The 288,358-nt window shown below is 44.9% G+C and overlaps 2 protein-coding genes and 1 long non-coding RNA gene across 7 annotated transcripts; 1 reads left to right on the top strand and 2 right to left on the bottom strand.

The window, feature by feature from the left end:
• Positions 1-125,115: 125,115 nt before the first annotated feature.
• On the bottom strand, positions 125,116-128,802 carry LOC134379212 (uncharacterized). Its single transcript, XR_010023706.1, has 3 exons — positions 128,722-128,802; positions 127,008-127,123; positions 125,116-125,186 (listed from the first exon to the last, which is right to left on the bottom strand). It is a non-coding gene; the product is annotated as an uncharacterized LOC134379212 (long non-coding RNA).
• On the top strand, positions 128,440-163,893 carry MOCS1 (molybdenum cofactor synthesis 1). 4 transcript variants are annotated; one of them, XM_063098395.1, is made up of 11 exons: positions 128,440-128,653; positions 133,903-134,041; positions 135,561-135,728; positions 138,407-138,571; positions 156,779-156,840; positions 157,194-157,305; positions 157,646-157,758; positions 158,247-158,357; positions 160,536-160,656; positions 161,168-161,215; positions 162,301-163,893. In XM_063098395.1, the coding sequence occupies exons 1-11, from the start codon at positions 128,531-128,533 to the stop codon at positions 163,059-163,061; spliced, it is 1,923 nt and encodes a 640-aa protein (XP_062954465.1). In that variant the 5' UTR covers positions 128,440-128,530; the 3' UTR covers positions 163,062-163,893. The 4 variants fall into 4 exon arrangements, with proteins under 4 accessions (XP_062954465.1, XP_062954468.1, XP_062954467.1 ...); XM_063098398.1 differs by having other exon boundaries at positions 161,168-161,230; positions 162,301-162,390; XM_063098397.1 differs by lacking the exon at positions 138,407-138,571.
• Positions 163,894-164,447: 554 nt separating this feature from the next.
• Positions 164,448-273,609, bottom strand: DAAM2 (dishevelled associated activator of morphogenesis 2). Of its 2 annotated transcripts, none has more exons than XM_063098393.1 (25): positions 273,545-273,609; positions 210,466-210,688; positions 205,377-205,466; positions 202,237-202,311; positions 201,683-201,777; positions 198,882-199,215; positions 197,756-197,866; positions 196,262-196,365; positions 195,153-195,219; positions 193,468-193,585; positions 191,371-191,509; positions 188,692-188,750; positions 188,370-188,554; positions 187,491-187,790; positions 183,283-183,390; positions 179,199-179,305; positions 177,890-177,974; positions 176,129-176,235; positions 175,912-176,000; positions 171,860-172,028; positions 171,551-171,658; positions 170,533-170,593; positions 168,946-169,077; positions 167,670-167,840; positions 164,448-167,517 (listed from the first exon to the last, which is right to left on the bottom strand). In XM_063098393.1, the coding sequence occupies exons 2-25, from the start codon at positions 210,631-210,633 to the stop codon at positions 167,296-167,298; spliced, it is 3,204 nt and encodes a 1,067-aa protein (XP_062954463.1). In that variant the 5' UTR covers positions 210,634-210,688; positions 273,545-273,609; the 3' UTR covers positions 164,448-167,295. The 2 variants fall into 2 exon arrangements, with proteins under 2 accessions (XP_062954463.1, XP_062954464.1); XM_063098394.1 differs by lacking the exon at positions 273,545-273,609 and adding an exon at positions 247,125-247,168.
• Positions 273,610-288,358: the final 14,749 nt, after the last annotated feature.

The raw sequence follows: 288,358 nt of genomic DNA, 5'->3' as shown, positions 1-288,358 counted from the left end.
AATCTTAAATTTCAAAAGCAGAAACTACATTGTCATACTAATAATTTATGCAATTTCAAATAAAACAAACTCTCATACCCTTCCATTCTAAGATATTCTGCTTTATAATTGCTGGATCAAAGAATAAATCAATACCTACAGGTAAACTCATAACCTTAAACACTTCCCTTTTAAAAACATGTTTTTTTACTGCAATTTCTTCTCCCCCACCCTCTCCGCCCCCGCCCATTTGTTGGCTTTGTTTTTTTAATGTCAAATGTTCTTGCGTGGCTTTTTGGTTTGTTTTGTTTTCCCAAAAAAGGAAGATCCAGGGGATAATGTGGGCATGGGGCACTGGCATGGGGGGTGGTGCACAGACTGAGGCAGAGGCTCCCTGGCCCAACTCATGGCCCCGACTAGCCAGTGACTCCTTCCCACATTTTTTTTTAAATAACTGGAGCCTTCGTTGTGGTTACGCATGTCATGAGAACCCACCCTATACCACAATGCTGGTGCCTCAATGTTGGAGGCAAAACTCTGGAGTCACTAACTGGTCTGACTTTCATACAGTGAATATGCATTTGGTCTGTACTGATCACGGAATAAAAATACATTTTTTAAATAAATAAAAGCACATGGTTTTAAGAAACATTACAATATATTCAAATTATAGGTTTAGCCAAATTCCATGACTTTTTTCTCTTTAAGATTATTAAAGAAAAAGTTAAAAAAGCAGAAACTAATGCATTAAGATACCTAGCTGATAAATGTAAGAGCTGGCCCTTCTAGGGGCTGGACATAGGTGAGGAAAAAACTTCCACTACCTCCCCCTACCACCCCCCCCCCCCCGTTTTTTTTTGGAATAGTGTAGATATGTTGGCTAATAAATGGTGGGACTTAGGTTAGCAGACCTGGCCGTTAGCTAGTCATTTAGTTTGAACAAACTGCTTCTCTTTTATCTTTCAGTTTAAGCTTACCCATCTCTAAGCTAAAATGAGACTTAAAAAAAGAAATGCGGAGAGCAGGGCTTGACTACATGAAATTTCAGTAAATACTAGCACTAATTTTGACTTGCTAACTAATAAACTAGTGTCTGGGCTCTTGAATGTCAAGAAATCTGTGCCACTCTATCTATCTTGGTCCTTCCCAACTCCGCACCTGTGAGCATGGACCACCAGAGGTTATCTTTGTATCTTTCCCCAGGGGTATGGAGGTAGGAGGTGTGCATGGCAGCTCTATCTTAGGCAGACGATTCAGTTACATCATCCATAACCTAGGGCTCATGTTCTGGGAGTCCTGCTCAGAGCACTCCTAAGTCAAGCACTTTTTTTGACCTTCCCATTTTAAGTACAGCTACATCATGGTTCATGAAACTTCTCTTTCTAAAACACTGGCACATAAAGTGAGGAACAGAAAAGTTGTGAGCATGTGCTCAGCTTATCACCTTGAATTTGAAATCTGATCATAGCTGCAAATATTTTTCCCCTTTCTAATATTAGCATTTTTCTTAATTTGCTAGGACAATATTACAATGGAGAAAAGTAGAAGTGATGGCAATTTTATAACTAAATTGGATGCTTTTAATGATAAATCATCTAATGAGTTATACTAAGCCTCTGGATAGCCCTGTAGCAAGTTCTACAAGTTTCCTTTTCTTAGCTTGACAAAATTCACTCGCTTTAAAAAAGTTGCAAATGCTTTTGTGAGATCTGAGACAATGTGGTTTTCCTTTAACATGATAATGCAGTGAGTTATTGATTCCCACACCCACCACACACACATATTGACCTATCTTTGCATTTCTAGACAAATCCTACTTGGTTCCTACATGTATTTTTAATACACTGCCATATTTGACTTTCCTATATTTTTAGACTCCTTGCATCTATTAATTATGTTAATGTATGGCTTCTGTTTCTTCTATTTGTGGTATCAAAGTTATACTACTTTTATTTATGCAATGTACTCTTTTTTTATCATCCAGGGTCTAAACCAAGAAAACAGAAAGCACTTCAAGTATAGTAGTCCCCCTTACCTGCATTTTTGCTTTTTGGTGGTTTGTTACCCTTAGTCAACTGTGGTCCAAAAGTATTAATGGAAAATTTCAGAAAAAATTGTGTGCCTGTCTGGGTAGTGTGATGAAATCTAGTGCCATCCTGCTTTGTCCCAACCAGGATGTGAATCATCCCTTTGTCCAGCATATTCGCCCCTTAGTCACTCAGTGGCTGCCTCGACCATCAGATTGTCACCATCAGATTGACTGTCACCATCAGACTGACTGTCATAGTATAGAAGTGTTTGTATTCAAGTAGCCTTTATTTTACATCATAATGGCCCAAAATCACAATAATAGTGATGCTGGCAATTCACATATGCCAAAGACAAGTTGTAAAGTGATTGAAAGGTGAAAGTTTTCAACTCAATAGAAAGAAAAAAACTGTATGCTGAGGTTACTAAGGTCTACAGTAAGAATGAATCTTCTATCCATGAAACTGTGAAAAAAGAGAAAAGAAATTTGTGCTAGTTTTGCTGTCATACCTCAAACTGCAAGGTTATCACCACAGTGTGTGACTGGTTAGTTAAGCTTTATTGTAGATTACCCCTCTTTTGAAGTACCCTACATCATACAGGTGGGGGTTTAGGGTGAGCTACTTGTAGTATAGGTGGTAGGGGAGGAACATGGTATCAGTGACCTGTTGCAGGTTGGATCCTCCTAAAGCAGGCCCTTATGTACTTTGAGGTATAAGGTGTCTATTAGGGATTCACACCTGTGAAAAGGAACAGGGAGAAAACAGACTGGGCAGATGAGGTCAAATGCTGAAGCAGACCAGAGAGAGCCTGAACCAATTGAATGAAGAGCTGGATGTGAGTACTGCTCGTCAGTGTCCCATGCTGGGCCAAAAGCGCCAGGCCCGAGTTTCTCTTCACTCAGTTACAGGGTATGGGCTGCTCCAGGAAGGACATCACTTACAGCGAGGAGGCTCTATGACAGATGCAGACTCTGAAAGGGCTGGTGAATTTAGAGATTCCAAGCTAAGTGACAGGTGGAAACAGCCCTGTGTCTCAGGTGGGTTGTCAGAGTGACTGAGCAGGGGGTAGCTGAAGGCATGTGGGAAGCCCAAGGGATAGTACATCGCATTAGCAGCCTTGGCTGTGTCCTCGCACACCCTCTTTGCCTACCTTCTTGCTTTCCCACGTGGCCTGCTCTCCCCTGGGCTACCAAAGCTGTCCAGTTGTTGCTGTCCTTTCTTTTATGATATGAATAGAAGGCTACCTACTGCCTCTCTTCCTTTCTCCAGCTCATCCCATTCTTTGGTATGCCCTGTGGTCTCCTATTGCTGTCTCCTCACCTGGTAGCAGTAGTCCTATTGTTACTGCAGCCTGGGTCATTCATTGCCCAGTGTTAGCAGAATTTGGGGGCCCGTCTGCATTGGGCCACCCTGGTCAATAGGGGTGGAAGGGCTGGTAGGTGGCTTGGATGGCTGGTGTAATTAGGGACTAGGGTACCTGCTTCTCACTAAGAACATGCAAAATTGAGGGGCAGCTATCAACCCAGGAAACCTGATGCTGGGAAGGCTGAGATAAGTGCTGAAAATGAACTATAAGTATAATGAACAACATGGATCAACCTTACAAAGAAAAACTTATGAATCTTGTTGCACCATAGCTAGTTCTAGAGAATGATCATCAACGTCTCCTGACCTCGGAGAGAGACAACCAGACACAATGTGTCCTCTGAGTAAGTTGACAGCACAGCAGTTCTAGATTCAGATTCGCACTGTTCGGACTCACCTGCTTTGAGTTCTAGTTCAGGTGGTTCTAACACCAGTTTGTGTCTTTCCTGCAGTCTGAGGAAGTTGTTGCCTCTGCATGTGCCACAGACCAAGGGAACTGCAGGGCCTACATCCTGAGTCTTCAGGTTATTCACAGCTTTGTCCTGTGATGCTTCACCGTGGGGCCATGAGGGCGTTGGAGACCCTCTGAATGCACACCAGATGTGTGGGGGAATGAACACTCTCTGGGGAAAACTTTGATCATGGGGGAAGGGAGCTGTGGATGAACTAATTTCTATTCCTTGCTCAGGAAAATTGTTGGAGGTGACTTCTTTGCCTCTTTGAAGACGTATAGGTAAACTGAGCAACCGGCGTGTCAATAAGCTATAGCTAACTCAGAACACCCTTCCTTAATTTCCCATCCCTTCTTCGCTGCCTTCCTCCCCCATCCCCGTTTTTGTTGGGATTCTAATTTGCTACAATTAAATGTCAGCAAACGTATTTTTTCCTCAGGATCTATCCTAGGACACCTGGCCTAAAAGAGTCCCCTATTAACTGTTCTTGCCAAAATTTGGATGTGAATCTGATAAAGTATCTAGATTTAACTTTCAACTTACAGGAAATGGAAGGGACAGACAAACATGATAAACTACACTGAGGAAATATAATCTGTAATACCTAGACTCGGGAACCATTTACAGATCCGATGACCCAGTTTCAAGGAACAATTAAAAGAAATGTAATGGGTTTGGATTTGCATCATGATTCAAAAGAAAGGGGTTTCATATGCATTAAATCCATTTCTTTATGAGTTGTTTATACACACAGGTGTTTGCTTAATTATTCTCCAAAATTGTGTCAAATACTGTATTTTATAAAACAAAATACTAGTTAGGTCAAAAAAATAATTGGGAGTAAACAAACCAGATGGGGCAGCATTTGGGATTTTATAGTATTTTAGTTCGGATTCAAACTAAGGCTCCAGTGGTTGGGAGAATATACAGAATTGGTAAGGGGTTAGGAAGTGCAACACCCAAAAGTGTGACACATTGGAGGAAACGGGGATCACAAGGCTGACTCTAAGGCCTTCAGAAGTGCTCACCTCAGATGATGGTGCTACTTGTAAAATAAGGGGCAAGACAAAGGAAAGGAAGAAGTTTCATTCTGTTGGAGCTTGAGATTCTTGTGGGCCATTCAGGAAGAAATGGATGTTGGCAGTTAGAAGCTGGGCAGAATCCTTGGTGAAGGGCATCTGTAGGCAGGGAGGTGTAAAGTGGTTGGTGACTGAGCTTACGTATGTCTTTATTTCAGACACTGCTGTCGGGGGAACCTGCACTGAGGCTGACGTGCAGGTGGTCTATTGGGAACATAGCGAGAGTGAGAGCAGGGAAGGAAAGACAATACAAGGTTGCTTTATTGAGTTGGTTACCACTACAGGCAACTGAGTGCCCTGTCCCACAGGAACTTCAGAAAAGGTTTCAGAGTTGTCCCACAGAGGAAGGAAAAGGGAAATATTTTTCTGGAAGCTCCATTGTCCCCTTAAGTGTTGCCAAGTGTGAATACCTGGACTTCCTGTTCCCTGGACTTTGTTGGTGCTTCCCTAAGCACCAAGCAGGTTCCCACAGGCATCTATGCGACAACGGCAGAAACTCCAGGACAAAATGCCAGGTGGGTGAGACGTTGCTCCTGGGTGAACCTGGTCCCTATAGCAATGGCTTAAAGGAAAGGTGAGGTCTTAGGGTTTAAAGTAGTTCTCAAATGTTTCCAGTGCACTCATGGGGGAATATAGAGAGTAAATGCATTTGAGCCCCTGGGGAACACAAACTTTGGAGACATGTGGCTGAAGGAATAGTTTAAGGACTAATAGTAAGAGAAAGAGGAACAGTTGCCACAAACCTCAAGATAAATTTTCAAAAAGAAGAGATTAGAAAACTGATTAAACATAGCAAAAATAAGTTGAAATTTGGGAAGTCATTAGCTAAAGTCTAGTTCCCAAGATAAGAAAAATAGAAGCAAGGCTACAGCATACTAAGTGGTAAATGGATTGTGAACTGGATAGAACAGCAATGTTAATATATTTGCACATTTCTGTCATATGTATACGCTACTACATTAATGCAGTATGTATATTAAATATTCTCAAATGACTATCATAAAATACTCTAAGTATAAAACCTTTTCTTTCACCAAAATGAAAATATTTTAGCCAGTGATATAAGTAAAAGTGCTTCATTTTCTAAAGTTAATGCTGTAATGCAGCATTTTTGAAATTCTGCTTCTGAGTTTAGTTTGTTTTGATTCTTGGTTTTAAAGGTTGTCATAGCTGAGAAAGATACTTTACAAAGATTGGTAACTCCGTATGAAAGAATTGCACCACTGACTGTTCTTACTAAATTGTGAAATTCCCAGTTTAGTTCCATCCTCTAATTTTGCAAAACTCTTTGAGACTCCTAGAAAACCCCCATCCTCTCTGTCCCCAGTTATTGCAAACTAATTGGAAAGTGTTGGCATTTCTACATTTTTAACCAAATAGTCCAAAACTTCCTGAAATTGTTTGAAAACAATCTGCTAACCTTTTTAAAACTTCCAGATTTTAGTATGCAGACACTGACACTTTAAAAATAGTTTTCCAGAGCTAAATCTCAACACTGGAAACATGTCCAGTACTCTGCTTTTACAAAACTCTTCAGAGCATAAATTTCTTCTCCAAAAGCAGGGGGTTTTTTCCCCTCTTTTGTTAATGTCACCTCTATTTTAAAAGGACAGATCTCTCCAGAGAGCACCCTACAGTGTCAAGGTCGGCAAATGTGAAACATTTGACACTTTGAAAAGACAAATACATAACTCACATTTAAGAATCATTTTTCCTTTGTAATGAGATAGGGAGTGATGAAATTTTCTCAAACCACAGACATTTGCTAGTTCTAATTGCAATGTGTCATAAGGTGTCTACGATGGCTTAAGTCTTGTTTTCATGAAATTAGCCCCAGCAATGAGATCTTTTAGCACAATGTACATACACTGTTTTCAGTTTCTTCCTGACAACTCCCTTGTTGGGAAATGATGCAATGGATGAATTGTACCTCCTCTGATATATCTGTAAACCCACGCTGATATCAATAGTGGTTACACTTGTATTTTCCTTGAAGAGATCATTTAATGTTGAATGTGGCTCACAAAAGTAATCTTAGGTATGTATCATTTTTGAAATAGAATCTGGCAGGTACCACTCAGACATGTTCAAAACATTTATATTTCATCTAACTGTATAGCAACCTCCCACACTATATAATTTGTTCTAAACCTCATTTCTTCAAATCTTCAGTTTTTTCTATGTATCTGCTGACAGTATTTGGTAATAAACACTAGAAAAATGTATTTCTTTTCAGTGTATTCCAGCAATTTCTATCATGGAAGGAAGAGCCAAGTGCTTTCCCTACTGGTAAATGGATTTTTATCTTTCAGTCCAAAATGTTTATTGCTAAATTTAATGAAATCTTGAGTATTGGAGTAAGAATCACATAACTCTACAGAGCACTGACAGAATTGTAGACACTCATGTGTTCTGCTTTGTACTTAAGGATTAGCAAGACTTCGAAAATATAATTAACATATCAAGGCGGTGTATATACTTGGGGAAAGGATTTATCTGCTATAGTTAATGGCAAATCTTACCCTAATAATCTTGATAATTTCAATCTTTTGGAAGATTTCTTGAACTGATTAATATTTACTTCATAATATGACTACTGAAGGACCATTCTAGGAGTAGGAATGATCTGATTCACAGTTCTTTTGTTCTCGGGTGTTTATTGGTTTCTCCAATCTGTAGTTTCACTGTAGTCTTTAAATCACATACTTGCCCATGTTGTGAGGATTAGTTAAAACTAAACAGTATCTATCAACCCACTTAGGACAGCATGTCACCATAAGGTGAAAGCAGAGCTGTGCTTTGAGGGGGCCTCAGCATCTCCAGGTGAGAGAACTTCCTCTTCTGTGACTCGCATGTTCCAGGTACCCCCTGACCACCTGATGCACAGACAAGCTAGGGCCAACTTATGGGTCTGGGGTCGTAATAGAAGTTAACGACATTAAGTCTCTGCACACTCCGATAGATTTTATTGGGGTAGACTGAGGGTACATCCATCTCAATGGGGAGTTCACTGGTATCATGAGCTGGTTTTATGAAAAAATTGGTGATAGGAAATGGCAAGTTGAAAGTTCTTTTCTGTTTTAACTAGATGAGAGACTCGAGTATTATAATAGGCTGGGGGAAGGAACCACTGGAAGAAAAGTTGGCGGTACAGGAGTATATCAGGGAGAAAGGGAAGACTGGTATTTAGAAAGTAGGGGGAAGGATTAGCCTTTTACTTCTGAAGAGGTCACGTACAGACAAGTAAAGAAGTTGAGGTGGGCGGTGGTAGGCAAGGCAGATCCTAAGTAACTTTAGGGATGAGGGTGGAGATCTGGAGTTCACACTTGGGCCCTTGTTTTGTATGATTCAAATTAGGAGATGATCGAAGTATAGTTTCACAAATCACACGGTTTATTGCCATAAAAAGAATTTTGTCTTTTAGGTTCAGAATGCTTAAAGAAGGGGAAAATAACGAGAATGAATCTTACAGGGAATAATCAATAGACCAGGTACATTAACTCCATAGTTCCAAGATTAATGCCTACTTGCTCGGGATGGAAGCAGGCCTCTGTTGAAAGTAAAATCTAATTAAATTTTGAGGTGTATCTTTAAACAAGCAGTTCTTTAGAGAGACAGCATCCGTCACAGCTAAAATCTGTGGCATCACGTAAGGTTCCTCAAACACTAGAGAACGGTGCCCATGTTGGCGGGCGAGGCTTCAGAGTAGCTCAAAGGCTGACAGGGTGTGGCCCTGTCACAGCCTAAGCTGTGGGTCATCTTCAGAGAAGTGGCTAATAGTCCACCCTTTCACAGAAAATGCTCTCGGTCTTTGCAGAGGAGGCTGATAGTGTAGCCTGCCACTGTTACTAAGCAAGGGCTCGATGCCCAGTGCACACAGAAACCAATACTGTGGTACTGGTTTGAGAAAAGAAAAGCTTTATTACAAGGTCCACCAGCAAGAAGACAGGAGGTGTAGCTCAATCTCTCTTGTCCATTCAGGGGCTGGACAGGTTTTAAAGGGTCAGTGGGGGGGGGGGGCGTGAAGAACTGGGCAAGAGTTGATTGGCTAGCTCCAGATCAGACCAACGACCAGGCAAGGGCTGATTGGTTAGCTCCAGATCAGACCAACGACCAGGCAAGGGCTGATTGGTTAGCTCCAGATCAGACCAACGACCAGGCAAGGGCTGATTGGTTAGCTCCAGATCAGCCCATATATGGTAATGAAGCTGCTGGACACTAGATCTTCCTTGATGAAGGAGCTCTGCTTCATGAAAGGCTCCAATGGCTCAATTTCCAGCTGTTTATTTCCATAGATCCCTTTTAGCTCCTGTGGTGCTTGAGGTCATCTGGAGGATATCTCTGCGCATATTAGTTTGCGTCCTGCAAGACAACTTGTAAAACAACTTGAGATAGGGAAATAAAATCAGTTTCAGCTAGTTTTAGATGGTTTCACCACAGCCTAAGCTCTCCAAGTGTCTGTTAAACTCATGAGTTTATAGTATGTATTTTGAAGTCCAGTAGTTGAGGTCAATAACTCACCTATGGGCTCTGATAAGGCGTGAGGTCACATTCCTGAGAGGAGGGTGGGATACATTCCAAGTACTTACTATAGCCAAAACATACATCATTCACTTAGCAAACTGTTTGGAATCACTGCAAAGCTACATAACAGCCAGTTCCCTCAGAAGCCACAGGCAGAGATGTGTGCTGAAAGAAAGGAACAGTGTAGAAGGTTTGTGGAGAGAGAGATTTGCAATAGCTGCTGTCTGTAATGAGAGTTAACAGAGGGTGGAAATTTCTTCTCAATTACAGGATATTCACCTTGTCCCTCCTCTGTAGAACCAATTGGTTTATGGAAACAAAAGCTTTGGTTGGAATAGCCAAGAGATCCTACAACCAGAAGAGAACGGCAGAGTAAGGCTACGGGCTCCATACAGGCAAACATGCACCCTAATGTCCTAATATAAGATACCAAATGCAAGGCACTTCCATTTTCCAATGAGAAACTGCAAACATTCTCTGGATACCTTAAATATACAAACTTTTAGGACTGAATAAAAACTGTCAAATGTGTACCAATTGGATTACTTTTATGTAAATTTAAAATCATCTCAAACATCTTTAAAACATTGAAGTTTTATAAAATGTGACCAGAAAAAAGCATTTACTCGTTTTTATATAGCTTTAACATTAGCATTGTCATCACTAGTGACAAGCTGAGTCACCTAAGTTTTCATGTGCTCTTAGTCATATGACAGATAATACTCATTTGAATCAGATACAATTGCAGGAAACTTGATCCCAAGCCACTTACATTATATATTCTTTATTCTTATTAATCCAATGATCATAGATTTGTTTCCTACAGTGTAACTCTATTGCTTTTAAAACTGATCATTAAAAGGCTTTTAGTGGTGTTAAAGGAAATTCCAGGTTCTGCTGGCTAAATCCAGGCTCTTGGTGTCTCAAACAAAGAATTGGGTGAGACATGCTGGAGGTGAAAAGCAAAGAGCAGTTTTATTCAGCAAAGCAAAGAGCAGTTTTATTCAGCAAAGCAAGAGTACACTCCCGAGAGGATGGAGCGGGCTCAAGTGAGAGAGTGGCTCAAGAGCCCTGGTGGTTACATTCCCAGGGGTTTAAGTCCTCTTAGCTGGTTTCATACCATTCGGTCATTGGTTGAGCCCTGAGTATAGTCTCTGTCCTATTGGTTAAAGTGTGACACCCTAGCTGGTGAGAGCTCATTGGTCCAACGGAATGGCACCTGGGAGCAAGGGGAGGGGAATCCCTGTCTGGAATTGTATTTGCTCCTGTGATTACTTTTGTGCATGTGCATGCCTATGTCCCCAGGGAACCAGTTGTCCCATTTGCAAATAACAAGGTTTCCTCCTCCCGCTCTTGTCTGTATCTAGCTTCCTGCCTCAGTGGCATCTATAACTTGATCGTGGGGACATAGGGCAGACTCCCAGAAACAATTATTGGTTTTACTGTAAGAAACTGCTCACTGCCTTTACCAATTCTGTCAGGTGACCTCTAGCACAGTCTTGAATCAACATTGATTGAGGTCTTTTCTGGCTAATGTGTCTTCCCCAAACAGCACTTTATATTCAGAATAAAACAATTGGGAGACTGCAACAGAATGCAAGTCTTTGTAAAGGCTATCATTTGACTCCATCTTTTCTGAGGGATGAGTTTTTGAGGGGAAACTGCTATCTGGGCATATACTCTTCATATCTCACGGTCCTGACTGCATGCTGCATGACACATGGGTAACTTTTTGCAGATGGTCACTAGTGCCATAGGGTGAAATGAGGAATGTGTGAGTGTACTCTGCTTCCTGTCCCTCCCTCATCTCTGCCATCTCTGAAACTCCAGGGCCTCATTAAGATTCAGGTATTTAGAAGAAAACATGAGAACCAAGGAAATTGTATTTATAATGGAAAGTGAGGTCTCCTTTAAGGAGAGAAAAACTATTGTAAAAGTTGTGGGAAAGCAAAATATTTTGGCCCCCAAATATATTTCTTTGACCTACTTCAAGATGGCTAATTCAGAGAGACTGGAAAAACAAGATTATCTATAGAAGGCTTTTCTTAAGAAAATTTACATTTGTAAATGCAAACGTCCAGGCTTCCTCTCCTTTGACTCTCCTTTGGCTACTCTATTCTGAGGGCAGCTGCGAGGTTGCCTGAAGTATTTTCATCGGCATACGAGATATCTCCACTTCAACTTCATACTTCTTTCACCTGTGGCAACACCTCCCTCCAGAACTTTGGAGAAACCCAGTCTCAGGCCGTTGTTCTGGAGCTTGTACCTACCCCACCTTCTCTCTCATGAACACTAGCATGTGTTATACTCCCATTGGAAATTGAGATGTCACTCTCTTGTGACTTCCCCCTTGCTTTGCTCCCTTTCCAGAACTTTAAATAATATTTGTTATGCCCTTCTGCATATTGACCTAAATTTGTCAGTGATTTTTAGTAATGAACATGCAGGGGAAAGAGAAAGTTTTCCCTTGGCCCCTGCAAAAGTAAAAAGACAAACTACTGGGAAGAGTAGGGGTTTGCTTGGTTGAAGAGAATCTAAGGAGTAGCTGCCTCCTTTGTGAGATGGTGAAGGGTACCAGTGGGGACAATGTTTGTCTCACTGACCACAGACTTCAGTTTATTCAGATTTTACTCAGTTTAAAAAACAAAAAAACATAGTACTTGTGATGACTATTGTCAGACTCTGCTCCTTTGAAAAGACTCCAGGAAGAGATTGGATCTTGTAGTACCTGAGTTATTTTTAGGGCTGCACTATCATATCACCTTATAGCTCTATGTGCTTGATGTGGTGTGACACTGTGAAATATACTTTTGTTCTTCATTGCTGTGTCCTTGACATATAGCTCCTAAAATCCTCAGTATCCTTGGAGTGACAAGAGTGGCTTTTGTATGCTAATGATATGACTGGTGGCCCCCAGATAGCTTCAGGATGAGGGCCAGTCACTAGAAAGACCATGGTAGGATTAGAGGGTTAGGACTTTCAGCCCTACTCCCCAACCTCTGGGGAGTGGATAGGAGCTGAAGGTTTAGTTGATTACCAATGGCCAATGATGTAATCAAATCTTGCCTATGCAATGAAGATTCTATAAAAGCCCAAAGGACAAGGTTTGAAGAGCTTCTGGACAGCTGAAAACATGGATGTGCCTTCAGGGTGGTGAGCGTGGAGAGGGTATGGAAGCTCTGCACTCCTTCCCACATACATTGCCCTATACATCTCTTCCATCTGAATGTTTATCTGCGTTCTTTGTAATACCCTTCGTAATAAATGGGTAAACGTAAGTAAAGCGTTTCCCTGAGTTCTGTGAGCCACTCTAGTGAATTAATTGAACTCAAGGAGGAGGTCATGGGAACCCCTGATATACAGCTGGAGAGGTGCCTGGACTCCAATAAGAAGTGGCTTAGTGTCCTTGAGTGCTGGAATTAAGGTTATCTGACCAGCCTGTGTTGGAACAGATTGGAATACTAGTCACTCAAAATGCTTTTATTCTAAATTCTGACTATAACTCAAATTAATGTAAAACAAGTCTTATCAATTTCCTAATACTTTTTTCAATAAATCTCATATCCATGTCTTGAGGCTGGCCCTAAGTTATCTGACAGGGATATGTTTGGCTCTGTGAGGGTCAGTCCTGTTTGACCTGTCCACTCCAGCTATTTCTTCTCATGTCCACAGGGTGGCACTCTGGAAGACTAGCTTGAATGCCTTTCTACTCCGCTGGTCCAGATCCAGTCAAAGCTGCAATGGGATCCCGTGTTGGAAGAGTGAAGTTACAGCTGCTTAAAATTCACATTCCTGTGCTGAACAACTGTTTCCAAAATATAATATGTGTCAAGTGAAAAACCAGCATCCATCAAATGTTTGATCCCAGACTATCAGCCTGAAATTCCCTGTTTCTCTAGGAAATCCTATTTCAGGGACCTCATTGCATCTCTCCAAGACTCCTCCCCACTTTTAATCTAGTGAAACAGTAATAACACTGTGTGAGGAGTCCAGAGCACGCCTGGAGAGATTATCTCACTCATATCTACCAGCTCTGCACACCGAGGTAGTAGCCCTCCTGGTAAGTCCTCTTTGCAGATGTTACAGGTAAATCCCAGGGCAACTGTTGACAATTTTTCCTAACTTCATTACAAAAAGCCTCTCACAGGACCTCTTACAGGAAAAAATGCTATAGTGGACACTCAGTGCTCCATCCAGACCCCTGATTTCTTTTTTTAATTGTGGTAAAATAAACATAAAATTTAACACTCACCTGTACATGTAAAATGGTTAAGTGCGTTCACATTGTTGTGCAGCCAATCTCCAGAACCCTATCTTACAAAACAAACTCTGTACCCATTAAACAACCACCACCCATTCTCCCCTCCCCCCACCTCCAGGCAACTACCATTCTTTTTATTGCTGTGAATTTGACTATTGTAGGTAACTCTTACGTAGAATCATGTAGAATCATGCAGCGCAGTCATCCCTCATTATCCTGGGTGGGGAGTTGGTTCCAGGACCTCTGTGGATACTGGAACTGATGTATACTCAAATCCCTTAAATAAGAAGGCATAGTATTTGCATATAACCTATAAAAATCCTCCCTTGTACTTTAAATCATCTCTGGATTACTTATAACACTCAATACAATGTAAATGGTTGTTATACTGCATCATTCAGAAAATAATGGCAAGAACTCTGTACATATTCAGTACATATGCAACCATCCATTTTTCTTTTCCCCTGAATATTTTCAGACCACAGTTTGTTGAATTCACAGATGTGGAGCCCATGGATACAAAGAACTGATTGTATTTGTCCTCTTGTGAATGGCATATTTTGCTTAGCGTAGTGCCTTCAAGGTTTACCTGTGTTGTAGCATGTGTCAAATTTTCCTTTATAAGGCTGAACAATATTCTGCTATATACGACACATTTTGTTTATCCCTTTATCTGTTGATGGACACTTGGGTTGCTTCTACCTTTTGGCTATTGAGAATAATGCTATTATGAAAACATGGGTAAACAACTATCTCTTCAAGACCCTGCTTTCAACTCTTTGGGATATATGCCCAGAAGTGGAATTACTGGATTATATGGTAATTCTATTTTTAGTAGTGAGGAACCACCATTTTAGATTTTCACCACCAAGGTCTACAATTTCTCCATATCCTCAGCATCACTTATTTCATGTGTGTGTGTGCACACACCTGCACACGTGTGTGTGCGTGCGTGTGTTTTGATTTTTTTCTCAGTAGTAGTCATCCTAATGGGTGTAAGGGTTTCTCATGGTTTTAATTTACATTTACTTAATTAGTGGTGTTGAGCATCTTTCTACACATTTGTCAGCTGTTCATGTGTCTTCTTTGGAGAAACATCTGTTCAAGTCTTTTGTCCATTTTTTTAATTGGGTCTTTTTGTTGTTGCAGAGTTGTAGAAGTTCTTTACCTGTTCTGGATATTAACCTCTTATCAGATATGACCTGCAAATATTTTCTCTCATCCCATGGGTTGCCTCTTTATTCTGTTCATTGTGTCAATTGTTGGGCATATTCTTTAACTTTGTCCAAATTCTCTATTTTTACTTTTGCCTGTACTTTTTTGTTCATATCCAAGAAATCATTGCCAAATATGTCATGAATCTTCCCCTATGTTTTCTAAATTCACTGGTTTTAGCTTACATTTAGGTCTTTGATAAATTTTTAGTTACTTTTTGTATATGGTAGAAGGTAAGGTTCCAACTTGATCCTTTTGCATGTGGACATCCATTTTTTTCCCAGTACTGTTATTTGAAGAGACTGTCCTTTCCCCATTGAATGGTCTTGGCAATCTTGTCAAAAATAATTTCACCATAACATGAGGGCTATTTCTAGGCTCTATTCTGTTGGTCTATGTCTATCTTTATGCTAGTATCTCACTGTTTTGATTACTGTGGCTTCGCAATATATTTTGAAGTCAGGACTATAAGACCTCCAACTTTGTTCTTTTTTAAAATTATTTTGCCTAGTAGAGGTCCCTTGAGATTCCATATAAATTTTAGGGTAGACTTTTCTATTTCTACAAAAAATTACCATTTGAATAGGGATTATGTTGAATCTGTAGATCAATGTGGGTAGTACTGACATATTGATACTAATCTTCCAATTCGTGAAAATGCATATCCTTAAGTTTTTGTCATCTTAATGTCTTTCAGCAGCATCTTGTTTTTAGTACACAAGTCTTTTGCCTCTTTAAGTTTATTTCTAAACGTTCTTTTTGGTGGTATTATAAATGGCATTGTTAATTTCCTTTTTAGATTGTTCATTGTTGGTGTGTGGAGACACCGTTCTCTGTTAGTGTAGGGAAACATAACTAACTTGTGTTGACTTTGTATCCTGCAACTTTATTAAAATTGTTTATTAGGTTTTTGTGGAATCTTTAGTGTTCTCTACCAATAAGTTCATGTCTGAACAGAGATAATTTTACTTTTTTTTCCCAATTTGGATGTCTTGCTTTTTCTTCCCAAATTCAGCTAAGACTTCCAGTACTGGGTTAAATAGAAGAGGTGAAAGCAGGCATCCCTGTCTTGTTCCTGATCTTAGGGGAAACTTTTCCAGTTTTTTGCCATTGAGTATGATGTTAACTGGGGGCTTTTCATAGATGACCTTTATCATGTTGAGTTAGTTTCCTTCTGTTTCTAATTTGAGTATTTTTAGTGTGTCTGGCTCTTAATCCTGTTCATGACTCCAATTGTGAAGCTACTCGACCGTGCTAGTTGTCAGGCTCTTTTACCTGCCGGTAATCCTGTACCAATTGGGCCAATTGCTGAGCTAGGGCTGGGTCTGGAGCCCACAGACCCCTCAAGCCCATTCACAGACTGGGCCACAAACCCTTCACATGCGAGGCTGGGTCCCCAGACCCCACACATGCCAGGCTGGGTCACCAGATCCCTTCACACAGGTCTATGAGCTAGGTAACTGGCCAAAAGGTCCTTGGAAGATGTAGGTTTGGAAAAGCGTGGCCATGCCTATGGCAGCTGCCAAAAGTGCCAGCACCACACAGGTGCACTATCTCATAGTAAATGTAATGTTTACTGAACCACCCCCAACTGGCCCTGAGGCAAGGGGAGCCTGATTATTCTATTTTCCCAACATAGTGAGGAAAGAGTGTTGATTTTTTTCTAATTTCTTCTTTGCATCAATTAAGACAATCTTTTGGGTATTTCCCCCCTTCATTCTGTTAATGGGGTGTGTTACACTGAATTTTATTTATACACACACACACACACACACATATATACATGATGAACCATACTTGAATTCCAGGAGTAAATCTCTCTTGGTCATAATGTATGATCCTTTTAATGTGCTGTCAAACTGATACCTAGTACCTTGTTGTGGATTTTTGTATTTTATCATTAATATTAGTCTGTAGTTTTATTTTCTTGTGTGTTTATCTGACTTTGGTGTCAATGTAATGTTGGCTTCAAGGAATGAGTTTGGAAATGTTTCCTTCTCAATTTTTTGAAATAGTTTGAGGAGGATTATCAATAATTTTTTAATGGTAGAATGTACCAGTGAAGCCATCTAGTCCTGGGCTTTTCATTGTTGAGAGGCTTTTGATTACTGATTAAATCTCCTTACTTGAGTTATAGATCTGTTCAGATTTTCAGTTTCTTTATCATTCACTTTTGGTTGTATGTTTCCAGGAATTTATCCATTTCATAATGAGTAAATTTCATAATGAGATGATCCAATTTTTTGGCATACAGTTGTTCTTAGAATTCTCCCATAATCTTTTCGTTTCTGTGAAATCAGTTGTGATGTCCTCTCTTATTTATAATCTTGAGTCTTCTCTTTTTTCTTAATCTAGTTAAAAGTTTGTCAGTTTTGTTCATCTTTTCAAAGAACCACCTCCCAGTTTTATTTTTCTCATTCCTATTTATCTCTGACCTCTATTTCCTTCTGCTAGCTTTGAGTTTAATTTGTAATTTTTGTAGTTCTTTAAGGTGTGAAGATAGGTTAAGATCTCTCTTGAATTAAGTGTTTACACCTTTACAACACTGCTTTCACTGCATCCTGTAAGTTTTAGTATATTGTCTTTGTTTTTATTTGTCTCAATAACAAATGTCTAAATTAAATTTTTTTCTAATTTCTCTTGTGATTTCCTCTTTCATCTAGTGTCTAATTTTCAGTTTTCCTTCTGTTGATTTCTAGCTTCATTCCATTGTGATCACAAAAGATACTTTGTATAACTTCAACTTCTTAAGATTTGTTTTGTGTTGTAACCTATAGTCTATTCTGGAGAATGTTTCATGTGCACTTGAAAAAGCTGTTGCTGTTGTGTAAAGTGTTCTGTACATGTCTGTTAGGTATGTTGGTCTATGGTGTTCAAGTCTCTCTCTCCTCACTGGTCTTCTGTCTGGTTGTTCTACCCATTATTGAAAGTAGGGTATTGACATTTTCTATTGTAAAGCTGTCTATTTCTTCAGTTCTGTCAGTTTGGTTCATGTATATACCAAACATTAGACCTTCTAAATGTTTATAATTGTATACATGTTTGCTTTTAAGTGTCTTAATTTTGAGTCTCACTCCTGCTTTTTTTTTATTTTTTATTTTTTGTTTGTTTTTTGTTTTTGGGTCCTTTTCGTGACCGGCACTCAGCCAGTGAGTGCACCGGCCATTCCTATATAGGATCCGAACCCGCGGCGGGAGCGTGGCCGTGCTCCCAGTGCCGCACTCTCCCGAGTGCGCCACGGGCTTGGCCCTCACTCCTGCTTTTTAAGCGCTTTGATGTTCTATTGTATTCCTCTGTCCATGTTCTCTTGCCCCTAGGTGTCCAGGAGTCTGCAGCCCACTGCATCTCATATTACAACATGTGCCACTGCTTTTGGCAGTCTCCAGCCTGATATACAGACTATGCTCCCGTTCCCATCAGTGCTCAGACTGAAGTGAGACAAACCAAGCCTTCAGTTTTCCCAAAGGCAAGGGATTTTACAAAGTGTCATCCTTTACAACCCAAGGGAGGAGCCAGGAATTGGTCAGCTCGCTTCTAACTGCAGACAGATGTGGTGGGACAAGGGTGAGCAAAAATCCCAAGTAATTTCCTACCATTTTGAGTGTGACTTTTGTTTTGCTAGTCATTAGCTTGGTTGCTGTAGCTTCTGAACTGGTTTCTAGCGTTCTCAAAGCTACTTTGATTTACATATTTCTTTATTCAGTGTTTCCATGGAAAAAAATGAAAACCTGGTACTTCCTATCTGCCATCTTAATGTCATTCACTTAATTTCTTTTTACCATTTCTGTGCAGCTCTCCCTGGCTTTGAGCTCTTGTCTCCAATAGCCTGCACATGCACCTGTGGGAAAGCAACATATTTCAGCCCCCAAATATATTTCTTTGACATATTTCAAGATAGCTGGAGAGACTGGAAAAACAAGATTAGGCTATCTCTTTGTAAAAGGAAATTTACATCTCTAATTGCAAACAGCCAGGCTTCTTCTGAGGTGCACCCTCATTGGGCTACTACCTGAGACTACCTGAAGAATTTTCAATTGCATACTAGATGTCTCTACTTAACTTCTGGCTTCCTTCTTTCACCTGTGACACCCCTCCCCTCAGCACTTCAGAGAAACCTGGTCTTGGGCCATTGTTCTGGAGCTGCTTCTACCTCCCTCTACCTTCTCTCTCACACGAACACTTATATATAAGCTTTGTTACTCCCATTGGAATCCGGGATGTCTTGTGATTCCCCTGTGCTTTGCCTTCTCCTAGCATGTTAAATGAAATTTGTTATACCTTTTATTCCTATCACCTAAGTTTATCAGTGACTTTTGTTAATGAACCTTTAGAGGTTAAGTGTTTTCCTTTGGCACTATACACCTCTTCTCTGCACAACTGCCCTCAGGCTTGGAACCACTTCAACTGCAGACACAGATAGGTGAGGACCTGGGAATTTATCTCCCTGAGGCAATCCTTGGCCAATGACTGTCCCCACCTGAGGCAAAGTAGCTCCAACTCAGAACCATAATTTTCACTCCAGGGTTCCCCTGTGGGATCAGACTGCAGCTTCCCTCTGTGGGACATTGCCTGAGTCAGACCCCTGGTTGGCTTTTTCTTTCTCTGTTCTGCTTCCCTGACTCCCTGTGTTGCTAGGGCTAGGGCCCATAGACCCTACAAACCTGTCTTACAGACTCGGTCACAAACCCCTCACTTGCAGATCCATGAGCTAGGTAATAAGAAAGGATCCTGGGAGCCATGGGTAAAAATTAATAGGCTTTATTCAGATGCAAGCTCAGGTAGCTAGCACAGCCACCGTAGTGGCCTCCCGGGGCATCCTGAGGGCCCTGTGTATCAGAGCTGTTCATCCTTTATACTTAAGTCCGATAGCCCAGGAACACCTAGGTGCAAGTCAGACAACTGGGAACACCTGGGTGCCCACGCACATCCACAGACAATAGCCAAGGAACACCTGGGTGCCCATGCACAGTTACCATCTACATCAATGCTGGGCAAGATTCCCAAACTAGCCCCCTCTCCCCCCCGTCCCCCTCCCACCCAAGGAATCCTGACCATTTACTTTTCATTTTCCCTACACTCCCTTACTAGTTTCTCCTGATGATCCTTCCTCAATAAATCACTTGTACATACTCCCATCTTAAGGTCTGTTTCTAGAATCCAGAGTATATGTTGCATTTCTCCCTATACAAATAGCAGCTTGTAGCATCTCAGGATTTAAAAGCCAAATGGCATTTCATTATACATGAAACTTCTCATATTATAAATTTTTTCACCTAACCCCCTGTCAGATTTGCAGATCCTGGATATTGGACAGGAATGTGAAACAAGGAAGAACCAGCAGAGCGAAGTAAGTCCCTTGATTACTGGTTTATTTTGGACCTAGCAAGAAAGATGACATCCTTAACAGGTTTAACTAGAGTGTATAATAAAGGGACTCTTGAAAGAGGTGGAGGCAGGATTAAGGGGACTAACAAAGAATGGTGACTTGCCAAGGGAAGCAACAGAAGAGAGTTCTTACAACCACCAGGACCTGGAGTATTGTCCAGAGCAAGTTGCTACTGGAACCCAGCACAAGCTACGGCCATGGGAGAGAGAGGTCAAGTTTTTCCCTCTTACAGGGAGATGCTGGGACAATTTATGGTGCAAGGTGTTGATTAGGAATTAATGTCTGTGAAAAGAAGGTGGGGAAGAAGTGGAATTGGACAGAGGTTGAACTGTGATGCAGACTCAACAAAGCCTCAACCAAGCAGGAGCTGTGGTTTTCAGTGTGTGTGTGTGTGTGTGTGTGTGTGTGTGTGTGTGTGTGTGTGTGGCTTGTCGGTAAGGGAGCAGAGGGAATAAACATCCTGTCATTCCTGCTACCCTCTGACCTCCTGTGAGGGCCTCTTATTGATTGAGTCCACTAAAAGCCAGAGGGCAAATGTGGAAGACTCAGCTTTGCCACCAGGACTCCCTCTTTAAGGACAGGCTTGCTGCCTAGGTACAGAAAGCTGTTCACCCAAGGCCATGCCCAACATGAAGTCACCCACCCTAGTGACAGGTGGGGCTCTCAAGGCCTAGCTAGGTCACCCACACACAGGACACTGAGAGGGACAATACTTGCCCCAGAGCTCCCTGCCAAGCTGGCTAATGCCTTGTTTGGGTGCTTAGCAGTAAGCTTTCTCTGCTTAATCCTGCTTCCTCTCCTTTTACAGTGTTGATACCTAATAAACATCTTGCATCCCAAACTGTCTCGTTGTCTCCTTCCAGAGAAACCAACCTTTGACTGCGGGGTAATGAGTGATGCAGTCCACACAGGTCAGCCTCCTGTGTGCAGAGCAAGAAAGAATGGGAGAGGTAAACACAGAATAACCAAGTCTACATTTACTTCCCAGTCCTGCACTCTCAACTGCTCTAACCCTACACGTTAAAGGAAAGGGTGAAGTGGACCTGGTGCCTTCCAATCTGAGGAGCCCTGGGCGGTTTGGGGACATGTGCAGGAATCTGGGGAGCTGTGACGATTGGCTTTGCATGCCCATCACGTGTTGTAGATGGTGTGCAACGATGTCTGTGCACGGTTGTCATTGTCCCCAGTGGCACACATGTGCATCAGTCCTCTGGGAGACTTCTATTAAATACTGTCATGGAAAGCTCCACAGTGATGCTAAATGATGCAGCTCTAAGTGAGGTGATTAAACAGATCAGTAACAGGAATATCCTCCCTGGGAGACGAGCAACAGGAGGCTCCTGAGGCCGGACACGACTGAGTGAGTCAGAAAGGCACTCTACGAAGAGAGCTGGCTGATGGCCCAGGGAGGTGGTGAACACACATCCCAGGAGAATAACTGCATTTCATCCAGACTTCCTCACATTTAAAGACGTGGCTATATCTACATATGTCAAGTTTCTCCCTGTCACAGTGTTAAAGGAAATCCCAGGTTCCGCTGGCTAAATCTGGGTTCTTGGTATCTCCAAAGAATTGGGCAAGACATGCCAGAGGCGAAAAGCAAAGAGTAGTTTTATTTAGCAAAGTGAGAATACACTCTGGAGAAGATGGAGCAGGCTTGAGCAAGAGAGTGGCTCAAGAACTCCAATGGTCACATTCCCAGGGGTTTAAGTCCTCTCAGCTGGATTCGTGTCACTTTGTCATTGGTTGAGCCCTGAACATAGTCTTTGTCCTATTGGTTAAAGTGATTGGTGCCCTAGCTGGTGGGAGTTCATTGGTCCAACAAAATGGTGGCTAACATGGGGTGGGGGCTCCCTGTCTGGAATTGTCTTTGTCTCCTGTGGTCACTTTTGTGCATGTGCATGCCTACGTCCTTGAACCGGTTGTACTTGTTGTCCCATTTGCAAATAACCAGGTTTCCTCCTCCTGCTCTTGTCTCCATCTAGCTCCCTGCCTCAACAGAGAGACTCTGGGACAAAGTTCAGGCTGCAAGGTGTTGATTAGGAGTTAACACCTGTGAAAGGAAGGGGGGAAACATGATAGGACAGAGAAGCTGAACTAGAATAGGGACTCGACAAAGCCTCGGCCACCCTGTGGGGGACCCTGCAGCCACTCTAGCCCACTGGTGTTGGGACAAAGTGGCCAGGTCTCAGTACCCCATCCCCTGTCACTATGCACAAACTGCCTCAGGAAGGCATAGCCTCAAGTCCAGCCTTGACAGGAGGCCTGGGTGGCACATCCATATCCAAAACACTCTCCCAGCTGTGGCTCTGGTGGCCTATAGCATAGGGCTGCTCTTTGCCAAATGTGTGCTGACTCCAGACTATGGAGGGGGAGAGTGACAGCCCCTAAAACCCTGCAGGAGGAGTACTGCTCCTACATGCAACAATGGGGTCCTGTGATGGATCACAGTAGTTCCTACTAATCGTAGGTTACTTGTGGTCTCTGTTGAGATGTGATGAGCTTGCCTTAAGTCAGCTGAACACAAACTCGTAGCCTCCTCAGCAGATTCTCAGCCCACTTTCCCCTTCCCCCTGAAACATCCAGACTCAAAGACTGAGATAGTGGGAGAGGCCCGTGGGAATCTTCCTTGGGCATGGAGCTAGTGATTACAGACCAACAAATGTGTTAAGGAACTAGATAATTAGATACACACAAGTAATTAATGGGGCATTAGCAGAACTGGCATTTCCTGAAGGAGAGAATGCTTTCCCTGTCTTGGTTCCTGGTTTCCCTTTATGATCATCTACATGGTGGTTCTGCTGTGGAGGAGCTGGGTTAGCCGGCTATCTCCTCATCCCCAAATGCTCCTGCAGGATGTAGCACTCACTCTTCAACCTGCTCCCTGTGGATGCCTGCTTTTGTTTAAGGGTGTCAAAATCAAGAAAGCCATGCTCACCCAGAAGCTGAGGAATGGCTGTACTGAGCTCAGGAGAAGTGCAGTCACCTCAGGATTCCTATAGGCATTCCCTGACTCCCTGTGTGCAGGCACTTGAGACTGTGCTATGTGGCAGGATGAGACCCCAGGACACATTTGCTTCTGCCCCCCACCCTGCCCCAGTTGCAGTCACCTGAGCACCTTGTCACTTCTTTGAGATGCATTCTGGATATATGAGGCTTGTATTGCCTAATTCTTTTGCCCAGCTGTAGCTGGGAGGGCAATTGGAGATGTGCCTGGGTAACTAGACATCCCCATATGTCCCTCAGCAATGAGATAAGCCCATTCCCATAGATACTGTGGCCAGGGTCTCAAGATCTCACCTGGCTGGGGATTTCAAGGACCTGTGGCCTGGATATTGCCCAGGCTCTACCCCAGAGTGCCACTCTTTCCCAGGACCTGCAGTTTGCTGTACCATACAGCACCTCTTGGGGTGTGTCTCACTGGCGGGGGCTCACTGGATAGCTTAAAATGCTGCTGCTTACAATAGGGTGGTGCAATAGATGCTGACAAACACTCAAGCTGTTCCTATTTCACTTCCAGAGGCACCTGTCAGCAGAATTGCCACAATGCCTCCCCCCGCTCTGTTGGGGAGCTGCCTGAAGGTGGCGCCACTGTGCTGAGGCTGGTAAGACACAGCAGCTCACCTCACCTCTCTGGATCTGTCAGTGAGTCCAACTGGAAACATGTGACTCAGTCAAATTTGGATCATTCACAGAAGACTGACTTCCAAAGAAGCTCATTTCAGAGCTGTGGATAGCGGATAGGGGAGCTTTCTTAGTTCGTTTGGGCTGGTACAACAAAAGACCATAAATTGGGTGGTTTCTAAACAGAAGCTTATTTCTTATAGTTCTGGAGGCTGGGAAGTTCAAGCTCAAGGTGCTGACAGATTCAGTGTCTGGTGAGGACCTGTTTCCTGGTTCATAGATGGCACCTTCTCGCTGTGTCCTCACATGTTGGAAGGGGCGAGCTATCTCGCTGGGTTCTCTTACAAGGCCATGAATCTCATTCAGGAGGGCTATGCCTTTATGATCTAATTGCCCCCAGAAGGGTCCACCTTCTAACACCATCACCTTGAGTTAAAATTTCAACATAAATTTGAGGAATACAAATATTCAAACCATAGCAGGAACCACAAGGAGTGATCAGGAACAAGCAGCAAAGCTGTTACCATCTCTGAGCTCAAAGGGGAGGAGGTCACCAGAACCCAGGGAGCCAGCCCTAAAGAGAAAATAGCCTTGAGAGGGACAGGGACCTTTTGTCACAGGCACAGCCAGCCAGATGTGACCTCCCTCCCCTATGCTGATATCCTGCCCAGTCTCCCCATGGACTAAACTCAACCGAGGCACAGAGGGCAGGGAAGTCCACTTGATGCCATCCATTCAGCTGTCTTCCAGGGCAGAGAGTAGAGTGAGAAAGGCGGACAGTGTACTAGTATCTTGAGCAATAAATTGAACACATCTGGTACAGAGTTCTCCAAACTTCTTCATTAAGTAAGTATGTGCCTCCATTGAAGCTTGTTCTCAAGGGTTGGCTGAAAGGCTGATACCTTATGTATTTGTTAGGGTAATTTGTTATGCAGTGATACATAACACTTAGTGGCTTAGAACAATAAGCATTTATTGCCTCGTAGTTTCTGTGGATCAGGAATCTGGGGCAGCTGAGCTGTGTAGTTCTGGCTCAGGATATATTGACTTGTGTATATTGAACCATCCTTGCACCCCTGGGATGAATCCCACTTGATCATGGTGTATAATTTTTTTTTTTTTTTGGATGTGTTGCTGTATTCTAGAAGATTGCTAAAATTTGAGGATTTTTGTATCTATGCTGATCAAGGATATTCACCTGTAGTTCTTTTTTGTTGTTGTTGTATCTTTATCTGGTTTGGTATCAGGGTGATGCTGGCCTTAGAGAATGAGTTTGGGAGAGTGTGGCCTCTGTTTCAATTTTCTGGCACAGTTTAAAGAGAATTGGTATAAATTCCTCTTTAAAGGTTTGATAGAATTCAGCAGTAAAGTCATCTGGTCCTAGACCTTTCTTTGTTGGGAGACTGCTGATTGCTGCTTCAATCTCATTGCTTGTTATTGGTCTGTTCATGTTCTCTGTTTCTTCTTTGTTCAGTCTTTGGAGTTTGTATGTGTCCAGAAATTTATACATTTCCTCCAGGTTTTCATATTTGTTGGCATGTAGTTGTTTATAATAGTCTCTAATTATTCTTTGTATTTCTTTGGTATTGGTTATAATGTCCTTTTTCATTTCTGATATTTGTTATTTGGGTCTTGTCTCATTTTTTATTTATTTATTTTTTTGTTAATCCAGCTAATAGTTTATTTTATTTATTTTCTCAAAAAAACAACTTTTGTATCATTGATTTTTTTTGTATAATTTTTGGGTCTCTATATCATTTAGTTCTGCTCTGATCTTAATTATTTCTTTCCCTCTAAGACTTTTAGCATTGGATTTTTTTTCTAGTTCTGTGAGGTATAGCCTTAGGTTGTTTACCTGAAGTTGTCTTATTCTTCTGAAGAAGCATTAAGCATTAATGCAATAAACTTCCTTCTTAGTACTGCTTTTGAAGTATCCCACAGGTTTTGGCATGATGTTTCTTTAGTTTCATTAGTTTCAAGAAATTTTGATTTCCTGTTTAGTTTCTTCTTGGACACATAGGTCATTCAGAAGCCTGTTATTTAGTTTCCATGTATTTGTATAGTTTCCAGAGTTTCTTTTGTTGATTTGAAGCTTTAGTCCATTGTGGTCTGAAAAGATACTTGAAATGATTTTGATTTTCTAAATTTGCTGAGACTTGATTTGTGGCCTAACATGTGGTCTATTTGGAGATTGTCCCATGTGCTGATGTGAAGAATGTATATTCTGTGGTTGTTGGATGAAATGTTCTGTAGGTGTCTGCCAGGTCCAGTTGGTCTAAAGTGTAGTTTAAATCCTGTGTTTCTCTGTTGATTTGTTGCTGAGAAAGGGGTATTCAAGTCCCACGCTGTCATATTGGAGTCTATCCCTTTCTTTAGGTCTAATACTGTTTGCTTAATATATCTGACTGCTGTAGTGTTAGGTGCATACATATTTATGATTATGTCTTCTTGGTGGATAGATCCCTTTATCATTACATAGTGGCCTTCTTTGTCTCTTCTTATGGTTTTTGGTTTAAAATCTATTTTATCTGATATAAAAATAGCTACTACTGCTTTTTGGTTTCTATTTGCATGGTATATCTTTTTCCATCCTTTCACTTTTAGTCTTTTTATGTCTTTACAGGTGAGGTGCGTCTCTTGGAGACAGCATATAGTTGAATATAGCTTTTTAAACCAGTTAGTCAGTGTCTTTTGAATGGGGAGTTTAATCCATTTATATTTAGTGTTTTTATTGACAAGTATTGTTTTACTCCTGGCATTTTATTGCTTTTTGTTTAGATGTTTAAATATCTTTTGTTCCTTTCTTCCCTTTTTATTATTCATCTTCAGTGTTTGGCTTTTTGAGGTTGTATGACCTAGTTTCTCTTTCTCATTTGCATTTTTGTTTTAACAGCAGGTTTTGTTCTTGTGTATTTGTGATAGTGATTATTGTTTTATGGATTCCAGATGAAGGACTCCCTTGAGAATTTCTTGCAGGGCTGGTTGTGTGGTAGTAAACTCCTGCAGTTTTTGTTTGTTTGGGAAATACTATTTCTCATTTCTGAAGTATAGCCTGGCTTGGCATAGAATTCTTGGCTGGCAGTCTTTTCCTTTTAGTATTTTGAATATATCATCCATTTTCTTACCTGTAGAATTTCAGTTGAGAAGTCTGTTAATCTGGGTGTTCCCTTATAGGTGACTTGATGCTTTTCTCTTGCTGCTTTTAGAATTCTCTTTATATTTGAGCTTTGCTAGTTTGCTATAATGTGTCTCAGAGAGGATATTTTGGGATTGAATCTGTTTGGGGATCTTTGGGCTTCTTGGATGTGAAGGTCCATGTCTCTCCCTATACCTGGGAAGTTTTCCATTATTATTTCCTTGAATAGGTTTTCAATACATTTTCCTTTTTCCTCCCCTTCTGGAATACCCATGATTTGGATGTTTGTGTGCTTAAGGTTGTTGGCTAGCTGTTAGATTTTCTTATTTTTTTGTTTTTTGCTTTTTTTTTTTGTCCACCTGGATTATTTCAAAAAGACTGTGTTCAAGATGTGAGATTTCTTCTGCTTGCTCTAACCTGCTGTTTAAGCTCTCAGTTGTTTTTTTGTTTCATTGAATGAATCCTTCAGTTCCAGGAATTCTGCTACATTCTTTAAGGTATTAATCGCTTTGTAAATTTCCTCCTTTATATACTAGATATTTTTTCTCATTTTATTGTGTTTTCTAATTGAGTCTTTTCTTATCTCTGAGTTTTCTTAAGGTAATTTCTTAGAATTCCTTTTCAGACATTTCAAGTGTTTCCTGCTCTATTCCTGTTTTTTTTTTTTTTTTCCTTCCCTAATTCTTGTTCTTTGAAGTTTAGCATTAGGTCATTTATTTGAGAATTATTGCATTCTTTTGGATCTGGTACTTGAGAATTACTGTGTTCCTTTGTCATATTTTCTTGATTATTTGTATATCTTGTATTTCTATATTGATGGCTGGTCATCTGGTAGAGCAGATGTTTCTTCTGCTATTCTGGAGTGGGCTTTAAGGAAAAAGACTTCCTCCTCCATTTGCAGGCTCCCCTGATTACTCTCCTTGTGTTAATGCAGTTAAGTGTACAGCAGGCTGCCTGGAGGGTGGTTGTGGCTGTGACTTTGATGTTCAGCCATCCTTGCAGTGGCAGTAGCTGTGGCAGTGGCTGTGGTGGACCACCTGAATGGGAACAGTGGTGTGGTGCTCCCTAGTCATGGATCACTAACTTTTGCTTCCTTCTCAGGTAGTGGGGTGGGCTTCCCAGGGCTTCCAGCTGGGCCCCCAGTCATGGGATGCTCACGTGCCTTCTGCTCAGGTCGTGGGAAGGGCTGCCTGGGGCTTCTTTATGTTTATTTTTGGTACCTAGGCTCCCCTTGCTAGGAGTTTTCATGGCAGGGCACCAATGGGTATCATTTGGGGTACAAGAATTTGAGAAAGTCATAGGACATATTGTTGGGGCAGTCCAAATCATGGATCCTGCACAAGAAAGAACAGCAGGCTGTATTGAGAGTGGTGCAATTTAATTCTCCTTTCTAGATGTGGTATTGTGAAGGGGTGTCAGGTTCATATACATCTCAGGTTTTGTGCTGACTAGAGGGACATCAATGACCAGTGGACCTTGTCCCCAAGGTGGAAATGTAATGTTGAAGCCCCCCTCATGAGAGAATGCCCTTTTGGGTTCAACTGAATACAAGGATTGTAATGACATACTCAGCAATTAGAAAAACTTTCCTCTTTAGTTATAATAGAAGACATATCGACTATAGTATTTTCCCATTCCACATTAGCCATTGTAAGTGATAAAGGAAGATGGTTAGGTAAAATGAGTGGTAACAGTTCATTTTGTTTTCATTAGAACAAGGGTTTTTAGACCCAACACAGACAAAATAATTGTTTACCGAGAGGAAGGGGTGTGGCAAAATAGCAGAATGGCAGCACATCCCTCAGTATCATCAGGAAGATTATTAGACCTAGCATTATCCACCACATTACTTATCTTGTTGTGAGTTGGTCTCTTATTTTCCCTTCTAAATAGATATTTGAGATCTTCCATGGGTTCCTACAAATAGGTGGAGCTGTCTCCAGTCTCCTCGGTTTCCTGTGACAGCTCATAAGAGACAGGTTTTACTCAAAAGTAGACCCAACTAGAAATTCCTTGAAACTTTACAGCAGGAGTAGACATCAACACTCAGTAAGGTCCCCTCCATCTAGCTTGTAATTGGCTCTCTGGTGTTCCATCTTTCCAAGTTTTGAATAAAACTTGGTCACTTGGTTGAACAGGTGGGTCTAATTGTTCAGAAACTGGGGAGGGAAAAACCTTGTTCCCAAATTCTTGAAAGCTTGCTGAACCTGGTTTAGGTTAATGACATACTTACTCATCTGATGATGAAATTCATTATCGAAAAGATCTGATGTTAGAAAAGGTCTACCATAGGTCATTTCATAGGGACTGAGCACTAAGGTCATCTTAGGGGCCATTTGAATTTTCAAAAGACCTATGGGAAAAAGGTCAGTCCATTTTCCTGATGTTTCCTAGCATAACTTAGCCAAGGTCCTCTTGATAACATGAGTAACCTTTTCTACCTTTCCTGATGATTGTGGCCTCCAAGAAGAGAGTAACCAGTAAGAAATGCCTAGGACATTCTTTTTTATAGCAGAGTATTCCATTGTTAGATATACCATTCGCTACGACATGGGTGGACTTAGAGAAAATTATATTAAGTGAAACAAGTCAGGCACAGAAAGAGAATACCACATGTTCTCACTTATTTGTGGGAGCTAAAAATAAGTAAATAAAGAAACAAAGGGTGGGGGGGAAAGAAGACACAACAATCACAACAATTCCTTGAACTTGTTAAGACAAGTGAACAGATATGATGTAGCAGGGGGAAGAGAGAAAGGGAGGGCAGAAGAGGAAAGGGTAAAGGGTCATGAAAATCAACTACAATGTATATTGAGAAGTTAAAAGAAAAAAAAAAGAAAAAAAGAAAAAGAAATTCCTAGGGCAACTGCAACTTGCGTGATTTTTGCTGAGAAGGAAAGACTATTATCACTCTGAAAAGATCTAGGAAGCCCAAACCTGGGTATGATCTCTTTGAGAAGACTTTTGGCTTTGAGAAGATTCCTGCAGCTTTTTCAGTTCTAGTAGAGATCACCTCAATGCAACCCATAAAGGAGTCCACAAACACCAGAAGGTATTTGAATCCTTTGGTGTGTGGCATCTGAGTAAAATCCAATTGCCAATCCTCCCCTGGGTATGTTCCCCTATGTTGGACAGGTTTTAAGAGGGGAGGAGGAATAAGATGATTCTTGGGGTCTTTGCAAGTGCATAATTCTCATCCTCAAGTTACTTCCTTAATAAAACCTGTAAGTCCCTTACCTACTGTATTAGTCTGTTTTTGATGCTTATAACAAAATACCTGATACTGAGAGATTTATAAAGAAAAACAAAATTTATTGCTTACAGTTTGAGGCCGGGAAGGCAAAAGTCCATCTGGTGGTAGCAACAGTGACTCCTACAAATATTTGTCTTATTAGCTTAAGCATAGGATCTCTATCCAGATAAGAGGAGTCATAGACGTGTAATCACTTTCCATTGTAAATTTTTTTTTTCTTCTTTTTGTGACTGGTAAGGGGATAGCAACCCTTGGCTTGGTGTTGTCCGCACCGCACTCAGCCAGTGAGCACACCAGCCATCCCTATATAGGATCCGAACCTGCGGCGGGAGTGCCGCTGCGCTCCCAGCGCCGCACTCTCCCGAGTGAGCCATGGGGTCGGCCCTCCATTGTAAATTTTGAGGTAAGAAAAGCTTGTCTCTAATTAGCCATCCCGAGGTGTCCCTGTTTAAGTCTTGAGACATAGTCTACTCTGTTTCCTGATGGATGTATTGTGGAGCTATCTGCCAATCTTGTGGACTTGGAATTAAGGTGGCCTGCAAATCTATCTTAGCTCACTCAGCTATTCTTGCAGCCCTATCAGCAAATGCATTCCCCTTTATAGTGGCTGAATCTCCTTTTAGGTGTCCCCTGAAGTGCATGACTGCCACTTCCTTGGGCTCCTGTATTGCCTCAATGCGTTCTAGTATTTCTTCATGGTGCTTTACTGGGAAATTTCTAGTAGTTAACAATCCCCCATTCCTTCCATACAGTACCATGAGCATAAAGCACCAAAAAGACATATTTGGAGTCAGTAAGTACATTTAGCCTGAGGTCCCTTCCCAAATGAAGGGCTCAGGCTAATGCAACTAGCTCTGCCTTCTGGGCTGAGGTGTTTATAGGTAGGGCCTTTGCTCCTATAATCTCACATTGGCTCACCACTGTATATGTGCCTTTCAGTTTCCATTCTCCATGAAGCTGCTTCCATAAGTAAAATATTTGGCTGGGTTCAGTAGGGGCTCATCCTTCTAGTTAGGCCTCCTAGAGATAGGCCTCCTAGACTAAGGCTGTTCTCTGGTTTATATGCAGGAATGTATGATATAGCCTTCAAGGTCTGGTTCTGTAATTAAAGTGGCTCAGTTTAAAGTCTAGCAAACCTTAGGAATCACTTCCAGTTTCCAGAAGAAGAGCCTGATATTTGAGTAACCTACCACCCATTAGCCATTGACTTTTGGCTTCTAAGACTCCTAGCACCTGGTGGGGCATTAGCACCTGTAAAGTCTGTCCCAAAGTCAGTTTGGTTTACTCTTCTACCAGGACAGTTATGGCTGCTACCACTGTTTAAACAGCCAGGCCAGCTGGATGCCTCTGTGTCTAATTGCTTAGAAAATTAAGCCACCAGTCTAGGAATGTTTCCCAATTTTGAGATGAGGACCTCTAGTGCAAATCCATGCTTCTCTGTCACATATTGGGTAAAGGGCTTTTCTAAATTTGGGAGTCCCAAAGTTGGGGCTGTACTCAATTCGTCTTTAGGATTTGGAAGGAATTTTTATGTTCTCCCTTCCAATCCAGAAGTTCATGTTCCAGGACTTTATGAGCTTCATACAGTGGCTTTGCTATTGGGCCAAATTCCAGGATCCAGATCCTACAAAAACCTGCCATTCCCAGTAAGGCCCTAAGTTGTCTGTTGTATGAAGAGGCTATGGAGCCAAGATGGTCCTCTCTGGGGTCAGATGTTAGCAAATACCCAAGATATTTGACCATATGGTAGAGATCTCAGCCTTTTGTGGAAATACTCGATAACCATGGTTGCTCAGAAAGTTTAGGACCTTTATTATATTATGAATCCTCCTTTGTGGGACTGCATATCAACAAGTCATCCACATACTGTAAGAGTTCCTTTTTCTAATTGTAGCAGTCTCAGCTCCTTAGTAAGTGCATTTCCAAATAAATGTGGGCTGTCCCTGGATCCCTGACATAGCACTGTCCAAGTGAGTGAGGCAGTTGCCTGGGTTTGAGGGCTTGTCCATTTGAAAGCAAAAAGTTACTGGGAATTAGCATGTAACAGGATGCAAAAGAATGCATTCTTTAAGGCCAGTACCATAAACCATTTAGTTCCCACAGGAACCTGGGACAGAGTCATGTATGGGTTAGGGACAAGGGGATACAAGGGCACTATAACCTTGTTAATGGCCCTCAAGTCCTGTACAAATTGATATTCTCCATTGGGCTTCTTTACTGGAAAAATTGGGGGCTACATGGAGATTGGCAAGATTTTAGCATCCTATATTTAAGAAATTTATCTACTAGAAGTTGAAGCCCTTGTTTAGCCTCTGGCTTAATTGGATACTGTTTCTTACAGGTATAAATGGTGAGGTCTTTTAGGGCAATATGAACAGGGAGCACCTTAGAGCCTTTCCTGGTATCTCAGTATTCCATACATGGGCATCCACCTGTGACAAGTATATGTGCTGCAATCCCATCAGTGGTTGTCATTGCCATCAAGACTGTATGTATGGATATTACTAGTGGTTCTCTTTTTGCTACAATGGTCATTCTGACTAGATGAAGGGTAGCCCCTAGCTGAGCTAGCAAGTCCCTCACCAGCAAAGAGATAGGGCATTTAGGCATAACCAGGAATTTGTGGAAGAAAGTAAGCTCTTCTAAGGAGCAGTTAAGCAGTAATGCAAGTCTTCTAATCTGAGGCTTCCCATGTATTCCTGTTATTGTGCAGGCCTGAGAGGATAAGGGATGTTGCTCTCTAGAGCCTCCATTGGAAGGTCATTCAAGGATAAACTCCTTTTTACTGAGCATGCTTGGCCACGGAAAAAAATTCAATTTTTAAATTCTGCCCACTGAGGTATCAATCTCCCTGTGTTGGTACTAAAAATAGGTGCAACATGAAACAGTAACTCAGGGCCCAGAGGAAGGGCCTGAGACCCAGCCTCAGGGAAACTGAGCACTTCTTATCTCACTACCAGCTAGGGATTCAAGGTTCTAGTCTGGCTATCCTAACACATGTTGCAATGTACTTGAAATAGGTTTTTCCAGACTTGGCATTGTATGTGAGAAACCCATTTAAGTCAGACAGTGCCAGTGGTCTGCCTACATCCGTCTGTCACTACTTCAGTGCACTCAAGCTCAACTTCCACCTATGACTCTTTGTCTGAGGACTTTCTCTCAGGCTGTTGAAACCTGGCATATGGCAGGACCAAAGGGCAAGGGAATTAACACCATAGGGAGCAGACCACAGCCAATGACTGGCAAGAGTTGATGTATGAATACCTTGGCTTCCTTGCTCTTCCAGTGGAATGACTGAGACATTTCTTACATAGGCTCACAATTCCCAAAAGTGAAGTAGTGTTCCACTTGCCCACACTGGTAATGAGCTTGGTGGCTCCCCCTTTGTTGACTACCTCCTCTTCTTTATCTCACTCCTCCCCTCCATTGTCAGTGTTTTCCTGGGTTCACTTTCCAAATAAAAAAGTTGTATTCAGATCTTTATCCCGGGCCTCTTTCTGTCATAGCCCGATTTAAGACACTAGGCACTTCAACTTGAAGGGGCATGAAAAGCTCTAGATTTTCTTGAGCTGATTCCAATGGCTGGACTTTCATACTGACTTGCTGTGTGACTTTGTGGTTTGAAAACAGAATGATTTTTGCCCAGTTTCTTCTATAAAATAGGTATGCCATGTCCCTGAAGTTCTGACTGAGACTAACCAGAATAATTAGAAATCCTCAAAGTTCATCTGACATGAATCTTCCAACTCTGTCACCCTAGATGGACTCCTCTGCCTTTGCCCCTGCCGTGGGAACAATAACCACCGCCTGTATTGGCCTTCTGTAATCAATGCTGTGGTCAAAAGTGGTGCCCTGCAGGTGATTAAGAAGATCAGGCAAGAGAGGAAAATGCTGAGAAAAGAGCCCCTGAGAGTTTCCTCTTCCGTGAGGAGCCTGAGTGAGTGGGGCTGAGCCATAGATTTCCTCACCTCCTGGAACTGGTAGTGCATGCAGTTCCCCTCTTGGATTCAGGATGTCAATGGGATCAAGTGAGGTACTTTGGGTATCCAAGCCTGGGGACAAGTCCATCTACCAAACCTATCATCAGTTTTCCATGTATGGTGATGCCAAATCTCCTGGTGTCCTCTCAGTAAGGAGGAATGTGTAGGTCCATTTCAAGAAACTTAAGAACACAATAGAGAGACATCTGTAAGCCAAGAATATCTGAAAACCTGGAGTATAATGTACCTTGACTGAGTTATTGAATCAAGGGGATCTTAATTCTATTGTATAAAACAATCTACACTACAGACTAGCTGTTCTGTTAGATGCTGATCTGACATTGCTCTATTACTTGGAGTCTGACAGGTAGAACCACATGATGTCATCTTGGCACTGAAATAACACATCCTATCCCAGGGGCTAGGGTGAGAGCTACAGGGAGAAGGGTTGGGAGATAATGGTCTGTCATGGTAAGGAATGTCAGAGACAATTTGGGAGGCAGAACAATACTTTCAAGGGTGGATGGATAAAATAACAGTCCAGATAAGGAAAATTCTAAGTAGAATATAGTCAATAAGGATTTCTAGAGATAAGGAATATTGAGCAAGACTGAGATAGAGCGGGATGGGACTGAGGGAGGAAGGTAGGCTGGCAGAAAAGGGCTTATGAGGAAGTGCTTAAGAACTTCAGGAAGCTCTCAAGACTGGATGGTAGGCACACGTGGTAAGCACATTGCCTTCAGTTCAGTCTTAGGTTTGGATCCAGCCCAACCACTTACAAGTGGAGGGACCTTGGGCAATTTTTATGATTTCCACTCTAATCATCGTATAAAATGAGGATTCAAAACTACCTCCTAGGGATGTTAAGAAGAACACAGCAGCCAACATGGAAAAACAATCCAGCACATAATAAATGGCCAACAAAGGTGGTCACCACCATTTCCATTGCATGTTTGAAGGCTGGCTGTAGAAGAGAGGTGACAATTGTTCTACACAGCTCTGGTAGGAGTTGCAGGGGCATGGGTTTGTTTGGCGTTTAAAGGGCTGCCTGAGTAATAGAATAGATCGCTTGGGAGTCAGAGAACCCTATTCCATTAGGAGTGTAGAGCAGCAGCTGCTGCAGGCTCACCATGCAGCATTCTTGGCTGGGCTGCTATAAAGGGTTCTGAGACAGTCTTGGTTAGGTGGTAAGATGAGGAGACTGAGATGGCTTTAAACCCTATGAGTGATAGTCTTGTTTTTCAGACTCACTAGGCTTTGGGTGGACACTGTTCTGACCAAAAGCTCTGAAAATTTTGTTTCTACATCTTTTGTTAAAATCTTGTGTTATCTCATTGCCTGATCAGGATTTTTCATTAGAAGTGAGGTAGATAATAGGTATGAAAAATGTTCAGACATCCTCCTTTAAGTCTAAGATAAAACCAAATTATATTCCTGGAAATTTATTACAAATTGAGATTCTGCATGTAGTTGTGCCCACCCTAGACATATTCTTGAACCTGTACAAATTAAATCATTTTAAATGCTCTAGGAGAGAGCTTGCTGTTTTAACTCTCACCAGAGAATGATTCTCATGTTAGAGGATTCGTAATAGGATGGCTGGATTTGTGTATATTAGATTTAAAATGACTAGTGAAATCCATTTTCCAATTACTTCTTATTGTAAAATGAAAGTTGTGTTCCTGGAGGAAGGATTTACAGGATCATCAGCAGAGTGGTGAGAAAGATAGGAAAAGGCACAGGCAAGTCCTGTAGACCCCTAGTTTTGCCATAGAAAGTCCTGACCTTGCCTTCACTAGCTCTACCTTTGGGGATCTTCTGGTGGTGTGTACCTGACTTGTCACCAGCTGGGGCAGGATTTGTTACATACCTCCCATTTCCCTTGGACCTTTAGAGTACTCAGGGCTGACTTTAAACTGTCAGTATTTGCATCTCTGTGCCTGACAGGTTTTTCTGAAATTGCAGGGCAATTGACAGCAGACCCACCAGGCAATTAACATTCCCTAAGAGCTGAGCTGTCCTCAACCAGTGACTGGCAGGAGCATGAACACCCCATATATTCTCTCTCTCTCTCTCCCTCTCTCCCTCTCTCTCTCTCTCTCTCACACACACACACACACACACACACACACACACACACACACACACACACACACACACACACTGCTGCCCCCTGGGTGAGATATTACTGAGGCATTAATTTTGCACCATTACCAGGGTCTTCAAGAGGAATTAGGTTTCAGTTGTTCTTGCCCACTGTGACTTTATTGGCTTCCTTCTCCTCCCTGTGTCACTTCCATGCCCCTACCAGTTCCTCTGCATCCCTCAGATAAACTACTTGCAGTAAATCCTTTCTGAGGGAATATAAACCAAGATCCCAGCTTTGTCAATTCCTTACAGCCACATATTGGATTACTGACTATCGAGCCTCTTTGTGGCTGTGTGGGTGCACCTGCACTTTGCCTCCAAAGATCCTGAAGAGGAGCAAGACAGCCCTCAAACTGTGCCGTGATAGAGTCATGGGATTTGGGTCCAGTGGGGCTGTTCTCAGAGAAGCTGCCAAGGATCCATTTGGCAATTTCCTGAAGCTCACCTCTCAGAACCAGGGTGTATATTAGTGCGGGTAGACAAAGTCTTAACTCTTTGTCACCTTACCCTGAAAAATACCCACCTGTTAGTGACAGAAAGGTATAACGATTATTCTACATTCTTAAGGTGGGTCTCCAGCATCTGTGCCCTTTCATAGTCCATTTGAGAGGGGACTGCTGTGTGGGTGTCTGCCACTGCCTCCTTCAAGAGTTTTTTTCTGGTTTCCAGAGTTCCTATCTCTCCCTATACCAACAAAATTGATTGCTGGGATTGGGTGGGTGGGTGGAAAGGGGCAAGGAGAGCACCTTTTGTTTTTTTCTTTTTGGTTAAAGGATTAGCAAAGTTATACCTACTTTTAAATGCATTGTTTCTCCCAAGGGAGGGCACAACCTACTGGGGAGAAGTGAAGGAAACTGAGGCATATGCATCTTTGCATGAAGGTTCTTATCAAAATAACTTATGTCTACACTAACCTTTTCATATAAGGTCCCCATTTCTAGAGCCCACTTTTTCCTATTGTTAATATTGATTCTGTTCATTGTTGTCATCACAGTCCACAAACTGAGTAACTACGCTTCTTGGTTCAAACCCAGAAGGCATATTGACTGCTCACATCTCAACAGAGACAAAACTCATTCAGTAGCAAAGTCACAATTCTTCTGGTTAGCAGGTGAGGTTGAAGTTCAGTTTGAAGAGCCTAGGATGGCTCACTGCCACTCAGACCAGGACCTGGGCCTGGCTGAGATTTATTTCACAGTGTCCATGGATTCTCTCTATTTCCCTTACTCCTTACACCTCCTTCCATGGATACACTGCAGAATCAGCCAGGGATATTTAAAATTTCATTATTTTGAGGTGAGGGTGGTGGTCTCCTAGATGATGTGATGGTCTCTGAGATGGTGCAATGGGCCTGTGTTACAGGGCTCCATCTCCCATTGTGTGTGTAATCATTGATGTTGGACACATGGTGGTTTAGTGATACTGAGCTGGTGAGAAGGAGCAGAGGAGAACTATGAGTTATCCTAAGGGAAACTCCGAATTTTTAATTTGAAAATGGTGTCTAGTCCTTTACAGGTAAATGTCACATAAATAATTAGTTACCAATGTATCAAGTTATATCTTGGCACCATTTTTGTGTCAATTAGTTCTTTTGGTTTTCTGTTTCACTGGTTTTCTGTTTCCTTGCTCTCAGCTGGAGGGGACTTCTAATAGGAGGTGGCATCATGGAGAGGAAGGCAGATGGTAAGGTGGAGATACGTGGCACAAAGGGAGTGCTAAGGTGCAATAGGATTCCATAAACTTAGAATTCCTTAGGATAATTCCCCCGGTTTCCTCACTGGATTACCAGCCTCCTATAAGTTTTATATTTTTAATTCTCTCCAATTTAAGTAACTTCAGAGTAAGAATTGTGAGAGAGAAGGAGGAAAAAGACCAACTTTACTGAAAGCACACCTCTGAGGACCCAGGGCTAAATTGTGTAGAGAGGCAAGGAGTTTCCCATTTGTCCCCAGAAAGGAATACGGATAAGTCCAGGGTCACAAGATGAGCCTTTAACATTCACACCCTCATGTGGTCCATTTGAATGGGGCTGCAGTGAAGCTCTGTGGAACTGTTGGGGATGACCAAATTTTGATAGACGAGAGAACAAAAAAATTGGTCCAGGTCATCAATTTCAACATAAGACTATAAGCTGCCTCAAGGAAGGCAGGGCTGTGTCATCCATCTTTAGTCCCTGGTCATAAACAAGATGTTTTGAAAAATGCGATACGTGTTTGTGCTCAGAAAATGCATGTTTGAATGAGTAAAGGAGCTCCTGCGGGGTGGTCTGGGCTGTTGAAGGTGAACTTGAGCTCAGAAAACTGGGCTCTGTAAATGTCAGGGTCCTTAGAGGGGAGAAGTAATTACAGTCCTGACATTTGGAACATGAGGCAGAGCTCATGAAAGTGCCTGACCCAGTGAACTATTTTGGAAGCTACCAAGTGACGTAGAGGAATGTAGGGGGAGTCTCTCACTTTCCTGTTTACGCTCCTCTCCGTCCCAGCCTTCCCACCCATAAGTGACCACCATACTTCTTTGGTTCTCATTAGTCCAAATCTGCCTCATCTGTGACAGAGGATAGGCTGAATCCAAGGAACTGAACACTCAGAGGGGTGGAGGAAGAGGGAGTCAGGTACAGAATAGAAATATTTGACACACATTTGAACAACTGTACAAAAAAATTTAAAGCAATGCTCTCTTCTGAGGGAGCTTATAACCATGGTGATTGTAGAGCTACTAATCCTGTTGGTGATGCCAATCGTACAGCTAGGCAACCGTGCCAGTTGTCGGGCTCTTTTACCTGCCCATAATCCTGCACCAACTGGGCCAACTGTCGAGCTAAGGCTGGGTCTGGAGCTCTCAGACCCCTCAAGCCCGTTCACTGATTGGGTCACAAACCCTTCATATGCCAGGCTGGGTCACCAGACCCCTTCACGCAGGTTTATGAGGTAGGTAACCGGCCAAAAGGTTCTTAGAGCCATAGGTTAGAAAGCATGGCTGCACGGGGCGGATGCTGAGGCCAATGCCCACCCAAACGTTTCACTAAATCTCTCTCTCTCTCTCTCTCTCTCTCTCTCTCTCACACCCCCTGAAGAACACACGAATAGCAACAAAACTAAAAAGATACATTGGCGCACATGTGCACTAACTCCACACGCACACACAATTTACTTACAAAGGATGCTGAACCACACCCAACTGGACCCGAGGTGAGGGCCCTGACCAAACTATTCTATTTTCCCAACAGTGATGGTTTGAGAATGAAGGGTAATTATGGCCATTTTTTCACAGGTTTTTTTTTTTTTTTTTTATCTTAACCTATTACGTGTATCTGTGTTGTTACCTACCTACAGCAAAGATGGAGAGCCTAGCTTGAGAAGTCCAGGGCACTCAAATCACCAATTTTTCTGTTAGCAAGAGTGAAGACTTTCCATTGTTTCTCTCCAAGATCTTCTTGAATAATTTACTAGATACATGACTTATTTAGGGACTTATTTAGTAACCCCAGCCCTCCCATCACCAACAAATGAGAAACAGCTGCATAGACATCTTCACCATAATCTAATCCCCAGTGAGGCAGGTGGTGTCCAGGGCTGCTGCTTCTTGCCTGAACCAGTCTTACAAGAGGAAGGAATGGGCTGACGTTGTGTAGGTGTGAACACAACACTTCAAACCCAAGGCCCCTGATTGTCCTTCAGAAAATAGAAGCCACTGTTAAAGCCTGTGACAGCTGGAATTCCATGAACTCTCCCAACCTTATCGACCCAAACTCCTGATGTCCGAATGTACTTATGGAGAATAGTAGCTACACCATAAATACTTGTTACAATTCCCTTTAGAAGTCTCAGGGAAGAGCAGAGGGCATTTTAGGTTTTTGTCCACTGCAGCACTTTTGTCATTGAAGTTTTCTTGGGGGAGGGATGAGGAGCCACAGTCAAATTATACTAGCTAGGGCATCACCCAAGCCATTTCTTAAATACCGTGCAGCTCCCAACATTGTATGGTGGTCAATGTCTCCATTTGTCTCTTTTACCCCAGCTCTCCTATCTGGGTTCTACGGTTGGATCATCAGTTTTAAAGTAAAAATGTTCTTTTGGAGGAGTAGGTTATTAACAAGAATGTTCTAGATACAAAGATTTAGATCATAGGAACAACTGTAAAGTAGGGAGTGAGGCATGATCTGGGGTGCAAATGTGTGTACTGGGCTGTTGGAGGATTTTCCTCCTGTGGACTCCCAGCCCCCAAAGGGCAAGGAAAGTCATCTTTCTATCCCCAGTATCTGGCATATAAGAACCCAAATGATTGAATGAAATTTTGCAGAATAACTGATTCCCTGTCACTTGCTGCTGGCCATATATAAAGTTGGTCAAAAAATTAATGAGCCCACTGAAAGTGCTTTCCTAACTGAACTTCCTACTTCCTTTCTCCCTCACTGCTCTGTCCCAGATTGTGCCAACAGCCCGAATCCCCAGGTCTAGTCTTGCTGACCTCATTGAGGAGGACGAGAGGAGTTACAGCTGTGACAGAGACCACCAAAATACCACCATCTACTAAAAGCATCAGCTGATCAAAGTCCATGATGTTAATTTGCTAAGAACGAGTCCCATTGGATTAAACTCTTAATTGGTATGACATGCAACCTAGAAAACGGATCTTGAGGAAATTTCATTCTTTGGCCTGGTAGTAATTAACCGACCTCCTCCAGAGTTACTGCCCCCCTGGAGTACTGAAGTTAAATTACCAGGCAGGGGGAAATTCTATTATTCAGAAGCCCAACCTTTATATATTCCCAGTTCTCTCCTCCACTTCCTCTCCATCCTTCTCTGAAGAAAGTTGTAAATGAGCTGTCTCTGATCCGGTGCTGTCAACTCTCAGAGACCCTATAGAACTGTGTGACCATGAGCAAATAACTGTCCCCCTGGGTGTTGGATCATTTCCAACTTCTTATTTCGAGGGGCAAAGACATGGGAATCTGTCTTGGTCCACTCAGGCTTCTGTAACAAAATATCTTAGAATGGGTAGTTTATAAACAACAAATTTCTCACAGTTCTTAATCATACAATCAAGTTATAATTCATCCTAATGCAAATTGTTCTTCATCTGTGAACCTGTGAAATAAAACATGTGCTTCCAAAATACAATGGTAGGACAGGCATAGGGTTGACATTCCCATTCCAAAAGAGCCTCTTATAAGGCTGAGAAGTTGAAGATCAAGGTACAGGCAGATTTAATGCCTGATGAAAGTCCACTTCCTAGTTCATAGATGGCATCTTCTTACTGTGTCCTCATGGGGTAGAAGGGACAAAGCAGCTCTGGGGGCCATAGATCTCATTCACAAAGCCTCCACCCTCATGATCTAGTCATCTCCTAAAGACTCCACCTCTTAACCCTTTCACATTGTGATTAGGTTTCAACATATGAATTTTGAGGGAAGGGGGCAAACTCAGACCATGACATCTCTCCCCTGTTCCTCTAAAATTTATGTCCTTCTTGTGTGCAAAATGCATTCATTCCATCCCAATAGCACCAAAATCCTAACTTGTTCCACATTGACTTTAGATGATATTTAGATGAGACTTTGGACTTAGACTTTAAATTAGATATGGGTGAGACTTGAGATATGATCCATCCTGAGGCAAATTGCTCTTCAGCTGTGAACCTGTGAAATCAAATATGTGCTTCCAAAATACAATGGTGGGATAGGCATAGGATTGACACACCCATTCCAAAAGAGAAAGAAGAAAGAAGAGTAACAGGTCCCAAGCAAGTTTAAAACTCAACAAGGCAAACAACATTAAATTTTAAGTCTCCAGAATAGTCTTATTTGACCCAATGTCCCACCTTCTGGACACATGAGGTGGGAATTGGGCCTCCAAGGGTTTGGGTGGCCCCACCCTCATGGCTTTGTTATGCACAGCCCATGCCACAGCTCTCAGGTTGTAGTTAGATGCCTGTGGCTCTTCCAGGCTAGAATTTCATGCCAGTGGCTCTAGCGGTTTGGGGTCTTGGGGGTTGCTCTGTCCCTACAGCTCTGCTGGGCATTCCCCTAGTAGGGACATTCTGCAGTGGCCTTGCCTCTGCTGGGGTTCTCTGCCTGGCTCCACAGCTCTCTGGGGCATCCTAGGTGGAGGTAGCAACGCCCCACAGCTTTGTACATTGTACTCTGCACTGGGGCTGCACCTGGAGTAAATGAGGAGTATGACAACAGAGTGCAACAGGGTGCAGAGCCCATGATGTAAAGTGGGGCTGCCACAGAAGTCCCACCTTTGAAATCATTCTGGCCACTAGGCCCTTGCACTCTGGGCCTGTGATGAACAGGGCAGCCCTGATAATTTCTCCACTGCATTCAAGGCCACTTTGTTAATATTTTGGATAGTAGGTCCTGACTTCTGTATAGATTATTGACTAATCTCCTTATCAAAAGGTCATTTGATCACACCCTTGGTATCCTCCCCTGAACATACTTTCTCATTCCTGAGAATTTTCCAAATTTTTACATTCTGCTTGCTTTTAGATTAAAATTCAATTTTTAAATCACTTCTCTTCTTGCATTTAACTATAAGTATTCAAGAGAAGCCAAGCTGTACCTTTAAAACTTTATTTAGAAATTTCTTTCTTTTTTTTTTTTTTTTAAAGATGACCAGTAAAGGGATCCGAACCTGTGGCCTTGGTGTTATCAGTACAACACTCTCCCAAGTGAGCCATGGGCTGGCCCAACTTTGCTTAGAAATTTCTTGAGCCAAATATCCTATTTAGTTGCTCACAAGTTCTACCTTCAACAAAACACTAGAACACAAACATAATTCAGCCAAGTTCTTTACCACTTTATAACAAGGACTACCTTTCCTCCAGTTTCCATTAATATTTCTCATTTCCATCTGAGACCTCATCAGAATGGTTTTTACCATCTATGTTTCTACCAGCATCTGTTCACGACCACTTAGGTACTCTCTAAGGAGACTGAGGCTTTCTTTACAGCTCTCCTGAGTCCTCACCAGAATTTCCCTTTACAGTATGTTCATGGAAATGCAGACCTTTTCTACACGCACCTCAGAACTCTTCCAGACTCTACTGATTACTCAGTTCCAAAGCTGCTTCCACATTTTAGGTATTTGTTACAGTAACACCCTACTTCTCTGTACCAATTTTCTGTCTGAGTTCATTTGGTCTGCTATAACAAAATACCTTAGACTGTGTAGTTTATAAACCACAAAAATTTCACAGTTCTGGAGGCTGGGAGGCTCAAGATCAAGGCACCAACATATTTGGTGTCTAACAAAGTCCCATTTTCTGGCTCATAGATGCACTTTTATTGCTGGTGGAAGGGACAAAGCATCTCTCCAGGGTTCCCATTATAAGGGCACAAATCCCTTTCATGAAGGCTCTACCCTCATGATTTAATCACCTCCCAAAAGCCTCACCTCCTAACACTATCACATTGGTTTCAATATATGAATTGTGGTGGGGTTGGGGGGCAGGAAACAAGCATTCAGATCATGGCAGAGTCCTTTAGACCCTCTCATTCTAGGACTTACAAGATTTTCCAGTACCCTCTCTGTAAGCTAGGATTGTGGGACAGTGGCACATATTGTAGTATATTCATATAATGTAATAAAAATGATATAAAATCATAATAAAAGTACAAAATCAGCAGGAGAAGGCAAAACTGGTGTTTTTTGTACAATGGAACAAAAGCGATATGTAATATAAAATATAAAAGTAAATAAGTTGTCTTTGTACATTTTGTGTTGCTGTAACAGAATACCTGACACTGGAGAATTTATAAAGAACAGATTTATTTCTTACAGCCGGGAAGTCTGGGAAGTCTAAGGAACCCATTCCCCAGATGACTAACCCACTCCCAAGATAATGGCTTTAATCCATTTGAGGGCAGACCTTCATGATCTAATCATTTCTTAAAGGTCCCACCTCTCAACACTGCACTGAGGCTTAAGTTTCCAACACATAAACTTTGGGGGATAATTCAAACCATTGCAAGAATGAATTGCTGATACACCTGACAATATGGATGAATGTCAAAAATATTAGTTTCAATAAAAGATGCCAGACAGAAAAGAGAAACTGATTCCAATATATATGAAATTTAAGGACAAAATTAACTTATTGTAATAGAAATCAGAATAGGGTTTGCCTATAAGGTGTTTCAATAGAGATTGACTACTAAAAGGCAGTATGAAAGACCTTTCTTGGGTGATAGAAATAGTTAATAGATTGAGCGGATGGTGGTCAAACAGGTGTATAACTTTGTTAAAACTCATTGGATTGTATACTTAAGATCTATGCATTTCTCTATATGTAAATCTTATCGCAATGAAAGAGAATTATGCTTGAAGGGGAAAATGAACATACCTCTTTAACTTAGCAAATTTCATTCTGAGAATCTTATGTCATTAGACAAGTACATAAAAGCAGTCATTGCAGTGCTTATAATAGAAAAAATACAATTTAAATGTTTGGCAGTGTGATTAAATTACGGTAGCTCTATACAACAGAATGCTCTATGGCTATGACAAAAATTATGTTGAAATGTACTTTGGCATGGGGAAATGCAAAGTGTGATGAATTAAAACATTATAGAGTGTAAATCCCTTTTTGCAAACATTAAATATAACAGGCTTTTTTTGGTTGGTTTAATTACAGGCAACATTTATGCTTTTCTGAGTTCTATTAAGTATATAACACTATGTGTGTCTATAATCAATGTGTGCAACTCAAATATCTGGTTGTATTATATACTTTTAACTAAGTTTGGGACAGCTCTTACCACATTGCCCAACTTCTAGAATGCCAATGCTCACAGCCTGTTCTTTCTCAGTTTCTTCCCTTTTTGTACTTCCTTTATCTCTAGAAAAAAATCCAGGAGCTTTGTATTTTCATCTCATTGATACACTGCCACCATTTAATCCAGAAGAGGATACGTCTTTCCCTTCTTTTGGCCTTGAACTTTGAGCCTCTTATCAGTGGTCTGCTCCTGCCCACAGATGTCAAGCCACATTCCCAGGCTTGTACACTCTGCTCTTCCATGAAGATTCAGAGTAACCTGGATGGGATCTGTTTACCCTTGACTTTTGTTTTAAGGGCCTGTTGGTTGGGACCTAGCTCCTACTTGCGGGACCTGGCCTCTGTTTCCAGAGGAGGTACCCACACATTGGGCATCCAGCCTCTGATTTTGGCCACATCTACACACTACTTCAACTGGCTCTTCTCCCTTTAGCACCTTTTCTAGGCTCACACCTACTCTTCACCTACCTTCTATTCTACGTTTTTAGATCCTGAGATTCTCAGCTCAGAGTGTTTCCTCAAGTGTATATCTCCATATTTTGTGCAAAGGGGTAGTATAGTAGATTTAGTATCTTTAGATGAGATCGTCCTGGATTTAGGATGGGCCCCAAATCCAGTGACAGATATCCTTATAAGAGAAATGAGAGGGAGATTTGACACACAGAAAAGGTGGCCATGTGAGGTGAAGACAGAGCTTGGAGTTACACTGCAGCAAGCCAAAGCTACCTGGAATCACCAGAAGCTGGAAAAGGCAGGGAAAGAGTCCTGCCTAGAGCCTTCAGAGGGGGCATGGCCCTGCCGACCTTGATTTCAGACTTGCAGCCTCCAGATTGTGAGAGAACAAATTTCTGTTTTAAGCCACCCAGTTGGTGGCAACTTACAGCAGCCATAGGAAATGAGTACAGGCGGTAACTGGCAAAGTACCTGTCTCAGCCTCCTACGCTACCACCTGACCTGGTGGAAAGGAACAGCGTTGGTCTTAGCTTGAAAAACTGGACAGAAATCAAAACCTGAAGCAAGGGCTTGTGTGTGGACAATTCCATCTTAGGAGTGATTCTGGGAAATAGAGTGAGGAAAAGAGGGGAAACCAAAACAAATGTGTTCGGGCAAGCTGGTCACCGCTGAGGGCAATGGATGTGTGCTCTCAAGCAGACTCTCCAGGAGCTGGAGCAGGATCTCCAGAACTGTTCATCCAAGGGACAGAAGAGGGGAGCCTTTATTTCCTGGCTCCCTTCCCTCGTTGGTCAATAGTCACCTATTTGGATATTAAGTGCTCAGAGCCCGTGCTGCTTCCGGCTCCACATGCAGGAGTCAGAAGTGAGAGAAGCCCCTGGGCAGAACGTGAGACACACAGTGCCACTTCCTAGAGTTGGTGTGACAGCTGTGCCTGGAGAAGGTCAGCTGAGAAAACACGAGGCAGGCCATCAGATGTGTCACACCACTGTGTAGGAAGACGTGTCATCAGACTTGCATCTGTAGCTTTGGGGAAGTGCTCAAAACTCTAAGCTTGTTTAATTTGTAACTGATAATCCGACCTCACAAATCTGTTGAGGCTTTAGTAGAATGAATATGAAAGTGTTTTGTAAACTGTAAAGCATTGATGAATATCAACTAGTATTTCCCCAATTGTGTACAATCAGCCCAAACTGCAAGAGCCTGTTTTTCCACAGCCTCAGCCCCGGTTCCCCCCTCCAGCTCACAGTCCTCCCCACATCTCACCTCATTTCCCATTCCCATCAGACCTTAACGGCATCTCCTCCAGCCAGTGTCCCATCCCAAGCTAGCTGCAGGCCCAGCTTTAGGGGGAATTAAAGGCTCCCAGAAGACGCTGCCCTGTGAAGGGAAGTGGAAGGGAGAAAAGAGTGTCCCCAGAGACATTTGGAACTTCCTCTCCTCAGAAGCTTCTTTTCCTATAAAATCTAATGACATTTTCCCTGCTGCTCCAGCAAATGAAGTTTTAATACTTAATGTCAGTATCGTTTGGGTGGCTACAGTTCCCTCACAGAAGAGACCTCAGAGGGGAAGATACCTTGCCTTGGGGCCACCACAGTCCCTGACTGCATCAGAGCGGGCCCTGTTCCTCTCCCTCACGCACCCCAGGTGACGGGCCCTAGGATGTATGGCCTGGGCTGTGGCGGCTGCTCAGCGACCTTGCTGCAGAGCCTGCACGGGACTGCTGCCCACGCTGGCCAGGAGTTGGGCCAGGTCCTGGCAAGTGCCCAGCTCTTCTTTTGAACCATGGCGACTGCATAGAGCTTGGCCCTGTGCTTAGTGGGTTCTGGGGCCAGATGCTGACTCTGCTGCTCACCACCAAGAAACAGGGATGCTTGTGCCCTGGGGTGGGGGTAAGCACCCCTAAGAGGCCAAGTTGCTTTCATGTTCTGTCTCCTTACTTTCTGATATGCCATGTCTGTTTTCAGTTCCCCATATACTCTATTTTTCAGAAAAAAAAAATGTTTCACAGATATAAAATATTAAACTATATTTATAAAGTGTATTTGTAACTATGTCTTATAAATATATAAGAAGTACACAAGGGTACTTCAAAAATTTTGTAGAAAAATAGAATTAATATGAATCTTTCCATGAACGTTTCAAAGTACCTTCGTATTTATACCTATTATACTGCATTATAAATATCTTATAACTACATTTTATAAACTATAAACTATATAAATTATATTTTATAACAAGTTATTGTATAAGTTATAAGCTATATTATAACTCTATCTTACAAATGTCAAGGATCCAGCTGACGCAGATGCCTTGCTCACTGGTAATAGAGAATTGGAGGAAGGTTTATTTGTAAGGGGCCTCCTTCTAAAGCCAGGTGAGGTAGAGGGAATCACACAGGATAGTGTGCTGAACTATGGTTAGCAACGGTGGAGCTGGTACCACCCCCAGATCTGATGGAATGAGGAGAGGGACCCCGAAAAGGTCATATCCTACCAGATGCCTGGAGAAATGTCCTGTGAACTAACCTTAGGGAATGCTGCCATGCTAGGCACTGGGGATTGAGAGATGGAGGGATTCATTACTTTTAAGAAACCTTGCTTAGAAAGAGGCAGTTTCCAAAAACCATACAGTATGATAGGTACTCTACACCTTACACATTGTAGATATCTTCAGTAAATAGGAAAGTGAATAATTAACTCTTGCTCTTAAAAAGGGGGTCAGAAAGGAGAGATTACTGGAAGTCTTTATAGGTGACATTTTAAATGAATTTAGAAGAAGGACTCTTTCCTTAGATAAGGTTGGGGTAGCAGGATCAATGCTTGTGTGCACTCAGTGGTATTTGGCTTTGTGGCATATTGGAAACGACTGGAGTTCTAACACAGCTGCAGGTGGGAAGAGGGTAGAAGAATAAAAGGTGCCCTATTCAGTGACATGTCCAGAAATGATTTTCCTCTCCTCCCTACCCACCTTAATCAGATACAAGGTACTTGGTGAAGAGTTACTGGGAAAGCTATTGTGTGGTTGCACACCCCATTGCAGCTGATGGCAAACCTGTAAAGTCTGAGGTAGCTGCTGGAGGCTGCAGTGTAGATCTCACCAACCCTCCTCCCACTTCCTTCCTGTGATTTCTCAAGCAAGGAGTATAGTCAGACTCGAAAAGCCTGAAGGTTTGTGCAATAGAAGAGCGAGCAGCCTTGGGGGTCTACAGATGGGAGACTACATCCTCTCTGTAGTTCTTGCCTGTGCTCAGACTTGTCCCTGCAGGTGCACTAAAGGCCCCAAATGCCCTTTCTCCTGACCCCGAGGTCTGAAAAAAAAATCAGTATCTAAAATGCACCTTCTCCAAGCCTATCTACTTCTAAATATTTCCAACATTCTTATTGAATTATGAGCATCCTTTAACATAACACCTGATAAAATACCTATGTTGAAAGGAGAAGTCATCAACCTACCAGCATCTATTATTCCTATCAATAAAAATGGTTCCCAAAATTATTATGAAGATGTAACCATAGACTTACAAATTGTAAGAGGGAGAAGGAGGAGGTGAAAAAAGGAGGTGAGATACTGAATTAGATGGTTTTCCAGCTTGAGGGTTCTGGGTAGACAAGAGGGATCATGCAATGGAGATTAAGATAGGCTTGAATTAATCAAATAGTTACTTGCCCACTCATGTCTTGGTTCCATCCTTATCAGGCTGACCCTGGTATACACACCTCACTGGAAACCTGCCTGAGGCAGAGCCCCATGCGGGTTACTCTGTAGCCCATTTAGCCTGCTTGAGAAATTTAATTAAAATTTTTAAAAAGAGACATCATCTTCACAGCCTCGGGTGGGCACATAGAGAGTTGATATGAATACGGTAACCTGCCCACCCATGTGTTTCTTCACATTGGTGGGTGGGTGAGAGAGTAGAAGAAGGGAGGTGCTCAAAACTTTTGCAGGAGAAACATGGAGGACTAGCCCAGACCTCAAAGGGGACAGTTTGGGTGTGGTGACCTTTGGGCTGGTTGCTGGATTCCCTGAGGCTAAATTTCCCTATCTGAAGTTGGGTGATGAATATCTAACCCTCGCATACAGGTTTTGTAGGTAAATAGAGCAGAGAAGCCAACAGAGCTTAACAAGGTGCTGAAATAGCCAGTGCTCACTCCTTCCTCCAAGATTAATACTGGGAAAACTAAAGCAGGAAAACAACAAAGGAGGAAAGTGTGAGGAAACCCTGAGGGGTGGAAGGTAGGGACTGTGTATATGTGTGAGAGTTATGGGAGAATAAGGGAGTGCAAATAGAAAAACTTGTTAGAATCCTGCTCTTGCATTTTCTCGTTATTGCCCAAGAGCAGAGTACTTGCCCCATGCCAAATGTGCAGTGACCTCATGTCTAAAACCAGAGCAGTATGGAAGCCCTGTCTGTGCTTGTAAGAAGTTGCAGAAAAATAGGAAGGGATCAACTGACTCAGGCAGCTGCTTCCAGCAAACTTTACCTCCGAGCTATCAGGACTGGAGAATTATGAAAGGTATCTCTTCAATCTGCTGCCTTTCCCTGAGGAGCAAAGGGCAAAGGTTGACCAGGAGTTTATGGTATCTGGGGCACCCCACATGAGAGGTATCCCCTCCACAATCCCTTAGTTCTTTGGAGGTGACCTATCCTAGGGATTAGGCTTTCCCATAAGCATTGACTAACATGAGAGATGAAAACCCTGGAGGAAAATAAGCTTAAAGTTCAAAATAAGAAGATTGAGGAATCAGAGTGGCTGGTTAACTCAGTTGGTTAGAAGAGCACAGTGTTACAACACCAAGGTCAAAAGTTTGGATCCCCTTACCAGCCAGCCACCAAAAAATACACACACACACACACACACACACACACACACACACACACACACACACACACACACACTCACTCACTAGATACTAGGTAACAGGTTCTATCAAAAGCAGAAACATTTTTAAAATGCCAAAAACTTTAAGTAAGCATGGTAAACATATTTTAAAAGACAGATATCTTACAATTTGGAACAAGAAAATATCAAAAAGAACAAGCAATAATATTAGTTATAATTTTTATAATTAATAATAAATATTAAATAATAAACACAATAAGCGAGATAACAGAATGTGTACAAGTGAGAAATGATTTGGATAATTGGAAGATCAGATTGGGGAAATATGAGAAAGAAGAAATGGAAAAATTCGTTTTTTAAAAATTATAAGATATGGAAGATAGAAGTGCTAACATGAGGATTATAAGAATTCCAGTAAGAGAGCTCAATGAAAAGGAGAGTGGGTAAATAATTGAAGAAAGGGTGAAGATAAATCTGTCAGAATTACAAAAAAAAAAAAAAAAAACTTGACATCTCAGGTTGAAGGGGCCTATCGAGTCCCAAAGAGGAGAGAGAAGAAAAACCTCATACTCAGATGTATGTTAGAATGAAGTAATGAAATATAGGATATTAAAAGACAATAGAAACTTTACAGAAAGAGATATTCATTGTCATCTTGGATTCAGTGTTTCTGTTGAAAAATCTGATGTCAAAGCATTAAAGGAAAATAAGTTATGGTCTAGAAAAGTATGTCTAGTCAAGCTAACTGCTATGGTTTAGTTTGTCCCCTCTAAAACACATGTTGAAACTTAATTGACATTGTAACAGTATTAAGAGGTGGGAACTTTAAGAGATGATGAACCATGAAGTCTTCACTCTCATGGGTGAGGTTGACAATATGAAAGTTCGGCCCACTCCTGCTGTCTCTCACCTTCTCAACTTCTGCCTTGTGATAACACAGCAAGAAGGCCATTGCCAGATGCCAGCACCTTAACGTTGGACTTCCCAGCCTCTTATTCTGGGGGCCAATAAATTTCTGTTCATTGTTAAATTGCCCAGTTTCAGGTGTTCTGTTTTAGCAGCACAAAATGGACTAAGACACTAGCATATGACTTAAATATTTTCAGACAGTCAAGGCCTTAGAAGCTTGCCATAAAGTACCCATGTTGAACATAGTTTTGTCAAGTACATATACTTCATTTTTTTCAGCATTATTATGGTTACTTGACAAATAAAAATTATATATATATTTAAGGTGAAAAAGTTGATGTTTTGGTATACATATACATAGTAAAATGACTACCATAATCCAGTTAATATGTATTATATCCATCATTTCAAATAGTTACAATTTTGTGTGTGTGCTGAGAACACTTAAGATCTACTCTCTTTGCAAATTTAATTTATATAGTGCAGTATTTACTATAGTCACCGTGCTATACATTAGATTCGCCAGAACTTATTCATACTGGATAACTGAACCTTTGTACCCTTTGACCAACATCTCCCCATTTCCCCCATTCACCATCAACCATCATTCTACTGTCTCTTTTTTTCTTTTCGTTTTTGCCATGTGGCTTTTATTTTTTTAGTTGACAAAGTTATATACATAGTGTACAATATATTTTGAAATACATACTGTGGAATGGCAAAATCAGGTTAATTAACATATTTAGTACCTCACATACTTAATTTTTCTGGCAAAAACACTTAAATCTACTCCAATCTACTGTTAGCAATTTTCAAGAATACAAGACATTGCTATTAACTATAGTTACCATGTTGTACAAGTACTCACTGCTTTTATGAATTCAACAGTTTTTAGATTCCACATACACGTGAGATCATGGAATATTGTCTTCTTGTGTCTGGATTATTTCATTTAGCTTAATGTCCTTCAGGTTCATTCATGTTGTTGCAAACGGAAGGACTGATTTTTTTAATGCTGAATAATTTTCCATTGTACATAAATGCCACATCTTCTTTATCCATTTCTCTATCAAGATATGTTTCCATATCTTGGCTATTATGAATAATGCTTCAATAAATATGGGGATGCAGATATCCCTTTAAGGTACTGATTTACTTTCCTTTGGATAAATGCCCACAAAGGGATTGCTAGATCATAGGGTAGTTCCATACATTTGAGGAAACTCTATACTGTTTTCCATATGAATGTACTAATTTACATACCCATCAACAGTGTACAAGAATTCCCTTTTCTCCACATTCTCAACAACACTTATCGTCTTTTTGAAAATAGCCCTCCTAACAGGTGGGAGGTGATCTTTCATTGTGGGTTTGATTTGCATTTCTCTGATCAGTGATGTTGAGCACCTTTCCATATACCTGTTGGTCATTCGTATGTCTCCTGCTGAGAAATGTCTATTCAGGTTCTTAGCCCATTTTTTGAGGTATATGTGCTTTTGGTTTTTTGCTTTTGTTTGAGCTACTTATATATTTTAGATATTAACCCTTTATCAGATACACAGTTTGCAAATATTGTCTCTCATTACATAGAATTCTTTTTCACTCGGTTGATTGTTTCTTTTGCTTTGCAGAAGGTTTTTAGTTTGACGCAATTCTACTTTTCAATTTTTGCTTTTGTTGCCTGTGCTTTTGGTGTCATCCAAAAAAATATTTTCCAGATCAGTATTAAGAAGCTTTTTCCCTATTTCCTTCTAGTAGTTTTATGGTTTAAGGTCTTATTTTGGTCTTTAATCCATTGTGAGTGGATTTTTTTTTTTTTTTTTTTTTTTGTATATGGTTTAAGACAGGTATCCAATTACATTCTCTGAATGTGGATATCCAGTTTTCCAAAAATAATTTATTGAAGAGGCTATCCATTTCTTATTGTATTTTCTTGGCACCCTTGATGAAGATCAGTTAACCATAAATAAGCTCCCTCAGCTTTTTTGGGGGGCTATGAAAGTCCTTATCTCTTTCAATTATGAAGGACAGTTTTTCCAGGTATATTCTTGATTGGCAGGTTTTTTTTTTTTTAACCTTAAATCACTTTATTTATTTTTTCTTTTTTTAGGGGATGAAGGTAGCTAACTGGTAGAGGAATCTGAACCCTTGACGTTGGTGTTAGAGCACAGTGTTATAACTGGCTGAGCTTATTCTTGGCCAGTCACCTTGTATACTGACTTTGAATGTACAAGCATACTTCAAAAAGTGTGTGGAAAAATGGAATTGAAAGATGATGCAAATCTTTCCATGAACTTTTTGCAGACCCCTTGTACAGGTATCCCTTGGTGTCTGGGGGGGATTGGTTTCAGGACTTTCCACATACACCAAAATTTGTTGATGCTCAAGTACCTTGTATAAAATGGCAAAGTATTTGCATATAAGATATGCAATCCTCCCATTTACTTTAAATCATCTCTAGATTACTTATAATACCTAATACAGCAAAAGGGCTATGTTATATGAATTGTCTTTTATTTGTATTTCTTTTCGTTATATTGTTTTGTTGTTTTAATATTTTTGATATGCAGTTGATTTAATTCATAAATGAAGACCCCACAAATATGGAAGGTTAACTGTATTATTCCACACTCTCCTGGCTTGCAAGTTTTCTGCTGAGAAATCCGTTAATATCCTTAAGTGTTCCCTGTTTGTGATTATTTACTTTGTTCTTGTCGCTTTCATAAATATTTGTTCTTGGCTTTTGAAAATTTAATTATGTGCCTCAGTGTAATCTTCTTGGGGTTTTTCATGTTTGAGACTTCTGAGCTTCAAGAATCTGGATGTCCACTTGCCTCCCAAAATTTGGAAAGTTTTCAGCCATTGTTTCTTTAGATAAGTATTCTACCTCCTTTCTCTTTCTCTTCTCCTTCTTGAACTCCCATAATACATATATGGGCTCTCTTTGTAAATTCCATAGCCTTTCTTCTCTTTTTTATTAGTTTTCTTCTGTGTGGATAATTTTATTTGAGCTGTCTTTGAGTTCACAGATGCTTTTCTCTGCTTGCCCGAGTCTGTTGTTAAAGTTATCTCTTGCGTTTTTCCTTTCATTCATCATATTCTATAGCTCCACAATTTTTTGTTTGGTTCATTTTTATGATTATGTTATCTCTCTATTTAACTTCTTTTTTTGTTCAGATATTATTTTCTTGATGTCAATGATTTGTTTGTGTTCTTTTGTAGCTTGCTGAGCTTCCTTAAAACAATTATTTTGAATGCTTTGTCAGGCAGTTGGTAGGTCTCCATTACTTTGTGGTCAGTTACTAGAGCTTTACTAGTTTCCTTTGGTGGTATAATGTTTACCTGATTATTCATGATCCATGTAGCTTTGTGCTATGGTTTGAGTGTGTCCCCCAGAACTCAAGTGTTGGAAATTTGGTCCCTGGTATAGTGGCATTGGCAGGTGGGATCTTTATGAGGAAATTAGGTCATTAAGAGGGATTAATGTCTCTTTCAGGGAACTAAGTTAATTTTCACAAGAATGAGTGAGTCCTCCCTCTCAAGGACTAGATTAGTTACTATGAGAGTAGGTTGTTATAAACCAAGACTGCCCCTCATGTTTGCCCCCTTTCACGTGTGCCCACTTTTCTTTCTGCTTCTCTGCCATGTTATGATGCAGCACAAGGCCCTCACCAGAAACTGACCAGATGCAGCTGCCCTATCTTGAACTTCCCATCCTCCAGAACTGTAAGCAAAAATAAACCCTTTTTCTTTACAAATTACCCAGTCTCAGGTATTCTGTTATAGCAACAGAAAATGGACTAAGTGGTCTTGTGTTGATGTCCTGCATTTGAAGAAGCAAACATATTTTTCCGTCTTTACATACTACCTTTGGCAGATACAGACATACTTCTGCCAAGTCCCTGGACTGATGGGACTGCCTTTGGGATCACAATTAAGCAGGGCTGGAGCCTTGTCATGTGCATGCTGCTGGGTCTGCAGTTGGCAGGCCTATTACTAGGAGCATAAGAGAGCGTAATTCCTGCTGGATCTCCAGGTAGACAGAATTTCCTTTGGAACCATGGTTTAACAGGGATAGAACAAGGTCCTGGAGCTGCTTCTAGTTCAACAGTGAATTCTGCAGACAGCAGGGCTTTTATAAAGGATGCCAACAAGTGTGGCTCTTTCTAGGTCCCTGAGCAGGTTTCTAGGTGAGCCAGACTGCCTTTGGGATGATAGTAGAATGTAACTGCTTCAGGATCTGCAGATGGTTCAAGATCAGTGGGCCTGTTACAAGGACATGAATGACGATGTCTTCTCCTAGGTCCCTGAGTGGGCAGGACTGACTCTGGGCCACTGTAGAGAAGGGCTAGAGTTGGATCATAGGGCCCCTTCAGGATCCACAGTCAGGTCTGAGGTTGGTGGGCCTGCTACTGAGGACATAAATAGACATGGCTCCTCCTGGGTCCTTCAGCAGATGGGCATGTTTGTGGGACTGTGGCCTAGTGGAGCTGGGGATGACTCCATAGTGTGATGGGGCTGCTTTTGGTTTGCAGCCAGGTCCATATTTGCCAAGGTTACCAATGGGGTGTAGACCTGCCTCACATAGCTTATCTCCTCAGTTGTGAGCTTTACCAGAGTTTTACAACCTCCTACCTGGAACCCAAGACTCCCACAAAGGCACTTTTGTCCATGGATTGCTGCCATACAATTGTTTATGTGGGAGGATGCAAGTTGGGGTCCTCCTATTCTTTCATCTTGCTGGTGTCACACAGGCTAAAAGTAGTTTGGGGTAAAATCAACTTACGAAGAAAAGAGATGAATCTAGGAGATACTGCAAGAGATAAATGAAATAAAAATGATCAAATACCTTTGCTCTTAGCTATTTTAAGACAACAATAGTCAAACAAAGAAAAAGGAAAAATATTTACAGTAATCAAAATTAAGAGTCTATATAATAAAATAATAGCAGTTGTAGGTTGTATGGAAGGAGACAGACAAGGGATTTGAGATCATGCTAAAGTTCCTGTCATGCTATGAAGAAGATACAAATATCAATTACATAAAAACAAAGAATTTAGAAGACCCTCAGAAAAAATGTGGGACAAACTAAAGGAAGTTTGAAGTGATAGAAATCAGAGTAAGTGTCATTGACAACAAATATGAATGTGCAAAACTCACTAGGAGAAATATTTACAGATTGGAATAAAAAACAATAACAAAATCCACATATATGCTATTTACAAGAAAAACACCATAAGCATATTGATAAAGACTTAAAAGGCTAAAGAATTGTAACAGGCAAAATGGAAGCAAAAGAAAAATGATGTAGCTATATTGATAGTAGATAAAAGATTAAGACTATATGCTTTGGGATAGAGAAGACAGTACATAACTTTAAAAGATTAGATTCATCAAGAAGATACAGTAATTTTAAATTCTCATACACGTATTACAGTAACTCCAAAATATGGAAGCAATTAAGAGCTATAGAAACAAGTTGATTAATCAAATACCATAGAGGAAGATTTCAATAAACCTCTCTCAATATTGAAATGAGTCAAACAAAAAATAAGAATGTAAGTGAATAATAGTTTAAAATGTTTACCTAAAATATAAATAAATGTATCCAATAATTAAATGATACTCATTGTTTTGTTCAACCATACATGGAAATTTTTTTTTAAATTTAATATGCATTAGGATATAAAGTTTGAAATTTAAAGAACATACTTTATAAATACCTTGGACTCTGATCTTTATAATTAGAGGTTAATTTAAAATATCCCTACATATTTGAATATCCCTACATAGTTAGAGTCAATAAGAAATCACATAGAAATTTAAAAATAGAACTGAATGTTGATAAAATCATATATTACAGCCTATGCGAGTAAAGCTAGTATTTTTCAATACCTCTTAAAAAGAGGAATGTTCAAAGGTAATGAGTTAAGAAGACAGAAAATGAGAAGAAACTGAAAGTGAAAATAATTATATGACTTAAGTAAGAACATAAATGAATAAAATGGAAAACAAATCTTCAGTAAGACAAGCCAACAAAACCAAACTGGAATTGTTAAAATGAGTAACATAATAGATATCTTTGATATGACTGATCAGGAGAAGGAAGTAAAACACAAGTCATGTACATAAAACGAGGGATATAGCTACAGATAAAGTAGAGATTCAAAACATAAGCAAATACTATCAGTTATGTGCCAACTATCCTGAACTTGGACAAAATGGGTAAATTCCTAGAAAGACAGTTGAACAGAACTGACACAAAAAATGAAAAGCTCAAATAATCCTATTCAAGCAATTGAAACAGTGGTTGAAAATTTATTTCTAAAGGAAAGATCAGGTCTGCATGGTTTTACAGATGAATTCTACCAAATTGTCAAGGAACAGATTATTCTATTTAATAGAATATAGGCAATATAAAAAGTACTAGTATTTCTCAACTTATCCGGAGAGACCAGCCCCAATGCCAAATGTAATGAAAAATATTAGGGAAAAACAAAATTGCAAGCACATTACCCTTAGCATAGATGCAAAAATCTGAAACAAAATATTAGGAAATCTAACAGAATATGAAAAAGATAATACAACTTGGTGTATACAAAGAAGGTTTAAGATTAGAAAATCTCATAAATGTAATCTGCCATATCAGCAGATTAATGTAAAAACCAAATATTTGAAAGAATTCTGCATGGATCTCTTGTGATTCTGCATATCTTGTGAGCAGAAGCTCCCATTACCTTTGTTTCAAACTATCTTTTAAGGATCATTGTATAGAAATCAGCCTTGAAAGAAGTAGATGGCAGGTTTTTTAATGTCCAGTACAATATGGATAATGTCTTGCTTCAAAGCAAATGTTGAACAGGTTTGCTTGTAGCCCATTTTAAAACATTCTGGTTTTAAAACATTTCCTCAGCAGTGATGCAAATCTACTGCATATACAGCACCCTTCTGGGCTGCCCCATATTGCTCCCATGGGGCTTGAGGGGCAAGGGAAACTGATGTAAACATGAGGACAATGTAGCCATGAGTAATAGTTCTTTACTTCTTACCCACGAGTTTCATGTCTTCTGCCAGTGTCTTTAAAATGATGGCAGGCTAACTTTTTACCTTGCAAGTAGGGTAGAGTCTCAAATCCTTCAGTTCTCAACTATCTCAAAATGTACAGAATAAAGTGTGTGATAATATTCCATAACCATTTGTGATAAAAATTCTTAAATAGGGAAACATTAAAAGCATTGTATTTAAAATCATAAATAAGACTTTTTACTATAACTAATCTATTCAACATTGTCTTGAAGACCCTAGCCAGTGCAATAATACAAGAAAAATACAGGCATAGGACAAAAGAAAGAAATAAAATTGTCATTATTTGTATGAGGGTACTTGAAAAAGCTCATGGAAAAATAGAATGAAAAGATAATACAAATCTTTCCGCAAATTTTTTGAAGTATCCTTATATAAGGAATTCAAAATAATCTATAGACAAGTTACTAAAAATTTGCATTAAGAAGGCTAGGTATTAGAATAGAATATCCAAACAGTATATTCAAATTTGGTTGTATATGTACATGCCAGCAGCAAACAAAAAGTAATTGAATAAAAAACAACATTTATAACACAATCTGAATATCAAGATTTTAAGACTGATTCCAACAAAAAATGTGAGAACTCTACAGGGAAAATAAACTTTACAAAATATTTAAAAGATCTAGACAAATGGAGAATATAGCATGTTTATGAACTGAAGTTTTAATGCTTGGATTTATATAGATCTTTATAAGATAATTATAAATTTTATATGAAAAGATAAATATCAAAGTATATTGTCCAACGAAAGAACAGTAGGGAGGGAACATTTTTGTATTAGATGATTGCTATAATGCTCTACTAATTTAAACTGGTGTTGACAGCATAGGCAAATTCACAAATGGAACAGAAGGGGAGCCCCAGACACAGGTCATGACAGTGAAATGTCATATCATGGGTGAGAGAAGGACTTTTCACCAAATATAGGTGGAAATTTTTAACCTTATGGAATAAAATAAAACTTAATCTCTACCTCACACCATACCTAATAACTTCACATGAATTAAATAAAGTGTTTTCATCCATATTTTCTGATAGTTACATAAAGTTTTATTTTTTCAACCTTAAGGTTGGGAAAAACTTTGTAAGACACAAAGAGCATTGACTATGAAGGAAAATTAATATACTTGACTATGTTAAAATAAAGAATTTCTGTTAACTCATAAAGTGAAAAGACATGATGTACAGAATAAATCTACAGAATTTATCTCTCTACAGAGAGATTTCTGCAGTACATATTACTAATAAAAGATTGTCCATAATATAGAAAAGTCCTGCAACTAAGCAGCAAACTGGCAAAACACAGATGGGCATTTTACAGAAGGTAAGACATATATAATCAATAAAATAAATGTTCGTTAGTGATTATAAAAACACAAGTCAAAGTCAAAATAAGATATTTTATACCCATCTGGCTGGCAAAAATTTTAACTCTGACAGTACCAAGAGTTGGAAAGGCTTTGAATCCACAAGATTTCTCATATCTTGTGGGTGGAAGTGTAAAATGAGCAATTTCTTTTGGGAGATACAGTTAATAAATACCACAATGCACAAAATTCTTTGTGTATATACATAGGAGAGGAATTGTTGGGTTATAAAGTATTCAATATTCTCTCCTAAAGCTGAGCATTCAAACTCTTTTACAAATATATCTGGATTTCCTCTCTCTTGTCAGATGTACATCCTGGCCCCTCGTGGTAGGGTGGGACCATAGGTCTAGTTCTGACCAATGAGTTAAGTAGAAGTGGCATGCATCTCTTCCAAGCCAGAGCACTGAAATGCTCATTCCAGATTTTTCATCATTCTCTTGTTCCCTCTGGCATAGCCACTGTCAGCGTTTGAGGTGGTGACTACTTTGTCAACCTAAGTCCTAGAGTGAGTATAGTAAGCAGTCTTCCCTGTTGAATGAAAAGGACATATAGCAGAAGAAATAAGTCTTTGTAGTTTTAAGCTACTGAGATCTTGAGAGTTGTTTGTTACTGCAGCGTGTTATAACTTATTTTGACTAATACACAATAGGAGACATGTACAAGACTATTTACAGTACCAGTGTTCACAGTGGTTTTAGAAACAACCCAAGTACCTGTACCCTGAAGGAGGATGAATAAACTGTGGTATATTTACTTGGGAGGTTATTCAGTAGTGAGAGTAACTACAGTGACTTCTGACAATACATATCAGCTTAGAAATGTAAGTAAAGTGAAAAAGTAAATCCCAAAGATGGTTTACATATACGATATATAATATTATGCATAATGTTATATATACATATCAAGATGACCTTTTATAAATTAAAAACTAATATGCAAGCAAATACTCTTTAAGAATACATATAGGTATAACAAAATTACATAAAAAGGAAAGCAGAAAAATGATAACCACAGGATTCAGGATGGTGGTTACTTGAGACAGAAAGAGCCAAGGCATATGATGGATGAAACTGCATTATTAGATGTAGGTTATTGTCAAAATCTTTGGGGGTGGGGAGAGAGGAGTATTTAATAAGTACTTATATTATTTAAAATATGTAAATAAATGGCCGTTTACTCATGGATTGATGATAAATATTTTATGAACCATGATTATATAGCTAATTCATAATCCAATTCTATGTACCTGACATTTTACAAAACCATGATGACAGAACTGGTCCTATCATTATTATCTTTGCAAAAAGATAGGTGTATATGTGGAGGGATTTTCAGTCATTCAGGGTTTGAGTTAAAATATGTGCATCATCTACCAGACTTAAGTCATGAGAGTAGGGTGACCTGTTGCCAGAGGATTTTTTTTTTTTTTCTTTTTAACTGGAGCCTTATCAGCCTGAGAGTTCCTTTTTCTATAAGGTTCTTAGTTACATACCACAGTTGAAGTCTGAGTACGAGATTACTTCTGCATGAAACAAGAAACGAACACGTGGTAACTGCTGACCTGTTGACCACCTTACTCCTTTGTTTTTATTCCCTTTCCAGGTATTCTTTCAGGGACTGGAGATAGGATGGTACACAAGAGAGCTCTCGAGGCAGGGAAGTCTGTTTGCTGGGACATGTAGACAAATAAATGGGTGCCATGGAAGCTAAAGGAGGGTCCCTAATCCAGACTGTCAATGGGAGAAGTGCCCTTCCAGCTGAGACCTAAGGTGCAGGTAGAATCTATCCAGGAAAAGGGTTGCTATCATGAGGATTGAGGGTGGGAGATAAAGGAGGAAGAGGCTGCATTATAGGCAGAAAGTGGTATGTGTAAACATTCAAGGGGGTTTTGAGCAACTCTAATGTTCAGTCCGGATGGACTAAAAACAACAAAGGGGAAGATGGTCAATGTGAGAATACACAGATCATGCAGGGCCTTGTAGGAGCCTGGATTTTGGCCTCAGGGCTGTTTGTCATGGTGGAGTGTGTTAATCAGAGGAGTGACATCAGATTTTCATTTTAGAAAAGTGGCTCTGGGCTGCTGTTTACATTTAGAGGGTGTATCAGGTTCCCATGGGAAAGTACAACACATTCATAAGGTCTGATTAAGACAGTTTAATGAAGGGCTGTTCTCAGAGGTGTGAGTAGATGGAGGCAACCAAGAAGGGATGGTACAGTACCTAGTGACTAGCAGCAGTAGGGCCTTTACCACACCAAGCCTATAGGGCCAAGGGGTGGGGGGTCTGGAGCCATGAGAGAGTGGCCACCTAACAGAACTGTTACTACAGGAGAACGCAGCCACTGCCAAAACCATGCCCGGCAGGAATGGAGAGAGATACTCCGAAGGCTCTGTCCTACCCTCTGATTTCCTGCCCAGGCTTTCCGATGGCCTAACCCAACCAGAAGACAGGTGGTATAGGAACCTGGGAAATGCAGTCTGAAGCTCAGCCTCCCAGGGCACAGAGGAGGATATGGAAAGCCAAATGATAGCAATTTGCACAGGAGGCTTGTTATGGACTGAATGTTTGTATCCCCCAAAATGACTGAGTGGCTATGCATATAGGTCTCCTAACCCCCCCAATATGATGGTACTTGGAGGTCATTAGATTTAGATGAGGTCATGAGGGTGGGCCCCTTATGATGGGATTAGTGTCCTTAGAGAAGCCAGAGCACATATGCTCTGTCTCTCCCTCTGCCTGCCTCTCTCACCCCCCACCCTGCCATGTGAGGAGAAGGCAGCTGTTTATAATTCAGGAAGAGGGCCTCACAAGGAACTGAATTTGCCAGCACCTTGACCTTAGACATCCCAGACTCCAGAACTGTGAGAAAAGTCTGTTGTGCCAGCCACCCAGTCTGGGACATTTTATGACAGCCTGAGCTGACTAAAACAAGGCTCTAGTGGTAATCCCGGGATTATGGTGGCCTGAATTAGGGGCACAGCACAGGAGGTAAAGAGTAATGGGAAGACTGGAAAGAGATTTAGTAAGTCCATCTAACCAGTGGACTTGGGATCAGTGGATCAGTGAGGGAGCAGGATGGCACAGGAATGTCCACCTTACTCCTCCCTAGGAGAGGAAGGGCTAATGCAATAGATCAGAATCTGATATACCCGGGGTCACACTTCACTAGTGGACAGGGTCACTATCAGTGCTCTTATGTGGCATGGTTTCTCCCTACTCTTTTTCACATCCAGCATCCACGTCCTAAGACAGGCTTCATCCATGGGTGAAATTGGTCACCTGAGTCAGAGCCATATATTCCACTCAGTGACTCTGGGCATGTGCATCTGCTCTATAGCCAAATTTGTACTCTAGGGTTGTAAGGTATAGACTTACAGGCTTGGAAGAGGGGAAAGTCTTCAGAAATATAATTGTGGTTCAGATCCAAGCCACATTCTCTAGTCCACCACCAGCAGCAGTAAAGCTTATAGCTTGATCTCCACTGGGATGTCCCTGGTGTCTACCTTTCAATTGGTTCTGTGATAAGAAAGAAAATACAGACAATGAATGATACCCTGAAGGCCCCCATGTTTGGGTGGATTGTCGACAACACATGCTGTTGCAATACCACAGTCAGATGGGCTTCTAACTGAACCTGCCAGAGTTCACTGTGCAACCAGCAAGTGTCCACCAATGTCCTGCACAGCAGGAAGACTTCTAAATAGTGGTCAGTCGGGAAGCTGTCTTTTCACCAAAAGAGGAGAGCCACGATACATATGGCTCTCATTCACTTCACAAAGCGTGGTGAAGGGAAATAAAACACGGTGTTCCAAACCAGAGGTCTGTGGTGGAAAGAGTGGATAACTGGAACTATAAAAATATAGCTGAAAGTGTTGAACAAATACGTAGTGCCCATGCGTGTATAATCACTTGTGTGTGCAAAGTTCACCCTGTGTCTGTCTTCTGCACTGCAACAGAGGATCTAACACAGACCTGTATTGGGTATGGAACAGCATGGGCCCGGAGCAGGATCCACAAATAATGCAGACCAGGTTGGGGAAAGGAGTGGTCCTGTAAGGGACGCATCAATATCCTTGTACAAGAAATTGACAACACCGGTTTGTGCCATGCATCTGTAGCTTGAAATAATGCTTGTAAACTAAGCTTAATGTAATAGCCCACCAGCCACATTAAATTTTATGCCTACTTGTTCCAAAAATGATTGAGTGACTATGCATATCATAAAATTATTTGTAATTTGTAAAACCGTTATCCTGTCTTTGTATAAAGTCTAAAGTTCAAGAACCCCTTTGAGTATTATCAACAATGAAAGGTGTTCGGTTTAGATTTTTAAGCACCACGACCTTCACTGTAACCAAGATAATGCTTATTTCTATACAAGATCATCATATTTAAATATGCAGAAGTAGCTGAACTATAAACACGGGGATTAGTTACAAGCAGTCAGCAATCCCAACGTCTTTGTCTTAGTTTGGGTTCCTTCACAAACAGACACTAAGATTCTAGTGCACGTAGCTTATTTTGGATGAGATCCCAAGGAACACTGGTTGGGGAGTGGAGAAGTGAGATGAGGAAAGGAAGCAGCTAGTAAAGGTGTGTTACTTGCTATTGTGGGCCCCTGAAGCTCAATCCCACTGAGGAATTCTGGGAGCCATTGGAGGGAACGTGCCTCAGTTATCCCACCCAAGAGGCACAGGGGTAACACCAACTCCCATCATCATTAGTTGAGGGCTACTAGAGTGTGTATGTGTTAATTACTGTGTTTGAGGATAGAGCAAGAGGAAGTCCTCAGGTAGAGAAGCAGGTGCTGGCAGACTGAAGTCAGGCTAGCATGTATAGAGATGGAAGGAGGCTGAAGGAGCTTGGACCAGGCCCCAACAGTATCTGCTACTCCCAACCACACAACTTTGGTCCTCTCTACCATTATTTAGAGGGCCTTGGATGATAGAGAAGGACACTGTGTGATGACATTGGGCCAGCAGGAGAGTACAGCTCATTGAGTATCCTGATATAAGTCCACCCAAAGACAGTGGTCCAGAGAATTTACTGCAGGATGTTACTGAGCACCTCCCTTATATCCAAATATAAGAACCCAGGGTCATGGAGGAGGAACAGGCAGCTTAAGCCCCAGATGCTCTGGCCTGTAGCCTGGTCTCCTGTGATCATGTCTAAACAGTTCAGATTTGGGTCTGTTTTTATAGGAGATTCCTTGGGGGGGGGGGGGAATCTTTCCACTCTCCTTATCCTGGTGCCTTAAGTGTCCTGATTTTCTCAAGCAAACCTCAATCTATGATGTTTGCAAGGAACGGCCTCTTGCCCCCTGATGGTCTTCATCCTCTCCCAATTTCCCAAGGCTGAGTCCTAATCTAGAGAAGCTGTTCCATACAGTGTAGGTGAGACCAGCCTTAAACGAGCACCCGAAGATTTTCATCTAAAGCAGTGTTTCTCAAAGTGTAGATCTGAGAACCTCTGCACCAAGCACTGGAGGAACTTGTTAAAAAGGTAGGTTTCTGGGCTCCATTCTAAACCCATTAAATCTGAATCTCTGAGCCTAAGAGCAGGATCACTGCACCTTTAAGAAGCAACCCAGGTGATTCCTATATATGACCTGCCCAGTGGTTCTCAAACTTACCTACACAGTAGGATCACCTAAGGAGCTTCTGAACTGCCAATGTATGGGCCACACCCAAGACCAGTTAAATCAGAATTCAGGAGTGAGATCTGGGCATCAGGATGGTTAAGTCTCCCCAGGTGATTCTAGTGTGCAGCCAAAGCTGAGAACCAGTGACATGACCTATAGCTAATACAGCTAAAACCATTAAATGGTTGACTTTGAGAAGCTAAGGTTTCTCATCTTTAAAGAGTTTTTAAAAACAGGACCTTCTTTCTTCCTGGCCTTGAAGTCTTATCTAGACTTTCATTTTACAGATGAGGAAACTGAGTCTTAAAGGGTAAAAATGTAGAGGCTGAAAAGCTAAATTGAGTTGAGATTTATTTCCCTTCATTCACTACAGTAAACATTCTTGAATGCGTTAGTGCCAATACCCAGTCAACACTTAATAAGTCACCTTAGATGGGGAATCGATGTATGTGACCCAAATGTATCAGGCATCCCTACTGCATGACTTAGAGTTTTTTATATGGCCTTACTCTGTACTTTTAACTTCTACAAATATTTCAATATTTTAATGTCCTGACCAGTTTCCTCATACACAATAAAAGCAAGAATTTTGGGTGAAAATGTAAATATAGGTAAGTTATCCACAAATAAGAATTATGTCCTCCAAACCACATATTTAAAACCACTGGCTTTTAATAATGAGCCATAGAATCACATACAAATGTTTGTATAGACATACACACTACAAGGATGAAGCACTTTCGACTTTTATCTCAACATTTGCAAGTGTGTGAAAACATTACCAACCACAATACATATATTTTGAGACTTGTGAGTATATATATTGCCATAGCTATGCACATTTCCACCCATATGGAAATACAAAAGTAACTCCAGTTTAACTCATTCTATTTTTTGAGAAGCTCCTGTGCTATGGAATGCCATAGGGTAAGTCTCAAGAACTGTTGTTTGGTTTACTTCCAGGACATTCTGCTTTGCAGAAAATTGCTAAAGTCAGTGGAATAACTTATTTCCCCTCAGTTCAGAGCACCCCACCTCACCCTCAACTGCAGACAGTCCCACTCCCAGGGAGGGCCGAGACCAACTCCTCCCTACAGCCAACACGAGCTTGTTTCTCTGCACGTGCAATATGCACACATGAGAAGCCCGGCAAAGTCAGTTTCATCCAGTCAAATGTAGCAAGGAACCATCAGTGGGTTTTGGTATTGGTAACAGAGCTTTCAACTTCAGATTTTTAAAAGATGAATATAAAGGGGAAAAAGGAATAAAACTGCCCTTTAAAAGGAAAATTATAGGCTTCCTATGAGGGTTGTTTGCCAGATTACAAAGGTGATTCGATTGCAATGAAGCCAAAGTATGCTTAGTTTGATTTTTCCTGGAGCTGAGAATCATTTGCTTCATGTGTTACACATTGTCATGTTTCTTTAGGCTTCAAACCTCCCAGTAAAACAGTAAAAAATACTAAATATTTACAATAAAAGTCTGTATTTCTTTTCATACTATAGGTCTAGCGCAAAGGAAACCCTCACCTGAGACGTCACTTAAGGTAATCCCTAAGCAGATGGAGCAAGGCATTTTTGAAAGTGTTCAGTTCTGCCTGAACTGACTCTCTGCTAAAAACATCTAGTGTTTCTGGCTCCTTCATCCTGCCATGCTGTGAGAGCTGATCTGTCAGACACACAGACATACACATGCAACTTGTAATAACCCAAGTGGGAGACTCAGGATAGGTGGCTGAAAGCCCAGAAATGGCCTCTGTGTGCTCCTGATAAGATTTAAAAGTTGTTCCAGTTCTTTGCCACTTTATTCTAGAATCTCATGTTTATTCTCTTTCATCTTCCTTCTCTGATTTCCTAGGTGATGGGGCCTGTGTCAACAAAGGTCCAGTCAGGAAAGCAGAAACCACTCCAGGTTCTTCAAAAGTGGGGATTTAACTCAGGGTGGGTTTCAGCTGCTATGCTTCTGGCTATGTAATCCACCCTACCCCTTCTCTGTGAGGGACGGGGTGGGGGGCAGGGCATGTACCCTGGGCACACATCCTGGGTTTTCCATCCTAGAGATACCCAGGTTCTGGCAAGAAGAGGGAGAAAATCTGCATCCCCAACTCTAGAGCAATTCTCCTTGAGCTCAGAGCTTCTCCTGAAGACCAACCAGGTCTAACCTGTCTAACCAGTGGGGCTAGACCAGACTCAGACCTCTCACTGCTCTAGTTTAGACTTGTTTCCTGGACTTTCCTCCCTGACCAAAATTGCACCCCCAAATTACAAAGCAAAAATTCTCATCCTGTATCTACGCATGTAGATACATACATTCCAGAGCGAGGGAGAAAGTCGTTGTCTGTACAATTAGAAAGGCCCACCTGAGCCAACAAAAAATATTATACAGATACTTAAGAACAATATTAGTATAAGTACATGCAAAAGTGAAAATAAAATTTAAACCCTTTCCCTATCACAGATCTGTTTGTATACCCATTCCCAGTCTATTCTCTTGACCCCCGTGCCCCAAAGAAAATAGAGTTGAAAGAGTGGGCCATGTATACTAGTGCCCAGAGCCATGCCTCCCAACCCCAAAATGCATACCTAAGAGGCTAAATGTCGCTTCAAATTCCAGTCAGCATAAGCCACCAGAAGTTTGGGAATGTTCCAGGATTCACAGAACCATTACCTTTTACTAGTTATCTATTTTTTTATGTTCATCAAGTCAATATTATTAGCACATACATTATTACAAATAGTACTTATTCTTTATGCCCCTTATCCAGTCTCTCCCCATCCCCCTCTTCCTCCTCCTTCCCACCTCTGATAACCCTAGATTTCTTCTCTCCTTCTCAGAGAGTATGGTTACTCTGTTGATTTGTTGCCTAGGTGATCTGTCCAATGCTGAAAGGTGTGTTCAGGTCCCCACTATTATCATAGAGTAGATGCTTCTGTCACTCTGGAATGGGCTTTGTGGAGAGAGAGACATCCTCTTTTCTTTGGTCTCTGCTGGTGACTCTCCTTGTGTCAATGCACTCGCGTGGCTGGCAGGCCATCTGCTCGGGGGCTGTGGTGTCTAGCTGCTTTTGAGGCAGCTATGGCTACTGTGGTGGATGTGGTGAGCCAGCCATGTGGAAGTGGTGTTTTTGGCATCCTCCTTGCCTGGTTGTGGAAGGAAGTATTGGTCCCTGACGCCAAGCCTCAGGACCCCAGGCAGGCTCCATGACAGCAGCATGCCTGGATGAGAGTTATCTATGGCTAGGTAACAAAATACTCCAAAACTCAGATTAAGACAACAATATCCATTATCTCACATAATTTCTAAGGGTCAGGAATTCAGGAGTGGCTTAGTTTGGTGGTCCCGGCTCAGGAGGCTGCAGTCAAGCTGTTGACTGGGGCATCAGGCATCTGGGGCTGGAGGATCTGCTACAAGCTCACTCACATGGTTGTCAGCAGACTTTGGTTCCTCTCAGGCTGTTAGAATGAGGGCCTCGGTTTCTCATTACATGGGCCTCACCACAGGGCCCCCCAAGTGTTCAAAAACACATGGCAGTTGGCTTCCTCCTAGCACTGATCCTAGAGAGAGCCCAAAATAAGTTATAAAAGACAATGCAGCTTCTAATTCTGTAAGTGACATGCCATTACTTCTGCAGCATGCTATTGGTCACACAGACCACTCCTAGTACAAAGTGGGTGGGGACTACACAAGAGTGTGAATACCACTAGGTGGGATCATTGCGAACCACCTTGGAAGCTGGCTGCCATGCCCTCCTAGACCTCCTACCCAACTTTTGCAAAGAGTAAGTACTGGGAGGAGGAGGTCCTAGTTCACTTACCAATCAAGCAGCAATTGCTTTTCATTCTGCTCCTGTTCTTTGTGCTTCTCTAAGGAACACTGTGAACTCGAGGGATGACTGACATTCTGGGGTCCCATGGAAATACCATCTAATACTATTAAATTATAACCATGGCAGATCAAGCGAATACATTCACAGAATCTGAGAGTCAAGCACCATATCAGAAGGTTGAGGTCTCTAGTGTATCACTGTTTCAGGATTTTTAAATGAATTGAGTTCGGATTTTTTCTTAGCCTGTATTAGAATTGTCTTTCCTAGGGTCAGGGGGTAGTCACTTTGGGACATTAGACTGTGGAAGTGGCTGCACCTGTAATGAGTCCTTGCAGGCTAACCTCATCCCAAATGGAGAGAGTAGGGCTTTTGCTGGACCAGAGCAAGTGCAATTCAAAACAAGCCCTTCAATCTTTGGGTATAATGGCTTTTTGCTATCACAACTCCTCCTCCCTCTTCTCAAATCATTCTCAAATGCTGCTCAGGGTTTTTTTTTTTTTTTGCTTCTCCAGAGGAATTATAGTTCTGATGCTGTAGGAAAAAATGGTAGAGGAAGGGGATTTGGGTGCTGCCTTTGGGGTAGTAAAATCAGCCAAGGCCTGGGGAATCCAAAGGCTAAAGTAAGACAAGATTTTAGAGCATGTGGGGCAGAGTCCCTGATGTATTTCTTTGGGTTTTAAAAGCATGAACTAGGAGCAGTCTGAGATATGAGATAAAATCAGAGGTGTTTTTCCCTATACGGATCGCAACCCTTGGCTTGGTGTCGCCCGCACTGCGCTCAGCCAGTGAGTGCACTGGCCATTCCTATATAGGATCCGAACCCATGGCAGGAGCTCCGCTGTGCTCCCAAGCGCTGCACTCTCCCGAGTGCACCACGGGGCCGGCCCTTCCCTATACTCTTATTCAACAATCAACACACTTTACCTCTGTTCACCAAAATGTGTGGAGATTTCTCCCCTCCACACACAATCAATCAATTCTTCAGTGGACACCAACTGTCCTATGGCTCAATTAAATTCTATGCTATCTATTTGAAGATAGTGTCAGATCCCACAGATTGAGGGCTCAGCCCCACAAGACTGCCCCCACTTGGGATGCAATTGCAAGTAGTGGATTGTCATCAGTACTTCTGACCAACAAACAAGTTCCCATGACCCCCTCCCTGGGTTCAATTAATTAGCTGAGTGGCTCACAGAACTCAGGGAAACACTTTACTTACATGTGCCTTTTTATTATAAAGAATATTGCAAAGGATACAGATGAACAGCCAGACGGAAGACATGCATAAAGCAAGGCATGAGAGAAGGGGCACAGAGCTTCCATGCCCTCTCCAGGCCCACCACCCTCCACATGTTCAGCTATCCAGAAGCTTCCTGATCCCAGTCCTTTGAGGCTTTTATGGAGGTTTCATTACATAGGCATGATTGATTACATTATTGGCTATTGGTAATCAACTTAACCTTCAGCTTCTCTCCCAAATGTTGGAGAGTGGGGCTGAAAGTCCCAGCCCTCTCTCATCATGCCTGGGTCTTTCTGGTGATCAGCCCCCATCCTAAAGTTAGTTATCTAGGGGAAACCAGTCATCCTATTAGCATAGAAAAGGCACTCTTATCACTCTGGAGATTCCAAGGATTTTAGGAGCTATAGGTATGTATAAGGGTACTTCAAAAAATTCATGGAAAGATTCATATCATCTTTTAATTCTATTTCTCCATGAACTTTTTGAAGTAACTTCAGGTGGATGGTTGCAATCTGGGACGAAGACCAAATATGTATTTCACAATATCAGAGACAGGTTCTATAGTTGTTCAAGTTGGATCTCCTCAAGGCTTAGGAGAGAAGCAAATGATAAATGTCAATGAATTCATTAAGTTTCTATGTTAAAAAAAATATATTAGTCAGGATAGGCTAGGGCGTACTGCAGTAACACACAACCCCCAAATTTTGGCAATTGGAAGGCTTACTTCTCTCTTACTCAATGTCCATAGTGGGTTGACTTAGATGTTCTGGTCATCACAGGCACTCAGGGACCCAGGCTGGTGAAGCATCCACCATATTGAACTTGGCAGGTCATAATGCCAGAAGGAAAGAGCACTATGGGGGTCTCCCACCAGAAATTAAGCGCTCAGCCCCAAATAGACACACATCATCTCCATTCATAATTCGTCAACTGAATTAGTTATATGACCCCACCCACCACAGGGGACCAGGAGATACAATCCCTTTAAGTGCTTGGAGTGGGGCAGGTGGGAGAGTATTAGTGAAAAGCATTATTGACCACCACAACCGGCATCCCAGTGAAACTGAAACCCAGATTTTCTCTTCTCTTTCACTTTCTTGTCTACCTTAATTCGCCCAGATAGCACTTCATCTGTGTTAGTGTCTACAGCTGGCAACAGCAATGTGGGTCTAGAGACTGTAAAATGCACTGTGTTCTGGAAACATCACTCTTGGTTAGGATATGCCATTGTTGTAAATAGATGAGATGGGTCTAGGGTTAGTACTTTGACATCTATAGGTCCTATTTATACTTTGGAAGGGTACCCTTTGGAAAAGTGGAACAGATGAGACTCATAGTTAGAATAAATTTACTAGTGCAGGTGCTGAAATGATTCCATCCACTCCAGTGGAAGACATCCCAGAACACTGCCATTGGAGAAGGGCCCACTCTACCCAGGCTGCCTGGTGCCAGGCACTTGATAAGTGTGAAGTCAAAGTCACAACAGGAACAAGGACACAACTCAAATGGTTCAAAGGAAGATGACTTAATAGAAGGACTTCCAGAGGTGTGAGCAGAATTAAGGTAATCAGCTGGATTACTGAGGCGTCCAACGTTAGATTAAGCAAGAACCTGGTTATATCCTTAAATAATGAGAGGAAATAACGTTATCTTAGCCAGAGAGAGCTAGAACTGGGGAAGAGCTGCTGGGAGGGATCTATAGTTGTGCAAGTATGCAGACACTTCCAGAAATGCAGCCCAAAGCAGGAAAGACGCTGGAGGAAATATTCCACCCTCTGTCTTCTCACCTGCCAATCTCCTATCAGTGTCTCTCATTGACTGAACCTGATGAAAACTCAGCTAGCAAGGGAGCTCCAGTGATGCAGTTCCCAGGCACCAGACTTCTGGGCAGAGAGACGGGTGAGAAATGATCTGCAAAAGATGGAAGAGGTGGGGTAGTGCTGTGAAATAAGCAGAATCAGCACGGTGAGACTGTCTGTAGGTGGGATTGAGCAAAATTAGAAAATTACAGTGGCTTCTGGCCTTTAATTTCTCTGGGACTTTAATATCCCGAACAAAAGGGAGATTGTACTTTCTCCATAGAAACAAAGGAAGAGTTTGTTACTGGAATTTAAATATGTCTGAGAAAATTTAATAAAGGGAGGGGTTTCATATGGTTTCCATTTGGGGCTTTTTTTTTTTTTGTCATGGGCATTGTATGTGTACCACTTGGGTGTTTACTATTCTAGTGAACCAGCTTTATCTAAGGCTAGGAATAATTTGAGAAATAAATTAGGGGGGGTCAATGTTTGACTTTATAACCTTGGGCCAAGTGTCTTCTATCCATTTCGGGAGATGTTAGAGCCAACAGAAGAATTGCACATTTCTCTGGTCCCAGGAACTTACAAAAATCAGTGGTCAGGGTTAAGAGGCAGCCTCAGGGGTTTCCCCTGGTGACTGCTGGGGTTGTCTCATTTCTGCTTGAGCTCAGTGGGTAACAGGAAACAAAGTGGGTAAATATTGAAGAGCAAACACTTCTAACACTTCTACCAATCAACCCTCCCCTTTCTAACTCCTACACCCACCCCACCCCACCCCACCCCTCCCCCGGGGAGGACCTGTTCTCTAACCAGATTGCTGAGATGTTGATTGGGTCTCATTTACTCATTGGGGCAGGGCTGTAGGGAGTTGCTGATTCAGTGCACTGATTTTGCCAGTTGGAAAGAGAGCTCCAGGAAGATTCATGGTCTTTATTGTGTGGGTGACTTCACCAAATTCCATCCTCCTTGCAGTTCGAAGCTTCACTCTCTTTTTCTAAGTATGTTGGTTACTGATGTACAGCTTTCAAGTTTAGGGGACAGGCAAACAGGCCTAAGCCTCAAACCCAAGCTTCATGCTACATTCAGAGCTCCGCGTTGAAGGTTACATGTCACTGACCTGTCTAGTAATGAAAAGTCACTTTGAGTTTAATTCTGCTTTCATTTTTCATAAATGTGTCCTTTAGACACCTGAGGAGCAGGGGAGTGGACATTCATTATTGCTTGCCCAGCACCCTTTCCCCTTCCCAACTATCATTTTCTTTTGGCAAAAGGCATTTTCCTTTCAGAAAATTCTCCTCCTCCACCTCGATCATGCAGTTTGAGTAGGAGATTGTCAATCACCGTCTACAGGGTGGGCACGTGACCCAAGATGGACCAGTCAGAGCAACAGTAAGGACTGGTCCTGCCTTGATCACATGTCTGTCATTTGCATGTGTCATTCCTTGTTCAACTGGATCCTGGTTGGAAACAGCCTTTTCCTTTCTGGTAATGAAGCTGGTAAGAGATGAGCAGGATCCATGTCCTCCACCAGAGGAAGGAAGTCAGTCTTCCAGAGGAGAGAATGAATTTGACACTCAGCAACAGAGAAATCAGCAAGAATGTTCCAGAGAGATCATATAATCCCTGCTCACCCAACGTTTCCCAGCTGTACCAGCATCCTTCCTGAAGCCGATAACATTTCCTTTCTGTCTAGAGTAGACTTAATTGGATTTTTGTCACAAGAGAGTCCTGACTGATTTGGGGGATGAAGTGTGGGCATTTTGGGGTCCCTGGCCAGCATACCACCTCCAACCAACCTAAATCCTTAACAGTATAAATTAGGTAAAGTAATGGTGCAAAGTCAACAGTGATCAAATCTCCCTAAATGGGCTGGGGGGATGCTTCCCAAAGAGGCAATGCCTGTTAAAAGCATAGGTTTTCAGAATGCAGAAAGCACCATGGCAGAATTTAAGAAGCTTCAAGTATCACAGTGACTGTAGTACAAGTAAGGGAATTCTGCAGCATGAAAATAGCTCACAAGCCATGCTACAATGTTTGAACTTTATCTCATAGGCGATGAGAAGCCACAATGTCTACCATCCAAGACCCCTGACCTCTCTATACCATCAAAGGAACTGACCTGCCTCAGGCTGGCACTTCTTGTTTTAGGTGTTTCTGAGGAGAGATTAGATGTTAATGTAACTTCAAGAGTTCTGGAAGCAGAACCGGAGCTCATTGCTTCATCCTTAGAAGTCCGAGGCAGGAGATAAAGGAACAGTGGTATGGTTGATCTTGGACCAGGTTACCCCCACCTTCTCATCTGTGAAATGGCATCCCCATTCATCCAGAGGAAATATTCCTTGAGAAACCTTTGCTGACTCTTGTACTAACCAACACTGCCATCTAGCGGGAACCTTTGGAAATCATCTCGCAGGATCACCCCCAGCTTCTGTACCTCATAACCTGGGGACAGGGACACCCACCCTCTCTGCCTGGTCTCTCAGCGATTATCTCTCTTAAATTCAGGCTCTTTACCCCTCATCTCCCCAACTGCATTCACACGAACACAATCCCTACATGGGAATAGGGCTCTACACCTGAAAGCTGTGCTCACTTACCGGCCTCTGCGGCCCTCATCAAAAACAGTACAACCCATGCTTCCTGGGCTCCACCCATCAGCTTGGTATAAACATAGGATGGAAATCTGTCAAAAATGGCATTTCTCTGCATCTTTTACTATATATTTTGGGGGTTTTTTTTGTTGTTGTTTGTTTTTTTGTCTTTTTCGTGACCTGCACTCAGCCAGTGAGTGCACTGGCCAGTCCTATATAAGATCCGAACCCGCGGCGGGAGCGTTGCTGCGCTCCCAGCGCCGCACTCTCCCGAGTGCGCCACGGGCTCGGCCCTTTTACTATATATTTTGAATGGCCTTCAACTCCCTTATATTTCTCCCCAGTAATTTTGGAAATTGTCAATGCCAGTTGACAAATCCGGTCACCTTGGTGACTATAATATCTACCATATTGTGGGTTTTTTTAAACTATATTTTAGCTCATTGGGCTGATGTGTCCTTTTGCAGTTCATGAATATCACACCCCCCATGCCTGATGAGCTACCAAAGGCCAGGTGGATATTGGGGGCACTGATATCTATGCTGGAAGGGCTACCCTCACCAGATGTCCTCTAGTGTCTGAGTTATTGCTGCCATTGTTAAGGGCATCAGCTATTCCAAGTTCCTACACTGGTCATTAGTGACACTCTTACACACCCAATGTCCTACAAAGACATAAGACACGGTTTCTGCTCTATAATCCAAAGGCTGGCAAAGTATACCTGCTGGAGAAAATTACCCTTACATCCAATTCTACTTGCTTATTTCTGTATCCCAACTTCTCTTCACTTCTCTTTTCAAACCTGGGGCCAGAAGAGCAAGATCTTTATTAGCAATTCTGAACACATTTCTGCAAAAGCAAGCTGTAATTCTTCTCCCCCAATACTTAAGTCTGAAGCATGGCCAGGTCTGAGACCAGGTAGGAGAAGAAGAACTAGAGAGCTATGCCTTACAGGTCTGTTCCTCATCTTGAGAAAAGGGCAGATGACACAGGATGCTCTGATTTGGACTCCTGGCACCATTCTTGGTGGATCTCTAGAACCAGGAAAGGCCTTATGCATTATCCATTTGCTGCACACTCTGTTTAGCCTAGAACCCAATTGAAGGAAGGGAAGAGAAGAATGGACAGAAGAGAGAAAGAGATAAGGACAAGGAGAATACAATCAACACTCCATGGAAAAAAGAAGTGACCACATTTTCAGGTCATTTGATGGTCTCTTAACATGATTCCCTGCCTTCTTTTATGCAATATGGAATGGAAATTGTTGAAATTGATTGATTTGGTCTCCATTCAATTCTGCTAGCAATTACACAGAGTGAACAGTTTCATTTTTGCTGTGTCTACTTTTGCTCACGAATTTTGCAAAGTTGCTGTTGTCAGCATAAATCCCAAGGATTATGTTTATTCTCTCTTGATGGCTAAAGACGCTACCCTGATTTTCTGAGAATCTGGGCTTGTCTTCTCCAACCATCTCCTAGGAAAGAACATAGAAAGAGGGGGGAGTTGGAAGGCTTCTGCAGAAGCATCACTTGAATGGGCCTGAAGGAGTTCAGCACGGTCCCAGTTTTGAACATTGTTCAGCTCTATTGAACAAGCTCTTATTGCATGCCTACTGTGTGCCAGGGCCTGTGAAGGGTGCAAGAAATCCACAACTTGGCAGAGTGTCATAGTTATGGGGAAATAAGTAGAAAATTAAGCTGGATACAGTATGCAAGACCATAGGAGCAATGAAAGAAGAAGCTATTCTGTAATTAAAAAGAAATAGCAGAACTGGAAAGGGAAAATTTAAAAACAGGAAGTCCTTCAGAGGCATTTAGAACTAGCAGGAAATTGTGCAATGTCAGAACTTGAGAGGAATTTGGGGAACATCTAGTTGAACTTGCTCATGTGACAATGAGGTGACTGTCTTGATTCTTCCACCACAAATGTTGTTTCTGGGCAACATCAGGCAAATTTTTCTACCTTCTTCTCAGATGGCCTGATTTTCATGGCCCCAAGTTCCTGAAGGAGGAAGGGAGATGGCCATGTGGCAATGAATTGAGGGGAAATGTTAGACATAAACACAGCATAAGAATGATATGTTCTCATTGTAGCATTTGGAAAATACAAGGAACCAGAATAAAACTGAGTACCCGCAGACCCTGGAAACTGGATCTCCTCATTGACTGATAGATTTTTGAGTATCTGGTATGTGCCAAATTCAATACTGAACACAGAAGATAGAAAGATAAGGAAAATGTAGGCACTATTCTGAGAAAATTCATAATCACTCAATCTATTCACACTCTCTTTTCTCTAGCGTATCCAGCTCCAGCATTCCTTTTTTGACTTTGAGCTCCTTTCTCCCACTCCTCCCGCTGCCGCCACTCACTGATCCCTTGATCGCCCCTACGGCTCATTTCCCAGTTGACCCGGCCTCCTCGCCTCTCTATTTCCATGTGTGCCTTGGAATCCATAGTCAACTATGCCAGCTATGTTCTCACCAACCCCCATATCCCCAGTGCCCTTGACCTTTCATCTCTCCACCCCACCAGCTCTGTTTGGTCCAATCCACACTTTCCATCCATTCTTTGAATAAATACTCAATTAGAATTTACCCTGAGCCAGGCACTTCTAGATGCTGAGGATTCATCAGTAAAAAACAAAATTCCTCCCGCAGCTTGTGTTCTAGAGGCAGTAAACAATCTTCATGTAAAAAATAAACATATAGTAAAAAGTAAACACATCACATAGTAATGAGGGCTACGAAATAAAAAGCAGGGTAATAAGAGTGGTCAGGGAAGGACTCCACTGTGGATCGATTGAATTGTGTCCCCCAAAGTTCATATATCAGAAGTTTAATTCCCTCTGTAACTGTAGAGGGTGGGAAATCCTATTATGGTAATTGAAAGGTGGGGCCTTGAGAAGTGATTATATTCTGATGACCATGCCCTAATGAATGGATTAATAATGGTGGTCAGAGGCATGGTTCTGAGGGCTTTAACAGGAGAGCACATGAGTCTCTCTCTCTCTCTCCACCACTATTTTCTGCCATGTGAGGCCCCAACATTGCTGCAAAGCCACCACCAAAGAAGACCCTCACCGGATGTGTTCCCTGGACTTTGAAATTCTCAGCCTCCAAAACTGTAAACAATAAATTTCATTTTCTTACAAATTACCTGGTTCTAAGTATTTTGTTATAAGCAACAAAAATGGACTAATTCAGACTCTTTGACCTGAATGAAATAAGAGTGAGCCAGGAGAATATCTTAAATAAGAACATTCCAGGAAGAGAGGCCCTGGAGTGGGAAATGTGATTGGAGTGTTCAAGGAACAGCAAGAAGGTATGGCTGGGTGAACTACTTGAGAGGAAGAGTGGTAGGAAGTAGAAGCCACGGGCCAGCTCAAATTGGGTCCATAAGCCATGTTGGAATTCTATTCTCAATGTGATGGAAAGCCATTAGAAAAGGAGTGTTTGAGCAGGGGGGTGATATAATCACTGGAGAAGAGCAGAAAGCCAGTTAGGTGCTGTTGCAGCAATCCTGGAGGAAACATTGGCAGCTTATACAGGAGGGTGAAAGTCACTGGAAGTGATAAGAAATGCTCAGGTGCAGGATGGATTATAGGTAGAACTGACAGGATTAGCTGATGGATTGGATATGAGTCATAAGGCAATGATAAGATAGACTCACAAGTGACTCCAAGGTGAGAGTGTTGCCACTTTATGAGATGGGTAATTATGGGGGAGGAGTGGATTGGCAGAAGGTGAAGAAGAAATCAAAGGTTGCTTCTTGTACATGTTTGAGATGTCTATTATACATCCAAGTAAGATATTAAGTAGGCAGTTTGATGTGCAATATAAATATGGGGTCATTAGGTTACCAGTGATGAAAGCTGTGATGCTGGGTGAGAACATCTACAGAGTGGGTGTAAATAGAGAGGGAAAGAGGTCCTGACTGAGCCCTGGGGATACCCTGACATTAGAGGTCTAGAGGGTGGAAGAACCAACCGAGGAGACTGAGATGACATAGCCAGAAGGTAGAAGGAAAACAAGATGAATATGATGTCCTGGAAGTGAAGTAAGGAAGCAAAGAAAGGAGGCTTTGATTTTTCTCTACCTGCTCAGTAGCCACTGAGATGGTGTGCCAAGCCAAGGAGCTTGCTTATCCCACGTATTCATGTCCTCCTGTTGCAAGGAGGCCTTAGATCCACTTGGTTCTTCTCAGTCTTCTCTGGGTTGTTTTCTCAATCAGGTCTCACAGAAATTCTTCCAATTTCCCCATTCCTAACCCCTTTGATTTCCCATAAATGGCCTCTGCCTCCATTAGAAAAGAGACAGAAAACTCACTTTCCTTCACTTCAAAATGACTTTCATCTTTCTCTTTTTCTGTCAGAGGAACCCAGACAGAGCTCCTCTAGATTCCTTTTCTGGGCCTTCAATGTGCTGTGGATTGGATAACTCCCCAAACTCATTGAAACGTAATCCCTACTGTGACAGTGAGGAGAGGGTGGGAAATCCTATTGTGGTAATCAAAGAAGTGATTAGATTGTGAGGACCATGCCCTAGTGAATGTATTAATCCACTGATGGTTTAATGGTGGTCATGGGTGTGATTCTGAGGGCTTTATAAGGATTGAGAAAGCTTCTCTCTCTTTCTCAGCCATTTCACCATGTGATACCCTGTGTTTCTATAGAGTCACCATCAGGAAAAGGCCCTCACCACATGTGCTCCCTGCACTTTGAACTTCTCAGCCTTCAAGATTGTAAGCATTAAATATTATTTCTTTATACATTACCCAGATTTAGGTATTCTGTTATAAGCAATAGGAAATGGACTAACACATCATGTTTGCCACTTTGAGTCTGAGTGTCCCAGTCTCCAAGTCACCAGAATCCTGGATGGATCACCAAGTGCTCACCCTCCCCTCAGCTGACTGCCCAGTTCCAGCCTTGGAAACAGAAAGACAGGTTTATCCCTATGTAGATAAACTGTAAATTTACTTCTAAATTTACCTTCCACCAGCAGCATTCTTATAAAACTCAGATCTGGTCACAGTATTCCTCTAGTCAAAAATCTTAAGAATACACTAATAATGAACAATCTTAAAGGAAATTATAAAAACAATTCCATTTATAATAGTATTAAAATGATGAAATAAGAACTAAGTTAACCAAGGAGGCAAAAGACTTATGCAATAAAAACTATAGGACTTTTCTGAAAGGAACTAAAGAAGACATAAATGGAAACACATTCCATGTTCATGGATTGGAACTTAACATTGTTCAAATGTCAATACAACCCAAAGAAAACTACAGATTCAATGCAATCTCTACTGAAATCTCAGTGACAGTTTTTGCAGAAATAGAAAAGCCCATAGTAAAATTTATATGGAATCTCAAGGGACCATGAATAGCTAAAACAATCTTGAAAAAGAACAGAGCTGGAGGACTCATATTTCCTAATTTCACAATTTACTACAAAGCTACAGTAATCAAAACAATGTAGTACTAGCATAAAGACATATAGACCAGTGGAACAGAGTAGAGAGCCCAGAAACTCTCATGTATATGGTCAAATTATTTTTGACAAGAGTGTCAAGGCCATTCACTGGGGAAATGTACAACAGGTACAACAAATGGTGCTGGGAAAAGTGAATATACACATGCAAAATAATAAAAATGGATTCTTACCTAACATTGTTAATATATAAAAAAATAAACTAAAAATGTATAAAAGACCTAAATGTAAGACCTAAAACAATAAACCTTTTTAAGGGGAAAATCTTCATGACACTGGATTTGGCAGTGATTTCCTGAATAAGACACCAAAGGCACAGACAACAAAAGAAAAAAAAGACAAAATGGAGGTCATGATGATTTTTAAAATTTGTGTATCAAAGGATACTATCAACAGAGTAAAATGGCAACCCACAGACTTGGAGAAAATATTTGCAAATATATCTGATAAGAGATTGAAATTGAGAATATCCTCATGTGTCACTTAACAACGGGGATACGTTCTGAGAAATGCACCATTAGACGATTTTGTCATTGTGCAAACATCATTGTGTGTATTTACACAAACCTAGATGGTACAGCCTACAGCATACCTAGGCTGTATGGTATAACCTATTGTTCCTAGGACATGAACCTGTACAGCATATTACTGTACTGAATACTGTAGGCAATTGTAACAAAATATTAAGTATCTGTGTACCAAAAAATATCTAAATGTAGAAAAGGTACGGTAAAAATGCAATATTATAATCTTATGGGACCACCATCACATATGCAGTCTGTTGACTGAAACATCATTATAGTGCATATGAGTTAAAACTCAACAATGAAAAAATGATTAAAAAATGGGCAAAGGACTTGAATAGACATTTTCACAAAGAACATGTACATGTTGCCAATAAGTACATGAAAAGCTGCTCAACATTACTAATCATTAGAGAAATGGAAATAAAAACTACAATGAGATAACTTTCTCACACCTATTAGGATGGCTACTATCAAAAAAAAAAAAACAGAAAAGAACATGTTGGCAAGGGTGTGGAGAAATCAACCTTGGTGCACTGTTTGAGGATATAAAATGGTACCGCTGCTAGAGAAAACAGTACGATGATTCCTCAAAAAATTAAAAATAGGATTACCATATGATGCAGCAATTCCACTTTTAGATATATACCCAAAACAATTGAAAGCAGGATCTCAAAGATATTTGTACACCTATGTTCATAACAGCACTATTCAAAATAGGTAAAACATGGAAGCAACCCACGTGTTCACTGACGAATGAATAAGGAAAACATGGTACACACACTCAATGGGATATTGTTCAGCCTTAAAAGGAAGGGAAATTGACTCACATCATAACATGGATAAAACTTGAGGACATTATTCTAAGTCAAATAAGCCAATCAAAAATGACAAACACTCCATTTACATGAGGTGATTAAGGTAGTCAAATTCATAGAGACAGAAAGTAGAATAGTGGTTGCCAGGGGCTGGGGGGACAGGACGGGTGTAGAGTGAGTGTTTTATGGGTAGAGAGGTTCAGTTTTAGAAGACGAGAGTTCTGGAGATGGGTGGTGGTGATGGTTGCATAACAATGTGAACATATGTGGTACCACTGAACTACTGTGCACTTAAAAATGGTTAAGATGATATATTTTATGTGTATTTTATCACGGTAAGAAGTAAATATAATTTTTTTTAATTTTAAAAAAAGAATGAACACACAAATACATAGAAAGAAAAACAAAACCTTCAGAGGATCCTTCAGGAGAAACTCCACATTTATTGCAGTGCGTTCATGTAAGTCTACACTGCAGTCTGACTCCCCAGCCCTCCACCCCAGCCTCATCTCCTGCTAGACACAAATGCTCTGTTACCTCAGAACTACCATGGAAATAACCCTCCCCAGAACTACCATGGAAATTCTTGACCAAGGGCCAAAATTAATCCCTTTGCCTGGATTTTACCATGAAGCCTTCAACATGCACCATCTCTTCTCTGCCCACATCCTCTCTACCAATCAGAATTAATTGCTGCCTCCTCTGTTCACATAGACATTGCCTCCCTATTGTCCCACCTATCACTACAGTGGTCATGTGTCTGTCACTCCCGTTAGACTCACAGCTGGTTCATTAGTGGTCTTGATTCCCTTCGTTTACCTCACAGGACCTTATCCTTAGGCTCCAAATTGGATTTGTGTGTTTGTTGGGTTGGAGTGTGGCTGCCAATTGTGGGAGGGCATTTACAGCTGAGAAAATTACTCAAGCTAAAGTCTGAGGCAGGACTGGGTTTGGCACGTTTGATAAACAAATGGGCAGGCCGGTCTGACTGGGTCAAATGATGCTAGAAGGATGAGTCGTTGAGGTCAATGACTATAAAGGACATTCGTGGTTAGGATCAAGGGTCTGGACTTCACCCCTTAGGCAGTGCCCTCTGTTTTCCCAAGTCATGAAGATATTAAATGTCTGTTCTTCTGTCAGACTATGCATTGCAAGACCTGACCAGAAATCGTGGTTCTGTGGCAATGTGATTTTGAGCAGGATTGTGACATGGAGAAAGGGGTGCTTGGAGAGGCATGCATGCTGCCACCAGGTTAGAGTTTGGAGAGAAATGAAGATGGATGCTTGGCAGGGAAGCTGTCAGTGCAGTGGAGGCCCAGGATCAGAGACACTCAAAGTGGGGACAGGATGAAGGTAGCCCTGTGAAATCCTGCACGTTGGAAGGGTCAGGTGCATCCCCTTAGAGAACAAATGAGAAGTCTGGGAACCTCAAAGGGAAGCAAGTTGCCGAAGTTCCAGAACTAGAACTCAGGTTTCATGGCTCCCAAGCCAGAGCTCCTTTTCACTCCTGTGAGTAGAATCCGAAAGGATGCCAGTGAGGAGAACACTGGGCTCAGGAGATCCAAGTTTAACCCCAAGAAATGTTTTACAGTTGCTAATGGCACATGCAGCAGAGTTCAGCTCTAAAATAACACATATATTATTAGCTGCCCCTCTGGTACCCAGTAAACGGGGGTCAACTGTCATGTTCCCCATGAGTCAGATCTTTTCTGGACTGGTTCTTCCCCGGAATGCACCCTTTTCTTTGTCTTGGCAGTCAGCCTGCACTGCTCCAAAGCTCAGGCTCCCTGGGTTCTGGAAAGAAGTGGGCACAGTGGCTTTCAAAAGCAGTACATTTTCCCATTACATGGTTATATATTCTCATCACTGTAAATTTAGAGAACAAAGACAATTTGTACCAAAACAAATTCCCCATGACCCCAAAGGGCTCTAGCACATTGGTAAGAGCACAGCCTCACCTGGTGAGAAACAAAAGCTGCACACCTGGCCTGGTGTCTGCTTTCCTGGGCTTCTCTCAGGACTGCTCCCCCAAGGAAATCCTATTCCAATTCTACAACCTACTCCAGGCTTCTCATATTCCTGCCACCAACTACCACAAAAAAAACCCAAAAAAACCTCTTTCTCCAAAACACAGTTTTCTAGAGCTTAAAACTGAGAACTGAGGCAGGAGTTTTAACAGAAGTCTCAGAAGAACAGAATGGGACAGAAGGAAAGGAAATGGCCAGCCCTCTGTATCGGTTTCACATCTGTGGATTAAACCTACCATGGATAAAAAATACTGGGGGGAGGAGTATTTCCACAAAGTTCCCCAAAGCAAAACTTGAATTTGCCATTTTCTGAGTACTATGTTGAATCCATTCAAATAAAGAAATGTGTGGGCGTTATATCAGGTATTACAAGTAATAGACAATTCAAAATACATGGGAGGATGTATGTAGTTTACATGCAAATACTACACCATTTTATATCAAAGTTGAGCATCCAGGTGTTTTGGTATTAGCTGAGGGTCCTAGAATCCTCCCCCACAGATAGGACAACTATTCAAGAAAATAATAGCCAAGACTATAAGTCTTTAAACTGAAAGAATCTTTAAGCAGAAAGATTATTAAGCAGAAAGAATTTCTAAAATGACACAACCCTAGATATATACTAGTAACATTTCCGTATCTAAAGGATAAAAAAGAACTTCAAAAGCTTTTAGAGATAAAAAACAATAGATATTTTTTTCTACAAAGGAACAAGAATCAAAGACATGAGACCTCATCAGCAATTCTGGAGGTTAAATGACAGTGGAGCAAGGCCCTAAAAATCGAAGAGAAATGTCTGGGTATAGAATTCTAGGGGCAAAATGTCAAATCAAATGTGAGAAAATACATAGATGTGGTGCAAGTCCATGTCCTGTGAGAAGCATCCAAGACAGGATTATGTGTGCAAGAAATGTATTAGGGAAAGTACAAGACAAAAGGCTGGGAGAGGCTGAGCTGTCAGACCCTGATGATCTGAGCCCATGTAAAGAATAGAGAGAAGGAAGAAAGGGTGGGTGGGAGTGTTAGACTGCAGTACAATTCTAGGAGAGTTCAGAAAGGGTTGCAGGGAGTCCCCATGTTAACTTTCTCAATCACTGTCTGGGGCAGCCTATGAGAAGCCTCACCATAAATTCCCTGATGCATTTCAGAGGCAGTGGTGGGGGCTCTGAGTCAATTACACTCCCTGCAGTGGGAGATCTGAGGAGCAAATTATCAAGGCAGCCACAGAGGTGTTCTGTCCTGCATGGATTCGGGAAATTTACAACCCACTAACCCTGTGTGTTCAAAATGAAAAATGCACTTTAGAAAAAGGAATCTGAAAAAAAAGAGAGAGTTAAATATGAGAAATAGTAGGAGCTGAGTACACCCCAGACCCTGCCAAGGAAGATGAAAAATTATGAAAGAAAGTCCATGTAACTTCAGTGCTTGGCACAGTACCCTTTGAGTGGCACAGACAATAAAGCATTGCACTGCATTTCACTAAGGGTTCAATCAAACCATTTGGGATTCTGCCACAAATAAAAGCTAAATTTAATCATAATTTGCAAATAAATTGATTAGGTTTTCATTATTTAGAATCAATCTATAGATGAAGCACAGAAGTAGTAGTTTTAGTTAAAGGATAGAACAAAAGTGTTTTAAACCTTGACGAAAAGGATAAAACAACAAGTCAGGAGGGGAGAGGGCAGAAGGGCGGTGGAAAAGCATAAACTCACTATCATTGATAATGTGGGTATGTCCAAATGCAAGCAAAGATACAGTTATAAGTTTATTATTTACAGTGACATTGAGATAACTACCAGCACTGAAATCAGAAATGTAAGTGGTTCTCCATGGAAAGTAAGGCTCGGGAGGGAAATTTTTATTTATTTTTTACTATTTGATACTGTTTGTGCTATGTACATGATTAATTTTATCATTGTAAGATTTTAAATGTTTAAAAGGCATTCTAAAGACTTAAAAAAACTTTTAAAAATTCTTGTTTTAGAAAAATCATAAGAGTAAGAACATTTAGTTGCTCAAATCTGAAACAATAACTCATCTATCATTTTTAGAAAAAAAAAAAAATGAAGTCACTCTTAACCTGAATGCAGTCATTTCAGGCTGAAACAGACAGAGCTAGCCAGTGATTGGTTTGGTAATGCTAGCTGGGCTTAACTTTAACAAGACTATGTCCTTAGTGCAATTTAAATGGATATTTATGAATAGGTTTATCTGCCTCTGAATTGTTTGTTCTCAGAGGGTTTGCTTCTGATTGCCTGTAGGTAATTCTTGAAATATGCATGCAGAGGATCAAAAGGCATATATCTGTATCTCAAGATGATAGCAGAATCCTAAAAATAATCAAAGGTGAAAGCAAAAGCTCATTCCCAGATGTAATACCGAAGTACAATTTTATTCCAGAAAAAAAGGAAACTTTAGAAAATGAAGTTTCAGATATTTTAATTGTTTTGTCTGGGTGATAGGGCCATGACCAAGTGATGTGGAGTGGACACTGCTATCAGTTATCTAAAAAATGGTGTGAGATAGAGAAAGAAAAGGCCCTCCTTCTGTAGCTAGAGGCAGGGGCAGCCGGGGCTAAGAGGAGGGATGGTTTGGCCAAGGCCTAGAGGACACCTCTTGTGAATGGGCACAGACTTCAGATTCTAGCAGCAATGATAAGTGGTATTTAGTAACAATTTTATCTTCTGCTTTGTAATCATCTTCTTTTACTCTAAAACTTTCAGTAAGGTACACCACAGCCTAAATTTAGATGTAAGAAGCTAACAGAAGGATGCAGTATCCAGCTCTGGCCAAAACTAGTGTGATGAAAGCAGCAGTGGCCAGTAGAAGCAATCTGTAGGTAGTAGGAAATGCCTTCAAGGTGTTGGAATTGTAATATTTGGACAGGGATTCTCTGAAATTTTGTCGTGAGCAGGTAACTTGATTAGAGGAATAGACTTTCTGTGACTCATGGGAGTGGTTTCAAACCCTTATCTCATGGGTATAAGGGAAAGTCTGGCTCCTTAACTGTGGGAAAATCAGAAATATTGGAATTAATTAAAATTTTTCCACAAGTAACCATTAATTTTTGCATGTAAAAGGATCTATTTCCTTAGATTATCTTGGGCTTTCAATGAGGACAGTTATATCATATACAATTAGTGAAAGCTTTGCTTTTATCTTTCTAATCCTTTTATTTTTATTATTCATTTTTATTTTTCTCTTACTGTACTGCCTAGAATTTCCAGTTTAAGGTTAAATATTAATTGTGACAACGGACATCTTTATCTTGTTCCTGATTTTAGAAGGATATTTATAATGAAGAATGTTTTTTCCTATAGGTTTTTGGAAGATATACTTTATTGGGTTAAGAAAGTTCCCTGATATTCCTTGTTAGCTAAGAATTTAATTGATAGCATCCATTGAGTTCATATCACTTATCTCCTTTAATCTATTAATATAGTTCTTTATTCTGTTCCTTTGATCTCTGCCAATATCACAGTCTTGATTATTATAGCTATATAAATCTTAAAATTGGGTAGACCGATTCCTTTCATTTCATTCTTATTTAAGGTTGTTTTAGTTATTCTAGTTACTTTGCCTTTCTGTATAAATCTTGGAGCGATCTTGCTGAAATTTTGATAGGAATTGGGTTAAACCTGGGGAGGATTGATGTCTTTACTACTTATTATTGACTTCTTTACTTCTAATCAATGAACATAGTATATCTCTCCATTTATTTCTTCGATTTCATCAGTGATTTGTAGTTCTCAGCATATAAATCCTGTACATGGTTTCTTACATAAATATTTCATTTTTTTGAGCAATTGCAAATGGTATTGTGGTTTTAATTTTGGTGTCCATGCATTCACTGGTATTATATAGAAATATAATTGATTTTTTTATGTTTCTCATGTCCTGTGACATTACTAAATTCACTTATTAGGTTTAGTAGTTTTGTTTTGTTTCAGATTCCTTGAGATATTCTACATAAACCAATATTTCATCTAAAAATAGAAAGTGTTACTTCTTCCTTTCTTATCTGCATGCATTCCACGTCCTTTTCTTGCTTTATTGCACTTACTAGAACTTCCAGCACTATTGTGAATAGAAATAGAAGAAGAGAATGTTCTTGCCTTGTAGTTTGCTCTTAAGGGGAAAGCACTCAATGTTTCACCACTACGTATAATGTTAACTATAGATTGAGATTTTTGTGGATGCTGTTTATCAAATTGAGGAAGTTCTTTTCAATTCCTATTTTCTGAAAGTTTTTTTTATCATGAAGTATAAAAGCCTTAACTCCTTCATGTCCCTTCACCTTCCCCCATTTATAATAAATTGTCTTAAATATTTCTTCTATATACAATTAGAGCCACATCAGGCAATGTTATAATTTTTACTTCAAATAACTTAGAAAACTCAAGAGAGAGAAAGTACCTTATATATTTACTCATTCTTTCCAGTGTTCTTTATTTCTTTCTGATGTTCCAGGATTCCTTCTTTGTCATTTCATTTCTATTTAGACAACTTCTTTTAGCAATTCTTTTAGGATAAATCCATTGGTGACAAATTTTCTTAGTTTCCCTTCATCTGATAATGTCTTATTTCACCTTCATTCCTGAAGAGTATTTTTGGGGTACATAAAATTTCTGGGTGATGGCTTTTTTTCTTTTACAATTGAAAAATATTGTGTCATTTCCTTCGGGCCTCCATGGTTTCTGAAGAGAAATCACTTCAAATTGTTTTTCCTCTACAGGTAACTTTCCATTTATCTCTGCCTGCTTTCAAGATTTTTCTCTTTGTCTTTAGTTTTCAGAGGTTTGACTGTAGTTGTCATGGTGTTGATTTTGGGGGGTTTACCTAGTTTGGAGTTTGCTCAGCTTCTTGAATCTGTAATTTTATGTCTTTTACCAAATTTGGGAAGTTTTTAGCTGTTATTTCTTCAAGTATGTTTTCAGCCTCACCTTCCTTCTCTCCATTTGGGACATCAGTGATATAAATGCTAGATCTTTTCTACAGACCCACAAGTCCCTGAGGCTCTGTTAATTATTTTCAGTCTGCTATGTACACTGCATAATTTCTAATATTCTGTCTTAAAGTTCATTGATTTTCCCCCCTCCGTTTTGCTGTTAAGCTCATTCCTTTTTTAAAATTTAACTTATTGAACTTTTCAGCTCTAAAACTTCTATTTGATTTTTCTTATCTTCTATTTCTTTGCTGAGGCTATGATCCTATTTTTTCATTTGTTTCAAACGTGTTTATAATTGTTCCTTGTTATTTATTTATTTATTTTTTTGTAGCCGTTTTTCAATTTTTTTATTGTGGCAAAAAAATCCATAACATAAAATTTACCATCTTAATCTTAAACATTTTTAAGTGTACAGTAGTTCAACGGTACTAAGTACATTCATTACCATACATCTCCAGAACACGTTCTGTCTTGCAAAACTGTAACTCTATACTCGTTAAACAGTAACTTCCTGTTCTTCTTCCCCTCAGCCCTTGGCAACCACCATTCTACTTTCTGTCTCTGTGATTTTGACTACTCTAACCACTTCATTTAAGTAGAAGTATACAGTATTGGTTCTTTCATGACTAGATTATTTCACTCAGCACAACATCCTCGAGAGTCATGCATGTTGTAGCATGTCAGAGTTTTCTTCCTTTTTAAGGCTGAACAACATTTCATTGTATGTATATGCCACATTTTGCTTATCCACTCATCTGTCAATGGACACTTGGGTTGCTTCCATATTTTAGCTACTGTGAATAATGCTGCTATGAACATGGGTATAAAAATATCTCTTGGAGACATTGCTTTCAATTGTTTTGGTGGAAGTGAAACTGCTGCATATGATAATTCTACTTTTAATTTTTTGAGGAACCACCATTTTTTATTCACAGCAGTGGTACTATTTTGCATTCTCGCCAACAGTGCACAAAGATTCCAATTTCCAATTTCTTCACATCCTCATCAACATTTTCTTTTTTTAATAGTGCCATCCTAATGGGTGTGAGGTGGTATCTTGTGGTATTGGTTTGCATTTCCCTAATAATTAGTGATGTTGAGTATCTTTTCATTTGCTTATTGGCCATTTGTAATGTTCTTTCAAGAAATGTCTCTTCGAGTCATTTGCCATTTTTGAATTAGGTTGTTTTTCATTGATTCATTTTTATGATGACTACTTAAGCTTTTTGTCAGGTAATTCCACCATCTTTGTCATATTGGTAGCAACATTTATTGATTGATTTTTTCATTCAGTTTGTGATATTCTTGGTTCTTGGTATGAGTAGTCATTTTTTATTGAACTCTGGACATTCTGGGTATTATGTCCCGAAACTCCAAATTTAACCTTGTTTTAGCTGGCTTCCTCTGACAGTGCTCTGGTAGGGGTAAGGGAGTGCCACCTTGTTACTGCCAGGTGAGGGTAAAAGTCTGGGATTCATACTTGGTCTTCATTAACACCTGAGAAAGGACGGCTCCTTGTCTCTGCTGGGCAGGGATGGGAGTTCTGGTTGCCCACTAGGCCTCCCTGCTTGGGAGGGGTAGGAGTGTCTCATAAGTGCTCCCAAATGGCCTCCACTGACATCACAGGGGTGGAGGGAGCTTCATTCTAGGCCTCCCCTGACCCGCCCCAGCAGGAGATGGAGTAGTGTCTCATGACTGCCAGGTGACCCTGGAAGTCTAGGCTCCCACATGATCTCCACTGACCTCATGGAGGTGGGGAGTACCTGTTACCACTAGGCAGAGTAAGTGTTCCTACTCCCTACTTGGCCCTTTTTGATAACAGCTGGGGGAGGAGGGGAGATTTTGATACCTCCTTTCAGTCTGGCCAAGGCTCCCCATGTGGCCTCTGCCAGCCTGGGTGGGGGTGGGGCCACAGTATTTTTCTGTGGTGTTTGGCTGCAGTAGAGGGGCTATTGTCTAAAAGTTTTCCATCTTGCTAGGCTATCCCTTTTCTGGTGTCCAGAGAAGTTACAGTATTGTCGAGACCTTTTTTTTGTCTGTGATTATTGGCTTTTTGGTGTTTGGGTACTTCCTCTTCAAACCTGCTGGGGTGTATAAGGCAAGAAGAGAAGATAGGAAACTCATCCTCATGTGGTTTTTTGGGTCCTAAGGCTCTAGCTGTTCTGCCTTTTTCTCTCCTCCTTTCAGTCTTCTTATTTTTGTTTTATACATAATGTCCAGGGTTTGTAGCTGAACTTTGTGGAAAGACTAGGGGAAAATACATTTACTTTGTCATGTATTCCATCTATTCCGTTAAGATGTTTAAATTACTGGTTCATTTAATAAATAGTTAGAAGCCCATTCAGATTTTCTTTCAGTTTCAGTGAGCTATGTTTTTCTAGGACATTGTCTATTTTAAGTTTTTTTAATTTTTCGTATAAAATTATTTACAGCATTCTTTCATTTTAAAATTCCCTGATATATTTAGTTATGTCTCCTTTTCTATTCATCATTTTGGTCATTTTTTCTTCTCTTTTGCCCTTTTCCATTATGCTTGGCAAAGCTTTGTCTATAATTGACTTTTCAGATAATTGGATTTTAGGTTTGGTGATGCTCTACTATATTTTTTCTGTTTTATGAGTGAATTAGTTATCACTACAATAAGACTGCTTAACAAACCACCAAAACTCAGCATTTAAGCAGCAACTTCTTACTAAAGGATGTGTGAGTCAGCTATACCATGAGCCATCCTGCTATAGGGAACGGCATGGGAGCCTGAGTGATACCCCTTGTTCTGCAGGCTACAAGGGGGTCCCGTGTGTGTGGCATGGCTCCGTGGAATTTCTTGTTTGTTTACCTTTGCTTGCTTGACAAGGCTTCCCAGAATTAAACAGCCTAACTTTTGGCTTAGTATGGCTTTGGAAAATTCCCTAGAGTTTCTTAAAGGACATGTTAAAATACGTCAAAATTAACTGGTTTATTTAAAGGGCACTGTCAGTACCAAAGGTGTTTTTGATGCATGTTCCCGGTATGGGTTGGCTCCATTTAATTTTGTTATTAATCTTCCTTGTTGTGACATGTGTATTAACCCATTGTGGCTGTGGTCATGCTCTTGTACGTGTGAAACGAAGTTATTATGTTAGATTTCTATCTACATTCCCCCAGGGAGATGGTGGGTCTGGGTGCAGTAATGTTTATAACTAATTGAACATCAACCAGTTACAGATTTCTTTGCTTCTCCCCATCCTACAGTTTCACTTTATTTACCAAGAACATGTTCTTTCCTTAGTAATATAAGAATGACATAGTGTGTTTTTGTTAGTTTGAGTAGGAACATTTAACTTTTCACTTTGTCCCCTGTGCTGTTCCCGGAGTCTATTGGCAGGGAAATAAATGGTATAAACATTGTGATTTTGATTATAAATTAAAATGATCAATATAGAGCATAAGCAATATTAAATTGTTAACCATAACTAATCAATGTTATAAAATCAAGTATAGTAAGTATAAGTAAGATTTAAAAAAGGTTAAATTGTAAGTTAAGAAGGTTAAGAATTATAGTTTAAACTAAAAGTCTGATGCTCTTTAAAGCCAAGCATGCTGCTATTGTATAGTTTCCTTGTCACGAGCCACAGGCTTTGGGGTGAACTATTGATGCATGAGTAGATGTTTTTGTCACAGCCTGAGTGCCTTGGAACGTTTTGACCTCTCTTTTTCAATAGAAACAAAATAAAAAATGTTTTGATTAAAAGATAAAATCAATGTGTCAATATTAGGTAAAAACATATAAATAAAGCAAGATTTTTGTGGTTGTTGTCCACACTTGCACTAGACATCTGTGGTCCATCTCTTTCTTTCCTCGCCGATGCCACACCACCTATTCAGGTCCAACGAATCCTGTGGAGCTGGTCTCCGGCACAGCTACACTCGGCTGGGCTAGGCTGATATCCTGGTTACAGACTCTAAATTGCAGGTTGTATTCAGGTCTCATCCTCCCTGGACCCAGAGCACATTCTTCTCTTGGTGAATGACAGGCATGCAAGAGATCAAACTAAACTGCACAAACATATTTAAGTTCCCTACTCATATCAAATTTACCAACATTCCATTGGCTAAAGCAAGTTGATGATGAAGTCTCTTTTCAGTGGGGCAAGGAACTATATTCCCTCTGCTAACTTAGCAATATCCTTCCATTGTGGGTAAAGGATATGGATGTATAATCCCATCACAGGAAAGAGAAGAACTGAGTCCAATAATACAATCTATCACAATTAATTGCTGATCGTATCTTTATTGTCTTCCATTTAATCACTTTGGACTCTGTTCTCTTTCTAATTTCTTTAGTTGGATGATTAACTCATAAATTTTCAGACTTCTTTGAACATATGAGGCTTTAAAAATTTCTCTAAAGGTAGGTTTAGTGGCACCTTGTGAGTTATGATATAAATGTTTTCATTACCATTCCATTGAAGTATTTCCTTATGTCCCTTACACTGTTGTCTAACCCAAAAACTAATTAACAGGGTTTTTTAAAAATTTCCAAATGTATTTTTATATTACCTTTTTGTTATTGCTTTCTAACTTAATTGTACCATAGTCAGATAATATAATCTATAAGATATTGATTCCTTTAGTATTTGAAAAGGTTGGTTTTATGGTCTAATATGTGGCTAATATTCATAAAAATACCATGTGTATTTGAATAACTCTATATTTTTTAATTTGAGGTACAGGGTTCAATATATGTTCATAATATCACACTCATTATGTTATTAACATCTTCTGAACATTTATTTTCATTTACTTTCTGAAAACTAAGGTATGTTAAAAAACCCTTCTGTTGTGGATTTGACATTTTCTTATATTTCTCTCAGTTTTTTGCTTTGTATATTTTGAGACTATGCTTTAGGTACATAATATTTAGAAATGTTATATCTTCCTTACGAATTGAAATTTTACCATTATGGAGTAACTTTCTTTAAAGACAAAGTATTTCCAGAGATAAAGTCTTTATCTCATTTTGAGATAGCTACACCAGTTTTATTTTAATATTTGCCTTCCATTATCTTGTTCTGTTCTTTTACGTGTGACCTTTGTGTTTTTTTTTTCACATTTAAACTGTATCCATTATAAACAGCATAGAGATAAGTTTTTAAATATAATCCAGTTAGAATCAGATCTTTTAAATAATTTGGCCTCTTTGTATTATGATCATTGAATATATTTATTTATAGAATTTGTGTGCTACCAAATTTTATCAAATATAAGACACATTTTCTCCACATTTTAATATCTTTAAAATTAGAATGCTTTTTATAACTCATGGTGTAATTAGCAGCTTTTTCTTTCTTAGCATATAAAAATTTAGATGTATTTTATAACTGATATAGATTTTATGAAATATGATATTTACGCTTTTTTTAAGTTTCTCTCTCTCCCCCCCCCACCACTTTTCTATCTTTATTGATTTAAGGTGTTTTCCTGTTATTTATTTATTTATTTTATTAAGAATATTCATGACATACAAAGCTAATTGTCACCCCTCGTGCCCATGATGTGAGGGCCAGACTCATACTGGGGGCATACCCCTTACCAGAAATTACTTTTGTACCCCATGTCTATACCCAATTATCCCCCAACCTCCCTCTCCCTCTCCCTTTCCCCCCACACTCCGCTCTTTTTTTTTTTTTTTTTTGTTCTTTCAGCATTTAATATTTTTTCAAATGATCCTTCACAGATTTAAGGTTTTCAGGAAGCAATATTACATAGAATTTCTAATACAATAGAAATCTTCTTTTTTTTAAATTTATTTTATTTTGTCGATATACATTGTGGCTGATTATTGTTGCCCATCACCAAAACCTCCCTCCCTCCTCCCCCCCCTCTCCCCCCACCGATGTCCTCTCTGTTTGCTTGTCGTGTCAACTTCAAGTAATTGTGGTTGTTATATCTTCTCCCCCCCCCCGCCAGTTTTTTTTTGTGTGTGTGTGTGTGTGAATTTATATATTAATTTTTAGCTCCCACCAATAAGTGAAAACATGTGGTATTTCTCTTTCTGTGCCTGACTTGTTTCACTTAATATAATTCTCTCAAGGTCCATCCATGTTGTTGCAAATGGCAGTATTTCATTCATTTTTATAGGTGAGTAGTATTCCATTGTGTAGATGTACCACATTTTCCGTATCCACTCATCTGATGATGGACATTTGGGCTAGTTCCAACTCTTGGCTATTGTAAAGAGTGCTGCGATAAACATTGGGGAACAGGTATACCTTCGACTTGATGATTTCCATTCCTCTGGGTATATTCCCAACAGTGGGATAGCTGGGTCGTATGTAGATCTATCTGCAATTGTTTGAGGAACCACCATACCATTTTCCATAGAGGCTGCACCATTTTGCAGTCCCACCAACAATGTATGAGAGTTCCTTTTTCTCCGCAACCTCGCCAGCATTTATCGTTCAGGGTCTTTTGGATTTTAGCCATCCTAACTGGGGTTAGATGGTATCTCAATGTGGTTTTGATTTGCATTTCCCGGATGCTGAGTGATGTTGAGCATTTTTTCATATGTCTGTTGGCCATTTGTATATCTTCCTTAGAGAAATGCCTACTTAGCTCTTTTGCCCATTTTTTAATTTGGTTGCTTGTTTTCTTCTTGTAAAGTTGTTTGAGTTCCTTATATATTCTGGATATTAATCCTTTGTCAGATGTATATTTTGCAAATATTTTCTCCCACTCTGTTGGTTGTCTTTTAACTCTGTTAATTGTTTCTTTTGCTGTGCAGAAGCTCTATAGTTTGATATAATCCCATTTGTTTATTTTTCCTTTGGTAGCCCGTGCTTTTGGGGTCGTATTCATGAAGTCTGTGCCCAGTCCTATTTCCTGAAGTGTTTCTCCTATGTTTTCTTTAAGAAGTTTTATTGTTTCAGGGTGTATATTTAAATTCTTAATCCATTTTGAGTTGATTTTAGTATACAGTGAGAGGTATGGATCTAGTTTCATTCTCCTGCATATGGATATCCAGTTATCCCAGCACCATTTGCTGAAGAGGCAGTCCCTTCCCCAGTGAATAGGCTTGGTGCCTTTGTCAAAGATCAGATGGCAGTAAGTGTGTGGGTTGATTTCTGGATTCTCTATTCTATTCCACTGATCAGTGTGTCTGTTTTTATGCCAGTACCATACTGTTTTGGTTATTATAGCTTTGTAGTATAGCTTAAAGTGAGGTAGTGTTATGCCTCCAGCTTTATTTTTTTTGCTCAGCATTGCTTTGGCTATGTGTGGTCTTTTATTATTCCATATAAATGTCTGGATAGTTCTTTCCATTTCTGAGAAAAATGTCTTTGGAATTTTGATGGGGATTGCATTGAATTTGTATATCACTTTGGGTAGTATGGACATTTTCACTATGTTGATTCTTCCAATCCAAGAGCATGGGATATCTTTCCATCTTCTTGTATCCTCTCTAATTTCTCTCAGCAGTGGTTTGTAGTTCTCATTATAGAGATTTTTCACCTCCTTGGTTAACTCAATTCCTAAGTATTTTATTTTTTTGGTGGCTATTGTAAATGGGCAGGCTTTCTTGATTTCTCTTTCTGCATGTTCACTATTGGAGAAAAGAAATGCTACTGATTTTTGTGTGTTGATTTTGTATCCTGCTACTGTGCTGAAATCATTTATCAATTCCAAGAGTTTTTTTGTAGAGGTTTTAGGCTGTTCAATATATAGGATCATGTCATCTGCAAACAGGGACAGTTTGACTTCATCTTTTCCAATCTGGATGCCTTTTATTTCCTTCTCTTCTCTGATTGCTCTGGCTAGTACTTCCAGCACTATGTTGAATAGCAGTGGTGAGAGTGGGCATCCTTGTCTAGTTCCTGTTCTTAAAGGAAAAGCTTTCAGCTCTTCCCCATTCAGGATGATATTGGCAGTGGGTTTCTCATATATAGCTTTAATTATGTTTCGATACTTTCCCTCTATACCTAACTTATAGAGGGTCTTTGTCATGAATGAGTGCTGAACTTTATCAAATGCTTTTTCAGCATCTATAGAGATGATTATATGGTCCTTGTGTTTGACTTTATTAATATGGTGTATCACATTAATTGATTTGCATATGTTGAACCAACCTTGCATCCCTGGGAGGATCTGAATCCCACTTGATCGTGGTGAATAATTTTATGTATGTGTTGCTGTATTCTGTTTGCTAGTATTTTAGTGAGGATTTTTGCATCTATATTCATCAAGGATATCGGCCTGTAGGTTTCTTTTTTTTGGTTATATCCTTACCTGGTTTTGGTATCAGGATGATGTTTGCTTCATAGAATGAGTTTGGGAGATTTGCGTCTGTTTCAATCTTTTGGAATAGTTTGTAAAGAATCGGTGTCAATTCCTCTTTGAATGTTTGGTAAAATTCTGCTGTGAATCCATCTGGTCCTGGGCTTTTCTTTGTTGGGAGCCTTCTGATAACAGCTTCAATCTCCTTTATTGTTATTGGTCTGTTCAAATTTTCTACGTCTTCATGGTTCAGTTTTGGGAGCTTGTGTGTGTCCAGAAATTTATCCATTTCCTCCAGATTTTCAAATTTGTTGGCGTATAGTTGTTTATAGTAGTCTCGACTGATTCCTTGTATTTCAGATGAATCAGTTGTAATATCACCTTTTTCATTTCTAATATTTGTTATTTGAGTTTTCTCTCTTCTTTTTTCTGTTAGCCATGCTAATGGTTTGTCAATTTTATTTATCTTTTCAAAAAACCAACTTTTGATTCATTGCTCTTTTGAATTGATTTTTTGGTTTCAATTTCATTCAGTTCTGCTCTGATCTTAATGATTTCTTTCCATCTGCTAACTTTAGGTTTGGATTGTTCTTGTTTTTCTAGTTCTTTAAGGTGAAATGTTCGGTTGTTCACTTGCCATCTTTCCATTCTTCTGTGGTGAGCATTTAATGCAATAAATTTCCCCCTTAATACTGCTTTTGCAGTATCCCACAGGTTTTGGTATGATGTATCATTATTTTCATTAGTTTCAATAAATTTTTTGATTTCCTGCTTGATTTCTTCTCGGACCCATATGTCATTGAGTGGAATGCTGTTTAATTTCCATGTGTTTGTATAGTTTCCAGAGTTTCATTTGTTATTAATTTCTAGTTTTAATCCATTGTGGTCTGAGAAAATACATGGGATAATTCCAATTTTTTTGAATTTATTGAGACTGGATTTGTGACCTAATATGTGATCTATCCTGGAGAATGATCCATGTGCTGATCAGAAGAATGAATATTCTGAGGTTGTTGGATGGAATGTTCTGTAGATATCTGCCAATTCCAATTGGTCTAGAGTCTTGTTTAGATCTTGTGTTTCTCTGCTGATTCTTTGCCTAGATGATCTGTCTAATATTGACAGTGGGGTGTTCAGGTCCCCTGCTATTATGGTATTAGTGTCTATTTCCTTCTTTAGGTCTAATAGAGTTTGTTTTATAAATCTGGCTACTCCAACATTGGGTGCATACATATTTATGATTGTTATGTCTTCTTGACGCATCAGTCCTTTTATCATTAAGTAGTGTCCCTCATTGTCTCTTTTTATGGTTTTTAGTTTAAAGTCTATTTTGTCAGATATAAGAATAGCTACTCCAGCTCGTTTTTCTTTTCTGTTTGCACAGTAAATCTTTTTCCATCCTTTCACTCTTAGTCTATGTGAATCTTTATGGGTGAGTTGGGTCTCTTGTAGGCAGCATATACTTGGGTCGTCCTTTTTGATCCAGTCAGCCAGTCAGTGTCTTTTCATTGGGGAATTTAAGCCTTTTACATTAAGAGTTGTTATTGAATAGTGTTGATTTATTCCTAGAATTTTATTGGTTGGTTGGTTGTCTTAAGTATCTTTTGTTCCTTGCTTTCTGATTTACTGTTTGGTTTCTGTGTTTGTTGGTTCCTTAGGTTGTAGATAGCATTTTTGTTTGTTTGTTTTCTCTTCATGAATGCCATTTTTATTATACTAGTGGGTTTTGATTTTTCTTGGGTTTTTAAGGCAGTGGTAGTTATTTTTCAGGAGCCAAACCCAGTACTCCCTTGAGGATTTCTTGTAAGGGTGGTTGTGTGTTAGTGAACTCCCGCAGTTTTTGTTTGTCTGAGAAATATACTATTTGCCCTTCATTTCAGAAGGATAGCCTTGCAGGGTAGAGTATTCTTGGCTGGCAATCTTTGTCTTTTAGTATTTTGAATATATCATCCCTTTCCTTTCTAGCTTTTAGGGTTTGTGATGAAAAGTCTGATGTTAGCCTGATTGGTGCTCCCTTATAGGTGGTTTGACGCTTCTCTCTTGCAGCTTTTAAGATTCTCTCTTTGTCTCTGAGTTTTGCCAGTTTGACTATAACATGTCTTGGAGAAGGCCTTTTGGGGTTGAATACGTTTGGAGATCTTTGAGCTTCCTGGATCTGAAGATCTGTGATTTTTCCTATACCTGGGAATTTTTCTGCCACTATTTTGTTGAATATGTTTTCAATGGAATCTCCATTTTCCTCCCCTTCTGGAATACCCATGACTTGGATATTTGAGCGCTTAAGGTTGTCTGATATCTCTCTCAGATTTTCTTCAATGTCTTTAATTCTTTTTTCTTTCTTTTTGTCTGCTTGTGTTATTTCAAACAGCCCATCTTCTAGTTCAGAGGTTCTCTCTTCAACTTCGACAAGCCTGCTGGTTAAACTCTCCATTGTGTTTTTTATTTTGCTGAATAACTTCTTCAGTTCAGCAAGTTCTGCTACATTTTTTTTTGAGGGCATTGATTTCCTTGTACATTTCCTCTTTCAGGTCCTGTATACTTTTTCTCATTTCATCATGATGTCTAGCTGAGTTTTCTTGTATCTCATTCAGTTTCCTCAGAATTATCACTCGAAATTCCTTGTCAGTCATTTCAAGGGCTTCTTGTTCTATAGAATCTAGAGTTTGAGATTTATTAACTTTAAAGGTGGTGTACTTTCTTGATTTTTTCTATTTCTGGTATCTTTTTTTTGGTGTTTATTCATTGTGGCGGGGGGTTTCACAGTCCATGGGTTTGAGACTATTGACTAACTATGATGTTGCTGTGGTTGCCAATTTGGTATGGCTACATCCGTGACTGCTCAGTTGGCCTCTAGTGCCTTGTGTGTATGGTTGCCTTCGGTCTTGGATCTCTCCAGGGAACCACCTCTCTGGTCAGCTTGGAGTCTGCTGGGCTGCTGGATCACGTACCACAGGGTGTGTGATCTCTGCTGAGCTTTCACTTCCTGTGCAGGACTTCTCCCTGTTCTGTGCGCTCTGGCCTGGGCTGTTGGATCGTGCAGTGTCGACCCCACAGGGTGTGTGGTTTCTGTTGAGTCTCTGCCTCCCTAGCCTGACGTTTCCCCGCTCTATGTGCACTGGGACGGGCTGGGACGTGTCTTCTGCAACCCTCGTCTATCACCTTGGCCTTCAAGACCTGCTTGGCACCGCCTCGACCAGGAAGTCTGCCAGGTTTCTGCTAGGCACAGACGACCGGTCGCTCTGGGTGCCTTTGTAGCACTGTGTAGATCTTTCTCAGGACTTATCACCTTCCTCCTGGTATCACGGTTATTTGTGTACTGATTATAGCCAGTCTAACTGGAGTGAGGTGGTATCTCAATGTGGTCTTAATTTGCATTTCCCTAATGACTAGTGATGAGCATTTTTTTCATGTATCTGTTGGCCATTTGTATGTCTTCTTTTGAAAAATGTCTATTCAGCTCCTTTGTCCATTTTTTAATTGGGTCATTTGTTTTTTTACTGTGTAATTGCTTGAGTTCTATGTACATTCTGGATATTAATCCCTTGTCGGATGCATAGTTAACAAAAATTTTCTCCCACTCTGTAGGTTGTCTTTTCACTCTATTGATTGTTTCCTTCACTGTGCAGAAACTTTTTAGTTTGATATAGTCCCGTTTGTTTATTTTTTCTTTTGCTGCTTGTGCTTTCAGGCTCATGTTCATAAAGCTGTGCCTACACCTAATTGATGAAGGGTTTCACCTATATTTTCCCTTAGTAATTTTACAGTTTCAGGTCTTATACTTAAGACTTTAATCCATTCTGAGTTGATTTTAGTGTATGGTGAAAGATGCATATCTGGTTTCATTCTTCTACATATGGATATCCAGTTTTCCCAGCACTACTTGTTGAAGAGGCAATCTTTTCCCCAATGTAGATTTTTGTTGCCTTTGTCCAATACCAGATGGCTATAAGCCTGAGGAGTGATTTCTGGGTTCTCAATTCTACTCCACTGGTCTGAATGTCTATTTTTATAATAGTACCATGCTGTTTTGGTTACAATAGCTTTGTAGTATAATTTGAAGTCAGGCAGTATTATGCAAGATATAAGGTTTTTAATTTCGTTTCCTTCCCTATACTTGTTTAGAAGTTACACATTTTATCTGTATAATTTTAGCGATTACTCTTAAAATTGTAACAAGCATGTTTGAATTAAACTCTAAAGCTAATCTGTGTCTTATGTGGATTCTTTCAAAAGCTGCCCTTGAGATGAGAACAGGCATTTGGGAAGGCATTTGGGAAGTGACATTCGGACACACAAATGAAAGAATGGGAGAGTGAGACAGAGAAGAGAGATAAACCAGTACAAGGCATGCTCGTGGGCAGGCAGGTCACTGTTGTGAGCAACTGGGACTGAAACCCTGTATACAGTCAAGTGGAACACGACTGACAATGTTCCCACAAGGGCATAAGGAGGTTGGGATTTTATCTACTGGCTCCTCCATTAGGTAAAAGTTATCCCTTGGTATTAACTCCCCCAAATTTCCATGTTGCACCTGCTTAAGGCAGAACAAGCATCCATGGTGCAAGAAAAAGATACCAGGCATAGAAGAGAGACATCAACAGGAGCTGTCAGCTTGTTGAAAACTGTCTAGCACAGCTGCAAGTGAACTTGGATGGACAGAGAGAGTACGGGTGGAGTATCTATAGTGTCTGCCATAATCAGTATTTCTAATCTCCTCCTGCTCATTGCCAAAGCCTTGAACTTTTCATGGATCAGCCATCCTACTTTATATGTTCATCAGTAAATGTTTTATTTTCTCTTTTTTGTACACCTCCAAAAAGAGTGATTATTTTTATTATTTTAAGCAATCAGTGATCACTCAGATTTATCCATATATTTATCAAATTTTTTGCTCACCATTCCTTTTTGAGAGTCTCACTTCTTTTTTATGTGTTCAATTTCTTTTATCCTTTAGTATAAGTTTTCCTTACCATCTAAATTTTCTGTTTCCTAGGTTTGAGTAGTAAGTTTGGACATCAAGATTGAAAAGCCATATTATTCAACTTTATTTTGTCCCTGAGTTTCAGATAGCAATTAGCAAGAGTTTTCATAAAGAAGGATCTATGTACTTCAGCAGTTGTTTTGTTTTCTTTGTTTGTTTTCAGCAAGAGTCTTAGTGAATTTAGTCTTCATCTTTCTGAAAATGACTTTTGTCCCTGCTATGGTTTGAATGTCCCCTCCAAAGCTCATCCTGAAACTTGATCCCCTTTGTAAGAGTATTAAGATGGTGGGAAATCCTACTAGGATTTGAAAGATGGGGCTTTGGGGAGGTGATTGAACTCTGAGGGCTATGCACTTATAAATGAACCAATTTATGGATTAATGGGTTAATAGAGGGGTGGTTTATCATGGAAATGGCACTGGTAGCTTTAAAAGGACAGCAAGCGAACACAGTAATGAGGTTAGCCCTCTAGTCATGTGATTCTCTACACCACCTTGGGACTCTGCAGAGAGTCCCCACTAAGAAGATGACCCTCACCAGATGTGCCCCTTAACTTTTAACTTCCCAACCTACAAAACTGTAAGAAATAAATTCTGTTTCTTTATAAATTATCCAGTTGTGGGTATTCTGTTATAAGTGACAGAAAACACAATAATACAGTTCCTTACTCCTGAATGATAGCTTCACTGGGTATAAAATTGTAGGTTCATTGTTACTTTCTCTCAGCACTTACAGTATATTATGCAAGCATTATTGATTAGAAGTCTGATATCTATTTTTCATTCCACTTTGCTAATCTGTCATTTTCTGGTTGTTAAAGATTTTCTCTTAGTGTATGTTATTCTTCTACACCTCAATATATTTAAACATGTATCTAGTTTTATTTATGTCATTCAGGGGTATTGTGCTCATAGTGCTAGTCAAAGAAAAGAGGCAAGCAGAGCCTACCTGGATTCTGCCAATACTTGAGGCCCAAAGACTTAGGTCAAAAATGAAAATACAGAGTTTAGTCAGGCAGTGATGAGATCAGTGAACAAAATCAGCTGAAAGCTGGTTGGAGGTTGTAAAATTTAGATGGCTCAAATCAAGTGATCAAAATGGAAGAGATTACAAAAAGTGTTGTGCAAAGGTACAATTGAAACACTAGGTACCAACCCCACTTGAACGGTAGGGACTTGGAGGTCTCCTGTAATCTAGAGATTACTAAAACTGGACTCAGTCTGTCAACCTGTGATACAGGAAGAATCACACAGGACTCAGGCAACTCCAAGTCTGGCATCTTTGTACAAAATGTTTCTGTACAATAAGCAACTCTAGCTTGCCTCAGGTGACAATCATTTTGTCATCATGAATTTTTGTCTCATTAACCTAAGGTCATAGTAAGGCTTACTGCTAAGGTTAAATGTCTCTTAACCACAGAAATACAGAAATTATGAAACATGTCAAACCAATGATAATCTGAGTGTTGAGTACTTTAAATGCTTATAAAATTTAATTTGGCATTTTAAAGTAAATGACAAATTGGTCTGTGATTCAAAATTAAATGTGTGCTTGATTTGAGGATGAATGGTATAAGAGGAGGTGACTTAATTAGCAGTGTCGGAATGGTTAAGAGAACTTGTATTAAAGAGCTGCTTGATAATGGGGAAAGGATTAGCTTGTTGTGTCATGAGTTTGTTGAATTTAGACATTCTAACTTCTTAAAGAAAATTGAATATATTAAATTAATAAATGTGTTTTTTTCCCGTTGGATTTTCCTTATTTTTTTAAACTTATCATTGTGCAATATAAACATTTTTTGTGGCCCTTTACCAATTTCTCCCTAAACAGAACCCATTCCCTCTTTCCTCTTTCCCACGTCTGGTGGCCTCAGTTCCATTCTGTCCTTTTGAAATTTCAAGGAATTATTGTGATTGTTGTATCTTTCTTTTTTTGTTTTTTTTTGGGGGGGGGCGGGTTATTTTTGTTTTTGTTTTTGGTTGTTTTCAGCTCCCAGTTATGAGTTAGGACCTGTAGTATTTCTCTTTCTGTACGTGGCTGGTTTCACTTAAAATAAGTATCTCTAAGTTCATTCATGTTGCTGTGAATGGCAGAATTTTATTCCTTTATATGGCAAAGTAGTATTCCACTGTGTATATAGATCACATTTTCTTTATCCAGTCATCCATCAATGGACATTTAGGTTGGTTCCAGCTCTCAGCTATTGTAAATAGAGCTGTGATAAGCATGGGAGTGTAGATATCCCTTCAACATGATGATTCACATTCTTTTGGATATACACCCAACAGCATGATTGCTGGTTCATATGGCACTTCTATTCGTAGTTGTCTGAGGAAACTCCATACCATCTTCCATAATGGCTGCACTAATTTACATCCCACCAACAGTATAGGAGTTCCCCTTTCTCCACATCCTCACCAGCATTTGTTATACTTTGTCTTTTTGATTATGGCCAGTTTAACTGGCATGAGATAACATCTCAATGTGGTTTTGATTAGCATTTCCCCTGATATTGAGTGATGTTGAGCATTTCTTCATGCGTCTCTTGGCCATTCGTATATCTTCCTTTGAGAAATATCTGTTCATCTCTTTGCCCATTTTGTAATTGGGTTACTTGTTTTCTTGCTGTTAAGTTGTTTGAGCTCCTTGTATATTCTGGTTATTAACCCTTGTCAGATACATACTTTGCAAATATTTTCTCCCACTCTGTTGGTGGTCTTTTTGCTCTGTTAATTGTTTCTTTTGCTTTGAAGAAGATTTTTAATCTGATATAATTCCATTCATTTATTTTTCCTTTGGTTGCCTGTGCTTTTGGGGTCATATTCATAAAGTCTGTGCTCAATTCTACTTCCTGGAGTGTTTCCCGTATGTTTTCTTTAAGGAGTTTTATTGTTTCAGGATGTATATTTAATTATCTAATCCATTTTGTGTTGATTTTGGTATATGGTGAGAGGTACGGGTCTAGTTTCATTCTCCTACATGTGAATGTCCAATTTTCCCAGCACCATTTGCCGAAGGGGCAGTCTCTCTCCCAGTGTGTAGTCTTGGTGCCTTTGTCAAAGATCAGATGGTTGTAGGTACGTGGGTTGATTTCTGGGTTCTCTATTCTGTTCCATTAGTCCATGTGTCTGTTTTTATGCTAGTACCATGCTGTTTTGGTTACTATTGCTTTGTAGTATAGTTTAAAGTCAGGTAGTGTTATGCCTCCAGCTTTATATTTTTTGCTCAGGATTGCTTTGGCTATCTGTGGTCTTTTGTTCTTTCACATGAATCTCAGGATTGTTTTTTACAATTCTGAGAAAAATGTCTTTGGAATTTTGATGGGGATTGCATTAAATCTGTAGATCACTTTGGGTAGTATGGACATTTTCACAATGTTAATTCTTCCAATCCAAGAGCATGGGATATCTTTCCATCTTCTTGTGTCCTCTTTAATTTCTCTCAACAGTGGTTTGTAGTTCTCATCATAGAGATTTTTCACATCTTTGGTTAAATTTATTCCTAAGTATTTTATTTTTTGGTGGCTATTGTAAATGGGCAAGCTTTTTCATTTCTTCTTCTGCCAGTTCATTGTTAGAATATAGAAATGCTACTGATTCCTGCATGTTGGTTTTGTATCCTACAACTTTGCTGAAATAATTTATTAACTCTAAGAGGTTTTTTGTAGAGTCTTTAGGCTGTTCTATGTATATAGGATCATGTCATCTACAAACAGGGACAGTTTGACCTCATCTTTTGCAATCTGGTGTATAGATGTTTGTAGTAGTCTCTGATGATTCCATGTATTTCTGAATTAGATCACTGGATTCAATTTACAGAGTGCACTAGTGGTCAAGCCAATCATTCAGCCTAGGACTTTAGATTCCTCCTAAGGTTCATTTTGCCTTCTCATTCTACAGAAATCCTAGTGGGCATACCTCCTTAGCCCACAGTAAGAGTTTGATTAAAGTAACAATAATAAGCGGTTAGGGCATATCTATTCCTGGCAACCTCCCTTTACATTCTTTTCTGTCCCAAGAACCAGGGTGGCCTGACACATCTTTGGAAGAAAAAGACAAAAAAAAAAAGAACTTATGCAGAGCCTCTGGCTGAAGGAAAACAGTGGAGTGATCTCAGAATGATAGGATAGGACTCAATTTCAAAGGCAAGGGCATGTCCAGTAGCCCCCAGTAACCCCTTTTCTCAAAGAGCCCAGGTGGATTGACATTTGAAGGAAATGACACTCAGGCAGGGGAAATATCGGGGACATGTCTCATATTCCTGAGGCTGGTGTGGGCTTTCAGATATTTGTTGTGTCGCTGTCAAGCCCACTATAACTTGTCACACGTATGTCATGTTGTCTTCATTTAGAAAATAGAACCCAGGAACCCGTTGCCATCACTGTCTCCCTCTGAATCTTGAATGGCAATATCTTACCCTTACCCCTCTTGTTAGCTTTCTCTTTCGCACACACTGTCTCGAGTTCACCAACCTCTGTCTTGCTGTCTCGTGTGTACACTCATGCTTTCCCCTCCCCCAATCCATTCTTCTCTGAGTTCATCAGAACATTCAGTCCCTGAACCCACTCCATTTTATCCTAATCTATCAGTACCCTTCTAAATCCCCTCCATCCCCCATCCATCACTTCAAGCACTCTATTACCCTCCACTCGAATCCTGCCAAGTTCTCCTTGCAGAAACTGTCCTTGGCAAACCTCCAACTTTGGGTCAATCTAATCACTCCGTTTTCCACTCCTACCACCAGCCTACTCAGGTGCTGGGGACAATCATTAAGGAAGGAGGCTTGCAGCCACTACAAATTCTCCCCTGCACACTCACCAGAACCCCACTATAGCATGATCCCAGCTTAACATATCTTCCAGCAGTTGCTTCTCACATTTCCGTCAGAAACAAACTATGGTGAATATTCGAACTATGGTGTACATGCATTGGTTGACTTCCCAGCATCCATTTTCCCCTTTCCCTCTCAAGAGCACCACATTTCCTTTGAGGAACTGCCACCCCCACTCCGTTGTCAGTCATGCTCTTTGTGTGGGCTCCACTCACTGCATCTCCAGGGTGGGCAGCGATGGGCTTAAGCCAGTCGACACCCTGTCCTTCTGGCTGCAGTGATTGGTGCATCACGGATGAGCACACCGCCCAGTGGGCCAGTAAGGCACAAGGAGACACACCAGGGGCTTCTAGGAAATAAGCTTCCTCACTTCTCTGCAGAGCCCCAGAGGAGACTTTCTCACTCTGGGTGTCACAGTGTGGATGTGATGACTGTAGCTGCCAAAACCCGTGAAGGAGGACAAGCACGATAGAATCACAGGAGCCAAACTCCTGCTGCGATCCTGAGCCTCTGGATCAAACCACACCTACATCCAGGTCTGCTGTTAGACTTTCAGGTTATTGCAGTCAATAAATGTCCTTGTTGCTTTTTAAAAGCCAGTCACTATTGAGTTTCCATTGCTTGTGTCTGAACTGATGCCCGATTCAACATTTTACGTCTGCCCTTGGATCCCGCATTTAACCACAGCCCCAGCAGATGATCTTGCCTCCCGCTTCAAGGAGGAAGTGGAAGTCATCCAGCAGGAACTCCATCGACTTACTGCCCTGATGCCTTGAAGGATTTCTGGATCTCCTTCAAGAGAGAGATTTCTGAATCTCCTTTCTTCTTCCTTTCTTCTAGTCTTTCCCCTCCATCTTAGAAACTGGCTTCTCATGTATCTTTGCCTTTTTTTCTTTTCACAAGTTCTTTCTATTCCCTTTTCATTCCAGTTACAGTGCTTCCCGATGTAAACAGTTCATACCTGTTCTCAACCTCACCTCCTCATTTTCCTATTTCTCTTCTATCCTCTGTCAAATTTCTTAGGGGAAAAATGTCCTATCACAAAGACTTCAGCTGGGGACATGGATCCATGGAATATTCAGGGGTTTCTACCCAGTAGGCAACTGAACATAGGAGGGGAAGCTCAAAACAGAGGCCTGGGTGAAAGACACAGATTGGGACAACGGTGGCATTCGGTATCATTGAAGGAGTTGGTGGGACCTCCTAATGAGTGTGGGGAGTGAGACAAGAAGAGGGCTCAGGTGGAGCTTTGGGGGACATAAACACTGAAAACAAAAGTGGGAAAAAAGGGCATCTTTGAATGATACCGTGGAAAGGGCAAAAATCATCTCTACTTGTTCTCTTTCTTACCTCCCATTTGTTCTCCTACCCACTGCCTCTGCCAAGTATGATAGGACAAAATCAGTGAATTTCATAGTATTGGGAGTTTCAGAACCACAGAAGCACTGGGTAGGAGAGTAAATGGGAGGTAAGAAAGAGAAGAGAGCAAGAATAGATGATTTTTGCCCTTTCCATGGTCTTATTCAAAGATGTACCCCAGACAAGTACTTGGGTACAGCCAGCTTATCTGGGGGGTGAACCCCAGAATTACAAATGAAGTAGGGTAAGGGAGGTAGGAAAAGAGAAAGGCAGCAAAGGGGTCACTGATGGGCAGGGCTGCTGTGCACAACTGGGGTGCCTTTCTTCTGGGTCCTTCTGAGAAACTTGAACCAGGCCTCAGAATCATTGCTCTGGACCATGTGTCTGCTAACTCCATGCATGTTGTTTGAGGTTGCCTCTGCAGGCATCCTCCCCACCAATGCTCACCCCCTGGCACTTGCCAGGCACACTCCTGTGGTACCTGAGGAACCCTCAGGGTGCAGGTGGGAAGGATTCACTGTGCTGGAGCTGTCAGCCACAGCTGCCTTGAACTCTGGATGGCTCAGGGAACGTGGGTAGGGCATCAGCCAGACGTCTGCCACACCAACCCCACCCATGGCCCCTTCACTCCTTCACCAAGTCACATGGCTGAGGTCACAGAAGGGGTCTTTTGACATATAATTCAAGGAAGGCATGACAGATTTTATTTCAGCATGATAATAGATGAGAATGCAGTCAAAGAATACAAAATAGTAGATATGCAGGATGAACGAGTTCAGAGATCTGATGTACAATATGAGAACTAAAGAAGTTGGAGAGGTCCCAATGAGTTGTAAATTAAAACGTTTCTCAGCTCCTCCTTGACTTTCTGAACTGGGAGCTAGAATTAGGGGCATGAACAGGGAGAGGTGTAGATGTTATCACAGTGCTCTGCCCTTTGGCTCTTTGTTGCAGAAGCGTGGGGAGGGATATGTTCAACACCTTGTTAGGTCATACTTTTCCTTTCCATGGCTGAGCTCTATGCACTCTGTATTGAAATAGAGAGCTCAATGACTTGACCTTCCTTTTCTTGTATGCACCTGCACTGTCATTGTTCCTCACCAATCACTGATCACACACCATGCTCCAGGAGCTGGGGAAAAATTTTACCCTAAAGGTGAGCAATGCTCCTTAGACCCGGCCAGGAATGGTTGGCTACAGAACTATGTCAGCACAGTCTATTTTGTTTTTCTATTTGTTTTTGTTGTTGTTGTTGTTGTTGTTTTTTTAATTTTTAGGGTATATATTTGATGTATACAAGATAATGTTATGGGATACATATAAATAATAAAATTGTTCCTATAGTGAAGCAGATTAACATCCACTATCTCACATAGTTTCTTTTGTGTGCGTGACAAAAGCAACTAAAATCTACTCTAAAAAAAAATCCTTAATGCAATATGATTTTGTTAACTGTAGTCCTCATATGACCCCTCAGAACTGGAGAATCGTTTTTACCCTTTCCATTAGCTCATTTGAGGTCTTTGTATTATTTTTGTTGTTGTTCTCTGGTTTGTGCATCCCACATGGTAAATGCCCACTGTTATAACTCACAGGTGAAATTGCAGGTCTCTTCCCTTAGAGACCACCTGGTCTTCTAGGTGCCTGGTTGTGTGTTGTATGAATATCACTGAGGGGTCTATCAGTACCTGACAGGAACATGATTTTTCAGAAGACAGACAGCAGACAGATCGATGTCAGAGGGAGGATGAAGTGGTTGAAAGGCTGGACACAGATGCACTTACTTAGAGAACACAGAAAGAAGCCAGCAGCCAGGACATGCCACAGAAATGTTAGCAACTAACTCCAATAAAGGTGGACAGCTTAGTTCATTTGGGCTGCTGTAAAAAATACATTAGACTGGGTAACTTATAAACAACAGATATTTATTGCTCACAGTTCTGGAGGCTGGGAAGTGGAAGATCAAGTGTGGGTGGATTTAGTGTCCGGTGAGGGCCCATCATCCAATGGTGGAAGAGCAAACAGGCTTCTTCAAGCCCCTTTTATATGGCACTATGCCCATTCCTGAGGGCAGGGCCTTCAGGACTTAATCACCTCCCAGATGCCCCACCTCCCAACACCACTGCACTAGGGATTAAGTTTCAACATGTGAATTTCAGGTGATACAAACATTTAGACTATAGCAGTAAGCAACAATACTGAGTGTCCCAACATGCCAGGCATGGCCCTGAGATTAAACACTAACTCATCCCACTGTCACACACCCCAAGGAAGTCAGTACTATTGTCCCTTTCTAATTATGAAGAAACTGAGGCATAGAGGCACATACTAGCTTGTTAAGGTCACACAACTGGAAAGTGCTGGGGACGAGAGCTGACCCCAGCATCCTGGCTCTAGAGCCCATGCTCCTAACCACTGCACTATACTCTCCTTCCATCTTGGAAGGGTTGAAAGTTTCCTGACCTAAAAAGTCTCACCAGGAGCAAGGGGCCTCTCAGATCTTCTGGAATCACAGATTGTTCCCTTCCGAGGCCCCACCTTATACACATCAGGCCTGGTCAGTACCTGTGTAATCTGTAATGTGCTGCAGACATCCTCCCCTGGGCTAGGCATGCCTTATTTTTCTTGGGGTGATAAAGTGAACAGTGTGATTACTGGGGACACAGCACAGATAGAACATCATGCCCTGGCTCTGTGGGATAATACAGCCTGGTCCAAGTACTACTTTGCTGCCCTCAGACCCGTTGAAGCAGGACAAGGGTCAGTTCCCAGATGTCTCTTGGAGTCATGGCAACAAGCCCGTAGGGCTACTGTGTACCATGCCTGTATCTGACCTCGTTCCAGAAAGGATTTAAAATAGTGCATGGAATAAGTTTATTCACACTGAGAAACTTGAGTTTATAATGATTTTTCTATAAAATTCTTTAATAAACATTGTTTTAAGTGACACTCTTTCCATATTACCTGTAGGGACCCAAATGCCCCAAGGGATCACACCCCGATCACATAAGCCCTTCTCGGCCACACCCCATCATGGCGCTGGTTGCCCTTCTCTTCTGCATTCTCCTTCCCACCGGCGCAAATTACACACCAATCAGCTCCCCCCCAAACCCCATACGGTATGCTAAGTAGGGATTGTATTTTAAGCCAATCAGCTTTCCCCTTAAAGCCCTATATATGTGTGTGTTTGCTGCTCAATAAACGGGCTCTCTCCGGTGGATCGTCAACTGGTGTCGACTCGTCCTTTCATTTGGTGCCGAAACCCGGGACGGAGTTTCTCTCGACGGCGACACTTTTCAGATCGCAGCGACAGCACCTTCCGAGTTGCCCCTCAGGGCTCCCTCGAGCTGTAACACTTTTCAAATCACAGCGGCAGCACCTTTCGAGACGCCCCTCGGGAACTCCGTCCTGCCAGGACCGGCCTCCCTTCCACCGCTCACAATTGACGGTCCACCCTCGTCCATTGTTTTCGGCGCTGGCTTCTTCCACTCACCACCGGCTCATCATTAGGTAAGCCCCCTTTCACCCATTCCCGAGGTCCTCCCCCCGCCCCTTCAACAATCGCCCCAAGACATGAGGTAGCTGGGGCTGAAGGAGTAGTTAGGGTCCATGTTCCCTTTTCCCTAGCTGACCTTACAGAATTAGAAAAAAGACTAGGCTCTTTCTCTACCGACCCTACCACCTACATTAAAGAATTCCAATGGATCCTGCAGGCCTACAGCCTCACACATCATGACGTCTTCATGCTCCTAGCCAATACCCTCCTCCCCGAGGAACGCCGCAGGGTCTGGGATACAGCCTAAACCCATGCAACTGACACCCATCGTACCAATCCGAATCACCCGCCAGGCCCCCAAGCAGTCCCAGAACAGGAACCTGATTGGGATTATAACACAGCCCGGGGAATCCAGGCTTGAGACCGTTTTGCCTCTTGCTTAAAATAATTGGCCTCAAAAAATCGGCTCGCAAGGTCGTCAATTTCCAAAAAATTCAAGAAATTGTCCAAAAAAAGGAGGAAACTCCTTCCGAGTTCCTCAATGGATTAACTCAGGCCTTTCAACAATACACTAACTTAGACCCCAACTCAGAAGATGGCCGGCATGTCCTTATGACTTATTTTCTGGCCCAATCCTACCCCGACATTAAAACTAAACTTAAAAAATTAGAGCAGGGTCCTGCAACCCCTCAGACCAAAATCCTGTCAGTGGCCTTCAAAGTCTTTCATAATCGAGAGGAGGAAAAGGAACGTCGAAAACAAAAGGCCGACCACACCAACTTCCAGATGTTGGCCCGGCTTATCAAACCCCCTGGGCGCCCTCCCACAGCCTCCACCTCTAAGCCTCCACCTGGAGCCTGCTTTAAATGTGGAAAGGAAGGGCATTGGGCAAAGGCTTGCCCCACCCCCAGGCCCCCCACCACTCCTTGTCCAAAATGCAAAAAGAAGGGACACTGGGGATCTGATTGCCCCCTCGCCCGAAGGGGTGAGGGACCAACTGCCCCACAGTCCCCCGAACCGTGAACACCACCTATGGTGGGCCTCGCTGAGGAGGACCGACGGAGCCTTGGGCCCTTCCCGACCATCTCTATAACAAACCAGGAGCCCAAGGTATCCATAGTTGTGGACGGCCACCCAATATCTTTCCTCCTGGACACTGGAGCCACTTTTTCGGTCTTAAGGGAATATAAAGGCCCCACCACCTCCAGCAGCTCTCCTATAGTCGGGGTAGGAGGTAAACAAATCTTTCCCCAAAAAAACCCTCTTTTAACCTGCTGCCTTCAAGGCACTCAATCCGTTTTCTCCCATTCCTTTCTAGTCATGCCACAATGCCCCGTCCCCTTGTTGGGATGGGACATTCTATCACGGCTTCAAGTCTCCATTACCTTGCCCCTGTCCTCTTCCTCTTCCCCCGTTTCCTTCCTCCTAGCTCTAGTTCAAGCCCAAGATCCTACTAATTCCACCCCTCCAAAAAGGTCCTTACCCATCCTGACGCACCCTGTTAACCCCACAGTTTGGGACACTGCCAGCCCTGCTCTGGCCCAGTGTTCCCCCGTACACATAAAACTAAAAGACCCCTCCAAATATATTTGCCAGGCTCAGTATCCATTAACCACAGCAGCCCTCCTCGGGTTAAGTCCCATCATTCAGGACCTATTAAAAAAGGGGTATCTCTGTCCCACTCGCTCCCCTTTCAATACTCCCATACTCGCTGTAAAAAAACCTAATGGCGCCTTTCGTCTCGTCCAAGATCTCCGTCTTGTTAATGCCGCTGTCATTCCTATTCATCCCCTTGTATCAAATCCATACACTCTTCTTTCCAAGGTCCCAGCGACCTCTACTCATTTCTTGGTTTTGGACTTAAAGGATGCCTTCTTTTCCATACCCCTGGAAACCGGCACTCAGGACATTTTTGCCTTCACATGGACTGACCCCCATTCCTGCCACTCCGAACAACTCACTTGGACGGTCCTGCCACAGGGATTTTGGGATAGCCCTCATATTTTCTGGCAGACCCTAGCACAGGACCTCAAATCTTTTCACTTAAACCATCCAGAGTCCACCTTATTACAATATGTGGATGATCTCCTTCTGTGCAGTCCTTCATGGGAACAATCCCAAGCTGACACTGCCCATTTGCTTAACTTCCTAGCGGGTAGGGGATATCGAGTGTCCCCCACCAAAGCCCAAATCTCCTTGCCATCTGTAACCTACCTTGGTTTTCTCCTCTCCCCGGGAAAGAAGGAAATCACCCTGGACAGGAAACAGCTTCTTACTGACCTGCCCATCCCCAAAACCAAAACAGAGATCCTGTCTTTCCTGGGTCTAGCCAGATATTTCAGAGCATGGATCCCCAATTTCTCTTTACTAGCCCGACCTCTCTATAATATGAGTAAGGGTCCCCCTGAAGAACCTTTACTCTCCTCACCTCAGCGCCCTTTTCTCAAGCTTCGGCAGGCCCTTCTAACGGCCCCTGCACTTCATCTGCCTGATCTAACTAAACCCTTTTTCCTCTATGTTCATGAAAATGTGGGACAAGCTCTAGGCATCCTAGGACAGAATTATGGCCCCTCCTTTGCCCCTGTAGCATACCTATCAAAACAGTTAGACCCCACTTACAAGGCTGGGCACCCTGTCTAAGAGTCCTAGCAGCAGGGCAGTTGCTGCATAAGGAGGCATCCAAATTAACATTTCGGGCACCTCTTACCATTCTCTCACCACATCACCTTAAAGACCTCCTTACCTATAAGGCTCTCCACTCCCTCCCACCTTCCAGAATTCTAACCCTCCTATCCTCGTTTCTGGAAAATCCTGCCCTATCCTTCAATACCTGCCCACCCCTAAACCCGGCTACTCTACTGCCTATACCAGATTCCCCCAACACGCCTTTGCACAGCTGCGTAGAAAGCCTTCAGAATTTCATACCTTACCGCTCTTCCATCACTGAGGGGCCCCTGTCTCACGCTGATCTCGCATGGTTCACGGATGGATCCTCATTCAAGAAAGGAAACACTCATTACACAGGTTATGCCATAGTCTCCCTTGATTCGGTTATAGAAGCCCAACCTTTACCCAGGGGTACTACTAACCAGCAGGCTGAACTTATCGCTGCCACGCGAGCCTGCATTCTAGTTGAAGGAAAAACTCTTAACTTATACACGGACTCCAAATATGTCTTTCATATACTTGTCTCTCATGCCGCCATATGGAAAGAACGCGGTCTGCTTAACTCCAAGGGTAACACAATCACCAACTCAGCTTTAATCTCCACATTAATCGAGGCATCCGATTTACCTTGTAAATTAGGAGTCATCCATTGCAGATCCCACCAGAGGGACGATTCCCCAATCACTCGCGGGAATTGTAAGCTGACCTCGCCGCACGCACTGCGGCACAGCACCCGCAGACACAAAACCAACTTCCCATTCTTCCTTATGGCCCCCAGGGATCACAGAAACCCTCTCAGCCCCAACCGCCTAATGATGATAAGTCCTCTCTCTTTCGCTTGCTCCATGACCTGTTTCACTCTAGCCCCCAAGCTTTATCCCAGTTTTTACAGGCCTTCTTCTCAATCACCCCATCTGACAAAGCCCTCTTACGAAAAATCTCCTCCTCATGCACAATCTGCCAGCGTACCAATCCTAACACCCCTCTCAAACCTGGGCCATACCCCTCCTACCAGGCCAGAGGTCTCACACCTGCAGCCGACTGGCAAGTCGATTTTACACACATGCCTTCTGTCCACCGCCTCAAATACCTCTTGGTGTTTGTTGATACCTTTTCAGGATGGGTGGAGGCATTCCCATCATCCAATAAAAAGGCCTCCACCATAGCCCAGACTCTCCTTTCCCAAATCATCCCACGATTTGGGATGCCCACTTCCATTCAATCTGACAATGGACCTGAATTTACCGCCCAGATAATACAAAAACTCTCCCAGTCACTCTCTCTCCCCTGGCACCTACATTGCCCTTACCGACCTCAGGCATCTGGAAAGGTAGAGAGAACCATACTAACTAAATTGTCTCTGGAATTACACCTTGATTGGGTCCGTCTTCTACCTCTCGCTCTACTCAAGACCAGAGCTCTCCCAAAAAAGCCCTCCAATCTTTCCCCTTTTGAAGTCATGTATGGTAGGCCCCTCCTACCCCCAGGGATCACAGCAACTGAGGGACTCATACCACCCACCATGGCCTTACCCTTGCTCTCCCACCTTCACACCGAATTATGGAAGTACCAGGACTGGCTACTTCCAGATCCATCACTTTCCAAAAATAACCTTTCACTCAGCCCAGGCCAATTAGTACTCTACACTTCCCCAGAACCCAAACCCCCCCTAACCCCTAAGTGGGAAGGCCCATGTCCTGCCATCCTTTGCACTCCGACCACTGCTAAACTTGCCCTGCCAGGTAATCATGTTACTCCATGGATTCATATTTCTAGGCTGAAGCCTTACACTCAGGATCCGCTATCGGCCACCGAGAACTCCAGTAACAAACTGCAGAAGAACTTAACACACCATTCTTTTAAGTGTATCCCTCATCCTACCGACCCTTTCAAACTCCGCCTATCCCGGACCTCAGCCCTACCCCTAATTCCGGAGACATGAACCTTCTCCTTGGCCTTCTCCTGTTCTTTTCACTTCACCCAGGGAGCTTTCAGGCCTCTTCCCAAATATGGAAATTTGAGGCATTTGAGACCTACACGGAAAAACAAACCCGGATCAGCGGCTCTCTAGCTGGGACCGCAGATTGCCCCACCTCCGGTTGCTCTCAACCTGTAAACATCCCTCTCGCTACGTCCAAGTTAATCAAACAAGCCACCCGTCCCTACCTATGTTTTCTCTATGACCAAACCACCACCCACTGTAAATGGTGGCCGGACACTTACGGAGGCTGTCCGTATTGGTCCTGCAAGATCCATGACTCACTCATTGGGGCGGGTGGCAGGTTGTTTGCATTCAACAGCGGGACACAACAATACTCCCTAACAATTTCCGATCCCTGGGACTCCAGATGGGCTACCAGGATCATTGCCTTCTTCTATTGCAACGGCTATGCCTCTCATCCATGCGGAAATCTAGAAATTTCCCGCAAATACCTTCCTGTCCACAATCCAATATCTCATGTCTCCATGGACATCTCACATCAGGAAGAACAACTTTCCTCTGCCCTAGAAAAATCCTCTTCCTTTTCTAGTTCCCCAGGGTCACCCATTTACACCTGGCAACAAATCATTTCTGAAACACTCATCTTTCTCAACCACACCTCGCCGGCTCTTTCTCCCGAAAATTGTTTTCTTTGCGCCTCTCTCATGCGACTGCTCCTGGCGGCCGTCCCCTTAAATGCTTCCCTTCCTCTCAATGCTACCTCCTCCCCCCCCACCAGAACACCTTAACCTTCCGAGTGTCCCTCTCTGGGAGCCTGACGACAAAGACAACAATACTCTGTTGCCCCGTCACTGTCTCATCAGAAGCTCTTCCTCCCTAACTTCTCCCCCATCTTATTGTAATCTTAACACAACCATTCATAACCACACCTATGCCCCACCAGGCACTTTCTTCTGGTGCAATGGAACCCTCTCTACCTCCATCCCGCCTAATCTTACTGTCCCATGCCTTCTTGTCACCATTGTCCCTCAACTCACTCTGTACTCCAATTCAGAACTGTTCTATCTTCTTCACCCACCCTCAAGACAGAAAAGGGCCGCCTTCCTCCCAATCATGGTTGGTATTTCCTTAACAACATCAGCGGTTGGAGCCGGCCTGTCGGGAGGAGCCTTAGGGCACAGTTTATGGGCGGTCAAAGACATCAATGCTAAACTTGAAGGGGCTCTGACTTCCACTGCCGAATCTCTTTCCTCTCTACAGAGACAGATCACCTCTTTAGCTCAGGTCACCCTCCAAAACCATAGAGCACTAGACCTCCTCACTGCAGAAAAAGGAGGTACTTGCATCTTCCTTAGGGAAGAATGCTGTTATTATATCAATGAATCTGGTCTAGTAGAAACGAACATCATCAAACTCAGCCTACGAACCACATCCAGTTCTAACCCCTTTTCCTCCTTTATCTTAAGCCCTGTCCTAACTTGGATTTGGCCCATTTTGGGACCTCTAATCATTTATCCTCATAACCCGCCTTTTCTTGCCCTGTATCATTAGGTTTCTTCAAGCCCAAGTGGGAAAAATTTCTAATCAGGCTTTTAACCAGCTTTTGCTTAGAAACTACCAGCTCCTAGATACCGATGAACCCCCCGCCTCATCTCGTGAGCGCCTCAGCAGATGCTGAAGAGACACCACCTTACAGAGGGAACGCATCCTACACGCCCTTGCCACCGATGCCTGGATGCTCCCTCCAGTCTCCAACTACGAACAATGGAACCGGTGCATATTCGACTTGTGGCTTCAAGGAACGTTTATGGACTTCTCCCCTTTTGAAATTACTTGTTTCTCCACCCTCCTTTGGGGTTTCATAATGGGTATTTATGTACCTTCCTCCTTTTGCCCCCCCCCACAATGCCCCAGTTCAGCAGGAAGTAGCTCGATGACTTCAAAGTCCCCTTTCCTAAAACAAGAAAAAGGGAGGAATGTAGGGACCCAAATGCCCCAAGGGATCACACCCCGATCACATAAGCCCTTCTCAGCCACACCCCATCATGGCGCTGGTTGCCCTTCTCTTCCATATTCTCCTTCCTGCTGGCGTGAATTGCACACCAATCAGCTCCCCCCCAAACCCCATGTGGTATGCTAAATAGGGATTGTATTTTAAGCCAATCAGCTTTCCCCTTAAAGCCCTATATATGTGTGTGTGTGCTGCCTAATAAACGGGCTCTCTCCAGTGGATCGTCCACTGGTGTCAACTCTTCCTTTCATTACCTATCTATTAAATTACCACTTGAAAACAATATTTAAATAAATCTAACTCACAGGCATAGATTGGTTCAACTGTTATCACTTTTCAATCAATCTCGGCTTTTGTGCAAGTCAATGTCCTGTCAGGACCCAGAGGGCACACTCAAATTGGAAGAGTTTAATAAAATGGTATTTATAAAGGTCTGTGCTGGGTGTAGGGAAATCCCAAGGTATGGTATCCTGGAGCTGGTAGAGTGTGTGTGTGTGTGTGTGTGTGTGTGTGTGTGTGTGTGTGTGTGTGTGTGTGTCTGTGTGTGTGTTGGGGGTGGGGGATGTACACTCCTAGGTCTGAAGGAGAATGAGAAGGGAAGATATAATGGGTCCCAGGGAAAGAGAGAGAGCTACCTGGGGGGGCCACTTTGGCAATGATGACTGCAATTGAGGGACATGACCATGCCAGGGCAGCCATCCAGAGAAGGAGCCAAGGGCCTAGTACCCTCACACACTCTCCTGCCTCCCTCTGGTCTCCTGCCAGGGCTCCCCACTGGACAAGTGTAGTCAGAAGCCAGAGGGTGAGGGCCATCCCTGTAGGTAAGCCTTCTGAGGCCAGAGCAAGATGGAGAAGATAAAGAGGAAGTCTGGAGGTGCAAACAGGAGATATTCCCACACCAAAAGCAAAAACTCTGATTTCTTTCTTAGGCTCAAAGTATTTCATAGCATAGAGACCACCCCAGCCTACCAAACTTCAAGGGAAAAAAATCTCTCTGGTCTTGGCCTAAGGAGAGAACAGAGCTGTGGAATGTGGTCCTCTTCCCTGGACCACTAGAAGTAGAAAAGGAAAGTGTGTGATTTTTCTCGCTGATGAAACAAAGTTTATCTTGATTACCCTTGGCTCAGCTCTGTATTATCTCAGGTCTATAATCCTTTATGTATAATTCCAAAACTAAGCTACTTCTGAAAATGAAAGTTTTCCCTACTTCATGTGTCAGCAAAACATGACCTACTTACACAAACTGTTCGTAACCATTATCTATCCCACCTCATGTGAATGTTTTCTTACAGAAAAATTGTGTTTGATTCCTAGGGGCTTTTCCAGCCCCTGTCTTATGTACTGTATTTGTACCCTTTTACATATACATACAATATATGTAATATACAGTATATGGCTTTTCAAAACTTCGAAACATTTCTAAATTCCATATTCTACCTGGCCCCTCATCTTTCAGATAAGAGATTTTAAACTTGTGTTCTGATTCACTTCAGCTCCATAATATTCTTTAAAAAAGGAATAGGAAAAGTGATGCTTTTCCTTTCTAATTAATAGAATTTCTTTAGCTAGAGTTTGGCTTTGATTCAAAATATAAAGTATTTTTTAACTCAAACTTAGTCTTTTTAAGTATTCTCTTGCCCCCTTTACATATTATGTTACATTGTGAAGGACAACAGAGTATATAGCACAGGGCTGGCTGGTTAGCTTGGTGAGAGCATGGTGCTGATAACACCAAGGTCCAGGGTTCAGATTCCTGTAATGGCCAGCCACCAAAAAAAAAAAAAAAAAAAATAGTATATACAGAACTACAGCTGGAAACAGATGGGAGACATACAGGGATACTTGAAGAGAATTTACCAAAGGGACTATTTGAAGGTGTGGTCAGAGTCAAGGATGCCCACGGAGGAGCGTACTTCAGAGTATGAATTCTGGAGCTGGACTTCCTGGGTTCAAATCCCAGCTTCACCATTTACTAGCTATGTGTCCTTAACCTCTTTTTGCCTCATCTTATACTGTCATAATACAGTAAAATCCTCTTTAACTGATTTTTCACAACTACCACCCTGTGAAGTAGGTAAGACAGGCAGCTTTCCCTTTGACATATGAGGAAACCAGAGAAGTTAAGTAACTGGCCCAAGGTTAGGCAGTGAATTTGTGGCAGGTGAAGACTGGCAGTTAGATCTCCCCACTGCCAAGCCAGGGCCCTTTATAATCCATCACTTGCCTTATTCACAGTCTTGCCCCTCCCTGACTGCTCCAGTAGGAAACACGTTACATGGTGTTTGCAGCCCAGCCAATTCTCAATATGAGCGAGAAGGATGTTTAAGGTGTTTCCAGAAATGTAAGCCTTTGGTATTTCTCGTTTTATATCTCCACCCCGATAATTACCCCAGGTCAGTTAAACAAACAGCAATCACATAATCCAGATGGTGCAAGCTGATCTTGATTGCAGAAGAATCATGCCTGAGTAAGTAGATTTGATTGTCTTAGGGGAATTAAAGGCTACTTTCTAGTTCAAAGGTAGAACCGAATGTGAATTGTCTTTCTTCTAATGTGACTTGCTTTTCTTCTCATCTTAACGAGGTGAATTCCAACTCTGAAGGTATGAGTAGAATAAAGTCACGTGTAACATCATCTCTTGCCTCCCTAGGCCTGGTGGAAAGGAAAGCAGTCAGAGGCGTATATGTCCATGTCCAGATCTCTCTCACTCTGCCCTCTGCTCTCCTACCGGTGCCTTCCATTGATATGATGAAAACAGAAGCCTAAAGGCAAGGGGGTCCTTGGACTCAACTTCTTGGGGCAAAGAGCAAAGACAGGGGAGAATGGATCCCAGGAAAGGGCAGAGCAAATGGAGAACAAATAACCCAGAATTCCACCAATACAGATATGGAAGGGCATCTCTTTCATGTAATAGTGACAGACAATATCGTCAAAGAAATAGTAATACACAATAGGAATTTACACACAATTTTTTAAAATTTCCATTGTTGTGTATGTAACAAGTTACCCCAAAATGAAATAGCTTAAAACAACAAACATGTATTATTTCACACAGTTTTTGAGGGTCAGGAATCTGGGAGTGACTTAGCTGCGTGGTTCTGGCTCAGGGTATCGCATGAGATCACAGTCGCAATATCAGCAGGGCTGCAGTCACGCGAAACTTTGACTAGGGTTGGAGGATTCTCATCCAAGATGGTGCACTCACATGGCTGTTGGCCAGGAGGTTTTAATCATCATCATGGTGGCCTCTCCGAAGAGCTGCTCACAACCTGGCAACTGGCTTCTGCCAGAATGAGTGATTTGAGAGAGAGAGATCAAGAAGGAAGCCACATTGTCTTTTATCACCTACTCCCAGAAGTCAACACCATCACTTTAGCCACATTCTAACTGTTAAGAGTTCCTAAGTTCAGGAATTTATGGGGAAGGAATTTTTAAGGGGAAGGAATTTTTAAGGGGAAGGAACGAGGCTCCACATTTTGCCATCATACACTCAAAAGGAGATCACTAGAAGAAATAGTTCAGGGTTATTTCATAAAAGGGATGAGGGGCTGGCCTACAAAAGATCTAGGAAGATCTCAGGAGAAGGTTCTCAGTGCCCTCTCAAACACCAAGGGTCTCAGGACTCCATAGTAGTTCGGGCCCTGTTGGGATCCATCCTTCTTGGCAATCCCTGTGCCTTCTCATTCTTGCCAACTTATTATTTCACTACCCTATTTCCCATTATTACTCTTGGCTACCTATTCTTGGAAAACAGTTAAACTAATTTGAGCTGGAGTCTTCATGGTTTATAATTTTCTTAGGATGTTTTCTGTCACTTATAACAGAATGCCTGAAGTTGGGTATTTAAAGAAAAGAAATTAATCTCTCACAATCCTAGAGACTGGGAGTCCAAGGCCCAGGAGGCACATCTGGTAAGGGCCTTCCTCCTGGTGGGGACTCTCTGCAGAGTCCCAAGGCAGTCCAGTGCATCAGTTAGGCAAGGGGGTTGAGTGGCCTAATGTACTTTCTTCCTCTCTTTATAAAGCCAACAGTCTACTCCCATAATACCCATTAATCCGTTAATCCATGAATGGATTAATCCATTCATGAGGGCATAGCCCTCATGATTTAGTCACCTCTTAAAGGCCCCAACTTTCAAATACCATAGTCAGATTTCCCATCTCCTTAATACTATTACACTGGGGATTAAATCTCATCTTGAGATTGGGAAGGGACCTTCAAACCACAGCAATGATGAACCCTTGAATCCCTTATGGAGTTACCTAATTCTAATAAAAGCTCTCCTAGAGGCTTAAATGGACCCAAAGGAATTAATCTCTTTAATCACTTTCATGTGGGAAATGATGGTTTCAATGACACTAGTAAGACCCTCCTTGACCTCAAACAATATCATAAAAACAACAGAGTCCTTGCTTATGCCTTATATAATTTAATTCTTACAACAAAACTGAAGACCAGTTTATGATTTCTAACAAATGAGGACCCTAAACCGGCAAAGAGAGAGTGACTAAATGGTAGAGGCTGGATGTGAAATGTGAAGCTGATTCCTGGAGTGAGGTTCCTGTTGAACCTGGTCAGCCTAGGCAGGACCCCTGAAGTCATCGTCCCACCATCATATCCTTAGCAGAACAGGTAGCCTGCTCTGGGAGCCCAGGGAAATAAGGGATAGGCATGAGTTTATTCTATTTTATCAGTGGTTTGGGAAGACTGATGTGGACACAGAGCAGTTATAAAGAACTGTTAGAAAGCCTCTGGGTCTCCAGAGAACGAGGGGAGTATGTATCAAAGCAGCAATTCTCAAACGTTTTGTCTTAGGAACGCTTTACCCTCTTAAAAAGTATCAAAGTTCCCCAAAAGCTTTTGCTTATATATGTTATGTCTATTTAATATCTATTTTTAAATTAATTAATTTTAATTGAAAAATAAGAATTATGTGTATTTATTGTGTACAATATGTTGTTTTGAAATATGTATGCATTGTAAAATGGCTAAATCAAGCTAGTTAACATATGCATTACCTCACATACTTTTTTTTTTTATGGTGAAAACACTTAAAATCTACTCTCTGAGCAATTTTCAAGAGTATAATACATTATTATTAACTATAGTCATAATGTTATACAATAGATCTCTTCAAATATTTAATATATATTTACTATATCAATTTAATTTATAGTTATATTAGAAATTAAAACCGACGAACTTTAAAAACGTTAAACTCATTTAAAAATAACTGTTAATACCTATTACATGTTAACATAATGCTTTTATGAAAATAATTATATTTTCCAAAACAAAAAAAACTTAGGGAGAAAAGTAGCATTTTGTTCCATTTTTGCAAAATTCTTTAATGTGTGGCTTAGTAGAAGGCAGCTGGATTCTCATATCTGCTTCTGCATTCAATCTGTTGTGAAATCACACACTACGTAGCCTGTGGAAAATTCCTCTGTACAATCATAGGAGCATGAAAGTGGAAAAAGCAAATAATGTCTTAGCATTATTATAAAAAGAGTGTATACCTCAGAAATCCACACTTCAAGAACTGCTGAATTAAAGAGGTATTACAAACTCTCTTAATTTTGCGGATGGCAGACTCTAAACAAGAGAATGCTAGAGTTAGCACTTCATGGCTGTGGGACTGTGACTAATACATGCAGACACCTGAGGCGCCATCACTGGTGTCAGTATGCAAGTATGCAATGGGAGTGACAGGATGAATAAGTGGAACAATTGTTCAAGAGAATGGAAAAGCCTAGATGATACACTAGAGAGCAAGGGCAAGTTTGCTCTTGTGGTAAGATTTTTTCACTGTTCTCCAATGTCTGCTTCCCCTCTCTGCAGGAGGACTAATCTTCTCTTCCCTTTGATATTAAATGTAGTGATGTGTGGAACTTCCAGGAAGAAGCTCTAAGAGCCACTTTGCTCTCTGCCACACTCTTTTCCTTCTCGGTAACCACCAGTGTTCTATGTGGATATTGACTGCCCCATCAGCCTGGGACCCAGAGTGAGGACAACACTGATGAAAAACAAAGTCCCCAGCTAACCCTTGCTGGACATGAAGAACAAGTGAGAAATAAACATTCATGGCTTTCAGACATTGAGATGTTGGGGTTGTTTGTTATAACAGCACAATCTAGCCCATCTTGACTGACACAGCCACCTCACTAGAAAGGCAAGTCAAGGATCCAAATCCACCATTTAATGCATGTTTACTGGGAGCCTACTGTGCATTAAACACCACACTAGGTTCTATGATTACAAATAATTTAGATTTGGCACCAGCCCTCAAAGGGCTTATAGTGCAGAAGGCATATAAACAGATAAACTATATCACTGTGTTGTAATTGCCACCATTAAAAAAAGAGTACTATGGAAGAGAGAAGTTCCTGAATCCTGTATCAGTCAAGGAATGAGCAAGAAATAAATGGCATACTCAGCTGGGATTTTTGAAGGGACATTTACTGAAGGGACCATTTTTGAGATTTAGGCAGAGTTTAAAGGGCCAATAGGAATATTTTGGCATCCAGTGACCATCAACAGAGGAAAGAAAATCCTGCCCCACTCTGAAGGGACAATGGTTAAAGATGGTGTTACTGGACCCAGTGAGAGCTGCAATCATGACAGAAGGGCCATATAACGTACTATAGTTGTAGAAGGTACAGGCATTGCCAGAACCAGAGCAAAACAGGGAGGGGTCAGAAGGAATAAAACTCCTACCGTTCTCCGATCTCCTGCCCTACCTCCTATTGCTGAGATCCCACCTGCACACCACGGGGAAAGGCAGGTGCCGTCAATATGGGTGGTGCTGTCAATATGCAGAGGTCAACCTCCTGGTCCTCAGAGCACAGCGGAGAGGGATCTGGAGGAACAAATGGAGAGTATCCTGAACAAGGTCTAAGAAAAAGAAAAATGATAGGAATAGTTGAAACAACATGTTCTAAACCTTCTATTTCATTGCTTAATCTAAATGCCTAAATTTGCAAGGAGAGCCCACAGATACCGATAGAGTAGGGAATAGGTTTACATGACTATTCATCCAGAGGGCTAGATACTTGAGACTCCTATTAAAAGAGAGAGACAATGGACATATGGCCAGAAATCCCATCCGGAGATGGAAGATGGGTGATGGATAGGGAATAAGGAGGAAAATATCTTCCAGTCAGCCAGAGATTATATCATTAGAGGTAAATTGTAAGATGAAAATTGCATCATATCTTTCTCACCTCGCCTCAAAAGTCATGCAGTATCACTTTCACCCTACTGTACTGATTACAAACAAGTTACAACTCCACCCAGATGCAAGGGGGCAAAATTAATTCCACCTCTTGATGGAGAAAGCAGGGTTCTACACCACTGAACAATACAGTAACCAGTAGCCACAAGTGGGTTTTTACACATAAATTAATTAAAATTTAATAAAATTAAAAATTCAGTTCCTCAGTCACACTAGCCACATTTCAAGTGCTCAATAGACACATGAGGACTTAGAATATTTCCATCACTGCAGGAGGTTCTATTGGACAGCACTGCTCTCTAAGAACTTGTGAGACAGGAGAAGGTGTGGACTGATAGAATTGTGTCCCCCAAGGTTCCTACATTAGAAGTTTAATTCCCACTGTAACTGTTGAGGGTGGGAAATCCTATTATGGTAATTGAAAGGTGGGGCCTTGAAGAGATGATTAGATTGTAGGACCGTGCCATAATGAATGGATTAATAATGGTGGTCAGGGGCATGGTTCTGAGAGCTTTAAAAGGAGAGTACATGAGTTTCTCTCTCTCTGCTCTGCCATTTTCTGCCATGTGAGACCCCTCTGCATTGCTGTAAAGCCACCACCAAAAAAACCCCTCACCAGATATGTTCCCTGGACTTTGGACTTCCCCATCTCTGAACTGTAAGCAATAAATTTCATTTTTCTTTATAAATCACCCAGTTCTATGTATTTTGTTATAAGCAACAGAAACGGACCAATACAAGAGATATTGCTGGAGCCATCTTGCAAAAATACAATCTGCCACTGGGACTAAGATAAATAGAATTCTATTCAGAAAGATGGACGAAAAGGGTGGCCTGGCTCACATGATGTTGTATACAAGGGTTGGCAATACTGCTGCTGTAAATTAGGAAGAAGAGAGCACTTGGGTTAAGGATCTCAAATGAAAGAGAGGGTATATACATAGTCCCAGGAACTAAAAATAAGGCCAATAGAACGGTATCACAAAGGGTGATTTCTAGACCAATAGGCTTCATCCCAAAAAAATCTACACATACAGTACCATGCATCCAATTTCAGATTCTATGGATCTCCCCAAATCCATTCATGGATTCCCCAAATCAGAGCCCTACTCTAGGCTGTGAGCTCCTGATATTTCTTTATGCCCTGCTATTAGCATAGTACCTGGCCCTACTGGCACTTAATCTCTACATGTTTAAAGAGTCACCTTTTTTCTTCAATGCAAGTAAGAATTTTAATATTCAGGGAGACATTGAAGTAGAACAGTCAGCATCCGGGAACCAGCAAGTTTCCCAGCACTAGAGGTGTTCAAGCAGATTTGTGATAATTTACAGAGGATTTCAGGCTTCATGCTAAACAGAGTAAGCTTTAAGGTTTTGCCCAGCATTGTAGTTCCAAGGTTCCATAAAGAGTGACAGTAAGGCCCAAGCAGAGGAAAAATCACATACAATTTGTATGAAGCAGGTGGAATCTAGAGAGGCTTCATGCAACTGGTGGCAGTGTTACACTGGATGGCTTCTTCCCCTGAGGTTAAGTTCTCTGGAAGGCTCTTCAGGCCTCATACCTGCAAAAAAAAAAAAAGGATTTTGTCCTCTTTACCCTCCATACCCAGTTTCCTTGGCAAATCCAGACATATCCAAATTTAGCAATGGACAGAACTTGAACAGTCCTCAGTGGGTCCTAAGGCCCCCTACAAATAGGCTTCTATCTGTCCTGTCTCACCAGTTTTAAACATTCCCAGACACATCTTCGTATTCCACAATGTATTATCTGAACTTTGAGTAAAATCAAAAGTTGCCTTGAGTCTAAGGCTAAAACATCTCAGCTTTTCTCACAGTCTCACTGCATTGGTAGAAGTCAGTTATATTCAGTCATTCTTTCCTCCCCCACTAGTCTGTCAATTCTTCAAGACCAGGAACTATATTCCCGCTTCCTAACATAAACTTGGCAGCCGGTATGTTCTGGTCAGTGTTTGATTCTTGCAATTCCACAGTGATAGAGTTTTAGTACAATGAATAGACTGGTTTGAGCATAATGATTATGAATATATACGTTTATTATTGAATGGGCATTACCAACCAAAGTTTAAGAAGACTACAGCTCTCTGTTTTTCATAAACAGAAAAAGGCACACCCATACCATTCCCAATGCATACTGAATAGTGACTGTGTAATTTAGAAATCAAGATTGTTCTGGTTTTGAAACTAGTTTTGCCACCTATCAGCGGTGTGACATTTAGAGTCTCTAAAACAAAATTTCCTCAGTTGCAAAATAGACGTTCTATTTATTCTAAGATTGCTGTAAGTATTAAATGAGGCTTAGCATGTTGCTTGGTGTGCAGGAAGCCTTCCAAAATGATAACCACTCATTCTGTGACTTGCTCCCATACAAGTCTTTTTGAACAAGGAAACCAAGGTTGTCAATGTCCTTTTGAGGCACAACTGGAGAAATGTATTTTGAAAGAGGAAGTTGACCATGCTACAATCAGGGTCTGGACTAGGGTAAAATAAGTGCGTGAGTTGTACAAGTGCAGGATCAATCTTGTTTTTATTTAAAATGTTGATACTTCATGGATTTTTTAGCATTGATCGTGATTTTTTGAAATATTGCATTAAAATATTACTTATCTTGATAACCGAGTTTTCTTGGCACCCCTTAAGTTTTGCAGCCAAGGCAGTGCCTCATTCGCCTGCCCCTAGTCTTACCCAGCCAACAACTCTTTATACCAGTCACACCACTATCTAAGCCCATAACCAGAACAGTTAAGAGAAGCGCCGCTTACCCCGCCCAGGAAAGGAGCAGTGGAAATGGACTACAACTCCCAGAAGGCCGCGCTCGCGGCGTTCTCGCCGATTGGCTGGGCGGACTCCGCCCCCCCCCTCGCCCGCCGGACGACCCGGCAACGAGTCCCGGGCCAGGGCCGTGCTGAAGCCGGCCACCCTGGCGACGCTCTGCCGCGCGGGCAGGCTCCATGGCGGCGCGGCCTCTGGCCCGGATGCTGCGGTGGCTCTGGAGGTCCAGCGCCCGGAGCTGCAGCTCGGGGGCTCCGGTGACGCAACCCCGCCCCGGGGAGCCCTCGCAACCTGCCGCGGAGGTGAGCCCTCCCCGCCCGCCCGCGTTCCACCTTCCCCGGGAGGGGCGGCCCAGTATGCTGCCCCTTACCCCGAGAAGTGCTCCGGCCCGTCCAAGAGGCCGCTTCTGGGAGGCATCCCGCGGCGCTCACTAGGGGGTGGAGTGATGTACTCCAGACGGACCGCTCATTGTCACCCGCTAGTCTAGCCGGAGGGACTCGGAGGAGGAGTCTCGCTTCAAAACCTTCCTGCCCCCACCCCCACCCCCGGCCTTGCCACCTTCTTCTAGATTGGAGCGTTGGCCAGAAATGGAGCAACCAGCAGGCTGGGACTTTGGGTTCAGCGAGGTGTTTTATTGTGACCCCTCAGCTCTGCCTCACACCCATCCTCTTCCTTACACATTTCCCTCCCTGTCCCCTGAGTAGAGGGCGTCTGTGATCAGGTGTCCCTGTGAAACCTGCTTTATAATGTGACACTGACGAAAAATGTCACCGCAGTGCCAGCAGTCAGTTGTCACTTCGTAGTCACAGAGCTCTGTGTCTCGTCTTGTCCTTCACTGACTCTCTTTTTGTTTCATTTTTATTTCCCTTGGGAGGGTTCAGTCTCATTCTAGAGCAGAGCAGAACAGGACCTGGCCTCTTCTAGATGAGGGATTCTTGCAACTCTTTAGGGTTTGTGGTAGGGTCCCTCAGTCCCTGACAGTACCCCTCAGAGTGTTTCATGACATAAGTTTTAAGTTTGTTGTTCTTTTGCTGATGTAGTTAGGGAATAATTTGGGGGAGAAGCATCTCTTTTCATTTGGTGAAACCTCTTTTCTAGACCTATGTAATCATTCTTTTCCCATCTCCCAGAACCAGACTTCATGTCGTAGGACACATAACAAGATCGCTGCTTCCCCATCCCTCGTCCTGCTCAATGACGGGGAGAGCTTTCACCTAACTTGCTTTCCCCGAGTCTGTGCCCTTCTGGGATCCTCAGCTAAGCAGGCCCATTGTTGGGAAGTGGAGAATTTATCAGTTCCTTGAACTTTGAACTTCACTGAGGAAAAGGTGGGAAAGCAAAGATGGTGAGAGATCTTTAAAGAATTCATGAAAAGGGAAGTTTTTTCATCCCCTCCCCTCAGTTTATTTTGTACCTTTCATGAGAGGACCTGTTCTAAGTGACTTTCATGTCTGGTTTCATTTAGTCCTTACAGTAACCCATGTGCGGTGAGTAGAGTCTGTATTTTCAGGTGAGGTAGCTGACCAGAGTTAACTTCACTCAAGTCACAGAGATGTAAAGCAGGGAGCAGGAACTCAAACTCTAAGGCCTGTGCTCTGTGCCTCCCCGCTGTAGGGAGGCCTGGGAGAGAGGCTGCCCCTACCCTTCCCTGACACTGCACATTAGCAGGTGAGAACATGGACTCTGGAGCAGAATGTCCAGGTTTGAATCCCAGCCTCTGGGTCTTCAGTAAGACCCTTCACCTCTCTGCCTCAGTTTTCTCATCTGTAAAGTGGGAGTAGTATCTACTTCATAGGGTGTTATAGGGATTAAAAGAGTAAATGTATATGTCTGGCACTTGTAAGTGCTGTGTTATATAAATGTTTGTGGTAATTATTATTATTATCCTTGCCAAAGTTAGCACATGTTGTGTCCTGTTAGTCCCCTTCCACCTGAACATGCAGGATAGCCGTTCTGTCAACTGTTTGATCACAGACATTCCATTCTCGATGTCTGCGGTAAGGCTGTACTCAGAAGACTGGGTGCTTCCAAGGGCTAGGTTCTCCTCTGCTTTTCTAGGTATTTCTCCACAGTGCCTAACACAGGGCTGTGTAGGCAGTAGGGTCAGCCCAACTAAAGAAGAGTCATGTGGCATATAGACAGAGCACCAGACAGGGAGTCCCGCATTTTTACCGAACCCACCAACAATTTCACCTAGTTCCTGGGGCTGTCACTTCCCCTCGATTCATGTCTATAAAACCAGAGGGTTGGACTAGCCTATTTTTATGCAGTGGGCGAGGGCACAAAATCTGTCTGTTAAGAGAATCTCAGAGATGAGGGGTCTTCCAAAAGTTTGTGGAGAGATTTGTATTATCCTTTAATTCTACTTTTCCATGAACTTTTTGAAGTACTCTTGTATGTGTAACCCATCCACAAAATTTGGCAGGAGCAGGGGTGGGGACATCTGGAACCCCTGCCCCCATCTTCCCTTTCTGCAGGGTCCCTCTCCCAACACCCCCCACAGGGCTCTGGTGGTTTGGTTTGGGAGAGCCAGGATAGAAAGCCACTGGGCATTGTGTGTCAGGGCATGGGTGTGAAAGATACAAGTGAAGTGAAGTGGGAGGTGGCTGTGAGGACAGTGGAAAGGGGTCTTTGGGCTGGGTCCAAGGACAGGTCAAGCAGCTTCTACAGGTGGAAAGGGGATGCAGTGATGCATGGATCAGAGGGGAGGTGGAGAGGGGAGACACAGCGACTTGCCATCTAGTTTGGGCAAGTGGCCCAGACAGTCTCCTCTGCAGAGTTTAGCCCAGCTGGGGCACAACACACCCATCTTTCTCCCTTGAGGCCTCCATGTTGGGGCAACAGTGGGATGGCCTGAGTCCCTTGCTGCCTGTGGCAGGGGCAGGGAAAGAATGTCTCTGGACAAGGCAAAGGTGCCAAGGGAGCCAGGAAGAACAGATGCTGGCAAGGGGGTTATGTAGGAAGTAAGTGAGTGTGGGAGAAAGGAGGAGGGCAGCAGGGCCTGGCGTGGGGGTGAGGGAAAGGGGAGAAAGGAGACCTTTCAGGGGCTCGTCATCTTAATTTCCAATCTGCCTGCTCCTCAGAATCCATCTGTCACTGAAGTGTGACTATCCTTGCCAGGAGCCATAGGTGTAAAGACCTCACACTTAGGGTGGGAATGGAGGGAGAGGGAAGAAGAGCCAGACATGAGGCTAGGCGTTTTGCTGAGTCCTCTCATTTCTGACTTAATTTTGAGGGTTCTCTGGTATACATCATCCCAGTAGCAGATAAATTGGGGCCACTGACATCTGAATTTAGAATGTGCTGTTTTTCTTCTGAATAACCTTGTCTACACTCTAGAGCTATTAGGTGGCTGGCCCTTACCATTCAAATCAACTGCCCAAGGCTAATGACGGACTTCTAAGGAAAGGCACTTTGAGGGCAGGGCCCCTCCCTTAACTATCTCCTTTATACCATCCTTCCCCACCCTCACCACACCACACCACACCATCTGCTTTGGGTAGACAAGAGATAACCAGTAGCATGTGGCAGCCCCCCTAGTGCCTGATTACTAGCACTCATACCAGTGGTCCTGGGGAAGCTTAAACCCCACTGCTTTGGGTGGTGTATAGCAGGTCTGAAACCCCAGCTTCAGACCATCTTCATTAGCAGGGTCGGAAGACCAGGGTCTCGCAGGGCTGGGCAGTCAACACAGACACATAGTGGTGCTCCTCCATGAATGAGTCTAGATAAGTCACTCAAAAGTTCTCAGAAGTGAAATCTGGCCAGCCCTTCCCCTGACCAGAACCCAGTGCCTCGTTGCCTTTCTGATTGCTTCATCACACCGCTTGTTCTGAGTTTCTGCTGAGTCATAATCTGTAGTCCTCTCACTTACTCCGAATCCTGGGTTTATTTTGGGTCCTCCCTCACCCGGCCACACCCTCCAGTGTTTCAAGTTTACAGTAAGGGGGCATCTTGGCAAGCAAAGGAAGAGGTGGAGTGTGGGATGCCTAACAAATGACTGAATTGCAAGTGGCTGTTGATAGAAACGAGGATGCAACTCAGCCATAAATCCAGATTCCAGGGTATCTCATCTCCTGGACTCTGATGGTCAGTGAGTTTCTTGATTATGGAGTGTCCCCTGCGGTACCACCAGGGCCACCTGTGCGGGGAGGAAGTGACTGTTAGGATTACAACAGACTGCAGTTCCGAGAAGTGACTGCTGCCAACTCCCCATGGTGTCACCAGCAGGGTTTCTCAGAGGAGGTGGGGAACTGCTCTTGGGGTAGGAGAGTGAGGAAAGTTTTATGGACCCAGGAAAATCATGGAAGCTCCCCCCCACACACACTCCTGTGTGCGTCCCCCCTTGGCTGCACATTAGGATCACCTGGAGAGATTGAAAAAACAACAGCCCAGAGATGCGGATTCAGTTGGTCTCCAGTGGAATTTTTTCTTAAGTTCTCCAGATGGTGCTCATGTGGCTGAGGAACTTCACAAGGTGAATGTTTCTTGCTCCTGGGTGTAAGTGTACGGTTACACTGGGCCTTTGAGGGCCTTAGGCCTTTGCTCTCTCAGATTACAAGATCATGATAATCCTAGGTGTTCACCCACCAGCATCTCACCCCCCACCCCATACCCCACCTTTACCCCTAGCAAGGTAACCTTAGCCCATGGCTGCATTCTTATTTTACAACTGGAAAAACAGGCCTGGAGAAGTTAAGCACTCCAGGTCACAGCTGGCCCAGAAGCCAGGGGCTGTTGCCCCCAGCCCAAAGCCTGTCTGTAGGCCCCATAGATGACTACCAAGGTCACAGTGTCTTCGTCCTAAAGATTCTAGAGAAGTGACTTCTCCCCACCCTATTCATTATCCTTCCTACCTTCTTAGACTCTCCCTGTGTAATTAGAGGAAAGAATTTAGAACTTGGAATCCAAAGACCTGGATTTGAATCCTGGTTTTGCCAAAGGTGTACTTGGAGGCCATCTGAGCCTTAGTTATAATAATCCCTTATGATGTGGTTATAGGAATTGATCAGAGGACATTCTTTGGAAACTCTGTTTGGTAAATATTAGTTCCATGGAGCATTTATGTCATCAGCATCTGTCAGGACCCAGGGTTGTGTTCTTAAGGGAGAGATAGGTTAGGGGTTGACAGATAGACTAGATCACATATGAGAAAGAGTGAGGTTGGCTCCCTCTGCTCTCTCCCCAGGGACAAGTTTGGGCCTAGCTTGAAGCAGTCTCCTCCTCAGACAATGGGTGCATAATCCTTCCTTCTGGCCCTGGGTAGGGTGAAGAATAATGACTGAATAAAGAGATCTAGCCTGCCCTTCCCTCCAACTTGCTGCCCAACTAAGTGCTTAGGGGGTGGATCCTTGCCTTCAGTCCGGTTTCCCAATCTGTAAATGAGAAGACCAATCCCAGGTCCCCTAGGATGACGGGCCCAGATATGTGGGAAGGTTAGCAGTGCTGTACAAATGTCAGGGATGAAGGAGGGACAGTGGATCTCTGGGGCTCTGTCAGTTCTCCCAGGTGGTTCTCCATGTGTCCTTCCTGCCCTGTCTCGTCCTTGCAGGAGCTGTCCAGGCGGAGACAAGAACGGAGGCAGTTCCTACGGGAGCACGCGGCCCCCTTCTCCGCCTTCCTCACAGACAGCTTTGGCCGCCAGCACAGCTACCTGCGGATTTCCCTCACCGAGAAGTGCAACCTCAGATGTGAGTCCCGTTCCTGGGCCCTCTCTGGGATTCTGTCCCTCTACTGAAGTAGCTTCTGAACTCTCCCCATGCCCAGGAATCCTCCTCAATCCTCCAATTCTGCTTTCTGACTTCCCCACCCACCACCCTTTGCTTGTCAGAGCAGGCAAGCTTTAGGGGTGAGAAAGGGGTCAGTGTCAAGTTTTATGGTTGTGGAAGCTAGGTTCTACTTGGGATTAGATTTGAGAACAAAGTTGTGATTGGGTTTAGGATTAAGAGTGGGTTCAGGGCTCCTTTTTCCTTTTGCTCTGCTGTTCCCAAAGTCCAGGACATGGTTGGGGGAGAGGGGCATGGTGGACATCGTGAACATGTGAAATAAACAGTAGTGCGATGGCCAATACTGCCAGCCGTGGAGATGCCCCAGTCCCATGGCAAATCAGTTGGGGCCAGGCTGCTACTCAGAGTAATCAGTTCATAATCCCACATGAGGAGCACTCTGAGGGTGTATCCACTGCTGGAGGGACTTCCACTTTTGATCTTCCTTCCTCCCTTCCACCATCCCTTCCTTTTTTCCTTTCCTGCTTCATCTTTCCTTCCCTCCCTCCCTCCTTCTTTCCTTCCTTCCTTGCTTTTTTTCCTTCCACTATACCTTACAATAAAAAATATGTTTACTTCATAGCTCAATAAATACATACATGTGTGTTTAGTAAATGTTCGATCAAATAAAACATACCACATGTGGTACGTTGTGATATTCTTGCCCATTATCTTCAATCTTAAAAGACCAGTTCTGAACCCAATCCCCAGGCATCCGCCGATTTGATTTCATGACCCTCTAACTGATCTTGACCTGATGCTTAATGACACTGCGCTATAGGAGGTGGTGGCGGGGGATGGCACCCTTCACCCACCACAACTCACCTCATTTACCCCATTCTGCCGCCTCTCCCCAAACAAGCAGCAACTCAGTGTTCCAATGTATAAAATGGGGCTGATGATAACCTACAATAGATAGGACAGATCTCAGAACACTTGTGTCTACAGAGTGCAGCAGCTTTTACCAGGCCAGAGAGGAGTACTCTTTCCTCTCCTTGTGCACACACAGGGCAGGAGCAGTTTGCCACAAGTGGAAGAAGTGAAGGAGGACGAGCACTGCCGGCAGGGTCGGCCTGGGCCCCAGCCTTTCCAGGCAAGCCCTGCCCAGCTGCCCTGGCTGAGGGAAGCAGTGTCCAGGCATCCCCCTTCCTCAAGCCGAGCTCCACTCTCAGCCGAGTTCATCATCCTTAACCTGTAACCTCGGCTTCCCACTTATCCCTGAGGGAGACTGAGGCTGGATGGGGAGGGGGTGTTAACATTTTAGAGATGAGAAAGGTGAAACTCTGGCTTGGGCATTGTCCACCTTGTCTTCAGTGAGGTCTCTCCTTATTGTCTGATGGGGTTCAGGAGGGACATTTGGCCTGATGGGGAGTGGGAGAGCAGGGGCATCATGGGCCTGCCTGCCATAGCCATTACCTACCTCCAGGTCCCTTACTCCCCTCAGGCCAGTACTGCATGCCCGAGGATGGTGTCCCTCTGACCCCCAAGGCTGACCTGCTGACTACTGAGGAGATCTTGACCCTTGCCCGGCTCTTTGTGAAAGAAGGTGTCAGCAAGATCCGGCTCACGGGCGGAGAGCCGCTCATCCGGCCGGACGTGGTGGACATCGTGGGTGAGTTGGCCGAAAGTCGTCACCACTCCTTCCTGCTCCTGCCTCATGCAGCTGGACTCCGCTGTTAATGTTAGCATTGATCCTGGCCGCTAACGTTCACTTAGAGCATTGTGCTCACATAGTCTTACAACATCCTCTGAGACAGGTGCTGTTATTATAAATATTTTGATGACAAAACGAGGCATAGAGAGGTTCAATAACTTGCCTAAAGTCACAAAGTTAATAAATGCCAGATCCCAGTGGCTTGCTGTCACATTTAGACCAGAGTTCTCACCAGGAGCCCACATGGCCTGGCTTCTGCTGACCTCTGTGATCCCTCGCCTGCCCCTGTGCCTCGCCCTTTCTCCCCAGTCACATGGCCGGGCCTTTGCACTGTGGTTCCCTTTGCCAGGAGCTCAGGGCTCACTGCTTGGCCTCACTCAGGTCTTGGCTCCAGTGTCGTCTCCTCAGTGGGCCAGCCTTGACCATTCTGTCTAAAGTGCATACCCCACACACCGCCCCAGGCACTCCCTCTCCCAGAAGTTGGCAAGCTACAGCCCATGGGCCAAATCTGGGCAGACACACATTTTTGTATGACTTGCAAGCTGAGAATTGGTTTTTACATTTCTAAATAGTGGGAAAAGAGTCAAAAGAAGAATAACATTTGCTACCACGTGAAAATTATATGAAATCCCAAGTTCAGTGCTCATTAGTAAGTTTGTTGGAACCTGCCCATTCATTTACATATTGTCCCTGGCTGCTTTTGCAGCAGTGAGTATATTTGTATATATACTCTTTTGTATATATATATTTGTTGAGTATATATTGGGTCTGCTTATTGAATGAATGAAGAGTGGGTCAGAGTACTGTCTCTGGGGTATGAAATGCTCCTATTTGAATCTCACCTGTGGCTCTTACTAGCAGCATACCTTTGGGCAACTTTTAAAATCCTTTCTAAGCCTCGGGTAAGTGATAATACCTACCTTATAGGGCTGCCCTGAGGAGGAAGTGAGATTGAAATGTGCAGCACTTGGTAAGCGCTCTGTAAGTGGCTGCCCTGCAGAACCATTTGCCATGTGCTGATTCTAAGCCCCATCGTCAGGCAGAGAGAGACCTTTGCTCGTGTAATTATAGATGATGAAATCAGAGGAAAATAAGCCTTTGTGTTCTTGACTGCTACACCCCCCTAACCCTCCACCACAGCTGCCCTGGGTGAGATCTCCAAACCCCCAGCAATCTGCCTCACTCCCTGGTTCAGTGAATGAGGAGTATTTCAACCTAGAGTACCTTCTTATGTGCCTTGTACTGTTCTGGGGCCATAAAGATGAATTCACTACAGGCCCTGCTCAGCCCATTGGAGGACAAGGCTACTGGGGTGCCCTGGGCCCCCTGACAGCCCTATCCCCTGCTTCTCCATGGCCAGTTCCCTCTAGCTCTCACTGCTCACTTCACTTGGGATCCTGCCATCATTCCTGTGCAGGACAAGCAGGCCCTGGCAAGCTGACCCTTGTTCCGGGCAGCTCTTCAGCTGAAAGGCAGGCCATTCCAGGAAAGGGCTGAGCCAGATGAATCCAGCTGGCTGCCAGGCCCAGCCCCCTCCTTCAGGCCACTTCCCCTACGGGCCACCATCCGGTATGGGCTCCACCTTCCTTCCCTGTGCTCCCTGCCAGGACCAGTGGGAGAGCAGGGGGAATGAGCATTCCTTACTGGTCAGCAAGGTGCAAGATGACTTGAGCACAGGCACGAGGACCCAGAGCTCTCCACGGAAGCCACTGATCCTCATGGTGGGAAGAGTTGAACTTGACAGCCCTGTCCCAATCTGACACTCCCTGGCTGTGTGAGCTTCTGCAGGTTCCTTCCCTACCCTGGGCCTCAGTTTCCTCATCTGTGGACTAGCCACTTAAATGGCCTTAACTGCTGTGATGTACCATGGTTATTGGTACCGGCTGATGGCATGGGATGGGAAAGGGTGATTACCATATAGACACTGGTTAGGACAAAGACCTGCCTGCAGTGACCTGCTTTTGAGGATTTGGCTCCTGCCTCCAAGGGTGGGAAGGATGGGGCAAGACCATCCCCTCCACTCCCCCAGCACTTCAGAAGGAATGCTGGCTGCAGTGCCTTGGATTCCTGAGGCACTGCGGGGACTTTTGGTGGAATGGAAGTGTCAGATAGTTCTTAATTCAAACCCTTTTTCTGTTATGTAGAGTATCAGGACCTGTGTGGTTGATTGTTAAGAGTATAGTCCTAGAGTCAAGTATGAGGGTTTTTCAAAAAGTTCATGGAAAGATTCATAGTATCTTTTTAATTCTGTTTTTCCAGGCACTCTTAGAAGTACCCTTATACACGTGGATTAGAATCTCAGTTGTTCTTACTAGCTGTGTGACCTTAAGCAATTTTCTTAATCTCTCTGAGCCTCTCTTCCTTTATCTACTAAATGGGATAATCATTGTTGTGGGGCTTCAGTGAGCTAATGTACGCAAGCCCTCAGCAGGGCACCTTCTGCAGTGAGCACTTGCTGTTTAATCTTTTGGTTATTTTTATCATTGTTTTTATTCTTATGTTTCTTATCAAACTTAACCTGGTTAATAGAGGTCTGTACAGTGCTTTTTCCACCCATCTTGTTTAGAGTGTTGCCTTCCAGCCCTTCTGGCCTCACCAAGAACAAACAGTCTGATGCCCTTCCTGTGTCTCTACAGCCCAGCTGCACCGGCTGGGAGGGCTGAGGACCATCGGTGTCACCACCAATGGCATCAACCTAGCCCGGCTACTGCCCCAGCTTCAGAAAGCTGGCCTGAGTGCCATCAACATCAGCCTGGACACCCTGGTGCCTGCCAAGTTTGAGTTCATCGTCCGCAGGAAAGGTGACCAGATATGGCATGGGGCGGGTGTCCCTCCCAGGGTTCACATAGCTGGGGAGTGTGTAGCTGGTACTAGGCCAGGGGCCCAGTTGCTTCCTCTTGGTGGCTAGGCTGTAGATAAGCCTAGGCATTTATTCTTCACCCCTCACCCTTGCCAAATGTACATCGGGAGCTTTTGGGGATCAGATGTGAAAGGATGAGGCACAAACGCAAGGCAGCTCACCGGAGAAGTTCCGATTTTATTTAGCAAGTACATCTGTTTTATAGGGTTAGAAGAGAGTTGATAGGTTTACAGGGGACATGGGGCATTTGGGGATTGGATGGATTATGTTGCTAAGGGGTCAGGAGCAGGGAGCCTGTGCTGATTGGCGTGCAGTTCGCGCCGGCGGGAAGGTATTGTGGCGCCGGTGGGAAGGAAAAAGGCAGAAGAGAAGGGTAGCCAGCGCCATGATGGGGCACGGCTGAAAAAGGGTTCTCATATGACCTAATATTCCTCCCTTTTTGTTAGAATAGGGGCAACGTCCTTTTTCTCTCTGGCTACTTCCTGCTGGTAGGGGGCGTCGTTTGGGAAGGGGTTGGAGTGTCTGGGAGGAATATGGTCAGGAGACCCCATAATATGGTGGAATATAAAAGAACCTCCTGGGGGGTGAAATGGATGAAAGTTCCCTGCAGCCATAAGTCGATAATCTGTTGAGTCCACTCCTGATGTGTAAAAACCGGGTGTCGGAGGAAAGGGCATCTAGGAAGGCAATCCATCACGTCCTGTATGTTTCATCAGCATGTGGTGAGGAGTTCCCGAGAAGAGGCGGAGGGTTCATCACTAGCTAGGAGTTGGTAGTTTCTAAGTAAAAGCTGGTTAAAAGTCTGGTTAGAAATTTTGCCCACTTGGGTTTGTAAAAACTTGAGTATACAAGGTAAAAAAAGGCATACCAGAAGGATTACAGAGACGGGGCCGAGCATGGGCCAAACCCAGGTTAGGAGAGGGTTGGACATTAGAGAAAGGAGAATGGGCTGGAGTCGGGTGGGGCACGCAGGCTGGTAGCTAATTCAGTGAGTTTAATCATGTTATTTTCTACCACACCCGATTCGTTAATATAATAACAACATTCTTCTCTTAGGAAGAGGCAGGTGCCACCTTTTTCCGCTGTGAGCAGATCAAGGGCTCTCCTGTTCTGGAGGGTCACTTGGGCCAAAGAAGTTATTTGTTTTTGTAGGGAGGTTAGAGATTTGGCCATGGATGTGAGGGCCCTTTCTAACTTGGATTTAATATCTTCGACAGCCCACAGAGAGTGGCCCAGGGCTCCTCCCGAAAGGCCGGCACTGGCGACGGAAATGGTTAAAGACATACCAACCAAGATAGGGAGGAAAGCCACTCTTTTCTGTCAGTCTGTGGGATTAAGAAGGTGAAACATTTCTGAACTGGTGTATAGGGTGAGCTGGAGAGCAACAGTTACGAGAAGGCAAGAAGAAGTTATGTTGGGGAGGAAAGTAGTGATAAGGGTTCTATTGCACCAAAAAAAGGTTCCAGGCAATGCATGGGTAGTATTTGTGAGGTTAAGACTGTATTGGCAAAAGGGGTCATTGAAAGATTTGGAAATAGTGGGGCCACAAAGGCATATTCTAGGAAGGAGGGTGTGGTTGCTGTTCTCAGGCTCCCGCAAAGGAACATTGGGTAGGGGTGAAGAGGGCAGTGGGGCCTGGGAAGGGTTTGGACGAAGGAGTGAGTCAGTGTTGTTGACTGGGACAGCGGCAAGCAGGGAGTGAGCCAAGGAGGCACAAAAAAAGCTATTTCCAGGGGAAATGGATGGAACAGTCTGGTTTAAAAAGGACAGGGTATCGGAGATGATCTGTAACCAAGTATATATAGGGGAGCCCGGGGCATGAAGGGAAGGGGCATTTTCTAAAGAGGATATGATGTTCTGTTCATAATGTTTTATGTCTGTAGAGACAAGAGATATAGGGTCATGAAGAGGAACATACTCACGGGCTATTTCAAAAGTTCCGCAGGGGTGTGAAGCATAGCCATTACAGTAAACAAAAGCAAGGACTCTGGTAGCCCATCGGCTCTCCCATGGGTCCTGGATGGTTAAAGAACACTGTCGTTTGCCGTCACACTGAAAAAATCTCCTACCAGTAGGCCCTCCCATATACCCTAACCCCCAGTGGATCTTACATGACCAATACGGACAGCCGCCATAGGTGTCAGGCCACCAGCAGCAGTAATCGCGGGTCTGATCAAAGAGGAAGCAAAGGTAAGGGCAGTTGGCTTGTTTAACTAACTTGGAATTGGAAAGAGTGATAGTGACAGACTCGGAGCAACCTTTGATGGAGCAGTCTGCAGTAGCGGCCAAATGGCTGACTTTGGTGTTTTTTGTGTGTGTGTGTATGACTCTCTCACCTTAAATCTCCATACGTAAGACACAGAAGAAGAGGAACTTTGAGGAAGTATAAAGAGAAAGAGGAGGAGGATATTAAAAGTGTTAAGAATACTAGAAGGGAGCATCCTTGTGGTTGAGGAGAGGAAGGGCAGGAATGTGGGAAAATCACAACTTCAGGGGATTAGATGGGTCCGGAGTACAAGAATAAGAGGGAGAAGGAGTAGATGGAGGGGAGCCTCTGGACTCTTCTGAGATATCCTGGACGCCGTTGGGGACGAGGTTCCAGGTGTCTGGTTTTAATCTAGGAATGTGAATCCAGGGAATAAAACGGTTACCAGGTAAAGAGAGTTTGGCGCCTGTAGGGGTGCAAAGAATAACTGGGTAGGGGCCCTCCCACTTGGGCATGAGAGGACCTTTTTCTTCTGGGGAGTTGTAATATACTAGTTGTCCAGGGTGGAGAGGCAAGAAGTTTTGAGAGGAAGCAGGGTCAGGAAGAAGCCAATCTTGAAATTTCCAAAGTTCAGAGTGGAGATGGAAAAGGAGAGGTAAATTGAGGTCTGGCGGTATTGGACCCTGTGAGGGAGTGAGCCCTGGAGGTAAGAGGGGATGCTCGTACATTATTTCAAAAGGAGACAGTAGAGAGGGGTTTTGTGGAAGAGCCCTTATCCTGAGTAAGGCCAACGGGAGTAGCTGAACCCAGTCCAGGTGTAGTTCTAAGGATAATTTTGTTAAAATATTTTTAAGAGTTCTGTTGGATCTCTCTACCTTTCCGGAAGCCTGGGGACGATAGGGACAGTGTAAGTGCCACTGAAAAGAGAGAGCTTGGGAAACTTTCTGGGTAATCTGAGAGATAAACTCAGGACCATTGTCTGACTGTAATGAAGTGGGCATTCCAAATCTAGGGATAATCTGAGAGAGAAGGATGGACGCCACTGTAATAGCCCTTTTATTAGATGTGGGGAAGGCCTCTACCCATCCAGAGAAGGTATCTACGAACACTAGGAGATGTCTGGTGCGCCGTACAGGTGGCATGTTAGTGACATCCACCTGCCAGTCAGCTGCAGGTGTGTGACCTCTGGCCTGGTGGGAGGGGAAAGGTTTAGGTTTTAAAGGAGTGTTGGGGTTAGTGCGCTAGCAGACTTTACAAGTAAGGGAAATTTCCTGTAGGAGGGCTTTATCTAAAGGGGTGAGCGTAAAGAAAGTTTGTAAAAAGATGGTTAAAGTTTGGGGGCTAGTGTGGAAGAGAGCATGTAGAAGCTGGAACAGGGCCGTATTGCCCACGGGGTGTATGTCAGTGAGGGCGGCTAAAAGGCAAGCAGGTTTATGTTCGGGATTTATGGCCGCTGTTCGTGCAGCCGTGTCAGCCCTGGAATTGTCCTGTGTGATAGGGGAGTTGTCTTTCTCATGAGACTTGCAGTGAACTACTCCTAGCCGGACGGGCAGATGAGAGGCCTCTATAAGTTTGGTGATAAGGGATGAATTAGTGATTGAGTTTCCTTTTGTGGTGAGTAGGCCCCATTCCCTCCACACAGCAGCATGGGACAACAGGATGTGGAGAACGTATTTGGAGTCAGTGTAAAGCGTGAGGGATTTACCTTGGGCTAAAATACAGGCTCTTGTAACTGCTATAAGCTCAGCCTGTTGGTTGGTAGTGCCTGGGGGTAGGGGTTTGGCTTCTATGATTTCGGTGAGAGAGGTTACGTCATATCCTGCATAATGGGCAGAGTCCTGTCTGAAAGAACTACCGTCCGTAAACCAAACGTAATCGGGATGAGAGAGAGGTCCTTCTGAAATAGAGGAGTGACAGGGCAGGAAGTTTTCTAGGGCCTCCAGGCAATCATGGGAAGGGGTGCCTATACCTGAAGGACAAGGTATGGGAAGTAAAGTGGCAGGATTTAAGGGGGGGGCATGGAAGAAAGGTGATGTCAGGGTTTTCGAGGAAGGAGGTGAGAAGGGACAAAACCCTGGATGGAGGGAGGGATTGAAGTCCCTTGTATGTCAGGAGATCCTTTAAGTGGTGGGGGGAAAGGATAGTTAATGGTGCCCCAAAAGTTAATTTGTATGCCTCCCTTTGTAAGAGCTGTCCAGCGGCTAGGGCCCTTATGCAGGGTGCCCATCCACGGACGGTGGGATCTAACTGCTTAGAAAGGTATGCTACGGGAGCAAAGGTGGGTCCATAATTTTGTCCCAACACCCCGAGTGCCTGTCCGCCCTTCTCATGGATGTACAAGAAGAAAGGTTTAGAGAGATCAGGGAGATGGAGTGCCGGCGCCTGTACAAGGGTCTGTCGCAATTTTAAAAAGGGATGGCGGGGGGAGGAGAGTAGGGGTTCATCGGGGGACCCTTAGTTAGGTTATACAGAGGTCTGGCCAGGAGGGAATAATTTGGGACCCAGGCTCTGAAGTATCCAGCTAATCCCCCAAATGGCAATATTTCAGCCTTTGTTTGGGGATGGGAAGGTCCATGAGAAGTTGTTTTCTGTTAAGCGTAATTGACTTTTTCCCTGGGGAAAGGAGAAAGCCGAGGTAGGTTACCGTTGACTGGGAAGTTTGGGCTATATGTGGGGAGACCCGATATCCTTTATTAGCTAAGTGATTTAATAGGTGAACGGCATCTGTTTGAGATTGCTCCCACGAGGGGCTGCACAAGAGAAGGTCACCTACATACTGAAGAAGCATGGAGTCGGGGTGGTTGGCATAAGAATCAGGGAGATCCTGGGCTAAAACCTGGCCAAAGATGTGAGGGCTGTTGCGAAATCCCTGTGGGAGAACAGAACAGGTAAATTATCGGGAGTGTCGGGTGTGAGGATCAGTCCAAGTGAAAGCAAAAATATCTTGAGAGCTTGGCGCTAGAGGTAAACTTAGTGGGGTCCTTAAGCCTAATGTGTATTGGAGAACACTTTGCAGTGGAGGGGCTTGACGTGTCCCAGACAACTGTGTTGACAGGCTCAGTTAATGTTGGAAAAGGAGGCCGTGAGTCCGAGTCGTCGGCCAGGAGTGCTATAAAAAACTGTGTGGTAGGCGAGGCATGGGAGGTGATGCTGGTCGTAACCCTGAGAAGGGAGAGAATATCTCTTCCCAGTAGAGGGATAGGACATTGGCGCATGACAAGGAAGGAGTGTGAGAAGGGTGTGGAAACATCTTGCATGGTGCATGTTAATAGGGGGGTTTTATGAGGGAAAATCTGTTTACCTCCTACCCCGACAATAGGAGAGGTGGAAGGTGTAGTTGGGCCCCAGAACTCCCTCAGGACCGAAAAAGTGGCTCCGGTGTCTAAGAGGAAGGAAATGGGGCGCCCATCCACCACAAGCTGCACCCTAGGTTCCTGTGTCATGATGGTCATGGTCGGGAACAGAGACCCAGGGCCCCATCAATCTTCTCCTGCTAGTCCCAACAGGTCGGGCCTAGATTGTGGGGTGATTGGCCCCTCTCCCCTTCGGGTGGCAGGGCAATCAGATCCCCAATGGCCCCTTTTGTGGCATTTGGGACAGGGCGTGGTTGGAGGCCGAGGAGAGGGGCAGGCTTTTGCCCAGTGTCCCTCTTTTCCACATTTAAAGCAGGTTCCAGGGGGCGGCTTATGGGTTTGTCGGCACCTGGGTTGCAGCTGTCCTTGGATTATTTGTGCAAGCATCTGAAAATTTGCCTGATCAGCTCTCTGCTCGCGGCGTTCCTTTTCCTCCTCTCTATTATGAAAAACCTTAAAAGCCACCATAAGAATTTCAGTCTGAGGAGTAGCGGGCCCCTGCTCTAGCTTTTTAAATTTAGCCCTAATGTCGGGGTAGCTCTGGGCTAGGAAATAGGTCATTAAAACATGACAACCATCTGGGGTTTCTGGGTCTAGATCGGTATATTGTTGAAGGGCCTTGGTTAACCTGTCTAAAAATTTGGAAGGGGTTTCTTCCTTTTTCTGTATTACTTCCTGCACCTTTTGGAAATTTACAACTTTTCGAGCGGCCCGCTTGAGGCCGGCTACAAGGCAGGAAGCAAAAACATCACGGGAATTTATGCCAATAGGGGTGTTCTAATCCCATTGGGGATCCTGTTCTGGAACTGCATTGGGACCTGTAGGGTGGTTAGGATTAGTCCTGTGTGTTTCGTCTGCATGGGCTCGGGCCAATTCCCATACACGCCTTCGCTCCTCAGGAAGGAGAGTGTTAGCTATCAACATGTATATGTCATGGTGTGTGAGACTGTAAGCCTGCAGGATCCACGGAAACTCCCTAACATAGGTGGTGGGGTCAGTGGTAAAGGAGCCCAGTTTCTTCTCTAATTGTGTGAGATCAGAGATGGAAAAAGGTACATGAACTCTGATTACCCCTTCTGGGACAGCCACCTTTCGAAGATAGTGGGAGGGACTGGAGGGAGCCCCTGTGATCTAGCCCGTGGAGGACTAAAAGGTTTTGCGGGAGGAGGGGAAATGGGGGGCAGCTGTGGAATTGGAGTGGAAGGAGAAGCTGAAATGGAAGATGGCGGAGAGGAAACTGAGGCGGAGGGGGAAGTAGGGGCGGAGGGAGACGGGCGGTATGTGGGTGGTTCATCCACAGGATCGAAAGTAGGAGGGTCAAGAAGGAGTGGAGACTTACAGGCCAGGAGGACTTGGGAGGGAGAGCATGAAGAACAAAGATGGGGATTTTGTCTGAGGAGGCAAAAGGCCTCGACATAGGGGATCGATCTCCTTCCACCACTTTTTGAGGCACTGGCAATAGTTAAAAAGGTCACGAAGGAGGTCTGGGTCTAGGGATCCCTCAAAAGGCCAATGGTTTTGGTTGTCCAGGGGGTACTGGGGCCAATCTCGAGTGCAAAATCTGATCAAGAGCTTTGGCTTAATATCTGGTGTAAGGGAGAGTACAGTAAGGTTTCTGAGTAAGCATTTGAGGGGCGAGGTTTCCTGAAGGGATGAGGAGGCTCCCATTGTGAAGTGGACAGAGATAAGGAAATCAAGAGGAAGAGAAAAAGAGAAAACGAGGAAGTGAATCCCTGGGCCGGAAGTGGGTCAGCAAAATCCAGGAGGCATCCCCCAAGGAGTTTGTGAGCCACGGAGGTTCTATAGGAACTGGATTAGGAGGAGAGTAAGGGTCATCACCCACACTTCAAGCTCCTAGGAGGCACAGTGCCGGAGGCCACGAGGAACCTAGTACTAGGATTTTTGGAACCCGTTTTAGCGTCCAGAGAGAGAGAGAGAGAGAGAGAGAGAGAGAGAGAAGCAGAAAGGAGCCTCCACCCTGAACCCTCACGCTCAAAGGCTGCTGGAGATAAGGGAGTGGATAGCTGGAGGGTCCGCCACTACCGTAAAGGTCTTAATGGGGTGTAACTTTACATCTCTTAAGGGCATTGGAGCCTTGTTGGTCGATAACTTCTCCGCTGTAGCCCAGAAGAGGGTGGCAGCCCTATAAGGGAGACTTACCCAAGGGTGAAAGCGGTGGTGAGTGCAAAGAGCCAGTGCCCGAAAAGGTGGACGAGGGTGAGCCGCCTTGGTTGAGACGGAGATGGGGCCCACAGTGGACAATCCCGCCTCCTGGGTTTCAGCACCAATGAAAGGATGAGGCACAAATGCAAGGCAGCTCGCCGGAGAAGTTCCGATTTTATTTAGCGAGTACATCTGTTTTATAGGGTTAGAAGAGAGTTGATAGGTTTACAGGGGACACAGGGCATTTGGGGATTGGATGGATTATGTTGCTAAGGGGCCAGGAGCAGGGAGCCTGCGCTGATTGGCACGCGATTCATGCCGGTGGGAAGGTATTGTGGCGCCGGTGGGAAGGAAAAAGGCGGAATAGAAGGGTAGTCAGCGCCATGATGGGGCACGGCAGAAAAGGGTTCACATACGACCTAATAAGATGCTAATGAACTAGGGTGACAAGTCTCCCCCCTACCTCACCCCCAGTTTGCTCAGGACTGAGGGGGTGTCCAGAATGAAGGACTTTTGGTTTTAAAACCAAGAAAGTCCTTGGCAAACTGGGCCAATTTGATCACCCTCCAATGAGCTCTGAAGAAATGTGGGACAGACCAGAGTGGAAACGGCCTCCCTGAGATGCCAAGGTCAGCACGTGCACTGCCAGGTGGGGGTCCCCAAGCAGTCTCCCATGGCCCTGTGCCAAGCTGGATATAAACTCCTCCCCTTCACTTCTGCTGCAAATACATCCATCTCTTCCTCTCGCATGGCCTCTTGGGGAAGGGTCGAGGAAGACAGGTAGAGACAGCCTCGAGCTCTGTAGCTCATTAGGCCAGTGCCCGGATTCTCTTGGGCCATGGGCCTCATAGTGGGCAAAGGTTTTTCAGGGGTGGATATGCTTTGATTTGGGGGAGTGGGGGTGGCACATTACTGAGGTCTCTAGAGGATCAGAAGGAAGCCAGGGAGATCCAGCTCTCCTGCTCCTTCTTTAAAAACAGGTTCAAAATCAGCCTCCCTGCCCCACGTCCTCTTTCCTCCCTTTCCCTGGTGTGTTACTCCTTCTTATATCCTTCCATGTGCCGAGGAAGCACTCACAGAGTCTCCCCTCTATAAAGGGCTGCTCTAGGAGCTGTGGAGGGGACAGAAGACATAGAAGACGTTGCCTGGCCTTACAGGCTACTAAGGGCCAAAAGATATAATCCCATGAGACAACCTTTGCTTGTCTTGTGGTGTGGATTAAAGTGCTACAGGGAGGGAGAGAGAATTCCTAGTAGGAGAGAAGAGGGAGGGCTTCATAGAGGAGGTCTTTATACTGGCCTTGAGGAACAGGGAGGGTGTCCCGCGCTACCGTCTCGCCAGCAAGAACGACGCGGCACACAAAGGATCCTTCTGCAGATCAGCTTTAATGCATCTTGAGAGGGAGAGCATAAGCTTGCCAAAAATGGAGACCCCGAGCGAGGGAACCCGCGCCCTTTATATAGAGACTGCTCCTCGCCTAGGACGTGCTCCTACCTTATTGGTGGCTGCCTAATTGGCCCAGGCGTGTTACCGAGCAGCCCTGCCCTCCACCGGAAATCAGCGCCATCTTGTAATGGCGATTTCGGGCAGCTCCTCACATCTCCCCCTTTTTTATCATTTAAAGCGGCTGGTACAAGCTCGGCGGTCGCGGACAAATTAGCCAGCGTTCCTGTCCTAGGTCGTCCCTCCACAGACTTTGACCTTACCCGTCATAGGTTGACCCTATCGCCACCGGGCACCATGTCTTAGGTTGGTTCAAGTCTGGGGGAAGTTGCCCGTCTCTGGACACACTGGAGCCTGTTGTTACACATAGACCTGTTTGAGCAAGGGCGAACTCCTCTGAACAAGCTTCAGGGAGGCCAGCCAACAGGAAGGGGGAAGGGGAGTCAGAGCAGGCTAATCCTTAAGCATGGACAGCCAAACGTCAGGGTTGGCCCCCTGTTCCAGGGCTAGAAATGCCTGGGCGATGACTACCCTGTCTCTCTGGGTCTGGGCTTTTAATCTGCAGACCAACCATAGTAGGAGCACAGTTCCCCCACATAAGAACATGCCAACCCCAATCACTCCTGCCCACTCCTTGAAGTGGGACACGGCCGTTTTAATCCATGAGGACAGTCCAGCTGCGAAGGAGACATCCACTCTTGTTGAATTCACGGACACAATGGCCATGCGCAGCTGGTTTATCAGGTTGTCAAATTCTCTCGTCCAACCTGTTGAAAGATGCTGGGATAATTGTTTAGACAAATTTGCAGCTTTGGTATACTTTTCATATTGGATACTGGTGACACATAACCCTGAATATTTCCATTGACACCCCAATTGAGCAATTTGCCATAAAACGTCTATTTGTTCCTGCACAAGATCCACCCGCTGGTTAACCACCATTAATCCTCCCTTCAGCTGAGCGTTTAGCGCAGTCTGTGTTTCTAGGGCCTGTGTTACCGCGGAGGACAAATTATTCAACGTGGTGGCAGTCTGTACCGTGGTAGTCAAGGAGACGGCAGCAGCTGTGGCTGCACCCGCCGCCAGGGATACGGCGGCGACTATTGCCGCAGTGAGACCAAAATCCCTCCTCTGCCTGAACAAGACCATAGTATTGGGAGCTTCTACTGGGACAGGAATCCATCTAGGCATTCGAGCAACTATGGCCAAATTGAACAGCGTAGCATTCCAGCACTGTGCATAAAAGCAAGTATAGTTATCACAAGCAATCTGACTCCTCTCATCACTAATATTAGTTAAAATAAACATGAAAGGAGGATAAAGGCAAACTGGTGTTGGCGGGACAGAGTAATTTGTTCCAAGCTGTTTTATGGACACAGTGGATTCAAAGGACTCAGTCACATTCCACTCAAAAGAGGCATTTCCCCAACCACCGCCTTTTGAAAAGGCAAACGGTGAAAGGTCCGTGCAGCTGCCATTTACCCCACACAACAGCCAAACATCAAATGGGTTGGAACGGATCGCCATCGTGGGGTTTTGATATGTCCAATTTAGGCCTGGAGAGGTAGCATTATACTGGGTACCCATATAAGGCGAAAAGGTAAAGTAATTTTTTAGTGCCCACCCCGCCTTTTTAGACTGGCAGCCCGTCCAGGGCGGGGTATCTCCCTCCCTTCTGGGGCTCAGGCAATACGGGGCCCATTTTGCCTGAGAGGGAATACTGGTATTGTTCTTTGGATCAAAAGCAGGCCACACTCCAGACAGCCAAGAAGCATTGGCCGAACCTGGATGTTCTGGCCTATCAAACCACGCCGCGGTTTGATTATAAAGCTTTATGCATGGAATCTCAGACCAGGACCGATTAGAAACCATCCAAAAACATAGACTGCCTGTTAAAGAAAAATTTCGACTTTTTCCAATACCCGCTATCTCCGTGTCTTCAGGTAGATAAGGTAGATCCAAAGTCTTATTAGAACTGAAAAACCGAGGAAACAACCTAGTATCATGATGAACTGGCATCGGGAGGGGGAAGGTCGACAGTATCCCCCAGCGCGGCTCGCCCAAGGCCGTTGGGGTCTTGATCATCACCATCAGAATAGGGAGGAACAGCCAGATCTTCCAGCTCAGATGGGGTCTTGGCGCCATCCTTCCGTTCTGGGACCGTCCTGGTAAGCCTCTCAGGGACCCAGAAAGGGTTATCTTCATTCTGTGGGAAAACACACACAGCTCCCCTGGATCTTATAAGAATAGGATCCGGTCCTTTCCATTCGTTAGACAACACATCTTTCCATTTTACCATTTCTTTTGGCCTGTCTGGCTCTGAGCAATGACGCTCGGCCGCTGTTTGTCCATGCTCATCTAAATTCAGGTAATTTAAAGTAAATAATGCCAGGGAAATCACTGTCCTTGGTACTGGAAGAAGTTCCTTCATAATTCCCCCTTTTTGTTTTTGTAAGTATGATTTTAATGTGCGATGGGCACGTTCTACGATACCTTGTCCTTGGGGGTTATAGGGTAGGCCAGTCAAATGGGTTACTTCCATATAATGGCAGAACTGTCTGAATTTTTGGGAAGTGTAGGCAGGTCCATTATCTGTTTTAAGGACCCTGGGCTTACCCCAGGCACTCCAGGCCTCGAGACAATGTTGGATTACAAGGGAAGCCTTCTCTCCCGATAGGGGAGAAGCATGTAAAATACCAGAACAAGTGTCAATGGACACATGTAAATACTGGAGTTTTCCAAAAGAGGCAACATGGGTAACATCCATTTGCCAAACCTGCAGCGGTCTTACGCCTCTTGGGTTGACCCCCACATGAGATATAGGCAAAAATTGGCAGCAATTTTGACATTGGGTCACTATCTCTCTAGCTTCTTTCCTAGTCAGGGAATACCGACGGCGCAAGGTTTCGGCCGTCACATGAAATCGTTCATGGAAACTTTTGGCAGCTTCCAGATTGGAAGACATAGCAGCCGCAATCATCTTTGTAGCTTTGTCGGCCAGGTCATTTCCTAGTGCCATAGGGCCAGGGAGACCTGAATGTGCTCGTACATGGGTTATATACAACAGGCATCGCCGAGCTAGCAAACAATTTTGAATCTGTTGAAAAAGGTGAGCCACCTTGCTGGATGGCTTGATAATGCCAGCAGTCTCAAGATGATTAACTGCATTTACTACATAATTAGAGTCAGAGACAATATTTAAAGGGCCCGGAAAGATCTGTAATACATCCAGGACCACCAAGCATTCAACAACCTGGGGGGAGGTTTCAATATATCTTTTGGAGACGACCTGAGTGTCAATCACATAGGCTCCGACCCCTGTCTTGGAGCCATCAGTATAGACTACCAAGCCGTCTGTTAAGGGCACAGGGGATGTCACCCGGGGGAAAACCACAGGTTGGGACAAGGCAAATTGTAAAAGAGGGTGGCGAGGATAATGATTATCTATCTGTCCCGGAAAAGAGGTGACTAATATGGCCCACTCATTGGAGGCGGCCGTCAGGGCTTGAACCTGAGGTAAAGTGTAAGGAACTATCATCATATTTGGATATTTTCCAAAGTGAGTGAGAGAGGCCTTAAGTCCACGCAAGGCAAGCCGTGCCACAGCATCGGGATACCAATCAATGATTTTTGCTGGTGAAGCATTGGGATGGATCCACAAAAGGGGGCCATTTTGCCAAAGCACGGCAGTTGGCAGTCCCTTCGTTTTACAAAGGCACAAGGAAAAAGGGCAATGTGTCATCAAGACGTGTCAATTGAGCTCCCTGTATGGCCTGCTCTACTAACTGCAAGGCCTGTTCTGCTGGCGGAGTGAGGGACCTGGGAGAAGTCAGATGGCTATCACCCTCAAGAATGTCAAACAGCGGCTTCAGGGCCACAGAGGGGATTTTTAGAAAGGGTCTGAGCCAGTTGATGTCTCCCAACAATTTTTGAAAATCATTTAGAGTTTGTAAGTGGTCCCTTCTTATCTCCACCTTTTGTGGGACGATCTTATCAGGGAAGATAATAGACCCCCAAAAATGTCCAGTATTTGCAATCTGAACTTTATCAGCAGCAATTTGTAGGCCCCAGTGTAACAAGATGGACTGTAAGCAAGGATATGCCTTTTGTCAAATCTTTGTGGATGGAAAAAAAGCAATCCTTAATATCTATAATAAAACTGGCGCCTCAAAGGCCTCAAAGCTTCTTGAACATATAGTTGACACATGGTAGGGCTATTTGTCATGCCTTGAGGCAAAACCTTCCATTGGAACCTTTTATCAGGTTCCATATGATTAAGTGAAGGAGGTAAGGCGGAGAGAAGCGGAAGACCCCTTTGTACGGGGCCAAAAGAGTTCATCTGTTTATTAATGGCTCTCAGGTCGTGGAGCAATCTCCATTTTCCCGACCTTTTTTTGATTACAAATATCGGGGTATTCCAGGGAGAGGTGGACGGTTCAAGATGTCCAAGCCTTAGCTGCTCCTGTACTATCTGTGTTGCTGCCCTCAATTTCTCGGAGGACAATGGCCATTGAGGAACCCACACCGGATCCTCCGTTTTCCACGGAATGGGTCGTGCTGCCTCAATGGCGCCTAGGAAAAACCCAGACCCTGTCTACCTGGGTTGCCTTCAGGGAGAATAGGTTCAATCCGGCCCTGTTCCCTGGCTCCTAAACCCCTTCCCTGTTTATGTCCCATCTTGGCCATTATCTCCTTAGCTTGAGAGGAGTATTCATTAGACAACTTAACTCCCATCTTTTGTAAAATATCACGCCCCCAGAGGTTAATGGGGAGCGGAAGCACGTAGGGAGTAAAATGTCCCTTTTGTCCCTCTGCCGTCTCCCAAGACAAGGGAGCGGAACTAATAGTAGGACTGGCCTGATAACCGAGGCCTTGCAGAGAGTGTGATGACTTAATGACAGGCCAGGACTTTGGCCACCAATGGGCGGAAATAATGCTCTTATCCGCACCAGTGTCCATAATGCCGTTAAACAGTTTTCCTTCAACCCATAACTTTAGTTTAGGTCTCTCATTTAGGGAAACCATCAGGTACGCGGAATCCATGCCCGAGGAGCCCATTTTTTCTCGCCCAGGCTCTGAAGGTCCGGCGACCTCTGGGAGGAGCAGCAATTGAGCTATCCTGTCTCCTTTGGTAATAGAAAAAACTCCTCCTGGGCATGTGCACAGGACTTGGATCTCGGAGCCATGTTGACAGTCAACTAGCCCGGGGTGGACAATTAGACCGTTTAAAGTTAACGATCCTCTGCCAATTATAAGGCCCACGGTTCCAGGCGGCAGGGGCTGGATGGACTGCACAGGAACCGGCTGGACGCCCATCTGTGACATCAATATGAAGTCGGAGGAGGCGTGCAAGTCCAATCTTGCGTGTCTTCCGACAGGCTCTCTTCCCTTTCCCCCTGACCCTGGTTTGTTTTGCTCCCATACTTTTGGGGGCCCTGGGAACGGGGGCCCTTCCGTTTTTTGGAATCTCTTGGCGTTGTTCTGTCAGCGGCGGAAGGAGCCGCCCCTTGATATCTCTAACGGAGCGGCATAAGGCAGCTTTATGATATCCCTTGGAACAGCGGGAACAGAGGGTGTCTGTACTCTGAGGGCCCTTATCCCTGTCCGGGGCTCGGCAGTCCTTTTTTAAGTGTCCCGGTTGACCGCATTTAAAACAAACTCTCCGGTCCAACCCCTGTCTCTGCTGTCTAGGCAGCCTCTGTGACTGGAGGATGGCAGCTGCCAGCCCTGCATTGGTCAGGGGTCCCCCGAGTTCTCGACAAACTCTGAGCCAATCCTGTACACCTTTACCTTTTCTGGGCGCTATGGCCGCGCGGCATTCCTGGGTCGCCTGCTCAAAAATCAGTTGTTCAACAAGAGGCGCAGCCTGATCAGGGTCCCCAAAGATGCGCCCCGCTGCTTCTGTCATTCGAGCCACAAAATCTGAGAATGGTTCCTGAGGTCCCTGAATGATCTTAGTAAGTTGTCCAGAAGCTTCCCCTTTTTTGGGGAGTGCCTTCCAAGCCTTAATGGCAGTGCTAGAAACTTGAACATAAGCACCCCATGGGAAAGCCGTCTGATCAGCGGCAAACGGGCCCTGGCCTGTTAACATATCAAAGGTCCAATCTCGCTGCTCAGGAGTTAGTACGGCAGCGTTCGCCCTAGCCTGAGCCTGTGCAGCCTCATGCCATAGCGCCTTCCATTCCATGTATTGACCCATGGTAGGGAGCGCTGCCTTAGCCAACATTTGCCAGTCAGCAGGTGTCATAGCCACATTAGCAAACCTTTCTAACAGTACTATGGTAAAATTGGCGTTTGCGCCATATTTTCTAACCGCCTCTGCGAGGTCCTTGATCTGGTTATACTCGACGGGGGCATGGACGCGCCCTCCGCCCTCGATCTCAAAAACTGGGAAGGCAGCCTGAACTCTTCTTCTCACTTTATCAGAGAGGAACGAGAAGGGATTAGAGGACTGCACATAAGGGGGAGGCGCCGAGGGCGCAGGTCGTGCGGGGGCCACCAGGGACGGTCGTTTTTTCCATTCACCGAGTGGTCTCCGCCGCCTGTCGGGATGATATCTCTCTTCCTCATACCTGGCCGCTTCTTCCTCTAAATCGGACTCCTCGCTAGGGCTGAGGGAGTCAGAGTCGGGTTCATCTAGATTTAAGTCCTCCAACTCTTGTTCTACGGTCCTCAGCTCTCCCATAGGGTAGAAGCCTCCTTTTTTCCCCTCCGCCTTTTGTCTGGGGTTTAAAACCCCTTCCTCCCCGGCAGATTTGCCGGGAGCGTCACTTTGATGTTTTAAAATCTCTCCCTCGTCCGTAGACTTACCGGGAGGGCACTTTCTTTTATAGGAGACGTCTCTCCTCTTGCGGGTACCCATCCTCTCACTCCGTTCAGTTTCTGACATGCTGTCTTGGACTTCCTCTAATGTATTTTGTCCTTTTGTCACTACCGGTTTACAGCCTTCATCTTCTAAACAATTCTTAATGAACTTCCAAATGGTCTTGGTGCCCTGACGTAGGTCTCCCTCTGCGTACTTGCGGTCAAGGTCTTTGCCCAGTTTGTTCCAAGAACTCAAGGTTAAGGATCCGGAACAGGCATACCATGGCGCTACACGATCTACCTCTTTTACAAAATTTCTGAGTACACGGCCCCCTACCCTGATATCACGTTGTCTCAGCACGGCCTCTAACGCGGTAACCACAGACTGTGTGGAACCCATAACGCGCCCTGCTTTAGGAGGCGCTGTGAGACACGCCGCTCCCTTATGTACGAGAGGCTCACACGGGTCTCAGGTGCAGCTGCTTATCTACGTCAGTCTGACCATACCAACGGGCGAATTTAAAATCTTATAAGCTAACCGAATTAACCCCAGACCAAGAACAGACACACCTCTCTGAACTTACCCTCCTGCAGTTCTGAATCCTCCCTGTCACCAGGGGGTCTCCGAAGGTGCTGACGATGTCACAAGTTTATCCCGGGTTTCGGCACCAAATGTCCCGCGCTACCGTCTCGCCAGCAAGAACGACGCGGCACACAAAGGATCCTTCTGCAGATCAGCTTTAATGCATCTTGAGAGGGAGAGCATAAGCTTGCCAAAAATGGAGACCCCGAGCGAGGGAACCCGCGCCCTTTATATAGAGACTGCTCCTCGCCTAGGACGTGCTCCTACCTTATTGGTGGCTGCCTAATCGGCCCAGGTGTGTTACCGAGCAGCCCTGCCCTCCACCGGAAATCAGCGCCATCTTGTAATGGCGATTTCGGGCAGCTCCTCACAGGAGGGATCAAAGGAACTTCCTCTGAGGAGCAACGTGAGTAGAGACCCTGCCAAGGCTTTGAGATGGTAAAGGAGAAGGTGTGTTAGTGCAATCTACCCCTTACATACATGTCCTCCCTTCTCATCTCTCCTTTCTCGGCATTTGGATTGGAGACAGTGTATCCCAACCTCAGATCTCCCCTCCCCTTCGTACTCCTGTGTCCACCACCTGCTTTGGAGGGGAGTGCTACAGAGAAGAAAACTTCTAGGTGTAGGTTATTCGAGCAGCATTTTGTATGAAAGCCGCACATTGCTCCCTTTGCCCTTTCTCCCTGGGCAATCTAAAATGCTGCGAGGAGACCACGGAGGCCACCACCAGGTGCCCTCCCTCAGGGCGATCTCCCAGCTGTGAATCACAGCCACCACTCTGGCTGTGCAGGCTGGGGGCTGGGGAAGGGTGAGGAGAAGCCAGCCTGAGATCGCGTTTACTATGGGTTAACTGCAGAGAGAGGTGAGAACAGCACTCATAAATAATCACTTACCTGCCCTGAAACAGCACCATGTGTAGTAGGTGCTCAGAGAGTATATGTCAAGTGAATAAACAATGGGCTGTTGAGAAAGCACAAGGGAGCTGGAAAACCTGTGAGCCAAACGAGGGAGTATGAAGCCTTGAGCAGGGCACTGCCCCTGCCCCTCTCTGGGCCTGTTTTCTCATCTAGACTGTGAGAGGGTTCAGCTAGATCAGGGGTTGGCACAATATAGCCCATGGACCAGATCTAGTCCCCTTCCTGTTTTTTTTGTTTGTTTGTTTTGGGTTTTTTTTTTTTTTTTTTTTTTTACAGACTTTGAGCTAAGAATGTATTTTACAGATAACATCAATTAATATCAGCTAATGATAGGGAACAATAACTGTCAACCCTAATTAAGCAAAATATTATCCCTGCAAAAAAATTTCGTTCTTCATTCCATTTATAGACCTGCATTACAAAAAACTATAGTCAGTTATTATATTTTGAATTTAGTCAAAAACCACTTCGTGGCATATACCTACATAGTACCTTAAGTTTTGCCTCTTGGCCTGCAGAGCCTAAAGTATTTACTCTCTGGCCCGTTACAGGAAAGTTTACTGACCCACGGACTAGGTTGTCTCTGAGGCTCTTTGAGCTCTGGTGCTTCCCTTTGGGGGTGTGGGTACAGGGGAAGGGAGGAAGTTCCTGGATCCTTGTTTCTCTCTCCCTCCCACAGGCTTCCACAAGGTCATGGAGGGCATCCACAAGGCCATCGAGCTGGGCTACAGCCCTGTGAAGGTGAGGACATGCCATGCCACTGCTGCCGACTCCTCCTCCCCGCTGGCTTGGCCTTCCCCCCAGCCGCCGGCCCACTGGACAGCCGCAGCCACTGCATCCCGGGCCAAGGCCTGCTGCAGTGTATCTCCCTGCATTTCTTTCCCTGCTACATCCAGCCCTACCCCCCTCCCCAAGACAGAAGGGAGAAAATCAGCGATCCCATGGAATCTCCCAACTTAAGGAGACCTGGGTGGGGAGAAGCAAGGAATGGGTCCCTCAGTGGAGGGTCTTTGGTAGGTGTAAGACTCCCAAAGGTCATACCCCCCCAAAGAATTCAGGGGGCGGCCTTCATGGTCCTATTATCTCCTGGCCAGGTGAACTGTGTGGTGATGCGAGGCCTGAACGAGGACGAACTCCTGGACTTTGTGGCCTTGACTGAGGGGCTGCCCCTGGACGTGCGCTTCATAGAGTACATGCCCTTTGATGGTCAGTGACAGGATGTGGAGTAGGGTGGGAGAGGATAGGAGGCTGGGCCTGTGGGTTGAGTGGGTGGGCAAGGTCTGGTGACGCTGCAGGTACTGTTGACCCCAGGGATGTTGGGAGGGGCCTGGGCAGGTGCTGGGCCCGGGGTCTTAATAGGGCACTGGGCTTCTCAGTGTTGGGTATGGAAGATTTCAGCTACCTGTTTTAGGCAGGGCCCCTGTCCTCCAGTCTAAGAGGCTGGAGAACTGATAAATGCTGTGGGGGAGGATGAACTTGAAGATGCCCGGGCCCCTTCCACCTTGTGATTCAGTAGCTCCTCCTGCCTCCCCCAACTCAAATACAGGCAACAAGTGGAACTTCAGGAAGATGGTCAGCTACAAGGAGATGCTGGACACAATCCAGCAGCAGTGGCCGGAGCTAGAGAAGCTGCCAGAGGAGGAATCCAGTACAGCCAAGGTTAGGGAGCAGGAGGGCAGGGCTGGGCCTCCACTCTAGGACAGAGAGCGGGGGCTGCATGGAGGTCAGAGTGCAGTGAGGGGGGCGGTGCAATAAGCAGGAAGTACCACAGTGCTGTCACAGCCACCCTCCTGTGTCACGGATGAAGAAGCAGGCCCGGCTGGGGCTATGCAGATCAGAGGATAAGAAATTTATTGGAGGACAGCGCTGGTAGGTGGTACAGGGAGGGCTCATCCTGCTCTACTCTGGCTGTGCTGCCCCAGGTCTCTGTGTCCTGAGCAGGTTTACCCTAGGGCAAGCCAAGCACAGGCAGAAAATGGGCCATCCGTTGTCCCAGAGTCTGCTGTTGTCTGAGGGCCTTAGGTGCGCCCTTCCCTCGGGCTCCTTGGCGAGGGCGAGGAGTGGGGTTCTGGTGTAGGGAGTGAGAGCCTGGGCTCAGGAGCTGTCCGCATCCCTCTACTGCCTTTCTTTCTCTCCCCCATTTCCAGGCCTTTAAAATCCCTGGCTTCCAAGGCCAGATCAGCTTCATCACATCCATGTCTGAGCATTTCTGTGGGACCTGCAACCGGCTGCGAATCACAGCCGATGGGAACCTCAAGGTGAGTGTCCCCTCCACCACAAGGACCCTTACCACCTCTGAGTTATCATCTCTCCTCCCACCTGTGCTCTTTGATTGGAGAGGAAATAGCAGGGCTGCCGGGAAGGTTGGTCTAGCAGTGTCAGGTGTGGAGCATCGTGGGAGTAGCAGATGAAAGTGAGCCTGTGGCACTGCTACCCTCATTCCTTCCTTGCTTGTTTCTTTGGGTCCCTGAAGTGGCTTCTGGTTTATTGGAAGGTCTTTTCAGCACTCAGTGCTACCAGAGGGGTGGATTGAGGGTCTATGTGCACTTAGCCTGGCCCCCACCATGGCTGGCCCCTGCCACCAGGCCAGGGGCTCGACTCTGAAACCAACATCCATGCTCATATCTCAGAAGCAGGTCCTATGCATTCAACATTATGGGAGATGACCCCTTTTCTTCAGGGCTGTAAAAACTCACTGGCAAGACCAAACAGGTGATGTGTGGCAGCACGTGATTCTTTGTCAAATGCCTGCTGGACAGGCAGTGAGCATGGTGGACCTTGAAAAGGAGCGCCGTGCCCCTGGGCAAGCCTTGAAGAGTGGCAGGGGTAGGAGAAGTGAGGAGGGAGGATGCAGATATGAGGTTCATACTGATTTATCTAGGGCAGATTAAAGACAGAGGGAGACCACATTGTAGAGGGCTTTGGTTCTGAATGTGTTCTATTGATTGTAGGGTGCCATGCAAGGGTTCTGAGCAAGAGGGAGACGTAATCCCCCATCTGTGTTTTAGGTAAGGTGAAGGTAGGAAGGGAGAATCAAAGAGCTTGGTAATGTGTGTAGAAGGAGGAGTGGAAGGCATCAAGGTAGCTGCTGGTCTTGGGACCTGTTCAGGATTAGGGGAGGGAGAGTGATGGGGTTTAGATGCATCCAGTTTGACATCCAAAAGGAACAGTTCAGCAGGTTGCTGGGAAGAGTGGGGTTTTTTCTGGGCTGGAAAAATAGAATTGGCTTGTACTGTAGGTGGTATCTGTATCAGACAGGGTCCCAGCAGGAATTGGAAGGTGGATTCTGAAGAGAATGTAATGAAGAGGCTGCTTACAGTGTATAGAGTCAAGGGAACCAATAAGGGATGTTGAGGCATTCTGGACAGGAAGCAGCAAATAGCTGTTCCCACAGACAGGAAGGGGATGGGAGGAAGTGATGTCACTGGGGCCAGTGTGGGCCAGAGCCTTGGAGGAAAGGTGTGGAGGGAAGCAGGGAGGGACCAGGGACCTTTCTTTCCTGTCACCCTCTGATCTCCCAGGCAGAAGCCAGCTAGAGGTGAGCCCACAGGCCAAGTGCACAGGGGGAACCTGTGAACTAGTTGCAGAGAAGGGCGGACCTGGTGCGGAAACATGAGGAATAGCCAGCACCGTGAAACAGTTATACCTTAGACCTTAGATTTCACTGCTATCTCATCTTCTCTAGCAGTCTCTGTCCTTGGGGGCTTCTCAAACATTCTCTTGTCTGTGTCCGCAGTGCCTTGTGCAGAGCTGGCACTTAGTAGATTCCTTTATATGGTTCTATGAAAGGATGGCAGGTATCTCAATTTCTGGGACTGCCTTATCGTCCCTGAGCCCCCCATAGCACCCAGCCCCTCATAGGAGCTGTGGAGCATTGAATCAAGTTTGAATGACCTCAGGATGCCACCTCCACCAGCCCTCAGCTGTCAAGTACCAAGCAGGGGTCAGAGACTCACATAGATGAGGGGCAGGCAGGTAATGTCCATGAGTGAAGGGACCAGGAGGGGACTGAGGTGAAATAAGATGTGTGTGCCATGTCTCGGGGGTACTGTTGGGACTCAGCTCCAACTGATTGGGGCCATTCTCATGGCAATAAAGAGGCCATTCCATCGAACGTCTCTGGAAAAGGTAGAGATCTGGATTCTTATGTGCTATCTCTATTGGCATCTATTTAATTTTTTAAAGTACACTGAAGAAAATATGACCGTTAAGGTAGATACAGGCTTTGGGAAGCCTGATTTTGCTTCTTGCCTTTCTAGCCTCTCTGACTCCTCCATCCAGCTCTTCTGTCCCTCATGGCCAGGCATCCTGCCATGGGAAGCCTGGGCACGGGTGCTCAGCCCTGGGGGGACTCAAGGGATGGGGGCTGGCTGCTCAGAGACTGGGAGGCCAAGGCTCGGGGATGAGAGAGACATGTTGTCCTCGCCCCTGTGCAGGTCTGTCTCTTTGGGAACTCAGAGGTGTCTCTACGGGATCACCTGCGGGCGGGGGCCTCCGAGGAGGAGCTGCTGAGAATCATTGGGGCGGCCGTGGGCAGGAAGAAGCGGCAGCATGCAGGTAAGGGCATGAGTGGGGAGGCCAAGCTGATGGTGAGTGGCCGCTGTCAGCAGGAGGGAGGTCGGAGTAATGGGGGACAGGACAACAGAATGCCTGGGGAGAAGTGGGCGGGATTCACTGTGACCCCCATGCCTCCTGTTGGGCTTCTGCCCTTGGTGTGCAGTGATGGTTCTCCTGCTTCGGGAAGTTGGCATAGCAGAGGCTGCACAGGAGAAGGAACCTCAATTCTCTTGGGCTGTTATAGAGGGCAAGGGGAGAGGGTCCCCACTGATTGTCTCATCCCACACACTGCCTTCTGCTAGGGAGGGCAGGGTCCTGGGCATCCCAGACTATTCTCTGAGCTCTGTCACGGTGACCTCGTGGTGTACACGTGGGGGCTTTTTGTCTGTGTGTAGATACTGTTTGGAGTGTGTGTGCCCGGGGAGCTGCCGGAGTACTCCAGTCTCCTCACCCACCCTCCCCCTCCCCCTTCCCGGCTCTCTTCTCCCTCCGCGTTCTCCCCTCTCCTCAGGTATGTTCAGTATTTCCCAGATGAAGAACCGGCCCATGATCCTCATCGGTGGGTGACCCAGCAGTACGTAACCACTCACCCTTGTCATGTGGGGATCCCACAGGGTGGGGCCCCTGCCACAGGCACGCCAGCTCCTGCATTTCATCCTGATGTTCTCATGCTTATTTTTCTTCTGTCCCCTCTTTATCTTACTCCTTCAAGCCTTTCCTGTTTCTCCTCTTCCCTGTCCATGCTCTCCCTCACTATACATGCCGCAGAAGTGATCATTCTTTCTCCCCAGGAGTTGGGGCAGGGGGTCCTCCAGATTTAATGATCACTAAGTTAGTTCCCTAAGAATTGAGTTTACAGACAAGATACTATGGGAAATATTTAACCTACTTAAATAATGTCTCTCAAGTCAAGCACATCCCAAATGTGCAGAAACTGACAAGTAGATTCAAATGGGCCAGAGAGCCTTGGGAGCTCTGCAGGCTTTTATTACACAAAGGGTGGCCCATGGACCAGCAGTGCCAGCCCCCTCTGAGAATTTATGAGAGATGGAGAATCCCACCCCAGACCTCCTGATACACACGCATGGTCCATACTGCAGGAAGAGGGATGCCTGAAATTGTATTCAAGCTAGGAGATTCTAGAGCTGAGGAAAAAGGTCTCTACTTTAACCAAGAGCTCAACTGCTATTACCTGTTCATACAGAATGGGAAAATGAAAATAACTGTAATTGGTAGTTTAGGGTGAGAACTAGCTATAGTTTTCTAACAAGAAAATGAAGGGACATTGAGAGATCATTTGATCCAGGCCACAGCCTTCAGATCTTAGGTGCTTCTTAAGAGAACTTTGCAAACAGGACAGTTTTTGTGAGGAGGGGAGCCAGGAATAACTCCATGTGACCATCTCATGACAGTCAGAAACTGGTGGGGTTGTCACCCTGGGCTTTACCTAGTGAGAAGGGCTGTCAAATTGTATTATGGTCACCTTCTGTCTGTGTCCCTTCCATTTTGCCTTGTCTCACTATGCTTTTTGTTTTTCATTCCTTTCTCCCCATTTTGAGAGAGGGAGAGTACTGGGGAGAAGAGGCGGGAAAAAGAACTACCTTTTGGACTTAGTCTTTCCTCTCTTTCCTCTTTGCCTTCCAGAGTTATTTTTGATGCTCCAAGATTCCCCACCAGCCAATTCAAGCCTTGCCCCCTGGGACCCCCTTGATGTTCAGGGTCTGAGACCCAGAGTGAGTTTCTCCAGCTGGATGATGACTTTGTGGAAAGGATGCAGAGTCTCCCAAACCCCTCCCCTAGCCCAGCAGTGGCTGGGGTCGGGGTCACCTCAGAGACACTACAGTTCCCACATGGATTCCGAAACCAACTCAAAGTGCCTTAGCCCAGGGTCTCAGGCTCCTGCTGCCCCATCAGGATCCCTGCCAACCTCACACCAACTAACCCATTTGGACTCAGAAGGACGAGCAGCTATGGTAGATGTGGGCAAGAAACCAGACACAGAGCGGATGGCCGTGGCCTCAGCCCTGGTCCTCCTGGGGCCTGTGGCCTTTAAGCTCATCCAGCAGAACCAGCTAAAGAAGGGAGATGCGCTGGTGGTGGCCCAGCTGGCTGGAGTCCAGGCAGCCAAGCTGACCAGCCAGCTGATTCCTCTGTGCCACCACGTGACCCTGAGCCATATCCAGGTGCAGCTGGAGCTGGACAGCACGCGCCATGCCGTGGTGATCCAGGCATCCTGCCGGGCTCGGGGCCCCACCGGGGTGGAGATGGAGGCCCTGACCTCAGCTGCTGTGGCTGCCCTCACCCTGTACGACATGTGCAAGGCTGTCAGCCGGGACATCGTGTTGGGGGACATCAAGCTCATTAGCAAGACAGGGGGCCAGCGGGGAGACTTCCGTCGGGCTTAGAGCTCCTGGCCCCTCTCACTCGTGGGCCCCCAGGTCTAGGGATGGGATGTAGTTTCGACTGAGGGAAAGATGTCACATTTCTTTAATTGCGGTCAATGTTTACCTTCACCACTAGGAACTGGAGGTTAGCCTACCCTACTAGAGATCTCTAATGACCTGTGGGGCTTTGTTTATATACAGAGGACACTGGCAGGCCCTTAAGCCTTCCAGGACACTGTCAGGGGGGGTTGCAACAAGCAATGCTGGATAACTGAAAACTCACTTCATGTTACATGTGGACTATTTCAGACCACCAGTTTCAGACAGTCCAGCCCATAACTTCTTCTTCTCATTTTGGGTTTTCTCTTCTCCTACTTCCCCAGGGAAAGAATAAGGGCTCATTAAGCAGAGGAACCCACTCTGAGGAGGGAAAAGCATAGGCTTGTGTAAAGAATGTATCACTACTTCTTTCTAGCAGATTTGCTTTCACAAGTTTGTGAAGCTGCAGCCCCGCCCTGTCCTTGCTTCTCTGCCATCCCTCCTTTGCAAGAGCCAGCTATCCCTCCGCCTGAGCCTGTGTCCCATCGAACATGCAGGCTTTTGGCTTCAGTCACTGTCCTGCCAACTTCTTTTTCTCGACCCCCTCCTCTTAAGCAGGACACACACATGGGCTGTGGCCCTCAGCCCTCAGGACTCCTGAATGACCACACGTCCCACATCCGGCACTGCTGATTGTTGTTCCACCCCCACCTCTTTATTCTGGAACATATCAGGGGAAGAATATTGCTGAAGATTGCCTTCACCCTCACAGTGCACAAATAAAGCCACAATGCCAACTTTGGAGATGCAAGAATGAGGACTGTGTCTGTGCAGAGGGCCCTGAGCTGCTATATCCCTAGGGAGAAGGGGGAAGCAGAGACCCTGGAAAGGCCTAAAGGACATGTTTTCTGTATATCCCCCCAAGGGAGAATGTACAATGGACTGGGAAACATAGAAATGCACCGTCTAAGGCAACATCAGGTGGGGGTGTCTGAAGCTTACTGCTTGTATCACCAGCTGCTAAAGAGCAGGGGAGTGTAGTTAGTGGCTCCTGGTTTTCACATCCCCAAACACTGACCTGGCCTGCCGGGTTCTCTAATATGGGTGGGCTTCTTTGGGTCTGTCCTCAGTGGTGCACCTTGCCTGCCTCACCTCTGCCCTGTGCTGGGGTGTTCTGGCAACTGTTTAACAACCAGCTCCCTGGAAAAGACAACTTTCATATTAATACTCCCATCTTGACCAATTTCAAGGTACCAGTATAACGTCACATGGCTTGCAAAAGTCCTGAAAATGTAAACAGTCCATTCTCAGAGCTGGTAGAAGCTGGCTCCAGCACACCCCAAGTCCCCCCATGAGAAGAAGGCACAAGTTTCAAGGAAGGCTGGGTAGGGATGGTATGGGTTTAATATTTTTTAGTATTACAATATATTCTTATAAAAAAGGTGCAGGTAAAGACACTGCAAATTTTGTACATTAGCCTCACTTATCATCTGAGACAGCTGGTGAAAGCAGCCTTGGCATGAAGGTGTTCCTGGTAGAGGTCAGGGGGGATGGTCATGGCTCCCCAGTTGGTGGGAATGTGATAGGACTGGGGAGAGCCTGGACCAGAGCCGTCCTCATCTACCTTGAGGGTGTTCTCCCACCACCACAGGGAGGAGGAAGTGCTGCTGCTGAGAAGGGATGGGTTGTGTTAGGCTGACTGAATTTTATCTTGGACACAAAATTAGACAGTGGGAGAAATTTATCCGAAGGTGGCAGGAGGGGTGGGCAGGGCACTGTGGAAAGCAAGGCTTAAACATTTAACATATCAAGGACTAGCTCAGCAGCCTCCGCTGAGCACCAGTCCCTCCCTGCTGAGTTGACTCTGATGGTCCACGGTCCAAAGCACTGTTGGAGAGATCTGGCCACAGTGGCATGTAGGACCAAAGCCACTGGCCAGATCTAGAAAATAATAAATAGAGAACAAAAAACCATTTGGGGGTGAAAAGGCTGAGCTCTGGAATGATATGTCTTCTGTAAACAGCTAAACCATGACTGCTTTTCTGAGGATGGAATGTGTTGTGAACAGCTTCCATATTCCTTGTCTTTCCTGGTGTGTATCCAGTCTTCCATGGTGGGTGGGAATGCCAGATTTGGACATGCTTGGACAGAACTGGAGTCCTCCCTGTTCCCTGCCTCTTGCGGGTTAGGCTGATCTCAGCTGGCAGGTTTGGGAGAGGACCTTCAGAGGCCCCACCCGCAGCTTCCCCATCACCCCAGTGCCTGCTTCTTGCAGTGAGGCTCTCGGGTGCGCAGATGGATATAATGAAGCTCTCTGCAGATGCTCTTCCTGGAAGCCTTCCTCGCCCTCACCTGGGTTCCAGATGGCCTCTTCACACCTGTGCCAGCCAGGCTTGCACTTACTCAGATCCCTCCCACAGAACACACGCATCGCCCCTTCCAACCAACGCACATGCTGGGCTCACCAACCCTGCTTCTTCCCCCACAGCTACTATGCCCCACCCCAGGAGTCTGATGTTGAGAAAAGGCAGAAGACAGGCAGCTGAAGAGCGGGCCCAGCCCACCAGTCTGTCCACTGGCAATCACCCTGAGCCTGGGAATGCAGTCCGAAGGTCAGAAACATAAAGGCCAGGAGCTGGTTGATGGTGAGCGTCAGGCAAGCTGGTCTCACAGAGGATGAAAGGTCAGCTAGGAGTGGGGGTGTGTATTCAAAATAAGAGCCTTGATGGAGTTGACCTCACTCTCCTCATGTTAGAAGAAAATCTGTCTATATACAGCCGTCCCACTCTCCTGCCAGTGACTGCTCAAGATGGACAAAATGGAAGGTAGGAGTGGACGGGAGGACCAGAGTGGGCCCCTTGCAAGTCAGGTTGAAGATCCAAATTGGGTACCAGAGATGGTGGTGGGGCCTCCTCCCAGACTTCCTTCCTTGGCTCCTTTCAGGCAGTGCACTCCCCAAGGAAGCTGGCCTTCCTCCTCCATCCCCAGTCCCCAGCTCTCCTGCCTGCTCTTCTCTGGACCCTAAGCCCAATGCCTGGGGGTTGGGGAGGAGGGCACCCTCAGAGACTACATGTAAATGCAGAGGGCAGCTTTGGCCCTTAGGACCAACTCTCCAGGGCCAGCCTCAGCCAGGTGCATGTGGTTCCAAGTGGTATCCTGCAGGCTGGGCAGAGAAGACGCCACCACGGCTTCTGCCCTGAGGCAGGTGTTAGAAAAAAAGCTGGGGCCAGCACGATTAATATTAAGTGGTGGACCAAGGAGCTGTTGGGTGGAGCTCGACATTCAAGTGTCGCCCTCTGGCTAGGGGCTCTGGGAACTCCTAGGCAACATGTGAGGTCGAGGTCTCTGTCTCACTTCAGGACGATGGTCAGGTTGTGTGGGGTAGTGGGGGCCCCGACGCACAAAGCATGAGGTGTGGTGATGAAGTCTCTCCAGGTTCATCAAGTAGCTGGTAGTAAGCCACAGTCGTGGGAACCCAAAGCTGAGTTTTCTGGATTGTGGGTTAGTAGATAGGATGGAGGTGGGGGTGGGGAAGGAAGGGGAGAGACTTCAGACATGCAAGAGAGTGGCCAAAGGACTTGTGATGCAGGAAACAGGCACAGCTACTCCGTCTGATGGCTCTGGTCCCTGCATCATCCTCCCAACATGTGGTGTTCTGGAACATACCAGAGCTGATCTAGCTAGAACATATAATGCTCTTCTGTTTCCATGTGAGAGGAAAGTTCTCCCCAGATCAGTGTTCCATTGAGCCTCCCCTTGAGAAAAGGGAGCCTGGATCCCCTCTCCCTGGCTCTAAGGGCCATCCCACTGTTAATGCCCCATGCATGAAATCTGGACACAGTCGGGGGAACTTTCCAGTCTAGATCTGGAAGACTTCTGTGCCAACATGGGGGTGCCATGGTGGGGGATGGGGAGCAGGGTCCCCTCAGCTTGCAGTTGCCTGGCCAGACCGTGGTATGCCAGGGATGTCCAAGCCAACCTTCAAGAAGGCCCCTGGGGGCCAGGATGCAGAGAGAAGAATGCAAAGGTGAGAAGGGAGGAGCCCTTAGGTAAGCATGGGGAGACACCTGGTCCAGCCCCCACAGCCCCCACCCCAGGGCCCAGCCCAGGGCTCTACACCAGCACCAAATGGTTGAAGTATCACAGCACCTCCGCCTCTGCTCAGCCCCTCTCGGCCTGTCCCAGTCTCCAGCCTCCTGTGGAGCCAGTCCCCAGGTCAATAATTTAGCTTGTGCATTGTCCGCTCCCGGGTGACCTCCAGGGCCTGGCTCCCTGATCGCTTGCGGCTGCGCTTGAGTTTGCACAAGTCCTTGTCAAAAACTTCCCCGGAGCGCAGGGCCGACACCAGGTCGTCGAACTCGCCTCCCTCCTCCAGCGCACTGCCCGCCAGGACCTGCCGCTGCCGCTGCCACCGCTCGCGCTCCCGCTGCTCCTTTAGCTGCAGGGGGTTGGGGGCGGTGAGAGGCTGCAACCCTCTCTGGGAGGCAGGCTCAGGCCAGGGCAGCCCCTGCACAGCCCAGCACTCCTAGGCTGGAGGCTGGTGTGACACAGTCCCTGCCCTCTGCGCCAGCACAGCCCCGGCCCTCTCACCATGGCTTCCATGCGTGCCCGCCGCTCCTCCTCCTCCTTCCTCCTCCTCATGGCCTCCAGGTCCTGCCGGGCCTCCGAGAAGGCCTGCAGGAAGCTGTCAAAGATGCCAAAGAATTCGTCCGGCTGCATCTTGCTCTCATGCTCCCCGAAGTGCCTCAGGGCCTTGGCAAACTGTGGCAGGAGGGAACAGCATTGGTGGAGAATCACCCCAGAGCATGGTGGGCCCGGCCCCTGAGGTTTGCTGGGTTCCAGCCAGAGCAGAGCCCAGTCCGAGGCTAGGGACTGCTGGCATGAGGTGGGGCATTATCATCACAGGGAGGGACGAGGCTTCGGAAAGGTCTGAGGCTGCCACCTTGGGCTGGTGACCTGAGAGCCACCTCTGGGTCTGTTGTGGTGCAGATATGGGATCAGGAGGGATAGACCATGGCAAGCCCTTCCTAAGGTCAGGAACTGCCTGGTCAGAACTCAAAAGTACCTCAGAGATCATCTAGTTATTGGGTTATTTAAACCCTCTCTGCCTCAGGTTGATCATCTGTAAAATGGCGATAATAAAAGAATCTACTTCATAGTGTTGTTGTGGGGGTTAAATGAGTTAATAACTATAAAGTACTAGCTATACTTATAGGTGCCAGGCACTGTTCTGACTATATCGACAGCTACCACTTCTAATTCAAACCATTCAATTTCCTCTAAGAACTCACTATTCAAAGCATGCTTCATAGACCAGCAGCATGTGCCCCTCCTGGGAACTAGCTAGAAATGCTGAATCTCAGGCCCCACCCTAGGCTTCGTGAATGAGAATCCACACTTTAATAAGGTCCCCACACATGGCATCTGTGTGCATGTCAGTGTGAGAAGCAAGAAGAGGCAGAGCAACCAAGTTCAAAGCTGAGCGGCAGAGTCAGGATTTTAACTCAGTTCTATCATTTACAGCTGGGCAGTTTTGGGCAAGTTATTTAACCTCTCTGATTCTCGGTGTTCATATTTGTCAAATGGGATAATAACCTTTTAAGAAACACGTAAGGTATGTGGAGAGATAAATCACTAAAAGACTTAATGTGGTGCCTGACCCCTGATAAATGGCCCATGATCTTTGCAGTGTGTGGTTATCATTGCTTGTCTTATGGGAGTAAGGAATTGCTGTTTCCCCAAGGCTCTGTGTCTCTGGGTTTGTCTCTTCTGGGCAGTCTGTGGTAGGAGCGAGTGAAGTGGCTGTGTGTGGATGAGGCTGAGCAGGAGAGCAGTGGAGTCAGAGTGGGAGCTTGTGCACCCTTACCTTGTCCCTGGCCTCATTTAGCTGGTCCTCCAGCTCTGAGAAGCTGAAGCTGGACACTGTGATGAAGTCGCTCATGACTGGGACAAACTTATCATTGGGCTCCCGCACCTGGCGTCTCTGATATTCCAGCTCCTGAGGAGGGAGGGTGAAGTGCTGCTTAGACTGATGCCAGGATGAGAGTCAGAGGTCAGCAGTCACTGCATCTCCTGCCCTTCTTGTTGTCACAGGACACTGAGCCCTTTGGAAGAGGGACACCCCAAGTCTCACAATTCTAAGGATGGCAAAATCTATGGGAGTTATCAGTGGGCCACTCTGCCTCTGTCCTCTCCTCGCCCACCACTGCCATCTTTCTCTAGAGCTTTGCTACTCAACATGTGGTCTGGAACCAGCAGCCTCCCCTGGGAGATCAAGGAATAGACTGTCAGACCCACCCAGAGACCCACTGGATCAGAATCTGCATTTAAAAAAGACCCCCACGTGATTCATGTGCAGATTAAAGAGACATATTTCTAAAGCTCTCAGCAGATGTGGCTGCTGCTGGTCTATGGGCCACACTCTGAGTAGCACTTCACAGGACTATAAAATTAGAAATTTAGAAATAACCTTCCCCCAATAGCGGCAACAAAAGGTTGCTTCTCATACTTAACCTAACCTCAGTCTCTAGGTCCATTCTTCCCTTACCCAGCCTCTCCCCCTGCAGTGAAGATGGGAAGGGTCTCTAGTCCCTAGGTTTGAGGGACAAAAGGATTGGGGACATCCCCATACTGGGCCAATCTGGCGCACTTTCCCACTCCTCCACTGGTGTTTTCTGGAAGCCTGGGGTTAGAGATGGCATCAGCTGAGAAGCCATCACAACAGGAATGGTGGGGACCAGAGTCCTGGATTTCCAGCCAAGAATCAGCCCCTGGGTCCTCCATTGTTCCAGGCAAGAGGTGAAGAGACATAAGGAAGGAACTTCAGGGGACAACTGCCACTGTCCCCACTGCCACTGATCCCCACTGCCACTGTCCCCACTGCCACTGTGTGCTGCCTGCCCCTAGCCAGTTTTCAAGGGATGAGGATCCTCTTTCCCATCCAGCTGAATCAAACTCAAGCACGTGCCCGTCCTGGGAACTAGCTAGAAATGCTGAACCTCAGGCCCCACCCTAGGCCTCCTGAATGAGAATCCACACTTTAATAAGACCCCCACACATGGCATCTGTCTGCATGACAGTGTGAGAAGCAAGAAGAGGCAGAGCAACCAAGTCCAAAGCTGAGCTGCAGAGTCAGGATTTTAATTCAGTTCTATCATTTACAGCTGGGCAATTTGGGCAGATCTATTGTTCATTCCACTCCACTTCCAAATAGATACCATGTTGGACAGTAACATCGATACAGTGTCAGATGGATGTCCTCTTTTTAGAGGACTAAACTTAAGCTCCAATCACCCTTTCCTGAGGGCTGCCCCATGGCAAAGTGCTGTGCCTACTATGCCAGCCAGGAGCTTAGAGTCACAGAAGGCATCAGACAGAGTGCAGTGACAGGTGGCATGGGCAGCTCCCTGACAGCATCCCCTCAGACCCAGGCAGGTGCAGGTGATGTACTTACCACCTCGACTGCTCGGAGGCCCCTCTTGAGGTTGCCCACCTCCTTCTCTAGCTCTGCCAGGCTGTGAGGAGACAAGGCAGGGACATCAGCTCTAGACTCAGGAGCTGAGGCTGGATCAGGGAGAGGGGTGGCCACATTGGCCCAGGCATCAGTGGACCTGGGTTCCAGCCCTGCTGTGGCCACTGACATGTGGCCCTGGCTAGTCACCTCCCCTCTGTGCCTCTGTCTGTGCTTCTGTAAAGTAACAGGGGTGAAACTTGTGTTCTGTAGATCTTTCCAGATCAGAAATGTCATGCTGCATATCAGATGGTTTCCAACACATGCCACTGGCTTAGACTTATTTTCATTACCACCAGGTCATGCTTATAAGCTCTTCCCGTGGTGTCTCATGTGCAGTAGCATTCGATACCAGTTAGCCACTTACCACTACTCTTCTGTTCTACTGCAGATGGCTCCTATCAGCCTATATGTTCAGGTCTGATTTCTTGCCTGCAGCCGATGCTGTTGGTGCTCCAACCGTGTTTCCTTGGACCATCGTTGTCGTGTATCGCCCGGACTCTTCCAACTGTGTGAGCACTTTTTCTGAGACCAAGCCCCCTCTGCCTACACTGTGGCCCAAGAACTATGATCCCTGCCCTCCAGCCCGTCAGCTAATGACTGGCAGGAGATGCTGCATGACTGCCCAGCTCTCTCTCCTGGGGTGGGATAACTGCAGCAGGTGTCTACACTGTCTGCCAGAGTTCCTTAGTGAGTCTAAGCTCCATTTGCCCACAGTGCTAACCAGCTTCATCACATTCCGTTATTGGCATTCTTTCTGTCCCTTGCTCACTTCCTCACTCCCCTACTGTTGTTTTCTGGAGCATCTCTGAAATAAGGATTTAAGAGTAAATTTTCTTTGTTCGGTTCTTCCAGGAGCAGACCCTGAGACACTGCCCATTCCTAGTCAGCCCAGATAGGCCCTGAAGGAGGAAGGTGTGTGAGATCATGGGGAAAAGGAAGTCTTGGAGGGACCCCTCACTTGACTTTGGCAGCTTCTGGAAGATGCTGCAGCTCCGAAGGCATGTTCAGGATGTCAGGGAAATGTTTCTCCAGGATCATGATCAGGTAATGGAGCAGAGAGATGTTTCTGTGGATGAAAGTCAGGTCAGGAGTAAGGAACTGAGGAAACTGGGAATGAGAGTCAGGAGGAAACCAGGGTGGGGTGTGTGGGGTGTTAAGGGAAAGAGACAACGAGTCTTGGGCTGGGAAATGGAGGAAAGATAAGTGGGAGGAGGGGAGAGGCCAGGGTGACGTGAGGTGGAGGCTCAGGAAGCAGGGGCGTCCCCACCTGTCAATGCTGGACTTGGTGTCGGCGATCTTGTTGAGGCTGGCCACCCGGAACCCATAGGCGCCCCCACGCTGCCCTTTGTTCATGAAGTTGCCGATGGCCAGAACAACCTCCAGCATCTGCTTTAGACGCTTGCTGCGCACCAGCTCCCGGGAGGCCAGCAGGATGGCTGGGAGAGGGGAGACAGGTCAGAGCCCTGAACTCCAGGAAGGTGCCACAACAGAGTTCAGAAATGGCACTGTCAAGTGTCTGCAACTCTTAGTGGGGCAGAGACCATCCCCATTCCTCAGCAGACCCATCTTCTCCATGTCCCCACATCCACCCACATCCAGAGGAGGAGACAAATTCACCAGAGGCCAGTTTACCGGATAACCTATTCTCGTAAGTACAAGTTCTTCCTGAGAATATATCTGAGAATATCTTTTCTTGCATGTATTAAATGATTATTAATGAATATATGCATGAATATAACACTGTTACTTCCCTAAACCTAGCACTTAAAAATTTAAATTTCAGCATTTTACATTTTATGGGATTGTTTCTGCTTGTTTTGCAATACTGTATTTTATAAATATTTTGGAAAGAAAAAATCCATCAATTAAATTCTAACATGTCATCAATTATAATATTCCCTTCTTATTTCTGTTCTATAAAATAATGATGTGCTTTACAGTTAATGGTGTCTTAGATATGATGAAATAAGTTACTTGACATCCTGTTGAATATCATTTAAAAATTTTTTTCAACCTTAAGGCATGTTAAGCATTTCCCCCCCAACTCCTTAAAAGATACAATTGTTAGAAATACAAACGAATACCAACAGTATCCAAAACTTCAGTATTTCATTCTGATGTTTTTGCTCTGGCCCTTTCTCAGCTATTATTCGTTTATGGTGGATGTGCAGGAGTGGGATACGAATCTTACACTGAGATTTTGGCTACTAGTTATGGGGTATGGTTTTTGAATATTAAACGTGGTGATGAAAGACCAAACTATCCTATGATCTTTGGCTTATGTCAAAATGAACAATCCTTAAGATGCTGCTATGAAGATAAAATAAAAACAACTTGACTAAGAGTTTGCAGAAACTTTAAAAGCAGTTAAAAATAAGTAACTGTAAAAGAAAGCTGTAAAGAGAGTAATAAGGAAAGTTTGTCTACTTTTAAGCTGATAACTCCATGCCTAAAAGCAGCATTCCTCTTGATGGGCATTTGGATTGTTTGCAGGTTTTTTTAAATTATAAATAGAATTGGTAAGTTATGTATATGGGTATTCATATAATGGAATAAAATGCAGCACTGAAAATGAATTAATCAATCGCTGCAAAGAGCATTAGAGATAACTCACAACCATAATGTTGAGTAAAAGAAGCCAGCATAAAATTATTCACGCAATATTAGTCCATTTGTATAAACTTCAAAACAGACAAAACTAATGTGGAAGTCAAGATAGCTGTTAACTTTAGAGAGGATGGAAAGAGTGATGGTTGAGAGGGGGTAATGTTTGGTAAAAGGCGAAAGATTTATACGATCTGAAGAGAAACCAGAGTGAGAGGGGGTAATGTTTGGGAGAAGTACAATAAAAACTCTGGGGTGTTGGAAACATTCCATTTCTTGACCTGGGTGTTCATTACGCAGGTGGGTTCACTTTATGAAGATTCACTAAGTAGGATGCTAATGATTTGTGTACTTTTCTATAAGCATGTTACATTTCAGTAAAAATTTTATTAAAATAAACCTATTTATAAAAGTTTCTGGTAATTTATATTGGTTAAGATTTTTTTTTTAATTTTGATATGCTATTTGAAAAATTTGCAAAGGAATCCTTCTAAAAATGCTTAAAATGTTGGCAAAACAAAATGACAAGAGTTCAAAGGAAATCAGTGTATATGGAAAAACTTCCATATGCAATCCTAAAATTTTAGATACATTCACAAGAATAATATATTCATGAATATATTCATAAGAATATTACATGTGCAACCATATTCATCTTTACTATATTCAGTGAATGTATTCATAATAAGAATCGGTAAATTTGGTATATTCAGCAATGAACACATTCACAAGAGTATATTCAAGAAAAATATGTTCATGAATATATTCATAGAAGAATTGGTAAATTTGTCAAATTTGGTGAATTGGCTTTAGGCAATTGACCCAGAGCCCCTGCAGGGGGATGGGAGAGTGGGTGTCAATAGCTCATCACCCAGCTGGAAGAGGCTAAATCTCAGCTCTTCCAACAATATTTCCTGGGAGAACTAGAAGGAGCAATATGAACCCCAACTTCTGCACAATTCTTTTGTCTCTGTCCCCAGTCAGGCACACCAATCTGATTCTGTAGTACACAACTTCAGACAGCTTTTCCCTGCTCTGCTACAGCAGAGCAATTATTACAGAGCTGAGCTATAGAAGAGTGGCTTTCCCCAGCAGGTTTTGCTATCCCAAACACGTCTTGCTCTGCCCAGCTTGATATTAAAGGGAGACTTAGTCCTAGGCATCCACTGACTAACTCTTAGTTTAGGAGCAAAAAATTGTCTGAGATTAAAACTTCCTGGTGGCTAAACTACTCTGGTTCTATAGCTCCAAATGGCAATTGCTCATATTTGCTCCACTGAGCCAAGACACACAGAGTTGAGCACATTTGTCCTGGGTTGATCTTCTTGTCTGTGTCTCATGCCTCAAAGGCAGTCTGCGGCAGGAGGAAAGAAAGTAGCGAGGATAAGGGTTCACCCATCACCAACCAGGGCAGGAGATACCGCCATACCCTAGAGGTGGCGAGGCACCTATGATATCTTTCCTCCTCTCTCTGGCCAGTTATCTATGATCACCGCCTGCAGGTCCCTTGCTGCATGAGCACACATGCATGTGTGAGCGCATGTGGTTTGAGGGGCAACAGGGGCCAGATTACATAGAATGTCTGCCTTTAGCTCTGCACGCTCCACTCTACCCCCAGAATCCTCTCTGAAACAGCTCATTGGATGCCAGGATTGCCACTCTCTGGACAGGGCATCCCAGGGAGTGCTGGCTGGCCCTGGTGTCCAGCAGGGGGGGCACATGCTCCATGCTGCCCTAGCCCAGCACCCTCAGCATCCTGGACACAGGCTCCCTTGTTCCCTCTGCTGGTCCTGTCCTCACCACAAATGAGCCCCCAGCCTCTCCTGCTTCTCCCCTCCTGGGTGTGCATGTCTTCCCACCATCTTGACCGCCCACCTTTCCCCCAACTCCATGCCCCTTTCTCCTCTGCCATCCCCACAGGCAGCCCCAGGGAGATGCCCTCTGGACAGCACTACAGGACAAGAATGAAGGGATGGATTGTGAAGAACAGCATCTGCGTTCCTGTCCTGGCTCCACACCTGCCAGGAGCATGGCCTCAGGTAACTAACAGCCCCATTTTAGAGATGAGAGAATGGAGGCACACAGAGGTTAATAACAGCACCCTCCCATGGGATTGTTGTGAGGACCAAATGAGACCTCCGGGTAGAGTGTTTCACACACTGCTTGGCATAGTGTTCTCATTTAATTACAAATTTCCCATCTGGACATGGTGTTGAAGGGATTTCCCTGAATTTGGAAATTAGATGCCTCCGGGGATCACCTTGCACAATGTTCTACTTTCTGAATGACTCACTCTTAGAATAACATGCTCAGAGATCTTCTTTGCACTTGATACCTCTCCAGTAGGGTAAAGACTGATGAGCTCAGTAGGCACCAGGCACTGTTCTAGGTGCTGGCTGTTATCATTATCTTCTCAACATTTCTGTCCCATGCTGGGGCAGATGTCACCAAATGCCCCACCTTGGAGTTTGAATGCTGACGCACAGGGACCATGTCACATGGCTGGCACATGTGCTAGTATAAACATATTTTTTACAATAATAATAGCATATTTTTAAAATAATCATAGTTTTAAATTTTGTCTTTCACTTTGTTTTTTATCTTTTGGGTTGAGAGTAAGGAAGAGGTTTCCTTTGCCCTTCTTCACTGACTCCCACCAGCCTGACTTCTCCAGATGCCTCTCCACTCCAGGCCTCCTCCAGCCCTCAGCCCTACCTTCCACTTTGGGCTTGGCTTCAGCCAGCCGCTCCTGGAACTTCTTCTTGAAGAAGAGGGCCTGCAGTCGCTGCTGGTAGTGGTCGATCCTGTGGACAGGGTGAGCTACATCAGGAGGTAGCCCCCACCCGCCCCAGCTCCGCGAGCCAGCTCCAGCTCCCCCTTGAGCTGCCCACCTCCCTCCCCCAGCCCCTCCTGCCATGCCTGCTGCCCCAACCTGCTCATTTCATAGAGGAAGCGGTCAGCGCGGGCCATGCGCTCGATCTCATGCTTGTGCTCCTCAAGGAGGTCAATGTCGCTCTTCTCCGGGATGAACTTAAGGAGCTGCAAAGAGCAGGTGCGAGTGAGACAAGAAACTGGTGAGCAGCTGATGTGGGGGGCAGGGCATGAGAAGCCATACACTGACTGCTCAAGATGGGGAGGGGGCCTTAGAAGAGACAGGCAGCATCGTATGAATGGTTTATGTTTCATCTGCCCAAAGGGGATGACGGGGCACCAACTCTAGACTCTTTTTCCTTCACCTTTTAAAGTTGACATACAGCTTACATACAGTAAAGTACACTATACTTAACTACACAGCTCAATGATTATTTTCTTTTTAAAACAACTTTATCAAAGTATACTTTACATAAAATGCACCCATTTTAAATGTGCAGTTCAATGAATTTTGACAAAAATCTTCACCCATCTAAACTACCATCCAGATTAAGATACAGAACATTTCCATCCCCTTAGAAAGGTCAATTGCGTCACTCCAATAAGCCACCTCCTCGCCCCAATATAGCCTCTCAACTGAATCCTATCACCTTAGATTTGCTTATCTTCGAACCTCATATAAATGAACTCATGATATATATTCTCTTTTGTGTCTGGCTTCTTTTGCTCAGCATGTCTGACATTCGTCCATGTGCATGGCGGTAGTTTGTTTTTTATCGATCACTGAGTGGTATTCTATTGTAGGAACATGCCACAGTCTATTTCTTCACTTTCCTGTTGATAGACAGCTGGGTTGTTTACAGTGTGGGGATTTTATAAATAAAGTTGCTATAAATATTCTTGTGTATGTCTTTCAGCCAGTATTTGAACTTGTTTCTCTTGAGCATATACCTATGAGTGGCATTATGGGCATAGGGTAGGTGTATGATTAGCCTTAGTATGCACTGCCAAATAGCTTTCCAAAATGATGGTGCTGAAAGGGAATTCCACTTGCTTCACATCCTTGCCAGCACATGGCATTGTCAGTCTTTTTAATTTTGGCTACTTTGGTGGGCATGTGGTGCCACCTCATTGTGGTTGCTATATTTCTCTAATAGTACTGGACACATCGTCACATGATTATTGGCCATTTGGAAATTTTCTTTCATGAAGTGCCTGCTCATATCTTTTGCTCATGTTTAAGTTGATTTCTTTGTCACTTTCTCACTGATTTGTAGATTTCTTTAATCTGAATATGAGATCTGTGTTAGAAATATATATATATATATATATATAAGGGATCTACAAAAGGTTCATGGGAGGATTCGTATGATCTTTTAATTCCATTTTCCACTAACTTTTTAAAGTACTCTTGTATGGCAAATATCTTCCTCTAAGGTTTGATCGGTCTTTTCCTTCTGGTGATAGTGCCTTCTGATAAACAGATGTTCTTAATTTTAATGAAATCCAATTGATGGTGCCTTTGTTTGGTGTTCTCTAGGTTTCTCTTAAAGGACACTACAAATTGAGATGGAAGAGATAGGGGAAAGATACGCTATTGGTCACGCTGATTTTGTCTTGAGATTCATAAAGGATTGTACCTCCTATCTTCTTCCAGGGTCCTTGAAAGGTTAGCCCAAGGAAGTTTCTATAACTTTCTACCCGACTCCTCCAACCTGATTTCTCCTTGACCCAAGAGTCTCAGCCTCTGTGGGGTCTGTCAGGAGGGGGTGTGGCTGAACCCTCGCTTCAGCTCTCCTTCCCTTCCCACAAGGGTCCTCACCTGCTCCAGCATGTCCTTAGCAAGGTCCTCCTGCTCGTCCATCTTCAAGACGGCCTGCCGGATCTCCTCGTTAGAAAGCTTCAACCTAAGGCAAAACCCCACTCCCTGAGCAGCGCAGTCTGGCCCCTCAGCCCAGCACAGCTCCCAAGCCTTCTCCAAAAGATACAGCCTCGGCCTTCTCTCCCTTCCTAACGTGAACTTGGGGGTCCACTTGACAGTACCCCCTCCTGCTCTCCTCTGCAAAGCCTTCTCAGACTAAGCAAATATGATTCACTCCATAAGCTCGATCATGAGCATTTTAGTCTCTAAAGAGAGACTTGAGTCTCTGGTCTCTTGTGTGAGGTTCCATCAGAGCTGATAGGGGCATTTGGGAGTAAAAGGGATGTCTCCGGTGTTGACTGAGGAGACAGGACAAAGGGTGTCTGATCCTTCTCTTCCTCCTCATGCCTAAAACATGCACAGCATCTCCGTGGGAGGTTGGGACTAGCAGCAGGCCACTGCGGGGGCAGTTTCCTGCTTCTCTCATTCTCAGAAAACAGAATCACTCTCAGTCTTCTGGCAGCAGCACCTCAGCTCCCACCCAGCTGTTCCCATCAGTCTTGATGTCTGGAGAGAGGGAGAAGCCATCCCCAACCCCAGCACACTCCCCCTCCCCCACAGCCTTTCCCTATTCCCTCCACGTGCACACGCACTAGGAACCCTGGGGATTCAGAACTCTCTCCCATCATTGACTGAGAGAAACTGAGGCCTGGGGCTTTGTGGGAGGACAGGGGATGGGAGGTGGGGGCGGATGTCCCAGAGGCAGCTGGGGCAGCACTAAGAATAGAATAGGAGGCAGTGCCCTCTGACCCTGGCTCGGGCAGGAGGCCCCGCACAGAAGCTGTGCTGTGAGTGAGATACTGCCCTGCTTGTTCTGCAGCCACGGGAAATACTCAGGGGCTGAGATCATGCTGCTCTGGGGTGTAAGCTGCATGGGGCCCTCCATGGGCTTAGAGCGACTCAGCTGCCAGATGCTGACCAGGCTGATCGAGGCCTCGCAGCCAGGACAGTGTCCTGTCTGCAGAGTCCCGCACTACTGCTCCACATGATTCTAAATCAATGCCCACCCCTTCCCAGAGGACAGCAGAGAGGGGGAGGCTGGAGACTGCCGTCACCCCATTCCTCTGCCACCTCTCTCCCCCAGGCACTCAACTCAACAACCTCTGTTTGTTCTATCCCCGTCGTGGGCATCAGCTCCTTGGAGGGCCCATTCCCTCCCACAAGGAACCTACTCTGGAGTGGGGGCCACAGAGGCAAGGCAAGCACATACTTGGAGAGAAGGATGATGCAGTTCTGAGCCCTCCGACCATCAATGACCGACAGCTCCTTGACCTTGCGGGAGGCCAGGTAAATGTCCTCAGTGGAGCCCAACTCTTTCTGCAACCAAGTCAAGTGGAGGAGTTGAGGTGTGTGCTCTCCCCAGTCCTCTTCTTGCCCGCCCCCCAGGAACCACCCTCCTACCAACCTGGGAATGCTCCTGGTGTGAGGGGAAGAAGGAAAGGGAAAGAAAGACAGGAGAGAGAGGAGAGTGGTTACTAACTGACTCTAACAGGAGGTACATGGGACTTTACCTTGGGCTAGAATGGGCTGGGGGGGGCATTGAGGAACCCCCTTTTCAGAGATTGGCTGTTCCTATGGAGGAGGGTGTGGCCAATGCTTGTGGCTTTGGACAATGTGACATGACCTACCACGTCCCCCACAGAATCAATCCCCATTCCCACCACCCCACTCAGAGAGCCTCCTCAGGCTTATGATGAGAAGTTGGTTCCAAGCCTCATAAATTCATAATTCCTGACTCATGGGGACTTCAGGCACAGCCCAATGTGCTCAGGGCAGAGGACATCCGCAAGTGCGCAGGCGCAGAAACAGAGGCAGAAGGCCTTGCAGAATTCTCTCCTCTGGAGTTCCAGCAGGCAGATTCCCAATAACTCAGAGTCTACCCGGCCCCACTCTCTTCTCAGGCCCCTCACGAGGTAGCCAGGAGGCTGTCTAGCACACTGTTCTTACTTTGGGAGGTCCCTCCAAGCGCACACTCTATGTGGCGCGACTCCAGGGGCCACCATTCGCGTCATTATCTCGTGAATCGTGCACCTGGAGTTCTGCAGTGCCCAGCCTGTGCAGTACCACAGGGAGGCCTCACCTTAGGCCAGAGGTAGGACAACAGACCTGTGAGCCCTCTGCTCACTCCACTAGACAGTCACCTCTGCTGCTGCCGGGGTCTGCGTGAACTGCCTCCCTCTCCTACATTTCTTCTTTCTCTTTGGGGACCCTCCCCCATGCCACCCTGTATGGAAGGGTAATGAGGTAGGAGGTGGAATGTCCCCTCTCTTTTAGGCCCAGTACAGGGCAGCAGTTCAGGACAGTGGTTAAAAGTTGGAGTGTTCAGAGTCCCAAGAGTGACTCACCTGCTGAGAAGGATTAGTTATCAGCTCCTAGGCAGGCAGCAGCCACAGCCAACAGAGAATTAAACATGCACAACATTAGCCAAGAAGTTCGGGGACCCCGGAACAGCAGGACAGACATGGGGATTTCTGGGCAACTATTCTGCCCACTTCATCCCAATGAGACCCCCATGGCTGAAGATAGGAACCTGGACATAACCCTGGACAGAAGCTGCTTCTAGCAGACATGCACCCATAGAGACTCCCCACAAAGCAGAGATTGGGCAGCTCCTCCCCCCTGCCCTGGGCCCAGTGGGACCACCACTCCCCAATTGGGGCACACCAGGCCCGCGAGTTCCCCCTCCCAGGCCTTGACTGCCTGTTCTTCCGTCTCCTCTGCTGAGAATCTGCCGAGAGGGCAGAGGGCAGTCCTCCTCCCTAGGATGAGCTCATCTTTCTAAACAGGGGAGGAGACACAAATGCACGAGCTGGAAGCTTGAGAAAGTTGTCTTCATCAAGGCAGGGTAAGCATGTCCATGAATTTGCCCCTCATCTGTCCTTTGAGGGCTAAGAGCAGCTGAGGAGGCACAGCCCCTTCCTGACACTGATGGAGTTGAAACCATTAACTTAGAACCTGCATAGGGCATGGAGGGGAGCCCACAGCTCTCAGGACCTCCCCTGCCCTTCGACCCACCAGCCAGGGCTCCATGACAGGCAGAGGAGGCGACGAGGGCAACACAGCCTCAGCGATCTCTCCAGCTCTCCTGCCAGACACTAGGTGGCCCAGTGAGTGACAGTAGTGTGTGTGAGCCCAGCCCCAAAGCAGGGCACAGACAGAGTGGGCTCAGGAGGTGAACAGAAGTGAGGGCAGACAGAACAGGGGGTCTTTCCGTCTTAACTCTTCTCAGCTCACTAAGTGGGGAGGCCCCAGACCCAGTTTGTCCTAAGCCCCATACCCCCTCTTTCCAGACTGGCCCCATCCCAGCCGCACCTCAAGTCCCTAGAGACTGGGTGGGCCAGGCCAGAAATCTGGCCTGGAGGAAGACCCACAACCTAGGGGAGGCATATGATTGCCATGCCTGACACACCCCTGCACATGCTCCCTCTGTCCTTGGTAGCCCCCTGAAACCCTGCTCCTCAGGAGCACCAGGGCTCAGCAGAATTCCTTCCAGCACCAGCAGCCTTAGCTGCCTGTGGCCTCACCAGCCTGAGTGAGCACGCAGCTGCAAGTGCTTCATGGAATCAGGGGTACAGAATCAGATGCTGTGGGCACCCACATTTGAATTAAATAAACAGAATCCAAGACAGGGCCAGAGCCTGCTCCCCACAACCCCGGCCAGTTCCCTGGGGACAGACACATGTGTCCTCTGTTCTGTCTGCCCTCAGGAAGGGGCATCCACAGGCCTTCACTTGGCAGAGAGCAGGCCAGGGCATGTTCTCCAGACCAGTGGGGAGCCAGGCCATAGCTTCCAACCACTGCCCAAGACCCAGGAGGCCACAGACCCTACTCATTGGCCCCTGGGGAAGTCCTCAAGACTGGAGCCCTAGGCTGAGCAGGGAGAACGGGGAAGGTGGTAGCACAACCCAGGGAGGAAACAGCCCCTCGGAGGCAGGCCAGAGAGAAAGCAAGCACCTTAAGGCCGCTAGGTGGGTAATTCACAAATTGGACCTGGGAAGGCCCCCATTTGTGCTAGTCACAATGCAGATTCCTGGGTCCTAACTCATCTCCCAAATCATATTCATGTGATGATGAGGTTCAAGAATCAGCATTATTGGCAGTCCCTAAGGTACTTGCCATAGTTTGAGACCCCTGCCTCAGGGATGCTCTGCGTTCTGCCACCAGCTCACTCCCCCGACTTCCTCTGTGGCTGGAGGACCAGACTTGTTGGCTGGCGTCTGTCCATACCGGCCTTAGAGCAAAGCCCAGGGCCTCTCAGGCCTGCCCAGGGCCCAGCCTCAGCCTCAGCCCTTGAAGGGACATGAAGCACACCTCCACCTTCCTTGCATTGCTAACATCCTCTGTTCGGTGGACCCATGGGGGTGTCAGGAGATGAGAATATGGTGGAGAATAGTTGAGAAGTTATAATGCCTTCTAGGTATAGTCCCTAAATCCTGGGCCAAAGAGAGCAGGGGACAAGAGTGGCCAGGCCTGGAAACTCCACCTCCAGTGCTCCGGGATGAGAGAAATGTGCAAACAATTCCATCACTTGACATGTAAATACAAACTGTAATACAGGGGTGTTTCCCCTACCAGACTCACACCTCTGGTCTGTATGTATGTTCGCAGCAGGAACATGGTACCTCATAAAGAATAAAACCATGCAGTAGACAAAGGCCCTTCAAAAAGTTCATGGAAGGATTCATATTATCTTCTAATTCCATTTTTCCACAAACTTTTTGAAGTTCTCTTGTACATGTGAAGAAGTAAAAGGAAGGAATAAAGCACTCAGTAGAGTGTGGCGCTGGGAGCGCGGCGACGCTCCCACCGCGGGTTTGGATCGTATATAGGAACGACCGGTGCACTCACTGGCTGAGTGCCCGTCACGAAAAGACAAAAAAAAAAAAGGAAGGAATAAAGGGAGGGAGAGAGGGAGGGAAGGAGGCAGGAAAAAGGAGGGAAGGAGGGAAGAGATGGAGGGAGGGAGGAAGGGAGGGAGGAAGAGAGAGAAGAGAGGGAGCGAGGGAGGGAGGGAAGGCAGGAAAAAGGAGGGAAGGAGGGAAGGAGGGAAGAGATGGAGGGAGGGAGGGAGGGAGGGTGGGGAGGGAGGGAGGGTGGGGAGGGAGGGAGGGAAGGAAGAGAGGAAAAGGAGGGAGGGAGGGAGGGTGGGAGAGAGGGAAGAGATGGAGGGAGGGAAAAGGAGGGAAGGAGGGAGGGAGGGGAGGGAGGGAGGATGAAGGGGCCTGAATTTGGGGGTTGAGGGGTGTGGTATGTGGAAGTCAAGACCCAAGAGGCCAGAGAGGGCAGGTTTTTACCTGGTGCCTCTGATAGGCTGAAAACATTTTTTCAAAATCTTCCAGGTCCAGAATCCGAAATACCTGCATATCATCGATCTCATTCCATACGGTGCCAGGGACACGCTCCTAAGGTTCAGGGTAGGGAGAAGACCCCATGGTTGACCCGACTCCTTCCTTATGGAGATGCGTGATGCCTCCCCCACCCCACCTGTCCTCTAACTGCACATACTGCTATGGCCAGGCTTTCAGACCTTTGGAATGGGTCCCCCTCAAATCTCCCCCCCGCCTCAATACTCTGCTCCAGGGAAGAGGCCAGAGACAACTTCCTCCCCCTCCCTCTGGCACGGGGCCACACATAAGCATGTTCCAGAAACTGCTGGGAGTGCTGGAATGAGGGGTGCACCACACTACTTCCAGGAAAGCAAAAGCAAAAGCAGTGCTCTCGGGGCTCCACACAGGCCCACTCACCTTCGAGGGCAAGGCTGGTGGGAGGCTGATCTCATCGCTGGCCCGTAACACTGGAGGGATTAGGGCCCTCACATATTTGGGATCCTCAAAACCTCAGCACAGACTTTACTTTCCATATCTGAGATGGACATTTCTTTCCCGGATTCCCAGAAAGTGGACAAATTGCCAAAGGTCAGACACCCTGGCCCCTCTAGTGGCTCTGCTCAGACCAGCAACACTCTGCCACCATTTCCCATTGGTCTGATGCAGGGAAGGTGTCCCCATCCTTTATGAGAAGAATGGGCCTAGGGTTCTACATTTCCAGGTCTCTCAGTGCAGGAGGTGCCCGTCTCTGTGCAGGACGCTTGCACTGGACAGTGGGAAGGAGCTGGTAGCCAAGCCAAACATCACCCTGGCAGTTTCATGACCCCGCTGATGGCTTAGAGCACAGAGAACAGACCCCCAGCCCCACCGGCATGTGCACCCTCTCCTCCTAAGAATCTTCACCTGGTCCAGAGCTTTCCTGTCCTTTAAAAGAGAACCTCCCTGCCTTCCTCTGGGGACCTTATCAGTGCCTCCTCCCCCTCCCTGCATCTCCCCTCAGCAAGACTTGGAGAGAGAAACATACCTTTCACTCACTTTTATTTTCTTAAACTCTGGAAAGGGGAGGCTAGGCCAGAGTCAGGGGGTGGGGACATTCCTGTGGACTTCCGAAGGCCAGGGACCCTCTTGTGGAATGCTGGACTGGGAAGCTCAGAGCAGCAAGAGATACAGGCGACTGGCCAAACCCAACACAGACACATTCTTTTCATGGCAGAAACAACCACCACATATGAGAGTGTGTGCATGCATGCGTGCATGCATGCCTGTGTGTACACAGAAGCATGCGTGGGGTAGGGGAGGAGCACTGAGGAGAGGAGCAAGGCTCCTGAAAAGGGGGATGTGGGAGGCAGACAGGAGCTGGGAAAGGGAATTGAATCAGGGAAGGTGGGGAAGGGGGGTTAGCAGCCTGGCTGCCCAGTGACCCAGAGTCTACTCAGCAGGGAAACCTGCACCTAAATCTAGGCCTGGGGTGGAGGCAGGGGGAGAGGGGGGGCCCACAGAGGTAACATGTTCCCTCCGTCTTTGTTCTAGGGGAGGCTGGAAGAGACAGCTGGATGTCCGACACTGGGTTGAATTCCCCATGAGACAGATGGGGCACCCCACTCTCTCACTTCTTCCCTAACCCTGCCCCACCCCAGCCTCCCCACGTTTGCTGGAGGACTTGAGGCTCTTCATCGAGGTGTACTGAGGCCTGAGACAGGGAGGGAGGTCTGTTGCTAATATCATCATCATCCTAATTTGAACCACATTGCCCCGCTCTGCCCACCTTGTATAATTATACTCAAATTTCTCCCACTCTGGCCAAGATTCCATCATCTCCAGTCTAGATTCCTGGGACTTTTGCCCCTCTGTAGATAACCTTTAGATGCCACGGAAATCTTTCTCAAGAACGTACTTCATTATGTTTCCCTCATAGAGCATCGCCTTTGGGGTCAGGCAGACGCAGCTGGCAGAAGCTCTCAGCCCTGCCTTATGTGGACAGTGAGCCAATGGAGGGACACTATTCTTTTCCCATGTCACACAAAAGGAAACTGAGTCTCAGTGATGCTGCCTCACTGAGTTGATGTGAGGATTAAGTGAGATAACTTGCTTAAAGCACACATGGTAGTGCCACTAATAATAATCTACTATTATTATTATTTAGTCTTTCTGTGTGTCGTCACTGTTCCAAGTAGTCTTTATGCATTAAGTCAATTAATCCTCAAAACAATCCTTTGACATGGATATTATTACCCCCATTTTACAGATCAGGAACCTGAAGCACAAATGATTAAATATGCATTTAGTCTCCTGCCACACAAAAGTTTGGGAACTAAGAGAGTAGGTTCTCAAATACTACTCGGTGCCCCTCCACCCACCCCTGCCGAGAACATTTGCAACATTTACAAATGCTCCCCATTGTCTGTGCCATCAAACCTGCACTTTCCAGTCTGGAAGTGAAACTCCGGCCTGCTCTGGGTCCCTGGGGAATTGAGATAGACTTTCCTGTGACCAGATCCTAGAGAAAAACTTTAAGCACAATGCTCCCTATGACGAAAATGTTGCACAAACATTTGCCGCCTTGTCTCTCTTCCTTAACCATTGTCGAGCATGGTAACTTTCCATTACATTTTTACAACCTTAAATTATAAGTTGTAAGTATAGAAGACAAAAATTACTTTTTTTACCACAATAAAAATATGTTATTTCTGATCATGAGCAATGGAGGTCTCCACAAAGCCCGGGGGCCTCTGCTCTGAGTGCTGTTGCCTGCTTGTGGGCAGCTGGCGTTTGAGGCTCGCCTGCTGGCCATGGGAAGCAGCCCCAGGGCACAGCTGTGCAGTGCAGTTGTCACAGACCTTCACAATCTTGCTTTGAAAAGCTGCTAACAGATGGCTCTAAAACTTTAATAACTCAGGGTAGAGATATTATCAGAGGCTCAGGAGGAGACTGTGAATGGGCTGTATTCATTCTTCTTTCCATCCAGATTATACAACCAGAGGTGGAAGGAATCGTAGAGATCATCTCACAGAGGAGCAAACTGAGGTACAGACAAGATGAGTGATTTACACAGGTCACACAGCTAGTTAGAGCCAAACCCGGTTTGGTTACAGGTTAGCACCTCTCCCTCAACCAATCCCAGGATCTCCAGGTGTTTCTTTCCTAAGTTGCCAGATTGTATGCTCTTAAAGAGCAACGTCATCCATCACCTCTCATTATTATACACCATAGCCCCCAGCATAAAGCTCTATGTAAGGCAGACCTCACACTCACTGGCCAGCTGGTCTACCATTAGGAGAAGGCACCTAACAAATAGGTGACCACCTCCTTAGCAATCTCACGTCTCTTCCCACTTGAGTCTCCATTTGAAGTGCAAATGGAGACGTTAAACTGGTATCTGCATGGTTGTTGCTGACATGTGTTTATAGGTCAGGCAACTGAAACCAGTTGCCATGTGAAGCCACTGGTCCTCTTAATAGGACTTGCCATGGTGCAGAACCAGAGGCGGGACTTGGCCCAGGCTGGAACTGGCCTTCAATTACTAGGGTCTAATGCAACTCAGGGCATCTCTACTCTATGCTCATGAGAGTCAACAGAGGAATCAACTCCCACATGTGGGCCTGGAATTGGTGATTATTAGTGGATGTTTCTCACGAGGGCTTCTCACAGTTGGTCTAGAAATACTGCCAGTGTGTGCAGCTCCCCCTGGGAGGACACCAAAATGGCTGCATCTTGACATCACGCTTTGGCCCTTTGTACGCACTGCCCTGATCTTTACTATCTCTGAAACCTGGCTCAAGCTCTTTGCTTATTTTTCCACCCTTTTCCTCCAGTCTATCCTGTTTTTGAAATCCTAGCCCAGCCTTGTCTTGTCTAGAAAACACCCCAGCTTGGCCCATGCTCTGATGTCACTGTTACTCCATTAAGTCTCAGCACACAGAAATTCCATCTGCAGGTGGCTTTGCCAGCGTGAGCATGACACATGCCAGTTTTTCTCCCCGTGTAGATGATCTCCCCAGTGGACTGTGAGCTGCCTGGCACCAGCAATCCCATCTTCTGCACCCATTGTGACTGCCCTGACCTTCCACCAAAGAAAGAACCCAGGTGGAGATCTGCAAAGCATGGGCAGGCAACCCATGGATCTGGCTGCCCCTGGCTGTAGAGGACAAAATGCTGACCCCTTCCTGGTTACTCACCTCATTCAGCTTGACCCAGTTGAAGGACTTCAGCGGGTGGGAAGGCTGGGGGACACGCTTTTTCCTGAGTGGGACTTCGCTGCTGGGGAAGGGGTCCTGAGGGAGGGGCAGGCCCATGCCGAAGCAAGGCGGGGCACCTGGGGGAGTGGGAGGCCCACCAGGTGGGAGGGGTGGCGGTGGGGGTGGGGGGCAGCAGGCGAAGGGGAGAGGAGGTGGGGGTGGAGGCAGGTCGTTGGTTGTCAGTGAGGAAGACAAGGTGAATGGGCCCCCAGGGGGAGGCGGGGAAGACACAGGGACTGTCTGTGAGGAGACAGAAAAACCGAAAGGACAAGTCCATTAGTGATGATGCCACTCAGGTCCCCCACTGCTATTCCTTTTCTTACTCTTATTCTATTCTAGATCCCAAATCCTGCTCTCATCTCACACACATAGGCCACCCCCACCCCCATTTTCTGTCTCTGTATACCAAACATCTAACACACACACAGAGTCAAACACACACACAGACAGTGGACAATCAGAGTCATAGTCATCATAATGCTACAGTAGTATTGATAGGTACAGTTGTGTAGGCTGCTGACTGCACAAGGACATCCAGCTGAGAGGGTGAGGGGAAACCCAAATCCCACCTGCTCTCTGCTTTCCAAGGTGTGCTTCCTGGGACAGTGTCTCCCAAAGGAAGAGGCATTATTTTTCCTAATTAACACTAAGATGCCACCCATACAGCCTCAGAGATTCCTTCTCTCCTGGCCTGAGGGTCCCCTCTCTCCTCCCCCTCATCTTGGGGTCCTCAGTCCTCCCCACACCTGCTCTGCCTACCTGTCTTAAAGCCCAGGGTCTCAGCTTGGTTATGTAAAGAGGGGAGAGGTGTCCACATACTGAGATTTCACTGAGTTGGGCTACCAGCTCTGCCACTTGTCCCCGAGCCTGGCGCAGCTCCTGGGACTCTCGGGACAGCTTGTCCTTCATTTTGTTCAGTGTCCGCATCATCTCTTCCTTCTCCAGCGTCTTCGTCTCACATTCCCTCTCCTTCCTCTCCAGCCGGCTCACGAGCTCCATGTGTTCTGGGAAGGGGGTGGGACAGGAGATGAGGTGGGAGAATGGAGTGTGAGTACGTGCACCCCTCTCCATGGGACGAAACGGGTCCTGGGCTGGGCTGGGGGATGCGGAGCATGCAGCAGGCCAAGACAGAAGCCCTCACCTTTCCGGAACTTCTCTGCCTGGTCTCGCCACTGTTTCACTTCATTCTCGTTGATGAGCCTGAGGGGGAGAGAAGAAAGGGCCACATGGTGGATGACCATTGGCTCACAGCCTCCCAGAAGACCTGCCATCTCTCCTCCCCAGGTTAGTTCCTTCATCTCCAAACCATCCAGCCACATCAAGGATGCTAGGATTTTGACTTCCCAGATGTCTCTCCAGGTCCCCATCCCTGCCCCATTCTCCTGATCTGTCCATGTGAACCGTGAGGGCTGAACGGAGCCTTGGACATCTTATAATCCAACCCCTTTGTGATGCTGTTGAAGCTACTGAGTCTCAGAGACCCGAGCTGGGATGAGAGCTAATTAATGGTACGACTGGGATTAAGTCTCAGGCTCCCCTCAGTTGTATAATGACTTATACCCCTTTGTACAAACAGGTTTTTGCATCACAAAGAGATCAAAATATTGGCCCTACCCTGGCCAGGCTTATAAAGACCAGTGTGTAAGAGCAAGAGAAATTGCCCACGCCCAGCAGTACAGAATGGATGTGCTGAGGGTGAAAGGGGATGTGTCTAAAACATCGGAAGGCCTCGTGCATACCACACTTTTGTAATAGGGTGTTAAAATTAAGCTTTTTACCTAGACACCAAGGAATAAGACAGATGAAATCCCAAAGTGAGATTCTAATAATCATTTCTTCTGTAAATCTGAAAATGTGGGAGAGTTAGATCCATGACTTTTAGCCTCTTCAACCACATCAAGGATATAAAGAAGGGACAGAGTATGGAGAGGGGGTCGTATCTGCTGAGGAGATTTCTTTAGAGAGAGCCACTGCTGTTGGCCCCCAGGATGCTACCTCCATCACCATCATCCAGGGAAGGGGTTTCTTTGGACCCACTCAGAATTTTGACCCATGTCCCCTGATGTTGGGAGGAGGCAGGGTGGACTGCAGTCTGACTCGATGCCAGGCAAATCCAGAGGGTGGAGAAGGACTGACCAGGAAAGATCCTTGTGGAGGAACTGGGCTGAAGCTATTTTCAGTCCTGTCCAAGGGGTCCACCACGGAGAAAACTGCAAATGTCAACACTATGAGTCCACGTGCACTGGATTGCTAGTGAACCAGGGGCTGACTGACGGAAGGGTGGGAAGGAGCTGGCCAGCCAGCTGGAAAAAGATCTTGCAAGGCCAGAGAGCTGGGTTTTGTAAAGAGAGGCACCAGCAAGAAACTTCTGAAAATCCCAGGAACACACTGACATCTTTACCCATGTGTGAAGCCCAGCAGCAGGAAGTCTGTTTACTCAGTTATCTGAATAAGTAAGACCTTTCCCCTTTCCTGCTCCTAGGCTAAACTGGTTTAGCTAGTAGACACACACACACACACACACACACAGTAGACACACACACACACACACACACACAGTAGACACACACACACACACACACACACCCTTCCCAGTCCAGCCTCATGGCCCCAGCCACTTCAAGAGAGAGATTTAAGTCTAAATCAAGCCTAGAATGCTGATTTGCATCTGGGACTAGCTCTCCTAGTTGCAGACTTGAGACTGTCTTGGCAGCTTTAAGTGATCTTAGGATTTCTATTGCCCAAGAAGAAGCAAAAACTTCACTGGACCTGAATTTTCATCCTCTAGGAGTGGAAGAGTTTCCCCACTAGATAGTGTAAAGAATTAGAAAATAAAAATAATGCTGCCTTTTGATTACTTTACTAGTTGCCCTTGTCCAACATATCAGTTAGGATTCTAACTACATCAACATCCAACTATTTGTGCAAATGAACAGTAGTAGGAACAGTTCAAAAATCATTTTCTACTTGGTTTTGAAATGCAACATATGAATCAATGGGAGCCAACTTATCTTCTTAAGGGCAATTGGCTCAGACTCGTACCAAAAGTCAAGTAAAAGTTTAAAATTAAAAATCAGTGTGAATGTAAGGTCTTATTATTAATTAATATATATTTAAATTTGTTTCTCTTCATTTTTCTATATCTAGGGTCAGTAAAAGATGATAAGCCAGAAGGCCTTGGGCTCTGACAACCTTGTCCAACAGCCTTGTGATCAAATGGCCATGTGCTAGGTTAGTGGTCCGGAAACTTCTATAAAGGACCAGAGTAAGTATTTTAGGTTTTATATACCATGTACAGTCTCTGTCATGTATTCTTATGTTTGTTTGTTGTTTGTTTCAAATATAAAAATTATTCTTGGCTCACGGCCATACAGAACAAGCTGGAGCATTGGATTAGTCATGTGCCATAGCTTGCATTCTCTATGTCATGTGTTTAAATCCGCCCTCCATCCAACCCATGCAGTGGATCATGGAGAGTTGAGCACATACCCTAAACACCTGTGCTATCTAATACAGTAATCACTAGCCTGTGTCATGTGGCTATTTGAATTTAATTTCAATAAAATCAAATTTAAAGTTCAGTTCTTCAGTCACACTAGCCTCACGTCAAGTACTCAATAGCCTTATTTGGCCACCATATTGGACAGTGCAGATATGGAGCATTTCCATTAGCTCAGAGAGTTCTACTGGACAATGCTGCTCAAGACCCACTTGGTGATATGTGAGTTGAGACAGGGACCTGAGGTTTCACTAGTGAGACCCAGAGTGGGAGAAATGGGAAAAGTGGAGGAAGACAGGGTAAAGGCTGGCCACTGCTCACATGTTGACGATGTTCTTGACATTGAAGTTCTCCAAGGGAGCCAGGTCAGGGTCCGTACCCCGCTCATCCTGGAGGACAATCTGCTGGAGGATGCGGTCCAGGAGCTGCCACTGCTGGAAGTAGCCACCGTTCCGCTTGTCTAAGGGATGACAGGCATCATATCTTTATGGCGCGCTGGAGCCCCCTGGGGCCCTGCCCTAGCGCCACTGCCTAGGTTCAGGCTGGTGAGGCATACCCTTCCCCACCAGGCAAACTCACAGTTGGTGGAAGAGGCAATGCCATTGCTGATAATGGAGACTCACAAATCCAGTCATCTCTCAATCATCTGCAGCTGGTCTATGAGTGTGTCACCCTCCTGACGTTTCCCTACACCCTGAAATGTTTCCTGGCTTCCTTTCTTCCCTGTTTAGACCCTGCACATACTATACCCTGGAAATTCAAGTTGCTTTCTACATTATTTATGAAAAACACCTGCTCCAAAACATTACATGCTGAATAATGAAGTCTCCAGAAAAATAAAAGCACAGAAAAAGATTTTAGGATTATCCACACTTTTGCTCTATAGAGAAAAATGAATGGACACCAATTACAGGTGCACTGAGAGAGAGTCAAAAGAGTTAGAGAAGTGGTTAATGGAATCAGGGAAGATTTCCCAGTGGAGGTGACCTTGAACTATGAAGGCAAAGGCATCTTGTGTTGTGCCTGGTCTCACAGGCACTCTCATCCACCCTAATCATAGTTTGGCTAGACATGGATTTCCTTTTCACGTGATAGCCACAAGCTATTCTTCCTTGGTCCTTGATCCCCAAGCCCTTTTTCTCTACTGACCACCATAGGAAGCTAACCAATGTAATCCTGACATCAAAATCAAACCATAATGACGATGAGGTGGAAGATCATGTCTGCAAAGCCCCATTTTGGGACAGAATAGAGGGATATATTCACATTGCCCATGGGACATCAAATACAGGAAACCCTGGGAGCAGAAGTCAGGCTTCCCAGGGATGTCCATGTCTTCCATGAAGACCTTCTGGGCTGAGTTTTGGAGAACTGACAGCTTCCTTGTCCAGGTCACTGTGTCCCTCTTCCTTTCTACCACTCCACTGACACATGCATTGCACAGTGGCATAGTTTTCCATCTACTTTGCACCCAGAGAAACAGTTCAAAGCCAGGTCAATGGCTCACAGAGGTAGAACATGTTTCATCTAAAGCCCTGACCCCAAAGAAATGAAAATTCCTTCTGTTTGTAAGAAACTCGCTCAGCCTCAGATTTGTTCCAGGAAAAATGGAGATAACGCACACTCCTAGGTCATTTTGAGGTATAGAGATGATGTGCTACAGGACCTCACATCATGCCTGGCCCAGAGTTGGCACACAATAAATTGTAGTTTTCACCATCACCATGACCACCACCACCACTAAGGAGAGTCTGGCTAGATTGACCATTATGGTGGGCCACACTAGCTTTCAATTTTCTCTGTTGTTAAGAGCTTAAGTACAAAATGATACACTTAAAGCTCATTTCAAATTGCATTCTAGGGTGGCTATTAGCAATTATGTGTAATTTATTCAATCACTGTGTACACTTGGATCTTAAGAACTTAGCTATCTGCTCTCATAGATGTAGAGAGCACATACGTATAGAGAGAAGCAGGGGCCAGGGTGTTAGGGTGGAAGTCAACAAGGACTAGACAGAAGAGCTGATAAAACCTTTGAGAAAACGTACATGTGTGCTACTCCTCCAAGCACAAAGCTTTTTGGAATGTCCCAGGAGGACAGATCACTCCCCTGTCATGAGCTGACAGCCAGGGCTGTTTGATTTTGCAATAATCAAGCTACTGCTTGTTGGACTAAAATGTTGGAGTTGCTCAAGGCCTAGTCCTCAGATCCTTCCCTGTGTGATGGTGGAAGTCCTGACTCCAAGGAGGGAGGGAAGAGGGGCCTGAGTCATGGAGATTGGCCTCCTGAGGGTGAATGCAGAGGTAGACGTGGTCAGACTCACCAACCCAGGGAGGTCCTGAGGCCTCATCTTGACCTGTCTCAAGCAAGCCAGGGCTTGAGCCAGCTGAGGGCAGCGGCAAGTGCAGGGTACTCACAGGGCATCTGCAGGCAGTGATGCAGGACAGAGAGCAGGCAGGGGTAAGCTTCAGTGTGCTTCAGCTTCTTGTGGATCAGCTCGAACATCTGTGAAGCGCTCTTAGTGTCGATGTGCACCTGGGGGAGTGGAGAGCACAGTGAACGAGGAGAGGGGGTACCATTTCCATCCCCTGAGCCCCATCTCCCAGGAGAGCTTTTCTTCCCCTGCTTCTGGCCCAGGCTTAAAAGTAGAGATACAGAGAAAAGGAGGAGGGAGATAATTATATAAACTAGGATTTCTTAATCTCGGCACTATTGGCATCTTGAGCTGGATAATTCTTTGTGTGGGGGGATGTCCTGTGCATTGTAGGAAGTTTAGCAGCTTCCCTGGCCTCTTCCCACGAGATTCCAGCCCTCCTATCAGTTGTGACAAATAAAAATGTCTCCAGACATTGCCAAAGCCCCCTGGGCGGAGGGTGGGAGAGAGCACGAAATCACCCCAGGCTGAGAACCACTGATCCAAACTAAGAGAAGGAAGCAGGGGCATGGGTGATTCAACAGCATGGCAGAGGTCCACCACCCAGGTTCAAACCCTGGATCTACTCTCCAGTTGTGCAACAACAGGCAAGCTGCTTATTTGCTCTGACCTCAGTTTTTCTATGAATCCAGGACTTTTATGAAAATATAATGGGATAGTGCTTGAAAACTGTGAAGCACCACCCAAAAGTATGTTTCTCTTTGGTTAGGGATATTATAATACAATACTTAAGCAGCAGAGTTGTGTGTTTTCAGGATTGCTAAGGCTAAAATGAAAATATGATTTGGTTTGCTAAGCATGATCTAGTTAGGGACGGGGAGAGATGACTCAGGAAATTGCTAGAAGGCAGGAAGCAGTCAGCCCAGGAGAAGTTTTTGAGACTAATCACGTGCAAGAACTGGTTTTCTTTTGGGGTTTTTGTTCTCCTCTAGGCAGATGCCCTACCAGGTGAGGCCCACCAGGTGAGGCCCACCAGAGCCAGCATACTATCAGGGCTCCAGAAGCAGGATGTGATGGTTAATTTGAGGTGTCAGTTTGATTGGGTTAAGTATCTGGTTAAATACCAGATAGCTGGTAAAACATTATTTCTGGGTATGGCTGTGAGGGTGTTTATGGAAGAGCTTGGCATTTGTGTCAGTGGACTGAGTAAGGAAGACCTTCCCTCACCCAGTGTGGTCAGACACCATCCAAGCGACTGAGGCCTGGATAGAACACAGACGAATTCTCTCTCTCTCTCTCTCTCTCTCTCTCTCCTGGAACTGGGACATGAGAACTCCAGGTTCTCAGGCCTTTGGACTAGCCCTAAGCCACACTCCCAGCTTCCCTGGTTCTCCAGCTTGCACATGGCCTGTCGTGGAACTGCTCAGCCTCCATAATCATGTGAGCCAGTTCCCCTACTAAATACCCTCTCATACCTCTCTCTCTCCCTCTCTCTCTGTACGTATGTGTGTGTGCACACGTGTGTGTGTGTGTGTGTGTGTGTGTGCGCGCGCGTGTATAAATTCTATTGGTTCTGTTTCTCTGGAGAATCCTGAGTAATACACAGGCCATGGGGGCACCGCCAGGGATCCCAGCCCACACTGGCCCCAGCACAGCACAGTATCTAGAGAAGTGGTTGGGGGACCACCTGAGACCCCACTGTAATCACTCCACCCACAGGCTCCTCACCATGTCAAACCTCCTGGCTAGCTCCAGGTCATCCTCATTCCGGACCATCTCGAAGAAGTCTAAATGCCTAGACAGGATAGGGGCATAGAGAGAGGAGGTGTTACAGCCAGGACATCCCTGGTTGAGGGGTACAGCCTCTTTGAGTCCCCCACTGGCTAAATCTGAAAGCTTCATTCAGGCGAGGTCAAGGCAAAACCAGAAAAAAGCCACTGTCTGAGGCCTACACTCCCCCTCTTTCATAGGATTCCACAACCCTCTTTCAGAGAAGTCAACCCAGAGTCTCATAACCTTAGATGGGGTTTCTCAACTTTGGCATTGTTGACATTTTGGACTTGAATATCCCTGGCTGTGGGAGCTGATCTGTGCATATAGAATATTTGGCAGCATCTCGGGCCTCTACCAGTAGAACCCCACAGTGTGACAACCAAAATGTCTCTAGGCATTGCCAAATGTCTTCTGGGGGATAAAATCACCCTACGTCTATCTTCCCCAGAGTCCTCTTATTGTCCCCAAGGCAGCACTGTAAGCTAATCTCTCCTTCATTTCCTATACCCACTCATACACACCCCCACTTCACCTCAAAAGGATCCATTCATTCTCCCTTAAAACCCATTGTAATAAAATAGCCTGTACTGACAGGACAGACCAGAGGGGGCTTCCTGGTAATGCAAAGGAATTTAATTGTGTCCTTTGATCAACAAGGGCTTTACAGTGCACATTTGGGGTAAGACATTTCTTTGTTGAGCAGGAGTACACTGCAGGACATTTAGTATTCCCGGCCCCAAACAACCAATACCAGTAGTGCCCCCACCAACCAGTTTGTAAATCAAAGTACACTGCCACATATTTCCAAATGTCCCCCAGGGGGCAGTAGTGCCATGGTTGAGGACTACTGGGTTCACCTGTCTATAACGTCAGAGGTGAGACAAGCAGGTAACAAAGAGGACAGGCAGGGCACACCTGCCCCACAGGGAGCTGATTCTGAATAGCAGCCGGGCATGGCAGGTGGTCTCTAGTGAGAAGGGCAGCCTTCACAAAGATCCTGACCATCCCCAACTGAGGCACTGTCCCCACAGGTTTGCAGTGGGGATGGGTGGCGTGGGCCTTACTTGTCCAGGATGGCATTCTCGTGTTGCCGAAGTTTGTCGATCACAGGCTGTATCCCCAGCATCAGGAATTCATACCGGAGATGCAGGCGGAACTCCAGATTATCCTGGGAGTCATCAAGAGAAGACCAGACTAATTGGCTGGTCTCAGTGTCTACGAGAGTCCCCAGTGGCCCCCAGCTGTACTGCCACCACATCTCCTGGAGCAAACTCACCTGCAGCTGCTTCAAGTCTCAGAGTTCCAAGAAAGGGCAGGAAGAGACATCTTGACCTTGTTATTTCTCTAAAGCAAGCCCACTGCCCAGCGCCTTTTAGGTCTCCTGCCTCACATCCTTCTGAAACTACCACTTTTCTTCTAGCCTTTGGCATCAAACAACAGTGTTGTCGAGTGATATAGAGCACAAGCTTTGGAACGAGACAGATCTTGGTGCTGCTCTGCCACTTATTAGTTTTGTGACCTTGAAATTAAGGGAAAGCCTTAGTTTCCTCGTTTGTACAATGGGCATAACATTACCTACTGGCAGGAGTGATATTCATAAAAAGTCCCTGATGAGATATGGGTACCTATGAATCAGAACAGGTACAGCCATCAATAGCTGGTATTAACAAAGGTGATGTCAGCATCTCGGGGACAGATTGTTCCCCCTACCCACCTCACCTAACCCAGATCATCAGGACTAAATGCAAAAACAAACAAACAAACAAAAACAATAACAACAAAAACCAGTATGCTGGCAGAAAAGAGGGAAAAGCAAACACCGTTAAATTGTCCCTTTTGAATCTTTTGTCCTTCAGGTTGATCTTAACCAGGGAATCTGATTGCCTTAGAATTCAAGAGTTCACCGGCTCTTCAAGTGCTTCTAATATTGCTATTTTTATAGTCTGAGAATCCCATTCTGACCCCAAAGGAAGGGGAACCAACAGCCACACCTCCTGACAGAAGGCATTACAAGGGCACTGCCAGCCAACCCAGAAACCAGTCCAGAAGCAGGTCCCTAGAAAGCTCTAGAAAGGATGGCCAAAACTTGCCCTCCTCCCATAAATGATCCCCCCACCTTGAGCCCTCACCAGCTGGCTTAGCTCAGGGTCTGTCCATGACACTCATAAGGCACAATATGTAGGAAATGCCCCAGGAGCCTTCCCAGGTTTAGGTAAAATCAAAAGGAATTTTGTGGGGAATGAAAGCCAGACTTAGTCCTCACCACAGCTGGGAAGAGACACAGATAAGGTAGACTGTGGGTCACATGTAGTCCAGATCTGGCTGACATGATGTTGTCCTTGGGACAGCGAGGTTCAGGACATGCTATTCTTGGCCTCAAATGAAGAGGCAAGAGGTTACGAAGAGAATCTGAAGACAGTGATGGTAGTGGCAGCCACGCCAACCAGATGCCTCAGCCTCTGCTCTCTGCTGCTTCCCCAGGAAGCACATTCACACACTCTACCCCAGGTCCAGAAAGTCAAGGAACAGCAAGTCCAAGGAGAAGGAGCCTGCCTCACCTCTCCAGCTCCAGCATTGAGGACTGCGTTGATGAAGGACATGATGGCTGTTTTCAGATTCACTTCATCCCGGTATCGGCCCAAACTTCGGTCCAGCTCATTCAGCAGTGTCTGCATGGAAAGGCAGGGCAGATCAGGAGAGGAGGGCTCAGGGTCCCACTAGCACAGCCTCTGTGCCTTGCTCCTGCTAGCTAGAATGCCCCATTCCATCTCTCCACAGTCATGTCTATCCAGCTTACCTTGGACCGCCCCCAATCTTGCCTCTGCCTAGGAGCACCTTTGCCTCTCCACACCTGTCTCAGGACCGCCTCACTCCACTTCCTCCCAACTTGGCCTCGGGGGCTCGGTTTACACTGCTGCGCAGTGCTGCAGCGCTGCTTTATAATTGTGCTCCAGCTGTTGACAGCTCGCATGTGTTCTCTGCTGAGCTCCTTGACAGCACAGACACTACCTTTTATCCCTTTTTCATAGTCTGCAAAGGTTCAGGGGCCACTTCCTACACAGAGTAGGTGCTCAAAAACATTTGATGACAGAATAAACAAACAGCCTACACGGGTAATAAGCCTGTAGAATTTCTAATGTTGGCTCACATGTATCAAGACATACTCTGTGCCAGGCACTGTGCTGAGACACATTATACTTATCTTGTCAGTACTTTTCTGGGCAGGGCTGGGAGAAGAAAAGAAGATAGCATGGCCTGAGCTCCCAGAGCTGGTCCCAGTTGTCCCCACATTACGCACTGACCCAGGCATAGGGCCTAAAATCTTGACAGCAGCAATTGCATTCAATTCAACAATTCCTGACTGACCCCTATCATGAGCCAGGTGCAGAACTCAGAGACATAGAGCCACAAAAATGAAGGAGACTAATATTCCAGCCTCTAGAAACCCACAGTTTAGTGAGGAGAAGTCCATTTTCCTAGCCAAACCCATAACTCTTAAGGCCCCTCATGTCTTTTTCTGAAAGCCTTCTAGCTCCCAGTGCTCTGCCTGTTACCTCCCATGAGCAGGCATGCAGCTCATATTACACCCTTTCCTTTGGTTTCTGCTACCAAGAATTCTGCACCCCCAGCATGCGACACCCCTGCCCCACCCTGCTGGCGCCCTGCCCTTGGCAGGCTCCTCACCTGGAAACGTGTACGCTCTGCTGCATACACTTGGTAGTGCAGCATGGCCTGCAGCACCTTCTTGTGGCCACCAGGCACCAAGCACACGGCGCCTAGGATTTCCAGCACAGCCACCTTGGTTTTGCTGTTCTCTGTGCGCAGGCTCTGGGCAATGGTGCTGATGGCCTCAGGCTGCGCCAGCACGTGCGCCCGCCCCTGGGAATTGTTCATCAGCGCCTTGACACAGCCGATGAGGGAGGTGTGGATACGGCTCTCACAGGTGGCATGGTCCATGCTCCGGAGGAAATTCAGCAGACAGGCCAAGCCTTCCAGCTCGATGAAGCGGGTCACAAACCTACCAGTCAGCACCATGAGCAAAAAAGGTATCCTATATCTGTATATTATTCCGTATACATTTTGCAAATAGTTACCCAGTACCTGTGTACTACCATGTACCATGTCTCACCTACAGTAGCTTGGTTCACTTATAAAGTTTTCCTAGAGCACTGAAATCCTATTATCCTCACAGAAGACTCACATCTGATTTGCATTTTAATACTGTGCATTTGCATATCATTGACTCTCAGTTGCATAGCTAATATGGTATGTATGTGAAGGGGGTGATCATGATAATTATTACTGCTGTTAAACTTGAAGACTCATCTCCAGTAAGGATGGGAATTAAGACAATTACAATCAAATAACAAGGAGGACTTCCAGACAGGGAGGCCATCAGAGTCACTGAGCCAAGGGACCAAGGCTGGAGAAGCTACATTTCAAGAGATTCTTAAGAAAACAGCAGTTATTTTGAATGCTAGCAGAAAACATTAAAAAACCCATTTAGTTCAGGGATTCTTAATCTGGATCTGTATTCCCCTAAAGGGTGGGTCTATACATAGCATTCAGGGGTCAAAGGACTTGGAGGGGAAAAGAGAATTACATTTTTATTTTTGGTAACTTCCAACTGAAATTTAGCATTTCCTTCAATGATGCATGCAGGCAACAAACCACAGTGGTATTAGCACAGTCTGTGACTTTGTCACCAAAAGAAATCACAGCTATTTTCATATCAAATTACAGTTGTTGCAGGTATCTCAAAATACCGTTTACACTCAGTACGTCAAAATTATGGTGGTTATCAGACCTGCTGCTAGCTTTTACTGTTTAAGGCATAAAGAAGCACATTTGTTGCTATCTCATATATTTTCAGTATTTGGTGGCTGAATTTTAACTTAATTGGTTTACTTTTTAATCCTATTTATTTCATTCTATTATTTAAAAACATCATTTCTGAGAAGCAATCTGTCTGGGTGCCAGACATCCATGGTACACACACATACACAAAAGGTTTAGAATCCTTGGTTTAGTAGGATAATAATTAATAATCTGAGAAAATGGTCATAAATTGAGTAAGGGAACCACTATACATAATTAATATATCTATCCCAAGTGTATTTGTGTGCATTTTATATTGTTGTGCAAATATGCCTAGAACAATAGAAGAATATGCTTTCAAGTTAACAATAGATATTTTTTTCCTTTTTTCTTTTGTATGCTTTTTTCCATTCCACAAAATTTCCACAATGACTATGTGTAACTTTTGCAATCAGAATTATATTAAAGGAAATTAAAGTGAAGTGAGGTGGGAGATGAACCCAGCAACCTCCCCTCAACCCTTTTATTTTCTTACTTTCTCGTTATTTCCAGCCAGACCAGACCCCCACCCCTATCAGAGTGACAAGGGGGATCAGAATGCCCCATTCTCCTTGAGGCTCCCTTTCTGGTCACCTGGGGCAGAGAGCTCAGCCCAGACAACACTCATGCACACACACGTAACAGTGGATACCTGGCCAATGTTTTAACAGCTAGTTCTCTGGAGAAAGACAAAAAAGGCCTGATTGTAGCGTTTGCCCATTTCTGTGGTATAAATACTCCCAGAATAGCCAATTTCAAGCTATTGATGTGATGTCATCGAACGTGGAGTTAGGAAGAGATACACCATTATATGGTGTTTCCACACAACGGTTATGTACTCAGAAGCATACATAATAGTAAAATATACAAAAATAATTAAGTAATTAGGGAGTGATGAGTTTCAAGTACTTGCTACCTTTGTTTTGATATAATTTATTTAATCTTCAATTTATATCATCTAAATTTTAATCATAGCTATGTTTAACAACCAGCTTACAAAACTGCTGAAAATGTAGGTCTGCTCTCACCAGCTGATGCACACCATTCCAGCATATCACTGTGAAGACCCCAGCACAAGGAGAAGCCTTGTGACTCTGGGCTCCCCTATGGGCCCCGCACACTGTGGTCTGGGAAGCAGGGAGTCCTCCCCCTATGGCCTTTGGGACATCCACCCCCTTTTCCTTGCCTGCTCCCATTCTAGATGGGAAAACCTCATCCACAGACACCACATCTCCCCCTAGTGGTAGGACTACGTCTCAGCCCATGCCCACCTCCCACCCAGAGGGGCACTCACCTGCCCCCTCATTCTCAAAAAGCCCTTGCTTATGCACATTGTCCGTTTGACCAACCTCCTTTTCTCCCAAGAAAAACAAGTACCTGCCCTCAGTTTCTCTTTAGAGAGCACCTTGGGACCTGAGGTTTATTCCACTTTCCTATGTTCATCTCCCCTCCTCCCCAACACACCCAACCCCTGGCAGCGCCCCAGCTCTCAGGAGAGGGGCAGCACACTCTGGGGAATGCTGGGAGTGAGCTGGCCCAGGGGACCAGCACGAGGCTTCAGGAAGTTGAGGGCACCAACTGTGGAAGGGACATGGAAGACAGTGAGGGACGGGGAGACAATGAGTCACCTCATGGGCTGCGTCCGGAGAGCCGTCTTCAGGTCTTCCACGACTTGGTTCCTCATTTCCGTCTCCTCCTCATCAAATGCGTACAGACTCTGCATCTGAGGGGCGGGCAGGGAGCAGGGGGTGGCAGTCATGCTGGGCTGCCTGTCTCCCAGCCCCCTGCACCCCCAGCTCAGGTGTGACCCAGGGACCACCCTTGCTTCAGGAAGGGAGAAGCTTAAGGGAAAGATTTCCCAAGACCAAGTGTCAGACTCTGAGAAGACCCAGGTTCTGCTCCCAGACTTCATTTTCCTCATCTGTGAAATGGGGAGAATTATTGGCCCAGCCTATTTTCCAAACCTGTGTGGGGTCCAAATGAGTTAATACATGTTTAAATGGTTGGGGGACTCTAAAGTCACACAGAGAAGGGGTGATTAGATTTCGGGAATAACTGGAAAGCTGCTGAGTTCCAGTGAGTGGGGTGTGAGGGGCAGGAAAAGGCAGTTGGGTTGGGACAGACCACTCTCTCCTGTAGCCTTTCTGGGCGGGGGCAGGGCAGGAGAGGAGCCGCCACTCACGGCAGCCATAGAGTTGATGCGGTCGATGTAATAGTCAGGCCAGCTGGTCGCCAGCTTGTTGGGGTCCTCTTGCTCCTGGAACGAGAAGAAGGATGGTATGGACCAATCAAAAAGACAAATCCACGGCCTGAGATCCTGAGCTTCATTTGATGTCAGCAGAGGGATTTATTTCCCAGCCCTGCCCACTTGGGGTGGCTTGGAGGAAGTTACAAAATCTCTCAAGCTTTTATATCTTCCTTGGTAAAATGCGGATGATGAACACTGAGTCTCATGACCAGCCAATTATATGGGCAGAAACTATGTGGGTATATACACTTTCAATAAACAACATGTACACTTGTTTAAAAATTATTTTCACCTGTTATATCAGTTTTTACATTTAAGAAAATATAACTTTATGACTTAAATTTGATATAAATTTGTGCTTATATTTTGTACATTTTTAATTTTACTTTTCTGATAATACCATTCACAAATTTGTAACACTATTGGCCTGTGATGGGTTGGAAATTTAAAAACTTGATCATTCTCTCAGGTAGCTTGAGAACACCAGTATACAGCCTTTGGTGCAGTGCCTGGCACATTGTAGATGCTCAATAAATAGTAACTTTATAAAAAGAGAGAAAGAGGAACTCCCAAAGCCTGGATTTTGGAAAAACTCCAGAGCCCCTCATAGACCTGAGATTTAATGACTGTCAGACGTTCCTGAATGAGGGGTAGGGACAGCAACAAAGCAGAGCCCAGGTCAGGGGACCTTTGCCCCAGCCCTGAGCCCCCAAGAGAAAGGTTCAACTGCTCCTCAAGTGTGGGCAAGAATCATTAGAATTAAATAAATATTCATGTTGATTGACAATTCAGCCTTCTCCAGCTAACTGGACCTGCTACTGGGCATGACACATGGATTGCCTACTCCTGTCCCTGTGCTCTGGTCACTCTGGATGCTCCCCCCTCATCTGCTTTCTGCCAATCTCCCACTTACTGCCTCTAGAAAGTCCCTGACAAACCACCTGCCAGCTGCCAGCTGGCCCTGCAACCCTTGACTCTGTCCACTCGGGCTTCTCTATGTTGTTTCATAAAATCCAAGTTTTAGACCAGTAGGAAAGCTGCCTTGTTTTGGTCTTTGTGACTTCACATGGCTATATGTGTTCAAATCTCTATGACTGAAGGCCAAACATTCTGTCTTCTGCCTCAGGGAGGGGAATCACACCACCCAAAACAACTGTATCAGCAAACGCTTACTTGCACTAATGAAATGCCCACCACAGTACTGAGCCCTGAATGTACTGAGTAAAAAGTCATGGCTTCTGCCTTCAAATAACAGCCCAGTGCCAGAGAAAGGGTGATCCATACTCCATGACAGAACTGCTTGCCCACAGTGGACCTGGAGAGGGGGGTGACGGTGCATCTAACACAGAAAGCTGTGAGGGGGTGGGACAAGGCAGTCCGAGAGGACTGGGTTGAGTTACTAAAGATTATTAAGGCTAAGACAGGTGGGGAGAGTGTTTTGGCAGAGGAAGTGCTACGTGGGAAGGCAGAGGGGTATAAAAGAGTGTGAGGAAATTACATACAATTTGATCTGGAAGGTAGTAGGGGATGCCCTTATATTTTAGTAGATCTTTTATTTTAGCTGTACAAGGGACCAATTTAAGGGAACTCCATAGTAAATCAATTTGGAAAATGGAGAATCATATGAGATATGATTAATTACTCCTGAAATGTTTTTTCTCCTTCCCTCCCTTCTTCCTCTACAGTCCCTATCTTGCTTCCCTCCCCTTCCTTCCTTTCTTCCCTTTTTCCATGACATGAGATTTTTGAAGACCTGCTGTTCTCACAGTCAGATTCATTGACATGGAGTGTCATATTCTGCAGGCACTTAATAAAAGTGCACGGAGTGCACCAGACAATGGCTGGGAGCATATGTGGTCCATGCATCTTATCACCGGTTCTCAGACTCCAGCACTTTTCTCCCCAGCAGTTCTGGGTTCTAGCCATTTGCCATACCTGGCTGGGTGACTGTGGGTGAGTCCACTGCCTCTCTAGAACTTCCTTGCCACCTTTCCTTCCTCCCTTGCCTTCCATGTAGAAGAAAGGACTAAATTGGATTGCTTCCCAGGTTCCTTCCAACTCTGAAATGGTGTATGATTGTAATCCTCCAATTTTATAAGGTCAGTCTGGCTCAGATGGAGCCCTGAGGTTGACACACATGTCCCAACTAGGAAGGAGAAGAGCTCTGAAGGACACAGGGAGCAGGAAGGAGAAAGAGCTCAGACCTCACCCCAACCTGCCTGTCTTCCCCCAGGAGGGAGAAGGCCTGAGCCTTCAGCGCAGGAATAACCAGGCCCTATTCCTCAAATACCCATACCCTGAGGTCGAGAGAAAAAGCTGCAACTCAAGTCTGGACAATGGGAGGGGAGAGGGGAGAGGAGGAAGGTGGGCCAAGAAAAGAAAAACAGAGCAAATGAAACAGAAAGGCTAAACTAGAAAGGGGGCAAGAGAGACCCAGAGGGAAAGGGATGAGCCGGAGAAAGACAGAGGAAGAGAGAAGAATGCGCAGCTGCCAGGAAAGCAGTAGGGAGGGACTGAAACCCAATTAAGCCCTGACTAGAGCCCAGCACACCCCTTTCTAGGGAGGGCCAGCACTGGGAGACTAACATCTTTTAATGAACAGGAGGAGAGGGAGGAAACCATGGGAGAACAAGGACTGATGTGTGACATCTAGCCTGGGACAGGGCAGAGGCCAAAAATCCAAAAGAGGACACCTCTGCACTCACCCCCCATGAACTGAGTTCTCACCCCAAAGCTGCTCCCATGTTAGGCCCAGAGCTGCACACCCCCCAGACCCAGGAGCAGGCACAAGAAGGGAGTCCAGACCTCTCATCTTGTATCACTCTGACCCAGCCCCATTCCTGGAACCCAGCAGGTGACCACGCAAAGGGCTTTTGAAAAAGAGAATGCTATTTCCCTGAGTGTAAGCTCCATGAGGACAGGGAGTTTTTTCCTGTTTTATTCACTCTTGTTCCTCCAACATTGACAGTTCTGGCACATAAGGAATAGCTGCTGAATGAATGAGCGAAAGAGGCAGCAAGAGCTGCCCCTTGCTGTGGACCCTGAGCTGCAGGGGGAGGGGTCAGAGATGGCACCTTTTTCTTGCTGCAGTAGATCTGCCATTTCTTCTCAGGGGGCAGTGCAAACACAGCCTCCCGGTTTTTGTCAGTGAGATCCAATTCATCCTGCAAAGACAACAAGAAAAGATAGGTCTGAAATCCAGGGAGGGTGGGGATTTGAATATTCAGCCCTACAGGAAATTACAATCCCCCCAAACCTATCCCTCAGCCTATTACCTTCCTCCCATAGGGCGTCAAAGATATGCAAGGGTAATTCTTTTGCTACTAGAAATACAGCCCCATCCCTTTGCCTCACCGCAAGCCTGGCAACTTCTATTCATGCTTCCCTTACTCCTGTTCACCCCAACATTGTGTCTGTGTGAGACTGTGAACATACTTACTCCATCCTGAAGCTCCTAACATTTGCTATGTCCTTTGTGTGAACCCTGCCCACAAAAGTTATACAGTAACTTGGGATAAGGTAGTCAGAATAATAGGTAGAAGCAGATTGGTGACTACAAAGAAGGAACTTAATGATTAAGTACTGGTGTGGCAACTGCTGGTCCAGCTACCTGCATCACTAGACCAACAAAGATAACAATCATTGTCATAAGACATTGGAGTTAGTGATGCTAGCTTGTTTCTTAATTAGTAATTGTTTCTTGGCTTTTTCTACTGCTTTGTGTGAACTACCTGTATAAACTTGTGCTTGACCAGGAGGTGGCATGGAGAAGCTTTGTATACTCCTCTGAGTCATCGCCCTCCCAAGCCATCATCCTGTATATAAGTTACCCTAAACAAAATTCTGTGCTTTACCACATGGAATTGCCTATTTCATTTTTCATTATCAAGTTACCTTCTCAGTTTGGAGCACATTTTGCTTTCAGTTCACCTTCAGACATCTCTGCAAATCCACTCTCTTCTTCCAGGTCGCCCTGTTCCCTGCCCATCTCCCGCATTACTTTGCTAGCCCCTAAGCCTCTTGCCCAAGTTTTCTTGTTTTCCTTCCTTTGTCCTTCTTAAGCATGTCAACACCACAGGTCAAGGCCTGACAAAGAAAGGAGTCATGTGCAAATGTAGTCCTGCATCTCTCTCAGATCTTTGCCACATCCATCGAGTCTACCTGACCTTCGAGTCTCTCCGCCAGAAATTCTCTGGCTCCCCCAACCTCAGTGTGGGTCCCAGCATAGACTGGCTGAGCTGGTGAAGACAAGGAGCTGAGCAAAGTTGTGCCATATCAAAGGAGGCATTGATCTGTTTCCCACAGAGGTAGTGCCTGCTGGAGGGAGGTAGTGCCTGCTGGAGGCTGGCAGTGCTGGTCTCCACCCACAGGACCACCAAGATAAGGCTGTGCATACACAAGGATTGGGGCTCCACCAGCCTAGTCCACACTTTTAGAGGAGTAGAACTGAGAAGGTTCTAAAGTCATTATATTTGGGATCACTCTGTAGGTGGTATGGGGTGACTATAGGCTTGGCTGCACTAGATGGCTCCTAAATAGCTTTCTTTTCGAAGCTTCTCCTATAGTTCATGAGCAATACCAGGGCTCATCAAAGAAATAGTTAAGCACCTATGGGGAACACAGTGTGCTTTTCAACTTAATTATTGTGCACATTTTAAAAATCAAAAGCAAAACTTGCATGAAGACAACAAAACATAATATTACTAACCTTTATTTTTTTCAAATATGATAAACTGAAAACAGTATCTAAGAAAGTATGAGCCTCAATATCTTTAATCTTTTCCCTATATTTTTATTCAAAGGAGAACATTTAAGACTTTCCTATACCTAGATCAAAACTGTCCAATAGATATATAATGTGAGCCACGTGTATTTAAAAAACTTTCTAGCCACATTTTAATAATACATTTTATTTAAACCAATATATCTAAAATATGATCATTTAAAAATGTAACCCATGTAAAAAAATATCAATGAGGTATTTTATATTACTTTGTTCAAACTAAGTCTTCAAAATTTGGTGTGTATTTTACACTTACAGCTCATCTCAGTTCAGACTAGCCCCGTGTGTTCAGCGGCTGCAATTTGGACAGCACATACAACAATTATTTGAAATACTGCCCATCAGTTCACCTGCCTTTGGAACCAAAGATTGCTGCAGATTTAATATCAAAGGTTCGTCCCTAGAACTTCTCTCTACATATCCCAGGAATATCCTTGATCAAAATTCTCAGAACCCTCTGTGAGGTTTCCTTTCTATGGTCAGAAACCTCAAGAATAAAAGAAAGTGAGAGTTATGTGCACCTTACATTTCCCAGCACAAACTCTGCACCTCTTCAACCTCTGTGCTTTTGCTTACACAGTTAGTTCTACCTGGACAGCTGTCCCATTCACACTAAGGATCCTGAGCTAATCCGTGGCTCTTAGTCAGCCTCTGCCAGCAGGCCTTCCATAGATCTTCCCAGATAAGAACCACATCTGCTTTCCCGAACTGCAGAGCAATTACGTTCAATCTTGATCATGTATTCTGGTTACTTACACACTTGGCTTTTCTAGCCAGTTGTCTCCATCTCTAAATCAATGGACATTTCTTGGTGGTTTTGCTCAGCCCAGGCAGCATAGGACTCTGCTGATCACTCTCTCTTCCTCATTGAATCTGTCTTCTCTGGTTTCTTCAGCAACCACTCTCAAGCAGTCCCTCCTGCTTTCCTCTATGTTCCTTCTTGGGCTCCCTTGATGACTTCTCCTCTTCTAGCCTGCCCTCAAACGTTGAAGTCCCTCAGGGCACCATCATGTGTCCTTTTCTCTCCTCCCTCTATGCTTAGTCCTAGGTGAAGCCTTCTCACCCATTCCTGAGGACTGTTATTATCCCAAATTTGCTCAAACCTGTACCACTAGTCCACCAGTTTTCTGAGCTCCAGACTCTAGGACCCATCTGTACCTCTCTACTGTGATCTCCCTCAGGTACCTCACACACTATGCAGCATTACTATGTGCCAGGAACTGTTCTAAGTGCTTAATGTTTATTCATGTATTTAAAACTTGCAACAACCCATTTTACAGATGAGGAGACTGACACATGGAGAGAATATACAAATTGAATTCATCATCCCAGCCCCTAAACTTGAATCTCCTCCAGTATATCCTTTCTTGTACAAGGCACCAACACCCACACAATTCCTCATGTCCGAAACCTGGGTGTTCCTTAATCAGCGAGTGAGTACTCATCAATCCCACTGAGCCTGCTATCTTTCCTGCTAACTAGTTCTTGAATCTGTTCACTTCTCTCCATCTTCACTGGTAATACATCAGTCCATGCCACCATTCTCCCTAGCTTGGATTGCTACAATAGCCTCCTAATGGTCAACCTAGACCCTTCTTCGACACAGACCCTGAAAGGTCTTTGAGAAAAGCAGATCGGATCACCTCAAACCCCTGCTTAAAACTTTCAGCGGCCTTCCATTGCTCTTAGAATTGAATCCAAAATCCTTAGTTATTCTGGTCTTAATTGTGTCCCCCGAAAGGACCCAGCTCTTTTCTGACATATTCTGTTTCCTCTGCGGGGGACCCTCTGTTATTGTCTGCACCACCATCCACTTATCTAACCATCACTGCTTTCAATCTCAGTGGACATCTCACTGCCACGGAGGCCATTGTGACCTCCTCCAGTCCAGAATAAAGCTCCTTGCTAGGCACTCCAATGTCCCCCCCAAATGCTCCCTGTCCTCACACTCATCACAGTTGTCTGCTCTCCAAGATCAGTCTTACCTATCAGACTTCAGTACCCATCTGACAGCTCATCACTAAATCCCTGGGACCCCTATGGGGCTCAGCACATGGCAATCTCTCCAAGAAATACGTTTTGTTTGTTTGAGTGATACCTGATGCTATTCTCCTTACAGGCAGGACTTTTCTGACTCATCCCTGCTTTTGCTAAAGTGCCTTGCAAGGATCCCTGCCCACTGAAGAAGCTCATTTGTTGAGTAAAAGAGCCAAAGAAAGGAACACGCTTGTCATGTCCTTCTTTCAAAACTCACACAGTCTACTCAAGAAAACTTGAGTAGTTGACCTGAGTACCCCAGTCAGGCTCCACATGTTATTTGACACTAGCAAACACTTTGTCCCCTCGCCCCATCCTGAGGAAAGGTAAAAACAATGAGTTTTCCTGAACCTGATGTGATGAGAAAGCTGGAAACCTTTTCCCATAACCTGCCTGGTCCCATCTTACAGTGGCCCTGTTTTTTGAAGGGCCGGGTTTCCTTAACCAGATGCACCTGTTAGTAAACACAAGCATGAAACCACATTCCAAACTGCATGGCACTGTTTCTTTACTGGCTCGACTATTGGCCCACCACGGGAAGGATTGACCAAGCTAATGGTAGATGACTGTGTGCTCATGGCTCTATGATAGGGCTCAAGTCCCGCTCCTTGGTCTGGGACCTCCCTCATGAGCAGGCTTTGTCTCTCCGTCAGACCCCCAAAGAGAGAAATCACGCTTCCTTCCTGTTCTCTTTGTGGTCAGAGTATGAGGTTTCCCACACAGGGGCTTCTCACACAGGAGGATGAATGCATTGATCTGGATGGGCGTGGCAGAGTCAGGAGGAGCTGATGCCAGTGTGAATGACAGAGCTTCCACTGTCCCTGGGATATAATCATCCTGGACCCCAACCAGTTCTCAGGTGTGATACAAGCCTCTCTACCTCCATATTTGTAGTCAATCATCCCGTGTTCTGAGGTCCCAGTGTTTGCCTACAGAATCCCACTCTGTCTCTTCTTCCTCCCTCTGAAATTAAAGGATCACAGGGAAACCAGAGAGAAGAGAGGAAGGTGTCAAGTGTTCTGATACCCTTACTGCCTTCTTTCAAAAAAGCCCGGATCTGCCTCTTTCTATGGCAGCCTAACTGCTGCATCATGTGGTCTAGAATCCAGTGGAGACAGGAGGTAGGTCCAGTCTTCTGGGGACACATTTCATGGTGTCCACTCCAGGAAGAGACTGTTGCCTCCACATGGCTGAGGTGTCCTAGGGGCCCTACCTCAGCCCCAGGAGGAGTTTTGAGAGGTGAGGACCTCAGCACATGGGCCCCTGCCTTCTGTCCTACTCTGCCTGTCCATCCACCCTCCTCCCCATTGTCTGCACCCTCCCTTCCTGGCCTGCTTACTGACCACCAGCTCAGCAAAGCGGACGTTAAGCTCCTCTGGGTTTGGGATGGGGCTGGAGAACTCCATGTACTGCAGAGGGTGGCTGTCCCGGAGGTTGATCTCGGGGAGGTCGCTGCCCCCAAAGCAGCACAGGAAGCCCAGGCCATGGCGGCTCCTCTTGCGGGGGGCCATGGTCACTGCAGGCCCGGGAAGTCAGTGGGCAGATGCCCTAGGTCCTCATCGTGATCTAGACAGGAGAACAGAGAGCACAGGGTGGTCAGCCATGGCAGTGAGACAGGCAGGGTAGAGGTCACTCTGCCCTCACAACCTCTTTGTCCCACAGACTGTCAGGAGCCCCCAGTCCAATAACCAAGGCCCCTCCCTTCTCCCACAGCTTCTCTTGGTTCCCTCCAGCCCCTTCCACCCGGCGGCATTTACATGTCCTCCCCACTAAACCCTTTGAGTGTCTCCTGACATAGACACTTCCATGTTTCTTGCCCCCGGAGAAGACAAGAGGGTTGCAGTGACTTCCAGGCAGTCAGAGCTGATGCTCATCTCAGGCTGTCCATGACTGCAGATGGCATTCTATTCCCTGTTCTCCAGAAGATCGGTTTCCAGCAAGGCTCACTCGCTCACTTGATTCTTTTCAGGGCCTGGGGTGACTGATTTAAAGGCATCATCCATGTGGGGTAGGATCAGGGCCGGCAGAGGAAACACTGAGCTAATTATGCAGTGTAGCTCCTGCAGCATGGGCCTCCAGAGGAGCAGAGGATGGAAGGCTTCAGAGACTCGCAGTTCTCTGCCCAGTCTGTCGTATACCCAGGCATGTTTGGATGAATGTGAAATACCAACAAGGCAGTGGTTCACCCCTCCATGTAGAAAGAGGAAGCAGCTGAGTGCCCTCAGAGAGGTCACCTGGGGGAGTTGTGAGAGTGAACCCTGGGTAAGGAAATGGGGCTGATCATTGGAATGGTATTTAACATATTGAAGGAAGTCTGGTCAAATATGCTTTTTATACCAATTGAGAACGGAGGACACTGTTCTGGCCAGAGCCTGGAACTGATGGATATCCAATAGTTGATTAGCCACTGGAACAGAAAGGGTTAAGTCTTTGTCTTGCCACTGGGAAACCTGGTTCAGTGATGACCAGCTTGAGAAGGAATACTGGCCCATCATGATGCCACAAAACCTCTGGACAAGTTAGATCCAACTACCAGCACCCAGGCCTCTGAGGGGCAGAACCATTCTTACCACTGGGTCCTAAACATGCTTTCAGACAACCCAGGTGGGTCCATTAGAGAGGCCACAGCTCATGCACCAAACTGCAGCCCAGCTGGATTCTCACCATCCTGTACTTATAGGTCTCAATTTTTTGGACATATATATAGGATTCAGTTTTTATCCCTGTTGAATATCATTGGTTTGGGGGTCAAGGTTTTTATGAGTCTTGATTCTTAGCTGTTTCTCCTAGATTCAGATCAGTAACAGAGTAGAATGCCTCCATGGTCATAACCTACATCATTGCTGAAAATGTTGACTACGTCAAGGACATCGAACCCAAGGACACAACAACCTCCTCTAGGAATACTAGAGAACTATTAATCAGTAATCTCAGGGGATAGTCCTTCACCCAGCTCCAGATCCATGCAACTATGCTCTTATCCAGCCCTCTTTTCTATAAAGAGAACATGAGAGATTTTCTAAAGTCCTATGGAACTCAAGATATGCTAAATCTAAGGCATTCCTTTGAACAAGATAATTCAAGGTAACTTCTAGTGAACTCAAGATAAATGTGGCATATTTCAAGGTAACTTCCAGAGAACTCTGATGTGTTTCCTAAGTCCTAAGAATCTGGCTAATAACTTAGTATAATCTTATGTGGCCTCTCATATAAGTCATGATCCATTTTAAAGTCGTGATCCATTTCCAAAGATCCAAAGAACTTTTTAACAGATCCATTTTATCCTTCTTTATAAACTTTCTGACAAACTTTTTAATAGGTCCAGAAGAGCCTCAAATAACACATTATCCAAGGTTGCCTTGCATTATTGCTTCTCTTTTCTCTGCTTACATATTGGCTCTCACAAATATAGTGAAGGCTCCTTGAGGGCAGGGTCCATATCTCCTGCTTCTCTGATATCCACCCCTCTTCCCTGCAACTTCTAGCTAATAAAAGCCTTGTGCTTAGTGGGTGCTGGATAAATATTTTTTGGTCAAATGGGAAATAACCTATGCTTATAAAAACGGAGAAGAGAGGGGTCCTCACTAATTAGTCAAGAAATATGGATTGAAATATCTGACTACTAGCAGTTAATCAGTAAGTAGGAACCTTTGTAAGGAACAAGAGGATGGTCAGAGGCCAGGTGTAGGGGAAGAGGCCAGCAGGCTAATGCATCAGTCCTGGTACATGATGGCAAAGACCTGGAATAGGCTGGAAGTTGAGAAAACAGAGAGAAAGGGAGACTTTGAAAAGGAGACTTTCAGGTTTTCCATGGGACTTGACAGCCAAAGGGCAAGAATGGGAGAGGCAAAGAAGATGGGGTGGATGACCCTGTGGGTCCCCTGCCCTTTGTCAAGTTTGGGATGATCATGTGGAATACAGACCAGATCCCCTTTGTTTCATCAGCCTCCAAAACACAGCTGCAGCTGGTGAGTGGGACTGCTTTGTTTAGGGCACAAAGCACTGGAAGGAAACTCCTAGACGCTGCATTGAGGCTGAGCTAACAGCACAAAGGGGTTCCAGGGAGGGACAGGCTGAGGCCTGGGAGGACCTGGGAACCCCTCTTCCTGCCTTCACCTCCTCACTTCCTTTCTTCCCCAGACTCCCTCCTTACCCTTCTTTGCTCTTCAGCTCCTAAGCTAGGCTTTACTAGGGGGAGTCAAGGGTAGGGCAGGGCTTGCATACAGCAGGCATATTCTGGTATAGTCTTGCACCGGTGGTTATTTACAGCCATGGCTGCTCTGATTGGTTGCTTTCGTACCTGTTGTTAAATATTTTAACATCTTCCCTGAGTATGGGAGTGAGGTGTAGTGGCCCTCAGGAGGAGGGAAGAAGCAGACACAGGCCCTCCACACAGGAAGTGCGGCCCTCAAGAGGACAGCCCTGCGCACTCGGGGACTGCTGCATATTTGCCCTTTTAAGGGACTGCCTGTTTGACAGCTCCCGAGTATGTTTATGTTCCCGAGGACAACCCCCCTCCCAACTATCCCCTCTTAAGTCTTTTCCTGCCTCCCTTTCTTAAGGCCCCATCTGAACATCCAAGACTAAAACCACAGGCTCTCAGCTGGAAGAGCCTCAAAAATCATGTAGCTTCATGGTAGAGGTCAGAAAATTGAGGTCCAAAGAGGAAATGTTTTATCTGAGGTCACATAGCTAGGGACAGAGCTGGGATTGAGACCCAGGGCTCCAGCGTCCAGGCTGTGGTCTGGTCACTGCCCCCTCTTTCCCCCAGAGTTCATCTTCCCACGCCAATGGGCCTTTTTCACCATCTTGCCTGGCACCTAATAACCTTCCTCCGCTAGAGAAGGCCAGCCTCTACAGCTTAGTTTAGAAATGCCTCTAGTCTCAAAGGTCCCCTCTAGACTGGGAGGGGCTTACAGTGATCCCATGGGCCATCTTCTTCTCCCCCATCAGCAGGAACTGCTCCCATCTTCCAAACCCCCATTTCTTGCCCATCCCTGCTCTATCACTCCACCACTTCAGCTTCCTGGTGGCGCAGGGGCTTTGAAGTCACACAAACTGGAATTTGACTCCCAGCTCTGCCTTCCCCCACTGGTGACCCTCAGTGTGTCTCTTAACCTCTCAGAGCCCCAGGTTCCTCATCTATGACACCAAGATAATCACAGCATCTTCCTCACCGGGTTTCAGTGAGGAGTCAATGATATGGTGTAAGGAGCCTGGAGCACACTAGGCACCACCAGATGCAGGCTTCCTTCTCATCACCAACAAGTGAGGCATGCCCCACCCAGACCACGCAACCATCAGCCCTTCCCCAGGCACAGGTGGGGCTGCCGAGGCCTGGCACTGTAAGGATTGCCAGGCCAGATTGAAACAGTAACCCAGCTTTGCCTTCTGCAACTGGGAAATCTAGACCAGAGGAGCTGGGCTTTTCCTAGGACTCTGAGCTATCTCCAGTTAGAAATGTAAATAAATCCTCTTCATTGACCCTGGACAGAGAGTGGGAAAAGTAAAGTGGCCAGAGCAATTAATTTCTGCAAAAGCCTCTTAGGAAGAGGAGTGACGGAGTTTTCCATTTAGGAGGAGAACTGATAAGCAGTGGAGGAAACGGGGAGCAAAAACAGAACCAAACCCAGTGAACCCCAGGCCAGAGGAGTTTAAGTTGCTCCCACGTCCACCCACTTTTCTATTCATGGAAACTTCTCCAGTGCCAACAGCTCCCTACCCTCTACATCTTGTCTCTTTGCCCCCTCCCTTCTTCAGGTGGGAACAAGGTCTTCTCAGGACTGTCAGTCTCTAAACACAGACCAACTAGCCTCAGACACCGAACTATCACATCACAACTGATTAGTCAACACCTCTTGCGAGGGCTGTAGGTCCTGAAAGGGGTCTCCTCCAGTCCTCTGGCTCCGGCCAGACATCATCTGCTTACTGCCACAGCCCTCCACATTGTGCCTTGACTCTGGGACTGGGACTAGTCCCAGCTCTGTCACTAGCCAGTTGTCTGTCTATGGGCCATGGTGTCAGACTCTCTGGGCCTCAGTTTCCTCTCTGTGCAACGGCTGGGTTCTACTGAAGACCTCCAAGGACTCTACCAGCCCTGACCTTTCCCAATGTCTGGCTCAATCCCATTCCCAAAGGTTTCCCAAGGGACTCTGCTCAGCCCCAGCACTGCCCCCACATTCCACCCCAAGCCAGGAATGACTTCCTACTGCTTGACTCCACTCCTTCCATTTGGTCTGTAAAGATGCAAATCCTAATCCTTACTCCCCAGCCCTGGTCCCTACCTAGTCCACATGCCGGTTTTTGCATGTCAGGAATTCAAAAGCCCCATATCATCAGGACTTTTCCTCAATCTTAAATAAAAGCAGAATACTAACACCTGAAATTGATATGTGCCAGACACTGTACTGTATCTATATTTTATCCCCATGACAACTCTCTGAAACAGGTGGCTTCTTTATAAAAAGATATATATATATATTTTTTTTTTTTTTTGTCTTTTTCGTGACCGGCACTCAGCCAGCGAGTGCACCGGCCATTCCTATATAGGATCCGAACCTGCGGCGGGAGCGTCGCTGCGCTCCCAGCGCTGCACTCTCCCGAGTGCGCCACGGGCTCGGCCCAAAAGATATTTTTTAAAAAACAACAAAAAGAAAACCAAAACTATGGTTCAGAGAGGTTGACTTGCCTAAGGTCACACAGCTAGTTAGTGGCATAGCTAGGATTCAAACCCAGTACCATCTGATTCTAACGCTACAAACCACTTAAGCCATGGGGCACATGTCCAACGATATTCTAAGCTAAAATCTGCTCAGAAATTTCTCAAGCGTTCTATAGATTCAAATTCAAAAACTCATGATTCTGCATTTCCTGTGAACTGGGCTAGGTGTTTGCAAAGCTCTACAATCTCATTTCAGCTTCGCAATGACCTTGTGAGGTGATTATTACTATTATGCCATCTCACACATGGTGATATTCAGGCTTCAGGAGCTGCTACCTGGCTTGGTCAACAACACCCAGCTGCTAAGAGACAGAGCTGGGATTCACATGTAAGTGCTCTGACTCCAAGTCCAGTGCTCTTATCACAGAACAAAAGCTGACTCATATGTCCCTCCTGTAGCTCTTGAGGCCAATGCTGTAGCTTTGGGGACATTCAAATTGCCTTCTCCTATTCCCCTCCTCACCTCCATACGTGAGGGTTACAGAGCAAGTACATGCTCTTGACTGTCTCTCCTGGGCCACATCCCAAGTGCCTACTAAGAGCCAGGCACTGTGCCGATAATCTTCTGTATTAACTCATTTATTCTCCCAATTCTCCAATAGTATCACTATCCCTTCTTACTGGTGACTACATTTAGAATCCCAAAGATCAGGCAACTTGCCCAAGGACCAAGTCCTCTAAGTGAAGGCGCTGGGTTTTGAGGACAGTGGTGTCTCACTTCCAGCCCATGTGATGGACAATGACCTGGGTGATGAGGACACAGGAGTCAACAAGGCATGGTCCCTTCCTGGAGGAGATCCCCTTCTAGTCGGGGAGCAAGGGTAGTCAAAGCAGTGACACACAGAGGTTAGAGAGGGAGGTGTTTAGGCGGCACTGAGAAAGGGGACCTGGTGCAGCCTGGAAGAGAGGGGGCAACTGGGAAGTCAAGGTAGGCTTCCAGGAGAAGGTGCCATTGAGCCACCTTGAAAGGGATGAGAGACTTAAGGAAGGTGCAAGGGGTGAGAAAGGCATTCCGTGCAAGGGGAACAGCATAGGCAAGGGCACAGAGGGAAGAAACAGCAGCGCATGAGTGAGGCCAGGGTCCTGGCCAGCGGCTTTGTCTTTTGTTGCTAAATCAATAGGCAAAGGGAATCATATATGAGCACCCTGGTTTGAAGGCAGAGCTGCAGGCATCCTGGGGAGCCTGCCTCTTTGTCCTCCTCTCCCCAGCAGGTCCCTTGGGGCTGGGGCTGGGAATGGGGCCCAGGCTTCCCAGAGCTGCTGCATGGCACATCAGGAATGTAAGCAATTTCCGGCTCCACAGGCAGACATTGCTTGCTAGATACTGACCTTCCATGTGCTGCTGGGGTCACCTAGGAAATGGCCCAGGCCCAGCTTGGGGGACTGGCTCCCCAAGGAAGAGTCTATGCTTTTCCATCCCAGGCTACACTGCCAGGTCACTCATCTCCCACCACCCACCTACACCACACCTGCTCCCACCTCAAGCCTCTGAAGACCATCTCCTCCCACTCTGTAGGCAGCAAACAGGCCTCGGTCCCTCATAACCCGGTCTACACCCGCTTCCTCCCTGAAGCTGCCTGAATTACTGATGCCCAACACTAGAATACAAACTCAGCTGGGTTCCGTTTAGTTGCCATCAACTCTATCTATGTGACTTCAGACAAGTTACTCAGTCTCTCTGAGCCTTCATTTCCTCATCTGTAAAATGGGGGAAATAATAATAGTACAAAATTCATAGTGTGGTCATGAGGATTAAATTAGTTTATATTTGTAAAGCACTTAGAATAAAGTCTAAAAGTAAAGGATATTAATAGCAATATAGATAAGCTACTGTTATAATTATGAATATACCTGAATGTTCACTATGTATTACAGAAAGTTTCCTCTATACATGAATGAGTTTTATTACATATTATTACAGGGCTTGGCAAGTATTACAGGGGCCAAATCCAGCTTGCAAACTATTTTTGTAAATACAGTTTTACTGGAACACAGCCATGCCTATTCATTTAAGTATTGTCTCTGGTTACTTCCATGCAACAGAGACTGTATGGCCCATGAAGCCAGAAATATTTACCACCTGGCCCTTCACAGCAAGTCTGCCAATCCCTGTGTTATTAAGTTGATTCCTATGTAATTGACAATATCCAATTATGTTTAACCTAAAAAACATCAATTTGGTACTGTTCAACTTTATTTATTTTTTATACTGGTTCGTCACTTATTCTGTCCCACCCATTAAATTGAGATTTCTGTGCTCTAAAGCCAGCGATTCTAATCATAATAAAGTTATAGTTATCATTTATGAAGCGCCTTGGACCACACTCCTGCAAGGCAAATATGATCACCCTTCCCTTTTTCCAGATGAAATTTGAGGTTCAGAAAGATGTTATGTGTGAGCCAAGGACTCAAGCCAGCTCTCCAGACCCACGTCTGCTGTTTGGCTACACTGGATGCTCTGCATCTCAGGAGCTGCAGGAGTGGGAGCCCGCTCTGATGAGGACAACCAATGGAGAGCAGGAGGACTTCCGACTCCCTGCTTCTCTGTGCATCCAGCTCCCAGACAGTGCTCAGGCCACGTGGTGTGACCTCCCTGGCAGGACAGCTCTCTCAATCTGACTTTCTGACTTTCAGTGTGTGCCTCAGGCAGTGCTGGGGATGGGGCAGGGAGCACTTTCAAAAATAAGCAAGCTCTCTTTCCAGGACTGGGGGAGCTATTTTTAGCAGCTGCCTAAATTATGGTTTCCCCTGTGCTCTGGGAAAGGCAAAGAAAGCAAAACTAAACTCTCTCAGCCCAAGAATCCCATCTGTGCAGGCAGAGAGGGTGGGAGTCATGGAGAGTCGCTGAGACCCCCAGAAGAGGAAGAAGCTAAAGGGACATCTTTCTGGGAAAAGTGAAAATGAAAGTCCCTCAAAGTGACATTTCTCTGACTCGGGGGTAAGGGTGGGAGTTGTGGATTTTCCAGTGGGTTTTCTCATTTTGAGAAATGATAAAGAGAACATAGGCTTCATTGAACCACCAAGACAGGAAACAAATACATGTTCGCCTAGGCCATGGTCAAACATTCATTCATTCATTCATTTATCCATCCATCCATCCATCCATCCACTCCCTGAGTGACTACCACGTGCAAAGCAATTTTCTGGGTGTTTTAAATGAACCAGACATCAAATCCTATCCTCCCAAAGTTTACAGTCACATTGGATAGGAATATGCAAAAAACCAGGATGGAAGAGAGGTGTCGAGGTGCAGCTCTAGACTGCAGGGGAGAGTGACTTCCAGAACATTCATCAGAGAGAATGACACTGAAGCTGGGCCTTGGAGGAAGGAAGGACATTGGCACATGACAGTGGGGGTCCAAGAAAGCATTCCCAACAAAGGGTGTGCCAGAGTGAGGACCCAGGAGTCACAAAAGCCCCAGAGGAAGGAGAGGCTAAGGGAAGTAGCCCTCCCAGCCTGGAATGCAGGGCTCAGATAGGTGCACGGGAGACAAGACGGGCAGGTAAAGGAGGGCTTTGAGCACAGGGCTGAGGAGGAGGAAACCTCTGAAGGGTGGGTGGGGGTGGTTTCTGCTGATTAGTCTGTTGGCTTATAGCAAAGGAGAGTTTGTGAGGTCTGATCAGAGCTGAGATTCGGACAGAGATTTCTGGTTGCACCAAACAAGGTGGGATTATAAGAGGCAGATACAGAAGAGGGGAACAGTTAGGAGGCAACTCTGTCTGTCCGGATAAAAGTTAATGAGGCCCTGAACTGCTGAGAACAGAGAGGAGGGGGTGGATACCGGAGATGTCACGGAGGGTATGCGGCCAGCACGCTGTGGGGGTGGGGGCTTTGGCAAGATGCGTGCTGGGCACACAAAACAAGGACTTGCGCTGAGAATAAAGGGAGTGGTGGGGCTCTTTGGGAAATGGCTGTGAAGTAAAAAAGAAGGAATTTCAACACCCAAGTCACTGCTACCCATTTCAGCCAGAGGTCTGAGGCTCCTGGCCAGAGGGAAACCACCCTGCATGGCCTCACCCCCTTCGGTTTCCGGGAAACCAGTCCTCAGCTCACACAAATGGGGCTGTCTTTACTGAAATGGTGCAGAGAAAACTCCCTGCCGCTTCCTCCTGTGCTCTGCTCCCAGATCTCCCACCAGAGAGCCCCCACCAAGCTGAGATCAGCATCATTCTACAGCCCAGGCCGGGAGAAGCCTCCTGGTCCTTTTCTGCCAGGGTCCCAGGACAACAGCCATCTGGCACTAATGAGGGCAGGCCCCTCGAGATGCTGTCAGGGCAAGGCCACCTTGGACCCTGGGCTGAGTCTTCTCCAGCACATGGAACCCTTCTTAAAAATCCAGTTTGTCCCTCTCAGCATCCTGCACTCTCACCAGAGTGTGTCTCAGGGCCTCACTAGACATCAGTCTTGGACCTCAGGCACATTTTATCTCCTCAGAGGGGCAGATTGGTGCAGGGCAGGGCAGGAACTTGGCGGGGGGTGGCTATGGGAGCTGAGCTGACTCCTGAAAGGACCCAGGGTGACCCCTCACCTCCCCCTCAATTTTGTACATAAAATTTCCTCTGCTCATTCATTCATTCATTCTAACAAATATTTGTTGAGCGCCTAAGTATTGTGCTAAGAGCTGGAAAAATACATGATAAAGATGAGTTCAATTTGGTAGAGAAGGGTGAAAATTAAATAAATAAATATAATAAAGTGTAGATATGGTTTTGATAAGGGAAGTACAAATGTTTGAGTCTGAGGAATGTTTGCAGAACTGCATCCCAATGGGGGTTCTGGTCCACCCTGTGCCCTCTGCTTACACGCATGGTTTAGAAGGGGCAAAGGATAGTGGAATGAGAGCTGGGAAATAATCAGAGATGCTATCAAAGATTCAGAACCAGAAGTCCATCCCAGGGTTACTGATACTACAAAAGACTGAAAACACCAAAAGTATTGAAATGTAAGGAAGTGTTAATGGGGATTGGTGAGACAGCTATCTAGCTAGCTAGATAGATAGACAGGATTATAGCTATGTACACACACACATATGACAGGCTGAAATAATTATATTTGGGTTGCTGGGGGGTTGGGTGATTTTTCTTATGCTTTTCTGGATTTTTTCCAAATTTCCTTCTATGAGCATTCATTATTTTTATCAGAGAAAAAAATGCTATTTTTAAAAGAGGAAGAACCCTGGACTAAGAATGAGGAGACCTAGGATTGAGTACCAACTCTCCACTAATAGCCTAACTGAATAACCGTGGACAACAGAACACAATTTCTTTGGGCCTTGTCTGAAAATGAGAAGGCCAAACCATGTATTCTCACCCCTGAGACCAAGTGTGACCACACAATACATGAGAGGGTAAATGATGCTACTTGAATTGAATCATTATCCCATGAGCTCCCACTAGTTCACCATTTATTCATTTGTTCGTTCATTCATTCAACCACCATTGATTTTTAGCACTTACTGTATGCTCTTGGTGCTGGGGATATAAGGGTGAACTAATCAGACACAGCTCCTGCCCTCACAGAGTCATGGTCTCTCAAGCTCAGAGTCCCCTTTGACTACTCTTTGTCTTTGATCCAGATCTTGCTAATGATTCTTGGCATCTTTTTTCCAAAATGCCTTGGATGCATTCGTTTCATTCTCAAACACCAAGATTCAGGCCTGGTTCAGCCCCACACACCCTCACGCTGAGACCAGTGCTAACTTCTCATTCCCTGTCCCCTCTTTCTCAGCCATCTTGCAAATAGCTCTTTGAGTTATGTTTCTAGGAGAATCCTGATTCTGCATTTCTTGGTTCAGCATCCCTCAAGGGTTCCCAGTCCATGCTGAAAGATACCTGCTTCAATTTTTAGCCCATAGGTTCCATATCAGCCAAGCCTCAAATTCAGATCTATGTCCTAAGGGCCAGTGAGGACATGGAAGAACTGGAACTCTCCTCCACTGCTGCCGGTAGGAATGTAACATGGTACAGTCATTATGGCAAACAGTTGGCGGTCTGTTAAAAAGTCAAAGATGTTTACTGAAGAGAAATGAAAGCATATGTTCATACAAAGACTTCTTCATAAATGTTCAGAGCAACTTTATATAGTCATAACTCCAAACTGGAAGCAACCCAAATGCCCGTCAAATAGTGAATCAATAAATTGTGCAGTGAATCCATATAACAGAATACTACTCAGCAAGGAAAAGGAATGAACGATTGCTCCATGCCACACATGGATGGATCTTAAAACAATTATGCTAAGTGAAAGAAGTTAGAGGAAAAAAGATATATGTTGTATAATTCCAATTACCTGGAATTCTAGAAAATGCAAACTAGTCTACAGTGACTAAAAGCAGATCACTGGTTGCCTGTGGAGGGGATGGAGGGTGGGCAGGGAGGGGTGGCTTCTACAAGGGTAAGAGGGAACTTTTGGGGTTGATGGACATATTCACTACCTGGACATATGTCAAAACTTGTCAACATATATTTTAATCATGTGAAGTTTATTGTATGTTAATTATACCTTTATTTATTTTATAAATAAAGCTGTTAAAAACAAACAAACAAATATATTCATAATCTCACAATACCAAACCAGCAAGGGCTCAGACCACCACAGCTGGCTACCCTGTAGAAAATTACTAATATTATAAGCTACTCTATAGATCCTGGGAAAGATCCCAGAGCCCAGGGGTGGGGGATGGGGAAGAAGGACTCCTATTCCAGGTCCAAGCCCCAGCTGCTGTCCTGTTCCAGGACGCGAGGTGGTGTGCTGGATAGAGTACAGACTTTCATGCTCAGCCTGTGGCTAAATTACTGAGTACATGTGAGCCTTGTTTCCGTAGTGGGCACATGGGATGGCAAGCCTACCTCCTAACGCTGCCATGAGCCCCAAATGAAGAGCACATATCAAGCAGCCAACACAGCGCTGGGCACATCACAGGACCTCAGACTGAGTCCCATAGCGGTAGCTGAGGTTCCAGGCTCAGTCCACAAAAGCCTGGAGAGAAGCTGAGGGGCTGGAGTTGTTGAGTGATGAGGGGATCAGAGGCCCAGTAGAGCACACACAAGCACTAACCGGGTTCCACCTGGATGTCTCTAGATGTAGGGCTGAACTGACAGCAGCCAGGGCCCCTGCAGGTAAGAACAGGGTACTCAAAGCCTGGGTTATGGTACAAGAATTTATTAAAGACAGATGAGGTGGCAAAGGGGATTAAGAGTGGTGGCCATGAAGTAGAGTTTTCAGGGGAAGGCATCAGGAGGGCTGTGGGGTGAGCAGGGTGGGGTGGGGAGACACCCCATCCCATGCACTGGACAGGCAAGTACAGGAGATGCTTAGTGAAGACTGAAGGAGAGAGGAAGGAGGAGGGAGGGAAGAGACTAATGCATGCTGGCCTGTGAGAGAGGGTCTGATTCTACAGGTGTAGAGGGGCATGTCTGTGTGGAGTGGGTTTATATGTGTATGTGGTGTGGTGTGTGTGTAAGTGGTATGTGTGTACGTGCGGTATGTGGAGGTGGTATATGTATGTGTAGAATGTGTATGTATGTGTGTGTAGTGTGTGTATATAGGTGGTATATTTGTATGCATGGTGTGTGTGTGAGGTGTGTATGTGTAGGTGGTGTGTGTGGTGTGTGTGTGAGGTGTGTATGCGTAGGTGGTGTGTGGCATGTGTGTGAAGTGTGCATGTGTAGGTGGTGTGTGTGTGGCATGTGTATGTGAGGGGTGTGTGTTTAGGTGGCATATGTGTACGTGGCGTGCATATATGTAGGTGGTATATGTGCATATGTGGTGTGTATGTGTGTGTGTTCATCTCCAAGAAGCAAATACACATGATTGTACTGACTTCCAAGTCTAAGCAGAAGGAAGACCCAGTCATCTTCCCCAAAGTATATGAGCAGAGTAACCAGTAAATCACTGAGAATCATTCGCTATGCCAATTTCTAATCAGTCCACCCTTAGTTTATAAAGGAGCTGCCCAAGCATAATATTTAGGAAACGTTACTGTGGGAAATGCTACATCTATTCTTCAGTTTCCCATGAACCACACTATGGCCTGCAAACTAAGACCCATTCAAAGGAGGCTCATATCAGCCATGGGCCAGAGGCTGAGTATTCACATGGCTCATCTCATTTAATCTCACGACAACCCAGTGCGATCAGGATTTTTGACTGATGAGCACACTGAGGCTGAAAACCAGGAGATGATGCCCAAACTAGGGCTCTTTTCTGTAACACACCATCTCGTTCCCACCCAGCTTTGATTCAGCTCTGGGGTGGGAGTGTGTGTCCAGCAGATGTCACTGGGTTTTCCTTGGGCGTATGCTACAGTGGGGTGTACCCTCTCTCTGCCCCTGCTATACGAAATTACGGTGGTGTGTTTTAACTGCTTCCCCATCAAGACTGAGATGGAAAAAACAAATTGCCAACCATAATGTGTCCCAAACTATTCCATGATTCATACTTTAAAAAATACATATTCAACACATTTCTAGAAAGAAGAATACTGACGTTTACTTAGTGCTCAGCTGGGCTCAAACTTGTACACTTGTATCATTTAATTATCCCAACATCTTGCAAAGATAGGACTATGACCTCCATTTTTTCATATAGGGAAATTAAGGCTCAGAGAAGGTCAGTAACTTGCCCAAGTTAGTAAAGCTCATAAAAAATGTGAACCTCAATCTGACTGATTCCAAAACTCAGACAAAGCCTTCACATTGCATGGAGATCACAGCACGTAAATGGCAGCATCACAGTAAACAGCCAGTGCCCCCAATAGCCGCGGCACCTCCTGTGGTGTGCATGACCACCCCTTCCCCCCTCTCCTATCCCAGCTCTCAGGAAAGAACTTAGCACGTGCACAGAGAAGCCCTGTGCCCGGCCACAGACAGCAATCAGCCCCATCATCTCACCACACACAGTAACAGAAAGGTCCACGCTGTCCCGTCTTCAGGGCGAGCCTCTTGGGAGCACAAAGGGCCCCATGCTTGGTTTAACACTCTGCTGTTGCCATCTTAAAACTTTTAATAATTGTTGAACAAGGAGCCCCGCATTTTCCTTTTGCACTGGGCCCGCAAATCATTAAGCTCGTCCTGCCCATCTTCTACAGCATCCAGCGCAGGCAGCCTTTTCCAGGAACAGCAGCCTGGCCAGCCACTCCCTGTGTGTTTCCAAAAATGTTACCCACACTCTCTGAATGGGCAGAACTGAGCAGGGACAAGTTACTTTAATCTGGAGTGTCTCCTTTCCGAATGGCCTTGATCTGCAGCTCAGTGACTGCCAAGCAGCTCCCTGCCCTGATCTTTCCTCCTTATCACACCCCACTCCTCCACTCCATGCTCCCTGGTTTCCGACATGTCATCCCATTCACTCCTCCTGATATGCACCATTGCTCAAGGGGCTGAAATTCCTAGAGGTCATGGACACCTCCATCTCCCCCCACAGGGCTCTTTCCGTACACACAGCAGGAACTTGATAAGAGCTGAGGAACCAAACAAATTGCTACAATGTTATTTGTCAATTTAAAAGATATTTTTTATTGATATGACAATAAAATGAATTGCTGTATTTCCTGAATTCTTGACCCTGTGAAGAATCATCCATGTGGTGATATTACATTAAGTATACACAAAGATTTTGTTGTTCTGCAATCAAATAAGTAACAAAAGCAGGAAAATATCTTAGCTTTGAAATACAGTAAAGAATAACTCTGCTCATTCTACATGCGGGTTCTCAAAATTATCCCACATCCCATCCCCATGCTCACCCCTGTCTCCTCCTCTTCTCCTCCCACCATCTCTATGCAATCAGACCTTCTCCAAGCAGCCTTCCAGACCACTCCAATCTACTTGAATTCTCCCAAATAAACTCAAAGCACTTTTCATCTGCTCTGTTTATAGGACACTTTATTAAATACCACTTTGTGGCACTTCATGTTATTTGATTTCTTACATTAGTTTATATTTTTTATATCAATGAACTTTTCCCCCATCTAGACTCTGAGTCCCATGAGAATAGCACCCATCTCAGTGCCATGTATGTAGCAGGTCCTCAGTCCTCAGTAAACTCTTCCTAAATGAATGAATGAAATCTAATAGTAATGTGTAGAGAGAAAAGAGAGGAGAAAGGGATTAACTCCCCAGAAATAAATCTTCATGGCAAACCCAGTGAACTCAGATCCTTCAACCCTTTCTCCTATTCAGAATCCACTGGGGGTAGGAGGCATCCAGATCTCGGCCAGATACCCTGAAGAGGTGTCTCAAGTGACACTCAGCCAGAGGCAAAGGAATGCTCCTTTATATACCCGCATGGTTAAATCAGATCTTAAAATTCCCAGACAAATGCAGGATGTTTTAATTTCTGTTTGTTTCATATCTGTTTTTAATTCCTCCCTCCTCCCTGTCCACAAAAGGTATCTTGCATGTCAAAGGTATGAGACATTATTCCTCTCTGTGCTCCAAGAGATGAGGTGTTTGCTTCAGGGAAATGAGACTCTGGCTCCACAACTTCAGGCTACAGAAGCTGAGATTTCCTCTAAGAACCCCGGCCGAACTTCAGAGACGTCCATCCTCAAGCCCTGGGAGCGGTCCTTGCATGGACTCCGCATTTTTAAATCACCTTTTTTCACCCCTGACATCACTGCAAGCTCCACTCTGATTCTCTCCACCGAAGGAGTCTCCTTCCTCGGTGCCGGGTGATTGAAGCGCATTACCCACATCATCCTAGAAACCGCACTGCTGGGTATCACCTCTTTCCATCTTATCATCCCTGCAGAGGCTCAATTCTCCCTTTACAAGGTAAGAACAATGTGAAATCTTATCCACCTGTCCCCAATGCTCCACACTCTCTCTTGCCTCTTTGATTCGGCTGGAAGCCCCTCCCCCTGCACCATCTCCCCCTGGACCACCTCTCCCTGGACCATCTCCCCCTGTTCCTCCCCATCATGCTGACACCTCATCTGGCAAGCCTCTCTTCCTGCTGCAAGCTTTTCCTGCCACCCTTCCCCCTCCTAAGCTTCCTGCATTTGTCCCATCATCAAACATCAGACAGATCTATTGCTTCCTGAATTACAGGCACTCTCACTGGTCTATAACCTTCTTCATTCAGGAACAGTGTCTCACCAGTTTAACAGGAATCCTAGTACCCAGCACAGAGCCTGGAACATCATAGATATGCCCAGGCTCTGCCAAGGATCAAATTCTGAATGTCTGCCCTTCTCTCTTATTCTTTCCCCTCCAAAAAAACCCCTCCATCTCCTTATTTCAGACAAATTTGGTTAGGGTCCTTTCAAAATCCTCCTTTCCCCAATCTCCAGCTCCATATTTCCAACTATCTACATTTCTATTCAGATGTGCTAATATCCCACCCACTTCCCCCAAACTCACTTCATCCTCTTTCCTCCACCCCCTCCCCTGCAAATGACGCCTCAGACCTGAGGTTCTAACTGCAGAAGCATCTTTAACTCTTGCTGCATCTTGAGTGCTACTATACACCAGGCATTTTGTACGTCTTATCTCATTTAATTTTTATACAAAACTCAAAAGTGCGTATTAGCATCCCGATTGTAAGGAGGAAGAAACTGACTCTCAGAAAAGTGAAGTGACCTGCCCAGGGTCACAAGCACATAACTAACTGAGGCAGGATTAGAGGCCAGCTGTGAGGGGCTGTCCAGAGCTCCCATTCTTCCCCTCAACACCCAGAAGTGCACACGCACGTGCCCGGTCGATTCTAGAAATGCTTTCCATGTCAACTCTGTGCTCACCTGTGTGGACACTCAGGCTCCATCAGGCCCACAAGACATGACTGTGTTGGCATGACAGTAGGGAAGCCGCATGCAGCTGTGCATCTGGCGGCAGCACTGACCTCGCCTCACGCTCACCATGAGCTTGCACATGCCACAGCTCGGAACCGTTCCTTCAGGGCGCTGTCCGCTCTTGCTGGTTCAGCTGACCCCCAGCCCTCCCAAGGCTGACCCCTTTCTTCTGGACTCCACTGAGCCCTTCTCCCTCCTCCTCTTGGTTTCAGGTCAAAACTATGCACAAGCCACCTGCTTGGACCATATCCTGGCTCTCCCAGCAATCTTTTCTCATTTTAACTCTTGGTTTTTTGACTTTCAGCAGAAGATCTCAAACTACAGAGCATCCTGAGCCACGTAGGGGCTTATGAAAGATGCAGATTCCAGGGCCCTGCCCTCAGAGTTTCTGAGTCAGCAGATCTGGGGTAAAGACCCAGGAATTTGCATTTTAAGAATTTCCCCAGGTGACCTGGATGCTGGTAGTTTAATTTACTCTCAGTTCTCTTTCCTTCTATTTTGCCAGCATTTTTACCAGTCTTTTTCACATTTTGCCCCTTCTTTCTAGATTTGTGAGCAAACTTCAGGTTCTCATGCCTGGCTGCAGAGTAAAATCACAGGGTATTGTGGCAAAATACAGATGCCTGAACCCCATCCTGAACCAATTAAAACAGAATCCTTGGGTGGGGTGGGAGGAGCCACTAGGGTGAGCAGCTTAACCTGTTTTGCCTAGAATTGTCCCAGTATTAAAAGGGATAGTCCCACATCCTAGGAAACTTCTCAGTTCTAGACAAACTGGGATGGTTGGTCATGCTACCAGGCTCTGGCATTTGTAAAATCTCTCCAGGTGCTAGTAATTTGTAGGAAAGCTTCCCAAACACTAGGTGATATCCAGGTAAAGAGATGCCTCTCCCAATCAGCTACCTCCCACCAGCATTCCCTAAAGTCAGAGTTCACCTACTTCATGTGTTCATTTAGTGCCGCTCATCTCAAAAATGTGTCCCTAGATCAGCAGCACTAGTGTCACCTGAGAAGTTGTTAAAAGAAAGGCGGCACCACCTTAAATAACAAAATAACAATTCACACCTACAGCTATCTGTGTTCCTACTATGGGCCAGGCACCACCCTAGGGGCTGCATGTGTCCTTATCCAACCCACACAAGAAACCCATGAGGACATTAAGACTGTGATCCCTATTGGACAAATGAAGGAACTGAGCCCCAGAGAAGATGAGTCAACCAGAAAAGGTCATATTGTTATTTGGTGGCAAAGCCATGCCTAGAACCCAGATACACCTAACTCAAAAGCCCACGCTGCTCTCTTCTCACAGCTACAGAGCCTTCTCTCTCAATCAGAAATTACGAGGGTGGGGCCTGGCCATCTTCATTTGAACAAGCCCTGCAGGAGATTCTTATGCATGTTAAAGTTGGAGAAGGGCTGTCTCAGCTGATCTGGCTCCCACCTGGCTGAAAACCTCCAAGTCCACCCTGAATTCGGGGAAAGCGTATTCGTTGCCTACCATTACTCTTCCTTACTACTCTGTTTACTAGCTCTGGGCATCAGGCAAGATTCTCAAGTTTCCTGAGCATTTGTTTCACTGGCTATAGAATAGGAACAATTCCAAACCGTCTAGAGAAAGCTCCCTGGCCTCTTGTTTTCAAGAGAGGATCTTCGGTGAGTGGCTACTCAATACATGGCACCTTAGCATCACCTGGGGAACTTTACAAAATACTCATGCTCCCTCCCTAGACCTCCAGGGGGTGGGGCAGGGGTTCAGTGGTGGACAACCCTGGCTGCTCACTCTCAGGCTTCTCCCTCCCCGTTACTTCCTCAAGGGAGGGGGAGAGTTACCTCTGACCTGTGACTCTGGGAGAAGCTAAGAGCTGGGCCCGCCGACTCCCTCCATCTCCTCTCTTGATCTGCCACCTGCAGGGTGGTACATGTGGCCAGCTACTGGTGGTGGGGTCAGGAGCCTGCTCCTATAGGGAGGTCCACAATCACCTCCTATGCCAGGGATTGGATGTGTGAATCGGCCTCATTCATGAATGGGTATTAGGAAGCCCATTTGGCCAGAAATGTAACGCCACATACTCCCAACAGCTTCATCAGAAACATGGCTACTACTTCATCTCTGCTTCCTGTGTGTATTCCTCAATTGGTCCTGAATTCAAGCAGGAAGAGGCAAGTTTTATGCATGGACTCCACAACACCTCAACACCAGGTAATTTACAGAGCTGTTACTGAATTTAATGAGATGGCATATTCAAGCCTGCTAGTCAGTGGTCAGTAAATGTTCACTGCATCAGAATCAAAACCAAGACCCCTCTGACCACACTACACGCTCCCTGGGGGTGCTGACCTCCAGGTCTCAAACCACCTCCACAATGCCTGACAGTTAACTCCTTAATCAACACCTCACTCAAGTCAATAAACACGGATGCCTTTTGGGAGGGGTTCACAAAGAACCTGCAGGTGAGAGAAGAGCAAGGGCCTTTGAGTGAGGCATATCTGGGTGCTAGGCGTGGCTTTACCACCAGATAACAGTAGGACCTTCCCTGGTTGACTCATCCTCTCTGGAGCTCATTTCCTTCATTTGTCCAATAGGGATTGGTCATAATGACCTCACGGGTTTCTTGTGAGTTGCATGGGGACACATGTAGCACCTAGGGTGGTACATGGTTCATAACAGGAACACGGATAGACTATAGGTGTTATTATCGCTGTTACTTAGAGATGGCTTCTTTGGGGAGGCTGGGGGTGGAGGGGAGGTTTGGGACGCAGGCAAGAACACCAAGAGACAGAACCCCAAAGTGAGAATGAACCAAGTCTTAAAGGATATATGGACAAGAGCCAGAAATGGAGCAGAAGCCAGTGCACAGAGGCGGGGAGCACGGATCACATGCAGAGGATGGAGTTCTGCTGCAGCTCTGGCCGGCAGAGGGGCTGGGATTCAAAGTCACCCAACTAGAACTTCCTTCTCTCCAAGCTTACAATTGACATTTCCTCTCCTCCCCTTCTCTCTGGGCCACGCTCCACATGCCTGTGTCTAGACTCACTTGTTAGAATTGCCCCTCCACCCCACCCCCACCCCTGCCCTAAGGACTCAAGGAATCTTAACGTTGTCTCCAATTCCAAGTGCTGGAGGAAAAGAAGCAATGTAAAAGGGGGAAAACCCTCTCTCTAGGCCTGTGTCTTTGTATGACGGCCCAGAGGTCCCCAGTATCCCCCTTCCCCAAGAGATAGCTATTCTAAGTCAGTATCAATTTGGACATCTTAGAAGCCTCCACACCAATGGCCTTCCTCCCATCACCCAACCACATAGCCCTCTCTGCCATCCTTGCCAACCATGCCCCTTTCCTCTTCCATAGAGAGGCTCAATGCTTATCCCCTTAGGTCTTCTCTGATGAACCTCGCTTGATTGCAAGAGTTCTTCCATGTGTTCACTCATTCATGTAACCATTCATTTCATAAATGTTTACTGAGCACCCACTCTGTGACCAGGCACCATGCCATGCAGCAGGGATTCTGACATGGAAAAGACACAGTCCTGCCCGCCTGCAGTAGGGAAGACAGCACTGAATTTGGAGTCAGGAGATGGGAGCTCACATAGCAATGAAGAAAAAATGGGCCCCCTTCACATGCTCTTCAAGTCTTCTTTTCTAACATGAGAAGAGACCTCCTGGCCACTGGTGAGATGCGGCCAAATCTTCCTGCCCTCTCTCTCACATACACAAAACACAAGAAAGACAACACACTGTAGCAGACATGGATAACTCACTTCATGACTCCATGCTGTTTTCCACCCTGTAGACTTTAGAAATTGGTCTGAGCCTCAATGCGTGACATCTTCAGTCACTGCCTGGACCCCTATGTCCAGCATCTTAGCATAATGACCATCTCAACCAATGGTTCTTGATCTGCTTGAATGTGCTAGGCCTCGCAGATATGATACCTTGCTGAGCACCTAGAGCTCACAATCTAGTGGGAGAGCCATGCATGTGAGCAGATAGTTATCATGCAATGTGGGAGGCACACAGTGTTGGAAGTAAGGTATTGTGATGTGAGTAGAAAGAGGCATCTAGTACAACCGGCTGTTGAGCAGGAGGAGACCAGGGAAGGCTTCCTGGAGGAGGCAATGCCAGAGCTCAGTCTTAAAAGAGAAGCAGTAAGTCTGAAATTGAGCCTGTGCATTGGCTTGCCTCCTGCCACTTTAGGTCATATTAACCACTTTTCAACATCTTTGCACCCTTCCCTTTCCTGTTTTCCATTGCAGAATGCCTAGGGCATCAGGCCTTTTGGAAAAATGAATCCCATGCACATGTGGTGTGATTGTGGCAGGATTTTTCCCTTCCTTTTCTTTAAAGTTACTGTTATAACACCAATAACATGATGTTGAATATGTAACAAAAGATAAAAACGTAAAGCAAGAGTTTATTTCCCCTGTTTTTAGGTGGTGCCCAGATATCCCCCTAGCCTTTCAACGCCAACGCAACTGAAGGCCGGAGCTGAGTTTTCAAACATTGCACCACGGTTCTCAACAGCTACACAACGGCTACTGGCCAACAGAAAAGGGCAGGGCTTTGGCTGGCTTGAGGACTGAGTGTCAGGCCTGTACCAGGCTCGGCAAACAGGAGACACAGCTGCAAGTCAAAGGCCTCTTTAATGAGGGAAGCAGAGTGGGGAGGAGGGAGTCACATCACACTTTTTGTCCAGTGCAGTCACTCAAACAGGTAGTGAAAATCATCATCCGAATGAATGGGAAAAGGAAAATGTAAGTATTCACATACACACAAATGGGAGAGACTTGGACAACCAACAAGCCCTTTCTAACATGGAATGAGATTTCCTAGGACAGTATAAGGGTATGTATGCCCTTACATTTACCCCGGTTGAGCCACTTGAAGCCAATACCCCTTTCTCTGGGGGATTCTACACATTATTCAAGGGGCTACATCTCACGTTACTGAGTGCTAGCTAAGGAACCCTCACCCCAAGACTCACCCCAAGCAGCAAAAGCCTCAGGAGTACAATGGGAATGAGAATCCAGAATTTTCACATTGGCTCTGCCACTGACTAGCTGTAAGACCTTGGGAAAGTTACTTGGTTTCTTTAAGTCTTACCTCCTTCATCTGTGACAGAGAATCGGACAGGACATCGTTCACAACTAAGTCCTAAGGAATGAATGAGAATTTAGGAGTAGTACTGTATGTCAGATACAGAGGATTTTACAAGGCAAATATTTAAAATATTTTCCAATGTATTTGCCCCTGGGAAATCCAAGTGTTCAATTTTTTTTCCTTTTCTCTTCTTGTACCCTTCTAATATCAGAGCTAACCCAGGACCTTATTTTCCCTTAGAAAAGAAGGCTGATAGCCCCCAGAACAAAAAGGTCTATAGAGCGGGGAACTGTTGATGAGAGCTAATGTTGTTTTCTGTAGACAGGAAGGGCAACAGAAAATCTTTCTAGTACTACGAGGAAATGGGGAAGGAGTGAAATCCTTTCCATTTCACTCCTTCCCCACCTGCAGGGAGGGGTGGAGGAGATGCAGTGTCATTAGAAATAATCCAATAACTTGGAGAATCCCAGAATAGGGATGCAAGACTGGGGAAATGTTAGGCCCCTTGGAGGAGCCCTGCCTCAGCCCAGCTCAGAACAATACAGCTCTGCCAGGGGTAGGGTAGCAACAGCTGAGGAAGTTACCTGGGGGCTGCCATCAAGCCCACCACCCATCTAGAGCCCTCACATACTGCAGCAACAGCTGGACACTTGGGCCCTCCATGGGCAGGTGGGTATCCTAGGAGAGCCGAGGGACCTGAGGAAGCCCTAAGCTTCAGCAGCGGGTGCCAGATTCATCCTCAAATGCCCTGGGGACCAGACCAGACCTGGCCCCTTCAGGAGATTTCAGAAGAAGCCCAAGCAGCACAGAGAACAAGGCAATCTCAACGGAGATCAGCAGGGACCATGCAGCCCCAAAGCCCTTCGCTGGCCACCTATAGAAAACTTCCCAGGGAAACCAGAGCACATGGGTAGGAGCGGCACAGGGAGACACCCTCACAGGGAGTCTGAATTGTGACTTGATGGGACCTTGACCCAAAACAACTGTCTTAAATCAAAGAGTCTAAAGTACTTTTATTTATTAAGCTAAGTTTTTTATTGCAAGTAATCCCATACAGGAAAATATTACTTTTTTCTGCATATCTGAGTATAATTTTTTCATTTTCACCATGCATTTTAGTAAGTCTTCAGTAAATATGAACTGTTATTCTATCATCATCATCATTGTAACTAAATAGGTTATCCTCAGATTGACGAGGAAGAAGGGAAGATGAGAACGAGAGCAAGAAATAGTCCCAATTGTTGCAGATCTGAGTTCTCCCCCAGAGCACCTGTCCCCCAGTGCACCTGCCCCCCAGAGCGCCTACCGTCATCAGTGCACCTGCCCCGCCAGAGCAGGGACCTGGCCAGTTCAGGTAGGGTCTTTCAGGCCTCTTCACCTTCCCACCCACTTACTGTCTTTGTGGCCTTGGCAGTAAGAGTATAGAGGTTAAGAGCCAGAACTCAGAAGTTGGACTGCCTGGGTAGGAATCCCAGCCCCACTTCTCACTTGCTGTGTCATCTTTGGCAAGTTACCTAACCTCCCTGTGCCTCAGTTTCCTCATCTGCAAATGAGAATAATAATAGTAATCTGCCTTGCAGGGTAACTATGGGGATTAAGTGAGTGAGTTGTGTACAGTGGTTAGGGTACTGTCTGGCATCCAGTGAGCCCTGCCTAAGTGGGACTTACTGTGCCTCTCAGTGAGGTCTTCCATGGTTATCCAAAATAGCAGCGCCTCTGCCAGCACCGTCCCTGCCCATCTCCCTTCAGTTCATGTTCATATAGACTTAGCGTCATGTGAGAGGCTACAGATCTTCCATGTTTATTCTCTCTCTCCCACAAGAGTGTGAACTCCATGGGGCATTTCTGTCTGTCATTCATTGCTATATCCATAGTGACTAGAATTACTGCCTGGCACATGGTAGGCCCTTGTAATAAAGAGCGAACACATGAAACTTAACTTACTAACTGTATCAACTTAGGCAAATTATGTAACTCCACGTGCTGTAATCTGCTCATGTGGGAAGTGGGGTTACCCCCAATACTCCCACCTTCATGTGAGGATTCAATGAGGCAGCAGTTGTGAACATGCCTACTCCAGTCCTTGGTCTGTGGTCGATGGATGCCAGCTGATCTGGGAGGTCCAATCTTGCCCGACTCAGGCAGGGCCTGAAATGGTTAATCCCTGACTCTCCTCCCCTGTGCAAGGCAAGGCTGGGCTGCAGGGCCACTGGCAGCTGTCCAGGTGGAGGATAAATGTCAGACATTTGTGCCTGCCCTGGTTCTGATGCGTGGTCTTGACCCAGCAGCTGGGGTCTCTCCCACCCCCTCCTGCTGAGAGATGCTGCCTGGGCCTGGAGCATCTGGGAGCACAGGCGCTGAGTGGTGGGAACCTCCACCTACCCGGGTCCCACGCCACATCCTGTCCTCGGGGGAGGTGGGTCCAAGGCCCAGACTTGCTTCCCAGCAATTCCCAGGCGGCCTGCTCTCCTGCCGGCCCAGCTGGGCTGCCTGAGCCATAGGGCTGCAGGGGCAGGTCTGTCCCTCAGCATCGCCTTGTCCCCATGCCTTAAGGAAGACACAGGCCTCAGCACAGGAGAGTCTGGACTCAGAGCCCTGCCCTGTCAGCCCTGAAGCCCACCTGCCTTGTGGCTTGCAGAGGAAGTAGGTTCAAAGGCAAATGAGCCTCCCGTAGCCAAGTCCCAGAGAGGACACACCAAAGGACGATGACTCCAACCGGGGGTTTCTTGCACTTCTCCAATTTGTCACAAAGCTCCAGCTTATCAGCAATGTCCCCAAGAGTCCATCCCTCTCCATGACTGGCCCAGGAAACAGATGGGCATGCAGTCTTCACTAGGGTGGTAAGGATGGAATCAATGAAGCCTAGTGTGTGCCCCACGACTCCTTCATTCCACAGTCACTTTTGACCCCACCTCCAAGCAGGCGCTGCACACCGTAGGGACACCGTAGGAACACCACAGTGAACGAAACACAGACCTGGCCATCAGGAATGCTGTGAGCTGGGGCGGGGCAGCAGTGCCTCAGTACTGCTGCACAGGGAGTAACCAGGGTAGAGACGAAGCTCACAGACAGGGGAGCAGGGAGAGGGGGAGATAGGGCAAGGGTGGAACCAAGTGTGTTTCTGGCAGGCAACGAATGACCTGGGGGAGAACACAGGAGCCGTGAATGGAGAAATGATATTTCTCACCAACAGGTCAGCTCGGGATGGCTGCCAGCCTAGCTCCTATCCTTTGAATCTTCAGAGACTTTTACTAAAAACTAAATCCTCGGAGGGCGGGGATGTGGTTCAGTCTGCATCCTCGGTGCTTAGAATGGAGACAGACACTTCTGTGGTATAACAATAAACAAACACCCTGCAGGTAAGATCACCACTGACCCCGAAGAACTTTGCTCTTGTCTTACCCACTGGCATTCACAAACATTTCCATCACCCAGTTTTCTCTTGGTAAATATGAAAAGCCTCACAGGCCATAACACTCTAACCGGTGCCAAACAAGGTATCTCTCAGCCTCCAACATGGGCGCCATTTGCAGGAAAACAGTGGGGCTCTGTCCATCTCCCATACACAGTCACATGCCTTCAGAACACCCTGGGTACAGCTGCCAGAATCACACACCACTGTGGACAAGAGCCAGAAAGTGCAGGCAGTCAGCACCAATGTTTGTGGATTGGTATCTACAGAAAAACAGGATCGTACCCTACTTGCTACCCACAACCAGTCACGGGCACACATGCAGGACCATCTACACTACCCATGCGGAATGCACAGTCCCCTCCTTAGGTCCCTGCCTTGGACAGCAGTATCCAAGGAGGAGAGGCTGATCAGAGTGGTCTGTTCAGATGCCATCCCAGGAAGCTTGCCCCTAGGTAAATTACCCAAACAACAACACTCTGGTTTCCTTCTCAGTGACACACTGAGCATAGGTTCCCCCCTTGCATTTCTGTTATCCACTCACATATTCATTCATTCAACCAATAGCTAATGAGGACCTACCATGTGCTAGCCCCTGTTGCTAGGACTATGCTATGGTTTGCATGTCTGAGTCCCCTTCAAAACTCATGTGTTGAAACTTAATCTCCATTGTGGTGGTATTAAAAGGGGAGGCCTTTTGGGAAGTGATTAAGTCATGATGGCTCCACCCTCATGAATGGATAAGTGCCTTATGAAAGGGCTGGAGGGAATTTGCTTAGGCCCTTTTTGTCCTTTCCATCCCTTCCACCATGTGAGGACACAGCATTCTTCTCTGGAAGATGTAACAATAAAGCACCATCTCAGAAGCTGAGAGACCGGCTGTCACCAGATAACAGTCCTGCTGACCCCTTGATCTTGGACTTCCCAGACCCCAGAACCATGAGATATACATTTCTATTGTTTATAAATTACCCAATCTGTGATATTTTGTTATAGCAGCACACATGGACTAAGACAGGCTAAAAATGCGAAATCGAACCTGTCAGGTCCTAGAGTTCTGGAAGCTTAGAGTCTAGTGAGAGTCAGAACAGTAGTTTCCAAACACTGTGCTAAGTGTTACATGAGGGCAGGCCTGTGGGCACAGAGATGAGGGGTGGAGGCGGAGCTATAGAAATATTACAGAAATGGTGATGTTAGACCTGAGTCTGAAAGACAGCCAGGCAGTCACCAGGTGTGAACCCTCGGTAGCGGGAAGGCAGGAGGAGATGATGTGAGAGGTGGGCATGCAGGGCCTCGGGAGCTGGCATGGAGGCCAGGGCTCGGTCTTGAGGGGACCACACTCCTTGGATTCTGAAACTGGGTCTGGGATTTTCCAAATTCCCCTTTGGTCCATTAAGAGAATCTATTCTCACACCAAGGAGGTCAAGGGAAAGTATACTTCACACACACACAGAGGCCCTGAATAGCACCTCAGGCATGGGGACCCCAGGAAAAAAGTTGGGGAATATCTTCCAGTTGCTGCCTCTGAAGCCCCAACGTCCCATCCCACCAGGCAGAGGCAGTGTCAAAGAAGCCACACACACAAAGCCAAGGCTGCTATTCTCTGGGGCAGCCAAGCACCGTTCCACAAACCCAGACCCACTAATCTGACTCTGGAAAAGACCACCCCTTCTGCTCCTGCATGGCTGTACCTCCCCTCTTGGGATGTAACTCCTTGGCCTGTGGGAATGAACTCGAGGACTCCTTCCTCTGACATGACCTGCAGGGGATCCCACACAGCTGCTGGGAGGCATAGGATGTTGAGCACAGAGGGGACTATTGTTCTCAAGACCACTTTACAGACAGAAAACTGAGGCCCAAGAAGCAGGCTGCTTGCCCCAAGACCCACAGCAAACTCGTACAGAACCACGTACAGAACTGCATCCTCAAATTTGCAGCACAGAGCTCTTCTTTCCCACCGTAGAAGAGTGGCAGAAATGTCTTGGTTTGGTTCTTGGTTTCCCCTTCGTTTCTACTGAAGACAATGTACTTAGTGAAAACAACAACTACAGAAATGCAATACAGAAATAACCATTCCAAAAATCCTAGTCAAGATTCACTAGTGAATATTTCCCCTAAATATTGTGAGCCTTCCTAGGGTCCAAACTGCACTGTCTCTCTCTAATTCACAACTTCTCCTGATCTTTACCTCAAATGTTCTCTTTGAAGCTTAGATTATACTTATAAAACCCTATTTAAAAAAAAAAAAATGTAAGTTGCTTCTAACAGTCATTCTAAAAAGTTTGAATTTGCCACGTTGAAATTATAGAAACATGTGACTGCATAGTTATCATTATTTGCCTACCATTAATATGCTTTTTCACATATGATTTTTATGTATGTTTTTCTTAATTTTTGTGTGCAAATGGTCTTAACATGAAGTGAGAAAAATCATCAGCAAAAGGAAGAAGACACAACAATCACAATTCCTTGAACTTGTTGAGACAAATGAACAGATATAATGTTGATGTGTGTGTGTGGGGGGGGGGATTGGTAAAGGGACATGAAAATCAACTACAATGTATATTGAAAAATAAAAAAATAAAATAAACCAGCCTGGTGCCCAGGGATTTGGGAATTGTAAGATGACCAGGTGGCATATTGGATATGTTCTCCAGGAAAGAGGAGCTATTGGCCATACCAGCTATGAAGCCAATTACTTGAGGATTCAGTTGGAAATGCAAAAAAAGAGAAAGAGAAAGAGTTGAGACTCCCCAAAAACCCCAAGTGGCTTTTCTCCAGTTTTAGAACACTACAAAGATGTTCACCTTTTGAGAGACTTGCTTTCCCGGAATGGCCCCACTGCTCACTAATATGGCCTTACCCTGCAAGTGAAGAAGGCAGATTCCCAGAGGGTAAGGAGAAGGCTCTCAAAAGTCAAAAAATATCTGCCACTGACTGTCACAGACTTGGATTTATTACACCAGATACCAAGAGCTGGCCATACAACCACTTCCTCCCCAGACCTCTCCGCCCCATTCAAGCAGATGCCAACCATGTGTTTGTTATGTCTCCCTGCTATATCTTTTAAGGCATCCAGATTCTGAGCCCACAGGTAGAAGCTGGACCAAAATGCCTGATAGGGAAAGAGGCCAGGTTCACTGAGCCAGGAATAGCATAAGCCTTATCAATCTTTTCCAACACACCTACTCCTTCAGGACACATAAAATGTGGGCATCAGCCCCATTTCCCATTAGAAACTGAAGCCCAAATAACTTTCACCAGGCCACTTAGCACAGCAGAGCAGGACTAGGCCTCTCTCCTAGCCCATTCTGCCCAAGAGGCACCAGGACCACCACCTGTGGTATTCAGGTAGCAAACTGCAAGAGAAACCCACGGGGATGCCTGAACCCCGCTGCACACAGAGCATACATACCCAGGAAAGAATGCGTAGGCTGGACATTCAGCACAGACACTGGTGTGCAGTGGGGCCAGTCCTGCCTGTGTTCTCCCAGCCCCCGGAGCCCGGGTGCCACCTGCCGATGACACCCATGGCAGGAGTGGTGGTGGTGGGAGCCTGGTGTCTTCTCCCTGGCACCACAGAGTGTGTGGGAACAGGTGAGAGATTGGGCATGTGTGTGACTGCACAGCCAAGTTCAGCAAAGTTCTTCTCAGGCCAAGCTGGGAAATTCTACAGTAGGCTGCTTAACTATCTTCCCTCTCAGAACAAAAACTTTTTCAATTTACACCAAGGGCCTGCATGGATGAGCAGCAGCCCTGACCAGGGCTCCCCTTGGCAGGTGGCAGGTCAGCTCCACAGACGCCCCCTGAAGCCGTACCCAGGTCACCTCTCATCACTGTCCTCCGGCAGCCAGACAGTTGGGATAACCTGGCTCTGGAAAAGGAGACTGGCAGGTCCCAGGAAAGTCTCTTGTGTCTCCTCTCTCCTGTGCTCATCCAGCTGGCTTTTCCCCATGACCTTCACCCTTTCCAAAAATGCCCTGGAGGGAAGAGAAGAGTGGAAGTCTGCACCCTAAACCTTGCGTGGAGCTGGCTCTCTGATGATGTGACTACCACGGCACCTTCTCTTGCTGAGAAGGCAGCAGTGGGTCCTCTCTGGCTCCCACATTCCCCTCTTTCAGCCCCTCCTGCCTGCAGGAGCTGGAGGCCTCTCCTGCCTGCTGACATAAACTCCTCTTTTCCAAATCTACAGAACCATCTCTGCCAGGGATTTGGGGTTTGTTTTCTTAATTAACTGAAAATGCTAACATGGGAGCTCAGGAGCTGGCAGGGGCCTGGCCTTCAGTAGCTACTAGAAAAAATTCTTGCTTTGAAATCTGGATCTCTCATGCCCTGCATGGGATGTCAAAACAAACAAGGAACTCAATCTTAGGGCGCAGGGGTCAGGGCAGGCTCAGGTTGCAGGGCCAGTCACAGATTTAGCTACAGGACACTTTAGTGTCCAACAGGTGAGGAGATCCTGATTTCCCAAAACGGCACAGCTAGACCCCAAAAAGCCCCCTGCTGTGGCACAGGCTCCAGGGGAAAAGGGGAGAGGTCCTTGGAGTTTATTCCAACAGTATCTCCTGAGTGCCTACTGCCTGGCAGGCACAGAGCTGGGGGTGGGAGAGGCAGCAGAGATAGCCAAGTCCTATGGGCTTCTGCCCTTGAGGAGATAAAGTTAGGAACAAATTACTAAAGTGTAGCATAAAAGGATCACTCGCGAAGCATGTACAAAGTGACACGGTCGTAGAGGAGAGGAGGAACTTACTGCATTGGTGACAGTTAAGGGGTGGAGGACAATGGCAGGACATAAAGAGTGAACATTTGACTGCAGCAAGGAGTCAAACTCATATGAGTAGACGGGACGCCTGAGTGGGGGGAGGAAGGGCATCCCAGGTGGTGGGGACTGCACAGGCAGAGGCAGAGAGGCAGGAAAGAAGAGTGTGGTCTGGGAATGCAAGCAGTGCAGTGTGGCTGGAGAGTGGTGCGGACGGGGGCACGAGAAGGACTCAGGGCGCAAGATGTGTTGCAAGTGTGGAAGGGGGTGGCCCCTCATGCTCAGCAGTCTAGCAGGCTGAGTTTTTCAGCAGTTGCTGACTCTATCAGGGTCAGGGGTTGGCAAACTATAGCCCATAAACCAAATCTGGCCCATCGCCTGTTTTTGTAAATGTAGTTTCTTTGGAACACAGCCAGGCCCATTCATTTATGTATCATCTACGGCTACTTTGGTGCTGCAATGTCAGAGCTGAGTGGTTGAGACAGAGAGCCTATGGCCCCAAGAGCTAGAATATTTACTATCAGGATCTTTGCAGAGAATAACTGATGATCCTAATGTAGAAGGACCAGGGCACGGCGGAGTCTAGAGAAAGGAAGACCAGGATGATTGCCCAGGATCCTGCTGAAGGATGGTTACCAGGGAGTGAAGATACATTGGAGCATCATGCAAGCGTAGGTGTGACCACAAGCCACCTCATGGCAACCTGAAACCTCAGCAGGAGGAGGATGAAAAGGCAGTGGAGGAGGAAGAGGAGGTAGAGTCTGAGCCTCTTGTCTCCAGCCTCCTACCTTGGTGGGATATCCAATCCAGACAGGGTGCCAGTTGACCTGCCCTGATAAGGGCCAAGGGGCCAGGCCAGCTGAGGGTGGCAGGGCCTGCGCCACATCCATGGTTCCCTACAGGAAGATCATGCCACGGCCTTCTCACCTAAAAGCTGGGCCCTGGGAGATGTCAGAAGTTCTAAGTGACTGGAGAAAACCCTCTTTGGGAGGAAGTCACACAGCATTCCGGGGAGGCCCCCGATCCCTCTTCCCAGCCTCAGCACAAGCTTTCCCATCTGCGAAGGCCTGGAGAGGAGTAGCCATTGGCTGGAGGTCAGAGGTGCTATATCAGAAGCAGGGCACCCAGCTCCAAATTCTGGACCCTTTGTCTCTCCTGACTTGCCCATTCCTCTCTGAGTCATCTGCCTAGGTCCATCCTGAGCCTGAAGATTCAGACCCCCACACTGCTTTGCCCCAACTGAGTCCAGCTCACTATGCCCTGAGGAGAGGGGGATGTGGTCCTTGTCCTCTTGGGACACCCTCACTGCACTTCTCCCTTCTTGCAGTAGAATCAGTGTCGTCTTCCTTAATCTTTGGCACTTTGGGCCTTCCAAGCATACTATGTAGAACCCAATTGAAAAAAACAAAACATTAAAAGTTAAACACTATCATTTTAGGAAACCACTTGGTGCCAACTTCCTCAGAAACACAAACTTAGGAACTAAAATCTCATACCAGGAGGAGGGTATAGGGTGATCATTTAGATGATTCAGCATGAATGCATTCAATTTTTAGATTATTATTAAAATGAAAACAAAATAAAACATTTTTCAAAGAAAAGAACATTCTCAAGCAGAGTTCTCAGACCTTGGAGAAAACATTCATGCACTGCCCCTTAGGGTCTCTGGGCCTCAGTATGAAAGACTCTGGATGAGGGTGAGGACTCAGGCTGTGGAATTAGGCTGGCCTGGGCTTTTCCCAGTCTTAGTCCCTGCTGTGTCTTCAGTGCCCACCACAATAGCTGGCACATAATAGGCCATCAGTTCAACTTTGTTGAACAAACCAATGAATGAATGATTGCATGAATGAAAAGGTTCAAGTCCTGACTCTGCAATTTACCAGCACCATGTCCTTAGGCAAAGTCCTTAATCTTTGAGCCCTAGTTTCTTCATCTATAAAATCTACAAAATTTTGCATGACTCCAGGAATTACTGCAAGAATTAAATGAGATGGTACACCCTTGGCACAGTGATTGGTGCATTCAAGGTACAGAATAAATGGTAAGTTATTTGTTACCATTGTTATTTTTCAAAGACAGCTTTAATACCATATCCAAAACATCTTTCCAGATCTTCACCCTCCCAGTTCCATCATGGCATTTTCTGTTTCGGTAAATCCCTAGCACAAAGCCTGGCACGAGAAAAAGCACAGAGAACATCTGTCGGAGCAGATTCAGCAGAGAGCCTCTGAGTCGGAAACGCTGGCCTCGGGTAAGTGCCTGAGGCTAAGGCTGCTACTATGTCCTACTTCCTCCGTGGAAGCCCACCCCTTTGGCACAGACCCCAGCCTTCTTAACTGTACCTGGGCATTCAAGGCCAGGAGCTCACCTGTGTCCGTGCCCCAGGAAATGGGGCCTGGAGCCCATTTGCTCCGCAGAGGGTGGGGGTGCTGGCTCAGCCCCATCCTCTGCTGCACAGACCTCTCCCCCCACTCCTTCTCAGGCCAGCTCCAGGCAGCATAAGCCTCCCCCGAGGCAGCGTTCCCAGGCTTCAGCAACAACAGGCCCTCCATTCTTCCCTGACCTTGGCAGACCTGCCTCCTCCCACTACAACACTGCCCGCTGCTACTCCTGGGCAGCTGCCCCCTGTCCAAGGGGACAACGCAGACCTCTTTGGGGCCTGGGGAACAAGCTTAGAGACAGGTCTGTCCGCTAACCCAAGGAGGAAAAGGAGTTGGCCTGAGTCCCCTGCTGAGACAAACTCACTGGGTCACTTACTTCACCCTCAGGCTGCAAATGTCATTCAGCCTCGGGCATCTTCGAAAACAGCCCTCACTGACCACACTTTGCTTTCTCCAAATGAGGGAGAAATGTGACATCTGCCTCTCCCTGATCTTCACCCCTTGGGCCAGGCTCTAGCCATATCCAGTTGTCAACCCTCAGCTCCCTGCCTCAAGGGTGACAACCACTGGGAGGAGGGTCAGGGCTATCCCCACATCCAAGGCCCACTGCTCATGGGGGATCCGAGCTTCCACCTGTTTCCTCCTTCTCACATTTGCCACCAGATCCCATTGGCAAGAAACACCAGAACTCAACCCAAAATCTGCACTACACAATCCAGGAAGGAGGATGTAATGTGGATTTCTTTCACTTACCAAGTTTATCCAGCTATTTTCCGACTTTATTTTTAGGGATCCTGAGCTCAGTACTCAAGAATGATCCTCTTACGTCTCAGGGCCAGAGTTGGGCGATGGGAACCCAGGGCCACAGTAGGGGGCTGTGGACAGGGAGTCCTGTTGTGAGCATGGATTCCTGGGGTTGTGCACTTGATTCAAAGCAGCCCCCCTCCTCTGGAGGCTCCAGCACTCAAATCCAGCCCAGGAGGGTCCCAGCTGTAGCCCAGCACGGCACCCAGCAAGGGAGGCAGGGCCTGCTGTGGAGCAGCACATTGTGCGGCTATCTTTCTTAAAGGGACAGCCTGCCCCGAGAGCCCAAGGAGGACAGAAACACTAGAAAGGAAGGACTGAGGGAAGATGAGCCAGCATTCTCCAGGGGAAAGCTCTGAACCAGCCCCAGGACCCTGGCTAGGCACTAGCCTAATCATGAGGACTGACGAGCTTGTCCACTCTTCTGACATGTGGGACACTGAGGCATAATGACACTTCTCCAGGGGAAAGTTCTTCTACAGCTCCTACTGCAGGGCTGGACTTACCCAGAGGGCAGTACAGTTACTGATAGCAAATATTAACAAAGAACTTTCCTAACTGCTTCACAGGAAGAAACTTATTTAGTCCCCATAGGAACTTTAGGAGGTAGGTCCTGTTATTACCATTATTGTTGTTATTCCCATTTTACAGATGAGGAAACTAAGGCCTAGAGAGAATAAATTGCCAGGTCTCACAGGTAATGAGTGGAAAAATTAGGATTTGAACAAAAGTGATTCTACTAGAGCTCAGCCACATAGCTTGCCCTGGAAGAGCCGGGGAAACCTCACTATATCGATCAGCAAGTGCAGATGGAATACCTACCAGGGTCAGGCATTGAAGACAAGGTATCTTCCCTCAAAACACTACCTGGAAGGAGATATGCCCCCAAATCCGACAACAACCTTGTCTGGAGTTTGGAATTACTTGTGCTTTTTTTTTTTTCCCCTCATCTTGACATTTTTCTGTATTTTCTACACTCTAAAATAAGCAGTTATTCTTTATAAAGAGGGGAAAAAAATAAAGATGCTACCTTCTGTCTTCCACTCAAATATTTTAAACAACCAAGACTTCATACAGCAAGAAGATATATGTATTCTACACGGAAGTTCTACATGGAAGGCAAAGGAGAGCAGCAAAAGTAAATGGTCAGTGCACCAATATTACAATTAAATCTATAAATGTTCAGTTTTGCTTATTAAGTTTTGCAGGTTTTAATATAAAATTAAAGCAATAGCTTTTTCTTTCAGCCAAAACTGAAATAAAAGTTTTTTGTTGTTGTGGGGTTTTTCTGTTTTTTTTTTTTTAATCTGGCAATTAAACAATTCAGTGAAGCCCAAATTTCTCATGTTATTCAAGACCCTTCATAATTTGATCACCACCTCCCTCTGCAGCTTCCCCCAGCTCTGTCCCAGCCACCCCACCCAGCAGCCAGGCCGGATTCCCAGAGGTTTCTTCTATCGGCCTGGCTAAGCATTCTGTCATTGCTCAGGCAGGTACTTCTGCCTAGATGGCCTTTCCCTCCTCCTGTAAAGTGTGTGAAAACTTTCAAGGCTTGACTTAATTGTCACTGCTACTATGGAACCTTCTACTCCCACAAATGCAATTGATCACTCTGTTCTCTGAGCCCCCACAAGCTTTGCTCATTGCTAAGGAATGAAGGTTTGTGTCCCCTCAAAGTTCATATGTTGAAACCTAATCCCCAATGTGATGGTATTTGGAGGTGGGGCCTTTGGGAGGTAGTTAGGTCATGAGGGTGAAGCTCTCCCGAATGGGATCTGTGCCCTTATAAAAAGGTCCCAGAGAGCTACCTTGCCTCTTCTGCCACAGGAGGGTACAGTGAGAAGTTGGCTGTCTATGAATCAGAAAATAGGCCCTCACCAGATATTAAATCTGCCAGCGCCTTGATCTCGGACTTCCCAGGCTCCAGAACTGTGAGAAATAAATGTTAACCGAGCAGCCCAGTCTGCGGTCAGCCCAGACTGACTAAGACACCATCCAGATCATATATTAGAGCTGACATCACACTGTATTCTAATTAATTTAGTTTCTTTGTTCACTTTTCTATCCCCAGCACCTAGCACCAAAAATACTTGTGGAGGAGGGCGGCACATGACGATAATGATTATTATTGTTTCAGGTCATGTGTAGCTTTCCAGGCACTTCTTCATAAGTAATCTCCTTTGAACTTCATAACGACTAGCCAGGGTATTAGAAGTGGGTATTAGAAGTGTCAAATGTTACAACTAAAAGAGGTAAATAGTGTTTGAAGTCCTTGTAACTCTGCCCTTCAGAGGTTAGGTTGGCCCAGATGGCCTTGAAGGGTTGGCCAGGCTCCCGACCCTGTTTTCAGCTAGAAAAGCCTGTTCCCATCTCCTGCCCCTGCCCTGCATGCCTCCCATCTCCCCCTCCAGCCAAGCCAAGGGCCAGCAGGCACAGAGGCGATGCTTCCCAGCTGCCTTGTAGCACGCACTCTCTCTGGCCAGTTAATGCAACACAGCCAGCGTGCTAATGAAGCCACAGTTGCAAGTTAGAACCCAGAACGGTCTTTCTAGTTTCATGGAAGAAAACCCTGTCACGCCGCCCTTGCTGCCAGTCCACAACCCCTGGCATGGGGTCACTGGGAGAGGGTGCGGACCAAAGGTTCACAGAATGTCAGACCCGGAAGAAACCTAGCGATCACATCACTCAAACACCAACCTACTCCACCCCACGCCCCGCCCTCTAGACAACCAAGAAAACTAAGGCACAGACTAGGGAGAGACTTGTCAGAAACAGAGTGAGATGGTGGAAAAATGACAGCTGGCTCCTTGGCCCCTTCGAATGAGTCTGATCCAAGCAAGAAAACGGCAGCTTAAGGGGTTTGTAGTAAAAGGAAGTCCCCAAAGCCAAATTAATTAGCAAGGCATTCTTCAAGCATACAACATGCAAATGATTCTTGAATGTAACATCACACACAGCAAACACATTATAAATAAAACAATTTAAAAAAAAAAAAAACAGACAGAGGTGTTCAGTAACAGTATTCAAATTTACTCACCCTGGAGAACGAGCCACGTCATAATCCACCTTGCATGACCTCTCCTGTGAACAAAGGTGGAAGGTGGTTCCAAGTCTATAAGACTCTTTCTGCATTGACTTAGCAGAGTGCATTGAATGGGAATATCAGAGATCGATACTTTCTTTCACCCTCAGATAAAGTTATTTACAGCTGTGTTAGTTACTGGTGCTTATTCAAATACTATTGGTCCCCACCTCCCACCACAGGTACATAGCAGATTGTACTTCCTGGCCACTTGTATTTGCGTGGGGCCACATTAACTAGTTCTGGCCCAAAAGCTAAGAATAGAAGTTGAGTGTAGTGATGGTTAACTTTATGTGTCAACTTGGCTAGGCCATGGGACCAGATATTTGGTCAAACACCAGTCTTGATGTTCTTCTGAAGGTATTTGTTTAGACAAGATTAACATTTAAATCAGTAGACTTTGAATAAAGCAGATTACCCTCCATAATGTGGATAGGACTTATCCAATCAGTTGAAGGTCTTTAGAGAAAAAGTCTGAGGTCCTCAAGAAAGAGGGATCTCTGTTCCCAGACTACTTTTGGTCTTGAGCTGCAAGATGGACACTTTCCTGATTCTCCAGCCTGCTGGCCTGCCCTGCAGATTTTAGACTTGACAGCCCCTAAAATCATGTAAGTCGAATAAGTCTAGATAGACAGACAGACAGAGAGAAAAAGAGAGGTTTTATTAGTTCTGTTTCTCTGGAGAACCCTGACTACCACAGTATCATTAGTGGTCTAGAGCTTTTAATTGGCAGGACCAGACTCTTTTCCTCTGCCACAGCACTTGTCAACACTGAAGATGGTGCCTGCTCTGCCAGCCTGCATTCCTGAGTGACTATACTGAGCAGAGCCCCTTCCATTGACCCACTGCAGACAGGTCGCAACGGCAAGAAATAAACCTCTGTTGCTCTAAGTCACTGAAATTCAGGGATTGTGGGTTACCAAGCATCATCTAACTTATAACAAATGAAGCACTAACTGTTCATCTTAGGTTTGAGATGCTACTGCATGAGGAGAGAAAGCCAGAAAAGTAATGGAACCATAAAAGGATTTTGATCCTGGCTTTGCACTGAGTGTCACAGACACACGCTCTTCCCCCAGCTGCACAGCTCCCCCGTTGTCTATCTTGGGATCCTGGGAGTCTTAACCCAGAATCCAACCTCAGTTGCGTAAATGCATCAAAGGTACAATCTCACTGGTGAAACTTCCCCAGAAAATGTTCAGAGTTCCGCTGTGGAATTTGACCTGGGCCTAGAATGGGAAGATCTCCAAAAAACAAAAGTTTCCACTATGGCAACAAGAATGTTAAACATGATTTAAAAAAAAAAAAATTCTCAGAGAAATGAGACGATGAGTATTTATAAGCCAAAAACCAAAGGCCATTCCTCAGTTCCTTTGAGGTTTCCTGCTGCAAGGGGAGGGTCAAGAGGACTAGAAAGGGTACTGGAAACAGAGCCGGATGTCCTTGGTGCTAACGCAGATGGGTTAAGTGTGGCGCCTTTGAGGAAATGCAGTTACAAACTGGTGATGATGTCCTAGAAATCAAGGGTGACCCAGAGGCTGCTGAGACTTTGTATCTTTCTTCTCACTGGATAAACCCAGTCCCCTGACCTTAAGTACACTACAGAGATAAACTCTGTGGCAGAATAAAATGTAATAGACTTAAACTATTACAAAAAGAATTTAGCTTAGACCAGTGGCTTTCGACTGGGGGTAGTTCCCCATCCTGCCCCAGACCCCCAGGGGGCATTTCGCAATGTCTGGAGATGTTTTTAGTTGTCATGAGCAGAGAATGCTATTGTCATCTACTGAGTAGAGGCTAAGCATGCTACTAAGCATCCGATAGTATGCAGGACAGCCTCCTACAACAAAGTATTATCTGGCCTAATACCAAGGTTAAGAAACCCTGGTTAAGACTAAATCCCTAGTTATGAGGGTATAAAGGTTTAAACAAAGAGCAGGAAGAACATTTGCAGAACGATCTACTCCAGTGGAAAAAATAGATAGCTATACACATAAATATTCACAAAACTGACTATATTACTGAAGCATTCTGAGAGGCAGCACAGGTCATATCAGCAGGGAAATAAATCTCATTGCTACTCCCTTCTCTTTATGAGGGAGGAACCCAGCATGAGAATCAGAGTCGAAGGTCCACTATTTAGAAGTTGTTTCTCGCTTTGCAAAGTGAAGAAAAGAGCAAAGTTGAGGAATGGAGCCGGAGAATAAAGACAGCTGATATAAAGATAGCTGATTATAGCTCAGCATAGTAAGAGGGGGTTGTCCGAGGTGCTGCTGAGCACCAAGGAGGAGAGGAGGAAGACCAAGTGACATGGCTTTTGGCCAAGCAATCTCCTTTTGCTCGTCCCCACAAGCAGAGAGCAGTGTTTCTCAAATTGTGGGACCTCAGACCAGCAGCATCAGCATCACCTAGGAACTTGTTAGAAATGCAGGTTCTTGGGCCCCACCTCAGACTCCTGAATCAAACTCCAGGGGTGCAGCCCAGCATTTAATTTCAAATTATTTACATTATTGTAATATAAACAACCTCAGTCTCCCCAAACAACCTTAAAGTTTACCATGTTCACAAAAACCTTGTGTAAATTGTGTGTGTGTGTGTGTGTGTGTGTGTGTGTAAGTCAGGGTATGAGGGCTAAATTTCCACATCCGGATCAAAAGAGAGCAAAAGAGAGTTGCTTTGCATGCAGCCAATAATATTTAACATTTACTGCAAGCTTACCATGTGCCTGGCACTGTTCAAGTACTGTCCTTACCATGCACAGTCTCCTTGCATGTTCACAGTTGCCCTATGGGGGACACCATTGTTACCCCATATTAGGGAAGAGGTCTGAGGTGGAGGGAATTTAAGCCACTCATTCAGGAATACCCACACAATGAGTGCGCCCTAGAGGCAGAACTGAAATGCAAGTGGTCTGGCTCCAGAGTCCATGTTTTTAACTTTTGGACCACCCTGCTTGTGACCAAAGGGTAATTAATAATCTTTATTAAGTGGATGGAAATAGGAACTCAGAACTGGAGGTGACATGAAAAATATGAGTATAAGCCACTATCTCTTACTTGGAATCTCTAGATCTGTGGCTCTCAGATTTCAGTGTGCACCAGGATAACCTTGTGACCTTGATCGGAGACAAACTACTGGACTGCACGCCCAGAGTTTGATTCAGGAGTCTGGGGAAGGGCCCAAGAACTTGCATCTCTAACAAGTTCCTTGGTGATACTCATGCTGCTGGTCTGAGGTCCCACAATTTGACAACCACTGCTCTCTGCTTGTGGGGGCAAAATTCAGCGAATTTATTCTGAATCTCAAAGACAGGGCTCCTCAGATGACATCTGGTCACATTATCAACTACTGAGTAGGTTTGAATTAGAGTGGGCTAATACTGAAAAGAATTGAGAAGGGCAGGATGAATGTCAAGTGGAGTCCAACCTGGAAGACTTTCTGGAGGAAGAGCCAAGTGGTGAGAAGTAACACTGGGACTACTGATTTCCTCAGATCTGCTTGATTCACACTCCAGATAGCAGGGCTCAGGTGTCCAAGTTCCTTTCTTTGGGGAAAAAGGATTAATTCATACTTCCTATTCTCCCTAGAACTGCTGGGAGGATATTCCCTTGCTCTTTGGTGAGTCAATCCAGAAAGTCCTAGCCAGAAATGTGTAATCAGGAGACACCCTCTTTCACTGAACAGGAAGCTGTGCAGAGACTGATTTAAGAGACAGATGAGCAAGTTTGAATCTCATCCCTGCTGTTGTGTAGTGTGGATCTTGCTCAAGGTTCATAGCTGTTCTAAACCTTAGTTTCCAAATCTGTAAAATGGAGCAACTAACCACCTAAATCTCAGAGTTGTAAAAACCAATTGTACATGAAGTGCTTATTACAACGCTCACCCCTTGCCAAGCCTTAATAATGGCATTAAAGCTCTATCCATGGCCAGGGAAATCAAGCCAAGGTCAAAGGCAGGACTTGTGTTGCTGCTCAGGACACATGCAGGAGCCGGGAGTGGAACTTTAGATCCTCACCATTCTCCGTCCTTTAAAAGATCTTCCATCCCACAGAAAAGGGCCCTTTTTTGCCAATTTTGAGCTTTCTCTCTACCAAACTGTGCCCGTGACCCCTTTCCACACCTAGCTTAAAACTTCTCTCCTCATTTACAAAGCTGGTAATACTAAGTAGGGGATGAAACCAGAATGCAAAACTATCTAACGTCTGCACATACAATAAGTACTCCACCGTGCTTTAAAAATGTATGCAGAGAGAAAAGACTGGAAATGTGAATTGCAAAATGTTAACTCAACTGGGAAGGCACGTTCTCCAAGTGTGGTCGGTAGCCAGGTGGGAAGCTGGGGGCAGGGGATGGAGGGACAGAAAGATCCAAACCCCTTTCAATCCCCGGGGAAGGACTTACAAGCTAATTTTATTTTTGTCTTCTCTTTCTACGTATTTTCTATAATAAACCTGCATTTCTCATACCCTTCTAAAGCTTTTCTTGATCACAGCCCACTCCACATCCACTCGGCTCACTCAACTCACAGGCCTGCTCTTAGTTCTTGTCCTCTGTTCCTAGCCTATGAATTTGCACATGGAGCCATGAGAGGTTGCTTTCCAAATATTGAGCAGATTTCCTATGCATTTACCTTAGACCCTCTGGTAAGCTGAGCTGCCCCAAGGTGGGAGGAGATGTTTCCTCCCCACAGAAGAGCAGCTGGACTCGTTGCCTACCATTCACTCTTGGGGGATTGATCCACCCCCACTCCAAAAACTCTCTGGAGGCCTTTTCATGCAGTGAGTGGCTCATGCCAAGAGGAACTGCACAGAAAGTGGCCTGGAAGTGGAAAGAACTGTATGTACACACACATGCACACATGCACATGCCTGTACACACATGTGCATGCACATACGCACACCCCAAACTGCCTCATCTTTCCTTCTGTATCCCAAGCAAAATGTCATCCGGTTAGTGCCCTCAGATGAACTGAGAAGGCAAGTTCTCCAGTTGTGGTTTGTGAGGGGGTGGGTAGCTGGGGAGGGGAGGTGTCAGGGCAAGCCAATCCACTTCCCTCTGGCTCCAAAATCCACAGTTATTTCCCTGGACTGGACTAAGATCCCATTTCCCAATGTGAGGAATCTTGCTCTCTTGGTGACACACACTTTCCCCAAGAATGTTTGGCTTTTCAATAAGGGATTCTTGTATATTTGGGATTCTTGGAAACAGGACAAAGACTAATGAGTTGCTGGCTCTACCCTAGGTTTGGAAACCCTCTAGAACTCACAGAAGTCAGGAGAGGAGGGAGACAGGAAAAGGATGAGGGTGGGCTCAAGGCACAGCAGAGGGTTGCAGGATTGAGATGCAGGATTAGATTGTTCAAGTTACATGCACTCCAGAAGCTAAACACTGACCTCACAATCAGAAGCCACCTTCCACTCTGTGACAAGAAGGCTGCCAAGGACAGAGTGGGAGGTGGTGGATACAGAATAATGTTTGCTGAGGCCAGAGAGTTACAACAGAGTGGAAGTCAGGTAGTTGATTGTCAAGTTCATTGTGAAGGGAGCCGGTTGGGACCTATCAGGGTGCAGTATAGAGAGTGTGGGTCTTGGGGTCAGGCACACTTTATTGGGAATCCCCTCTGTGCCACTAACCAGCTATGTGACTCAGACACGTCACCTGAACTCTCAGAACCTCGGTTTCTTCTTCTGTAAAATGGGATAAAGCCCTCTCGCCAGAGCTATAGTGAGAATGAGATATGTGGAAGGTGTAAGAACTTAGCACAGTGTCTGGCACACACTGGGTCCTCAGTAATGGCAGATATTATTTGGGGACTTTGAAGAGTAGGAGTTTATAAAGCCCTGGTTGTAGTGGGTCAGCAGCAGAAGGTCCATAGCTACGGGTATGGCCAGGGAGTGGGGGTAGCGGCAGCTAAGCTTAAATTTCCTCCTCCATATGCTCTTAAGAGGCCTTCGTATGTTCTGGCACATTCAGGCCATGCCACCCTATCCCGTGTCCCAACTATAAATACTCTGTACCCTCAGCTGCTTAAGTCTAAAGTGTGAATGTATAGGCTCCAGATCCCCAGAATGAAATGGTAGAGAGTCTGCAGGGGTCTTAGGGCCCTTAGTCTCCTCAACCGAACACCATCAGGAAGCATACTGGCGTGTCAGTAAACATTGGCAAACACCCGACCCTGCTGTCTAGGGAACTCTGTGAGTTCTTAAGCCATTCTGAAGAAAGCAGTGGGCTGAGTCACCCCACCCCCACCCCCTGCCAAGAGCTTTAGTAACCTGGGCAAACAGACCAGGGCCCCCAGGGTGTTCTCAGTCTAACTGGGGAGGCCAAACACAGACATGAAAGACTTCAGAACACAGAAAAACAAAGGGGAAAGAAAACAGTTTTCTTTTAAAGGAGCTCTTATGTGCAGAGGGATCATGAGGTGATTTAAGGAATCCACATTCCGTGGAGTAAATCCGGGGAGACTTTCCAGAGAGGATGATACTGGGTGAGGTGGCCAGTTAATGTTACTCACAAACTCTCCCCAAAAGTCCCCTCATTTACCCTGTGGCCCAACTGCAAGAGAACAGGCATTTTTTCCTGAAATAGTAAATTTACATAACCTCCCAATCATAGTGATGCTCAGGGTGGCTCTAGTTACAACAAGGGTTTAAGAACGGGAGTGCCTACAATGGCAAAGGCAGAGGGAGAAAACAAAACAAAATCCACATGAGGTTTTCATTTTCTTTAGCCACGTGAGAATGGCCCTGTAGATCCAGCTATAAATACCCAGCTGCCATTGCCACAGGATGGAAAATCACACACACACACACACACACGCACGCACGCACGCACGCACGCACGCACACACACACACACACCTCTTCAAACAGTCCGTGGGCTTAAGAATGCAAATCAGTGTTTCTAAGAATATCTGCCTTGAGAAGAGACAATGCTGGGCTCCCCCATGCTAAGTGCCTTGTACTGAGGCCTCCTCAACAGATTTGACAGGACTCGGCAAGAAGCTACCCACAGCCACCCCAGGACGGAATGTGGGGCTGGCCCCATGACACCCAGGCCAAGCCAAAGGTCACCAGTGGCCACGAACAGGACTGAAGAAACGGGTTTTAGATCAAATGACTCAGAGGGAAATAAAGACAGCCTGCTTGACCCAGGACATCTTAGATCGGGTTCCCTAGAAGCAGAGTCTGAGACAGAGATCTGTGTCTGTGACTTACCGAGGATTTTCTCACAGAGGAAACCAGGAAGGGAATGAGGGAAATAGGAGAGGATCTGAGCAAGAATGGGGCTTTAGATGAGGCCTAAGTTCAGCCTGATGCTGCAGGGAGCTCTGGAGGGTGAACCACACTGTCGCATTCGGACCCCGGTGGGCAAGAGAGCGGGGCTTTTGTACCTCTGTATTAACTGGTCATTGGCTGCAGGATGCATGGCACGGTGAGTGAGTGGGCATAACTTCAGGCACTTCTGGGTGAGGAGTGTGATAACCCAAGGGCAGTCTACACAGGTGGGAGCACCCTCAGCAGATGGGGATCTGGGGGGGGGGGGCACCCAAAGCATATCCTGTGCAGGGACTATGAGCCCAAATGGCTTGTTTCTTAGAGATTGTATTTTCTATTGATTACAAAGCTTTGTTTTTGTTTTGTTTTTGTTTCTGCTTTGTACGTTTTATTTTGTTTTGCCTGGGATGCTTTTAGAATCTGACCTCTAAAGAGTGAAACAAAGGTTTGATCAGTGTGGAACACATGCTAATTGCCCACCTAACATCTTTTCTCTCCTTCCATACTAGTAGATCCCTGCTTTTGCTTGAGGCAGTAACATATTCAATTAAAAATGTTTCAGTTTCTCCCTAAACTTTGTTGCAGTTTGGGGCCTCTACTTAACACAGTTTTAGCCAGTTTCTGGACTGGGCTTTCAGAGAGGCTTGTTAAAGAGGGCGGAATTAGCTGCTATGCATTTTTTGTGCTTCGTTGTTTTCTTCCTTCCTGCCTGGAATGCAAGTGTGAAGTTTGAGGTGATGCAGCCATCTTGTAACCCTGAGGCACTGAGCACAAAGACAAGAATCCAATTCTAAGGATGGCTGAAGCAGAGAGAAAAGAGAGCCTCAGTCCCTGATGACACTGTGGAGCCACTCTACCAACTCTGGACTGTGTCTGCTGGACCCGTTCTTGTATAAGAAAAATAAAGAAAAACCCAAGTTGAAAGAGCAACTCTCGTCAGGTTTCTGTTCCATGTAGCTGAATGCAAATTCTAACTGATATAAACCTCAAAACACTAGTTTCATGGGCTGTCCCATGAAAAATGTCCATTTAGGTAAGTAAATTGGGGAGCACTAGTTTAGACAATGTGAAACCAGTTTTTTACTGCAGTGCTTCTCTGAGCATTGTGGCTCTGTAGGGGTAAGAGTAGGGAAGATGGAAGAGTGTTGCTTAAATATCTTTAACCACAGAACTTTTCTTTCTCTAGGACCAATGTGAGAACCAGGTGTTCTAAGGAACATGGTTTGGGAAATGCTGGAATAGATGACTTCTTCAGATTCCTATCTTTCTGAACATTTCATGATTCCCCATCTAGAGAGGACCAAGCAGACAGCCAGGTACATAAACAGCTCTGGCAATGGCCCGTAATGGGACACAAATGATAGTCAAAGAATGGAGGCCCATGAGGCTGGCCAGCAAAGGGCAATAAACCAGATAAATTAAGGGACTCAAGGAGGTGCCAAGACTCCAGGAACTTTGGAGTGCTTACTCCTCTTTCCAATCGGTGATTGGCACTTACCTCCAGAAAAATAATGATGTTGATAACAGCCAAACTTCATTGAGCATTTATCCTATGCTAAGCACTGCACTTCACGTGGATGAACCCATGCAATCCTGGCAATCGCCTAGTGAGGAATACACTTTATTTTGCCCATTTTACAGATGAGGAACCTCAGTCCTATTGAGAGGTCAAGTGACTTATCTAAGGTCATGTGGCTACTACATGATAGAACAGGGACTCTCTGCCCCCAAAGCCCACCAAGTTCAATGGCTCCATCCCTCCATCTTCCTTTGCCACATTTTGTTTGTATCATATGAACTTTCACTTGTTGATATTTTGCTTTTCAGGCATCCCTTATCTTTGGTGTGTACATTCTGATTCATCCAATGAATTAGGAATTCTCCACAATGCAGGACCATTCAGTCAAGTCTGCCTCTTGACATTTATCACAGCTTTCACAAGAGACAAGATGTGCTCAGGCAAGCCATAGGGTGAGGGTAATGAGTGATGTGGATCTAGGTAGAGTCAGGAGGAAAACTCTGGCAAGATTAGCTCTAGCCAAAAGCATCCTCAGCTTCATATGTCTAACCATCAGGGCACTCAAAACCAACACACTGTGCATCACTTGGGTTGGGCTCGGACCAGGTCTCGAGTCCACAACCTGCCACTCAAGAGCACCAAGCTCAGTCACTTCAAGGTAGACACAGCCACTCTATGGATTGCAAAGTATTTAGAGCATGAAAAAGAGTTGATCCCCATGTCTCATTTAAAACATCTTCCTTTTAAACACGCAGACCCATAACCGGACCCATAACCATAAACGTCAGTTCCTTTTCCTCCCATCCCCTTCCTGGCTTACCCACCTAAGCTTCTTGGAGTCAACCAGTCCAAAACAGCCCAAATTGCCCAAAAACATTATTACAGGTTGAATTAAAGGAGGCTCTACATTATGCCTGGTCATTTTAGTAACACGGTGAATGCTCACAGAAATATATAAGATGCTGGCTATTCTTTGCTTGCCCCTCTCATCCACTCCCTGCCCTTCTCTGCCAGGCTCCTGGCCCGGGAGGCTGGCCTCTGTGGAATGCATCACCTAGATCCCTGTGCTTCCGGTGGCTGATAGGATTCGACCAATAGGAAGCAAGGGCAGGTGACTGGAGGGTGGGAGAAGAGAGACCTCAGGGTAGTTATTCCCCCATTCCCTTTCTGCTAAGCCATGGGTCTGGCAGTGGCTGGGTCCCTCTAGGACCACAGCTCCTGCCAAGTGGCCTCTGCTCCATGGCTGCAGCTGGCAAAGGGCTCTGATAACACCAGTCCTTCCTCTCGCCCCTTCAAGTGTAGGAATGTTAACAGCTTCCTGGTGTTGCTCATCCTTGGGTTCCTCAACATCTCCTCTGCTCCCTTAATCTCTCAGTAAATAGTTCTTTCATTACTTCTTCAGGGAGTGCCAACTGTCTCCTGCCTGGAGCCTGGTCAATACAGACTACAGTACTCATTCTCAGAGCAACCATACTCTGAGGATTTGCTCTAACAAGTTCCAATTTCATGTGATTTTTGTCTTCTTAATTAAAGCAAATTATATGATATATAAATAAGCAGGATGCAGAGAGGAAAGCTATCTCCAATCAGATAAGGGGCTCAGTGCTACAGACCTGAGAACTGGGGTCACAGGCTTGGTCAAGGGCAGAGTCTGCACCACAGAGGACAGGGGCACTCAAAGCCAACACAGTGTGTCACTTGGATTGGTCTTGGACCAGATTCCAAGGGAGAGGGAGCTGTAATAAAGAGTAAGACACATAAAAGAGCTGAATCAACTGCATTTCAATAAGACACCTAGACAAGAAGTCAGCATGGCTCCCTTGTCAAATAGAAGCAAGTGAAGCAATTCCCAGTGGTGGGCACTTCCCCTCTTCAGGGCAGGACTCGGGCAAAAGGAACAGAGCAGTGACTGTATATTCATGAAAGCCAGGAGGGAGGGAGAACCTCGTGCACACCAGACAGTTAATGGTGGAGAGAAGGAGATTGTTTCAACCTGTGGCAATGAGAAATGTGGAGTCTCTTGGTCCCATGTCCTTATCAAAAGGATGTCAGGATGATGGCTGTGGTCACTTTCTAGCACTTGCAAAAAGTCCCAGTAACTCCCAAGGAAGGAAGGGATGCAGGAGAGAAGCTCCAGCAATTTGCTATGTGGAAATGAGCCAGACAGTTGCTGTTTGGTTTCTATTACTATGACCTTATTTTGCATCTCCACTAATAGATCAAATATGACCCCAATAAATATACAAATCAGAAAAAAAAATAGGTCAATTTTTTTTGTTCAAAAAGTGATTACCATGTACACATAGGACCCAGTGCAGATGCTTGGAGAACAGCCCATTTGGAGATGTCACATCTACCTAAAATTTCCCACACGGCCCTGCAGCAAATGGGGAGCAGCTTCATGTTCACTTTTCAGCACGTCTCTTTGTCAACGGGCAGAGGAGAGGGATTAGGAGTTTGTGCCATTTTTAAAAATTAACTTTTTTAAAGTAAAAAGTGTTTTAGGTTAAAAATATATAAAATATGTAAATAATAATAAAATAAACATTTGTGTATCCACCACTCAGTATAAGAAATAAATATGAGGATACTTCAAAAAGTTTGTGGGAAAATAAAATTAAAAATAATATAAATTTTTCCATCAACTTTTTGAAGACCCCTCATATTACAGGTATAAATGGAGCCCCTGTGTCCCCCTCCCTGCTCTTCCTTACTGTCTTCTCTAAAAAGAGCCACTTCTCTGAATTTCGTGGTTGTTCCCAAACATGATTTTACATTTTAATTATACATGTAAATATTTGTAAATAAAAGAGAGTACTGTTTTGCATGATTTTAAACTTAATAGCAGCAGCATCCTTCTGCAACTTGCTTTTTCCACTTCTTATTGTTTCTGAGATTATACCTCGCTAGTACATGCCTTTCTAGCATTCTCTTTTTTCTTTTTTTGCTGCATTCCATAATATTCCATTGTATGTATGTATCAAATTATTTAACCAGTCTTCTGGTTGATGATAGACATTTGGGTTGCTTTTAGCTCTTAAAATTCATGCTACAGTGTATATTCCCGAGCTTATCTCCTTTTCATGTGTATTAGAGTTTCTCTCGACTTACCTTGGAGTGAAATTGCTGGGTCATAGAGTAAGTGCATCGTCAATTTTACTAAATAGTACCGAATTGCTCTCCAAAGTGTTCATACCAATTTAATCCCAGCCTCAGTGAATAGGAGTTGTCTTTGGCTCTACATCTAACTTGATAAGTATAATTTTTTTTTTATTTTTGCCAATCTGATGAGTGTGAAATGGAATCTTCTCGTAATTTTAATTTATATATTTCCCTGATTCCAAGTAAGGTTGAGCATCTTTTCACGTTTATAATTCTATGGCATCATTTTAATGTTATAATCACATTTGCATGCTTAGAAAAACCAAAATAATTTTTCTTTTAATTTACTAAAGTTTGAACAAGTTGGGTACTTTGTCACTTCTTACCTGGAAATCTTGGGAAGGGAAGAAGAGCTATGGATGGAGGTAGAGAGAAGACTTCCTTTTGCACAATGGCTTTGAGAGAGGGATTTTTTAAATGAACTATAATAATAGAGACAGAGCACATGACATAGAAATTCCAATGAGCTCTGCGCAATGTGGGGAGTGCATTTTTTAGACCTTGTTGACATTATCTGGGAACAGTTCAGGATGTTTTCATTGTGCCTTTCACCTGTGAGCCACACAACTATGTAGTCAGCACAAATAGACTGAAGGAACCACAGCACTATCTGTCCATCTTCCTGCTGCAGGAAGCACCCTATATTTACCCTATTGACAGATGAAATTGCTCCTCTAATAACAGAAATCTGGAAGGAGATTCCATAACATCCTAACATTCACAAATACCTTTAAATGGAACCTAAATTCCTCAACTTTGAGCATCTCCCTCTCTAACACTGATCAGATGGAACAGTATTCTTCACTTCTAGACTCTTTACCCATGACACTGCTGAGTACCTTGAGGACTCATCTACGTAACCTCTGCCCCTGGCACAAGGATGATGGCAAAATGAATGAACTAGTTTGGAAATGCATGAGGGCAGGGACTACATGTTATTCAGATTCAAAGTTCCAGAAGGCATTTGATTTATGTTCTCAAGCGAAGGAATCTCTCTCATACTGACGCTTCTCTGAGTTTTAAGAACATAGTAATTATGGAAATAAACAAGCCCTCTTGCTCAGAATGTAAGATATCTAAAAAATACCTTGGGATGCTTCTTTTCCATGAAGCTTCCCCTGACCTCCCCATCCCAAAATGATCTTTTCTCCTGTAGCTATGTATTGCATTAGCACCATGAGGTACCTAGTATTCCAATGGAAAGAAAGCTCTCTGGCAAATAATAATAATAAAGATTTATGGAGTGCATAGTATGTTCCAAACACTGTTCCAAGTACTTTACATGTATTGATTTTATCCTCATTTTGGGGTAGGTACTATTACTATCACCATTTTAAAGATGAGGAAACTGAGGCTGAGTTTCCAAAGCTACACTTCTAATAAGTGGTGGAATCTGAATTTGGATCCGAGTCATTTAGCCTCCAGCATATGCCCTAGAAGCCACTGTGCTATCCCAAAGCTAAGGTTGGACACACATAGCCCTTAAATGCTTCTTGCTGTCATTCTAGTGAAAATGCAGCTGTGGGCTTAATAAGAAAGTAAATATCCTTTGCATCCTTGTCTTTGACACCTGCATCAAGACTATAGGGGTTTGGAGAACTTGCTAATTCCTTCCTTATTTATTAGTAAACATTACCAGTCACATGGGCTAACCACATATACACTGTCACCCCACTTTAAGGAACCCAATCCCTGGCCCAAGCCATGGAGGTGGGAGTCAACTTTGTTCCCCAGGATTCACTCCATAAAGACCTGACTCAGCACACAGTGACTCACACCCAGAAGCTTCTCAAATATTTGTTGAATGACCACTACCATTAATAACTGAGAATTACATGACAGTTTTCGGTGTACCAAGAACTTTTCATAGACCTTACATCACTCCGACTCAACTGTTGTGCTGCACAAAAGGTATTACTGCCATTTACATTTCTCACATGACTAACACTGAGGCTCACAGATGCTCAATAGCTTATCGAAGGCGGTTCAGCTGGAATTCAAACCTCAATCCTGACACCAAATCCTGTGGTACAACATCTTTTACTACTAATTAAGTTGATCCCTTTTACTCTTGGTCCTCTGCGTGACTGTGCACACACGCATGCACACACGCATGCACACACACAACCGACTTCTCTTTCTGGACCAGTGGAATAAGAGTCAGGTAAGGAAAAGAGAAAAGAGTCTAAACTAAGTTACTGGTCTATGAACTATGAATGAATGAATGAACGAATGAACAAACACATGGAAAAGTGAGACAGTCAACAGATATTCCCTGAGCGCTAACTCTGTGTCTGTCACCAGGCTAGGTGCTGTAAACACCATGGTGACTAAGACGGTCCCAGCCTTCTAGGAGCTTCAAGTCTGTTGACAGATGCATCTTAATAGTAACTGGGTCTGTCAAAGGAAGCTCACCTTGCCAGAGCCTCATTTGAGCAGAGAATGGTGTGGAGAGGGGAAGAAGAAAGCCAGGCCCTAGGAATGGCTGGTTAGCTCAGTTGGTTAGAGCACAGCCGAGTAACACCAAGATCACAGGTTCATATCCCAGTACCAGCCAGCCACCAAAAAAAGAAAAAAAAGAAGAAGAAGAAGAAAAAGAAAGAAAATCAGGCCCTGCTTTATCACAGACAGAGGAGACTGGAAGTACATCACATAGGGGCAAACTCCAGACAGACAGTTTTCAAAAAGAGGTAACAATAACCTGCACAGCTCCACAGGCCAGGACACCAATGCCCACTCAGACCTCCAAAGGGTGAGCCTCAGTCCCAGTTTACCTGGGACAGTCTCAATTTATGCCTATTTCCCCAGCGTCCCACCCAGTTAGCACCCCTTTCACTCTTGAAAGAGTCCTGGTTTAGACAGTAAATTATATGGTCACCCTTGCCTTCCAGGAAATTCATGACTCTTCAACAGCCCCTGGGCAGGAAAACAATTTAGCTTCCCAAGGTCATTGAGTTGCTTATTTCTGCTCCTTTTTACAGAGCTTCCCCTCACAGCCACCACCCACACAGGTTCTAGAGGGAAGCCCCCAAGTCTGTGTCTGTGTTTCTCTCCTTTGGTACCAGGGAAGCCAAAATGAGTCACCGTGGGATCCTAAAATGCATGAGAGTTAGATTCAGGGTCCCGGTTTCATATCCTGACTGAGACCGTTTCTTCCTATATGATCTTAGGCAGATCACTCAGGTTCCTCAGCTGAGCCTCAGTACACTCCTCTGTAAAAGGGGGGGTAACACCCTCTCATAGGGTTGCTGTGAGGATTTGGTGAAAGAGCATAAGTGAAAACACCTAGCACGGTGCCTGGTGTAGACTTCCTACCCCCAACAGACTTTCGAGAACATGTGATCTCTCAGATAGAATGGGCGTGGAGGATGTGAACGTCTCAGGGACCCCAGCATATGACTAGGACTCAAGCCCCATGGAGGCCTCAAACTATCCAGTAGAGTTTTAAGGCCTCAAACTACTGAATTGGAACTGCTGCATCTTTAAGGAAAACGGAAAAATATGGTGCAACCCCTCCATAAAACATTTTGGCCATAACTCCTAAAGCTGAACATACACATTCCCTAGGATCCAGCAAGTGCACTCTCAGGAACATACCAACAGAAATACATTCAAGTGTTCACCCAGCAAGTGCACAAATGTTTACAGCAATGCTATTATTCACAACAGCCCCAAACTTGGAAACCCCCCAAATGCCCATCAACAGAAGAGTGGATAAATAAAGTGTGTTATATTTACATAATGGAATACTACGCAATAATGAGAATGGATAATCTACACAACATAATGCTCAGCAAAACAAGCCAAACAAATGAGCACTCACTGTATGATTCAATTTACATGAAGTTCAAGAACAAGCAAGACTAAGCTATGGTGTTAGAGGTCAGGATTATGGAAGAGAAGTAACCAGAAGGAGGCATGAAGGGGCTTCTCGGGGAGGGAGTGGGTATGGAGGTGGGAGGGCTTGGAATGTTCTGGTTCTTGATCTGGGTGTTGCTAGTTACACAAGTGTGTTCAGTTTCTGAAAATCCATTAAGCTATATACTTATAAATTAGTGTATTTTTCTGAATTATGTTGAACTTCAACAAAAAGTTAAGGTAAAATAAAATGTTAAGATGGAAAATATATTTCTTTCTTTGGTAGAGAGTTGAGAAGTCTAAGTAGAAAGTAGACACTTAGTAAAAGGCCGCAGGATATCTTATTTTATAAATGTTTGCTGAGCTCCTGCTCTGTGCCAGAAATTACGAAGGGTGCTGTGGAGACAGAACTGATGACACTTGCTCCCTGTTCTCCATCATCATCAATATCAACATTGTCTTCATTATCTTCATCTTGATCGTTGCTAACATTTCGTAGTGCTTACAATGTGCCCAGTATGGCTTCTAGTATTTTTTTCCTTCTTTTCTTTTTTCTGTTTTTGTTTTTGTTTCTGTTTCTTAACCAAATAATGCATTAACTTTACCTTTATAACAACCCATTTTATAGATGAGGAAACTAAGGCACAGAGAGACAAAGAAACTTGTGCAAGGTCATACAGCTAGCAAAAAGTGGAGCCAGAATCTGAACTTAGTCGTCTGAATGCAGCACCTGTGCTCTGAAAAAACAGCCTTATACTGCCTCTCACAGTTGAGAAATCTGGTCTGTTTATCAACTCTGTCAGCCCCAACTTTCATTTAGGCAGCCACAGACATCAATAACATTACCTCTGTTCAAAGCAGTGGTGGCAGTAAATTATCAACTCTATGTCTTGGAAGGGCACAGTATTTCCTAACTCTATCTCTGGGAAGCTGTCAGCGCAATGCCACATAGTAGGGAACAGACTGATAAATATATCAATGGAGATTTAAAAAGAAAAGAAGAGTTGAAATGGCTTGGTCCTTTTACTGCCCAAAGTCCACAGAAACTCTGAATTTGTTTCAAACTAACTTCAGAGATGCCTTTGTCTCTGTGGAAATATTGACATATCTCCCCACTGACCTACAATCACACTTTTCCCTCCCCATCCTGGTCAAGGGAACTTGAGGATGGGGGCTGTGGTGTCTGGGAGGAAAGCAGGAAGGGAGTGTTGACACAGAGTACCGGGAACGTGGTCAGACACTGAGCTGTGAGTCTGGGTCTCTGAGTTTGGCAGATCAAGCATTCATCACACAAGCAAGCTTTGTTAGCATTTGGAGTAGGTGATTGGTGTGCATAACCTGAGAGGTGGAATGTTCAAAGCACAGCACCGAAGACCACCTGTGCTTGGGACAGAGGAGCAAGAAACAAACACCCACAAGGAGGAATCATATTTGGCAGAGACCATGCAGGCATGGTGTGAATACCTCCACAGGCAGGCAGGCGGCTCCGGGTGGGCCAGCAGAGTCCCCTGAGACCACCCCCTTAACATTGCAGAAGCACCAGTAAGGTGGAGAGGAATTCCCAAAGGTCAACTTGTCCAACCCCCTGTCTCCAGGCAGGATAGCAACAAACCCATCTGGTTATGCTTCCACCCAGTTATATCCACACACCTCAGCATGGGGTGGGGGCAAATCTGAATCCTGCAATAAAAGTAAAGACATTTGCTCAGTTTTCTCAGTTATGACACAACTCTATTTGTAGAGAAATGAGTTGGTTATCACCTAGAAAACAGAAAAAATAGAGCAGAGGAAAAAATGCACTTTTCTGACATAGCTATGAACAATTACCTAGAAAATAAAGAACTCCTCCAAACAATTTTATATAAAATAGTCAAACCTTACAGAGTTTTGCCAGGTACTACGCCAAAGACTTAACATGCATTTTCTCATTTAACTGTCTCAACAACCCTATGAGGAAGGGAATGTTACTATCTCCATTTTACAGAAAAGAAAACTGAGCAATAGACAAGGTTCATAACTTGTAGGGCAAGTTATTAAAAGGCAAAGCAGGGTGGAACCCTTGGGAGGCAAACTCTGAGACAGAGTATAGCAGGCAGGAGGTTTATCAGGACGGGCTCTTGGAATCACGGCCTGGGGAAGGAAGGAAAGGCAGGAGGCAGTCCTGGGCAGAGCAAGGAGTAGAGCTGTGGCGCAGCCTCAGCTAAGGCCTCAGTCAACTCCACAGAGACCCTGAAGCTGGGATGCCCTTTAGAACTGTCCCAAACTGGGGCAAAGGGTCCAGGCCTTCGTAGCTCCCCAAGTCATCGGTTATAGCTGACCCAGGAGGGAGTGTGGGCAGGAATGACTGTGGCAGGGCAAGTCTCTTGAGCTGAGGCCATTCCAAACAGGGCTAATCATGGCCGGCAGTCACTGCAGCTAGACCTGGGGATCTGGATGGCACAGCCCAGCATCTAGTACACAGGGATTTGGATCGAGCCAGGTAATCTGAATGTAGCGTCCACACACTTGATCGCTATACTATACTTACTGCCTGATTTGCTCCATCAGGACTGTTCTCCAATCTAATTTATCAGTCTTTGAGGCTTCCTGCTTCATTCCCTGCATATCTGGCGATTAAGGAGACCTAGGGAGGCAAGGCAAACTCTGACAAGGAGGGAGGGCAGCCATAGGGCTTGATGTTTCCCTAGACCCAGGGGACAACAGGGGACACACATTCCATGTAGATACCCCAGGGTGGTCCCCAGGCTGTGCACATCAATCCCTCAGCCCAAGTGCCAAAGCAAAGCTTTCCTGGGTGATGGATGATGCCTGATCTGGCAGACTCCGGATGGTCATGCTGGTGATCACCAGGGATGAAACCACATTTAATAACTGACTGATGAAGAAATGAACATCCCACCAAGATGACATGATCTCAGATATGTAAAACTGTGTGTGTCTAGGCATAAAGAAATCAAAAAATATATACAAATGAGTTAGATTCACTGTAGAAATGACCTTGACATATGGTCAAGGGAAGAAAACTATGCTGCAGAGTAACATGCACAGTAAGATTCGATTCCAGTGAAAAATGAACACTCAAGCAGGAACCCCCAATACCTGTAGGTATTTGTATGATCAAAGGAAAAGTTAAGGAAGGATATACTACTAGGTTAGTAATATATATTACTATATGTATTACTAGGAAGGATATATTACTAGGCTATTAATTATCAGGGTGTAGGGGGAGTGGATATGTGATTAATTTTCTACTTGTCTTTATGTGTTTTTGCCTCATATTGATTTATTTGTTTAAGCAAGGAAGAATTACCTTCATAATATGGAAAACTGAAGAATATATTTTTAAAAATTACCCGCATAGCCACACCATGTGCGCAGTGTGGGCCTATATAAAAATACTATTGCATTCCCTCTCCTCCTTCCCCTCTTAGGAGACAGCTCCTAATTGTCCATTTGGAGATGATCAAAAGAAACATTTAATTCAAAGTGAAGAGTTTTCTGTGCCCTCCCCTTAACCATTAGAAAATAACTTCATTTTAACATTATTCCACATACAATGTATATCTGGCACCAAAATAAATCTGCCACTAAAATTTATAAAATTATGCAGCATGTTCTGCAGCCGAATAGCAAAGCTGTGAATTATCTGCTGTTTGCTATTATCTGTGACCACGCTTCTCTCTGTTACCATGTTAATGACAGCTGGCCATACCAAGCCAACTCCCAATTATCTTGGCACATATAAATGAAAAGTCCAAAGAAGCCAAAACCCAACTTTTTACCACATCTGCTAACAAGAAGTCAAAGAGTTGGTTTTAAGTTTCTTCCATCTTTCTGTATCTCTGGCTTCCCACTAGAAGAAGTGTTCCAGAGGGCAGGAGCCACCAGAGAGTGGAAGAATGAGGACACAAAGTGTCCATGTAGTCTATAAACTGGGTAGCCCTTGTCCATATGGCTGGTTATAGCAATTTGCTCTGGCAATCCCATCAGCACCTAGGCAAGTCCTACTCATTCCTCAAGGGGTAACTTAGATATTACTGCATTGGATCAGGGGTCTAACTGGCAGTGTTTGGCTACCAGGTATGGATACTACAATGTGATTTGATGTTTATGAGCCGCAAACATCTAGAAGTCATGAAGGAGACTTAGTCCTCCCTTGACTGTAATGCAATGTGTTAAATGTCATGAGAGAGCTGTGTGCCAAGGTCATGGGAGGAAAGGGAAGGAGCGGTTGGAGGAATCTTTGCAAAGGGAGTTTGAGAGAGACAAGGATACCTGAGTGTCCTTGAAGGATGAGTAGACCAGGAAGATAAGGATTGCAGAAGGGTTTTCCAGGTAGAAAAAATGAAGAACAAGGGTATAGAGGTGGGATGTTCTCATGACTAGATCCAGTGCCATAAAACCTAAATTAACCCTGAAGGAATGATGGAGATTGCTGGTCGACCCAGCAATTGTCATACAGAAGCACCTCATTCACACATTCTGGGCCCCACTTGTGTTGTCTTGAAAAGTCACCCTTTATCTCAGAAATCTCACTTTAGTCTTTCTTCATTGTACCAGCTTACTGCTTATTTTTTTTCCTACCACATCCCTTGTCTGTCTTGTGATACTGGATTTAGGTTTTGACTTTAGTCTAGGTCGTTTCCCCTCTACTCGGTTAGTTGTCAGTAACTACAACCATCATAGTGATAACTGTTTTTCGAGTGCTTACTCTCAGCCAGAGGCTGACAACCCTCATAACCACCTTGTGAGGGATGTACTACTTTATTATCATCCCCAGTTTTTATATGAGAAAACTGAGAATCAGAGAGGTGAAACAATTTGCAAGGTCTTACAATAGGTAAGTGGTGGAGCCCGGAACTATACACAGGTTTGTCTGATACTAGAACCCATATTTTTAACAACCATGCTGTAATGACCTTCCCTAATCTACTATACTTACTCTGTTCATGTCTGAGATACAGAGCAGGAGCCAGCAAACCTTTTCTGTAAAGGGCCAGATAGTAAATATGTGCAGATTTGTAGGCCACACAGTCACATCTACTCAACTCTGCCATGGTAGCATGAAAGCAGCCATAGACAACACATAAATGAATGGGCATGGCCGTGTTCCAATAAAACTTTATTTATAAAACAAGGTGACCAGCGGGATTCAGCTGTTTGAAACTGACAACGCCTAATCTATAGTGTTTTGTTCATTCATTCATTTAGCCAATGTTTATTGCCTACCTTGTGCATGGCTCTGTTCTAAACTCTGAGGATACAGGGAGAACTGCACAAAGTCCTGACCCTCATGGAGCTTAAAATCCTAGCAAAGTCTTGGCTGTTTGTTTTGCCCATGCCTGGTACTCTGCGTCCTAACTTTGGTGCTTTTCACTCTTCCCTTAGACTAGTGGTTTTCAACTTAGACTTCAGATCTCCTGAGGAGCTTATAAAACTATCGATGCCTGAGCCCCACGCCCCAGAGATTCTAATTTAATCAGTCTGGGGTGGGCCCAGGTATTGATACTTTTACAAGCTCCGCATGTGATTCTAATGTGCAGCCAGGGTTGAGACTGACTGCTTGGACAGCTGTTTGTTTTCTGTTTTTTCCACTTACTTGCTATGTGAAATAGGGTAAGTTTTTTAAGTCCTCAGAGTTCAGGCTATAAAATGTGATTAATACCAGCCTCAAAGGATTGTTATGATGTTTAAGTGAGACCATGTGCCTTTCAAACTGTAAAATGTTATACAAATTTAAGGTTCTGTTGTCATTATGTCATTATTATTATATTTTAACATTAGGTATGGCCTCAATGATTTCTGTCCTCAGTTTTGACTTTGATTCTTTGAACCAAGAAGGTGTTTGGGATTTTCAAAACAAGCTCTATGGAGAGCTCACTAATAACCCAGGTTCATGGGTGAATGAGCTAGTAGCCTTTCTTTTTTTCTAATAGAAGGTCACATGGGGCTGCCATTTGCTTGGCGTGGGGAATGCTGATCTGTGCCCCACTTTTGTACTAAAGGTCTCTATCTTCAGGCTGATACATCTGACTTTTGAGCACAGTTGTTAAGCTTCAAATAAGTGGCTTATTTACTTTGACTCATGGAAAAATGTCCAAACCCATACTTTCATGAGCTTAGAAATGGAGAGGAGAGGCATTAGCATTTTTCTGAGCATTGAGCAGCTTGCCTAGGTCCTTCTGACATATCACTTAATTTCATCTTCCAATCAACACAGGGAGTAAGAATAGTTATTGTTTCCATTTCACAGATGAAGAAGACTCAGAGAGGTTGAACAGCTTGTGACCTGTGCTGCCAGAACTAAAATCTCATTCTACTCGATTCTAAAGCTCTTTCCACATAACCACAGGGATTCCTACAAATAATTCAGCTCCTCTCTGGCCAAGATCTAAGGAGACACCGAACTGCCTAAAGTGTATTTTTCCAATTTTTATTTTTATTTTTTGAGAGGGCAATCCAGAAAGAAACCTGCAACATGTGCTAATGACTATAGTCTGATAAGCCTTGGTCAGCACTAGCATACAATGGACAGGTTCAAAGAAAAGGCACTTCCTCCCTCCACAGCATCTTGACTGTGCAGTTTTAGAACCTCATAATGAAACAAAAACAAACAAACAAACCCAAAAATGTGAGGAGAGAGTTGGAGAAATAAATGCTGCCAGGAATGAAGAATTCACTGACCCCCTCTCCGGGCCTTCTCAAGAGAAGTTGGCCACTGGCTGAGCCTCTTAAAAGCTTAAAAGTCATCCCAGGCCATGGTTAAAGAGAGAGCTCGAACAAAACAAAAACAAATGTGATCTTCAAAGTCTTAAATGTCAACTTGAAGGATAACTTAGAAGCTTTGAGATGGGCCAAAAGGACCTGCAGCTACTCTCTCCAGCATCAAATTCTCTTTCTTTCCTTCGGGGTGATCACTCCCCTGGATAATGTATCAATCAAGGTTCAGGGGGCAGCTTCCCACCCTGTACCCACCAGAGATGTTTACCATGGCTAAAGCTCTCATTCTTTACAACCCAACAGATTTTCCACTTACTCTGACCTAAGCACTCTTGACAAGCAACAACCGCCTAGCCAACCTCTAACCTCAGGCTTATGCTTCAAGACTCAGTTGGTTTGTTATTCTTCTGCTCTGCCTCCTCATCGCTGCCATACACATGCAAGTCACTTGGCTGCCCTGCTCCCTCCCCAGAGAGTTCAAACTCAGGAATGGTTTCCAGGCAGTATACCCCAGATGCCTGGTGCCTCTTCCCACTCCTCAGGATAACAGACCAGGGCATGCCCATGGATAATCCTCAATGGCCACCTTTTCTAGAGAGAGAAAGTAAGGGTGACCTGCACACTAGAAACTCTACCCATTGGCTGTCAATCATGGAAAAAATGAAGCCAGATTTGGGGAGAGGTCCTTTCCAAAAAACCCTGGCTCCTGATGGCTGAAAAACTGAAAAACAAAAGTATATTTCCTTTATTAAGGGTCTATAACAGTCCTAGCTCCGTTTTTTAGTCCTTTTGCATAAATGTCACTTTTTGTATTAACCTCATGAGGTAAATACTATCCTCATTTTACAGATGAGGAAGCTCAAGCTCAGAAGGAATAAGTAATGTATCCCAGGTTACTAATTCATATAGGTCGTAGTTCCCTCCCAGGAAGAGAGGGGCAGTCTGCTCGGAAGTCTGCTCTCTTTCCATTGTGTCAGGCTGCATTTGAAGTTCAGAGCTGAACGAAACAGAGTTTCTGGCTGTTGGAATCTAGAGGGTCACCTGCTATCAAAGACAAGGACACCCTCCGAATTGTTCTTTCTGCCAGCTGTGTATGCCCTCTGGACCTTCCAGAATGCCTAAGAATGCATCCTCTCTAATTAATCTGATCTCAGAGATGACTAAAGAGCAGGCCAGAAGCTTGAACTGATAGAAGGAGTGGTGAGAAGCCTTCAATATCTGCCTAACATCAGTGACCTGTGAATTCATAGTTGATGAAATGTCTCCCAGAGCAAACCCAGAGGGTGAGGATTCCTCCGACCCTCCACAGAAACCGTGAAAGAGTTGCAAGCCCAGTTCTCACCCTCAGCTGTCCATGAGAAGTTCTGTGCTGGGACAAAAGTATTTCTGGGAGTCGCACTCCAATGGGTCCCCTTTGTCCCTGAGTATTTAGTCTTCCATTTTTAAACAATGGGAATGAGGGAGAATATTTGAACTTGTTACTTCCACTGGCTCCACTAAAAGCAAAGAAGAAAGCCTCCATTTTGTGCATCCAGTCTATGTCTTCCCTTTACCACCTGTACTCAGCCTTTATCTTCATCCTTTACCCCTGGATGCTAGGCTAGTAAGTAATTGAGAGAGTTTAACCTGGTTTTCATCAAAAACTTTGGAGGCAGGGAGGTAGAAAAGAGGACTGGGGAGAGAACATGTGTTCTCGCAGAAATCAGTAGTATTTCAACCTCCCCCACACTCTTCAAAAGTAAAAACATTCACAGGCCTTCCTATTGGTCCTGCCCTCGCAGCCTCCACCTTCCTGAGCCCCTGACTTTCTAAGTTCTAAGACCCAGGAGAATTTTCTCTCCTCTTTTTGTACTGATGGGGGCACGAGTATTCCCTCAGCACCCAAGGAACTGGAGGAAAAGCTCTGAAAACTCAGCGAGGAGTTAGAAGCCAGCTTGTACAACTACCAGGGAAGGAGCAAGACAATATAGCACAGTTATTTTGTTCAAGGGAGAAATGGGGGTCGGATGTAGTTCCCAGCACAGATGAAGAAACAGGCCATTTATGCTTCCATGCCTAAGGCCATGAGCGGCACCACGCAGTCATGAATGCATAGACACACACGTGCACGTGCATCTCACGGGGACTCAGCCACCCCCGTTTCCACACACTCTTGTTTACATTGCCCAGAGGATGATTTCCTTCTTCATTACGCTTCAGTTGACGATGTACTCCTGAAGTTAAAGGAGTCTATTTCTGACATTGTTGCCTGTTCAATCTTTTATAGCATTTCCCTGGGGGTTAATTTGTACAATTTCTAAAATCCTCCTCAAATCTCAACTTCCTGTGGGTCTGTTTTTATATCCAGATTTCCTCCCTGTCCCTTCATTCTCTCATTTTTCTAGGACATAGGGAGAGTCCAGTAATCTTCCTCCCACCCAAACATGGTAGGTTGGCTCCATTGCAAAAAAAAACAGAGACCTGGCTGGAACGAAGCAGAGAATGCAGGCTGTCTTGCGGTCACTTGTCTGTGCAGACCAGCTATTGACATGCAGTTCCCTGCATTGTGCAATCCAGGGCTGATGGAGTCGTACAGCCCTGCAGCCCCTTCCCTCACCACCCTCAAGAGACCATGCTGCCCCCTCCATGTCCCAAGGAAAACCCAACCCCTTCTTCAGTTGGCTTTTCAGAGAAATACGAGAAACTGACACCAAACTCACAAAGTGGGAAATAAAAAACTTTAAACTTTTTAAAGATGGGAAGTTGTTTTCATTCCCATGTGGGCTTCAAGAAAAACCCACAGGGACTCTTGCCTGGAGAAGTGTGATTTTCCTTTCCACCCTCCTAGGAACTTTCCGAATCCACCACAGAACTGCAGAGAAGTGGCCAAGGCAGAGAGAAAAGAGTTAAATTAAGCCCAGACCTCAGCAATCTGTGTTCAATTTTGATAAAAATCTCTCTCCCTCTCCCCACCTCCCCCCTTCCTCCACCCCACAGCTCAGACATGTCTCTTTATGTTAAGAGCTTGCATCTTGTTTGGGGCACCGCACCCGCCACTCCCAGAGAACCTGGCATGTACCTCATCGTGGGCACATGTGGCAGAAACATCCATCCCACACCCGGGGCAGGGCTGGACACGGGGCCACAGAGTCCTGGCTGCCACCTCCTCAGAATTACCTGCCACCAGACCAGATCCTTCCTTCCCTAATTAAGTCAGAGTCCCACCGCCTGGCAAGGTCAGAGCCACAGTAAGAGGCTGGGCTGTGGCCGCAGGTTCTGAGAGCCCCAGAGCTGCTGAGGGACTTCTTTCCTGGGATGCTCCTTCCCTCACCCAAAGTCCTACTGCTGTGGAGAATAAGAACCTCACTGCTGCCTCTCCCTGCCTATTGGCCAGAGGCCAGGCCTGCAAGTGGGAGCTGCGGGTTTGTAAAGACTTCACTTCACCCAAGTTATGGCACAAGCTGAACCTGGGAAAAGCCACCACCAAAAGGTTGTCAGTTAGGGGGGTACTGTCTCTGTTTGTCCACTTGTGACAACAAGGAGTCAGATTTCAAAGCCACGAAAAACATTTTTTACAACTTTTCCGAGGACATTTCCTGTGTCCAGATGAGCCAGGACAGATACACAGGCAACCTCATGCAATCACACTCACGCACACACGGACACACACAGGCCCCTGGCACCCACCCCAGTGTCAGCGGCTCCTGCAAACACTTTGGAGAAACAAAACAGCCAGCCTGCGGAGTTGTTGCCTTTCCAGTCCCCGGTTAGCGTTAGAAGAAAGTAGAGAGAGAAGTGTGCAAGCGCCCGCGGAACGCCTCTCCATCCCCGGCCGGCCCCGGCAGGGCCCGCGCACTTACTCCGAGGCCCCGGCGCCCCGCTCGCCGCCCCGCAGCCCAGGCTCCGCCGGCGCCGCGCCGCCGCCCCGCGGTCCCGCCGTCCCCGCTCGCTCTCTGTACTCCACTGTACTCCAGAGCGACCGCGGCCGCTTCCCCTCCCGCCCGGCCCCGCCGCGCCCGCCCTCCCCGCTCTGACGTCAGGCGTCTTGGAGCGGGCTATTTATGGCGGGGACACTCTCCGTTTTCCCTAGGTAGAGTTCTGATTGCAGGTCCTTGGGATTTGTACTTTTCACACTTTCAGGCAGAGCGGAGGGGCGGGCGCGAGGGAGCCGCGCAGCAGGCAGGGCCGGCACACCATGGGGGTAGCTGTTCCCACTTTGGCCAGGAGCCTTCTCAGGGCTCCCTCTGTTTTGGAAACATGTGGGGTCAAAGAGGTAGAAGAGGCGACCTGGCAGTGGGGTCCTCCTCTGCGCAACCGTGGGAAGACCTGAAGTTGGCTTGGGGGTGGGGCAGGTGCTGAGGGGCGGCCCTCTCCTTCTCCAAAGCGACCCTTCACTGGACAGTATGTCCCAGGAAGGTGCTGGGCAAGCCGGGAGAGAGACCGGGCACAAGAGGAGAGTTGCTTAGGCGTCCTGGTCCACACGCTAACAACGTTTCCATGTCTTCTTTGGGAGCGTGTATATATATTTTAAAAGTTTATTTTTATTAAATTATGTTCCACACTCCCTGCCTCTGAATAGCTTTTCCAGCTCAGTGCCAGTCAATCCATCTTACTTCGTTGCTTGTACGCATAGTTTGAGCCGTTTACAATAGCTCTTATTCATACTTTTAAAAATTGCTTTTAATTTTTTTTTTTTTTTTTAATATGATTGTGGTCCATCTTCTTGACTGGACTAGAAATTGCCTTAGTCAAGAGCAACTGCCTCCTCCAGGACGGGCAACATCCTTGGGGTGAATGTTTGATCTTCTCTAATTCCCCCACGCTCCCAAGAGTCCCTGTGCAAGCAAATGGTGCCCCCACTGGGTGATGACCTGTATAGAGTTTTCTAAGTGTTCAGGTCTGGATTCCAATTGTTGCCCATTTCTCCATCTAGCCTAAGAGACTTTGGGAAACAGCTTGGTTTAAGGGTCATCCTTCCAGAGAAAAAGAGAGTGTAATGCTTTATTCTTCATGGTTCCCAAAGATTGGAGAATGAAGTTAAAAATGATACGCATGAGATGCAAATTACTTATACAGTTGGATAAGATAAGTGTGTAGATATTCATCTCCCCATTAGTGGGAGGGGCACTGATAATTGCAAATCATCATTAAAATACAACTATGGTGGACTTTCTATTAGTCCACGTGAGGTAGAGGGTGGAGGGGATGGAATAATGCCTTAACCATGGTTACGGTGTAGTGGAGACTCAAGGACTTGGAATGTGTTTACCCCTTTGGCAGTAGCTGGTTAGGGCTGATTGCCAGCAGCCAAGTCGGTGCCGTACCTCTCGGTGGGGACAGCTATGCTGATCCAAGCCACAGTGCTCTTTGGGCACTGTTGGGTTGCTCTCCTGAGCATCATATCCTACTTCCACCTCCTTTCATGACCTCCCTCATATCAAGGTTCCATTAGCAAGGTGAGCTCTGCTCCATGGCAGACACTGTGGATTGGCTTTGAGAAGCACCCACAAACCCCTTTTCCCTTCCCTTCCTTTCTCAAAATAAAAAAGCTGGAAATCTACAATATTCACTACCCCAGATTCTCTCATACCTTGGGATAGATAGCTGCGAGAACCAGTTCGGGCCAGCGAGATTGGCATGCAGAAGGCAGAGGCCAGCTTTTACAAAAACTCTTCAAGAAAAAGTCAAATTTTGAAGGCGTGCCCCTTCAGCCCTTTGACATTTCCAATCTTCCTTCCCCTGTTTCTTCTCTCCCGGAATATGGATATGATGCCTGGAGGTGCAGCAGCCATTGTGCAACCTTGAGAACGAACAACACTCACTTATAGATGGTAGAGCAGGAAGGTAGAATGACATCCACACCCTAGATGACTCCATAAGTGGCTATACATTCCCCTGACTTCTCATTAAGTGAGAAAAAATAAACCCCTAAATGTTTATTATAGTTGTGTCTTTTGTTGATTATGGTCAAATATAATCTTACCTGATACACTCCCATCAATCCACCAATATATAATATTGGGACAATTATAGAGCATTGTTTTAGGGATATGACACTTATTTTTAACATGCTGACTTGCTCTTACACAATTTTTTTACAATTTCCAAAACCTATTCACATGCATCTCCTTTGACTTCACGTCTTTTGGAGTTATAACTATAGCCTTCATTTTTTGTTGTTGTTGTTGTTATAAGAAAAGAAGACAGATTTGATAAGAGTCCTGCCCAAGACCACACAGTCTATAAATAAGGGATCTTGGACTCTGTTATGGGTTGAACATGTCCCCCAAAAGTTCATATGTTGGAAGGTTGATCCCCATTGTAACAGTGTTAAGAAGGTGGGAAATCCTATTATGGTATGTGAAATGTGGGGCCTTTAAGATGTGATTGGATCATGAGCACTATGCTCTCATGAATGGATTAATCTATTCATGAAGTAATGGGTTATCAAGGGTATGGACTGGTGGCTTTATAGAGAGAGCACATGAAAGTGCTTGTGCCATTCTTACCAGGTGATTGCCTGCATCACCATAGGACTCTGTGCAGAGTCCCCACCAAGAAGAAGGTCCTCACCAGATGGGTCCCTGGAACTTGGACTTCGCAGCCTCCAAAACTGTAAGAAATAAATTTCATTTCATTATAAATTACCCAGTTACAAGTCTTCTGTTATAAGCAACAGAAAATGGAATTTTATTCAGGGTCTGTTGGGACAAGAGAAAGTCATAAGCTATGTGGATCTCAGTGCTGAGGAGCTGTTATTGAGGTTGGTGAACCCTGAAGAGCCATGAAGTGCGAGACCCCTCTCCAGCATCATCTGATTTACTCCTACCCCCAACTCTATCACTCACAGAGCATTAATGTAGCTGGGAGTCTTTCCTACTCTCAAGACCACTGGAGGGGGGGTTCCATCTGTCTTCGCATTCATATTTTAGGAATGCTCCCTGAATATACAGTGAGGCTCCGTGCAGCAGACTACTCATCTGGAAAATCATACCTACTTGATGCAATATACTCAAATAGTTCATTAAGCTTGGCCAAGCTTCCAAAGCCCATCATGTACTTCCAGGGCCCAGTCTACCTGGGGAGAAGCAGGCTTCACAGAGCAGCCTCCTTACTCACTCTCCAGGGGTAGAGCTACTAGTCTATACTGTATGGACCATAGTAGCACTCACTGAAGACTTTTTGAAGAATGCATGAGAACCCCATGAGTATGTCACCTAATCAATATGAAGCTCTCCATGAATATCATATGCCTTTCCATGATCTACTGGCACAGGCTATAGAAGATGGTGAAGAGAACTCAAGTGTGAGAGTCAGATACCTTGGTTAAATTCCCAGCCCCACCTCTCACTGCTGTTTGACCTCAGCGTGGCAGATAACTTTCTCAAGCTTAGTGTTGTAATGGTCAATTTCATGTGTCAAATTGGCTGGGCCATGGTGCCCTTATAGTTGGTCAAACGTTATTCTGGATCTTTTTGTAAAGATCTTTTTTGGATGAGATTAACATTTAAATTGGTGGACTTTGAGTAAAGCAGATTACCCTCCTTAATGTGGGTGGGCCTCATCCAATCAATTGAAGGCCTTAACAGAGCAAAGCTTGACTTCTCTGACTCCCCCCCTACCCCTGCCACCCCAAGCAAGAGGGAATTCTGCCAACAGATGGCCTTTGAACTCAAACTGTAACTCTTTCCTGGGTCTCCAGCCTGCCAGCCTAACCTGTAGATTTGCCAAGCCTCCATAACTGCATGAGCCAATTCCTTAATCAATCTCTCTTTCTCTATTCCTCTCTCTCTCTCTCTCTCTCTCTCTCTCTCTCCCTCCCCGTATACATGTACCACATCCTGTTGGCTCTATTCCTCTCCGACTAATACATTATTCTTCATCAATAACATGGGATGAAAATCATTCCACCCCAAAGGACTGTTGTAAAGGTCAAATGAGGCAAAACAGATTGAATGTCTCTACCTCAGTAAATTCTTCTAAGACTGGGGTGGAGGAAGATTACTCAGAATTTTGAGGTCTCTCTCATCCCACCACTTAGGCTTCCAGAATCAACCTGCTAACCTCTAGACTCTGTTGAAGGAGATGCTGAATTCCGTTAGCAAGGGCACCATTAATGCCTAGAAGGCAGAAGAAGCTTGTTTTGAACTGGACCCAGTTCAGCATAAACACATCACACATCAGTGTGTGTGTGTTTTGATCTTGAGCCAATCCTCCTTCTCTCATTTATAATAAGGGATATGATCTGAATTGCTTAGGACAGAATTCCTGGATTTCTATTATTAAGTTATATAGCAATAACTTCCAAGGATATGGCTAAAGAGAAAAAAAAGCCAATAGCTATCACAATTTCTTCCTCAAAAGTACCTATCAAATATGACATGAATTGGATGTCACAACAGCTTGAAGATATTTTAGGTCCTCTTCGTTGTGTAGTATAGTAGAAAAGCCTCAGAGTACGGCATCAGAAAAACCTGGTTTCTAATCCCAGCTCTGGTTATTGCAGCTAGGAGCATAATTTAGCTTCTCTGCAAAATACAGATTAATAGGAGGATCAAACTCATGGTTCTAGACAGAGTATTAAATCACAGAATATTTGTACCTTACAGATGGCCACTACTCTTATATGCCTTTTCCTGTCTTTGCCCTCTCCCCCTATCCCTGCCCTGGCAACATGCACCATTCCTCTGTTAGTTAATACCAAGAATGCACTTAACATTAATGTACAATTCCCCAGTCCAGCTCTCTGCAAATCTCTTTGCCCAGGGTTAAGAAACATCCCATGGCTCAGACATGACCACACCAAATAGTCAGCAATTGGAAAATTGCCCCCATAAAGGCTGTCTCCTTCCAAGGCGCAGGACTGCATTTTTGAGAAGCCTTCTCAGGTTGTTTGCAGCGGCTTGGAGGGTCGGCTCTGCTGCCTTGCCGACGTCAAAACCTTGAGTGTTTAACCACAAGACACACAATCCTAGGACATCGTGGTGGCTGCCCTCCACCCCCGCTGCAAGGCAGGCCACACGTGTGTCTAATCTGGTATGTGGCCCCACTCAGAGGCCAATAAGGGCAGCTCCAGCCCACTGCACCACACCTGGCCAGATGTGAGAGGACTACCACACAGTGAGCAGAGTGCTTGAATGTGCAGGAAAGGGCATGGAATTCTTTACTATCTCTCCTAGACCATCCATATCAGAGCCCAAGGTCCCCAGGCTGGAAAAGGCTATACCCACTAGCAGCCACCACTGCTTATGTTGTTTCTGGAGCCAGAGTACCTGCACAAGCATGATCACATACAAACTTCCGTTATATCCCCATTTTCAGTAGCTCAAAACTCTTTGAAAAATAATGCTTGGGGCCAAGTGCTCCAGTCAGCTTCAGCATAAAATTGTATTTTGGAATATTTAAAAGAAAGAAATTTTCCCAACTGGTCTATGCTGCAGGTGAAAAGGGGTGAAACACACACACACACACACACACACACACACACACACACACACACACTTTTCCCCACTGAAAAATAATTTGAGACTGATTGCAATGTTCATGTGTATGTTACTTGGGGCTGGCTTATATATATGTATGCAACTGAGCAGACCTTTAACACTAAGGGACTTCAGGAGAAGAACGACACGTTTCATCATTCGGTGGTTTTGTCTTTTAAAGGAAAATATCTTAAAAATGGTAAAGTGATGATGTTAAGAATCTGTTCTTAATTTCCACTCAGTAACTTGGCAAGCTGTTTTATCCCATTCATTTCTTTTGGAAAGTTCTCAGCAACTCCTCTCTTCAGCTGTGTGTACAAAATCACACACACAAACATAAAGAGAAAACCCACCCTGGTTGACCTTGGAAAGAGCACAGGACATTTGCACACTTAATGCATCCCTTTGTGTGTGAAATATTCACAAGCACAGCTTTTCACACACTGGGGGTTTCATAAGTACCCAATAGCCTTGTTTGCTGTATATCTGTGGTCTGGGACCCTACTGAGGAGATGTTTCTTACCTTCTTTAAAAGATGAAGAAGAAGAAAAAGAAAAAGCAGGAAAGAAACCCTCCACTAACACTTTTGTTCATTCAGTCTTGCTAAGTGCCAAGTTTGTGTAAGATGGATTTGCTACCTATAAAGAATTCATAGTCTAGTGGAGGGACTGCACCATTAAGGTAAAAAAATAATAGCATAGAAACTTTCAAAACTGCTGTGGTTAGGAGCAGGTGACGGGCAATAACATACTACTTCACTTAGAGGAGTTCTCTGGATGAGGAAGAAAATAACTTCCCTTTCTACTGGTGCCCTGAAGGCCAGTATTTCCCAAATGTCTCTTACAGAAATGGTTTGCCAAAAAGGTAGGGGGAGCGTTTCTCATGGTCAAAAAAGTTACATATAACTATATATATAATTCTCTCTCTCTCTCTCTCTCTCTCTCTCTCTCTCTCTCTCTCTCTCTCTCTCTCTCTCTCTCTCTCTCTCTCTCTCTCTATATATATATATATATATATATATATATATATATATATATATATAAACAAAGCTATATATTCTACACACCTCCCCTTGGAACCTCACAGTATATATATATGTTAGCATATTGAAAGTTCTGTGAATTCCGTAGCAAAAGAAATCTGCCCAACTTTGCTTAACACAGTATTCCCCAAAGTTACTTCCTCACAGGACCCATTTTTCACATAATATTTCTGAACAACCTATAACTTTAGGAAACATTGTTTAGTCTGAAGGAGACCAGAAGAAGTCTCTAAAAATAAACATGAGTATAACAAGATGCTGAATTGGAATTTTTAATGAGGCACAAAGATACAATAGATAAGAAATTCCAAAATAATGTTTCGAAGTGAGAAGCTGATTTTCAAAAGAAAATATCTGGGAACCGTTTTCATGCCTCTAAAAATCCCTTCCTACAAGGACTTTATAAAATGAATTGAAAGTGTGGAGGTTGAAAAAGAATGTTATGAGGAAGATTTCCTTGAGAGACCTGCACTGAATTTTCTCCCCACCCCCACTGTGAGGAGATCCCACAGGCAGATAACTCAAGAACCTCACTAAGTGCTCCCTAAAGTTGGAAATTGTGAACAGTGCTGGACTCCAGCCTGGAAATCTAGAAGACAAAAGACACAGATGGTGATTTGATTTGGTGGTGGATTAAAGGAGAGTCGTTGCTTTGTTGGGAAGGCTGGCACTCCTTGAGCTTGCCAGGACAAGGATTAATGCATATTTCCTGAGGACCATGTGTGGGCCACATGAGAGAGTAAGTGAGCCAAGAGCCATTTTTAGATCTTATTCAAGAGGACTACCTGGAATAATTATGGGACCGCAATATAGAGAGCTGGTGTGAAGTGGACCATTAGAAAACCAAACCAAGAGAGAAGTATCTGGAGGAAGAGAATGCACAGCCAATGTCATAAGAGTTTCATTAAAGGGGCCCAATTGAATGACCTCTGTAGAGCCCCCCAAAGAACTCACGAGAGAAAGAGTCTGCTGAACTCATTTTACAACAGTACCAATCAAGTAAAAACTTCTCTGTGGAAGAAGTAACTTCTACCTATGGCTGAGTAAGGAGATCAATAAAACTTATCTCCCCAAAACAACTACATATTTGTATATAATTGACAAAAAGAACTACTTCAGCACTCTGGAAATCAATCAAAAGCATATAACATATGGGAAAAAGTAGCAAAATGGTCATTGTAAACCCAACCATAAAATTAAGTACATTAAATGTGAATGGTCTAAAAACCCAATAAAAAGGCAAAGATTATTAGACTGGACTTAAAAAGCAAGAATCAACTATTTGTTGCCTGCGAGAAACACATCTTAGATTTAAAGACACAAATAGATTGAAAACAACAGCATGGAAAAAGATATACCATGTAAACAGTATCTACAAGAGAACTGGAGTGGCTATATTAATATCAGACAAAATAGACTTCAAAACTAGAAATAGTACTAGAGACAAAGAGGAATATTTCATAATGATAAAATGGTCAATACATGAGGAAAATAGAACCCAAAATTTTATAAAGTAAAAAGTGACAGAATTGAAAGGAGAAAATACAAAATTCAACAATAACAGTTGAAGGTTTCAATATCCAAGTCTCAATAATTGATCAAGTCTCAAGACAGTAAACAGCAAGGATACAGAAGCCTTGAACAACTCTTAACATCAACTTGACACAACTAGCATTGTGTGTGTGTGTGCATGCACACATGCAAACTGTGGTTTGACTGTCCCCATCAAAATTCTGGTGCTGCCAATGTAATAGCATTAACACGTGGGGCTTTAAAAGGTAATTAGTCTTCCTCCCTCATGAAAGTGATTAAGACCCTTATGAAAGAGGCTTCACACCACATTCGGCTAGCTTGCCCTTCTGCCTCCTGCCATGTGAAGAAAGAGTTCCTTCCCTTTAGAGGATGTAGCCCTCACTAGACAACCGAATCTGCAAGCATCTTGATCTTGGACTTCCTAGCCTCCAGAACTATGACACAAATAAATTTCTGTTCTTTATATGTTACCCAGTCTCAGGTATTCTGTTATAGCAGCACAAACAAACTATGACTGTGTGTCTATATGAGTGTGTGTTTGTGTGGGTGTGACTTATTTTATGGCCTAGTATATAACTTTTCCTGGAGAATGTTTCAGGTGTACTTCAAAATCATGTGTTTTTTGCAGCCATTGGGTACCTATTTTATCATCATAAAATATCTTCCTTGTCTCTAATAATACTTCTACTCTAGCACGCCTAAAACATTCTCCAGGAAAAACCATATACTTGGCCATAAAACAAGTCTCAATGAATTTAAAAGGATTGAAATCATACAAAGTATGGCATCTGACCACAAAGGAATTAAATTATAAAATAACAACAAAAATAAATCTGGGAAATCCCCAAATATTTGAAAATTAAACAACACACTTCTCAATGTTTATGGATTAGAAGACTCAGTATTTTTAAGTGGCATTTCTCCCCAAATTGATCTATAGGTTCAATGCACCCCTATCAAAATCTCAGTAAGGTTTTTTGTTTTTGTTTTTGGCAAAGAAAGAATTGGCAAGCTTATCCTTAAATTTAGAAATGCAGAAACCTAGAATGAGCAAAGCAAATTTGAAAATGAAAAACAAAGTTGCAGGATTTACACTACATGATTTCAAAACTTACTGTAAAACTTTAATAATTAAGATAGCATAGTGTTTGCATAAGAGGTTCATATAGAATCTACATGTGATGTGTATTATAGATCAATGGAACTGAATTGAAAGTTCTGAAATAAAACTTTACATTTCTGTACAGTTGATATTAGACAATTCCATGGGGAAATTATAGTTTTTCAATAAATGATGCTGAGACAACTGGAAATCCACATTTAACAAAAACTAACTCAGATAGATCATAAATAGACTTAAATGAATGAAATAAAACTATTAAACTTCGCAGGATAAAGATAGGAGAAAAATCTTTGTAACCTTGAGTTTAGCAAAGAGCTCTTAGCTATGACACCAAATGCACAATCCATAAAAGAAAAAGTGGTAAACTGGACTTCGTCCAAATTTAAAATTTTTGCACTTGAAAATATAATATGAAAATGAAAAGAAAACTAAAAGACAAACCATATGTGGAGAAAATATTTGCAAATCATGTATCTGATAAAGAACTTGTATCCAGAAAATATAAAGAATTCCATAACTCAATAATAAGAAGGCAAACAACTCAATTTAAAAATGGGCCAAAAAGTTGAATAGACATTTCACTAGAGAAGATACACAGTAGCTAATAAGTATATGAAGAGATACTCAACATCATCAATCGTCAGGGAAATGCAAACTAAAATCACTGTGAGATACGTCTATACATCCACTAGAATGGCTACCTTCAAAAAGACAATAATAAGTGTTGCCAAGAATGTGGAGAAACTGAAACCTTCATACGTTAAAATTTTATAGCCAATTCAGAAAACATTTTAGATGTTTCTTAAAATATTAAATGAAAACTTAATAATTCAACCCAGAAATTAGACTTCTAGGAACAAACCTAAGAGAAACAGAAAGCTATATCTACACAAAGACATGTCTATGAGTGTTCATTGCAGCATTGTTCGTAATAGCCAAAAACTAGAAACAATCCAAATGTTCATCAGCTAGTGAATGGATAAATAAGACATGGTATTTATCCATTTCATAGAACACTATTCAGCAATAAAAAGGAGTAGATTTCTGATTCATGCCACAACATGAAAGAACTTCAAAAACATTATGCTAAAAAGAATCCAGACACAAAATACTACATATTATATGATGCCGTTTATAGGAAATATCCAAAAAAGGCAAATTTGTAAAGACAGAAAGCAAATCAATGGCAAGGAATGAGGGTTAACTGCAAATGGTCTTGAGGAAACTTTTTGGGGTAATGGAAATGTTCTAACAGACTGAAAATTTATGATAGCTGCACAGCTCTATAAATCTTCTAAAAGTCATTCAATTGTACATTTACAATGGGTGAATTTTATGATATAGCAATTATGATATGCAAAACTATTTTGTTTTGTTTTTTTTAAACAACAGCAACAACATTCCTACCTCCCTTCCTTCCTTCCAACTTCAGTTCTGGGGAGGAGGTGAGTGGGGAAGTCAGGCCAGAGAGAGAGAAGGATGCTAACCTCAACCTTTCCCCACAGGTAGGCAATCAGACTGCAGCCAATTTTAGCTGGGGAGGAGGTGGGTGTAGGGAATCAGAGAAGAAGGGAATCTAAATATAAACTGAAGTGCTAATTAATATACAAGATTAGATATTTCAAGCCAAAGCTATGTTTACTCCCTAACATGTTTGCAGAACTTTTTATTGCCTACTAATAAACAAAAAAGTCACTGGGCCTGAGTTTTTACCTACTAGTGGGGAAAAGACACCCCAAACACACACAAACCACAGGTATGAAAGGAGACAAAAGTAAAGTTGATTTCATGATCACCACCCATGAAACCAAATTTTTTAACCTCTGGTTGCACAAGGATCAGAAACAGAGCAACTAGGATACAAACTCAGCTATACGAGTACAGATTCAAACTGTTTGGGAAACAGTTTTCAATGCAGCATCTATTAAACCTGGCTTTGAGTCCTGCCTTGGCTATTTAATAGCTTTGACTTTGAGAAAAATACTTAACCTCTCTGATTTCAAATTCCTTATCTTCAAAATGAAGATCATAATATCTACCTCAAATGGTTACTGTAAGGATTATGTGAGATAACGGATACAAAAGGATTTTGAGAGAGGAATTATTAGTCTGAGTGTATCACTCAGGGTTCAGTCAGGGAAAATACACTACTCTGAGTGATATAGAATAAGGGATTTATTATAAGGATGAGACCTAGCACTGGGGGGATGATAATGCAGTCTATTTAAGAATGTCACATCTACATCTAATGTCGGGCCCAAAGTCTGCAGAGCTGGAAGTTGGGAATGGAATATGGATGTGAAGTGGAAGAAACCAAACTTCAGCTAGAACTTGGAAAGGAAAACCAGAACCACATCTGTGTCCCACCACCTCTGTGCTTGATGACACAAGTGGCCTGCTGGTCAAGCTGGCACCTTTACCACATAGCTCCACCTGCACCTGGCCCAGGATTCACAGAAGGAAGGAAGCGATCAGGTGGGAGCTGGGAGAGCTGTGTGCCCAGCTTCAACCCCTCACCAACAGATCACAATGTGCATGAGTTGCAACAGCACCTGCCTACAACAACCTGCAGAGCATAACAAAATGACTATAGCTTCACTTGTGTTTTTCAAATCTTATACAAATTCCTCCTACTTAACTTGTAATCATACAGAGAAGGGAACTCTAGGAAACATACTTTCAGCTCAGCTAATAGAAATACCTAGTACAAGGCCACCAAAGTCCACCCCATGACAACTTGGCATCCATACATATTTCTGTTATTCATACTTAACCTCCAAATAAAGACAATAGCAAGATCATGCTTTGCCTCACATTATGCAACTGTCTCATGTACCACCAAAAACACAGTAACCTTCTTTGCAAAAGAGTATACAATTTTTTTTTATCCATCTTTGAATGATGTTCATTTCTCTTTCAGTTGAGTCTTACTCATCTGGTGATGAGTGTAACTTACAAAGTAAGATATAAAGTTAACTACTATTAATGTATCTTATGTTAGATGGTTAAAAAAATGGGATGGGAGAAGAAAAGGGGGAAAACAGGTTAATATAGTCATAGAAAAATAAGAAAAAAATATTCATAATTATTATAGTCTTCACTTCCGCAACTAGCCATACGGTCTTAGCTGGTGTTTCTAACTACTTTCTTCTACCACCCAGTCAATATTCCCTTTGCCCTCAGTAAGCATTTTCAGGTGGTCAAGGTTCCTTAGCTGATGAGGGAGACCCAACTCTTATCCCTAAAGGGTCTGGGCCACAGGTAGTCCAGCCTGTACTAGGTTGTTGCAGTTTACCACAGACTTTTATCACAGGACATTGGAGTACCAAGAGGTGCCCCAGGGGATCTCCTGCACTACAGACATAATAAAACACTCCTCCTTTACCCCTATTGTATAGTAGTAACCAATTTCTTCTCAATTAGATCAATCACCTCAGCTGGCACAGCAGCCTCCTTCTTTGCCTGTTGATCCCTGGCATGAGAAGACCAAAGAGGCCAGAGGGCAGTCAGTCCCAACTTCCAGTTTAGTGGAATCATTGCTGTGGTGCATGCATTCCTCCTTGAAAATTAAGCTTTTTAGACAAGAAGAGCTCAATGATGAAGGGACAAGAAGCAAAAGTTTCAGTGATGGTGTCACTCGTGGTAATAGTGAGAGAACCCATTTCCATTTCCACTCCTTGATTCCAAGACCCCCATATCCTGATGACAGAAGAAAGAGCACCTGTATTAGTCAGGGTTCTCCAAGGAAGCAAAACCAATCGGATATATATACACATATAAGAGATTTATTATGAGAACTGGCTTATGCAATTATGAAGGCTGAAAAGTTCCAAGATATGCCATTTGCAGCTGGAGAACCAGGTAAGCCAGTGGCGCAACTCAGTCCGGGAATGAAGGCCTGAGAATCAGGGGGTGCATCTGGTCTAAGTCCCGGAGTCTGCAGCAGCAGCTCCAATGTCCAAAGTCAGGAAAAGAGGATGTCCCAGCTCAAGAAGAGAGAAACAGAATTCTCCCTCCCTCTGCCTTTTGGTTCTATTTGGGCCCTCAGTGGACTGGATGGTGCCTGTCCACATTGGTGATGGTGATCTTCGGTACTCAGTCTACCATTTCAAATACCAGTCTCTCCTGGAAACATCCTCACAGACACACCCAGAAAGAATGTTTTACCTGCTGTCTGGGCATCCCTTAACCCACTCAAGTTGACACATAAAATTAGCCATCACAGCATTACGTAACGTTGGCTGACTTGGAGCATATGCCTCATCCTCTACGACACTGCCCCAGCTCTGCAGAGTATTGCCCCTCAGCTGATGCCATAACTAAATCTGCAAAAGGCCATTCCACCATTCTATTGGGTCAGCCGTTTCAGGCTGATGGAGAACATGGTGAGACCAGGGAATGCTATGAACTTCAGCCACTGTATTACATTGGCTGTAAGATGAATTCTTTGGTCAGAAGTGACACTGTGTGGAACACCATGACAATGTTTAAGGCATTCTACAGTCCATGTAAAGTGTTTTTGGTAAAGGCACTGGGGGCAGGAAAGGCAGATCTATATCCAAAGAAAGTATCTGTTCCAGTAAGAACAACGTGCTTCCTCTTCCATGATGGAATCAGTCCACTGTAATCAACCCCCCAGCAGGTGGCTGGCTGGCTGACTCCCCCAAGGAATGGTGTACTATCAAGGAGTATCAGCAGATTGGGCACTTAGCAGTTGCTGTAGCCAGATCAGCCAGGGTGAGTAGAAGTCCACGTTGCTGAGCCCAGGCATAACTTCCAATCCCGCCACCATGGTCACTTTGTTCACAAGCCAATTGGGCAAGGAAGGGTGGCTGGTGAAAGACCCTGTCTGATCATCTTGTCCACCAGATTATTAAAATCCTCCTGTGCTGAAGTCACTCTTTTTTTTTTTTTTTTTTTTTTTTTTTGTCGTGACCCGCACTCAGCCAGTGAGTGCACCGGCCATTCCTATATAGGATCCGAACCCGCGGCGGGAGCGTCGCTGTGCTCCCAGCCCTGCACTCTCCCAAGTGCGCCACGGGCTCGGCCCTGAAGTCACTCTTTGATGAGTACTTACAACAGATACAAATATCTTTACATTAGGTACCCATTCAGAAAGGTTAATCCACATACTACTTCTTCAGACCTCCTTGTCATGAATTTTCCAATCTTTGACCATTTTTCCAAACCATTATCCACTATGCATGAATCAGTACAGACCCCAACCTTCAGCCATGTCTTTTTCCAGGCAAAATGAACAACTCTGCCCACTGGGAGAATTTTCTTTCCCCACAGTGCTTCAGGAACACCCTGGAGGGAGGCTATGACTTTATAGCCATCCACCTTTAGCTAGTGTCAGCATCTTGCAGAGAATCATGTGTAAACCAAGCTCAAACTTTTTCTTCTTCAGTCAGCTGATCATAGAAAACTGCCCTTTCAGTCATAGGTGCAGGTTAAGAGGGAGGGGCAGTGTGGCAGGAACAGGACTGGCTAT

Source organism: Cynocephalus volans, chromosome 5 (genome assembly GCF_027409185.1).
Source record: "Cynocephalus volans isolate mCynVol1 chromosome 5, mCynVol1.pri, whole genome shotgun sequence".
In the NCBI taxonomy this organism is placed as follows: Eukaryota; Metazoa; Chordata; class Mammalia; order Dermoptera; family Cynocephalidae; genus Cynocephalus; species Cynocephalus volans.
Note: the sequence above shows the minus strand (reverse complement) of the source record. Positions and strands in the feature narration are given on the sequence as shown.

Bases quoted from the DNA above. Each gene is read 5' to 3' on its own strand.
- MOCS1 (XM_063098395.1), top strand. From the start codon at position 128,531: ATGGCGGCGCGGCCTCTGGCCCGGATGCTGCGGTGGCTCTGGAGGTCC. The intron at 134,042-135,560 runs GTGAGTCCCGTT...TACTCCCCTCAG, and splicing joins CGAGAAGTGCAACCTCAGAT to GCCAGTACTGCATGCCCGAG. The intron at 160,657-161,167 runs GTAAGGGCATGA...CCCTCTCCTCAG, and splicing joins GAAGAAGCGGCAGCATGCAG to GTATGTTCAGTATTTCCCAG.
- DAAM2 (XM_063098393.1), bottom strand. From the start codon at position 210,633: ATGGCCCCCCGCAAGAGGAGCCGCCATGGCCTGGGCTTCCTGTGCTGC. The intron at 188,751-191,370 runs GTGAGCAGTGGC...TCTCCCCCTCAG, and splicing joins GTCAAGAACATCGTCAACAT to GCTCATCAACGAGAATGAAG. The intron at 170,594-171,550 runs GTGAGGGGTCCC...GTCTCCTCACAG, and splicing joins CCAGAAGCTGCCAAAGTCAA to CCTGGCAGAGCTAGAGAAGG.